Source organism: Microcaecilia unicolor, chromosome 10, assembly GCF_901765095.1.
Source record: "Microcaecilia unicolor chromosome 10, aMicUni1.1, whole genome shotgun sequence".
Classification (NCBI taxonomy): domain Eukaryota; kingdom Metazoa; phylum Chordata; class Amphibia; order Gymnophiona; family Siphonopidae; genus Microcaecilia; species Microcaecilia unicolor.
The window spans coordinates 180,708,623-180,996,980 of record NC_044040.1 but is presented as its reverse complement, the minus strand read 5'-3'; the positions used below and the strand labels follow the sequence as shown (position 1 = coordinate 180,996,980).

The 288,358-nt window shown below is 43.6% G+C and overlaps 5 protein-coding genes across 8 annotated transcripts; 2 read left to right on the top strand and 3 right to left on the bottom strand.

The window, feature by feature from the left end:
• The first annotated feature begins 5,669 nt into the window (after positions 1-5,669).
• ERICH6 (glutamate rich 6) lies at positions 5,670-77,295 on the top strand. 4 transcript variants are annotated; one of them, XM_030216840.1, is made up of 15 exons: positions 5,670-5,880; positions 14,677-14,752; positions 21,433-21,545; positions 28,185-28,250; positions 28,358-28,416; positions 28,503-28,625; positions 33,432-33,533; positions 47,004-48,147; positions 48,202-48,583; positions 54,330-54,367; positions 67,390-67,544; positions 69,269-69,354; positions 70,177-70,332; positions 71,592-71,820; positions 76,612-77,295. In XM_030216840.1, exons 1-15 carry the CDS (start codon positions 5,808-5,810, stop codon positions 76,870-76,872), a joined length of 3,063 nt encoding a protein of 1,020 aa, XP_030072700.1. In that variant the 5' UTR covers positions 5,670-5,807; the 3' UTR covers positions 76,873-77,295. The 4 variants fall into 4 exon arrangements, with proteins under 4 accessions (XP_030072700.1, XP_030072699.1, XP_030072698.1 ...); XM_030216839.1 differs by having other exon boundaries at positions 14,680-14,752; positions 47,004-48,583; XM_030216838.1 differs by having other exon boundaries at positions 47,004-48,583.
• A 9,089-nt stretch (positions 77,296-86,384) lies between these two features.
• LOC115478359 (glucose-dependent insulinotropic receptor-like) lies at positions 86,385-87,347 on the bottom strand. Its single transcript, XM_030215661.1, has one exon. It carries the CDS (start codon positions 87,345-87,347, stop codon positions 86,385-86,387), a length of 963 nt encoding a protein of 320 aa, XP_030071521.1.
• A 20,181-nt stretch (positions 87,348-107,528) lies between these two features.
• Positions 107,529-154,898, bottom strand: SELENOT (selenoprotein T). The gene is made up of 6 exons (XM_030216336.1): positions 154,645-154,898; positions 136,422-136,532; positions 118,615-118,741; positions 111,885-111,972; positions 108,479-108,632; positions 107,529-108,270 (listed from the first exon to the last, which is right to left on the bottom strand). The coding sequence occupies exons 2-5, from the start codon at positions 136,493-136,495 to the stop codon at positions 108,508-108,510; spliced, it is 414 nt and encodes a 137-aa protein (XP_030072196.1). The 5' UTR covers positions 136,496-136,532; positions 154,645-154,898; the 3' UTR covers positions 107,529-108,270; positions 108,479-108,507.
• A 10,505-nt stretch (positions 154,899-165,403) lies between these two features.
• Positions 165,404-248,411, bottom strand: EIF2A (eukaryotic translation initiation factor 2A). Its single transcript, XM_030216387.1, has 14 exons — positions 248,360-248,411; positions 247,778-247,848; positions 242,274-242,348; positions 229,754-229,872; positions 209,725-209,824; positions 203,099-203,181; positions 198,480-198,553; positions 197,252-197,396; positions 196,167-196,283; positions 188,752-189,323; positions 176,744-176,860; positions 171,405-171,533; positions 168,569-168,634; positions 165,404-165,977 (listed from the first exon to the last, which is right to left on the bottom strand). The coding sequence occupies exons 2-14, from the start codon at positions 247,816-247,818 to the stop codon at positions 165,912-165,914; spliced, it is 1,704 nt and encodes a 567-aa protein (XP_030072247.1). The 5' UTR covers positions 247,819-247,848; positions 248,360-248,411; the 3' UTR covers positions 165,404-165,911.
• Positions 248,412-264,486: 16,075 nt separating this feature from the next.
• Positions 264,487-273,574, top strand: SERP1 (stress associated endoplasmic reticulum protein 1). The gene is made up of 3 exons (XM_030217008.1): positions 264,487-264,817; positions 265,128-265,203; positions 272,858-273,574. Exons 1-3 carry the CDS (start codon positions 264,734-264,736, stop codon positions 272,896-272,898), a joined length of 201 nt encoding a protein of 66 aa, XP_030072868.1. The 5' UTR covers positions 264,487-264,733; the 3' UTR covers positions 272,899-273,574.
• Positions 273,575-288,358: the final 14,784 nt, after the last annotated feature.

Below are 288,358 nucleotides of genomic sequence, written 5' to 3'. Positions count from 1 at the left end.
TCTTCCTTTCTTCAGTTTACTCCTTAAGCGTGAATTCAAACCCAGTGCTATGCTGAAATCCCTGCAGAGGAAAGTATGGTTTAATGCTTTTCTAATATCTTTAGCTGAGCTTTACAATGTGGGTACAATACCACAAGCCAGTCACATGACAACTATTGTACCAAGCTAAACTAGTTTGACTGATTTATCATATTTCACTCAGGTCCTGCTTCCTCTTCCCACTTTCTCTCCCTCTCCACTTCTCAGTCTTGAAATTAAGATTAATGGCAAGGTCTGAGTTGTGTGCTAGAGGATTGTCTCTTGGCTGTGAGTGAGAACCTGTACAATATGAGAAGGAGGAGAGACAGTTAAAGATAAGGCACTTTCACCCAGCCCTGCTGAGGACAGTTATATAATGCAAAGTTTGGATTTGCCAATGCTTTTTCCACTAAGTCCCAAGGTTATGACTGGCCTAAAACGGAGGATTAAAAACTTTCTCATTTTGTTCCATGCTGCTTTGAGTGAATTCCTTAAAAAGGCGGTAAACAAATCCAAATAAAATGTGTGCAATATTTGAACTGTGGTTTCTGTGCCACATGAATAAACATATTTCACTTCTACATACAAGCTGTGACTAAGAAAAGGTGTGATAAATTGACATTACAGTTGACAATTCTAAAAACTTTTTTTTTTTTTTAAGTGATCTGGAGCTGGAAGACAAGTGAATAGGACACCAAGAATTCTACAACATTTGACACAACCTTGAATTCACATACAAAGTTCAGGAAATGGTAAATGTACATTCAAAGGGCTCTAATCCATATTATATTATATTAAAAATTTGCAAGTTGGATAGGACTTGAGGCAATGAGGAGTCGCTCGGGTCTTGCTACTTCTTCAGAAACCTGTGCCCTGAGCATTCAGCAGGTACGTTTCAACAAATAAGCACTGCCAAACAGTTAAGAAATTGTGTTTATTTAAATCATTTGGAAATACATTTTCAGTAGGGCTCCACTATGGCAAAACTTAAAATAAGATAAGAATTGTGGTGCTATTCTTATCAAGTAGTCTCTCTGTGCTGGACCTTTTTCTAAATTAAAGAGTTTATTCTTGCCCTCATATTTACCTATTTGCTAGTTTTGTGAAAATTTTTTTTTTTTTTTGCTTCTTGTCCAGGTACAGTCATTTGTAAAGGTAAGAAAATTGTGCTCTTTATTTACAATTTTTGCCTCTGCCATTGATTTTTGTGATGTTTGTCTAACCTTCAAAATTTGCTGTTTTATAGCTAAAATTTGGAGGAGCACATTGAGACACTTAGGGCCCGATGACATCAAAACAGAAGAAAACTGTGACTCCCAAGGAGCAAAGGCAAGAATGAGATCAGAAAGACATTAATACCTGTCAAAATACAGAGATTTGGGACAAGGAGCAGAGCAGCATCAGCTTACCCATCAACAATATGTTGCATCTGTTGTCACATGGTCTAAGGACTTGGTGAGAAAAGGATCTATTGTTTTCCTATTTTCGTTCTAGTGTTTATGAATAAAAATGTTTAACTTTCTTCTGCTTGGTATTGGGGCTAAGATCCTAAGTTTTGCTGGTAATAATCCTTTGTTACTGATACTGGTCTATCTAACCATACTGAGAAGAAAAAAAAAATTCCTTTTCTAGCAAAATAAATAAAAAGACCATAAATGTTCTAGATATCTAAGGTGGCTATATTGAGACCTGTTTTCAGTTGCTGGAACTGGTTGTTTCAGATATTCAGTGTAGTATATAAACAAAATGAATAATATATACAAAACTTGCAGGGCAGATTACTATTTCTCATTCCAATACAACCTGTGTTTCCTTGAGGCTTCTTAGCTAACAGAATAACTCAGTAGTTACATACAGAAGTTTAGAAGAACAAGCAGTTCAATAGCAGAAGGGGTCAGGTGCTTAGACATCTGCTCCAGGTTTTGGCGAGGCTCTTATGGTTTATGTTGCTAAACAAGAAGTTGAGAAGTGAGTCAGTAGGGATTCTGTCAAAACAGAACAATAGGTCCTGACAGGCAGTCAAACCATCAGTCTGCACATTTACTTGCAGGAAGCAAGGACTGTTTTCAAAGAGTCCTTTAAGGGGTCATTTACTAATGCACTTAAAAGCATTATTTACCACAACACCACTGCATATGAGTCCTGCAGTGTATGTATGTGTGTCTAAGTGCAGAGACCTTTAAGGCAGCGATTCTAAACCCAGTACTCAGGGCACACCTAGCCAGGGCCGCCGAGAGGGGGGGAAAGGTGGGGACAAAAGTCCCCAGGCCTCCGGAGGGGGGGGGGGGTCCGGCGCCACTGCCGCCGCAGTCCGGCCCGCCCTCGCTCCCGGAACTGATTTTAAAGTGCCTCCCTCACCTTCGCAGCAGCAGGCCACTCCTTCCTTCTGTGTCCCGCCCTCGCCTGACGTAACGTCCGCGAGGGTGGGGCACGGAAAGGAGAGGTCTGCCGCTGCGAAGGTGAGGGAGGCGCAAGGTTAGTGCACAGGGCCTGGGGGTGGAGGGCCCGGCAACCTCGGGGGGAGGGGGGGCACGGGGGCGGCCTTGTCCCGGGCCCGGCCCAGTCTATCGGTGGCCCTGCACCTAGCCAGTCAGGATATCCATAATGAATATGCATGAGTTTTGTATAAACTGCATTCTTGGTATGCATATTTGTTACAATGTACGTTCATTGTGGATATCCTGAAAACCTAAGTGGCTTGAGTGTGCCCTAAGGACTGGGTTGAGAAGTGCTGCTTCAAGGTTCTCCTTTGTTTAGGTAACAGAGATCACCAGTGGATATCCTAAAATAGTGTTTTTGAACTGCTATGCTGTGAAGTCTGCGGAAATCCCCTCCAGATCATAGGCATCACTACAGGGTGGCAAGTGCCACCCCAAACAGAATCAGCACACTTCCCCCTGAAGTTTGGATTTGTCTCGCTATCTTCCTCCTCCCACCCCTCGGCTCTCTCTCCTCTCCACTGAAATTCTACAAACTTTGCAGTGTAGACAGCTGTTACAACAGGCCTTCCTCTGGCCAGCCCTGGGTCCTTTCTTCTGACATGACTTCTTTTTGCCTCATGGGAGAGATGCGGCAGAGGGAAATTTTCCAGACAGCCAGAGGAAGGCCTGTTCTAATAGCTTCCAGCAAAAGCAAAGTTTGTAGAATCACTGCGGAGAAAGGCCTGAGGGATGGGAGGAGGAGGAAGGTAGGAAAAGATATTAGATGCATGGGAGGGGAGACAGTACCACAGAGGAAAATGAGTGAAATGTTGCACATATAGGGAAGGAAGAGGAAAGCCAGGCTACATGTGAAGGGACGAGGGAAAACAAGGTAGATTTGAGAAGGAAGCAGAGAAATTGAAGAAAGCTGAACATCAGTACCAAACAGACATAGGGCATGAGGTGAGAAAAGAAATGGCAAATGGAAAGGAGGCCCTGGAAACAGTTACTAGCATAGATGGTGGAAAGCTAACCAAAGATTGGGAACAAGATTACTGGAATAATAAAATCACCAAACTACAAAGGTAGGAAAAATGATTTTATTTTCAATTTAATGTTTGAATTATGTTGGAGTTGAGAATTTACATCTATGGGCTTTATTTTGCACTGTATAGGAGGACATGCATTTCTTTATTTTTCTCTGGTGTTGCACGACATGCAGAGTCTGGTATCTCTGCTTTCAGGTTTGTCTGCATGTTTTTTTTTGCGATTATCTATTTTGTATCAGATGAGTCATGTTTTGCATCTGTAGTGGAGATGACAAATTCTACTGGCATGTGGTGTCTGTAGGAATCTGTAACAGTCCATCTTGTTCCAGTTTACCAATAGCAGGTATATTGGTGCTCTAATATCTATCGGTATCATAATTAAATCAATTAACTACTTCTTCTGAAGGTTACAGGTATGGGTTGGGACAGAGGTGTAGCTAGGTGGGTTGCCAGGGGAGCGGCTGTTTCCCTAAATGGACTTGCACCAGCCCCTACTTTTCACGCGATCTGTCACATTTAAAATACGCACCGTCGGCAGTCCGCTCTCTGCTCCCCCGCACCCTCAACCTGGCTACACTACTGGGTGGGGATGATGGAGATGGAATGGATCTTAGCAGGGATAGGCGGGTATGGGATAGATTCCACTGGTGTGTGTTGACAATTTTAAGTGTGCTGCAAGATGAAAAGGTTGAAAATCACTGTCCTAAAGTATTGTATTGAAGGGATGGACTGTCATTTTAAAAGTTTATATTTAAAGGCACAGAAGAATAGTGCTAATGTGTGCTTCACTTCTGAGTTTGGGAATGCGCACAAGAGCTGCGCTTACCGTGAAACTTGTGTGTGGGCCAGGCACGTTCCTCCCCCTTATTTTCCGTCTCATAGCTTGCATATAATTTGATGCCATTAGCTCTGAGCATTGGAAGGCTATGGAAGGCAAAAACCTTGGAACTGTGTATTTTCCCTATTGTATTGTGACCTGTTTATAACCTTACAATTTCCAGAATAAGGGAGGGCTCTCCTGACCAGTGAGGTAATAGTAGGAGGAGGCTTCTCGGATGGAATTTGGAACTTATAAATACCAAGCCCAAAGCTCTGGTAACAGAGGAATAAGAGTAATTGAATATAAGCGTCCCTGAGCACCTAGTTCTGAAAAAGGAAAGGATACAGAGAATATATCCTGGCTCTACTACTACTAATCACTTCTATAGCACTACAAGGCATACGCGGCGCTGTACACTATACACACACAGACAGTCCCTGCTCAAAGAGCTTACAATCTAAATATGACAGGTAACAGACAGAACAAGTAAGAGGCAAGGGGAATTAAAGAGGAGGGGATAAAGGTACAGGCAAGAGAGCAGTGATTAGGACTCAAAAGCAGCATCAAAGAAGTGGGCTTTTAGCTTGGACTTAAAAACGGCCAAAGATGGGGCTAGACGTACATGCTCAGGAAGACTATTCCAGGCGTGTGGTGCAGCGAGACGGGGGGGCAGATAAGAGGGATTTGTCAACAGAACGGAGTGCTCAAGAAAGGGTGTAGGTTGAGACAAGAGTGGAGAGGTATTGGGGAGCAGCAGAGTGAATACAGTTATAGGTCAGTAAGAGAAGTTTGAATTTAATGCGGAAACGGATAGGGAGCCAATGAAGTGATTTGAGGAGAGGGCTAATGTGAGAATAGCGACTTTGGCGGAAAATGAGTCGTGCTGCACAGTTTAGGACTGATTGAAGAGGAGAGAGATGGCTAACTGGGAAACCAGCGAGAAGCAGGTTGCAACAGTCTGAGGGCCAGAAGATGCAATAGTATTGCATCTGTGATCACATGTAATCCAAACGCCAGCTCCATGAGGTATTCCAGGGGCAGTGTTTCCCAAGGGCAGTCCTGGAATACCCCTTGCCAGTCAGGTTTTCAGGATATCCACAATGAATGAAAGAGATTTGTACATAATCCATATTCATTGTGGATATTCTGAAAAGCTGCTTGCAAGGGGGAGGGGAGACAGGAACAAAGAAGCTGTGGAGCGGCTCTCTCCCGCCAGCTCTGCTCTGAAACCCCCTTTACTAGAATTAAATTTAGAATAGCAATGACAAAGCGGAGCCCAGCATAGGTAACGACCAACCCATCCCTTGCCTCCCCGCGCGCGTGTGCTGACGTCAGCACACCTTCCGCGCCGAGAGACTCGTCTCCGGAGAAACGCGAATAACAAGCGGAGTCAGTGGAAAGGCAGGAGCAGGCCATGGCCCTGTGTCCGTCCAGAAAGGGTGGTAGCCCTGTGGTGGAGGTCTCGTTCAATGCTAGGAAGAAAACATCCGGTAGTCGGACATGAGCGAGAAGGAAGACGAGGAGAAACCTGAAGAGTGGAAGGAGGAGGAGAGTAGTACCGAAGGCGAGCAAGGTAGGGGGACGAAACAACACCGCCCGACTTAGTGCGCACGCTCGAAGGAGGAGGCGCTGTCTGCTGTGCTGTTGGTTATTATTAACTCCTCCAGTTACCATTAGGCCACTAGGAGGCGCAGGCGGTCGGGATTGTGTGGAGCTTTAGATTGAGGAACAGGAGATGGCATGACGTAAAAAAGCTGAAGCCAATTAGATTCGTCTCCCTTTTCCTCTCCGGCACGCATCTCTCATTCCCGTACACACAAAACAAACAAACCTATGAGCTGCGGGATCCACGTTGTCGTTATTTATTGCTGGTAGCAATTTTATTTGATCTCACTTATATTTTCAAACACGCCAGCTTGTGTAGCATACTGCATACGGATGTACTGAAAAAGTATCGGTTTCATCGGTTAGAGTAGCAATTAATTCTAACTCATAATCATTGTGTCATTTGAAGGAGCTGGTTAAAGGGACTCCCTAGAAGGCATTGTATTCATTCATAGATGTTTTCACCTAGTAAAGGGCCACCAAAACAGACATCATATTCGTGCAGAGACGTTTTCACCAACTAAAGGTGAGAATCAGGTGGTTAACAATTAGAGTTACTATTTTATAAGTACAAAGGGTATTTTTTTAAACATAAATTAGGTTGAAACCTGGGAGCATTTAACACCCTTTTTTTCAGAAGAAAAAGATGGTATGTGGGGACTTCTGTGACATGCCAGTGGTATATTATAAAAATGCACTTGCTTTTTTAATTACTGCGATTTCACAGAGAGGTATTGAATAACATGGAAGAGCTTCTTTTATGCAGTTCTGTCCAGACTAGAGAGTTGCATGAGAGAGAAATCTAACCCGTTCCTGCCGTGCTACTGGAATTTAACCCATCCCTGCAAGAATTTAACCCATTCTCACCCATCCCAGCAAGAATTTAACCCATTCCCACAAAAATTTAATGGTACCTAAACAAATTCTGGTCAGCTCTCTGTCTGTCTCTCTGGATTTGAGCCACGGCACTGCAAACAGGGAGAAACTTAAGTTTAAACTTGGAACATTCTGGTGTGTACATGTAAGACATCTCTGCTTCGCTGGCACTGTGTGCTGAGAGGTTGCCACATACACATGCCAGTAGGTCAGGTGACATCTGATACTTGTACCTTTGTCAGAGCTGAGGCCTACTCAAAAGCCTGGGAGCAGCAAGGAGGAGGAGGTGGCACTTAAAGAACTTGATAGGTGAGAGGCTGGTTCAGGTGCAGCTTACACTTCCATGGGAACCCTGCAGGAACTGCTTCCTTCCACACGGGAACCCTGCAGAACTACTTCCATCCCTGTGGAAATCCCGCAGCCCCTGAAGGGATTCCCGCAAAATCCCGTTCCCATTTAGGTCTCCAGTCCAGAGCCAGTCTAAATGTGCCAACATTGTCCAGTTCAGCACACTAGTAGCTGCCAAGGTCATACAAAGTTAATTATGTTCAGTAGAAAATAAATCTGTTAGCTCAGACTGCCTGCTATGTGAATATTCCATCACTTTCACTAATGCTACCTCATGAAAGACTCCAGAGGTAATTGAAGAGTCATGGGATAGGAGGTAGTGTTCTATTGTGGATTAAAAACTGGTTAAAAGATAGAAAACAGAGAGTAGGGTTAAGTGGTCATTATTCTCGATGGAGAAGGGTAGTTAGTGGGGTTCCCCAAGGGTCTGTGCTGGGACCGCTGCTTTGTAACATATTTATAAATGACCTAGAGATGGGAGTAATTAGTGAGGTAATTAAATTTGCTGATGACACAAAGTTATTCAAAGTCGTTAAATCATGGGAGGATTGTGAAAAATTACAAGAGGACCTTCCAAGATTGGGAGACTGGGCGTCTAAATGGCAGATGACGTTTAATGAGAGCAAGTACAAAGTGATGCATGTGGGAAAGAGGAATCCGAATTATAGCTACGTCATGCAAGGTTCCAAGGTAGGAGTCACAGACCAAGAAAGGGATCTAGGTGTCGTCATTGATGATACGTTGAAACCTTCTGCTCAGTGTGCTGCTGCGGCTAAGAAACCAAATAGAATGTTAGGTATTATTAGGAAAGGAATGGAAAACAAAAATGAGGATGTTATAGTGCTTTTGTATTGCTCTATGGTGCGACCGCACCTCGAATATTGTGTTCAATTCTGGTCACCGCATCTCAAAAAAGATATAGTGGAATTAGAAAAGGTGCAGAGAAGGGTGATGAAAATGATAAAGGGGATGGGACGACTTCCCTATGAGGAAAGGGTAAAGCGGCTAGGGCTCTTCAGCTTGGAGAAAAGGCGGCTGAGGGGAGATATGATTGAGGTCTATAAAATAATGAGTGGAGTTGAACGGGTAGATGTGAAGCATCTGTTTATGCTTTCCAAAAATACTAGGACTAGGGGGCATGCGATGAAGCTACAATGTAGTAAATTTAAAACGAATTGGAGAAAAATGTTCTTCACTCAACGTGTAATTAAACTCTGGAATTCATTGCCAGAGAATGTGGTAAAGGCGATTAGCTTAGCAAAGTTTTAAAAAGGTTTGGACAGCTTCCTAAAGGAAAAGTTCATAGACCATTATTAAATGGACTTGGGGAACATCCGCTATTTCTGGGATAAGCAGTATAAAATGTTTTGTACTTTTTTGGGATCTTGCCAGGCTAGAGTGGAGGGCAGCCACTCAAAACTCAAAGTTCTGGATTTTAGACATACTGACTTTAACAAAATGGGGGTATACCTGAAGAAAGAGCTGAGGGAATGGGAAGACATATGAGAAATGGAAAGACAGTGGTCTAGGCTGAAAGGAGCTATTAAAATGGCTACTGACCTTTATGTGAGGAGAGTAAATAAAAGCAAGAAGAAAAGGAAATCAATATGGCTCTCCAATTAAGTGGCTGAGAAAATAAAGGCAAATGAGGTGGCGTTCATGAAATACAGGAAATCTCAACACAGGAAAGTATACTGGGAGAAGCTGAAAGAAGCCAAGAGGCAGATATGTCTAGTGAAAGCAGAGACAGAAGAGCAAATGGCTAGGAATGCAAGGAAGGGGGACAACAAATTTTTCAGGTATGTTAGTGAAACATAGAAGGCTAGAAATGGAATTGTGAGACTGGAAGATGCTGTGGAGAGTACCTATAAAGAATGGAGTGGCTATCACATCGTTCATAGAAGAATGTGTTTATGAACAACTTGAAAAACTGAAGGTAAACAAAACCATGGGACCAGATGGGATCCATCCCAGGATATTGAGGGAGCTTAGAGAGATTTTGGCAGGCCCTCTTAAAGATTTGTTTAATAAATCCTTGGAGATGGGAGAGGTTCCGCATGATTGGAGAAGAGCAGATGTGATCCCTCTTCACAAAAGTGGTGACAGAGAAGAAGTGGGAAACTACAGACCTGTAAGCCTAACTTCGGTTATTGGAAAAGTAATGTAAGTGTTGCTGAAGGAAAGGATAGTAATTTTCTGGAATCCAATGAGTTACAAGATCCGGGGCAACATGGTTTTACCAAAGGTAAATCGTGCCAAATGAATTTGATTGAATTCTTTGACTGGTCAACCAGAGAATTGGATCAATCTACTTGAACTTCAGCAAAGCCTTTGACATGGTCCTTCATAGAAGGCTCTTAAATAAACTTGAAAGGCTGGAGTTAGGACCCAAAGTGGTGAATTGGATTAGAAACTGGTTGACAGATGCCAGAGGGGAACGGAATTGATATACCGCCTTTCTGAGGTTTTTGCAACTACATTCAAAGTGGTTTATATTATATATGCAGGTACTTATTTGTACCTGGAGCAATGGAAGGTTAAGTGACTTGCCCAGAGTCGCAAGGAGCTGCAGTGAGAATTGAACCCAGTTCCCCAGGATCAAATTCTGCTGCACTACCCATTAGGCTACTCCTCCAATGGAATTCACTCGGAGGAAGAAAAGATGAGTAGCGGAGTGCCTCAGGGATCGGTGCTGGGGCTGATTCTGTTCAATATATTTGTGAGTGACATTGTCAAAGGATTAAAAGGTAAGGTTCGCCTTTTTTGCGGATGATGCCAAGATTTGTAACAGAGTGGACACCCCGGAGGGAGTGGAAAACATGAAAATAGATCTGCAAAAGTTAGAAGAATGGTCTAACATTTGGCAATTAAAATTTAATGCAAAAAAGTGCAAAGTGATGCATTTGGGGAGTAGAAACCCAAGGGAGATGTGTGTCCTAGGAGGTGAGAGGCTGATATGCACAGATAGGGAGAGGGACCTCAGAGTGATGGTGTCCAAGGACCTTAAAGCAAAAAAACAACGTGACAAAGCGGTGGCTGTAGCCAGAAGGATGCGACCGCACCTTGAGTATTGTGTTCAATTCTAGTTGCCACATCTCAAGAAAGATATAGTAGAATGGGAAAAGGTGCAGCGAAGGGCGACTAAAATGATAGCGGGGATGGGACGACTTCTCTATGAAGAAAGACTAAGGAGGCTAGGGCTTTTCAGGTTGGAGAAGAGACAGCTGAGGGGAGACATGATAGAGGCATATAAAATAATGAGTGGAGTGGAACAGGTGGATGTGAAGCGTCTGTTCACGCTTTCCAAAAATACTAGGACTAGGGGGCATGCGATGAAACTACAGTGTAGTAAATTTGAAACAAATTGGAGAAAATATTTCTTCACCCAACGCATAATTAAACTCTGGAATTCGTTGCCGGAGAACATGGTGAAGGCGGTTAGCTTGGCAGAGTTTAAAAGGGATTAGACAGTTTCCTAAAGGGCAAGTCCATAAACCACTACTAAATGGACTTGGGAAAAATCTACAATTCCAGGAATAACAAGTATAGAATGTATGTGCGTTTGGGAAGCTTGCTAGGTGCCCTTGGCCTGGATTGGCCACAGTCATGGACAGGATGCTGGGCTCGATGGACCCTTGGTCTTTTCTCAGTGTGGCATTACTTATGTACTTATGCATCGAGAGAGGAGTAACCAGCAGAAGAAAGGAGTTGTTAATGCCCCTGTACAAGTCATTGGTGAGGCCCCACCTGGAGTACTGCATTCAGTTTTGGAGGCCGTATCTTGCTAAAGATATAAAAAGACTAGATGCGGTCCAGAGGAAGGTGACAAAACTATATAGGGCCTATACCATAAGACACATGAGAAGAGTCTGGAAGACCTGAATATGGAAAGAAGGGACAGGGGAGATATGATACAGATGTGTAAATACTTGAAAGGTATTAATATACCCTCATCTCTCCCTACACTCCTTTCCAGGAACTCCGTTCACTAGGCAAATCTCTTCTAATTGCACCCTTTTCCTCCATCGCTAAATCCAGACTCCGTTCCTTTTATCTCGCCACAGCTTATGCCTGGAATAGACTTCCTGAGCCATTACGTCAAGCTTCATCCCTGGCTGCCTTCAAATCCGGGCTAAAGGCCTTCCTGTTTGATGCTGCTTTTGATTCCTAACTTGTCACTTGCTAGTAACCTTTATCTTGTCTTCCTCTTTTCAATATCTCCTTTTCCCTATGTGTCCTATCTGTCTGTCCTACCCTTATCCCTTATTTGTCCTGTCTGTCCGTCCTGATTTAGATTGTAAGCTCTTTTGGGCAGGGACTGTCTTTTCTTCATGTTCAATTGTGAAGCGCTGCGTACGACTGGTAGCGCTGTAGAAATTATTTGTAGTAGTAATAGTAATATAGAAACAGATGTCTTCCAGAGAAGGGGAAATGGTAAAACTAGAGGATATGAGCTGTGGTTGCATGGTGGTAGACTTAGGAGTAATGTCAGGAAATTCTTTTTCACAGAGAGGGTGATCGATGCCTGGAATGCAGGTGGTTGAGACAAAAACAGTGATGGAATTCAGAAAGATGTGGGATGAACACAGAGGAACCCTATTTAGAATATAGATGGTAGAAAACAAAAATAAATTTTAAAAACCCTTAAATGGCTTTAGTGGGTGGATGTGTGAGTGACACTTGGACAGCTACTCCGGCTGTGAAGAACTAAGGCCGGTGCCAGGCAGACTTTGTAGGTCTGTGTCTGTATATGGTAATGCAGTTTAGGATAGGCTGGAAAGGGCTTCAGTGGCAACTTCAGTAGCTGGAACTGAGGAGAGTGCTGGGCAGACTTTTCCAGTCTGGGTCCCGCAGATGACAAGATGGATATGGATAGGCTGGAGTGAGCTTTGGTAGCAACTCCAGTAGGTGGAAAATAAGGACAGAGCCAGACGGACTTCCACGGTCTATGTCCCAGAAACGCCAAAGAAGGGCTCATGATAAAGTATATAATATCACATTCATTGTTGATTTAATCGTGAATTGATAATGAGTGTGACTGTTGGGCAGACTGGATGGACCGTTCAGGTCTTTATCTACCGTCATTTACTATGTTATTATGTATTTTAACACAATAAGTAATGCCACACTGGGAAAAGACCAAGGGTCCATCGAGCCCAGCATCCTGTCCAAGACAGTGGCCAATCCAGGCCAAGGGCACCTGGCGAGCTTCCCAACGTATAATATTAGAAGGCACCACATATCGCTTTCAAGAATTAAGTTGGGACTTACTGTGTGTCTCTCTGCAGAGGACCAGTTTGAAAAAAAAAAACAAAAACCCTAAGCAAGCTAGACAGTTGTGTACAATCCCAAAATTTTAAGTGTGGGGAAGGGGGCAAATACATTATTCATGAAATTGCATAAGTAAGCAAACTTTAGTAGTGAGAAATGAAAATGGTCTACTAATCTACATAACTGTTATCAGTTTATCTCAGTCTCTGGATGTCTGTCCGTTCAGTGAGCCAGTTTTTGGTGGTACAGGGTAGCTCACAGGGTTACAGTTAGAAGCAGCTGCATGGAGTCCCTAGTTGCTGCTTAGGTCCAGCACTAACATGAAGTGTAAAGAAGCACAAGCTAGTTCCAGGCTACTGTCAGTAGATATTCCTCAATATAAACCTTTCACGGAGAGAGTGGTAGATACTTGGAATGCCCTCTCGCGGGAGGTGGTGGAGATGAAAACGGTAGCGGAATTCAAGCATGCGTGGGATAAACATAAAGGAATCCTGTGCAGAAGGAATGGATCCTCAGAAGCTTAGCCGAGATTGGGAGGCGGGGCTGGTGTTTGGGTGGTGGGGCTAGTTCTGGGCAAGACTTCTACGGTCTGTGTCCTGAAAATGGCAGATACAAATCAAGGTAAGGTATACACAAGAAGTAGCACATATGAGTTTATCTTGTTGGGCAGACTAGATGGACCGTGCAGGTCTTTTTCTGCCGTCATCTACTATGACTATGTTACTAATAAGAAAGATCAGTACAGGAACTCCGAGGTGGCTTGTTTGTGCTCAGAAGCCCTGTAATGGTCACATCCTCTCATTGGTCACACAGGACTTTCTTTTACCAAGGAAGAGCTCTGCAAGCCAGGCCAGCCCAGCCCTACCATTCATTGACTGCAGGTGGCATGCTTTAATGATTTATGCAAATGAGGCCTCACCTCCCCCATCTGCTGCCCATGTCTGCAAGGGGCAGAGCCACCACAAAGCCTATGATCCTATGTTGGTTTACGAATGCTATGTTAAACTTTCTTCCTTTTACTCCCACATGATGTTCCCTTTCAGTTCCTGAACTAGTCAAGTAAGATGAATGGTGGTCTCTAGGTGCAATGTGCAGTTTATTTTTATTTATTGCTGTAAATCTCTTGGTTTCTTGCAACTCTATGACTTTGTTCATCTGACATTTGCATATTTTAAAGAAATACTTCCATATGAAGTAAAACTTTGGCATTTTTTTTTAAGTTTGGTAACCGGGCCTTATGTAAGGATATTAGGCAACCCTAGGCAAATATTCTGCCTTTCCTGCCCCCTTTTTACATCATACACCCAGCAACTGTGATACAACATTTCCTACTTTCTTTTTCCTATCCTCTCCCAGCATACTTACATATAAGAGCATCCTGCATCAGAATCATGCCCTGTGCTACATGCCTCCACCCCACCCACTGTTCCTTGGCCACCATAGGGGAGACAATGGATGGAGGACAAATTTTGCACCCCCCGTCCTTTGCGCACAGCCTTTGGGATGGCCCTACTTGCATAACAGCAGCAGCATCCATCCCAATCTTTTTCTCTCTTCCCCCAGTCTCCACAGCATCATCCTCTCCTTTTTCGCCCCCGCTTCCTAGTTCACATCTTCTTCTCTCCCTTATCTTCAGCCCATACTTTTATGCATGGAGTAATTTTATAAGAGCCATTATGCACACATATATTAGCATATACACACAAAAATGACTTTATAAAGTTACTTCAAATATGTATGCTTGGTAGCCAATAGTATCTTCTTGGGTTTCCCTGATCAAAAAGAACTGGCTTCTGTTGGACAATGTTATGATGACTACCAAGAGTATTTCCTTATTTCTATAACCTTCCCTTGACCAACCATTGCATTGCTGGTCCCTGGTTGGGCATTATAACCCATAATTCCCTTTGGAATCTGGTACATGTATACTAGTTCATCCAGTAGGTGTCATGTTGAATGATGGCTGGTATGCTTTCCTTCTCAGGGACCATGAAGGCTGTCTCTGCAACACCCCTTTTTCCAGCCTTTTCTAGGAGCAATAGCCAAGTTTGAGAATGAAACCCAGTATATGCCACTGAGCTACTAGATTGGCCTAGGAAATTATCTTACTTTTTTTAAGGATACTTCATGGTGTATATTTTAGAGTACTGTTTGTTTCCAAGTGCTGCTTTAATTTGGTTTGATGAACAATCTGTATACATTTTAGTCTGTAGATTAAAATAATTTTGCTGCTGCATAGGACAATGTAACATTTTATTTCTATTTTCAGTAGATACCAAACTTTTGCCCACAATGCTTGATACAAGAGATGAAACATCATCTAGGACTTTAGATACATTAAGTCTGTAAGTATAAATTATTACATGTTAAATATTATGATAGTACCCAAACCTTGCTGGTTACTGTAGCATAATATACAGACTAATCCAGAAAGTTGTATTGTTATGTTTATCTGCAAAATGTAGTCTGTTTGGGGCCCTTTTACTAAGTTGCGTAGGTGCCTACACATGCCCAATGTGTGCCAGTTCAGAACTATCGCCTGGGTACCACGTGGCCCGGGCAGTAATTTCATTTTTTATGCGTGTCCACTATGTGCGACGGGAAAAATATTTTATTTTCCGGTGCGCGGCGCTAACCAGACAGTAATCGGCATTGTACGTGCGCTGACAATTACCACCCGGTTAACGCGTGAGACCTTACCGCTAAGTAAATGGGTGGCAGTAAGGTCTCAGGCCCAAAATGGATGCACGCCAATTTTCATTTTGCTGCACATCCATTTTCGGCCAAAAAAAAAAAAAAGGTGCACTGACAAATGGACCTTCATGTGTACACCAGCATAGGCCACGTTTTGGCACACCTTAGTAAAAGGACCCCTTTCTGTTTTACTGAACTATAAATGAACTGAGCAGAAATACAAAGTCTTTGAACCTGCATAATAAAATTCCTTACCTCTTACTTGGGTCTTTGTGGAATTTTGGTAATATGATGCCTTTCTTGACCAAAATATGCTTATTTGAAAAAGAATAAAGGGACCCTTTTACTAAGTTGTGGCAAAATCTGGGCTGGGCGCATCCTAACAGGGGCTTTCCTGTGCACTAAGCCCATTTTTACCATGGCGGTAAAATAGGGATTTTTTTTCCCTTTTATGTTTTTATTTGCAGGTCATGCACTAATGTTGTCATTGGCATGTGGCAACTTCAAATAATGTGGGAGCACTTGACAGCCTCCTATTTAGGAGGAGCTGAGTGCTCTTGCGTTAACCCAGCATTTACTAGTTAGTGTGCGGTAATGTGAACCCACTAGCTGGTTAGTGTTTAATGCCCACTGTCTGCCCATGACACACCTCCTCAAAAAAATATTTTACACATGATTACTATGCGCAAGTAGGAAGATTACTGCAAGATGCTTTAGCGCATCCTATAATAAGCCTTTTTCGGCACACTAAGGGCACTGTAGGCGTGCAAACCTTTTAGCGCTCACTAAAAATTAGTGCGTTCTAACACTACAGACACCCATAGGAATATAATGGGTGTCTCTATCGTTAGCGCGCATTAAAAAGTTAGCGCACCTACAGCGCGGCTTAGTAAAGGGGCCAAAAGCCTGCATTAGGGCTTAGTGCACCTTAGTAAAAGGGCCTCAAAGTGAGACAGGAGGCCAAGTATTTCACTTTTCACTAGCCATGGGTGGTGTGATTCATTGTAGGTGATGTCATATAGCATAGTGCAGGAGGAGATGTATATGTACAGGCACAGGGCTAGAAAAAACAGGTACAGGTCTCCCTGGCACCTGAATTTTGTCATCTAGCACCTTCCTCCTGGAGAAAAGACTTGGAGTACTAACAATAGCTGTCTGCACTAGAAAATGGAGTGGTAGGGACCAGAATAAGCAGTAGATTGAAGTGGTTGCATCACGGCCTGAGAAGAGCAGCAGTGGTCTTCTGAGCCAGAAAGTGAAATAGCAGTGGCTGTCAGGTAGTACTGGCCACCACCCAGGCTAGAAAGTAAAGTGGCAAATGTATAAATAACGAGATTTAAAAAAAGGTCAATCCACCCAAAGCTATAAGGAATGTTTCCTCTGGCTGTTATGGATTTTGACTGGTACCTAACTTTTCTATATAAAAAATTCCGCCCCTGCATTAGCAACTGTGTGTAATATCAGAGGTGGATTGATAGTAAATGTGTCTGGACAAAGGCAAGTCATCAAAGTTGAGAAATAGTGTTTATTATGTAAGGACTCTGTGTTTGTGGTAGCAATAGGAATGAATGGCTTTGCATGCCATGAAGTAATCCCTCAATAGTTATGCAGTTGGACAGAATCAGAGGCTGTGCTTGAAACAGAATCAAGTAGAATATAGAAATCAGGGGAAACAGTTCAGGAGTTGCTTGGCCAGAAAGAATTGAAATATAGCTAATAGCAGAAATCGCCAGAAGATCCCAATCTGGAAAGGAAAACAGTCTACAAGGAAAAGTAAATACAATGCATTTTGAACCTTGAATATTAAGCCTAGAAAGACAAAAGATATAATCCTTTAAACTTGAAGAATAAGATCCATTTGGTTTAGACCAGAATGTACTGTAGGAACAGTGTCTCATGTTCTCTTTTCACCATCGAAGCTCCCTTGATTGTCCTACTTGTTCTCTTTTCAGACCTTATGTTTTCAATTCACCTATATAAAGATTATCTCTATCTGAAAGAAGTTTGGTGTCACCTTCCTCAGATGCATCTTTTATTTGGTTTGGTTTGTTTTGGTGAATATTTTTAATAATACATTTTCAAAGAAAATACAATAATAGCATACAATACACAAATCTAATAATAATATTCCAATGGAGTTATTTTTATCAAAATAAGGGCCAGTTGACCAGCTAGGTCACTCGGTGACAAGGCTGCACACTGTCATGCAGAAAACTTGTGTTTGAGTTCCAGGTCACTTTTCTTCTTTCTATGCAGATAGGTGGGGGTGGGGGGAGAAGGCTTAGAGACCCTGTTGTCATGCAGCAGTGACACCTAGTGGTTGGATTTAGGTCCATTCTGGAAGGAACCTTGATGCCTGGCCTATGTCATTGTGATGATGACTGGGTTTAACTAAGTTGTGGAGGGATACAAAAATAAGGGGAAAAATCTTCCCAGGTAGCTGCAAGTGAAGGCTCATAGTTAACTTCTAGCTAGAATTCAAAGAAGCAAGGCTAAACTGCTGGGTCCCCTCAAAAATTAAGTTCATTGAATTGTTCAAAGTTTCATGTATTTCATGTTTTCCTTATATGTTATCTCTTCCCCATACAGTTTTTGTTCCTATAACATCACTTAACTTTACTCTCAAAGGGCAGCACATTGAGATTGGTTAAACAGCATATTCTCTGCCATCCTGGCAATGGTAATAAATGCATAGTGCATTCAATCTCTTCTTCAGGGAAAGTTAAGCACTATAGGACATTTGGACAAAAGTTGATTTGCTAAACTTCTGTCCAAATGATAACTAAAATAAATTCTAATCTTACTATGCCTACAGTTCTTGACTTTCCATTCTTTCAAAAAAAGGCACTAACCCTAGAAATTAAAGCTTGTTTGGTACTATTATCCATCCCGCTTCTAGGACTGGCAGAGAGCCAGAACAAAGTGAAGCCACAACTAATACCTCAAATCAGACATTTGTATAGAGCAATGTTTATTTATTGGGATTTATTAGCTGCCTTTATGAAGAGATGCACCCAAGGCAGTGTACAGCAGGTACAGTTTAACATGAAACTTACAATGTTAATAGCAATAGTAAAATGACTATCAGGCTTATTTTCAAAAGAGAAGGGCGCCCATCTTTCGACACAAATCGAGAGATGGGCATCCTTCTCTCAGGGTCGCCCAAATCGGCATAATCGAAAGCCAATTTTGGGCACCCCCAACTGCTTCCCATCGCGGGGATGACCAAAGTTCCTGGGGGCGTGTTGGAGGCGTAATGCAGGCAGGACTGGGGCGTGCCTAACACATGGGCGTCCTCAAGCAATAATGGAAAAAAGAAGGGCGTCCCTGAGGAGCACTTGGACGACTTTACTTGGTCCAATTTTTCTTATGACCAAGCCTCAAAAAGGTGCCTGAACTGACCAGATGACCACCGGAGGGAATCGGGGATGACCTCCCTTGACTCCCCCAGTGGTGACTAACACCCTCCCACCTTGAAGAAAACAACTTTAAAAACTTATTTTGCCAACCTCCAATATCATACTCAGGTCCATCGCAGCAGTATGTAGGGGTGGGGGGGGGAGGTGTGTGTGCATCAGCGGAGGCATAGCGAAGGCGTGGACGTCCTTCTTTCAAACATTTTGGACGTCCTGAACTGCCCCCCCCCCCACAGGGACAGCCAAATTTCGAGGGAGTGGAGTGGAGGAGTGGCCTAGTGGTTAGAGTACTGGTCTTGCAATCCAGAGGTGGCCAGTTTAAATCCCACTGCTGCTACTTGTGAACCAAAATCCAGATAAATAAATAAAGGGGGTGTTGGAGGCATAGCAAAGGCATGGACGTCCTTCTCACAGAAACATCCACATTTTGGACGTCCTCAACTGCCTGTCGCAGGGACGGAGGCATAGCAAAGGCGCCTAACACTTGGACGTCCTTCACCCATACTCAAAAAAAAAAAAAAAAGATGTCCCTGACGAGCACTTGGAAGTTTTCACCTGGACTTGTGTATTTTTAAGGTTGTAGACGGCAATTTATTTAAGGTTGTAGACGGCTATTATACACGCAGCTTGTCTGCGTGTATGAAGCCATCTTTGGCATGCGCAGAGCAGCCATGCATAACGCATGGCTGCTCTGCACTAGCTTCCCCTCCTTAGGAAGGAAATTGTGTGCAAATGAGCTAACAGCGAGCAGCTCATTTGCATGCGATTTCCTTCATGCATGCCCGTTCCTTTCCGAATCGCTAAGGGATCGGTAAGAGAAGGGCTTTTTCTGTTCAGTTAGTGCATCAGTTAGTCCACTGCAGTGCCCCCTAGGGTGCCTGGTTGGTGTCCTGGCATGTCAGGGGGACCAGTGCACTACGAATGCTGGCTGCTCCCACGACCAAATGAGTTGGATTTGGTTGTTTTGAGATGGGCGTCCCCAGTTTCCATTATCGCCGAAAATCGGGGACGACCATCTCTAAGGTCGACCTAAATGTTGAGATTTGGGTGTCCCCAACCATATTATCGAAACGAAAGATGGACGCCCATCTTTCGCAGGGACGTCCTATGAGGACGCCCTCAGGAAAACTTGGGTGTCCCGTTTGATTATGCCCCTCCACATATAAACATAAATACAATGAATGAGGTAAACTTGGAAACAGCAAATTGAAACCTAATAATAGGACTAATATTAAACAGTATCAAAAACATACATATTTAACAACACGGCAGAACAATCATCTAACAAAAATATGATAACTATCAGTGCATTACAAACAATACCATAATATAGAAGAACAATCAAATAACATAGAGATACTAAGAAAGTATATCAAATGTGTATAATAGTGCTACAGCTATGAGCCTTGGTCCCATACCTAGCTTTGGTTCAGGCTCCGAAATGAGAGAAAAGCTTGCAGGCCTGTGTAACTCTGATTTGACCTCCAGTGTTGGAGCACTGCAGAGAGCAACAGGAAATCACAAGGGTGGGGGTCAAACTGACGGAGTGACATTGTTTAGCAACATGGTGGGAAAGGAAAAGTTTGTTGTTAGTGGACCAGGTGCAAGGGAATTGCAAAGGTTTGTGGTTAAGCAAGATAAAGATGAGAACATGTTTAAGATTTGAAGCTACTCATTAGCATAAGCCAATCAGTGTTAACCATGACATAACATAGATCCTATCAGATGTGCTTACTGTCATATTACCGATATCCTGTATGAACATATAAAAGTTAGGGTACTTCCTGCTTCAAGTTAGAGAGGGGCGGCCACTGCTCTCTCTCCAGGGGAAACCGATGTAGTGCAATAGAATTGGCAAATGACCCAGTTGCTTTCCCCTGAATACCCTTGAGTGGTAAGGTATATCACACAAGACTGAGACCCAGATAGCACCTGTTCGCAGCTGGGATACTATATTCCGATAACTAATTGAATGGTATTTCTCCTGACACATGGTGTTCTGTAAATTGAATCTGCAGACTAATGGCTAATTGTAATTATACTTGATGCCTAAGAAATAAAAGATACCTTCTTGTACTCTTAACTATATTTAGTATGTGTTCTTGGCTACTTATGAGCTAGCACCCAGCTCTGGTAAGTAAGGAGTTCAGATATATGAGGTGAATGTATTAAAAGCAGCCTTAGGGAGTTTCCTGTGCTCGAGATACCTCCATTTGGTCTGGGGGTGTCTCGGGGACTGGAAATAACCCAGAAATATTCAAATGCCATCTCTTTCCTGTCTTTCTGTGGTTACATTCAAAGCTGGTTACATGTTATATATGGGTACTTATTTTGTATCTGGAGGATGAAATGACTTGCCCAGATTCACAAAGAGCTGCAGTGGGAATCAGTCTCCAGGTTCTCATGCCGCTGCAGTAGCCATTAAGGCTACTCCTCTACTCAGCATGATACCAATGAAACACCTAATAAGCGCGCATTAGAACATTCAAATAATGTAGATACGATGCTAATGTTTTTCCTACAATACAGTTTACTATGTAGCCGACGAGCCAAATGCAGATATGTAGATGGAAACAAAATGGGTATTACACAGTCAGTTTGGAGAAATAGATAGGTGGCTAAACTCAAGGCAACTATAGTGATGAGCAGTGACGGTAAATGAACGTTTTTTAATCAGTAATGTAGCCCTGTAATCAGAATTTTATATGTTTTTGATTTCCTGGGTAGAAAGAGTATGAACACACAACCAACTTAATACATGCTTCTATGCAGAAAGTGTACTGGCATCTGGAAGCAATTTAAGAATATGCTTCTCATCTTCAGATTATTCATAAGCAGTGTTTTAATACAAATATAATTGTGTTTAAAGTGTACCGCTAGACTACTGATTCATAGTATTTTTACTTCAACTGTAGCAGCTACGTATCTCCAAATATATTTGATACATTCCCTGGTAATATGGCTCCAAAAGTTTCAGTGTCATCACAGACGGACACCAGCTGGCTTAAACATTACCACAGAAGCATGGGTAAGATGTGATCGTTATATTTATGTGACATCTATATATCATTAGATTACTTATCTCACTGTGGCAGCACATAGTTTAGATGCTTAAAGAAGAAAACCTGGATTTTATAAAAATATGGCAGTAGTAGTTTCTCCAGAAATTTAACACACACTGTAATGAGCCTCACTTGTTGCAGCACCACCTGCAGAATAGATTACAAGTGTAAAGACTGGTGATGACTTGTGGAAACTGATCCCACAACAGGAGCATTAGGTACCACTTGATTCCCCCCCCCCCCCCCCCCTCACCTGCACACCAGCCAACTGTCTTGTCTTCCCCTTCAGTGAGTGAAACAAAAGTAACTTTGTGTATTGATGTGTCAGCCAATAAAAAAAGCAGCTGGTACAAGAGACCTCTTACTTCCTGTCAAGCAGCAAGAGAAAAAGATGCTGGGGCAGCTTGCATTCCCTCTAGCTATTGGCCAATAAAGAAGGCACCAAGGTAGTTTCACGTGCTGGCCAACTGAAGCAGAACAGTTTTGGCTCCAAAAAGGTAAATGGGAAAAGTTCTGTCAGCCAACCAAGGTGTGAAGTTCCAACTGGCTCTTCTCAATCCTCAAAGCAGTGAGTTGCTGTTGGTAAGGCAGGTGGGTATGGTGTTCCTCTGCAAATGACTGACTGGTGAGGAAGAACTGGGATCAGAGAAAAGGAAAATGGGGGAGAAGGGAGGGACAAATTGAAGAAAGGAAGGTTTAGAGATTGAAATGCAGAAGGAAGTCTAGGAGATTGGGGGGGGAGAGATGCTGAGCAAATGAGGAAAAGAATGGCTGGCACAGTCCAACATATACACAGAGCAACAAGGCTAGGAAATGGGCCTACAGATAAAAATAGGGACCAACTGGAAAAGGAAAGGAGCAACAGCAGAAAATGTTTATCATGGTTTTACTAATATAGCAAGAGGAGTATACCCTTTTTTTGCTATAGTTTAAAATACAAAATGTGAGCATATTCATATAATGCTCAAAGAAAATACAAAGAAGAATAAAATCTTTGACCAGGGAGTAGTCACATATTTTCAAGAACAAATAATTTCAATACATACTTAGGGCCTCTTTACTAAGCAGTGTTATAAGCTAATTAGCGTCTTTAATGCACGTTAACCATGTATGCATGTTAACTGTGTACGTGCATACAATATCCCTATAGGTGCCTACACGGTTAATGGGCAAGCTAATTGTAGGTGTGTTAAAAACGCTAACACGCCTTAGTAAACAGGGCCCTTAATGTAAAAGTTTTTTTTTTTTAAAGCCAAAAATTGTTGGTCATAAAGCTTATTCTATGAGGGTAGTTTTCAGGCTACCTACTTAACTACCAGTCTCATACAATTTCTCTTCAGTAATCACCTGGCTTTTTCCCCAGATACTTTGAGGATTCATTCCTCCATAATGTTTGCTGCATACTGCCTTTTTTATTCATGGAATACAACTTTCTTCAAAATTTCTGCTAGTGGACAGGGCCACCAAGAGAGGGGGGGGGGGGGGGGGCAAAATTCCCCCAGGCCCAGCCTCCAAGGGGGGCTTGAGGCCCCAGCCATAAACCTTGCCTAACCGGGCCATAAACCAGCATTAAATTCTCCCTGTGCCCATGGCCTTTCAGTATCTCTCTTGCCATTATCTCCTCCCCACCCTCCTGCTGGCTTCGGATGTGTTCCCTCTGATTTGTCCCTCCTCCTCTGACACAACTTCCTGTGTCCGCACAGGCAGGACACCACAGAGGAAACACATCAGAGGCCAGCTAAAGGTAAGCTGCTTCTTTTTTTATGCTGCTGGCAGCCCACAGGAACACTGCCAAGGAGGAGGGATATTGTACCGAGTGAGGGGATGGTGCCATGGTGGCAGTGAGCAGGCGGGGAGGGCAGCAGCAGGCAGGGGAGGCGCATTGTTTGCCCCGGGCCCAGCTTTATCTCTTGGCAGCCCTGTCAGTGGATGAGCTAAGATGGCTTAAGATGAACAACTGAAATCCCTAACTGGGCTGCCCAGATATTTTAAATATGGTTCATTAAAAATATGTGTACATATATTGGACACATGGTAATGAACAAAAGTTTGACATTTGTAAGCTGTTGCATCGCTAAAGATTCAGTGATAGCTAGTCAGTGCATCTTTACGTACTAATAATATATCTTCTACTACTACTATTATATAGCGCTACAAAGCGTACGCAGTGCTGCACAAACATAGAAGAAAGTCCCTGCTTAAAGAGCTTACAATCTAATAGACAAAAATAATAAAGTAAGCAAATCAATGTGTAGAGGAAAGAGGAGAGGAGGGTAGGTAGAAACGAGAGTATATCTTACAGACACTTGCTACATGCTTGCTTCAGAATGGGCTATGCATTCTGGCTACGTGCAAACAGCTTTGTAGAGGGTTGAGATTCCCTAGAGAGGAGCAAAAAAGTAGTAACCAAGAGAAAAGCACATGTGAAGGGCAGTTCTATTGCTAGTGTCTGCATTTTACATATCCCTTGCATGTGCAAGATTACAGAATACTAGTATTTATGTGTGTAAATATACACTTAGGTGTGCTGCTGTCATTTGGTGGGCAAGTGTTATTCTGTAAGGGCATGGGTAAGTGGTGTAGCAAGTAAATGTGAGGTGTACCGTGTACACATGGCCAGGTAATGGGTGGGACTGCCACCTACATGTGTACATCCTTGCCACATTTATGTGATTGCAATTACACCAGGTCTATGACTTGTGTAACTATGGGCTTGTAAATGTAACACATTCCTATACCAGGTTACACCATTTTTCTGTAATGGAATCTGGGCAACTAGATGCCATTATAGAATAGGCTGTCATCTTGTGGCATCCAGGCACCTAAACAGAGGCACCCAGTTATAGAATTGCCACCGAATTCTATTTGTAGACGCCAAGAACATGCCTATTTGGAGCCTATGCTATAAAGAAAAGTAGGTGCCTCCAACCAAACTTCACCCTTGCGAATACCCACTTTCAAGTATGTGCCAATGAATATTGGTGCTTACAGAATAGAGCTTAGCCAGAAACTGATCATGTTTGCATGTATGTGTTCACATATGCCCATAAGAGACTACTGGCATTTGCGTGCATTCTTGCTGCCTAAATCTAGGCACTTGTTTGTTGTTATTTGTTTGTTGTTACATTTGTACCCCGCGCTTTCCCACTCATGGCAGGCTCAATGCGGCTTACATGGGGCAATGGAGGGTTAAGTGACTTGCCCAGAGTCACAAGGAGCTGCCTGTGCCTGAAGTGGGAATTGAACTCAGTTCCTCAGTTCCCCAGGACCAAAGTCCACCACCCTAACCACTAGGCCACTCCTCCACTTGCTGCCTAAATCTAGGCAGCTACTTACAGAATTACTCCCTAAAAGTATAATTGACTCGGGGATTCATGCTAAAATCACAAAAATGTAACAAGAATCACACATTGTCATCAATCCTGCCATGATCATCATCCTTTTCCCATATGCTTTTCAAAGTGGGTGTGATTCTGCTTAGACTATTACTGTCAAGTTTATTTAAAAGTACAGTTTGTGGTACTTTCATATACAAAGAGTACTTGTTGGTACATTTGCAAAATACACCTAACTTACCCCCACCCCTTTTAGAAAGCAGCGCTAGTGGCTGCCGGTGCGGTAATGCAGGCACAGCCCGTTCAAAGTGAATGGGCTGTGTTGGCATTGCTGTTCAGCTTTGTAAAAGGAGGTGGGGGTAAGTTACATAGAAAAATGCATAGTAACAAACACAGAAAGAGGCTGAATCAGCACAAGTTTGAACTAGTGAGCAGTAGCTTCATCCTTAGCTTGTGCATGTTGCATTCATATTTCAATTATCTCAAATATAACAAAGCCATCCAAATTATTATTTCCCAAACTTGTCCCAAGGGATCCCAACCAGTCAGATTTTCAGGATATTTGCATATACATGAAGGAGATTTGCATACACTGCTTGCTAAGTTGTTCAATGCATGGTCAGTATAGATATAATGAAACCTTGACTGGCTGGGGGACACCTGGGACAAGTTTGGGAACCCATGGTCTAAAGTGAAGGTGCATTAATTTGCCCTTTTTTTAAATTCTACTTTCTGAGTGGTTACTTAAAGAGATGAGAAGGGACAGTGGAACATGTTTTTGGTCGGAGAGGCCAAAAGTATAAAATGAACATTAAAAATATTAGAAATTACATGTATAAATAGCAAACTATATGACTTCTTTGGATTTTTAAACTCCAATTTCATGCCTCTGTGCATTTTGCTTTGAACGTAACTGCAGCTGCCAAGCACTTGACCATACCTAGTGCCTGCTTAGATCTCTCCTCATTCAGTCTGCTCTTTCACGGTGGTCCATTCTGTTTCAGATCTTGGTATCATTGCATAAAAGCTAGACATTCCCTACTAACCTTTCTGCAGTATCATTCGCAAAAATATTGAACAAAACTGGTCACAGGACCAAACACGAGGAACTCCCCCTCCAGGTTACTCAGTTTATTTATGAGCTTCATATTCAGAACAGTATCATAGGCTTTACAAATATCAAAGTACACAACATTTAATGGGCAGTTTCGTAACTGGGTGACTACATTTATATGTCACTTGAGCATGTAAATGTACAGAATTCTAGCACTTGTGCATAAGTGGCAGCATAGAGACTAAGGGCTATTCTGTAAGGGCACGTATAAATGGCATCGCAAATAAATGAAAGGAGGATGTTCACTTGGGTGGGGGTCCCACTTAATGCCCCCCCTGTTGCATTTACACAAATGCAGTTACACCAGATCTATGGCTAGTGTAACTGTGGTCACATAAATGTAAGAGTACTAATGCCATGTTACACTAGTATTCTAGAGACCGACTGAATTTTGGTTTCAGTTTTAGATTTAGCCTGGAGGGCTGCGGGAGGAGGCACATCATCTGGCGGGGGGGAGGGGGCTGGGGGGGCTTTCACTGTGGAGGAGGGAGCAGAGGCAGGTACAACGTTTTTGGTTTCAGCTTCAGTTCTAGTTGAAACAGCTCTGGATTTTGGTTGCGGATTCAGTTTTGGTCGTCCTCTGTGATATTCTGTAATGGAGTCCAGGCCTCCCAGATCCTATTATAGAATAAGCTCTCACCATGTGGCATCGGGGCACCTAAAAGGAATTGCTTATAGAATTGCTCTGTCTCTTTTTTAAACATTAGTGCCAGTAGCTTGGTTCCATCCCTGTATCATTATTCCATCCAGATTTAAAAAGGGATGTGCTGTATGTGTATGTTTTGCCTTTGAAAATTAGGTACTTGTATCTGGATGGGCAGTTTGAAGATTGCTTCCTTTAAACACAAACAAGATTTATAATTGGACTGAAAGTAGAAGCACCACCAACTAAATTGATATCAGTCTTTGTTTCTTGATTCATGTTTCTTTTCTTTGTCTTACCCCTGAGCCCCATTTTCTTCTTGCCTCAGTGAATATATTTGCTGAAGAGTGTATACTTTTTAAAAATTAAAATGGTATGTTCTATGTTATGCCATGCATCTGGTCTTAAAGAGTTTCTTCATGTGCAGTTTTCAACTGTTTGTGCTATATGTGTTGGGGTAAATAAAATTGTGTACTCGAGTGGAAACTCTAAAAGTTCTTTTTACCCTTAGGGTTTGCATTATAAACAAAGTAAAAGTATATTAGTATATTTTGCATTGATTGTTGTCCAATGAAAAATTAACTCCACAAAACCCACAGTTCTGTTACCTACCATCCATCCCCCACCTCCCCCCCACCCCCACACACACTGGAACTGCTTTTGTACTCTCCAGGTAAACATACACACATTGAACAACACGTGTACTTATACCCCCAGGCAGGTTTAGTCATTCTTAAAGCTACAATTTCTGCTAGTTAAATGTTTTGTTGCCTAACGAAAGGGCTTGTAGATATTGCATTCCTTATGTATTAGTGTGGTTTGCAAACCTGTAAGGGTGGGAGTAGGCCCATACAGCTTCCAGGAGTGTTAACACATTAACCCCCGGATTCTATATATTGCACCAAAAATTGTCACTGAAATTTGGGTGCGGATCCAAGATGTGTACACAACTTAATTGATTAATGAGCCCTTAACTTGCATTAATTGAGTGCTAACCAATTATTGCAGTTAATTGGCTTCTACTAGAAGTGCATCGTGCTGTGTTCTATTGTATAAAGATTCACACCCAACATTTATAACCAGTAACTGAAAAGGGTGTGACCAGGGGGGCGTGTCAGAGGCGTTCCTAAAAGTTACGCACAGAATTATAGAATTTGGCCTATGCACACCTAAGTTGGGTGCCAGCATTTACTTTCACCTGGTTTCAGCGGCATAAGTCAGGCACCTAAAAGTTCAGCGTTGAATCAACACTAGGCATGAATCTATAAAATGCATGTACGCTTTATAAAATCATGCTTGGTGCCGATTTTTTTTGGAGGGGCACAGATTTTTGGGTATCATTTACTGAATCCAGCCCTAATAGCTTTTAGGGAATTAAATTAAAAACTGAAAACAAAACAACTTTCACGATTTTGTATGCTTTAACTGCCAACTAAATATTTTTTTTTCAAAGTTCATCAGGTGCTTTGAACTAGTTACAACCACAAGAAAGTACAATTGTGTTTAATTTCAGGTGAAGATTTATCTAGACATTTAAGTTCGGAAAAATGTATCTCTTCTTCATGTTCCTCTGAAAAAGGTAAATTATTATAAAATAATGTTAAGAGCTTCCATATATGGCATTCAATTTTGTTTTTAGTCATTGTTTTTTTTTACAGTATTATTGTAACAATTGTTTGTCCACAGAGATATACTCTGCTTTGACACAAGGGTTCAGTGACATCAGCATTCTGTCTGACACAGAGGTACATCATAAATCTTTTGTGATTTAAGTTTTCTGTGTTTAACTTTGAATGTTGTTTTACTGCTTTTCGTGTTTCTCACTTTACAGTTTACTGCAGCATATTTAGTGCTGTTAGAAGAATCATTGCGTACCCTGCCTAGTGTTGGCCCACCAACTATTTTGGCTTACAAACCAGAATCATCAGAAAAGGGCATGTTTCCAGAATTGCAGGTACTGTTTTTCTTAATTAACATTTAATCAAACTATTGGCCCTGTTTAATAAGCCGCGCTATAGACGCACTAGTGTTTTTAGCGCTCATTAAAATTAGCACATGCTAATGTTAGAGACATCCATAGGAATATATGGGGTGTCTCTAGCGTTAGCGCATGCTAATTTTTAGCACGTGCTAAAAACACTAGCACACCTTAGTAAACAGGGCCCTATGATTTGAAAATTGGCACTTCAGTTGCTTAGAGCTTCACAGTAATTTTATAGTGTCTTGTCCATCATCTGAAAAAAGATTTAACAACAATGCAGAAGAAAATATAACTGTATGACATCATAATATATGTACTCACATTCTGATTAATGTGCTGTTTAGGATAGCAAAGAGGCGCAGAGTGTATAGCAGCGACACAAGAAAAACAGAAAGCAGACACTGGAGGTCCAAACAGTTCTGTAAGAATAAAGGAACTGTTTGGACCTCCAGTCATAGGCGTAGAACAGGAACTTGAAGAGAAGGCTTCGGGGCAGAGCCGAAGGCAGCGTGTACATCGCTACCGCTGCCAGGAACGCTGAAAAAGACTGCTGCCTGCGCCGGAGGGAGGGAGGAAGAGAGGGGGATAGACGGACACGCTCCTCTCCGTCCGCTTGGCTTCCCTGCCCTCTCTGTGTGCATCCCGCCCGAAAGGAAATGATGTCAGAGGAAGGCGGGACGCAGACAGAGAGGGCAGGGAAGCCAAGCGGACAGAGAGGAGCGCGTGCTTGCTCGTTTTTTTTTTTTTTTAACTACTGGTGCGGCAGCGGCGCCTCGTCGTCGTTTGGGGGGGCATTGCCCCCCCTCGCCCCCCCCAGTCTACGCCCATGCCTCCAGTGTCTGCTTTCTGTTTTTAATGTGCTCTTTAGCCACTCATGAATTTGTATAATATTGTGTGCCTTCTCCTATCTGATATCCACTTTCTGGTGTGTTTACAATTCCACTCATTTTGGCCTCATCTACAAAGATAGCACTATGTAAAGAAAATATCTTTTCTAAATCATTCATTAATGTGCTGACCCTCTAAGGAAATGCTATTTGTTACCCATTGGCTTCTTTTTGATAACTGTCAGTTCCCATACAAATTGTGCCTGTGGGAAAATCTAAACTTTTCGGTTCCACAACGGTTAGTCCCAGGGAGTGATGCGTTTCATTAACAATTTGGAAGTGGCATAAAGCATTCATATATAGAATTGATAAATAATAGTAAGTTGGGCAAACTAACAGATACCTAGAAAAACAGCATAAGAATAAAAAAGTGTCTGATGAATTATAGAAATAGACAAAAATAGGTTAATTCAACAAGAAGAAGAAATATAGGGGTCCTTTTTCTAAGCTGTGCTAACAGAATTAGCACATGTTCATGATTAGCGTGCACAAAATTCTGCGCAGCCCATTATATTCCTATGACTGCATGGCATTTAGCTCGTGTTAATTGTTAGCATGTACTAAATCTGTTAGTGCACCTTAGTAAAACACCCCTTAATGTGCTATGCTTTGGGCCAGATGTACTAATGGGCTTTTTCCATTTTGAGGGTAAATTTTATAATAGGTTAATAGGGCAGGAAGGCACTTTTTTTTGCCTATTTTATAAAGACTTATAGAGGGCCATTTTTGAAAGAGCGCCCAAATCAGAATTGGGACATCCAGCTCATAAAGTTGTTTTATTTTTAAGTCCATCAAGGCCATTTTTGAACAGGAAAAACGTTGGGATTTCTTGTTCGAAAAAGTGTAAGAAGAACATTCTTGCACCTAAAATGTCCAAAATGAACAGCCGAATGAAACATCCAAAATATGAACACCAAGAAAGCAGGCACAAAAACATCTGTCTGGCATCATTTGTACAAAAATGGCCACACAGATGTCCCTGCAGAGCAGAGGGGCAGCCTAGTAGTCAGTGTGGTGGACTTTTAACAACAGGATCCAGGTATAAATCCCACCTTAATTCCTTTATATGTTATTGTGAGCCCTCCAGGAACAAATAAAACCTTACTGTACCTATGGACAAAGTAGGAATTAATGACAGTATGCTTCTTCTTGATTTAATATGGTTTTTTAATCAGGTTTGTATTTGTTGCATATACATTATATTTTATATTTTTATTTATGTTGTTAAATGTTTATCTTATCTTATATTTGATTGTATATGTAATTTTTATTTCTGCATTTTGTTAGACACCTGACTGACACAGGTGCTTAGTCATCGAAACACAGCCTGTGTTGGGTCTTTGCAATATAGTCTTGTCCTGTTCCTGGAGGTCCATGTGTGCTTTTTTATGTGCTTCTATTTTGCCTTTATAAAATATACATTCATATAATGATCATATCATAAACTCATAAGGAGATAAGACAGTCAAAAAGAACCTTAGTACTCCTATTGTTTATACTGGACTTGTCAAACTTGGAAGAGCACTCAGGTATAAACAATGAGACCATAAGTTGTCTGTGTACTTGAGTGGTCCTCCAAGCTTGAGAGTCCAGTATTAACAATAGGAATATTAAGGTTTATTTATTTATTTGTTGCATTTGTATCCCACATTTTCCCACCTCTTTGTAGGCTCAATGTGGCTTACAATACATCGAAAGTGGAAATAAGAAGATAATAGTCATTTGGTATTACAGAAGGATTTTGGGTTACATGGTAATGGAATACATGATAGTAATATAACAGAAGGCATTATTAAACATTTCTGGATATGTGTGGGGAGTTTCTCATGTGTTGATCTTTGTGGTATATCTTGTCAAAGAGATGGGTCTTCAGTTGTTTGCGGAAGTTGGTCAGTTCATAGATTGCTTTTAGGTTGCGTGGCAACGCGTTCCAGAATTGCGTGCTCATGTAGGAAAAGGTTGATGCATGCATTAATTTGTATTTTAGACCTTTACAGTTGGGGAAATGAAGATTAAGGAATGTGCGGGATGATTTTTCAGCATTCCTGGGTGGTAGGTCTATCAGGTCTTACATGTAGGCTGGGGCATCGCCATGGATGATTTTATGAACTAGGGTACATACTTTTCTTTTTGACGGTCTTGTCTCCTTATGGGTTTATGATATGATTAGTATATGAATGTGTATTTTATAGGTCTTTAGACATTTTTTTGAATTTTTCATTCAGACATGCTATTATAAAAATAACCCGTATGAGAACAATTTTCAGAAGCTATCTTTCTGAGGCCCCCGATGCTCAAAAGCAAATCAGGCACTAGAGGCAATTAGCACCATACTAATGCTCGCATTTACCTGTACAGAATGTTTAGAGGGGTCTAGCGCAGGAAACAATGAGTTCCATGCACTAATGCAGATAGCATGCAAATGTAGTCAAACTCTTGTAGATGAAGTCATTTCGTATTCCTCCCTAGTGCTCAGAAAAGAGCACCCAAAACAAAACTGCCTTACCACTGCAAAAAATAGTGCCAGCTCGGAGCAGGCATTAGGGTGTTGGAAAAGAAGATTTCCTATGATTCTCATACTTCTTTTATGATTCTTTCTGCAAAATCTGCCAGTTTTGATTGATTTTGGAGGCAGAAAGAAGACCATGGTCGTGAGAAACAGTAGACCCAAGCAAAAGCACACATTGGTGTCTTATTTCCTGCATCTAAATTTAAAGAATCCATGCTCAAAATTAAAAACGCCCAGTGAAAGCATACATTTTCATGTGTCTAAATATAAGCGTCCAAGCTAAAAAAAATTCTTGGACGCTTATATTTAGGCTGCAGAAGAAAATAGACTCCAGTGTGTGCTTCACATTCAGGTTTTATCAGGCGCATGCACACAAGAGCCTAGCTTAACATGGAAACCCTTCTGCACATGTTCCAACACTGTCCTCCCATGCCAAATCACAATCCTCCTGCCGAACTCCCTAATGCTCAATATTATGAGTTTGCCTATATTTGTATCTCATTAGCTTTGAGCATTAGGGTGTTCTGCGCTGTTCCGGTGGTATTTTTACGGAGCTATTTGGAACCATGCCAGAGTTTTGCGCATCGGGGCCTGAGGATGAAAGTGTGCACTGATGGTTCTTGGAGTCTGTGAAGCTGCCAGGTCCTATTGTTTTGTTTTGATTACAGCTGGTCTTTGCCTCCTCTTTGAAACTGTTGCCTTAGGCAGCCAGCTAGTTTTCCTAATGGTTAGGTTGTCTCAGTGGCGTTCCTGGGGGGGGGGGGGGGGGGGGCTGGCACCTGGGGTGGATCGCCGATGCGCCCCGCCCCCTGGGTGCAGCGCCCCCCCCCCCCCCCCCGATGCAGCGCGGACACCCCCACGTAGGAACCCCCCCCCGCCTGGTGCACGCCGCTGGGGGGGGGGGGGGGGGTGCCGCGCGTGTCTGCCCTCTGTTGCTCCATGCTTCTTCTCTGCCCCGGAACAGGAAGTAACCTGTTCCGGGGCAGAGAAGAAGCATGGACCAACGGAGGACAGGCGCGCGCAGCACCCCCCCAGCGGCATGCACCCAGGGCGGACCGCCCCCCCCTAGGAACACCACTGGGTTGTCTATTCAAGAAATAGTGTATGTATCTGTTTATGTATTGGTTTCCATTTTATTAATTGCCTCTATCAACAGACCTGAAGTGATTAGTGGCTTAAACCACAGCAGAGTGATTTCATTAGGTTCTACAAATAATTTAACTGCAGGGTAATTAAGGAAGGTGGTGACATCTCTGTTCTTGGAGGTTTTTAAGAATAGGTTACACAAATATCTATCTAAGGATGTAGGTGCACTAGTTTCTGCATGGAGGCAGTGATGGCATTTTGTGTTATTGGTACTGAGCTATTTTTTTCCTTGTGTAGATGTTACAGGACCATTTTGCATATGTGGTATGTGAATTCTGCGGAAGAGAGTTGAAACCATTTCCTACTTATGAACAATACAATATGCATAATCCTGAAAAGGTAAGAAAATCAAAAATGGCATAATATAGCTCTGGAATTCTTGCTTTGATATGCTTAGTAATGTGATACAGCCAGTGGATTCATTCTGAACGTGTATTTAGTTTAGAGATTCTCATGACATTTGTGCACATGACCACATGTGCAGGAGTTTTCATGGATTAAACTATAGGATCTATGCACTACATTGTACTTAATGTCAGCATGCCCACTAGACATCACCCTGTGTTCTAACCGTTTATGGGATAATTTTATAAACAACTTGAGCAGGTAGATCAGCATCTTACATGCCTGAGTAGATGCTTATAACATTTCCCATTAGTATACACATGTAGAATTATGCATTCAGAAATCATAATATCTCCTTCTTTGTAATATACACATAGACTTTCCCAGAGGTGTGATTGGCACTTTTGCATGCGCTTTATAAAATGCGTGCATGCACACTGATTTCTACCAGCACGTATGTGTGCCGAGTTGCTTCTGCCTCAGAACAGGTGTAACTTTGTGCAGTAGTTGGCTATGTTAGGTTTTGTTCTAAATGTGGCTTTTCATTCTCTTTCTCCTGCTCTCCCCACTTTTCTATCTAGAATTGTATTTCCTTTTCTTTCTGTATCTTTGATTTTGTTGTGATTGTAAACCGCCTAGCAGTGCTATGCACAATAGACAGTACATCAAGCATACATAAATAATAATAATGTTAGCACATATGGGGAAGAACTAGTGACATCACCAGCAGAGATGGCCGCTTTGGGCTCGAGCTCTGACCAATGTCACTCTCTAAATGCCTGTTTACCCTATCTGGCGATCGAAAGTTTAGCTTTGTTCTCAATAGATTCACTCACTAACCACATGGCAACGAAAAGAAAATCTGAGTTCGGGTGAGGAATGAGTTCCTGTAGGGATCAGCCCCGATTTGAGGAAGCTCAGCATGAAGGCAGCGATACATAAAATGGCGGTGCCAGAATCAGAGATAGAGGAGGAACTTGATTCTGAAGATGCATGTGAGCGGGTAGCGTTGGTGAGTCCCCTCGATGGCTTTCGGAACTTAAAAGTGAGCTGCATTTAATCAGGCAGGACATACGGAGAGCAGCAGTAGATTTAAAATCTGAGCTTAAAGCCTTAGGAGAGCGCCAGGTGGAGTGTGAAAACCATGTGACTCAGTGTGAAGAAGATATAGCGGATATCCACACTTTGCTCGATTCCCAAAGTACTTACTCTCATGCATTATGGGATAAGATCCAGAACTTGAAAAATAGATCGCAGCACTGGAACCTTAGAATTAGGGGCATACCGGAAAAGCCTTCCCTCCCTAGGGGGTCCTGATACAAAGTGGAGGAGTGGCCTAGTGGTCAGTGTGGTGGACTTTGGTCCTGGGGAACTGGGTTCGATTACCACTGCAGGCACGGGCAGCTCCTTGTGACTCTGGGCAAGTCACTTAACCCTCCATTGCCCCAGGTACAAATAAGTACATGTATATAATATGTAAGCCGTATTGAACCTCTGAAGACACATCTATTCAACAAGGCCTACAAAGAGAACCCATAGCCTTACAAAACTACCTCACCAACTCACCCAATTATTACAGTCCACCTTATATCCTGCCTAACACCTTCCTTCTCTCTTCCCTCATCTAATCTTTGTACATTACTAATTGTATCTGATATGATGGAATGATTATGTCATAACCAAACTCTGTAAGCCACATTGAGCCTGCAAATAGGTGGGAAAATGTGGGTTACAAATGCAATAAATATTAATAAATAACCTGCTGTGAGTGGGAAAACGCGGGGTACAAATGTAACAAAAATAAAGCTGCAGTAAAAGGGCCCTGCACTAGCGGCAGGGGCTGTTTTTGCCATGCACTGAGGCCCTTTTTACCACAGAAGGTAAAAAGGCTAAAAAAAAAGATATGGCCATGTGGTAAGATTGCTCTTACTGTGTGGTCATGCAGGGGGGAGCACTTACTGCCACCCATTGAGGTGGCAGTAAGGCTTCCATGCTAACCTGGCAGTAAGCGGGTAACACATAGCACTGCCCAGTTACTACCGGGTAACCCCCTGCGTAAATATTTTTTTTTATATTTCCGCTAGTGCCGGAAGTGCCGCATGCTCGGGGTGGAACTACTGCCAGTGCCCATGTTGGGCCAGTGGTAGCTCCAGATTGGTGCACGGTAAGCCTGAAGTGGTCTTACCACCGCTTAGTAAAAGGACCCCTAGATGTCATATTATAAAATTATCTTTTTAATACATCTGAAAAACTGTATAATCACATTCACGTAGCTGTACATAAGTACATAAGTACATAAGTAGTGCCATACTGGGAAAGACCAAAGGTCCATCTAGCCCAGCATCCTGTCACCGACAGTGGCCAATCCAGGTCAAGGGCACCTGGCACGCTCCCCAAACGTAAAAACATTCCAGACAAGTTATACCTAAAAATGCGGAATTTTTCCAAGTCCATTTAATAGCGGTCTATGGACTTGTCCTTTAGGAATCTATCTAACCCCTTTTTAAACTCCGTCAAGCTAACCGCCCGTACCACGTTCTCCGGCAACGAATTCCAGAGTCTAATTACACGTTGGGTGAAGAAAAATTTTCTCCGATTCGTTTTAAATTTACCACACTGTAGCTTCAACTCATGCCCTCTAGTCCTAGTATTTTTGGATAGCGTGAACAGTCGCTTCACATCCACCCGATCCATTCCACTCATTATTTTATACACTTCTATCATATCTCCCCTCAGCCGTCTCTTCTCCAAGCTGAAAAGCCCTAGCCTTCTCAGCCTCTCTTCATAGGAAAGTCGTCCCATCCCCACTATCATTTTCGTCGCCCTTCGCTGTACCTTTTCCAATTCTACTATATCTTTTTTGAGATACGGAGACCAGTACTGAACACAATACTCCAGGTGCGGTCGCACCATGGAGCGATACAACGGCATTATAACATCCGCACACCTGGACTCCATACCCTTCCTAATAACACCCAACATTCTATTCGCTTTCCTAGCCGCAGCAGCACACTGAGCAGAAGGTTTCAGCGTATCATCGACGACGACACCCAGATCCCTTTCTTGATCCGTAACTCCTAACGCGGAACCTTGCAAGACGTAGCTATAATTCGGGTTCCTCTTACCCACATGCATCACTTTGCACTTGTCAACATTGAACTTCATCTGCCACTTGCACGCCCATTCTCCCAGTCTCGCAAGGTCCTCCTGTAATTGTTCACATTCCTCCTGCGACTTGACGACCCTGAATAATTTTGTGTCATCGGCGAATTTAATTACCTCACTAGTTATTCCCATCTCTAGGTCATTTATAAATACATGTGTATTCTGTTGACTATTTGAGCAATGTTCTTCACCTACATGCTCAAATAGTCAATAGAATACACAGCTGTAGTCTCTCTTCCCTCTATAACAACCCACATGTGATAACTTACATGTGATAAATACCATGCTATTGCATTATTCACTTACACAATAGCATGGTATTTATCACATGTAAGTTAACTAGAAAAATGCATTTACAACTTTGGTTAAATCCTGAGTGCTCCATAGGCTTGCCATTTACAAGAAGCAGTGTGAGTGCAAGATAGAGAAATTTGGGTTGTTATAGAGGGAAGAGAGACTACAGCAAGAGTTAGTAAAATGGGGAGGAAAAAGGGAGGTGGGAGGTGAGGACTTGCCAAGCTCCTGCCCAGAAAACATTAGGCTCTAGACCACCCTGCCATGCATTTCAGAAGGACCTAGAAGCAGTGCTAGCTCACTCAGCGCTCTAAGCGAGGAGGATGGAGGAGAAAGAGAAGGAAAGGAGCCAAGACTCACAAGAAAAATAAGCGAGCCTGAAGGACAAGCCTCATGCCATATGTGCTTTTAAGCCAGATAACTGTTTACAGTAATTCCTTTTCCATTGAAAATAAGTGTACATTGTACCAAATACTCTGTCTTATTGGTCTGGTTTCAATACAAGTTGTTTCAACTTGATAACTTTCCCATATACCAGTGGTGCTCAGGGCCAGGTACAAAAATGAATATCTATAAAATATCATTAATATAAGGTCCTCACACATATTCATAGCTATTAACACATCTTGAAATTGAACAGTACTAACATAAAAATATCAAATAAATAAAACATAACAATACAATTGTATGTAAAACACTATCAAATACAAATAAAAGACAGAGGGGTCTGTTTACTAAGCTATGATAGCTGTTAACACAGCCTCAGCAGTGCTAACATGACATTCTAATAGTTAACTGGGTGTTGCTCAAGCAATTAACTTGCATTATCTGATGTATCAAAAGCTAATGAAGAATGGGAAGAAGAATAGACAGAAACTGAATCTTTGAGATAGTTACTGTATGCTGATGCGGCAGATAATGTGGTGCAGTTAGCACCACTTGAATAAGTGTATCAAATTGCAATGTATTAAAGCACGTTAAAAAAAATTCTGTGTGTTAACAAAATGAGAAAATGCCGGGAACACCCCAATAGTTTTCAGTTACCACATGTTAATTTTGACAATTAAGATATTAACTGCAAACGTTTACTGCAAGTTAATAAATAGGGGACAAAACTTCTGTAACAGATAGTACCTATCACTTACTGCAGAATCTACCTACTGTAAATAGTCAGTTAATTATTGAAATATTGCTCAAAGAGCCATGCCTTTATTAATTTACAGGATATCAGATAGTCCTTTTCTTGGTGAGCTTCTTGTAGGATTGAATTATATCGTAGACAACAAAATCAACACCAATCCACTAATATCAAAACTAAAGAGATAGGGAGGAAAAAGCCTTAATAAGCCAGACTTAACTTCATTCAGTCTACATACGGCTTAGTAAAAGGAGTCCTGTGTTTGTTGTTCCTATTTACATCTTGCTCAGCAGTTGACAGCAGTTAATTTGCAGTCTTTTGTCAGATTTTTATTTAAAGACACCTGGGCTACTATGGTCTCTATTGCAACCTCGCTATCAGGATACCCTATCTTCCCTGTTTTGGTGGTATCTTTGAAAGATACCTTGTTCTGAATCATGCGCTTTTGAACGACTGTCGGCCTTCCCCCAGGTTCTAGTTTAAAAGCTGTTCTATCTCCTTTTTAAATTCGATGCCATCAGCCTGGTCCCACCCTGGTTAAGGTGGAGCCCATCATTCCGGAATAGGTTCCCCCTTCCCCACAATGTTCCCCAGTTCCTTACAGATCTAAAACCCTCCCTGCACCATTGCCTCATCCACGCATTGAGACCCCGGAGCTCTGTCTGTCTCTTGGGCCCTGCACGTGGAATGGGGAGCACTTCAGAAAATGCTACTCTAGAGGTTCTGGTTTTGAGATTTCTACCTGAGCCTAAATTTGGCTTCCAGAACCTCTCTCCCACATTTTCCTATGTCATTGGTACCCACATTTACCAAGACAGCTGGCTCCTTCCCAACACTATCTAAAATCTTATCTAGGTGATGCTTGAATTCTGCCACCTTCACACCAGGCAGTCAAGTGACCAGGCGATCCTCAAGTCCACCAGCCACCCAGTTATCTACATGCCTAATAATCGACTCACCAACTATAACAGCCATCCCTTCCCTCCTGGGCAGAAGCTCCTGGAGACACATCCTTGGTGCAAGAGGATATTGCATCCCCTGGTGGGTGGTCCTGGTTATAGGATTACTTCCAGCTGCACTAGGGTGATGCTGTCCTTTCAGAAGACCTCCCTCCTCCAAGGCAGCACAGGGGCAGCCAGATTGGGACTTCTCTACAACGTCCCTGTAGGCCTCCTCTATGTACCTCTCTGTCTCCTTCAGCTCCTCCAATTCTGCTACTGTAGTCTCAAGAGAATGGACTTGTTCTCTGAGAGCTAGGGGCTCTTTGCATCGAACACACACATATAACCTCTCACCAACTGGGAGATAATCATACATGTGACACTCAGTGCAAAAGACTAGCTAGCACCCCTTTTGCTGCTGGAGTGCTTTCTTAGTTTTAGAGTTGTTTAATTAAAACTTCTTAAGGTACTAGGGAAATCAGATTAATAGAAAGAACCTTAAGATTATATGGAGGGGGATAATCGAATGGGGGCGCCCATCTCTAACGACAACCCCGTAAAGGGGCGGGGCAACCCGTATTATCGAAACAAGATGGATGTCCATCTTTCATTTCAATAATACGGTCAGGGACGCCCAAATCATGAAATTTAGGTCGACCTTAGAGATGGTTGTCCCCTGTTTTTGGCGATAATGGAAAGCGAGGACGCCTATCTCAGAAACGACCAAATCCAAGCCATTTGGTTGTGGGAGGAGCCAGCATTTGTAGTGCACTGATCTCACTAACTGAATGGAAAAAGCCCTTCCCTTACTGATCCGGAAAGGAACGGGCATGCATGAAGGAAATTGCATGCAAATGAGCTGCTCGCTGTTAGCTCATTTGCACACAATTTCCTTCCTAAGGAGGGGAAGCGACGGCATTTGAGGACGTCCTTCCCTGCAACGGTAGTTGAGGACGTCCAAAATGTGGATGTTTGTGAGAAGGACATCCATGCCTGCTATGCCTCCGACACCCCCTTTATTTCTTTGGATTTTGGATCACAAGTAGCAGCAGTGGGATTTGAATCGGTCACCTCTAGATTGCAAGACCAGTGCTCTAACCACCAGGCCACTCTGCCACTCTACTCCATTCCCTTGAAATTTGATCATCCCTGTGGGGGGCAGTTGAGGACGTCCAAAATGTTTGAAATAAGGACATCCACGCCTTCGTTATGCCTCCACTGACACACACATACCTCCCCCCCCAAGGGACCTGCATACCACCCCCCCACAGGGATGGCCAAATTTCAAGGGAGTGGAAGAGTGGCCTAGTGGTTAGAGCACTGGTCTTGCAATCTAGAGGTGGCTGGTTCAAATCCCACTGCTGCTACTTGTGATCCAAAATCCAAATAAATAAATAAAAAGGGTGTAGGAGGCATAGCAAAGGCATGAATGTCCTTCTCACAGAAACATCCACATTTTGGACGTCCTCAACTGCCGTCACAGGGAAGGACGTCCTCAACTGCCGTCACAGGGATGGAGGCATAGCAAAGGACATACTCTTAAAAAAAAAAAATTAAAAAAAAGACAAATGTTTTTGAAGTTTTTTCAGGGTGGGAGGTGGTTAGTGACCACTGGGGAAGTCAGGGGAGGTCATCCCTGATTCCCTCCTGTGGGTCAGTTCGGGCACCTTTTTGATGCTTGGTCTTGAAAAAAAATGGACTAAGTAAAGTTGGCCAAATGCTCGTCAGGGACGCCCTTCTTTTTTCCATTATCAGCTGAGGACGCCCATCTGTTAACCACGCCCCATCCCACCTTCTGTACACTGCCAACACGCCCCCTTGAACTTAGGTCGTCCCCGCGACGGAAAGCAGTTGAGGATGCCCAAAATTGGCTTTCGATTATGCCGATTTGGGTGACCTTAGGAGAAGGACGCCCATCTCCCGATTTGTGTCGGAAGATGGGCGCCCTTTTCCTTCGAAAATAAGCAGGATGGTGTAATATGTTATTTTAGTTAGTGTTTGCATCTCAGAAACTAATTAAATGTAGTTAAAACTAATGAAAACTCTCCTCTTGTTCTAATTAGACTAATTAACTATAAATGAAGAGTTGAGCTAGGGGTAGGTGGGAATGAGGACTGAATTAGGCCCTGCTGTGCCTTCTAGAGCCTTATCTGTTAATGCTGTGGCGGAAAATTCAAATTTTAAAACTATGGGGAAAAGGGTATGGAGACTAGCTAATAAAGCGTGCTTTGTTTTTTTTTTTTTTTTTATTCTAACAGTGTTTATCAATATCCTACAATTCTTCTTTTAAACCCAAACTTTAAGTTACCAAGCAAAGAGCAAAATAATGTCACTTACCAAGAGAAATGTCCTCTTCTCTCAGAACTTCTCAGAAAGAAAGTTAAGTGGGACCTTTCCTCTCTCTATAGTTTGGATTCTAAGGAGACTGCTTCAAACAAACCCTTTGAAACTTACCCAGTAATCAGATTGCCCTTAGCAACCTTTGCAAATATTCTACTTCCTAACACCTAATTCAGGTCAGTAGCAGTGCTACCTCTCCAGCAGACAAAGTACAGAAAATAGCTTTCTTTTAGGACAGTTTGAGCCTTGCTACTATCCTTTTATTGGAATAATATTGCTTGTATGAGGACTGTGTTAGTGACTGGGCTATTGATCCCCTTGGGTCTAGGAACAAATTTCCCCCAAATCCCAGGACTGCAGCAGATTTGCAAGGACAATAGTACCCAAAGGTAACCCATACATTAACAGGGAAAAAACCCTGAAAAAGGGTTGCATGTGAAGATGCTTCATGTCAATGCCATCACTTGACATTGGCCTCTTTTTGTGGCTGGTTATCCTGCTGTCCACAGAGAATGCAGTTACAGATAAGAAACTTGGGCCCAGATGCATCAACCAAACGTAAAAAAAGCAAAAACATAAAAGCCATTACCGAATTTTAAAAAATGAACAATGCTCCAAAAAAGAAAGTTGCACATGTTCGGTGCGGTATTGTAAAGAACAATGCATCAAACTGGTATAATCCCCGTCGGTAATCGGCTCCTAAAGCATGTGCAGAGCAGCCCAGCGTTATGCTGGCTGCTCTGCGCATGCCACAAACGTCAAAAAACCAAAACAGAAACACGTGGATCGGGAGGGGGCAAAGGCGCTCGTCAGGAGCATCCTGTATGGACGGCCTTGCCCCCCCCCCCCACACCCTTGGTCACCGCTGCTGCTCCCCGCTTCCTCCGCCAGCATTAAATAAAGAAAACAAAAATCAAAGCTTTAAGAGCCCCGGCCCCCCTCCCTGTCTCTCAACTCTTTGTTTCTGCACACAGCTCCGCCTCCCGCCATCCTCTGCCCCCGTGCCCCGTCCCCGCTGCCCCCCCTGAGATCATTGCCGTCGCTCCCCCCCTCCACCGGGCCCCCCCCCCGCATTACCGGGCCGGTGCAGCGCCTCTCACCTCTGTATGAAGGCGCTGCACGGGCAAGAAGACCATCAGATCGCTGCAGTCTTCAGGACGTCTCTCTCCTTCGTCTTCCCTGACCTGGGCCCGCCCCCGTCTGACGTAGGTTTCTTACGTCAGACGGGGGCAGGGCCAGGTCAGAGAAGGAGAGAGATGTCCTGAAGACTGCAGCGATCTGATGGTCTTCTTGCCCGTGCAGCGCCTTCATACAGAGGTGAGAGGTGCTGCACCGGCCCGGTAATACGGGGGGGGGGCCCGGTGGAGGGGGGAGCAGCGGCGACGATCTCAGAAGGGGAGGCGGGGCACGGGGCGGAGGATGGCGGGAAGCGGAGCTGTGTGCAGAAAGAAAGAGTTGAGAGACAGGAAGGGAAGGGGTCCGGGGCTCTTAAAGCTTTGACTTTTTTTTTTTTTTTTATTTAATGCTGGCGGAGGAAGCGGGGAGCAGCAGCGGTGACCACGGGCGGGGGGGGGGGGGGCAAGGCCGTCAATAAAGGACGCTCCTGACGAGTGCCTTTGCCCCCTCCTGAACCTTTTTTTTTTTTCTTTTTCACTTTTATAGTGATGCAGGGGGAGCGGGGAGCAGCAGCGACCTCGGGCATCAATAAAAGATGCCCCTCACGCGCGTTTTCGCCCCCTCGCTTTTTTTTTTTTTTTTAACATTAAAGTTTTTAGTCGGATAGCCCTAACGACAGGTACAGACCTGTCATTAGCTTTCCGGCACTTTTCCTGCATTAGGGTGGTCGGAAAACTTTGATGCATCTCGTTTCTATGGGGTTTCTACACAATTTGCTCATCTGCATTCCGTTTTCGTTTTCTGCTACCGTGGTCAGAAAATGGCCTTTAATGCATGCCACAGTTCGAAAATTCTTCGTTAAAGGGTTGTTAAAGTTTAGTGCATCTGGGCCTTGGTTTTCATGGTAAAAAATACAGTGCACACATGCAAATTACTGGAACAGCAGTACAATTCCTCATCAAAGTTTTAGTTTAGAAATATTATTATTATTACTGTTTGCATATCATGCTAATGATGAATCAACATACATGGTAAATTTAGAAGGTCACTCACAATAGCTCTTCTGATTTATCAGATTTTTGTGCATAGTCCCCTAAATGTAAAATGTCCATGAAAACATCCTTTCTGTTACCCAAGATGACCAGGATTGGAGATGATGAAAATATTATTCAAAGTTACAGTGAAAATTCTTTAAAAATTTCACTATACCACTAATGATTTCATTTTTATACCACTAGTGATTATATTATAGTATTCATGGGCAGCATATTTTATTGTGTATATTTTGATTTCGCCTTCTTCCTACTCATTATAAAACATGCTTGGACACCCCTCCTGATTTCCCCTGTTTTTGCATATATATTTCCCCAAATTCTATATATGGCACCTGAAAATCCACGCGGAAACCGAGACGTATTCTATAACAATGCACATAACTTAATTGGTTAACTAGCTAATCAGCGCTGTTAATTGGATATTAAGCAATTATCAGCACTAATTGGCATTAATTGAGATTTACACGCACAACTCGCTATGGGCTCCTTTTACTAAGGTGCACTGAAAAACTGCGCGAGGTTTTGGTGCACGCACATTCATTTGTCAGCGCACCTGTAATAAAAACCTTTTTTTTATTTTTGCCGAAAATGGATATGCGGCAAAATCAAAATTGGCGTGCATCCATTTTGGGTCTGAGACCTTACCGCCAGCCATTGACTTGGTAAAGTCTCATGCGTTAACTGGGCGGTGATCACCTACACACGTAGAAAGCCACTTGACGCGTGCCTGCTATGCTCGTCTTAATATTTTTCAGACCCACGTAGTGAACGCGCACCAAAAATGAAATTACTGCAAGGGCCACATGGTAGTCAGGTGGTAACTCCATTTTGGCGCATGTTGGGCGCACGTAGGCACCTATGCGGCTTAGTAAAAGGGCCTAAGTGTATTCTATAACATGGTGCACCTAAATCCTAAATTGCATAATTGAAAAGGGGGCATGACCATGGGCAGAACCTGGGTGTTTCTATAATCTATGCATATTATTATAGAATACACCCGATCTGCGCCTAATTTAGGCATCAGGATGTACACCAAGTAAAACATGGCCTAAATGGACGCGACCAAATTTAGTTATGTGGCGAGCCGCACGGCGGATTGTATATACAGTACAGAAATGTAAGTCTATTCTATAAAATTTAGGTGTAATTTAGAGAATATGACTTTTTCTGTGCAGATTTTTCAGGCGCCATATACAGAATTTATCCCATTATGGATGGGGTTTCTAATATTTTATAGAAAGCGTAATATTAGACAAAGGGAACCTGAGTAAACACATAACACAGTTAAATTATTACTTCATTTACTTAAGAAACAAAAGGGATCTTTTACAAAGGCGTGCTAACATTTTTAGCGTACACTAAAAATTCACATGCACTAAACACTAAGATGCCCATAGGAATATAATATGTGTCTTAGCATTTAGTGCATGCTAATTTCTAATGTGCACTAAAAAAGCTAGCGCATCTTTGTAAAAGGGGCCCAAACTTAGCCAACACTCATATCACCCTCTTGGAAAAATAACTGCAACCTAAACTTAATAACTCGTTGCACAACCTTAAGCAGCAATAATTGCAACCAAACGCTTCCTATAATTTGACATCACTGTTGAGAAATCTTAACCCACTCTTCTTTACAAAACTGTTTTAATTCAGACACATTCGTAGGTTTTCGTGCATAAACTGCTTGTTTCAGGTCCTGCCACAGTGTCTCTATTGGTTTCAAGTCAGGACTTTGACTAGGCCAGTCCAAAACTTTAATTTTGTTTCTCCTTAGCCATTCAGACGTAGACTTGCTTTTGTGTTTTGGATCATCTTCATGCTGCATACCCCATTTATGTTTCAGCTTCAGCTGATCAGGGCCGCCGAGAGGGGGGCAGAATTCCACGGACCTGGGCCTCCAAGGGGGGCCCGGCGTTGGGGTCTCTCTTTCTCCCGAGTGATTGCGTCCTGACAGGAGCAGGAGAGAGAAAACTCCGGTGCCGCGACCGAGCCCCCCTTGGAGGCTGGGGAGGACCCGGAGGAGAAACTCCAGGACTGTTCTTCTGCCCAGCTGAGTGGCTGCTTTTCCTCTCAGGCACACATGCTTGGTTTTGAAACCGAGCATACCCTGAGAGAAAAAGCAGCTGCAGGGGCAGGCAATTGGCAGAAGAGCAGCGCTGGAGGAAGACGTCTTCTGCTGGCGGGGCCTCAGGATCCCTGCCAGCCAAGAAGGTATTTTGTGGCAGCGATCTGGGGAGGGGGCAGCAGCAATGATTGTGTGTGGGGGGGGGGGGCTGTGATCGGGGGGTGGCAGCAGCCCGGGGGCGGCGGTGGCCCACCGGCAGCCCTGCCCCGGGCCCGGTTCAGTCTCTCAATAGCCCTTTAGCTGATGGAGAGATATGGCTGGACATTCTTCTTAAGGGCAGAATTCATGGTTCCTTAGTAATGGCAAGTTTTCCAGATCCTGAGGCAGCAAGGCATCCCTTCAACATCACACTACCACCACCATGTTTGACTGTTGGTATGATGTTTTTCTTACTGTGGAATGCTGTATTTGTTTTACACCAAACATAATGGGACCCGAGTTGGCCACTTTTGACTTGTCTGTCCATATAACATTATCCCAAAAGGTGTGGGGTTCATCTGGGTGTGTTTTTGCAATGGGAGATGAGCATTGATGTTACTTTTGTATAGCAGTGGCTTACGCCTTGATACTATTCCATGAATCCCATTTTCACCCAGTCTGTTTCTTATTGTGGAGTTATGAACACAGACTTTAACCAAGGCTAGAGAGGCCTGCAGTTCTTTGGATATTCTAGGCTGTTTTGTGATCTTGGAGTAATTTTGGCAGGCCAGCCAATCCTGGGAAGATTCACCATGTTGGAAGTCTTTTCCATTTAGAAATAATGGCTCTCACTGTGGTTCAGTGGAGTCCCAAAGCTTTAGAAATGGATTTGTAACCTTTTCCAGACCGATACATTTCAACAACTTCTTTTTCTCATCCATCTGAATTTCCTTTGATCGTAGCATAGCATTCTTATAGAAACTTTGTGATGACTATTTCAGTCTCATGGCTATTGAGCTTGGCTGTGTTCCAGCAACTTAATCTAATTATCAATTAAATATGGTCATTTGGTTGGTTGATTGACTAACTTAAGGGGGTTGTTTCTTTTTTTCACATGGGTGATATGGGTATCAGATAACTTTGTTCCTTAAATATATTAAATAATAATTCAAAAACTCAGGTTCCCTTTATCTACATTTTGTTTAAAAATCAAAAACCATTAATTATGACATATGTGCAATAATAGGGGAAATCAGGAGGGGGGATATATACTTTTTCACATCACAGTAGGTGTGATATATACAATAGAGTGATAGATTTTAGGATGTGGAGAAATTAATTTCCAAGTTAAAATGCCATTTTACTTTGCAGTTTTTCTGTTGTAAGCAGTACCAGAATTTGTATGAGTTTCTTGCCAATGAAGAAAAGAATTTGATGAATGAAGATAAAATTGAGCCTATCTCCATTGAACCCCATAAACCCTACATTAGTGAGTTTGAAGGACAGGAAAAGCTTCTCCATACCAAAGAGAAGAATTTATGGCATAAAGATAAAATTGAGGCGCTTACCACCGACCCTTATAAATCCTACCAGGGTGACCTTGAAAGACAAAGACGATCAGCAAAGGAAAGTCAGAATCTCCATGAAGTTTCCCAAATTAAACGAAAGAAATTGCAGCAGAAACAGCCTCTGTCTGTTACCTCACAAAAATTCCACCAAAGTGAACTTGAAAGACAAAGAGCAAAGGAAAAATATGGTCTCTCTGACTTTCCCGATGATGACAAAGATCATATGCAAAGGAGGGATAAAACCCAAACTCTTAAAACTACCCCTCATAAGTCTTATGACACTAAGCTGAAAAGACAAAGAGCAAAGGATGGACAGGATTTCTCTGACTTTTCTGATGATGAAGATCATTTCCAGGAAGAGGATGAAACCAGTTTTGCCCAAAGGCAAAGGGCAGAGAAAGAGCAGGATCTCTCTGACTTTTTTGACAAGGAAAAAGATCATTTGCAAAGAAAGGCTAAAACTAGTGCCGTTTCAGGTGCCCATCGTAAGTCCCGCAGTGAAAGGGAAAGAGTAGAGGAAGGGCAGGATCTCTCTGACTTTTTTGACAAGGAAAAAGATCATTTGCAAAGAAAGGCTAAAACTAGTGCAGTTTCAGATGCCCATCGTAAGTCCCGCAGTGAAAGGGAAAGAGTAGAGGAAGGGCAGGATCTCTCTGACTTTTTTGACAAGGAAAAAGATCATTTGCAAAGAAAGGCTAAAACTAGTGCCGTTTCGGGTGCCCATCGTAAGTCCCACAGTGAAAGGGAAAGAGTAGAGGAAGGGCAGGATCTCTCTGACTTTTCCAGTGATGAAGATGAACATTTGCGAAGGAAGGATAAAACCAGAACTTTTTCAGTTGCCTCTCAGAAATCTCGTAGGCTTCAAAGACAAACAGCAAAGGGAAAACGCGACAAAACCAAAACTCCTTCAGTTGCCTCTCATATATCCAGTGGCAGTGAGCTTGAAAGTCGAAGTGCAAAAGAAAAACAGGATCTCTCTGACCTTTCCAGTGAACTTAAAAGACAAGTAAAGGAAAAACAGAATCTATCAGATGTTCCCCATGATAAACAAAAAAAAATGAGGCATAAAGATAAAGCTGAAGCTGTCTACAGTGATGACCTTGACAGTTCATTAACAAAAGAAAGACAGAAATTGGCTAAGTCTCTCCCTGATAAACAAAAGGATTTGCAACAAGATGACAAAACTGAGGCTGCTCCCCATAAACCTCACAGAGGTGACCTTGATAAACAAGGATTACAGTCAAAGGAAACACAGAATCTCTATGAACTTCCCCATGGTGAAGAAAAGGGATTGCAACATGAAGATACTTTTTCAGATGTCCTTGATAAGTCCTATAGCAGAGAGTTTGTGAGACAGCAAACTAAGGAAAAATTCGTCCAGAGGTGATGTTTACTAATATATGAACTAGTCTTTCCCAGATAAAATCATATAGTATAAGAATATTTCAAGAACATATTTTGTTATCCTTAAAACAAAATGGAAATGTTTAAAACTAAGGACTCCGTTTAAGTGTGGGAGTGTTTGCAGCTACCATACAGTACATGCCAAATTCAATGTGCAATAACTGCAAAACTTCCTTAGTAATTATTGAGGAGATTCCAGCATTATGCCATTCAGTTAATGTAGAAGAAATTTCTTAACTGCACATTAACTGAATGGCGTATGCTTCTTGTGGTGCTGTGCCGCATTATCTTCCACATTAACAGTTAATATACTATCCAGCTTATTTTCAAAAGAGATCGCCGGCCATCTTCCGACACAAGTCGGAAGGTGGCCGGCCATCTCCTGAAGCCGGCCAAATCGGTATAATCGAAAGCCGATTTTGACCGGCTCCAACTGCTTTCTGTCGCCGGGACAGCCAAAGTTCCCGGGGGCGTGTCGGAAGGGTAGCGAAGGCGGGACAGGGGTGTGCCGGGGCGTGCTTAAGAGATGGGCGCCCTCAGCCAATAATGGAAAAAGAAGGGCGTCCCTGGCGAGAATTTGGTCCACTTTATTTGGTCCCTTTTTTTTTTCAGGTCCAAGTCCCAAAAAAGTGCCCGAACTGACCAGATGACCACCAGAGGGAATCGGGGATCACCTCCCCTGACTCCCCCAGTGGTCACTAACCCCCTCCCACCCTCAAAAAAACAATTTTAAAAACTTTTTTTGCTAGCCTCTATGCCAGCCTCAAATGTCATACTCGGGTCCATCGCAGCAGTATACAGGTCCCTGGAGCTGTTTTAGTGGGTGCAGTGGACTTCAGGCAGACGGACCCAGGCCCTCCCCCCCACCTGTTACACTTGTGTTGGAAAATGGGAGCCCTTCAAAACCCACCCGAAACCCACTGTACCCATATCTAGGTGCCTCCCTTCACCCATAAGGGCTATGGTAATGGTGTACAGTTGTGGGGAGTGGGTTTTTGGGGGGGCTCAGCACCCAAGGTAAGGGAGCTATGCACCTGAGAGTTGTTTTTTTTTGTGATTTTTAGAAGTGCCTCCTAGGGTGCCCGATTGGTGTCCTGGCATGTGAGGGGGACCAGTGCACTACTGCTGGCTCCTCTCACGACCAAATGCCTTGGATTTGGCCGGGTTTGAGATGGCCGGCCTCGGTTTCCATTATCGGCGAAAACCGAAGCCGGCCATCTCAAACCCGGCCATCTCTGATATTTGACCGGCCCGAACCATATTATCGAAATGAAAGATGGCCGGCCCCGCCCCTTCGTGGTGCCGTCCTCTGAGATGTGCGCCTTTAGAGATAGGCGTCCCCGGTCAAAAATGCCCCTCCACAGCTACGTGCATTTTAACTGTAAGGAACTTTACCCATCCATTCCCAGCTCTTTCTTTGAGAGGTTCTTAACATGAAAATTGACACATTCAAACTGTTAAGGTGCTGCATTAACTATTTATCCAGGCCCATGCTGCTAGCACCCTGTAATTCCCATATTAACCACATAATACTGCTTAGACACGTTTCATTTACCTCTTTTGTAACTTATACTCCATTTCCCTCTTTCCTCTGCCAAATCACAGCCCTATTCTCCTGACACATCCGTTCAACCCTTCTCTTTGGACAGATTTGGCTGAAATGTGGGAGAAAGTGGTGGCACCTTAGTTAGGGGTCCTTTTACCAAGCTGCGGGAAAAAGGGGCTGTTTTTCCCATGCACCAGGGCCCTTTTTACCGCAGCGGGTAAAAAGCCCCCAGACAAACATGGCCATGTAGTAACAGAACTCTTACCGCGTGGCCATGCAATGGGGAGCCCTTACTGCCACCCATTGAGGTGGCGATAAGGGCTTTGGCAGTAATCGGGCAGCACGCAGCGATTCCAGGTTACCGCTTCACAAACCATTTCCAAGAGTTTTCTTTTCCCCTGGAAATGGCACGTGCTCAAGGCAGAATGTTTTCCCCAGAAATGGCGCGTTGGGCCAGCGGTAGTCCCAATTTAATGAAAGACCCCCTACGAGACCTGCCTCAAAATTGATAATCCCTAAAAAAAAAAAAAAAACAGCAAGGCAGTCGATCCACAAAAGCCAAGGTGAAAAATTATGGATTATTATTTTTTATTTTTTTTAATGTCACTCTAGCATTTATTTATTGAGGGGGTCTTTTACAAAAACACACAAGCATTTTTAGCACGCATGCTAAACGCTAGAGAAGTCCATAGGAATATATTGGCATCTCTAGCATTTAGCACGTGCTTATTTTTAACGCACGCTAAAAACACTAGCTCACCTTTGTAAAAGGACCCCTTGTGGTCCACACCATTTATTTTTCCCTGAAGCAGCCCATTTAGGCAGCCCAGTTAGCTTAGTGGGGTTTAAAAAAGGTTTGGATGGCTTTCTAAAGGAAAAGTCCATAGACCATTATTACAATGGACTTGGGGAAAATCCACTAAAATAAGCAGCATAAAATGTATTGTACTGTTTTGGGATCTTGCCAGGTACTTGTGACCTGGATTGGCCACAGGATGCTGGGCTTAATGGAGCTTCGGTCTGTCCCAGTATGGCAATACTTTTGTTCTTATATACTTATGTAGGCAAAATATGGTCATGTTGGGCATTTGTATTTTAATTTGATCTAGTATTAATAAATTGTTAAATTTTACTTTACATCGTATCTGGTCTGTCACCATAATTTTTCACCAAGATTGATAATTCCCAATACCAAATTACACCACTATTATCTTCTCTAAATAATGTGGTGTTTATGCATTCCTCTTTTAACAGTTTACACAGGTAAACAAAATGCAACATCAAAACAACCACACTAGGGGCAAGATGTGCAAACAAGATTTTCCCATTTTAAGGGCAGTTCTGTGAATAGGTGCCTGCTGGTAGGTACCCCTCTGTGCATACAAGTGTGCCAAAGAGTAGAAACCTAAGCTCTATTCTACAAAAGAGCAATTGCAATGGGGGATGTACACATGGGTGGAGCATGGGAGAGGCTCCAACTTACAAATGCAATTTACAGAATACTGTAAGTCATCTGTGCCCCTGCCACATTTAGGTGCTTGCACTTACACCAGCTCTATGGCTGGTGGAACTGCCTGCCCCTAAATGTAAGATGCACTGATGTTGAGTTACACTAGTATTCTGTAATGGAATCTGGGTGCCCGGATGTCATCATAGAATAATTACACCCTGCTCGGCATCAGGGCTCTTACAATGAAGCACCTATTTATAGAACTGCCACTCTTGTGTCTATAGAGAAAATATGTTTAATGTTTATTATACCGCTTAACTTACCTACATCACAGTGGTTTACAATACATATAAAAACAGACAAACAAAACAAGCATTAGTTAAAAAAAAATCTAATAAAAGGAACATTGTTTTGAGAGATAGACCTAAAACACACTTATGGCCCTGTTTACTAAGCCACGCTATAGGCGCACTATCATTTTTAGCACGTGCTAAACGCTAGAGACACTTATAGGACTATATGGATGTCTCTTGCATTTAGCGCTTGCAAAAAATGCTAGCGCACCTTAGTAAACAGGGCCCTTAATGGTGGTTATTTTAGAAGCTTTATTCTTGTTTTAGACTTCCATACTGCACAGACGTCCAAATCCCGATTGTATAAAGTTGAGATAACACTGCAGGATGTCCACATGACAAGGGGGCGTGTTTTGGGTGGGACTAAGGAGGAATATGGATGTCCAACTCTAATCACAGAAGGGGACGGGACATCCATGTCTAAAAAGATGGATTTTGTTAGTTTGGACCTCTACTTGGCATGTTCAGGTTACAGAAAGATGTTCTGATTGAGCAACTGTCCACTGGAGGAGTTAAGGAAAGTCCCCTTCTTAATTACCCACTAGTTGCTGTCTCCCTCCCACTCCTCCATATGTGAAACCAGCAAGGGCTAGCAAGCTGTAGGACAGCTTTAGGTACTATGGACATTGTTAAGAGAGCAACATGCGGATCTGAGGAGTGGACTGAGTTGGATGTCCTTTCTAAAATGCTGCTCCACGTGTCTTTTGCTAAGCAATGAAATTTTAGCAAGACTTCCCCTTCTAAGTTAGAAATTGTTGCCGAATTCCACATGTCAATCTATTTCATATAAATGGCTTGGCAGATCTTCATATATAGCTTGCTATTGGCAAACCTTTTGTTATTGCTGTTGCTTCTTTATAATCATGGTTCACCTATCGTTCTAATTAAGCTCATGGGACCTGAATTTCTGTCCTAAGTTCATGTAGCTTGGATTTCTCTGCAAGAAGAATGGAGTGTCACAATGCAGAGCAATGAGTCACTGCTGTAGGAGGCACAGTCACTGAGCCCCACATTACTGAATGACTGTTAGTGAGTGGGGAGGGACATGACTAGAGTCACCTCTTTTTTACTAATGAAAGCATTGAGCCTAGTTGTACATCAGACAAATCACGTATTTGTCTGGCAATAGCCCCTACCCCACCCATCTTTCCCTTATCTCTCTTCTGCACTGGAATACGGAAAGGGGGGGAGAGCAGTAGACCTCTACAAAAGAAATAATTAAACAACAGCCAGTCTGCTTTTACTGGCCGACATGATATCAAGCTGTTAGGTAATATCTTCAAAGGTCAGTGTGGTCAGCAGGGGCGTAGCCAGACAGCAGATTTTGGGTGGGCCTAGGCAAGAAGTGGGTGGGCACCAAATGTTCTCTCCCCCACCCCCACACCAAAAAAATATCTCAGCTGGTGGGAAAATGCTTCTCTCCAGTCTCCAACTTGGTAGTCTGCAGCAGGCATGTGCTGAAAACTGAGCATGTGCAGGAGTAGTATTTTCGTTACCATCAGGGGGAAGTCTTCAGCTGGCGGAGCTTGGGATCCCCACCAGCTACTGCTAAACGTGTGCTACTGTTGGGTGGGCCTGAGCCCTAAATGGGCGGGCCCCTGCCCACCCAGGCCCACCTGTGGCTACGCCACTGGTTACAAGGCTGTTTTGTCAGGGCTTTTTTGTCGGGGCTGTTTTGTCAGGGCTATTATGACTGGGTGCCGGATATAAGATCCCAGTAGCATAGCATAGCATACACTAGGTGCTCTGCATGAAAGAAAACCCCTGGACAGATCTCATCACACATTCCATGAATCATTGACATTCTGTTTCTCTTGAGCTAAACTGGAGTATGACGGACATAGGAGAGAGGGCGAGTAATTTTCAGAGGGAAGTTGGTCATCAAGGGCTGCAAACAAGTTGGCTTTTCAGAATATCCCTAATAAATATTCATCTCCACATAGGAACTCTTCACTATATTATCTTTGCAAATTTTCACTTGCAAAGATAATATAGTGAAGAGTTACTATGTGGAGATATAGAATGTGTAACTAGGATAAAGGATTTACTCAGTTGATGTTGTTATAATAAATATTCATGAGACAAATACGCATGCATATTACCTCCACTGTATGCAAATTTATCTCTTGCAGACTCATTCAGAATTTCCAGAAAACTAAAAACATTTGCAGTTCTCGAGGACCAAAAGTGAATACCACTGATCTAGACGGTATTTCTCTAACTGCCCACACTGGGCTCTCTAAACTATATACTTTGCTCCAGTTTTCAAAGTGAAGGCACTCATGTCATGTAAAGAGATCATATGACCTTTAACATAAAGGACGTGGATACATTTATTACAAAGAGGTGTATCTTATGTGTATGTTTATTTTTCAGACTGCACCGTGGATCGGACGTTTCATTCGCTTCTGATGGTAAGTGTCTTCCCTTTTGATCTTCCTACTGTGAATCACTTTTTTTGTGAGCTACACTGTTTTAAAGTTGAAATACAACAGTGAAGAGAGGGTGCTAATTGTCATAGAAGAAAAAAGAAAAACTGAAGAGCCAAGAGAAGGTGCAGAAAGGACCAGCTTTTGTTTGTCTAAATTGCCAGTCGAATGGGAGCCAATAATTTGTTTACAAACCTTCATCAGTACATAGTCAACTCCATGTTTTGGGGGATGTTTTTAGTGCTTTTCAGCCAAGGAAAATTGGGCTATAGTAGTGATTTGATATTTCTTTCTCTTTGGGATCATAAAAATGTGAAAGATGACTATCAGCTTCAAACTTGTGTGGAGTAAAGGTTAACATCAGCCCTGTAATTTGTGCCATTGTTTCTGGATAGTATTATGTTAGTGGCATCAACATCATGAAGCAAAATGTTGAAAACTACTACAAATTCATTTATAATCATGATTGATTTTCACTACCTTGTCTTATTTAGCAAAAGGTTTAATCCGTCTGCTTTTGCAGTGGTTATTCCAATGTCTTGTCCACAGTGAGCTCAGGTGGCAGGAAATTAATCCCCCCCCCCCCCCCAATATTGTCCATATTGTACATACTCTCTGTGTGAACTCATATGTTGTAAGCAGCCTTGAGAATTATTTGGAAAGATGGACTAAAACTCCTGACTCTGGTGAAATTCACAGAGAATCTTAGCCACTCTCCTTGCCTCTACTGTCACCTCTCCCCAGCCTGACCCCTTCACCTCAGTTTTGAATATTTACCCAGCCTGCACTGCCTCGCCCTAGCCCTGACACAACAATTCCAGTGTCTCCCAGTCCCCTATCATCCCCAGCAATCACACTTTCAAATACCTCTCATCTCCAGCAGTCCCTCCCTCTCTCTCTTTCCCCCTCCCCCTGCTCCCATCAATCATTCTCTTTGTTCTCTTTTTCAATATCCCCTCCATGTCCCTAAAAGTACAAGTTCTGGGAAGTGTTTGAGCATTAAAGAGGGTTGAGTGATGCTGGGGGAAGGTTTGGCTGCTGGGGGGGGGGGGGGGGGAGTTGAATCAGCCCTTTTCTTTACCTTTCTTTATCTTATCTCCCTGGTCTTATCCTTTTCCTTTGCTTTCTCTTGTCTTTATTCCTATCCCCCAAAGTTGCCAATTCCACGGTTTGGCGGTTTTCTGCTTCCTCCCATGGGAACTTTTGAAAGCCTGCGGGTCACGGGTTTTTGGGTGCTTTCTAATCCCTGCGGCCATGGGTTGCGTGCTTTTATACCACCACCACGGTCACGGGTTGGGTGCTCTGTCAGCTCACCCTCCAGTGGTCCTAAATAGACCAATAGGAATGCATGGGAGATGGGAGGTCCATTCCGGCCCTAAATAGCTGTGCATGCACCGTGTCGGCGGGCAGGCACTGTACATGGTGGACTGGTAGATGTGGTGTGGTGGCCTGAGCTGGCCAACCCAGTGGGAGGTGGACTGTGGAGACAGGGTCTGGCGGCCAGCCGTGAGTAGCTGCTAGCAGGAGCCAGAGGAAGCACAGACTGACTGAGGGAGCCACCGGACTTGGAGCAGAGGGAGAGGAGGGGGGCCGGGCTGTGGAGGGACGGGAGGGGACAGGAGAGCTGTAAAAAAAAAAAATGCTTACTAGCCTGAGGGACCAAGGGCCGGGGGGCGGGGGTGCCTGCAATAGATGCTAACTCTCTCGGTCAGTCCATGCTAGAGAAGGGGGGCTGCTGCCGGCGGTTAATTTGAGAACAAGAAATGACTTGAGATGGGCAGTGTTCAGGTTATTCTCCCTTTCCCACACGTGCAGCCCCTGTTCACCCAGCTGCTCTATCCATGTTGTTCTTTATTGTTGGTAGCATTTTTATTTGCTCTTGCTAATATTTTCACACATGCCATTGCCGGCTTGTACAGCATATGGATGTACACAGAGCAAGTACTGGTTTCATCAGAATATGCTAATGCTGATTATGACGATGCTTATTATGATTATACTAATGATTATTATGATGATTACAACATTAATATTCATATTGACCTTATTAATAATAATATTATTGGGGCTACTTTTGGTCGGGAAACATTTTCACCACCATCTGGTAACACTGATCTCCATCCCTTATGTTTTCTGTCATTCCTTCCTTCTCCTCTTTTTTCCCTCTGATATCTTGCTTTAGCTGTCGGGGGTGGGGGGGGGGGCTATTAATGCCCCAGAACTGAAGCAGAGTCTGCTGTCTTGACTCACAGTGTAGGCTCTCAGGAGAGAGTTGTGAAGGGGCATCTCTCTACGATAGTCAGTTACATTATAAGAGAACAAGTAGGAGAGATGCCCCTTCATAACTGTCTCCTGAGAGCCTACACTGTGAGTCAAGATGATGGGGATACTGTCAGCAAACTGCTACCTAACATAGTAACATAGTAGATGACGGCAGAAAAAGACCTGCTTGGTCCATCCAGTCTGCCCAACAAGATACCTGTGCTCCAAAGTCCAACATTTTATTTTATTTTATTTCATTTGATATATCGCCAATCGCCATATAGCAGATAGGCAGTTAAAAATAAAAGCTCAGAGGAGCAAAAGAGAGAAAGTAAAAGAGAAACAGTAGTCAGAGAAAGAGATACAAAATTAAATGGAAAAAGTCTGATTGAAAACCCAGGTTTTTGTGAGTTTCTTAAATGTGAGGTATGAAGGTTCAGATTTAATATGAGGAGGAAAGGCATTCCAGAGTCTTGGACCAGCGTAGGCAAAGGCAGTGACTCGGGTAGTATCGAATCTTGTAGCAGAGGGAGGGAAAAGGTGAAGAAGGGTTTGCTGGGTAGAGTGCAGAGATCAGAGGGAAGAGTATGGGATAAGTAGCTTGGAAATGTAATTTGGAGCAGATGGAAGAAGACCTTTGTAAATCAGAAGGAACAGTTTATAGGCAATCTGGTTTGAGACAGGTAGTCAGTGTTCTTGTTTTAAAGAAGGGGTAACATGATCAAATTTGTGAGCATTGTGTAGACGTTTTACAGCTGTAGATTACATAAACTATAGACAGGCCCATTAACAAAAATGAAAGAAAGTTGTTAAGAATGGAAACCAAGTGACTTTCTAATGGGGGGACAGTTAACCATAACACAAACTAGATGGACAGAAACACCATGGCCTGACCATTATAAACTAAACCTATCCCTAAAATGGCAAAAAAGGGGATCTCTCTACACACAACTTATACCACGAGAGGCCAAATAGACCCGGATACTTTCTGGCAACAGATATACAACAACGATTGGGCAGCACAAACAGAATCCATATATTACCTCTCGGGACAAAAGATGCAGACACATACTAGACAAAATAATACCCTTACAAATAAGAACTTCACGTAGACACAACTCGACCATGGTTCAATGAAGAACTGAAAAAACTAAAAAAAACAATCTAGGAAACTGGAACGCGCATGGAAAAAAAAAAAGACGAAAACACACTCAATGCATGGAAACAACTACAAAGGAAATACAAGTGCGCAATTGGACAGACCAAAAGGTCATACTATAAAACTAAAATTGGGCTGGACTACAAAAACACGAAGAAACTATACCATCTCATGAACAAACTACTAGACACAACACCAGTCACCACAACCAACACTGATATCCTATCTGCAGACTACCTTGCTAAATATTTCAATGAAAAAATTGTAAACCTACGCAAAACCCTACCTCAGAACACCATGGACATAGAAAATTTCATTAATGTTCTAGACCCAACCCCTGGTGAATACCCTGCTGACCGAATATGGTCAAATTTTGCTCTACTCAGCGTCGACACAGTTACCCAGGCGATTAAAAAATACTCAAACAGCCATTGTCAACTGGACACCTGCCCCAGCCACCTAATACAATCTGCCCCCCACCGCTTCATAATAGATCTCACATCCCACTTAAACTTCATGCTTCAACAGAGTATCTATCTTCCTCAAGAAAAAGGCAACATCCTGCTCACCCCAATACCAAAAGACACCAAGAAAAAAAACAAACGACATCACCAACTACCGCCCAGTAGCATCTATCCCATTAGTAGTCAAACTAATGGAAGGACTGGTGACCAAACTACTCAATGACTAAATAAACAAATTCACCATACTACATGAGTCACAATCAGGATTTCGACCCCTACACAGCACCGAAACAGTACTACTCACTCTCCTAACCAAATTCAAGCAGGAAATAGCAATAGGCAAGAGCATTCTCCTCCTCCAATTTGACATGTCAAGTGCATTCGACATGGTTAACCATAACATATTGCTAAGACTCCTAGAATACTTCGGAATCAGTGGTGGCACTCTCAATTGGATTAAGGGTTTTCTAACCACAAGAACATATCAAGTGAAATAAAAAACAAACATATCATCACCTGGAAACCAGGCTGCGGAGTACCGCAAGGATCACCACTATCACCGATCCTTTTCAACCTCATGATGACTCCACTAGCCAAGACCCTATCTAGCCAAGGCCTCAACCCATTTATCTACGCTGATGATGTTACATTATACATCCCATACAAACATGATCTGGCGGAAATCACCAATGAAATCAAGCTAAGCCTAAACATGAACTCATGGGCAAATGCATTCCAACTAAAACTCAATACAGAAAAAACACACTGTCTCATCATCTCATCGCAATATAACACATACAAACCCACAAACATTAACACCCAAGGATACACCCTCCCTGTCTTAGACAGCCTGAAAATTCTTGAAGTAACAATCGGCAGTAAGCTATCACTAGAGACTCAAGCGAAATCCACCATAAAGAAAATGTTTCTCTCAATGTGGAAACTCAAATACATAAAACCATTCTTCCGGAGGGAAATATTTCGTAACCTGGTACAGTCCACGGTATTAAGCCACGCAGATTACTCTAATTGAATCTATGCGGGATGCAAGGATCAAATCATAAAGAAACTTCAGACCACCCAAAACACAGCAGCCAGGCTTATATTTGACAGCGCCAAGCTACTCAGAGAAAAACTGCACTGGCTACCAATCAAAGAACGTATCACTTTCAAAATCTGCACGGCTGTTCATAAAATTATTTACAGCGAGGCACCAGGATACATGACAGACCTCATCGACCTGCCAACCAGAAACACCACAAAATCTGCACGATCATACCTAAACCTCCACTACCCAAGCTGCAAATGACTCAAATACAAAGCCACTTATGCAACCAGCTTTTCCTACCTAAGCGCACAACTATGGAACGCATTGCCAAAAGCAGTAAAAACTACACTCGACCACCTACATTTTCGGAAAGCACTAAAGACAGACCTGTTCAGAAGAGCATACCCAACCGACCCAACATAAAACTGCCTGTTCACTTGCGACATAATGCAACCAACGACCGTAACGAACATTACCTGACTCGTCTTCCCCCTTTTCCTCTCTAAGTTCCCCCAACTGTACCTACCATATACAGTGGGGGAAATAAGTATTTGATCCCTTGCTGATTTTGTAAGTTTGCCCACTGACAAAGACATGAGCAGCCCATAATTGAAGGGTAGGTTATTGGTAACAGTGAGAGATAGCACATCACAAATTAAATCCGGAAAATCACATTGTGGAAAGTATATGAATTTATTTGAATTCTGCAGAGGGAAATAAGTATTTGATCCCCCACCAACCAGTAAGAGATCTGGCCCCTACAGACCAGGTAGATGCTCCAAATCAACTCGTTACCTGCATGACAGACAGCTGTCGGCAATGGTCACCTGTATGAAAGACACCTGTCCACAGACTCAGTGAATCAGTCAGACTCTAACCTCTACAAAATGGCCAAGAGCAAGGAGCTGTCTAAGGATGTCAGGGACAAGATCATACACCTGCACAAGGCTGGAATGGGCTACAAAACCATCAGTAAGACGCTGGGCGAGAAGGAGACAACTGTTGGTGCCATAGTAAGAAAATGGAAGAAGTACAAAATGACTGTCAATCGACAAAGATCTGGGGCTCCACGCAAAATCTCACCTCGTGGGGTATCCTTGATCATGAGGAAGGTTAGAAATCAGCCTACAACTACAAGGGGGGAACTTGTCAATGATCTCAAGGCAGCTGGGACCACTGTCACCACGAAAACCATTGGTAACACATTACGACATAACGGATTGCAATCCTGCAGTGCCCGCAAGGTCCCCCTGCTCCGGAAGGCACATGTGACGGCCCGTCTGAAGTTTGCCAGTGAACACCTGGATGATGCCGAGAGTGATTGGGAGAAGGTGCTGTGGTCAGATGAGACAAAAATTGAGCTCTTTGGCATGAACTCAACTCGCCGTGTTTGGAGGAAGAGAAATGCTGCCTATGACCCAAAGAACACCGTCCCCACTGTCAAGCATGGAGGTGGAAATGTTATGTTTTGGGGGTGTTTCTCTGCTAAGGGCACAGGACTACTTCACCGCATCAATGGGAGAATGGATGGGGCCATGTACCGTACAATTCTGAGTGACAACCTCCTTCCCTACGCCAGGGCCTTAAAAATGGGTCGTGGCTGGGTCTTCCAGCACGACAATGACCCAAAACATACAGCCAAGGCAACAAAGGAGTGGCTCAGGAAGAAGCACATTAGGGTCATGGAGTGGCCTAGCCAGTCACCAGACCTTAATCCCATTGAAAACTTATGGAGGGAGCTGAAGCTGCGAGTTGCCAAGCGACAGCCCAGAACTCTTAATGATTTAGAGATGATCTGCAAAGAGGAGTGGACCAAAATTCCTCCTGACATGTGTGCAAACCTCATCATCAACTACAGAAGACGTCTGACTGCTGTGCTTGCCAACAAGGGTTTTGCCACCAAGTATTAGGTCTTGTTTGCCAGAGGGATTAAATACTTATTTCCCTCTGCAGAATGCAAATAAATTCATATACTTTCCACAATGTGATTTTCCGGATTTAATTTGTGATGTGCTATCTCTCACTGTTACCAATAACCTACCCTTCAATTATGGGCTGCTCATGTCTTTGTCAGTGGGCAAACTTACAAAATCAGCAAGGGATCAAATACTTATTTCCCCCACTGTATGTACCTCAATCCACCACAATATCACTTTGTATTCATTCATACCATGTATTTGTTCAGACCGTAATCGGTTAACGCCGTTAATGGTTATATGTAAGCCACATTGAGCCTGCAAAAGGTGGGGAAATGTGGGATACAAATGTAACAAATAATAATAATTATTATTATTATTATAATGCCCTCACATTTTCATTTTCTATTTGTATTCTAGAGTGTTCTTCTTTATATCTTTTTTTCAGTTTTGCTTGGGTTAAGGGCTGCCATGCTGCATTCTTTGTTTCAGTTCAGTGTAACATTAGCCTAGTCCGTGTTCCCAAGGTTGTAAAATGTAAGAGAAAACTTTAAAAAGTTTGTGTGGAAAACTTGCCCAATACCCTTACAAAACCATCAAATGGAGGAGGAAGTGACGTCAGCTCACGGAGATGGCTGCTTAGCTAAAGAGCTCTGTTAGCTCCGGAGCAAAAATAAGCTATTCCCCACTTAAATCGAGGAGATCTGTCTTCAAAAAACGAAATCGCAAGCGCTATGGCGGCGAAGAAGCTGGCCAAATTTAAATTCGCGTCAGAGGCTCCGAAACCGAGTGGGAGTGCAGGAGCACGAACGACGACACGAGGCTCCAAAATGGCGGTCGAGGACTATGAATCCGACCCGGACCTCGAGGAGAACGGGGCAAGTGACACAGAAATCTATAAACAGGATTTTGTAAGGTGGTTTAAGGAGATAAAGACTGAACTGGTAACAACAAGGCGCAGCCTGCACACAGCAGTGGCGGAGTTGCGGGAGGAAATGAAGGAGGTTGGAAATCGGCTGGCGGAAGCGGAGGAAAAGACTGAAGCTGTCTCAGCAGAGGTTCGGGAACTGCAGAAGTCTCTCAAATTGGAACAGCAATCTAAGCAAGAGATGGAGATGTTGCTGGAGGACTTGGAGAACCGCTCACGGCGGTGCAATTTGAGATTCAAAGGGGTCCCGGAGGAAGACCAATTTAGGGACGCGGCCCAGACGGTTAAGGATATATGTGCCGTCTTATTACAGCAAGACACTAGCTCTGAAGAAGAAGTAAGAGGGGAGCCGGTGGAAATCGAGAGGGCTCATAGGAGTCTGGGGCCCCAACGAGGTGGAATGCCGAGAGACATAGTTGCCTGCTTCCACAAGTTTACTGTGAAGGAAGCGGTGTGGCGAAAAGCGAGAAATATGGGAGAAATAGAATGGAAAAATGGGAAGATTAAAGTGTTCCAGGATTTGGCAAAGAAAACACTACAAAGGAGGCGAGACTTAGAAGTTACATCATACCTTCAGAAGGCTGGTCTGAGGTATAGGTGGCTACATCCCTTTGGAATACAAATTACAGTTGGGAATAACACCCGGAGGCTACAAACTCATCTGGGGGCATGGAAACTCCTGCGTGACATGGGATGTACAGATCTGCCGAGAGAGGTGGAGGATACACAGCTGCAGAAGCCACATAGTCCGGTTCGAAAGAGCGGAACGGATGGCAGAAGGTTACCAGACAGAAGGAACACCAATCACAGTCCATGGGGCAATCGGAGCTTGAAAATGAAGATGGCACCTGAAGAAAGTCAAGTTTAGACTTTTTGGTTTGACTTTTGGTCTGAAGACAGACAAACGGGGTGACCTGTAGGTTGTTATCGGTTGGTGTATTATGGGATAGTGTTGCAGGGGGGGAAGAAAGGTCGGGGAATGCTGCTGATTGAGTTAATTGCTACTAAGCGGTCCTCTGGGGAGGGCTCACTTCCTGAGGGGCATAACTGGCAGACGGGGGTGATGGCCAGTTGAGGGCAAGGCCCATAATTGGGAGGTCGGGGGGAGGGGGGTTAAGGGTGGAGTCATGGAATATAAATGGTTTGAACAGTCCTAATAAGAGGAGCATCATTTTTAGGGAGCTGCGCAGAATGAGCTGGGACATAGTTTTCCTACAAGAAACGCTTATCAGGTCGCAAGATACACACTTAATACTCAACAAAGGTATGGGAGAAGGTTACACGCTGGCAGACCCCAAGGGGAGCAAAACGGGGGGGTTGGCAATTTATGTAAAGGATCATTTGCAATTTGTTAAAGAAGACATCTATAAAGAAGGGGAAGGGAGATGCATTGCCATTAAGGGGAGAACAAAGGAGGGTCCACTCACACTAATTAATGTTTATGCACCCAATGCAGGTCAGGGGAGGTTTTATGACCATCTTAGGCAAGAACTAGCGAATTTTGTGGAGGGGAAGATTCTCCTGGGGGGGATTTTAATTACACAGTAGAAGAGATTGACCATTCTAAAAGAGGAGTGGGTGGGGGGGGGAGCTAATCGATGTATGCTGCGTAAATTGATGAGGGAATTAGATCTAATCGATGTGTGGCGACTCCAGCACCCAGCCCAAAGAACATATACCCATTATTCCCATGCTCAGAGCTCCTATGCACGAATTGATATGATATGGGGTAGTAGGGAGCTATGGGGCGCAATTCATCAGACAGAGATTGAGAGCATTCATGCCTCAGATCATGCCCCAGTCTGGATCGCACTGAAGGGGATGGGACGCAAGGGTATGGGAAAGTTGTGGCGCCTCAATGAAACTTTACTAGATCAAACGGCAGACTGTCAGGAAATTCGAGAAGTCATTAAAGAATATCTAGAATTTAATGATAACGGAGAGGTGGGGGTGGGAACTTTGTGGGATGCACTGAAGGTGGTGACATGGGGACACCTTATCCGAAAAGGGGCTTTTCGGAAAAAGGAAAGAGAACAACATGAACTACAGGTGCGGAAAGAGCTGGCAAGACAGGAAGCTAGACACCAGAGGATAGGGGGAGCTCAGTATTTGGAAGAACTCCTGAAGTGGAGAAGGGAATTACAGACTATTCAGATGAAAAGGATGGAGTTTCATAGAAGCTTAATGCAACAGAATTTTTTTGAATATAGTAATAGGGCGGGAAACATGCTAGCAAGGAGGCTTAGGGAACGAAGGATAAAAAATACAATTGTAAAAATTAAGGGGGTGAAAGATGCGCTCTACTACCAGGATGATGAAATTAGAGAACAATTCGTGAACTTCTATGCTAAATTGTATGCTAAGGGAGCAGGGTCTCAAAAGCATGAGATCCATGAGTTCCTACGGGAGTTAGACCTACCAAAGATAACAGCTGAGCAGAGGGCGGAACTGGAAGCCCCAATTGACCTAGAGGAGGTGCTTTCAGTCATAAGAGGTTTGAAGAGCGGGAAGTCACCGGGATTGGATGGCTATACTGCCAAATTCTATAAGATTTTTCAGCAGGAATTAGGGCCGCTTTTGGTAAGGGTAGGGAATGTATGTTTTGTGGAAGGCAATCCGCCACTGAGCATGCGGGAGGCAGGGATCACGGTGCTACTAAAGCAAGGACGGGACCCTACAGTTTGTGGGTCGTATAGACCGATATCCCTGCTTAACGTTGATGTTAAGATTCTAGCAAAGGTAATAGCGGAGAGATTGAAGGTATTGCTCCCATCGCTTATACATACAGACCAGTCAGGTTTTATAATGCATCGACAAGTGAGCGATAATATTAGGCGCACTTTAAACATCATTTGGGGAGCACAGAAAAGGGGGGATTCTTTGGCGCTGCTCACGGTCGATGCTGAGAAAGCTTTTGACAGAGTAGAATGGGAGTACTTATGGGAGGCTATGCTGGAAATGGGGCTAGGAAATTTGTTTGTGGGGTGGGTGAAAGGGCTGTATACGACTCCGGTGGCCCGGATCAAAGTTAATGGGGGCTGGTCAAATTAATTTGCCATTCAAAGGGGAACGCGGCAGGGCTGTCCCCTCTCTCCGTTGTTATTTGCTATATCTATAGAGCCACTCGCACAAAGAATTAGAAAGCTCAGAGATGCTAAGGGGATCCGAATGGGGGGGAGAGACCACAAAATGGCACTATTTGCCGATGACATATTGTTCTATGTGGGCTACCCGCTCCTGACGTTACCTATAATAGTGAGGGAATTGAAGTCTTTTGGAACCCTATCGGGCTTTAAGGTAAATTTGGATAAGTCCGAATTAATGGGCATTACGATATCAGAACCAGAGATGGAACAGTTGGGGAGTAATTTTGATTTCAGGGTGACTGCCACTAGCTTTAAATATCTAGGTATTAACATCTCGAGAGATCTTGATAATCTATATATGCTGAATTATATTCCCCTCTTTAGAGAAATCAGAAAGGACTTATATAGATGGAAGCAGGGTTGGTTGTCCTGGTGGGGTAGGATAGCAGCCATAAAAATGAACATCCTCCCTAGGTTGCTATTTCTGTTCCAGACATTGCCTATTCTAGTCCCTAAAGGGGAGATGTGTAAATTGCAAGCAGAGCTGGGTGGTTTCGTTTGGAGTGGGAAACAGGCCCGTTTGTCTAGGAGACTCATGTGGCGGACTGTGGAACAGGGAGGAAGGGGCATGCCGAACATCCTGTGGTATTATTGGGCAGCCCAATTGCAGCAGATAGGATTGTGGAGTAAAGTGGACCTCTCACCAATAACTAACTTGGAGCAGATCTTTGTACAGGGGGGAAATTTGGATGCACTTTTGTGGGGCTGGATCCCGGAGGTAGAATATAAGAGGATGGCCTTGAATCCCTTTGTATCCCAGTTGCTGAGAATATGGGGAGCTCTTAAGAAAAGATTGAGGAAAACCCGGAATAGATCCACATACGCTTGGATAACACAAGAGCCAGGGTTTATGGGAGGGAAAGAAAATCGGGTGTTTCTCACATGGTTTCAAAAGGGGTTGATCCGGTTTCGGGAACTTCTGGAAAATGGGGTGATCAAGAGTTTTGAGGTACTTAGGAGGGAATATGATCTGCCTGCGTCAGACATATTTGCATATATGCAGGTGAAGGACTATATGTGTAGGGAGATAGGGATGAAAGAGGATCCAACCATAACTGAAAAATTTGAAAATTTGTGGGGTATCATAGATCTACAGGGGTGAGGGATATCTAAACTTTATGATTATATTAGGGGAGGGGACTTTGTAAAATTACCGTACATGAAGGCGTGGGAGAGGGATCTGGATACTGAATTGACTGAAATAGATTGGAGGCGAATTTGCTTAGAGGCCAAGAAAGCATCTATATGTGTTCTTATCAAGGAGAATGCATATAAGGTACTGAGCAGATGGTACTTCACACCGGATAAAATAAAAGCAATGTTTCCAGATGCCTCAGACACATGTTGGAGATGTAAGAATGGGAGGGGAACATATTTCCATATTTGGTGGGAGTGTCCGGTACTACAGGTATTTTGGGGGGAAGTAACAGGATCACTAACTACAATGTTGGGCAGTACGGTTCCATGTGATCCTAAGTGGTGCTTGTTGGGTTGGGGCAATAGGAGGGGGAAGAGATGGCAATGCAGACTAAAACGAATGGGTATGGCTGCGGCAAAAGCTATGGTGGCCTTAAATTGGAAACAAACAAAGGGCCCCACGGGGAAGGATTGGGTGGAGAGGCTTAAGATAATAGCGGCTATGGAAAAGATGACGGACAGGCGTAGAGGGAGATATTGTTCCACTGCTGATGAATGGACGCAATTGGAGACTCTCTTTACTGGGAACATAGAGAGTAGGACTGTTTAAGCTACAGTTTTGAAGGGTGGGAAGGGTGGGGGGGGGGGAGGGAAAGGTGGGGGGGGGGAGGGGGGGGGTTGGAGGGGGGGAGGGCGAAAACACTTGTGGATCTGGACTGAAGTTTACCTGGTTGGAAAGTTGGGGGAGTCATGGGCTCCAAACTGTTGTTACATTGATTGATGTTCAATAAAAATTTATAAATTAAAAAAAAAAACCATCAAATGGAATTCATTTCAAAGAAAACTACTTCTATAAGATCGATGATGCAAAATGTGTAACACATTTCTATTTAATGTATTTTCTACATTCAGGTTTTAATTTTTTTAAAAATTTTCTTTAATTTCAGTGACAGATTCACAACATTTGAAAACAATTTCTTTCAATCTTTCTGATCCATCCAAAGACAAATGGACTTTTCCTGCTGTACAACAGGAAGAAATATATGCAGACACCTCTAATTACAATATAATTTCTGGTGATTTTACAGTTGCATGTGAAAAGGTAAAGTCAAGTCCTTCTATTGGTTAGCTTGGTACCTTGTACTTTATTATAATGTAGATTAGAATGCAAGTTATTAAATTGAAGCTTCCTTTCAGGGAGATACCAGCCGATATTCAAAACCATGCAGCTCCTTGTGACTCTGGGCAAGACACTTAACCCTCCATTGCCCCTGGTACAAAATAAGCACCTGAATATATGTAAACTGCTTTGAATGTAGTTGCAAACACCTCAGAAAGGCGATATATCAAATCCCATTTTTTTTTGTTACATTTGTACCCCGCGCTTTCCCACTCATGGCAGGTTCAATGCGGCTTACATGGGGCAATGGAGGGTTAAGTGACTTGCCCAGAGTCCCTTTCTCTTCCCCTTTAATCAGCCAGGAATGGCACCTGGCCGGTTAAATGGTACTTGGCCAGCGGGAGATAGCCAGCCAAGTTTGACAGCCTAATATGGCCACATCAATACCTGGAATATCTTTAGGTGGTTCAAACTTGCCTCAGGTACAAACTTAGATTGGGAGCCCTCCAGGAACAGAGAAATACCCAGTATACCTGAATGTAATTCACTTTGAGCTACTACTGAAAAGGTGTGAGCAAAATCTAAAAATCTAAACAAATAAAATTAACTGGCCAGCGCTGAATATTGGTTTGGCCAGTTAAGTTGGAACTGGCCAAAAATAAACGGGATATTCAGTGCCGGTCACCAGAAACAGCCCAGTCTTGAATACCCAGGTTCAGTGCTGACTATGGGAGGCAACCCAGCTACTTCCTACAGTCTAGATATTGACCCCATAGAAAACAGTGATTTTTTAAAAACAGGTATTCGGTGGCATGTATGTCTGTCACACAATTTGTGCCCAGTGAAGGGTAATGAAGTTCAAGGAAAAGCCATATCTCTTATTCCTTCCCTGCTGGCTGTGGGAATTGCTACATAATTAATGTGGTTGCAAAAGAACAGTCCATCACTGTCTCTTCTATGAATTTTCTGTATTTGGGCAATAAAAAGATTCTGGAATTTGTAGCAGAATCAAAGCCAATTATTTGCCAGAAGACAAAACAAATATTATTTCTATCCTCAGGAGCAATTTGAACAGATTATTCAGCACCTATTACTTAGGTGCTCAGTGAATAAAAATACTCAGTTACAGTTTTAGCTGCTATTACATCCATTCAATGTGCAGCTCCCTTAGGAGCTGCAGCAAAAGGGGATGTTTTTGATGCGCGCTGAGGCTCCCTTTTACCGCAGCTGGTAAAAGGTTAGTCTTCCTTTTCTGCATGAAATGGCTGTGCAGCAAGCAAAGCACTTGCCACGTGGCCATTTCGGGGGGAGCCCTTACTGTCACCCATTGAGGTGGTGGTAAGGGCTTCCACTCTAACCTGGCAGTAACTGGGTAGCACGTGGAACTACCTGATTACTGCCGGGTACATCACGGTGCTACAAAAATAAATAAGTATATATTTGTAGTGCCGGATATGATGGCGCACTGGGGGTGGGAAGTACCGCTGGGCTGCTGCGGTAGCCCGGCAGTACTTCTTGTTTAGCGAGCGGTAAGCCCACATTGGGCTTACCGCCACTTTGTAAAAGGGGCCCTTACTGACATACACTGCAGGCTCCACTCATAAAATGCGCTTTGATATCTAGAAGAAGAGCTCCAAGCTTTAGAAAGTGCTTTAGGGAGTGTTCACTGTGAGTAGTAGCTGCCAAAACGTGGGTTTTCTTTGCAGATGATGCCAAGAGAGTTCTTAGAAAAATACTACAAAGATGGAGGAAAGTTTCTTACCTTATTCCCTGATGGAACAGCACAATTATTGTATCCTTGATGTGTAATGTTAAGATATTTAAGTGGGCAGTGCAATAATGCCATTGACTTTGAAAGGGCTGTGTCGGCATTTGGGGGTCAGTCATGCTACAACATTAGCCTGTGATAACTTATGCTGTTTTGCAATCATTTTCAAGACGATAGTGTCTTTGGAAAGGGAGTGAGTAAATATATAATTCTGTCTATAAATGCCATTCAGTGTTCCTCACTTGCAATCTGAGTTTTATTTATGTGGTTTGTAAAGTCATTGGCCCCTTCAGGGGTGCAAAAAGCCTTGTTCAAAGCAGCTTGTGTGCATAGGACTAAATTCTATATATGGCGCCTAAAAAATTGGTGCCAAAAAAAAATACACTCAGCTCTATTAAAGTTAGACGTGGTTTATAGAATAGTGCTTACACCTGGGAGCTGCGACTACATTTAGGCACGGCCGTTTACACCAGTGGAAACATGTTGCAAATGCTCACGCCTAAATTAGGCATAGATCCCATCTTATTCTATAATTACACGCATAGCTGAAAGGAACACCCCTGATCCACCTATGACCCTCCCATTTCTGCACCCCCATTTTTTGACTTGCATGTAAATTTACGTGCATACATTTTAATTAATTCTAATTCATGCTAATTGCTTGTTAAAAAAAAACAATAATTGGTGCTAATTAGCTCATTTATTCAATTAAATAGCATGCACAAATTGGTCGCACGACCCAATTTGTGCGTGCAATTTTTTTTCACTTTTTATAGAATTCAAGGGATAATGTCTTATAGTTCTATTGTACCAAATAAAGACTTTACAGACCTTATCTAAATGTAGCTACCCATCTGGAAATCTGGCCATCATTATTATTGGAAATGACGAGAAGAATTATTGCTGCATAGTTTATGCAGACAAGTCAAATAATGCTGATATTCAAGCAATATTTGAGTCCAAAGGAAGAGGTACTTGCTACCATCCAAATGGGAACATATGGTATGTTCATGTTTATAACTCTCACATCTGTTTATTGGATCTAACTTATTACATGTTGTTATATTTGTAGATATAAAATTATTTTAATTGTTAAATTTTCAGTTATGTAAATAAAGCTACAGCTCCCAAGAGACCAACTGGGTTGGTGTAGCAGGTTCACGATGGCAGGGTATCATCCAGAAAGGCCATGGGGACCTAAGAGGCCTGATGATCAGGCAATAATCACCCTAGTATTGGTAGCTATTTAGATTATTTAAGGCTTTGTAGTTAGACATGGGAAGAATGCTAGGTGGTACAAATGATGAAAACAAACAAGAATATCTTGGATAAGGACAGAGATCTTACACACTGGTATGTGGGTTTACTGTATCCTTAGTATCCTTTCTGAATACGCTGCTAAAACCCTTATCCACACCCTTGTCACCTCTCACTTGGATTATTGCAATTTACTTCTCACTGGTCTTCCGCTTAGTCATCTCTCTCCTCTCCAGTCCAAAATTCTGCAGCACGGCTTATTTTCTGCCAAAATCGTTATACCCACACTAGCCCACTCCTCAAGTCACTTCACTGGCTCCCTGTCCGCTTCCGTATACAGTTCAAACTTTTACTGACCTTTAAATGCATCCATTCTGCAGCCCCCTCCCCCATTACCTCTTCACTGTCATCCCTCCCTACAGTCCTCCCCGTGACCTCTGCTCACTGGACAAATCTCTCTTGTCGTCCCCCTTCTCCTCCACTGCTAACTCCAGGCTTCGTTCCTTTTCTCTCGCACCACCTTATGCCTGGAATAAACTTCCTGAGCCTGTATGTCTAGCTCCATCTCTACCTGTTTTCAAATCTATGCTGAAAACCCACCTTTTCACTGCTGCTTTTGGCTCCTAGCCACTACTCATTTCCCCCCCTTGTTCCTTCTCACCCAGTACTTCCCTCGCCCTTAATTGCCTTGTCTTTCTGTATTATTTTAGATTGTAAGCTCTATTGAGCAGGGACTGTCTCTCTGTGTCAGGTGTTCAGCGCTGCGTGCGTCTGGTAGCGCTATACAGATGCTACTACTAATAATAATAATAGTGTGGATAGGAATAACTGGACAGGCTGGATGGTATTGTTGGTCTTTTTTTACTGTCATCTGCTATTCTACTCTCCTGTGCTTCAGTTCTTTTGACTTTTTTTTTCCTCTATTTGGGCATTTTCCTGCTGTAGCATAAGTATGGCTTTGACTTGTTATGTATAGTTCAGTATTATAATTTTTTTTTCTGTAGGATAAATATGAATGCTGCAGGAGGAGACTATGCAGATGACACAGGCAACCGAGTGAAGTCATGGAAGTGGAAAAACAATCTTAATTCAAACAATCCTCCTTCATTTAAACCTATTTTTATCTCATTGAACCATTATATTGGGATCAGGATACTTGGCCAGGACAAAATTATTGTCTCTTTTCTTGCAATGGGAAGACAGGCAAGATTCAGTGTAGGAGCTAAAGTACAGGTAATGATAAATATTTCCATGAGTCTGTATAATTTATATTTTATGTCTTATAACACAGTTATTTTTCATAGAATAGCATTTCTTGCTCACACTAGCAATGATTATTATCTGATTTGTTCTTAGGTCAGTTTGCAGGTGTTATACGAAACATAATAAGATATTTGTTCTCTAAAGAAGCTTTGGGCCTCTTTTATCAAGCCACACTAGCAGTTCCCGGTGCGGTAATGCCAACAAAGCCCATTCACTTTGAATGGGCTCCGTTGGCACTGCTGCACGGAAACCGCTCGCGTGGCTTGATAAAAGAGGCTCTATAAGAACCAGAAAGTATTTTTTGCTATACAGATTATACAGAATAAGTTTTGTGTACCATAGGTGACATATCAAAAAGCACCTGTTAATTTGTAATTGCCACAAAAGAGGCCATGCTGGAAGAATGTCAGCTAGACCTGTGTGCTTTCAGAGATAATATTGTCATGGCAGGTTAATGGTCTCTGGCTGAAGCTTTATAGGAAAGAGGATACATCTGTTATCTCATCACAGTCTGCCCCATATGTCAGGGCTTTACAAATCCTGGGTGCCAGGTCGCCATGGCGCCTAGAAATTTCACCCTGGTGCCTGGGAGTTCATAGCTCCGATGTTTTGGGGGTTTTTATCACTTCCTCAGCGCTGCTTCAAATTGCTTCTCTCCCCCTGCACAGCGATTGGGCTCTGCATAAACTTGAGCCGTGCAATGCAGGGGGTTCGGGAAGTCTCGCAGGACTTCTCCAATTTCCTGTACCATTCGGCAGAACCCGTTCACCATGCAGGGGAAGAGAAACAATTTGAGGAAGCAAGAGGTGCAAGAGAGACTGGGGGAACGCTGGAGTGGGGCACAAGAGAGACTGGGAGAAGGCTGGAAAGCGCCACGAGAGACACAGATATGGGGGGATATGAGAGAGAGAGAGAGACTGAGACTGAGTGAAAGCTGTAGGTAGAGGTATGAGAGAGACACACACACGGAGACTGGGAGAAAGACAGACAGACTAGATGTAGGCTATGGCGGGGTATGAGAGAGAAAGACAGACAGACTGGGTGAAGACTGTGGGAAGGGATATGAGAGAGAAACTGGTGGGGACCCAGACTATGGTGATAGGCGAAACAAAGAGTCAATTGCCTCTTTGCTTCACCTATCTAGAGGGTGATAACTGACAGTATGCTTTGGGAAGGGGGACTAACAAATTTGCAGTTGATTAGCAGACACACTTTAATTGATTTACTAAAGTTTCTTTGGCCATAGACACAAAATGGGGGGGGGGGTATCTTAGTAAGTCAATTTCTAAAGGAGCTACTGCTAATCTGGGAGAGGATTCCTACCCCCACCCCTCAAATTTAACCGGGAACAATTTTGGAAGGGTGGGAAAGGAGAAGCGAGAAAGGTTTTAGACCTGGCTTCTAAGTTTTTGGGCTGGTTCCTAGATTTAATGAAAATTTGTCGAGGCCTGCCATATATACCAACTTTAATAAAACAAAATAGCCTGAGAGCAACAACCGTGATGAAACTAGCTTGCTTGAGGATTATTATTGCAGTGCATCTTTCCTTCTACATCCTCTCTCCAGTCCAGTCATTCATTCCCCTGCCCATTTACATGCCCTTAAAAATTATACATGGATTGAGAGTACACTGAAACTTTAGCTAATTGGAAAACAGGGTTTGGTTTGGTTTACATAAAGGTCAGTTTGTGAGTGTTGTAGTTTTGTTGGGAGTCGTGCTCTGGCTGGCTAAGCTGTACTTTTTCAACCAGTTTCTGGTTTCAATAAATCTGTCCTCTACTTTTCGTGATCCTTAAGGAGCTGTCAAATGAATAGATGGAAAAGGATGTATTAATGATGGGGAAACAGACATTTTGAATGCATTATTTTACCACAGGTCTCATTTTATTTAGTGGAACTCATTTACTAATAAAGATGGAAAAAAAGACATTTTGGGGAGAATTCAGTAAATGGAGCTCAAAATTAAGCACTGGAATGATCTCCGCTATGCTAGTATTCTGTAAAGGGCGTTGTCCAAGGACAAGTAGGTTTTCACATTCTCACAGCTAGGTGACGTCATCTGAGAGAACCCAGTGCAGACACTGACTAACGAGACTGAGAACTTTCTAGTAGTGTCCCACCATGCGTACGCTGGTCCCTCAGTCTTCATTTTTGTGCGGAACAGGAAGCACACATCATTGTGTTCTCCTCAAAGTGCATGTTTTTTTATTCGCAGTGCCTTTCCATGCAGATATTTTTCTTCTGTTTTTCATTTTCTCCTTATTTTACTTTATTTCCCTTTAATTTTCATGGTTTTTTTCTGTACTTAGTTTCCTTTCATTTTCACAAATGGCTCATTTTAGGCCCCAGCACCAACCTCAGTTTGAACGCTGCCCGTTTTTTGGTTCACAATTGAGGAGTTTAATTTGACCATGATTCCTTTCTTGATTCCCAGAGGATCTTCAGTGGCTTCAAGAGGTGCACCCAATCTAATCAGGTGATTTCTGTGATGGACCCAGTGCATTGGGCCTGACGATGACTCTAACTCTTGTTCTTGCTTTCTAAAAATGCAGTTGAGTCCAACAGGAGAGACATTTCGACTTCTTGAAAGCCAGTACAACGTCATTGGCACTGGAAGCATCAATCTTGATGGCTGCCAATACTTCAACACCCACTGGGAATGCACCAGTATCAAGAAGGTCTCCATCTCTCTCGACATCGGGTGGTAAGTGTAGGACCTGGGAACAGTCAGCATCAGACCTGACACCAAGGGCACACACCAGTTCAATGTCAACCTCGTCAGCACCAAAGGACCATGATGCTGAGCATTGGGGGAAGCCCAAAAGCACAAGCATTGGTCCTCATCAACACATGGTGCCGGGAGCTACAGGGCATCGGCTTTGCTGGCACCCAAAAAGCACTGGCACCAGGAGGAGTGCTTCCCTTCCTTGGAAGAGGTGCTGGTGCACAAGTCTCCAGGCAGCCAGATCCCCGCTACCAGTTTGGCACCAACATCTTCTATGGCTGCCTCTTTCTCAGCTCCCCCACCTTTTCCGATGCCTTCCCTCAATGAGCGGTTCCAAGTCATGCTCAGGGAGGAGCTGCCGCATATGCTGCAGCTGCAAACCATACAGCCTCTAGTTGTTCACCTGTCATACCTCCAACTGTGTCAACATTGTCCGCACCCAGCTGATGAAAGCTTATATGAAGTATGTGACCTAGAAAGTTGTGTTTCTGGTGGCACTCACTTCAGCTCCCAGAGTCAGTGAACTTCAGGCCCTAGTAGCTGATCCACCTTACACTAAGTTTCATCACAATAGAGTACTTCTCTGCACACACCCTAAGTTCCTTCCTAAGGTAGTGTTGGAGTTCCATCTTATCCAGTCAATCGTCCTGCCAACAAATTTCTTTTGACCCAAACCTAATGAGGGTAGCCATTGGCAAATGCACTATTTTCTAATTGTCTAGCAGATTTCGTCTCCTTTACTTATGCCCAGGGTGGGCTGAATCTGGTGGTTCATGTCAAGGCTCGTAATGCCAGAGCCATGGCTACGTCGGTAACCCACTTGATGCCTTCATAGAGGAGATTTGCAAGGCTGCAACGTGGTCATCTGTACACACATTCACATCTCATTACTGCCTTTAGGAGGATACCCGACATGATAGCTGGTTCATATAGGCAGTCCCAAAGAATTTGTTCAGTGTCTAGAATCCAACTTCACCCCTCCCCCCAGGCCCAATTTTGTTTAGTTCCAGGCTGCACCTTCACAGCGGTTAGTTGACTTCCAGGCTTTAATGTTTCGAGTCCCTATTCTCCTAGCATTGTAGTTTTCGGTGAGCCTGGTAGCTAAGGATTCCCAGCTGTGAGAAAACAAAGGCCTGCTTGTCCTCTGAGAAAACAAAATGACTCACTTATAGCAGGTGTTCTCCAAGGACAGTAGGCCAAGTATTCTCCCATACCCTTCCATCTCCCTTTAGAATTGTATTCTTTAGCTATTGTATATGACTGAGGAACCCACACTCACGCAGCAGGCAAGAAGGCACCAGCGCATGCCCGGTGGGAAGCTACTAAAAAGTTCTCAGTCTCACTAGTCAGGGATATCATCCAGCTGTGAGAATACTTGACCTGCTGTCCTTGGAGAACATCTGCTACAGGTGAGTAACTTTGCTCTCTGTGCAAAATGACCTTTACAAAATAGTAGCTTAACATGTATTTTGTGCCTGACAAAGGCTGATGTAAATGCTTGCACCCAATTGACAGCAGGTGCACAAATGCAGGTTTTCTAAGGCCTAATGTCTGGGAATAACCCTGATCCAGCCATGCCCCTCCCATAGCCATACTCTGTTTGGAGTTGCACACTATGAAATTTAGGTTCACATGTTATAGAATAGGGTGTAGCGTAGATCACACATAACTTAATTACAGCCAATTAAATGCTTGTTAAAAATGCCAATAATTGATTATCATCTAATTAGTTTATATGCAGATCTATGATCTGTGCCCAATTTTGTGCACTCAACTTTGGTGAACCTACACAGAATCGGGCAGTTTGAGTGCATTATTTTACTGCAAATGTGACCTTCAGTTGCTAATATCACACGTTCTGATGCGGTAGTACACATTAATCACGCTATATTTTTATGCGCAAGCATATTTACCATTAAATAACAGTGTGGTTGATGGACACAGATTTAATTGGGTGATAAATGGCTTCCAAATGAAATCTATGTGTATATATTTAAATGTTTTTCCTTCTCTGGTTTCTTTTTTTTTTCTGAAAGGTCACTGCAACTGAACCCCTTCCACTGAAACAAGTATCAAAAGAAGAACTTCTACTGTTTGCTAGTAAAATAAAGATTCAAATTCTATTTAATAAACTTCATGAGTTTTTAAACTTTCCTTCTAATATTCAATGGACCAAAATGAAGCCACCTTTATACCTGGTCTCCCAGACACAGAAACTCATTTACTTGTGCAGGCTGTCTAACTTAGGTAGGGATGTCGACGCTTTAGTAAAAGCTGTAATTGATGAGCACAGCTGACTGACATATTGTAATACTTGGAAATGCACTGGTCTTCGTACTGATTGTGATTCCAATCTCATAATGGCCGAATAGTGGCTCTTGTAGTTGTGTTTTGTAATATGTGGATGAATGTCGTAAGTAGTAGCTAGTAGCACTTCTTACACTGTTACATGCTGTGCTATGTTTTCTTGTGTTCACTCATTGCACTTTCAGTGTATCCGTGTCTTCTAAATGCATGTGGATTTTTGTAGCGTTTTTCTAATGACAAGCTGTTAGCCACTACCTAAATCAAAACCACTGTAGACAATTTGGTTACCTACTTGTGACATTAGGGACAAGTTTGTATGTTAGTTTTATTTTTCATTTCTCTGCAAATTGAAAAAAGATTATATATTAATGTCTGGCAGATTGTTTTTCTCACTATGATAAATAAAACTAATATTGAAGAAAATAAAAATGATTCAGATTTTTACTTATTTCATGTCTTTATTCATTTAAAATTCTGTAACATGGAGAGCACAATATTTCATTCAGAATCCAGTTGAGAATACATTTTTTAACACTTTTCTGACAGGGAGGAGGAATTATGACAGGGTTCCTCCTGACCTCTCCAAATCTTACTTTTTATGAACTCTATAGAGAATAAGAGGTAGCCAAGGAATTGCAGAAGGTCAAAACTTAGATCCAAAGCTGTGGTTTTATCGGGTGGGCTGTTGATATTTTATGTTAATTCATAAGTTAAATAACTGGAATATGCTTACAATGTTGTGATGGGTAGAATAGAAATCAGAACGAATAAATAAGCTGGGACCTTCAAACCCAAGCCTAACTGTATAGTACTACTGACTTCAGACTGTCACCCCAGGAGTTCCCTTCTGCCCAGTTCATATCTTCAGGAATTCATCACGCTGGATCCTAAAAGCACAGCATTCCAACAGTCATGGGCAGGGCAATTCTATAACTACAATACTACAGTTACATGCACCATGCTTGTCTAATTTTATATAAGGAAATACGTTAGATACCTGGAATAGCCTACCAACGGAGGTGGGAGTAACCAAAACCATGACAATCTTCAAGCATGATTAGGACTGGTAGAGAGGACAGGAATAAGAGTAGAAATGGGGGAGAAATGCTGGTTTAGTTATGAAAGTAATATTCAGCCTACGGCAGTCAGTGGTTTTTGAACTGCCAAGAGCTGCAAGCTGATATTCAATGCTGGGCCATGTCTTAGCTCTAGCATTGACTAATCAGTTCCAGCAGCCTGCTGGAAGTTAACCATGTACCAATTGATATGCAGACCAGTGCACAGTTAGCTTGGTGGATAAAGTTAGGACAGCCTTTAGACTGTCCTAACTTTGGGGGTTGTTTACTAAAGCTTAGCTCAAATTATCTGCAGCAGGGCCCATTTTATTCCTGTGGGCCCTGCTGCAGATAACTCAAGCTAAGCTTTAGTAAACAACCCCCCTTTATCTGCTTACTTAACTGGTTAAGTACTGTCTCCACCCACGGACTCTAGTGCCACTGAATATCATTAATATTAACAATAAATTTATATTCCACCATATACCTTTCGGTTCAATGCGGATTACATATTTCAAAGAGGCAGGACATTTCCTGGAAGGACAATCCTTAAAAGTAAGACAAAAAAATGCAAATTAATCTAATGATCACTGCAGTTTAGAACAAACTTTCTAAATAAGTACGTTTTAATTTGCCTGGGAGATTGACTGTCACCAAAATCAACAAGGTTTGAATTTCTTTCTCTAAGCGAGCCACTCAATACAAGAAAAGATTATCTAATAACCTAGTTCTCTTTAAATTCTTTAAAGACGGGAATCTGCCTGGGAAAAAACAAGATGGCGTCCGGAAGGGAACGCTAGCCAGACGGCTCGTTACCCGTTTCCCCTCAATCCTTTGAAAAAAATTCTTTTTTACCTTGTTTGCGATGCCGAAACGGAGGGGCAGGCAGCGAGTGACTCCCTCCACAGCTGCCGTGACTTCGGGACCGATGGACCGTTTTGCGCTGCCGGTGAGAATGCCGGGGCAAGATTCCTCGCTGCAGGAGGGAGCAATGGGAGGTTCTTTGCTCCCTCAGCTTGAGGCCGACATCACCTTCAGCCCCGAGCAGCGGAGTCCTCCGATGATGCCGGCAAGGGGTCTACAGCAGGGGCAGGAAGCACTCAGTGTCTCTGAACTGGAAGTGCATTCAGCTGAGGGAACTGCAGCAGACCAGGAACTACCGGTTGTGGAAGTCGGAGGAGCAAGACCTAGGGAATTGCTGGCTGGGACCAAGGAACAGACAATGAAGAAGGTTTTGACTGAGCTTGCTATATCCAGTAAGTCATTTTTGCCTATTAAACCTGGGAATATAACTCTTGATTCGATTTGGGAAGCCTTGATGGGACTTGAGAACTCTTTTACACAGAAGATATCTCAGGTGCTACAGGTAACTCAGATGCCTTTGGAAAAAATTGAAGCTTTAGAAACCAGAATGAGTAACACCGAAAAAACTTTAATTTCATGTAATGAAGCTCTAAAAACTTCATAACAAATACAATCAAACTTGATAAAAGAGAACATTATTTTGCACCAAAAGACTGAAAATTTGGAAAATCAACTAAGAGCTAAAACTCTTAGGTTGATTAATTTTCCAAAAACTATTCAAATGGCTCCACTAATAATGTTTAAAAAATATTTATCAGAAATATTAAAAATTCCAGAACAAGCATACCCTCCGATTTCTAAAATTTATTATTTGCCTCCATATAAAATTGAGAAACAAAAGGGTGTAGTGGACCAATCAGAACAAGGACCTGATGCTTCATTCGACATGCTGAATTTAACACAAGAACTTCAAAAAGAAGAAATGACAACGATTCCTGCAACATTGATTGTCTCCTTTGTGTTAGAACCCGACCGTGATTGGGTTCTTAAACAATTTTTTCGCCATAGAGATGACCTCTTTATGAATACAAAAATTAGAATATTTCCGGATATAGCCAGAGTTACACAAAGGAGACGTCAAGCGTTTCTGAAACTCCGTCCAAGGGTTTTACAGTTAGGAGGTTTATTCTGGTTAAATTTTCCATGTAAATGCGTGATTAAAGTTAGCTCAGTCAAATATATTTTCTACGATGCATGTCAGCTGAATAATTTTCTTGATACTAAGTTAGCGGCTAGTTCTAGTCAGCAATTCCAGGCTTTGTCTACATCTACTCCGTAAAAAGGAATATAAGGCATGTTATGTTCTCTTCTTTTTTTTTTTTTTTTTCTTGATCTTGTATTCATGAAAAAATTATTTTCCTGGAATTGTACCTTGTTTTTTCTCCCAAATTGTGGACTTGAAATGGACGAGATTAAGTAGTTTTCTTATATATTGATTTTCCTATGAAAAATATGTATACTTTTTTCCATTTTTTCATTTACAAGTGTTCTTGTAATAATCTGTTAAAACTTATAAATAAAATAATAAAAAAAAAAAAAAAAAAAAAAGACGGGAATCTGAAAAGAGAGCAAGTTCTCATGACTCTAGTTTTTTTTTTACATAAAAACTATGTGATCCAGAAGATAAGATGGAGCTAAGCCATAAAGTATCAGTGGATAAGCAGGCACAAGCAATTTAACCGAGCAGGTGGCTCTTGTGCCTGTTTAATTCACTTTGAATATTGACTTCTACATTAGCTGATTTTAAGAGACTCATTACTAGGAATGTATTTTGGCCAGTATCAGAAAATAAGAGGTGTGTGCTGTATTTTCAAGTTTACAACAAGAAGCGGGCAAAAAAGACTGTGGATACTTTCAACCCACAGCAGCTTTGAAAGTGAAAGTATGCATGTACTTTCCCTTTAAAATCTGGTACTTATCTGCCTAAAATGGTAGGTCAAAACAGGGAGAAAAGGCTCATTTTCAAAGTATATAGATTTACAAAGTTAGGCATGTTACTATATACGGGGCTCATTTTCAAAAGAGAAAAACATCTAAAAAGTGGCATTTGGACGTTTTTCTCACAAAAACAGCCAAATCAGTATTTTTGAAACCTATTTTTAGATGTTTTTCTATAAAGTCTATCAGAAGTGCATTCAAATCACAAGGGGGCTTGTTGGGGGCATTTCAAAGGCAGGATTAGGATGTGCCTAATACTTGGACATTTTGCAACCATAATGGAACAAAACAAAAATGTCAAGGACTAAAACCAAGATGCTGTGGTCTAGACCTGTTTTCAGAATGAATAAGGCACAAAAAGGTGCCCTAAATGACCAGACCACTGGAGGGAATTGGGGGTGACTCCCCAATATGCCTCCAGTGGTCACTGACACCCTCCCACTCCCCAAAAATTTGAATAACAATATGACTTACCAGCCTCTATGACAGCTACAATCAGGTCTATTAGAGCAGCATGCAGGTCCCTGGAATAGTGTAGTGGTCAGTGCAGTGTACAGCGGGGGACCCAGGACCCTATCTCCCTCTACCTGTCACATTTGTGGTGGAAACTGTAACCCCTCTCAAGGTCACCAAACCCCTATTGTACCCACATATAGGTGCCCCCTTCACCCATAAGGGCTATTGTAGTGGGGGACAGTGGGTTTTGGAGGGCTCAGGGGACAAGATAAGAGAGCAAAGGTGAGATGTGTACCTGGGAGCATTTTTATTAAGTGCACAGAAGTGCCCTCTAGGGTGCCCCATTGCTCTCCTGGGATGTCTGGGAGACCAGTCTACTAAAAATGTTGGCTCCTGCTACATCCGAATGGCATAAATCTACATTTTGCACCTATTTGTTGGTGAGTTGTTTTGTTTTTTTTAATGGACCAAAGAACAAAATGTTGAAACCATAAAACCTTGTTCAGAACAGTATTTTTGGGGAAAAAATGATAGACATTTTTCTTTTTTGAAAATTACCTTCTTTCCTATTCGGATTTTAAATGTTCATAATCGGACTTAGACGTCATATCAAAAATGCTCCTCCATGTAACTTTGTGAGTCTATGTGCTTTGAAAATGAGCATTGAGAAAGACACATACATAGCAGCAGTATAGTTGTGTCAGGCTCCCAAAAGTGGAGGCAAGATTGGCCAGCCAGCATAGAATGGTGCAAGGACTTTCATTCATTATCAAAAAGAACTGGGAGAAGATTGGCAGAAGGCATAGGACCAGATTTGGGCACTAAATTGCAATAGCTTCCCTCTTGGAAATCAAAAGGCTGAAATGGTCCCCTGGATAAACTCATGGCCCTAAAACCATCCTGTTCTATCATCCCTCTTTCTTTGCCCCCCCCCCCCTACAGCATCCCCTTCTCTTGCATTCTTCCTAGCATCTTCCGTTCTCTCTCTTCCCTCTCCCATGATGCTCAGTATTCTGACTCTTTCCATCACCCTATATAGCATCCATCTCTCTCTCTCATTCCCCACACTTGGTGATTGTAGACTCTGGCATATGGGTGCAGACTGCTCTTCTTTCTGATTCTCTCAAGGATTGGCAGAAGTGCTGGATTCTGACACACAGATAGTCGCTATGCTCTGCGCCAAATCAACCTGACCATATTAGCATTTCTGCCCCTGTGCTGGGACCAGGGAACAGCTGTCCGGGAGTACCAATTAAAGCTGGTTGAGAAGTAGTACAGTATATTACACTCAGATCCAGTGCCCAGTTTTCTCTGCTTCATCAAGGCTAGTGTGACAACTTTAAAATGTGATGTTGTAAGCAACTGCCTATGTTGCCTGCCTCAAAATCTGGGCCTTTTCAGGCTGATTTGGCTATATTTCCCAATTTAGGACATGAAGGATAAGGCATAATCTTTTGCAGAAGGTCATACCTGTAGGACTAACTGCTGGTGGGCAGTAGTAAGAGCAAGGATGGGTGATGACCAGACAAAACCATATCATCTGACAGCTGGGAGATGTACTTAGTGCATCCCGGATGGCTAACATCTTCTATGATGACATAACATTTTTTTTCTTCCTCTTTCCAAAACATTGCAGGCAACTTGGAAAGGATGAATAAGATTCCGTACTTAGAGCAGGGCTATGAATAGATATGCAGCCTGTGGTTTTCAAGGTGCGAAAAATATCATTTATAACATTGTGAAGCTTTCTAGATCCTGCCAAACCATGCAAAAAAAATCAGTGAAGATGGCTGGAGCACCATTACTATAGAATACACATTTCTCCCTCTCTTTGGGGCCCTTTTATTAAAGGGTTGCTGAGCGGCAAAAGGCTTGCCATGCACCAATCCAGAACTACCGCCAGGCTACTGCAGGAGCCCAGCGGTAGTTCCCAACCCCCCCAGTGCTTGCCATTTGCAGCGCTACAGGAATTTTTAAAATGTTTGTAGCACTGGAACTTAACCAGCAGTAATCGGGCAGTGCTGCATGCTGCCAGGTTAGCATGGGAACCCCACCGCCATCGCAATGGTTGGTGGTAAGGGCTCCCCACCAAAATGGCCGTGCGGTATGTGATTCACATACTGCACAGCTAGTTCTTTTCGTCAAAAATGGACAGCCTTTTACCCTCTGTGATAAAAGGGGGCCTCAGCTCATGTCAAAAACATGCAGATACTAGTGCAGGCCAGCAGTCGAATGGAGGAGTAGCCTAGTGGTTTGTGCAGTGGACTTTGATCATGGGGAACTGAGTTCGATTCCCACTGCAGCTCCTTGTGACTCTGGGCAAGTCACTTAACCCTCCATTGCCCCAGGTACAAATAAGTACCTGTATATACTATGTAAACCCCACAGAAAGGCAGCATATCAAGTCCCCTTCCCCGGTGGTGTAGCGGGGGGGCTGCCACCCGGGGCGGGGCGGTTCGCCGTTGCACCCCCCCCCCCCCGGGTGCAGCACGATGACACCCCCCTCCCCCCTGGCCAGCTCCTGCACCCTACCTTTAAAAAGAATATCGGGAGGCGAGGCGCAGCGCCTCATGCCTGCCCTGCACGTAAAAGAAATGTGGACCATCGGGTCTTCCCTCGCTCTATCTGTCCCACCCTCCACTGACGCAACTTCCTATTTCCGCAAGGGCGGGACAGACAGAGCGAGAGAAGGCCCGACGGTCCACATTTCTTTTACGTGCAGGGCAGGCGCGAGGCACTGCGCCTCGCCTCCCGATATTCTTTTTAAAGGTAGGGTGCAGGATCTGGTCGGGGGGGTGTCGATTCGCCGAGGGGGGGAGCTGGCAGGGAGCACCCCCCCCTGAACTGACACCCAGGGCAGACCACCCCTCCCGCCCCCCCTTGCTACGCCACTGCCTTTCCCTTCCCTTCCCCTCCTTTTACTGCAGCTTAGTAAAAACGCCTCTTTGTCTTGTACCTATGGAAACCTGATTCTGTTGTTGGAATCTGAGGTTGGAAGTTAAGCAGCAGCAGCCAGTTACACCTGACGGGCTCCTGACGATGATGTATTAAACTCTACTGTATCAGAATGATGTGTGTGGGGGGGGGGGGGATAGGGTGGCAACCACCACTCTTAAACAGATCCATAGTGGGAGCTGTACTGAGCATGATCATCTTTGCTGCAGCTTGCTTGAATCCCATAAATGAGGTACGAGTTGAATTTCACCTTTTTTTTTTTTAGATGTTTATTCCTACTTGAGACTAGCATAGGTCCGAAATCTCAGTAGTGATTCAAATGCAGGAAAATATCCAGAAAAGGTATAACAATGTGATGAGCCTCTGGAAATAACCCATCAGCGTGTTCCGTAATAATAGATGGCCACTAACTTTGGATTTCATTACAAAGCAACATTTGGAGTTTCCGGTTTTGCGCATGCACCTTTTCAGTGCTTTTCCTTTAAGGGTCTCTATTTTTCAACAGGTTGCTTTTGTAGTCTACGGCAGGGGTTCTCAACCCAGTCCTCAGGACACAACACACCAGTCTGGTTTTCAAGATACCCACAATGAATATGCTGAGACATTTGCATGCACTGCCTCCATTATATCTATCGCATCCATATTCATTATGGGTATCCTGAAAACGTGACTGGCTGGGTGTGTCCCGAGGACTGAATTGAGAACCCCTAGTCTATGGGCATGGAATACAACTTTTTGTTCCCTACCTCAAAACTAGTTTTCTCTTTATAGCAACTGATTGCCCTAGTATCAATTTTGATCATCTTTGTTTTGTTTCTGATTAAATTATTGAGCTAATTAAATATTACAATATTTTATGGACTGTATAACTGCACCTTTATATCACTTAACACATTTAGATGCCCTTTCACTAAAGCATGTGCTAAATGTTGCTCTTCCTATTTTATACCTATGGGCCATGCGGCATTATAGCATGAGTTAACGTCTGTTAGCACGCTAAGCTTTAGTAAATGGGCCCATTAAATATTGTTTTTATATTTACTGTGGTTAGTTGCTAGAATAATTTAACAAAAATAACAGACATCCAAAAATAAAGCACCCGGCAGAGTTTGGAAACACACTGCAGCCACAGCTAGGCTTGGACTAGGCTGCAGGCGGTTATACAATAACTTTGCATTTTTGATGTAGGGTCAGTGGCTTTGCTTTTACTGTATGAATGGAATTATTTAATTTTGCCAAATAAATATACACTTTATTATATGGTGAACAGAAGCTTTACATAAGTACATAAGTAATACCTTACTGGGAAAAGACCAAAGGCCCATCAAGCCCAGCATCCTGTCCCCGACAGCGGCCAATCCAGGTCAAGGGCACCTGGCGAGCTTCCCAAACGTACAAACATTCTATACATGTTATTCCCGAAATTGTGGATTTTTCCAAGTCCATTTAGTAGCGGTCTATGGACTTGTCCTTTAGGAAACCGTCCAAACCCTTTTAAAACTCTGCCAAGCTAACCACCTATAAAAGCTTTGTTTTATAATGTTAAAATACATTGCCGCATAATTCGTTTTAAATCACTGTTCATGGGGCAAGCAGGCGCCTCGATCTGAAACACCGAAAAAGTCATGAAGCAGCTTCAATACGCCTATTACCTTGCCTTTTAGGCACCGGTCACTTTACAGATTAAGGGGTCCTTTTACTAAAGCCACGTAGGCACCTACACGCAGCCAACATGCCCCAATTTGGAACTACCGCCTGGCTACTGCATGGCCTGGGCAATAATTTCATTTTTTTTAACGCGGGTCCACTATGTGTGCTGGAAAGTTTCCAGCGAGCGGCGCTAACCAGGCGGTAATCAGCAGTGTATGCGCGCTGACGATTATCACCTGGTTAACTCATGAGACTTTACCTCTAAGTCAACGGGTGGCAGTAAGGTCTCAGGACACGCGCCAATTTTTATTTTGCTACACGTCCATTTTTGGCCAAAAAGGGCCTTTTTTGCAGGTGCGCTGAAAAGTGGAACTGCGCACGTGCAATGCACGCGTCTACACCGGCACAAGCCATTTTTCAGCGCACCTTAGTAAAAGGACCCCTAAGCAGTATTAGGCATGCGAGAATGAAGCTCCTTAAAAAGAGATGTACAGCACGTGTGCCCCTGCTGCTGTCTCAGCTACACTTCTCAGTCGAGCAGCTGAAAATCAAATTGTTGGGAAGCCGATCTTCAGATAAATCCCCTAAGTTTCTCCCTGGTTTAAGACAGGATCGGAGCACCTGACATGAATCACAGCCACATCAGAGACAAGACCCGGCTTTGCTGTCTTTGTCTTGCATCGAAGGATTTGGGAAAGATGCCTCCTAATTTCTTGACTGTAAAATGTGTAAATGAGTGGGTTAAGGAGAGAGTTTGTTTCTCCTAAAATAAATAAGATGTCTTTCAAGAGATTCAACAGATTACAGGAGCTGCAGAAAACTTGGACGAGCCCTGCAACGTAGTAGGGTCCCCAGGCTAGAGTGAAGCAGATGATGACAATCAGAGCCGTCCTGGCTGCCTTAAGGTGGTAGAAAGGAAACGCATGATGAGCCCAGGGGACACTGGTTCTCCGGATTCGCCGGTGGTGGAAGTAGGCGATTTTCCCCACAGACACATGAAGGGAAACCAAAGTGACTAGCGCTGGCAGGAAGACGCTAAAGCAAAGGACGTACAAATACTCCTTTCTAGCCGCGTAGAAGAGCCCGCAGAATCCCTGGTAATTGCTCTCTTGTAAAGCGGGCAAAATCAGAGGCAAGTGGCCGATCAGAAACGAGATGATCCACAGAAGTGCAATCAGAGCCGCTACGGATTTCTTGTTCATGATTTTCAGGTAATAGAGAGGCAAGCTCACGGCTAAATACCTATCCAAGGAAATCAAAATCAGAGTCAAGATAGAACCAATGGAAGGCGTAATGGTGAAACACAACCTCAGCAGGCAAAGGATCAAACTGCTGTCGAAATCACCATCCAGCAGGTCATCAAATAACTCCGTGATGCACATGATTCCCACCAGCAGGTCGGCAGCAGCGAGGTTCAGGATGAAAATATAGCTGTTGCCTTGCCTCCCCTTCATTATTTTGATGATGATCACAATGACCAAAATGTTAGCCGTGAGGATTAAAACACTGAGAACTGCGTGGACAACGGCATAGATGATCGCGCTCATCTTCCTCGTGGTGCATTTAGGAGAAACCAGCGACGGGGGCGAGTCTGCAAATCACCCCCATTCTCTTCAGCTCTGTGGACGTCTCCTCCTGAAGTTTTGTGCTTTCTATTCGCGGTCCCTGATTTATATTTCAATCAACAGAAAGGCCCATTAAGTTCAAATGTCCATCATGTCTAGTTATTTAACAGAAAAGTCACTCAGATCTGGCTTTCGGCAAGAAATCCAGCCTCATTTTTTCCCCCCCAAGAACAATTTTCTCCCTTGTTTAATGTCAGTTCGTTTAGTAAGTCGGATTCACTTGCTCTGTCGTTTCCTAGCTGTTCTGTAGAAAGAACAAAGAAAAGAAATCCAGGCATCTTCCAGGTCCTCAACCAGATAACTTTTGTGGGGGGAAGAAGTGAGGAACTGAGAAGGCAGGCGAGGAAGAGACACACAGAACAAGCCAGGGACAGCTTTATTGCCTGGAGGTGCGTCTGACGCAGTCAACCAGCAAAGTCTTGGACAAACAAAAAAAAAACCAAAGTGTTGGCTCCTGATAACGAAAGACGTGCAAAGAATTGTCAACAGTGCATGCGCATATAACATATGTGAATGCAGCTACCCTGGTGGACTATCCTGATGAGCTATCTGACTGCATGTCTACTTGTTTTAATTTTATTATATTTTATTGTGAACGCTGCGATCTTACAATGTTATATTAATTTATATTAGAGGGTGACCAAAACAGTTTTTTTTTTCTCAGTTTCAACTGAAACTAAATCTGCAATTTGTCGGTTTCAGCCAAAACATGCCCTATATCCGTCAAAGTATCCAATCATCCAACCTACTACACCCAAAGCATTCTATCCCCTTACCAGGTGTACCCCCCCCCCCCCAGACAGAAAACTAGCAACTAAGAACCCCCCCCCCCCCCTTGAGGCACCCCCATAATATCTCCTGCATATGATAACATTACAATAGTCAAGCTAGGGGGATATTAGTGACTGCGACACTACAGAAATCACCATCATTCACAAATGGACACATACAGCAAGATGCCCTCAGCTCATACAAGTAATAGAGTTTTTCATAGTCCAGTAACCGGTAGTTGCTTTAAAATAAGGTGCATTGTAAATAGCGTATATCCTTTAAAAGATGCCTGAAAGGATATACTCCAGTGCTAGTTTTTTTTATTTATTCATTTAATCAATATTTACAAGAAACATCTTGTATAAGAAAGTGTCAGTTAACTATTTTTTTAGGAAAACAAGAAAAAATAAATAAAATTTACATTTTAAAAAAGAAAAAAAGTAATTAACACTCAAGTCCATAAATGAAGATCCAAGATGTTAGGAACTCTAAGGGGAAACAAATATATCAAGAAAAACAATATACAAGGTAATACAATCTCTACTAAATGAGTTAGTCCTTTTTTTAATGCTTCTCCATTTTAACTGAGGCTATGAGTGTCGATACGTGTGCAGGTTCTGTAAATACATATTTCTTTCCCCCAAGCCTTACTAGGCACTTGCAGGGGTATCTTAAAAAAAAAGTACCCCCAAGTGCAAAATTTCAGGCTTAAGGAGCAAAAATTGTTTCCTCCGTCTTCTTGTCTCTTTAGAGACATCAGGAAATAACAATACTTTGAAACCTAAAAAAGGTTTATCCTTATTTCGGAAAAACAAACGGAAAATCCAATTTTTGTCAGGCAATAGTACAACTGTCGCCACCAAAGTAGCGGCAGTTGCCAATTCAGTGTCAGAGGTCTCAAGCAAAAGAGAAACGTCTATCGGTTTTTCAGTCTCTTGGTTCAAGTTGTTCCCTAGAATATAATAAACTTGAGAAAATGGTGGTAAATTCTGTTCCGGAATATTCAAAACTTCCCGAAAATAACATTTCAGCATCTCTAGAGGAACAACATTTTGAATTCTAGGAAAGTTAACAAATCTCAGATTATGATTTTTAGTATAATTATCAAACATCTCCATTTTCTGTCTGAGGTTCGTCAAATCTTTTATCATCGTAGGTTGTAATGTTTCAGTCTGCTTAATCCTTTGATCCATTTTCTCTACTTTGTCATTTAAAGCCTTCATCTCTTCCTCTTTTTTTTTTGTAAGTCAATTTCTAGGAACTTTATTTTTGGTGAAACATCATTGATTTGTTTTAAGAAAGTTTGTCCCAGGTTAGACATTAAATCCCACAATGCATCTAAAGTCACTTCTTTTGGTTTAACCACTAACTCTTTAGGAAGTGCAAACCTTTCAGAAGACTGCTCACAGCTCTCACTTTGTCCCTCAGCGCCTCTCCCCTCATTCTGCGGCGGTTCCATGGGCAAACTGCCCTCCAGTCCTTCCTCAGCTGTAAATGAAGCTTCACCTCGGCGTTCTTCTGGGCCCGTAACACCTTCCAAGGGGGACCCTGTCGAGTCAGAGAGGAAGGAACTCACGCCTATCGGCTAGGGAGGTGGAGTGCGGGCAGCAGGGCTCAGAGTGGTTTCAAGATCGGGGGAAGCTGAAATCTCCCATTCGCCAGCATCCCCTACCGGTGGCGTTCCGCCGTCATGAGCAACTCCCTGAGGTCTCAGAAAGCGATCCATTGGACCAGGTAATGAGGGAGGCAGCGGGGAAGCTCTGACCGCCGTTCTCCCTCTTCGTTTAGGCATTCTGTACCAAACTAAGGAAACAGGACTCACAGCGTCTTAGCAGAGCGCGGCTATCTTGGATCCTCACTCCAGTGCTAGTTTTAAACATTACAAAATGATCTATCCCCAAGGTCTGTGACATGAAATCTTAACTAGCCTAACAAGCATATCTTTGGCATGTTACAGTTAAATTAGACAAACTGGGAAACAGTACTAAAAGCAATTTGCATGAGTTCAAAAGGGATGTGTACCAAAGAAAATTATTCTGATCAACATGGTTCATAATACACATTTATCTCCTTGTTTTATATAAAAATGTTCTGTTCTGTTCACTGATTTTGCACAGTAACCAGCTGTCTACAGAAACATTCACCATAAACTATTTTGTAGGCCATCAACTCAAATAAACTTTACATTTTCTCATTTCTCAACATGTTAAATTGTCATTTAGCTCACATTTATTTCACATTTGGATTCTAGTCAAATAGACAGAATGGGATCTTTTGATAAGAAGGAGAATAAAAGTGCCAGTTAAAGATTTAACAATCATCATTTCATTATGGTTTGGGCTAGTGGTTTTCACTGTATCTAGGCAATTCAAATAAAGTACCTTATATATTTTCAAACAATAGACGTTTGCATTTTGAAATGAGCCTTATTGGAAAATATGTGGGAGCCTAAGAAGATAAAACACAATGATTGCATACTTTTTCTGTTGTTATCAACGACAAAATGACTGCACAAGGCATTTTGCACTATTTTTGGTGCAAAGTGCACTATTGCAAAGTCCCTTTACAAAAGTAATTTTGCAGTGGTTTGCAGTTGAAATCCACATCACACAAACGTTTATGTAAATTTGACATTTAGGGGTCCTTTTACAATGCTGCGATAACCACTAATGTATACTTACCACAGTAAAAAATGGCATACTGCGAGACATGCAGAAGTGTCCCATGGTAATTCTGAGATGTGCACGTTACCCATGTGCTAAAAAATAAAATTTGTTTTTTTCATGGTGAGAACATGTCTAGCAGGCAGAGAGTGGGAATGTACGCAGCTACATTGCTGCACACTAACTGATTAGCATGTGATTAAGGTATGAGCCCTTACTGCCTACAGCTTTTGGGTAAAGAGACTTTTAACATATTCCTACTACCCAAGTGAAGAGCAAGACTGGAAATATGGTGGAGCGAATGGATGAAGGACCTCACAGCCTGAAATTAAAACCCTAATAATCCCCCTAAACCTCACCAGCAACCAGTGTAACTTATGCGGAATTGCACTGACATGGTCTCTCAACTGCATTGCAACCCACCCAACAAGCATGCTGCAGTGTTTTATACAAACTGCAGGCATTCCCATAGTCTAACCTTGCTGCTGTGGTGCAAAATAGCTCATTAATGTATAAAAGGCCCCCAGGCCAAATTAGAGATGCCCTTTCAGACCCCTTCCTCTAGGGGGGATCTCAATGTCTTGGTGGCCCAAAGGGGTCAATGTCTTCCCTCAGCCCCCATGTGGGGTTAAATTAATGAACCCCCTTCCTCCTTGAAGTCCTGCTTCATAAAATTATGTGTTGAAGAGTTGGATCTGGTCCAATCCAGTCCGGTCACCACCTCTTGACATCTCTCTTCCCCCCACCTCACTGTAAGGATATATGTTACTATTGTCCTCTACCAGTAGTCTCATGGACCAGACCAAACCAAACCTAACCTGACCCTCAACCCATATTTTTTTTTTTGTTATATTTGTATCCCGCACTTTCCCACTCATGGCAGGCTCAATGCGGCAGGCAATGGAGGGTTAAGTGACTTGCCCACAGTCACAAGGAGCTGCCTGTGCCGGGAATCAAACTCAGTTCCTCAGGACCAAAGTCCACCACCCTAACCACTAGGCCACAGCTGGAAATGAGGGCGAAAAGGAGGTTTTGTTCCTTTAGCCCTGCATCAGGGCTGAGGGAGGTGTCAGACCCACTGGGCTACCAGAAAACTGAGTCTGTTCTCCCCCCCCCCCCCCCCGCCTTAGGGAAGAGATCCAGGGAAGAAATGTAATTTAGGCCAGGGGCCTCTTAAGTCTGGTGCACCACCAGTCAAAAGTTCATTTATTTAAAAAAAATTCACATTGCCACAGCCCAGAACACAAAGTTCCTAGTTGTGGCATATGTGGAAAATTCCTTGTGAACGGTGTAACCAAACTATGAGCCCATTTGTATCTCTTAGCTGGAATTTCTGGAATCAGGTATTAGCTCATTAAATACATGGGGCTCAAAGTTTGTCACAATCGGAAATGTACCCAGGTTTTCTGGGGCAAACATGGCACCCACCAATTTGACCCACACCAAAGAACAAAAAGAAATATTTGAATCTTTGCAATTATATAAAATCTAACCTATTTCAGCTAGAACTCTAAGAATCTTAGAGTCATAGGCGTAGACTGGGGGGGGCGAGGGGGGGCAATGCCCCCCCAAACGACAACGAGGCGCCGCCGCGCCATTAGTTAAAAAAAAAAACACATGCAGGCACACGCTCCTCTCCATCCGCTTGGCTTCCCTGCCCTCTCTGTCTGCGTTCCGCCTTCCTCTGACGTCAGAGGAAGGCGGGACGCAGACAGAGAGGGCAGGGAAGCCAAGCGGACGGAGAGGAGCGTGTCCGTCTACCCCTCTCTCTTCCTCCCTCCCTCCGGCGCAGGCAGCAGTCTTTTTCAGCGTTCCTGGCAGCGGTAGCGATGTACACACTGCCTTCGGCTCTGCCCCAAAGCCTTCTCTTCAAGTTCCTGTTCCCGCATAGGTGGGAACAGGAACTTGAAGAGAAGGCTTCCGGGGCAGACCGAAGGCAGCGTGTACATCGCTACCGCTGCCAGGAACACTGAAAAAGCTGAAGACTGTTGCCTGCGCCGGAGGGAGGGAGGAAGAGAGGGAGTAAACGGAGTCACGATCTTGGACCTCGCGGGGGGGGGGGGGGCAGTAGAAGGAAGATGGATGGAACTGGGAGGGGTGGGGAGCAGAGGGAAGATGGATGGTACTGGGAGGGGTGGGGAGCAGAGGGATGGACCAGGAGATGGATGGGATTGGGAGAGGTCAGGCACAGCAGAGGGAAGGAACAGAAGATGGATGGGACTGGGAGGGGTGGGGAGCAGAGGGAAGGAGCAAGAGATGGTTGGGACTGGGAGGGGTGGGAGCAGAGGGAAGGAGCAAGAGATGGATGGGACTGGGAGGGGTGGGGAGTAGAGGGAAGGAGCAAGAGATGGATGGGACTGGGAGGGGTGGGGAGCAGAGGGAAGGAGCAAGAGATGGTTGGGACTGGGAGGGGTGGGGAGCAGAGGGATGGACCAGGAGATGGATGGGACTGGGAGAGGTCAGGCACAGCAGAGGGAAGGAGCAGAAGATGGATGGGACGGAGGGATGGTGAGCAGAGGGAAGGAACAGAAGATGGATGGGACTGGGAGGGGTGGGGAGCAGAGGGAAGGAGCAAGAGATGGTTGGGACTGGGAGGGGTGGGGAGCAGAGGGAAGGAGCAAGAGATGGATGGGACTGGGAGGGGTGGGGAGCAGAGGGAAGGAGCAAGAGATGGTTGGGACTGGGAGGGGTGGGGAGCAGAGGGAAGGAGCAAGAGATGGATGGGACTGGGAGGGGTGGGGAGCAGAGGGAAGGAGCAAGAGATGGTTGGGACTGGGAGGGGTGGGGAGCAGAGGGATGGACCAGGAGATGGATGGGACTGGGAGGGGTGGGGAGCAGAGGGATGGACCAGGAGATGGATGGGATTGGGAAAGGTCAGGCACAGCAGAGGGAAGGAGCAGAAGATGGATGGGACGGAGGGATGGTGAGCAGAGGGAAGGAGCAGGAGATGGATGGGACTGGGAGGGGTGGGGAGCAGAGGGAAGGAGCAAGAGATGGATGGGACTGGGAGGGGTGGGGAGCAGAGGGAAGGAGCAGGAGATGGATGGGACTGGGAGGGGTGGGGAGCAGAGGGAAGGAGCAAGAGATGGATGGGGCTGGGAGGGGTGGGGAGCAGAGGGAAGGAGCAGGAGATGGATGGGACTGGGAGGGGTGGGGAGCAGAGGGAAGGAGCAAGAGATGGTTGGGACTGGGAGGGGTGGGGAGCAGAGGGATGGACCAGGAGATGGATGGGACTGGGAGGGGTGGGGAGCAGAGGGATGGACCAGGAGATGGATGGGATTGGGAAAGGTCAGGCACAGCAGAGGGAAGGAGCAGAAGATGGATGGGACGGAGGGATGGTGAGCAGAGGGAAGGAGCAGGAGATGGATGGGACTGGGAGGGGTGGGGAGCAGAGGGAAGGAGCAAGAGATGGATGGGACTGGGAGGGGTGGGGAGCAGAGGGAAGGAGCAGGAGATGGATGGGACTGGGAGGGGTGGGGAGCAGAGGGAAGGAGCAAGAGATGGATGGGACTGGGAGGGGTGGGGAGCAGAGGGAAGGAGCAGGAGATGGATGGGACTGGGAGGGGTGGGGAGCAGAGGGAAGGAGCAAGAGATGGTTGGGACTGGGAGGGGTGGGGAGCAGAGGGAAGGAGCAAGAGATGGTTGGGACTGGGAGGGGTGGGGAGCAGAGGGAAGGAGCAAGAGATGGATGGGGCTGGGAGGGGTGGGGAGCAGAGGGAAGGAGCAAGAGATGGTTGGGACTGGGAGGGGTGGGGAGCAGTCTGCCCATCCATGCCATCTTTTTCATTCAGTCCCTAAGAGATCTTTCGTGCTTGGCCAACACTTTCTTGAATTCAGATACAGTCTTCATTTCAACCACCTCTTCTGGAAGGCCATTCCACCCATCCGCCAACCTTTCCATAAAGAAGTATTTCCTTAGATTACTTCTGAGTCTATCCCCCTTTTTTTCCCAAATATTACAGGTCATTGGAGACTTTAGGAAGCACTGTTTCATTTGAATGAAGAGGACGAAATCCAGATTGAAGTGGATCAAGAATAGCTTGAGATGAAAGAAAGTCAAGACAACAGCAGTGAACAGCACGTTCAAGTATCTTGGATAGGAAAGGGAGGAGGGAGATGGGGCGATAGTTGGAAGGACAGGTAGGGTCCAATGAAAGTTTTTTGAGGAGTGGTGTAACTATGGCATGTATGAAGGCATCAGGAACAGTCTCAGTGGGAAGTGAAAGATTGAGGATATGACAGATAGAAGGGATGACAGTAGAAGAGATAGTGCTAAGTAGATGGGTGGGAATAGGATCAAAGAAACAGGTAATTAGTTTTGAGGAGGAAAGAAAATATTCAGGAGCATCCTAATCTGGAAACATGTCCTCTGTGACACGCTCCTTAGCACTTCCGCCCCACCCAATATGTTATAGCCAAGCAGGGAAGGCAATGGACAGGTGCAATTTTGCTGCATCCACCTCCTTTGTGCCCTACGTGGCTGCACGCTCTTTTGAGCACGAGTCAAGGCGGTTTAAAACACTTTATTAGTGTTTTAATTACATTTTATTACAATTTGCTAAATCAATTACCATCTTAGCATCACTCACTGTTATAATGCACATCCACTTTTTTTTAGTGAAAGATAAAATCATGAAAACCTTAAACAAATCTGTCCTAAGGATTTAAACTCAAGCATTTTTAGTGTTTTAATATTTGTTTCTGTAGTGTTATCTTTTGCCAGGTGGAAAGGCTAAGCAAATATTACCATTGTAATGTTTTACACACAAATGACAGATAGCCATTCCCAGCCTAGCAACGTATTGAAGGTAATAGCAATAAAAATTTAGAAGTGATAACTGGTTTTCCATCCATCATTATAGCCCCGTTTCAAGCAGAGGACTGCATGTTTTCACCTATCTGAGGATACATGTTTCACTGTTGAATGAGAAAAACATCTTTTTATGTACAGAACTCAGTGACCTATTTCAGCCTTCAGAATTTTCCAGAGAAATGAAATATTGACTTATGAAAAGGTAACAAATGCTTCTCTACACTTCAGCTGCGATAGGAGATGCACCTCATTAAAAAATATTCAAAACCATTTAAGTGCAGTGCCGTACCAAGGGGGGGGGGGGGGGCGGTCTGCCCTGGGTGCACGCCGCTGGGGGGGGTGCCGCGCCAGGTCAGCGTCATTGGTTTCCATGCTTCCTCTGCCCCGGAACAGGAAGTAACCTGCTCCGGGGCAGAGGGAGCATGGAAACCAACGACGCTGACCAGCGCGCGGCACCCCCCCAGCGGCATGCACCCGGGGGGGGTTTCTTTCGCCAGGATGGGGGGTGTCCCTTCACTGGGGGGGGCGGGTCACGCTGCACAGGGGGGGGGTCGCTGCACCTGGGAGGGCAGGGCGCATCGGTGATCCGCCCCAGGTGTCAGCGCCCCTCGGAACGCCACTTTTTAAGTGGGCCTACTGTCAGGAGGATAGCCATGAAACATTTATGGTGACCCCAGCATTGGCCACCCTTCAACCTGACCCAGGTACTCTCTCTCCCCCCCCCCCCCCCCCCCCCACCAAGAACTTTCTCTTTACTTTTCTGCCCATTTCCTCCTCCATATATAAGCAGGCACTCTGTCTTCCCTTACCTTCTTCCTCCCTACTCTCTCGTCTCATTTCCTTTTCCTGTACCCCAGAATTCACACTCTTCCATTCTACCCTTTCTCTTCCCACTTGCATTCTTTCTTGCTTCCCCTCCCCCTCCCAGTACACACGTTGTGTCCCTTCTCTGTCCCCTACACCCCACACTCCCTCTTTCTCTTTCCCCTTCCTTCCACTCAGATCCTCAGCTTCCATGGTGACCACACCAGCAGAGCACCTCCTTCCACAGGGCTGCACCTTCTCCCATGATGCAATTCTTCCACCTCAGATGGCCTGAACCGCCATGTGTCTGTCCATGGCCATGCTAGCACAACCCAAGTTTCAGCAACAGACAAATACCATTTCACAGGCCCTCAAGCTCAATATATTATACTAGTAAAAAAGGCCCGTTTCTGGAACGAATGAAACGGGCGCTAGCAAGGTTTTCCTGGGAGTGTGTATGTTTGAGAGAGAGAGCCAGAGTGAATGTGCGGGTGTGTGACAGAGTGAGACTGTCTGTGTGACAGTGTGTGTGTGAGAATGAGAGTGTGTGACAGGGCCCCCTCCCCTGTTCCTAATGCCCCTCACCCCGTTCCCTCCCCTCCTTTTCCTCCTCCTTCCCACACTTTGGGTTCCTTAAGGCTTTCAAAAGTCTATGTACCCCCGTGGCCCTAACGCCCAGTATCCGGATACCCCACCGCTTTCCTCCTCACCCCTCCCCCAAGATGTAATACTTTCACGTCCTTCATTTTTTTTTAAAAGTGTCCTATCTACCCTGTGTACAAATGCCCGGCATTCAGATTGTGTTCCTCTCGTAAATTTTAATTTCTTTCATTCATTCAGAACTTGCCCCCCCCCCCCCCCTGAACACTTTTGGTTCCTTCAGTCTTTTAAAACTGTCCTATGTACCCTGTGTGCTAATGGCCAGCATTGAGATTGTTTTCCTGTCCCAAATTTGCATGTCTTTCAGTCACTCACAACTCCCTCCCCCCCCCCTTCTCCAGTTTAACACTTTAGTTTCCTTCAGTCTTTTAAAACTCTCCTATCTACCCTGTGTCCTAATGGCCAGCATTCAGATTGTTTTCTGTCTTTTAAAACTCTCCTATCTACCCTGTGTCCTAATGGCCAGCATTCAGATTGTTTTCCTTTCCCAAATGTTCATGTCTTTCAGTCCTTCAGAACTCCCCCCCCCCCCCCCCCCCCCCCCCCATTTAACACTTTCGGTTCCTTCAGTCTTTTAAAACTCTCCTATCAACCCTGTGTCCTAATGGCCAGCACTCAGATTGTTTTGGTTTGCCAAATTGTCTGTCACTGAGGTCACTGAGGTCAGTGCTTGCCTGCCTAGCAGACCACTTCCGGCAGGCACGGTCCCAAGCACATCCTGTTGGAGGTGAGAATTATTATATAGGATAGAGATTTTTTTTTTTTTTTTTTTTTTTTTACTTGTGTTTCCACTGTTTTTCCTGAAGAGGGCACACTGAGATGTTTGCAAGCAGTGTGTCAAAGCATTACCTAGTAATATTTATGTCATGTCCTGTTAGCTGTGAAGAAAAAAAAAAGACATATCCTGTTTCCTATTATAGTGTGCAGTCAACTATAGTAGTTGTGTTGAACTAGCAAGTCATATGCCTCTTTTGTAACTAGCTCACAGCTTAGCTTACTTGCATCAACATTATATTAACCAATATGTACATTACTCCATAAGAATTCACAAAGAAAAATAAAGGAATATTAGAAAACTGGATAAATCATTATCCTGATTAAAAATAAGTTAAATAGATGCTACATAAGAGTTTAGGAAGGCTCACATGTATGCAGTAATTTAAAAACAGAAAATAAAACATTTTATCCCTTTTATATTGGGCAGCACTAAATATCAAGAACATAAGTACAGCTATATTATGTCTAACCAATGGTCCATCTAGCCCAGTATCCTGCAGAGGTCAATCCAGGTCACAAGTACCTGACAGAATCCCACAGAGTAGCAAGATTCCATGCTACAGATCCCAGGGCAAGCAGTGAATTCCCCCATGTCTATCACCTTTCTTCACAAACACGAGCTGCTTGTTACCAGTTTGAAGCTCCAGTCCCCTTCCTAGGCTTGAAAATGTCTGAATTGATACAGGCAATGTAGGATATTTCCATTGTGTTCAGAAAACAAAGCTTCCTTATCTAACTCCTATGATCTGTAATAAACAATACAGAAAAAGCACATTAGAAATTGGGTAACAAGAAAATGCACTCCATCCTACAATTCAGGGGGAAGGAGTATGAGCAAAAGAAACCATTCTTTGTTCAGTTGTTTAAGTCTGTTTCTTCAGTATGAGGTGTATTCTCCACAAATAAAATTTGCCCAAAATTTGGTAGACTGAAGCTCTTTTGCCAAATCAAAAATAGAGAGTGTTCATCCATTTGCAAGGAAGAACAAAGTGAAGAGAGGGGTGAGGCCAGGCAGAAGGTTGTGATGGCTATAACTGGCCAAGCCTGCTAGTGACATTCAGGAATAAGTACTTTATTAAAAGAACAACCTTTATCAATCAAAAGGTATGAACGAGTCAGGGGCGTAGCCAGACACCCACATTTGGGTGGGCCTGGGCCCAAGATGGGTGGGCAGAACTCCGCCCTGTCCCACAAGTGATTTAGTCTCTCATTCTCTTGCCTGCATGCCATATAGTCTCTCAAACATCCCCCCTACCCTGCATACCTTTTAAATAGCAGATTTTCACCAGCAGCGAGCAGCAACTAATACACACTGCTCATGTTGGCCCCACAGTCTTCCCTCTGATGCAGCTTCCTGTTTCCACATAGGCGGGAATACATCAGAAGGAAGGCTGTTATGCAAGAGGGACAGTTGTTGGGAGTTTTCGGCTGGTGGGGCTTGGGGATCCCTGCCAGCCACATCATAGGTGTGCTGCTACTGGATGGGCCTGTGCCCAAAATGGGTGGGCCTGGGCCTGGGCCTGGGCCCAGCCAGGCCCACCCTTGGCTACGCCACTGGAACGAGTAATGTCCAGACTTTAGATGGAAATCAAAGCCCGCATTGTAATGTACATACTTCTTGGGACATACACACTTATAAATAACATAAACCATAAATAATTTCTTAGTTTCATGCATTAAGTTCTCTTTCATTAAGTATTTGGCTGTGATAAGGTGCATAGGCAGAAGTCCATTTTTGGGAAGGTCCAAGGATGGACTGAGGAGGCTATGCATTTCCTGTCTACTCTTCTCCCCCCCCCTCCGGCAGCATTAAATCCTACCTTTGCTGGTGGGGATGCTCAAGCCCCATCAGCTGAAGCAGTCCGCTGCCTGAGCCCCTCCCATGCTGCCTGACAGTGAAGAAGTTGACAGCGTGCTTCAGCCACTGATACTGGCATTCCTATACATGCTCAGTTCATCGAGAGGGAGCTTGGGCAGCGGACCGCTTCCATTGTCAAGGCTTGAGTATGCCTGACAGTCGTTCTATGAGTGCCACAATTTTGGAGCAGCTGAGCCCAAAGTGAGGGGGCCTAGGCCTCTGAGGTCCCTCCCCCCATGGCTACACCAGTGGTTTATATATATATACAGTGGGGGAAATAAGTATTTGATCCCTTGCTGATTTTGTAAGTTTGCCCACTGACAAAGACATGAGCAGCCCATAATTGAAGGGTAGGTTATTGGTAACAGTGAGAGATAGCACATCACAAATTAAATCCGGAAAATCACATTGTGGAAAGTATATGAATTTATTTGCATTCTGCAGAGGGAAATAAGTATTTGATCCCTCTGGCAAACAAGACCTAATACTTGGTGGCAAAACCCTTGTTGGCAAGCACAGCGGTCAGACGTCTTCTGTAGTTGATGATGAGGTTTGCACACATGTCAGGAGGAATTTTGGTCCACTCCTCTTTGCAGATCATCTCTAAATCATTAAGAGTTCTGGGCTGTCGCTTGGCAACTCGCAGCTTCAGCTCCCTCCATAAGTTTTCAATGGGATTAAGGTCTGGTGACTGGCTAGGCCACTCCATGACCCTAATGTGCTTCTTCCTGAGCCACTCCTTTGTTGCCTTGGCTGTATGTTTTGGGTCATTGTCGTGCTGGAAGACCCAGCCACGACCCATTTTTAAGGCCCTGGCGGAGGGAAGGAGGTTGTCACTCAGAATTGTACGGTACATGGCCCCATCCATTCTCCCATTGATGCGGTGAAGTAGTCCTGTGCCCTTAGCAGAGAAACACCCCCAAAACATAACATTTCCACCTCCATGCTTGACAGTGGGGACGGTGTTCTTTGGGTCATAGGCAGCATTTCTCTTCCTCCAAACACGGCGAGTTGAGTTCATGCCAAAGAGCTCAATTTTTGTCTCATCTGACCACAGCACCTTCTCCCAATCACTCTCGGCATCATCCAGGTGTTCACTGGCAAACTTCAGACGGGCCGTCACATGTGCCTTCTGGAGCAGGGGGACCTTGCGGGCACTGCAGGATTGCAATCCGTTATGTCGTAATGTGTTACCAATGGTTTTCGTGGTGACAGTGGTCCCAGCTGCCTTGAGATCATTGACAAGTTCCCCCCTTGTAGTTGTAGGCTGATTTCTAACCTTCCTCATGATCAAGGATACCCCACGAGGTGAGATTTTGCGTGGAGCCCCAGATCTTTGTCGATTGACAGTCATTTTGTACTTCTTCCATTTTCTTACTATGGCACCAACAGTTGTCTCCTTCTCGCCCAGCGTCTTACTGATGGTTTTGTAGCCCATTCCAGCCTTGTGCAGGTGTATGATCTTGTCCCTGACATCCTTAGACAGCTCCTTGCTCTTGGCCATTTTGTAGAGGTTAGAGTCTGACTGATTCACTGAGTCTGTGGACAGGTGTCTTTCATACAGGTGACCATTGCCGACAGCTGTCTGTCATGCAGGTAACGAGTTGATTTGGAGCATCTACCTGGTCTGTAGGGGCCAGATCTCTTACTGGTTGGTGGGGGATCAAATACTTATTTCCCTCTGCAGAATGCAAATAAATTCATATACTTTCCACAATGTGATTTTCCGGATTTAATTTGTGATGTGCTATCTCTCACTGTTACCAATAACCTACCCTTCAATTATGGGCTGCTCATGTCTTTGTCAGTGGGCAAACTTACAAAATCAGCAAGGGATCAAATACTTATTTCCCCCACTGTATATATATATATATATATATAATGTATTTCTGCATCTGATGTATATGTGTTCTTCTTCACATTTTATATTATTTATAGGTGTGTTTCTATGTCTTAAGAAGTATATTTATTCTGCTCCTGATGCAGGCATTATGATGCCAAAACAGGTTGTGCTTTGATTATCAATTAAAAGGCGTGAACAACCAAATAATGTCCAGACTTTAGGTGGTAAAGTTGGCTCTTTTAATAAAAAAATTATCTTTTAATAAAAAAAATTACTTATTCCTGAATGGCTGCTCTTTTCTAGATTTGTGGACTGCTGCAGTTGTGTATTGCTTCTTTATTGCTATTATGACTTTGACTGGATCAGCTGACAGAGTCCATCATAGCAGCTGTCTCAGAAAACAAAGACCAGAAGTGTAGAGCATCTGGTGAAGTCCATCAAGTCAAATAGGTCTACAGGGTGGAGTGGCTGGTAGAGTGCATCCTGCTGGCTATTAAAGGGAGCTGGGGAAGCAAGCCAACCCGCAGAGTCCCTAGAACACACCCACCATTTGGAAACTAGTGCAAGCAACGCAAGCATTTGGAAACCTCATCTTTTACAAATAAAATAATTTGCATAAAGGCAGCTTATAATGAAAAAATACCAATATACACATTTAGAAAATGCACTATTTATAGCAAAGAGGCAACACAAAAGGGATCAGAGGCTGGTGTGGAATAAAAAAAAAAAAAAATACTGGCACCTTATGGCCAGTATTGGTTCAGACGCCTCTCACAAACCAGACTAGCCATACGCATTGAAATATTTTCATACCACATTTGACATTGATCTAGAAAAAATGTTCATGTTCCACATCTATAACTCAAAACAGATTTCCAATAGCATCTGACTTATTTTATTTATTTGTAGCATTTGCATCCCACATTTTCCCAGGCTCAATGTGGCTTACATTTGCCGTAATGGCGGTTGCCATTTCCGGGTACCAGAATCACAAATGGTATTGCGTTAAGGTGCATACGTACATGGTAACATACATGGAACATAATATATATGGAACAGATCATGGTATATATATATACCGTGTGAATCCTTAAGATGGTGCCCCAAATTACACTAGCATAATAGTAATAGGAAACAAATTTAAAAAAGGCATGATGAACTTAACATTACCTAATAAATAGAAAAGGAGACCAGTCATTGTTTGTGATATGGACACCTACCGGGAACTTGGATGAGACCACCAACTGGTTTTCAAATTCACTACCAATCTGAGCTTATCGTCTTTCCACCAAAACCCACTTCTCCTCTTCCTCCACTTTCTATCTCAGTTGATAACACCCTCATCCTCCCCGTCTCATCTGCCCGCAACCTCGGAGTCATCTTTGACTCCTCTCTCTCCTTCTCTGCGCATATCCAGCAGATAGCCAAGACCTGTCGCTTCTTCCTCTTTAACATCAGCAAAATTCGCCCTTTCCTCTCTGAACACACCACCCGAACTCTCGTCCACACTCTCATTACCTCTCGCCTGGACTACTGCAACTTACTCCTCACCGGCCTCCCACTTAGCCATCTATCCCCCCTTCAGTCTGTTCAGAACTCTGCTGCACGTCTCATATTCCGCCAGAACCAATATACTCGTATCACCCCTCTCCTCAGGTCACTTCACTGGCTTCCGATCCGATACCGCATTCAATTCAACCTTCTCCTTCTTACCTACAAATGCACTCAGTCTGCTGCCCCTCACTATCTTTCTACCCTCATCTCCCCTTACGTTCCCACCCGTAACCTCCGTTCACAGGATAAATCCTTCCTCTCAGTACCCTTCTCCACCACCGCCAACTCCAGGCTCCGCTCATTCTGCCTCGCCTCACCCTATGCTTGGAACAACCTTCCTGAACCCTTACGCCAAGCCCCCTCCCTGCCCGTCTTCAAGTCTTTGCTTAAAGCCCACCTCTTCAATGCTGCGTTCGGCAGCTAACCCTTACCGTTCAGTGAATCCAGACTGCCCCAATTTGACTGCCCCTATCGGACCGACCGTTCACTTGTCTATTAGATTGTAAGCTCTTTGAGCAGGGACTGTCTCTCTTTGTTAAATTGTACAGCGCTGCGTAACCCTAGTAGCACTCTAGAAATGTTAAGTAGTAGTAGTAGTAGCTAGATTTGAACTGGTGACTTTCAGGCGAAAGGCTTTCAAACCCCAGTTTACTGAACTCTCTGACTTTCCTCTTGAGAGATTTTAGCTTAGCTTCCTTTACAGACACTGGCCTAAGGACCTCATCATATTCTATCTTTCTATCCTTTCAACAGCTTTTGAATAATTTATCAAATTTATTTAAAATATCTGCCACAAGTAATGGAGCACTCAATGATCTGCAATCCGTTCCACACACACAGGTTTTTACTGGATGCTGCTTTGTCTCTGATAAAGAGGCCAGTTCTATTGAAATTTCAGATAGGATGGGGTAACACACATTACTTTCAAAAAGCTTGACATTACATAGCTATACAGTGACAACAGAGGAAACTAGACATCATGATATGTTTACACCCCCTTGCTGATTAGCATAACTGTGGGGGGGGGGGGCAGAGAAGAGAAAGGAAGAGATGTTGAACCTAGGGTGCAGGAGGAAGGGACGAGGGGGGAGAGATAGGGCAGACAAATGCTGGGCATAGACTAAGAATAGTCATAGGGTAATGCTGGAAAAGGGGTGGGATAGGAAAACAGAGGGGCATTGCTAAACACAGGGAGGAGGATAGGGACACAGATGGGCAATACTGAATATAAGGGGGCAATAGGGGCACTAAGAGGGCATATGCTGAATATGAGGTTAAGACAGGCACAGGGACACAGAGGATAGAAGCTGGACAGGACAGGTAGAGAAAGAGAGAAGATGGATGGCAGACACGGAGAGAGAAGAAATGTCAAATAGGAGACCATGGAAAGGCAGGATAAACATAAGAGATCGACCAAATCGAATGGAAAAATAAAATGCTTAGACTACAAAGGCAGAAAAAAATAGTTTATTTTTAATTTACTAATTGGACCATGCCAGCTTTGGGAAATGTGCATTTCCATTCCTGTTGCTCTAGTGTTGCTGTACATGCAGCAAGGCTTCCAATTCATTTTTTTTACCTTCGTATTTATTACTGGTCTGTAGGTCCATTTCATATCTGAGGGTCTGTCTTGTGTTTTGCACGTGAACAAGCTGCAGTATTTTGCTACCATGTAGTTTCTGTGTAGAGATTTGTAGCAGTCTCATTTGTTCTCTCACAAGGTGGTGTATGCATTATATTGGTATTACAGTTCTGCCTTTTCACAGATAAGTTTGTAGCTCTAAGTCCTGGGAGTTAGTGCCGTTGTGGTCTGGTAAGATCAAATGTATTTTTGCATGACTTTGTGCTTAGTGTTTTGCAATGGAGGGACTGGACCTTGACCTTACTGCAATAACTTCAAAACTAAATTTCAGTTTGTCATAACATCAGACAAGGTTTGTGAAATGGAAATGGGACTTGATATACTGCCTTTCTGAGGATTTTGCAACTACATTCAAAGCGGTTTACATATATTCAGGTACTATTTTGTACCAGGGGCAATGGAGGGTTAAGTGACTTGCCCAGAGTCACAAGGAGCTGCAGCGGGAATCAAACTCAGTTCTCCAGGATCAACGTCCACTGCACTAACCACTAGGCTACTCCTCCACTCCAAATGATCATAGAACGTACATATGCCATTTTTTTCTTCCAAGATGGCAACCCCAGTGTGGACAGTGGGTGTAGAGGGGAAGGGTGTGGCATGGGGCAGGACAGGAAGAGCATGGATCAGTTGTTGTGTCCGGGTTTTCTCCGTCAAAAAGTTGGCAACCCTACCCACAAGTCCCTGGTGGGCACCAGATAAAAGCAAAAGGAAAGCAGTGTATCTGTGTGTCACTTGGTACGGAATGTAAAATTTGAACCACGTGGCTGAAGTTTTGCATTTAGTGCCAAAGAAGCAAAGGAGGAGGACGTAGCTTGATGCACAGCTACTCTTTACATCTGCTTCTGATCCTTACTGGGCCGGAGCTGGGGTCAAGGCAGAGCAAGAGCTATGGGTGTGTGTGCAAAAGGTGGAGGCAGCGAGAGAAATTTGGAGGTATTCACCCTGGAGAATTGGAAGCCTACACTGGAACCATCTTAATCAGGATGATACTTACGAGCACTAGCAACTGCAGCAGCCCTTAAGGAGCATTGTTGCTGAGGAGACAATACTTCAGCAGCCCTGCTGGCAAGATAAATGTTAAGTTTTTATTTTTAAGAATCCGAGGTTTTTTTTGGAGGGGAGGGGGGATTGAGAGATGATTCAGAGGAGGGGAACGCAGGCCAAGGCTACTGTTAGGGTGACTGGGTAGGTGATGAAAAGTGGCTGTGTTTGCTGGGAATGGATGAGACTAACAGTGGGGAAGGGTTAAAACTGCAGCTGCAGGGGGCAATGGAGAGAGGCTAAGGTTATAGCTTTTGGGGGTAGGTGGATGGGTACACCATCCCACTGGCCTGTGGTAGCTGTAGCTTTGGCTTATTTCCCATGCTCCACCAACCACTCTCTCCATTGCCAGATATGCTGTAATTGGGTGAAGGGAAGAGCAGCTGCCTCCTATCTGCTCCTTGTTAAATAACTTACTATGCATAGTCTTGAGCACATTATGAATCAGCAAATTATAAAATGTGCATAAATGAATAAAAATTCCAGTCATTCCTAAGTCTGGCTCCTAGATCCTAAGAAACTTTGTCAAGCCCTATGATTTTTTTTTTTTTTTTTAGTTACATTTGTACCCCACATTTTCCCACTCATGCAAGGCTCAATGCGGCTTACATGGGGCAATGGAGGATTAAGTGACTTGCCCAGAGTAACAAGGAGCTGTGCCTGAAGTGGGAATCGAACTCAGTTCCCCAGGACCAGAGTCCACCACCCTAACCACTAGGCCACTCCTCGACAGTCTGTTAGGACTCCGCTTTAGACAGTTTGCTGAAAAATCTTGTATAGACACTAGCGCCAAGAACAGTGCATGGCCTTGTGACTATGGAGCTGGTGTCTAATCTGCTGCTGTAGGGCTAGAAAAAGCTCCCTGCTGCAATGTACTTTCTAAATTGTGGCGTCATCTGATGCAAAGCAGCTGTGGCCACCTGAATCTTGTGACTCCTGATTTACCTGCTTATCAGTCTGCTGATAAAAAAATTAGCTGCACCCTGTGATGTTTCCTGACACTAATAAAAAGATAAGTACATTTTTTTTTTGGGGGGGGGGGGGGGGTTGGGGAGGGTCTGCTGTGGATTTGTTTGTTCCTTAAGAGTTATGGAAAGAACAATGAGCTGTGGCCTTATCTAGATCAGTGGCCAGAAGGTAAAATAATAAGAACTAAAATATTAATATTTTTACATTCAAATGATGAGCAGGATACATGATGGAGAGCTTTAACACAAACTATTGTGCTAGCACTGCTGCTTATTATGGGGAAACAACATTTCCTTTATTTTAGCAGCAAAGCTAGAAGCATTAAAAAAAAACTATTATATTTGAGTGGGAACGTGTTTGGTGCTTTAGGCACCCTCTAATACCTAGGGCTTTAGCATAAATATTTTACACAGTGGAAGTATTTCACTGAGAACAGAGCATGTTGCTATATTTGACAAGACACAATAAAGAATGTGAACCCTATTTGTGGTTTAGTACTCAGAAAGTGTACCTTCCTGTGGAAGTACTCTGAAGTTTACAGCCCCGTTTACTAAGCCGTGCTATAGGCATACTAGTGTTTTTTAGCAATATGGGTGTCTTTAGCATTGGCACACGCCAATTTTTAGCACGCACTAAAAATGCTACCGCACCTTAGTAAACAGGGCCCCAAGTTTTCAGGGATAAAAAAATATATTTCAAAGCTCTAGGTTAATTTTCACAATAAATGTATATTTTATTTAACTTAATTTGCTTCTATATTAATGACAGATATAAAGGCCTAGCTTAAAAATCTTACAGAAACTGGCTTAACTCCAAGCCTGGCAAAGAGATTTTGTAAGATGGTCAATTAGCATTTGCAGTCACAAAATGATGCAATTTATTCTGCATACAATTTAGCTCATAATCTGGTATACAATGTACTGTTCACAATCCTTTAATATATACTCTTAAAATATACAGCATTTGACATGACCGAGTTTGAGAAACTGGAAACAACCAGAAACATCAGAAGCTTTTGCAGTCATGCGGGGTCACCCAATTCATTCTTAGAGCTTCATTTAAACAAAGAAAACATAACTTTTGTATAAAAAACTGTAGCCAAACCTTTAAAAAAAAAAAAAATTAAGATATTAACCCAATTCAATTGAAAATTATAAAACATGAATATCAAACAAAACTATAATTATATAATGCCAGCATTGTTATTTTAACTCTGAACTGCTTGACATAACTTTCTTAAAAAGATGAAATTCTACAGTAAATTATTGCACTCCATAATGTGCAGACTGCCAGGTCATTTCAGCGCTGAAAGACTGTCCTGAATGTGTGTTTTCAAGAGGCTCAACGAGTCTGCAGAAGGTACATCCAGCCTACACCCACAGTGTCTGTCTTCAGTGCAGGCCTTCATGGCTGTCAACCACGCTGTGACCTTTGGAAAACGCCTTCATGTCTTAAATGCAAACAGAAGGAAGAGTTACAATAATGTTATTTGGCTAATCATGGAATACAACAAGAGCAGTAATTTCAGAAGCTGGGCTTGACACTTTCTCCCAATTTAATCTCCCCCTCCCTTACTCACAATCTACTACTGACTCATTTGGGATTAAAACTCCTGCTCAGTTCAGTTTACCAGGCGTTGATAACCAAAGTGCTCTTACAAGATACTTTCAGTGCTGTGAAGATGAGGCTATGATCGATGGTGGGGGATGGAGTCCATGTGCACATTCAGCTTCATTTCATTATCAAGAATTTGGACAAGCTGTTGCATTGATGGAAGGTGACCAGATTCTAGCTTAGACCACACTGGAACATCTGGCACAACAAAGTGCAGAAAAAAAAACAAAGTGTTACACTTCAGAATTCAACCATGCCAAGAAAATTCCTTGGAATATAAAAAAAAAGATAGTTTGTTGTGCATTTTATACAATTCAGCAGCACAGCCCTATCTGCAATAACCTGCAGATGTACAGAAAACAATATTGCAGACTATCAGAGAGAACGCTGGTGCAAATAAAATGGTCTATAGAATTATCCTTGAAGAACTCAAAAGCAGTTTTGCATGAAGAAACTGCATAAAATATAAAATGCCACTACAGCTCCTCCTTGAGCATCCTACGGCAATGTACAGAGCATATCTAATGGTTAGTGCAATGGACTGAGATCCTGGGGAACCGGGTTCAGTTTCCACTTCAGCTCTTTCTAACCCTGGGCAAGTCACTTTATCTGCCATCATTTACTATGTTATGTTACTCCACTGGCCCAGGTATAAAAACTTAGATTGTGAGCCCACTAGGAACAGAGGAAGTACCTGCATATAATGTGTACAGTGCTGCATGTGTCTAGTAGCGGTACGGAAATGACTGCTGTAGATACTACTAATCAATTCTAGTGACGGTAACTCAAATTTATATACTGTCTACAAAGTGGTGTACATTCAGGTATAGTTTGTCCCTGGAGGGCTCACAATCTGAATTTGCACAGGAAGAAATAAAGGGTTAAGCATTTGAACCAGGCTTCCATGTTCTCAACCTGCAGTTCTAACCATTAGGCTACTCTTCCACTGAAGTTTATTCATACCTGTTTAATTTCCTTTCCTTGAATCCTACTAGACCAATCTAGAAGAATGGGCTCCGTTTTCTACCTCAATGTGCTGCTAGGGTAACTGAACTCTTCCAGTCACATCACTGGTATGAAGGAGCAGTGCAGCCCGGAATCCTTCAAAACAGCCCAATGTGGACAAAGAAAACTGAAAATTTGAGACCCCTTAGGGAACATACTTAACTATTTACAACATAGGGTAAAAGGGAGAGAGAGAGTGAACAGAGCCTTGAGAAATTCCCTAATGCTGTAGTCTTCCAGGGTGGATCCTGAACTGAGCTTTCCCAAGTCATCTCCGAGCAGCAAGTGACCCTGAAAAGCAGCTTACATGCACCTTGGAGGACGAGTCGGTCACCCCGATGACGATGCCAGAGCTACAAGCCACCACCTTGGGCACATACAAGATCATAAGCCATATCTAGGAGGTTTGATAACAAGGAACGGCATGATCCTATCTGGCCCATTATGTGGGCTGAAGCCGGTAGGCAGAGCTTGTCGCCCTATCAATTTAATTGTTTTGGTTGTACCAAGATGGTGGCGGCTGTATTGAGAAGAATAAAAACCACCTTGGATGGAGCTGGGTGGAGACTGGCTTCAGCCTTGTGACATCAAGCTGTCTGTTATCAAACCTCCTTGGGCCATATCCACCAGAAAAGCCACTCCCGATTCCAAGTGAACAACCTTCAACGACTCTGCAACTGGACTTTGGCCACACAGCACTCACACAAGACTAAATCCCTACCATCGAGGCGATAAAAGGTGGAACAGCTAATTAAGCAAGGGTATGATTTCACGCATCCTTAAGTGCTGACTCGCCTCTACTGGAACTGTGGTTTTCTTGGTCACAGCTGTGACAAGGGCATCTACTTTACACCGTCTAAACAGTCTATCCAGACCCTCATGCGGTAGAGAATAGAACCCAATCCAAATGAATTCCTGGTTCTGCCACCTAGGTCACTTTAAACTGTGAACCAGGGCCCATGCAGTCATGATATGCTAGTCAGATCCAGGGAGCTGGAACCCCACCAGCACTTGCCACGCAGAGTCAGAAATGGCTTTAATCCATTGTGATCTCAGCGCCCATAAGGGCTTCTACCATGACCATCATGCTACTCAGTCCTACCTGCCTATGGCAGGTGGGCTGGCTATAAAATGGCTGCCGTTTCTGCCAAAGACAGGAAAGAGAGGCCAGCGTCAGGAGAGAGAGAGGAGTTACAGCATTGACACACTTCTCAGAGGATCCCCAGGCTTACCTGGGGATGGGATGTAACCCCATCCCATATACTCTGTTGCAATTCCTATCCCAGGCATGCTGACGGCCACTATGGATTATGAGGCACCCTCCACCACACACACATGGACCGCTGCGAAGCCCATGGGCTACAGGGTCCCAGACAGAGTTTGATCCCTTCAAGCTCAAGTGAAGTAAGGACTATGGTCTGAACCCCAGGCACAAACTGATCAATGAATTTCATCCCCTGGGGATTCAGGCCTACAACACCAAACCTACTGCATGCACCAGTCCTTATACTGGCGATGTCACTGAAGAGCTCAGTTTCTCTACCTTCATGTGCTGGTAGGGAGACACAACCCATTCATTTGGACTGGTCTAGCAGAACAAAAAGAAAAGTACATTTTTTAACTTATTAAAAAAAGTAAAACAAAACAAACCCATACTGAGGTGCCCAAATACATATTCAGAAAGATACTACCATGTGATGAGCAAAACCTTCTAGTGACTTCTAATGTAAAAAAAATAGCATCTATTTCTATCTGAGCCCCAGTTAGGGGATGACAAGACTAAAGACCTCTTATGAAGTGCAAGCTGTCAATATTAATCAAATAAGGTGAGGGCTGTCACAAAGGAAGCGTGAAGGATTTAGGGGCACTGTAGTTGCATGCATTTATTGCTTGGTAATCCAGTTTCAAAAGCAATCTGAAGGAAAATAAAAGAAGCTCTTTAAGAAAACTAGATTACACAAGACACTACCCAAAATATTCATATACATGGGACCAGGGGAGCCAACTTTTCAAAATTATTGGGGGTGCTAAACCGAATGGAAATTATGTCTCCCTGGACACAATCAAGGAATTTGTTGAATACTGGGGGTGCTCAAGCACCCACAGAGCCGGCTCCTATGCATGGGACATGTGTAGAACCCATAAAAATGAATTTCACCTTCAATTACTAAAAAGAAGGTTGACAGAACTTAACTGTTAAACATTCTGAACAAAATGGCTAGTAATGCTAAATTGGTAGTTTTACTGTTTCAGCTATCAAAACTAGCTGCTCGCAGAGTAAGAACTTCCCAAACAGGGTTCTGGAAGAGACATAATTAATAGGAAGAAAACTACAGAGGCCCTGTGCAAGGTTATTCTTTCCATGGGTGTATAACAAAGTTACTCTAAAATAGTGCCAACATTTACAGGATAGTATTTCTAGACACTAAGTTGCTGAGAACCCACCATTTAAAGTGATCTCGAAGGCTCCTGTAGACATACACTGGTTCTCAATCATGTTGCTCAGGAAGAAAACCATCATACAAGCATAGACCTACAACAAAACAGAAGGGAGGTGTTTACGTATTTCAGAAAGATAAAACAGAATGTGAACACATCTAATTCAAGCTGCGCCTTTAAAGCAGCATCACTGCTTCCTACTCAAGGAAACAAATTCCCCAACCTCACAAAAATTAATTGGCAATACTGATCACAAATATGCTGGCAAGTTTCTCACACCCAAATTCCAGCTCAGATTGCCAGAGAAGATTGAGTTTTCTTCTGCTCTTGTGGACATCAACTGTGGGGAGCTTAAAAGCTGTGGCAACGAAACATGTTTTCTGAATCTCTTCATGTAGTAAATGCAAAGTGAATTAAATTTTATCTGAAGTTCAGATGCTTTAAAGTGTGTGTACATTACACAAGGGATAACATGATGTAACCTTCAGCAACACTTAATTCTGGAGGTTTCAGAGCCAGGAAAATGCAACATTTAACCATGAACTGCAGACAGCAAAAACAAGTTTATTGAAGAACCTGAACTCAATAGGGAAAGTGAGCAAATATTTAAATGTTTGAGAAAAAGAATACCTACAATAAGATTTAAAAAAAAAAGTTTTTCACAAACAAGAACAAATTATAGAAATACAGTATTCAAAAACAAAACAAAAGTCTGATTGTGTTAGTCTTTGCACCTTTTGTCACAGGAAAGGCACGTTAGACTCAATTCCAAAACTGCTTTAACATGGCCCATAAGTTAAACAGAACCCACCTGTCTCTAATCACAATAATGAGCTAATTTGAATACTGGACAAAGATTTGAGCCATTTCATTAGAGAATCTGAACAAAGATATTTCTCATACACGTGCCAAAAATGTAGCTCCTGAAACAAATTCTGAGATGGAATTAAGTGTACAGATTGGGAAAATGCTGTAAAAGTTTCAGTGAGTTCAAATACCATTTGGGGCATTGTCAGGTTTATCACTGTAAACTGGATATAGTTTTGGCACCACCAAAATACTGCCTCAATTGGACTGTCCATTCAGAAACAGTAGATGTGGGTTAAGGACATTGAGTAAAGGTTCATAGCGAGACCCAAGATTATTTAACTATAGTGAAGATCACATGATGTGCCGAGGTGGGTGGCTGCCTTTTCTCTGGGGGACCGGTCAGCCAGCCACCCCCATCTGGTACTTTGTGTGTTACTCTAACCCACCCAAAGCCCCAGTAAATAAATGAGAAGTTTATGGACAAAATTTGTAGTCCACAAGGTATGTCGGCTAAGGATGTGAAGGAGGCCAGAGATTGACCGCATGATGCAGGCCATGTGATGGTGGAGCAGACTGAGGGAGGGTAGGTTCCAAGACTAACACAAGAAAGCAGCTTACTGATTCAATTCTCTTAGCACTTGAAGTAAAATTTGATAAAAACTCAGCAGGCAATTGAAGACCATTTCTTTGCAAATGGTGAAATTTAGGGGCCCATCTAATCGATATGGAGCAGTAGGCCTTGTCCGATTGGTTAGTGCTAAAAAAAAAAAAAAAGGCACAGCAATACAAAACAAACTTGACCTTGAAAATTGATCATCACATCAATTTGAGGTTTGTGAGCCTCCTTGAATCCCTGCTTGAATCACAATTTGTGGGATTCCTAGGAAGATGGCTGGTAGACAAGCTTGTATTGGATTACAATGCGGACACTATGGATCGAGAGGACACAACATCAGAAGGCAGCTAGAAGGCCTGAGAGGCCTGGTGTGTCAACAGTCACTGTCAAGCTCTTAAAACTTTGCCCACAAAACAGTAATTTTAAATGCTTACTGCAAGAAGCGAGACCTGTGCTACCACTGAAAAAAAGGTGTGAGCAAAAAAAAATCTAAAATAAAAAAAGTGTATTTCTCAGAGAACTATTCCATGAAGGTTGCAAGTCACAGAAAAGTTTAACAAGGTGTACAAGCTCTGTTATACCTGGAACAGCTGAGTGACTCAAAGGAGAGACACAGAGTTTTACTTTACCAAAGCAAGCTCAAACACTTGTGTTTTTGCTGTGGCCTGCAAGTGGTGCCTCCCAGAATGGCAGCTGGGATTGATATTGTCCATACTAATTCTATCATAAGTGAAGTTTAATATTCCTGTTTGTTCAAGCTAATTTATTCACGAATGAAGTTTAATCCAATACCTTTCATTTCTTATTATAAAATCTTTCCTTATCTGAATACCTAACCCACTCTGTCTCCTCTACCATAACTATGTATTTCTCTTTTCCGGAACTGGTAATCACCATTATGGAATAATGTAAGCCACATCGAGCCTGCAAATAGTTGGGAAAATGTGGGATACAAATGCTACAAATAAATATTGATATCTGTATGCCCCGGTGAGACATTGGGGTAAGGGGGTGTGTAGGAGGGGGGAGGAGGGGGGGGGGAAAGGGGAAGAGCTGGATATTCCAAGTGTTGTCCCAGGGGTCTCTTCAATTGCTGTAAACATGACCCTTGTTAGGAAAGTCTGAGTTACTGTCAATGTCCATGTTATTCTGCACCTTGTTAGAGTGTTAATTACATTGAGAGTAATTTATAAACAGTAGGGTGGGAAGGGCCAAGTGATGCTCCAGTTAGTGTGAATTAGGGTGTGTGAGGGTTCATTTTGACAGATGGACTCTGATTTTCTTCAGAGGTACATGTGGGGATGGACAGGTGAAGTGTACATACGAGTGTAGAATTTTAGAGGGGCTGGAGCCGAACTCCTAGGAAGCCTGGTATTCTGAGGGATTTAATTTGGAGTAGGGATGGGGGGTGGAATGTTGGAGACTGGTTGTTTGTGGAGAGTGAATGCAAGGGGGTGGATGAGTTGTGAAGTCTGTAGGAGCAAGGGGTGAAAAGGTGAACAAGATGATGTTGTGGATTAGAGTATGTGGGTAGGAAGAGGCTCGAGTGTAAATATAGCGGTTCTGGGGGTATGGGTGGTGTATGGCATTTAAGGATTGGTAATGTGGGAGGGGGCTTGGCTTGCAACCTATGCACATGAAGAATGATCTCAGCCATCACTGAAGGGATGAATTCTGCAATACCTGGAGGGCGATATGGTTAGGGAGGTGCTTAAAAAACTGATCAGTTGGACAGTGGTACCCAATGCTGGTGGTGGTGGGGGGGGGAATGCAAAGTTTTTTTTGATAGTCTGGTTTGGCCATACTCTGGGTGGAGGATGAACACAATGAGCAACTTTTACTGGATCAAATTCTTATTGTTTGCCATGATTTTGTGTGGTAATGGGGGTTTGACCATGTTAAGAGTGGTTTCCTGGAATGATTCATTGACTCACCCATAAAACAATATAAGATCCTTTAGGCTCTGCAGCACCATAAGGCACATATTGCCTGCTTACAAGAAACAATGGGGCCCATTTACTAAAAGCTTAGCGCACACTAATGTTGGTTAGCACGTGCTAAGTGCCACATGGCTCATAGGTATAAAACAGGATGTGCAGAATTTAGTGCATGCTGTCTGTTAGCAGGCGCTATCTTTAGTAAAAGGGCCTCTATGCTAACTGATGCTGCTGAACACTTGAAATTAGAAGTCGTGAATGGGAGGGTTGGTTTCAGCCCCAGTAGAAGCCCACAACACTGGAATGGCCATTTTATTACAAAAATACTTTTGCACAGGGGGTGTTGAAAGTGGTGAAGAACGGGAGGTGTGTGTTTTAAAAACGTCAACTACATGGGAGAGAAACAGTTGCAGCATCTATTAGTGACCAGCTATTAGTGCCTTCCTTTTATTTATTTTTTGGCAGGACTTTGATTAAACATGGTGGGAGACTTTACGCAGATGTTTGATGCAACTCAAAAAAAAAAAAAAAAAAAAAAAATCGATAAGGTGGTACTAGAGGAGCTATTTGCTGTAGATATAAGGGGTTTCCTTTTGTGCAATACTTTTAATTTAGTGGATGTGTGGCAGGTGATGCGTCTCCGAGTGTGATGTCACATGTATCTGTAGCCCACTACATTTTGATGAGGGACCACCGTTCTTTGGTGGCAGCTGCAACTATTGGCCCCTTAGAAATTTCAGACCATACTATGCTTTGGCTAGATATAGAACTTTCAGGCCATTTAGGGATGGTGTAGTTGGCAATTTCCAGAATATTAAAATAAAAATAAAAGGAAGAACCAATATTCTTTACACACAAGAAGGTGCAAAAAGGAAGTAGAGAAGACCAAAAGGGCTTTGAAGAGGAGACCTGGTTTTCAGGAAGTCAGTTGATTCACAAAGTTCAGATTTAAAAGATTAACTATCCAATAAAAATATGTATAGCAAGGCTGGGGTGTGTGTGTGGAAGGGGTGGGGGGGAATAATCTGTTCTAGACGCCCTCCCATTGCCAAATCTCAGTTTTGAGGAGATAGGTTCATTCCATTTTCAATTTAATCTCTCAGCCTTGGAAATTCAGTGTGATTAAAACCTTAAAGCTTTACAAGGCACCAGGAAATGGGCATAACTGCATCATTCTGATGTGCAAAGGTCATCAACACCTACCCTAATTGATCTGTGCCTACTGTTGCTACGAAAAGGATTTCCCCCAAGTGTAAAGGGGTGCAAAAACTTATGCAATCCAGACTTTTTGGTTTCTTAATTACTTGAGTACACTGTAGACTCCATATAAAATGGGACTGCTCAACATGGTCAAGGGTTGGACTAATTATATATTACACTATAAACCTAACATTCACTTATAATGCAGTCAGTATCTTGGACCCCAATGTTCACATGTTGAGGGTAATTCTATAACTGCACCGTCATTTAGGCACCCTAGGGGCATACAGTAGTAATCTATTCTATAAAAGGATCCAAGGTGCCGTTCTAGAATGCTATAACAACTCAGTACAGATGTGCCTAACGTTTAGGTGCTAACACTTACAGCAGCCATAGAGCAGGGGTAAATGAGACTGCCTTACAGTAAATGCAGCAGGGATATGTGAAACTTACAGCATGCTTTAAGTGTGAGCTCTGCCTATGTCCCCTGTGCACACTCTCCTTGCAAATACATGCTGTACAAGTTAAGTCTATATGGGTTCTAAGTATAATATATATTGTGTACATCTGTGAAACAGAACTCTTCTAATGTACTCTGAACGTGACAAGACTTTTACAAAGCACTGTAATGCGTGGCTGCAATATCTTAAGCAACAGCAGCTATAGAGCATAACACTAGAATGTTTAAAGGGAATTGTTAAAAGTCGGTGAATGATGCAATATCATGTCAGACACTAATATAATTACAGGGTAGCAGAAAGTTGAGCAAATCTTACTACGAACAGACTGCTAAAGGAGGGCAAACTAGAAAGTGGCAACAGTTTTGGGGGATGGCAAGGCAACACAGAACACTAATGGGCCAATGATCAGAAGCAAACATGGGCACTAGAGGCCAGTAGCACTATACTAGTGCCTGCGCCAGTGAGCGGGTGTAACAATGTGCTGGCTGGCTCTGAATGCTAATTGCATCCAAACGCACGCAAACAAGGGTCTCCTGCATTCATCCCTCAAGATCAGCGGGCAGCGCGCCAAACAAGGGCACTGCTGCTGCTGCAAACCTTACACCAGTTTAGTTTGCTAGCGAGGGTGAAATGAGGGAGTCCCACTGAAGAGGTCTGACAGGTCTGGGGATTTTCTCCCAGACTTGTCAAACCTAAGCCCCCCCCCCCCCCCCCAAAACACAAGACCTCCATGCCCCCATCCCCAAAACACAAAAACCCTGGTGGTCCAGTGGGACCGCTAGCTTCCCCCCCCCCCCCCCCCACTGAACAAAAATACCCTGGTGGTCCAGCGGGACCGCTATCTATCCACCCTCCTCCCCCCCGGCAGCCTGCCTCGTGGTTGTGGGAGGAGGGAGGGACTAGCACTCCCTCCATCCTCTTTGGGCGCCTTCCCAAAATTGCAGTATCGCACCTACCCGGCGCATCCTGGAATGCACTGGGTGGGGCTTAAAACATAAGTTAAGCCCTGCCCAGCGCATCCCAAGATGCACTGGGAAGGGCGGGACGCCACCATTTTGGGAAGGCGCCCAAAGAGGAGGGAGGGAGTGCTAGTCCCTCCCTCCTCCCCCTACCACTACGTAAGGCTGCCGGGGGTGGATAGATAGTGGTCCCACTGGACCATCTGGGTTTTTGTGCTTTAGGGGTGGGTGGGCTAGATGTCCACCAGCCCTCCAGATCTTGTGCTTTTGGGGGGGGGGGGGGGGGGGGGGAGCTGGCTTAGGTTTGACAGGTCCAGGAGAAAATCCCGGACCTGTCAAACCTCTTCTGCTGTTTGACAGATCTGGTTTTTTTTAACTTATGCGAAAGGATTGGCACAATCTTCCCACAGAAGTAACCCTATGATCAGAGAAGTACCCCCTATAATCACAGCTAATAAGAGTATATAAATTTGTATGCTATTAGCTTTGATCATAGAGGCGTTATAGCCTTGCGCTGTTCCGGTGCTATTTTTAGAGTGCTATTTGGAACAGCATGCGGCTTCTGATCATTGGCCCATAAGAGGAAAGAACGTACTAAAGCATACTCCACTATTACATGATAATGTAAACACAACAGCAAGATGGTGAAAACTAGGGAGCACCCCAGTTCAACCCAAGTCTCTTAGAACAGACTGTACCACAAAAACCACACTTCAAGCTACTTCATTACTAAAAAAAAAAAAAAAATCCTACCTTATTTTCTTGGCCCCACTGCCAGAGACTTGGAGCTTGCATACCAAGGAATGCAAAAGGATCTTTTCCAATAATTATTAAGCCTATTAATACTAGCTTGAAGACTGACAGGAAGGATGCAATGTGCCTATAAAAAGAAAAAGAAAACCATTATGAACACAGTTATATCTCTCAATGTTACATCATTCAAGTCAGTGCATCCATTTAATGAAGCGACACCTGTACACTCCTTTGTTATGCTAAAGTGGTTCTCAAACTGTTCTGGCACACCTCTGATAGACTGTGTTAATGTGTGACACACTGATCATTAAAATCTGTGCCTGATGAAAACAACACAAAATACACATTTTACTATAGTTAAAAATAATGCAAGGAAAACAATTTTTCCTCACATTTAATCCTTGCTTCTTCAGTGAGAAGCTTGCAACTGACGCCTATATACAGTATTTCAACAGTGGTAGACAACTTCACATTAAACAGTTAGTTAGCATTAAGGTCTCTCCCCCACCCCCAATTCTAGAGTCTGTACAGAGCATTGATAGCCGTTTCCCCTTACAGTATGCCATACAAATAAGCCTATTTATATTTTTTCAAATTCTGTTATCACATCTGTAATGGCAACATAAAATAACTTCACAAAATATCCAGCACTGGAGGGAACGCAAAATCTTGCAAATAAACTATTCAGAACCTTCATATCAAAACCTTCCATCCCATAATAGCATTACCTTTCAGGAGACAAATACAGTAGATCTTACTATGTTTGAAAAGGCAGCACTAAAGACAGAACACCAATACAGTTCCTACTGCTCTACAAACAGACTCCAATGGCAGCAGAATCCCTCACCTCAGTCATACACAGAACACAGACCAACCCTCAATTAAAGAATAAAAAGAGACTAAAAGTTAGAAATGGAAATCCCGAGAAACCAGTGTCTAACAAAACACAGGAGGGGGGAAAACAAACAAACATAAATGCATTTCCTTCTCTAGAGCAACATACAAAAATGCAAGAATGCACATTCCAAAAACTGATGTTTCTTTTTACCACTTATGTGGGAAACATTTTTTTTCTAACCGAGGATGTCCCAAGGTCTCTTTCCACTCTAATGATGTACTAGATCTTTCCAGTCTTTCTTCGTTGTTTTCTCCCTTCCTTCCCTAAAAGTCTGAATGATCTTTCCTTTCATTCTTCCTTCCTGTGCCCCTCTATCAACTTATAGCTAGACTTCACCTCTTTCACTCCTTATCTCCACCCACCCACTAGTTGTCAAATATCTGTTTTTCACTTCTTCCCTATTAGTTTCATCTTCTACTCATTCCTTCCTCTGTCACATGCTCTTTCCCAAGCCTTGTTTCTCCCAGAATTTCATTCAATACCTAGAACCTCATTTCCATCTCACTGTACTCAAACCAACCCCCAGCCCTCTTTCCTCGTGTCCCATCAGCCCCTGCACTTCCCCATCATTCAGCTTTCCTCCTTTCACTTCCTCTCCAGCTCCTCTATGTCCATCCTCGTCCCACCTATCCCTTTCCTCTTACCCTTTCTCTACTTTCACTATATCCTTCAGTTTCACATCACCTTTCTATGCCACTCCATTCCACCTTTTGTGCCTTATCTCAAATACCCCAGCCTGTCTAATCCACTCTTACACATACCCCCATCCAGCTGCTCTTCTCTCACAGTGGCAGAGTCCCTGAATCCCTGCTCAGTCCCAGGCGTTTGCCCAGTCTCAAGTCCCTCTTCTCCCTCATTTCAAGCCTGAAGGCCATTCTTGGGGGGGGGGGGGGGGACTTTCCAATCCTGGTGTCCCTCTTCTGTAATATTTCACCAGGCACACCCCATATCCTTCAGCTACCATGCTCTCCAAACCTAAGTGCACCTTCTCTTTTCATCCCCTTCTAATATCTCTCATCTCACAAGTCCCCCTTTTAAACTCACATTCTCCATCTAATGAGGAAAGCCAAAAGAAGAGAGAGTAGCGGGTGTTTTCTCAGTCCATCTTCTCCTCAACCTCTGCAGCCAGCAATGGTATTGGCCATGGACACCGAGGAAGCAGCAGCAGGATGCAGCATTTCCAGGCTTATCTGGTGGCAGCAGTAATTGCAGATGCACAGAATGCAGTAATGCCAACTGCTTGAGGAGGAGGAGGAGAAGGACGACGAGATCTGCAACATTTCCAACAATGTTCAGTAAGGATGGAGAGAAGCAGAATCAGGCAGCAGTTATGGGGACTTCACTGCGGAAACCCAGGCCAAAGTATCAGCCTGCTTATCAGACATTGCTGGCTGGATGTCCAACCGCCACCTGAAACTGAACATGGCCAAGACCGAACTTCTTGTCTTCCCACCCAAACCCACTTCTCCTCTACCTCCACTCTCTATCTCAGTTGATAACACTCTCATCGTCCCCGTCTCATCTGCCCGCAACCTCGGTGTCATCTTCGACTCCTCCCTCTCCTTCTCTGCGCACATCCAGCAGTTAGCCAAGACCTGTCGCTTCTTCCTCTATAACATTAGCAAAATCCGCCCTTTCCTCTCTGAGCACACCACCCGAACTCTCATCCACTCTCTCGTTACCTCTCGCCTTGACTACTGCAACCTACTCCTCACTGGTCTCCCACTTAGCCACTTATCCCCCCTTCAGTCCGTTCAGAACTCTGCTGCACGTCTTATCTTCCGCCTGAACTGATACACTCACATCACCCCTCTCCTCAAGTCACTTCATTGGCTTCCAATCAGGTACCGCATTCAATTCAAGCTTCTGCTACTAACCTACAAATGTACTCGATCTGCAGCCCCTCCTTACCTCTCAACCCTCATCTCCCCTTACGTTCCTACCCGTAACCTCCGCTCTCAAGACAAATCCCTCCTTTCAGTACCCTTCTCCACCACCGCCAACTCCAGGCTCCGCCCTTTCTGCCTCGCCTCACCCCACGCGTGGAACAAGCTCCCCGAGCCAATACGTCAGGCCCCCTCCCTCCCCATCTTCAAATCTCTGCTTAAAGCCCACCTCTTCAATGTCTCCTTCGGTACCTAGCCTCTACACAGGAAATCTAGACTGCACAACTTGACATTTCGTTCTTTAGATTGTAAGCTCCTTTGAGCAGGGACCGTCCTTCTTTGTTTATGTTGTACAGCACTGCGTAACCTTAGTAGCGCTCTAGAAATGTTTAGTAGTAGTAGTATTTGGTTCTCTGCTTGGTGCTCTCTTTAGTATGTAGGCACATAGTTAAGGAAAGCATGAGCTTGCTCTGTCAAATTGTTGGTGACATACTAGTGTTTTCCAACACACTGGCTGAGAACCACTGCTCTAGAGCATAGTCTGTTGAAGTTTAAATCTTTTTTTATTGAATAATTTAACAACACAGCCTATACATAACACAGTATGACAGCATACTAGTGTCTATATGCCAGATGCCTTGGTTCAGATAGCCATCTAGCCTAGTAGCAATTTCATCAGTCAAGACAAACCAACTATGACATTGACATGTGCTTGGGTCCATCAACAAATTCTGCAAAATCCCATCCTCTTTCTCCTGAAGAACCACCCTCCTCCTCTGCACACAGCCAGCTGTAGACCAATTCATACAAACCAGTGATTTAAATATTTAATAGGCGACTACGAGATCTTGCTGATAAGGTCAACCAAAAAGGTTCCCATGTATCTTGGAATCGTCGTCCAATCTGAGACTCAAATTTAGAAATGCCTTGCTGTCCTTAGAGCAAGTAATAGCAGGGATTGCCATGATTGCAGGGCAGGTCCTGCAGGTATCAACTAATGATGTAAAGTGTCTTTAAACCATACGATTTTTGCAAAAACTGCTTAAAAACTCTGGGTTCAGGTGCTGAATATTGGAATTGTCCAAATAATACAAATGGGTTCATTACAACTGAACAGCCCCAATAAGTATCTATAGTAGTTAATATTATGGTCCAGAAAGTAGAAATTCTGGGACAAAACCAAAACATATGCCCTAAAGTCGCTCCATGAAGGCCACATTTAAAACACATGTCCTGTAAAGAATTGTGAGCTTTTTACGCCCTATGGGGGGAGATATGCAGATGTAAAGCAAAATTTATATAGCATCTCCCTCACACACCACAGACTCCTGTCACTTGTGTATACGTAGAATAAAATCCTTTAGATGACCAGAAGACAAGTGACAAGAAAGATCCTTGAACCATTTCCTAGCTAACAACGCATAGTCCAAGTCTGCAGTAGTCTCTTTCAAATAGCAATGATGGTAAGCTAGTGGTACCAACTGCTGACACCCTAGTGTGAAGGCATAATAAGTGTCTCCTGCACGCCCCCAGTCAAATCAGTCCATGGCAAGGAAGCAATATAGTGCTTGAGCTGTAAATAGCCAAGCCAAACTCTGTCTGCACAGTATCAAAGGGCTTTATAGCTAACTACCTGTAACAAGTACTGTAGTCCTTTATTAGTCCACATAGAAAAAAATACAAGAACCCAAACCTGAAGGAGAGCTTTTGGTGTCTGAATTAATGTCATGGGTAATTCTTGATCTCTTCCCAAACCAGAGATACTCCTGCAGATGTCTCTCCTCACACGTATTACGACAACGCAGGAACATCTGTGTGTGTGTGTGAGAGAGCGAGAGCGAGAGCGAGCGAGAGCGAGAGCGAGAGCGCGAGAGCGCGAGAGAGAGAGAGAGAGAGATTCCCTGTCTTGTTCCCCAGCATATAGGCATCCCTGTTTAGCCCTCTGCTCCAGCTCTCTTAAGCTCCATCTTCTACTGTAAAGTAGCCCCGCAAGATCCTGGTAGAAGATCTTCGCTCCAGCTCTCTTAAGCTCCATCTTCTACTGTAAAGTAGCCCCGCAAGATCCTGGTAGAAGATCTTCCAATTTATCAAGAATCAATTGTGAGCTGGCTTGCGCTTCTTGAATTCTATCATCAACCACCCCCAATGCTTCCTCATGGTCATCGAGTCGCTGATCTGCTTCCTCTACCCTGTGACCCAGATCTGTGATTTCACCGTGCAAGTCTGTCCACAGGCCTCTAGATCATCGCCGATTGCTTTAAGACCTGATTTAATCTCTCAGCCAGGAGTGAATGTTGGGCAGTGGATCCTGATCAGTCAATGAAGTAGTATTGTGTAAGGTAAAAGGTTCTACTTGAGATGGCGACAATTCAGGGGAGCCTGCATTACCTGAAGCAGGGCCTATCTCCGCCTTGCAGTTGGCTGCTTTCTGACCCGAGTATGCAAATCCGGTGAGATCCGGTGGTTAGGTTAATACTCATCCAGGAACCTCCTCCGGTCCAAATTAGTTATAATATCCCGGTTCCTGTATGGATCGCTACAGATGATCATTTGGTTGCTTATTTTTAGGTGCGAGACTGCTCAGAGCAAAGCCCTCAGGCTACCATCCTGATCGATGATGTTGCTTCCTCCTCGCTCCACAGAATCTTCTAGGTTGGATATTCTGGTTTCAAGCTCTCTCAAGTGGGCAACAGTTTCCATTATAAAAGATTCCAATTGGTTTAATTGCCTGGACGTGTTTCCAAGTCAGGGCTCCAGAGCACACTCCACTGCTGCTGTAAGTTGCTGTAGCTGTATATCTGTGAACATCGGAGCAGCCGAAGAGACAGACACCGCCATCTTAGAATCGCTGGGCTGCTGCAAGTCTTTCTTTCTTTAGCCCTTTAGAGGACATAGCACTAATAGACTTAGCAACAAAATTTGTCCATAGGATTCTGCAAGTAAACTGGAGCTTATTTCGGCATTTAAGGTGAGAATGCAAGGAGCATAGGACCCCAGGAGACACAGAGAACGTGTCCTCTTCCCTCAGTGCATCACATGGTCTCCTCATAGTCTGTTGATAAAACTGCAACTATCAGAAAGGCAGAAGACAAACTGGCACTTCAGCAGACAGATTTTGCTCAAAATTGAATGTATCACTATAATGCTTAGGGCTAGACATGAGTCATGGTTCTTATGAAAGGTTTTAATGCTTTTAGGATACAATTTATTTTAAAAGGCTGATAATTTTTTATGGAAGTAGAAAAATACTTCAATAGAGAATGCAATTATACACAGTAAATGTTGCCATACTGGGACAGACTGAAGGTCCATCAAGCCCAGTATCCTGTTTCCAACAGTGGCCAATCCAGGTCACAAGTACTTGGCAAGATCCCAAAGCAGTAAAACAGATTTTATGCTGCTTTTCCTAGAAATAAGCAGTGGATTTTCCCAAGTCCATCTTAATAATGGCTTATGAACTTTTCTTTTAGGAAATTATCCAAACCTTTTTTAAACCCTGCTAAGCTGCTTTTACTACATTGTCTGGCAATGACTTCCAGAATTACAGCCATAGGCTATTCTATTTGTGGTGCTTCAGACTATAAAATGGTACATGTGTTCTTACTGCCCAAATCCTCAGAAACTAAATTTAAATATGTGTTAACACTGAGACAATAGAATAATGTTACCAGTGATGCTTTACTTTGGAAGTAAATGAAGTGCTTGCATGGCCCTAGACTCCGCTATATGATGCTACTATCAGCATTCATGTAAAAGCTCTTCTGTGCATTAATAAAGAACTCTCTTCACCACACATTTAAGATCCGACCAACCCATTTCTGAGCAATTCTTTATGCAACAGCCTACTCCTTCAACAGCATTGGTTATAGTAGTAGATTAATTTTCATTTTCAACCTCTTTTCAGGTTCAAGGATATTCTCATTCTCTTCTTGAGAAGATGTTTACAGATTTTGAAAAGGTTATTTAACAAACCTGAGGTTCTTTTGCCACCATGACCTAAAGAACCCTCTCACTCTTCTAGACAGACTCCTGCACAGGGAGATTCTCAATCAGATCCCATTGTTTTGCTTGCATCTACTTCAGGAGGAGCATAAAGAGTGTACATTCGCTTTCTCTAGCCTCTGGATTCACTTGTAATGTAGGCAGCTTCCTAGATCCCTCTGACACTCAACTGCCTTCTCCAACCAATGAGGACGAGGACCCTATAGAAATTCCATCTGACCCGTCTCCTCCAGCACCAAGGAATGAGTCTCCATATGAGGATATTTCATATCCAAAGTTTGTTAAGATGGCTACAGCAGTTCCTTTTCTGCTCCAGCAGAAAATGGAATAGAGAACAGATGTCTTTAGCACTCTGAGGGGGGGTCTTTTACTAAAACTTAGCTCGAGTTATCTGCGGCAGGGCCCATAGGAATAAAATGGGCCCTCCTGTAGATAACTTGAGCTAAGCTTTAATAAAAGACCCCTGAAAGAGGCACACAAAACTGTTGCTGTATCTGTTCACGGTATACTCAAAAACCAGGACATCAAAATGCAGTACAATTCACTTAACATTTCACCTATTTCCAAAAGACTGATCATAAAGTCATACCATCTCCGGGATTTAAAAAGGTCCAACTGTCACACTTTTCAGTAAAAGTTGAAGTAGTCATGAGAAGAGCTAAGAAATGTAAGGACTTCAACACTCTTCCAGGACAATACTCTCATTTGTTAGGTCATTTAGGAAAGTCTTCCCGAGGACCTTTGCTCTCTGCTCAGACTGCTGCCCATCAGCTAGCTCTACATGGTTCAGCACATGCATACCATCTTTCAGCAAGTACAATTTTTTTTGCCTGTTCCATCCCCATAAGCTCAAACCCAGTTAGCTCCTCCATTGGCAGAGGTAGATAAGTATATGATGCCTTTGAGATCTCTGTCAGAGAGAAGTTTCTACTTCAGCAATTGTAGCCAGATGTCTGGCATAGCTGCGAGTTTCTCAGTTTGTGTGACGATGTGCCTTGTACTCGAAGCTCATGAAAAAAAACGTGAAACACAGGACATGATTAAAGATCACAGCTCTACTCTTCAGTATTTCTCAGCAGGTCAGTCTCTATAAATCAACCAGTACAGATATGGTTATTACTACCACAAAAGATTTTACCAGAACCAATCCAGCAAGATCAACGCACTACTGCCCCAAAACCAAAGATTTCAGCCTAAACAAGTGGTTTCTACTAAGACAAGTCTTTTTCTTGACTATACTTAAAACCTCTAGTCTCTAAAGAACACCGAGTCTGCCCTAGGTGTGTGAGGTAAAGTTCAATTTTTTCCTACTGGCTTGGTGGAAGATTACGACAGATGGGTCTTCTCTACATTCCAAAGGGGCATCATTTGATTCATCAGCTGTGCTCCCCTTCCCTGATCAAAATTTAATATGAACCCAACATCCTTCCAGCCACTGCAGTCTTTTACAATAGGAAGTATACCTTATCAAAGCCACAGAACACGTGTTGTCCCTGCACAGGAGAGGAATCTAGGGTTACATTCAAAATCCTGATAAGAGACACAAGGCTTATGCCCTACACTAGATTCTCAGTTGTTTCTTCTTTGAGGAAAAGTTCAGAATTGGCAAAGGAAGGATGGAGGGGATAGATGTCACAAAGGAGACTACTATATGTATATCCTAGATCTCAAGGTTGCATATACACATTCCATTACATCCTTGTTACAAAAAAAACAGATTGAGGAACGAGTGGGCAAAGGGCCAGCTTGCAATATAGCAGCAAAGTCACAGTTCTTCCATCCCCCTGCTACATTTTAAGTTCTATGTATACTCAAATCTCAGGCTGAGAGGTTAGTGTGTGAAGTACTGCTTCCCGGTTGGAAGACACCCTACACCTATCTGGTCTCCAGGTGCATCTGCTGTCTCCTCACTGCTGCTTTGACAGAAATGAGAGATGAAAAAGGGCTTAGCTTGATGATGCAGGAGGGCAGAACCACACAATCAGCAGGCGAAGGTCATCTGTGTAAAGGAGCTCTGCAAGGGGGCCTCTGCAGGCTAAGTGAATGGAAGACTACTAGACTTGGATCTGGCTGGCAATGTCTCTCTTGTACCTTATTCAAACATCATGCAAACTGTTATACCCCACTTTCCATGTTTCCTAACCTATAGTTTTGCATAACCAAACCTTATCAGTGATGCTCATATCTTCAATGGAAGAGCTTATGTCATGGTGGCCAGCAGAATATGGTGGTCACCCTGGCAAGAGCAACAAGCAACGAAGGGAATCATTTTGAAACTAATGTTTTAATCTCCAGAAATAGTACACACAATCATAATTCACATGACACCGATACAGAAAACTCAACTGAGTGTCTAAACTTGGCTCTTGGTAGAAGCTCTTTATGACACTCTGAAGTATAAAATTTTAAACTGGGGACCCAATTTTCTCTTGCAAATACTTCAGGTATTCAAAGCTATGTAAATTTTCCAAGTGTTGTAGAACAGCTTCTTCTAGAGCCTGAGGTTTATGGGATGCAGACCACATCCACCTGTGACGCCATTCTAGTTTAGTAGGAAAACTAACACAACTTAACTGTTACATAGCACTGTATACAATTAAAGTGCCGAAACTAAACATATCCCTAACAAATGTTACGTAAGTACCAATCACTTTGAATGGTATTCAATATGATACTTTTTTTTTGTAAAGTATTATCTGTTAGAACTATACTGTCTTATAGAGACAGAAGTCCGATATGATTGCCAAGTTCATTCCCCATAAACTTAGCAAATAGTAACTTGTTTTGGGGCTAGAACTTGGCTGTCAACTTTGGGAAGCTTGCCATGTGCCCTTGGCCTAGATTGGCCGCTGTCGTGGACAGGATGCTGGGCTCGATGGACCCTTGGTCTTTTCCCAGTGTGGCATTACTTATGTACTATGGATTTTTGAACTAGGCACGATGGAGAAGCCAGTGGCTCAGTCTTAGAAGGGACGGTGCAGTTATTTCAGTATACAGGATAAACAAAAGTCTCAATGGAGACTTTCTTCTAGCCCAGTGAGAGAGGCACAACGGGATATAAAGATAAACATTAATTTTCTGGCACTGTAAACATTACAAATTTTCAACAGGTTATAATATCAGTGCATTACACTGACGTTCAAATGCACAACTAATAAATCATAACTTTAAAAAGTAAACTGAAAACTATCACATTCAGCTCATCCTTACATGTAGGCACAAGCTGTATCACCAGATACTAAACAGTGATGCACAATGCCAGACACAGCCCACTCTGTATTGTACCATGAGTTCTTTATTTGAAATATAACTCACATATCGTAGACAAGATTCATAAACCATAACATTGGCTGAAACAAGTTTTTTTTTTTTTTTTAATTTTTCACAACCAAACACTAAACCTCCCACCCATCTACCTTACCCCATCCTACCCCCAATCTCTTAAAATCTTGGCAGTTTATCCTTGGTATTCCATGCCTAATACTGGGCCAATAGTTCACAATCAAAGCTTTATTATGCCAGGTAAACAGATGGAACTGTCCATCAGAATTCCAAAGTGTTCAACAAAGCAGAACGTACCCTCCCATACCTTCACAAATTGCTTCTTTGCTTTAAGACCCATATTTTCAACAGACATCTATTCCATTCTCGGTAATTCATGCATCTGATTATGCCAAAGGAGTAGAGCTGGTGGGATAGGGTTTATCTACTGTAATAAGAGGTGCCAAAGGAGGAGGTCACGTGACGCAGTGAGCGACGGTGGACGTGTGATACATCGTCTGCTCCAGAGCCCGCTTTAAAACCCGAATTTTACATAGCCCAGACGGCGAAACACAACCGGAGCCGTTGCACTTACCTGAAAGGCGTGTATGGACAAATTTGTAATCCAGCACGCCATGGCAGCAGCAGTAAAACCAGCAAAAAGAAAGGACGAAAGGCTCCGCGGAGCCGAAAACAAAATGGCGCCCGCTACACCGCCGGCTCCTCGAGCACAAGAACCAAGCGAATCGCTGGTATCAGAAATCACTGACGCGGTGGTACGGGCACTTGACTCGCGCTTCACACAACTATCAGAGCAAATTATCGGGATAACGGCGGTCACAACAGAGTTGAGCCGAAGAACCGGTGAATTGGAAGCAAGAGTCTCTGAAGTAGAAGATATCCAGACGGAGCAGGGAACAAATATGGAACGGCTGGAACAGCTGACAAAAGAATACCAAGAAAAGCTGGATGACCTTGAGAACCGTGCGCGGAGGGAAAATCTAAGGTTTGTGGGATTCCCTGAAACGCTGGCAGAGAATAATATTAAGGCTACCCTCGAAACATGGCTGGTAGCGCGATTCCCAGAAGTCTGTGAGGGAGGTGAAATACACTTGGACAGGGCACACAGGATAGGCCAAAAAGCACCTCGAGAAAATCGGCCCAGAGTGATTATAGCAAAGTTTCACCGATATACTCAGAAAGCAGCAGTCCTCAGACTTTACAAAGCTAATAAAGAAGAAGCCAAGTTCGAGGGAGGGCCCATAAGAATATTCCAAGATTATTCAGCATCTCTGACAGTAAGGAGAAGGGCCTTTACACCAATCTGTACCCAGCTGGTAGAAAAGAAACAAAGATTTGTCTTGCAATACCCGGTTACTTTAAGGATACAAACAAGTAATGGATGGAAGAACTTTTCAACTCCAGCCTTAGCTCAAGAATGGATAACCTCCTCACCGGGGTGAAAGTAAGCGCGGAGAACAATGGCCATTTGCAACAGGGATAAGGAGGAGACAGGCAACATTGCCAAAGCTACATGATGAAGGACAAATTTCTATAAGTTAATGGCTGTAAGTTTTGCACTGTTAAAATGTTATATGGTGTGTTTTGTTGAAGGGAGAAAGAAATGATTCACATATTTCAGGGGGTTGGAGGCGGGCTCTGGATGTGTTTAACGGACCCGCTTGCCACAAAGAGCGAGCTGGAAAGGGAAAGAGGGAGCAGAGGGAGTGGAGGGGAGCAGGGGGGAGGGGGGAGGGAGAATGGGAGGGGGGTTAACCCTATGCCAGGTTTTCAAGTTATTTATACAATGAACCACATAGATGACGCCACGAACATATCTATACCACTCTGGGGGGGGACGGGTCGAGGCTGGGAGACCCAGAACCCTAAAGTATATCAGAATCTTGAATTCAGATATTATATGAGAAGCAATGGCTAAACCAATACCATTGCGCATGGCATCTTGGAATGTATCCGGGATAACGTCCCCAATTAAACGGACCAAGATATTAGCCCATTTGAAACGGAATCTAGTATCTATAGCATGTTTGCAAGAAACAAAGCTCACTGAGGAGCACCAAAAACTAAAACAGCAATGGGTGGGAGAATGTTACTCCTCTTCCTCAGCAGAGGGTCGTAGGGGAGGGGTGGCCATTCTTATAAAAAAAGGGCCTGGCGGGCCGAACACGCATGGTAGAAACAGATGCAGCTGGACGATTTGTGCTGATACATTTAAGTTACCAAGGGAAGGAATACTACATTTGTGGGATATATGGGCCCAATACGCGAGACCCACAATTTTTACAATCATTAGTACAGCTAGGGACAAAATATGACACAGCCCCTTGGATATTGTTAGGAGACTTTAATCAGGTGCTAGACCCGGATCTAGATAGGTCATCTAATACAGCCTGGGGAGCGCTCAGGAGAGGTACAGGGCTAGATTATCTTTGTAAAATGTTGGAATTGGTAGACCCCTGGCGCCTCCTGCATCCAACACACCGGGAGTACACGCATTTATCTAAAGCACATCACACGTGGTCCCGCATAGACTATATACTAGTGACAAAAACTCTGTTTGAAATTGTACACACAGCAGAGATAGGATCAATGGCAATATCCGATCACACCCTAATCTGGGTAGATATAGAATTGGGACTAGCAGCGGAATATCATACGCGCTGGAGATTCCCTACATACTTAGCAGGAGACCCAGATTTTCGAGCTTATTTAGAACAAAAATGGGAATACTATGCAGAGATGAATGATCAACATCAAGATACACCTGGGCTATTTTGGGAAACATCAAAAGCAGTGCTGCGGGGAGAAATCATTAGCTATGTAGCGGCGAGAAATAAAAGGTTAACGCAGGGTATAGTGCAACTGGAACGCCAGTATAGAACTTCAAAACAGAAACACCAGCACCGGCCATCTCAGGCTCACTATGACCAAATGATGGCAAATCTAGCAGGACTTAACACATTAATCCATGAAAAAACACGAAAATACCTATTTAGCAGACGGTTTCAATATTTTAAATTTGGAAACCGCACGGGGAAATTGCTGGCGCGGATAGTTAGAGTGTGGACAGGGAATTCTTACATCTCTGTGCTGAAGACTCCAGCGGGAGTCAGAAAGCATAGACCCCTAGACCTACTGAATCTATTCAGAGATTATTTTTCTGGGGTGTATAGGGCAGAGCCAGAGTCTGAGAGTACAGCAATACGGGATTACTTGGAAGACTCAGGAATCCCAAGTCTAACACTAGAAATGAGAGAACAACTTAACGCCCCACTAGATGCACAGGAAATACAAAAAGTGATAGGGTCGCTATCGGGAGGCACAAGCCCCGGAACTGATGGATTTTCCCCAGAATATTATAAGATGTTATCTCATAGAGTATGTGTGCCTCTGGCTAAATACTTTGACGAAGTGGTGGAACAGGAACGATTTCCCCTAGGAGTGAATGAGGCACTCATAACCTTGATACCAAAGCCCGGAAAAGACCCAGAAAACCTAGAGGCATACAGACCAATTTCCCTCCTCAATGTTGACCTTAAAATATTAGCAAGAATACTAGCAGATCGATTGGCGGTGCACCTCCCCCATGTAGTTGGGGCACACCAAGTGGGGTTTGTACGAGGCCGGCATCCAGGTCTTAATGTTCGGCGAGCGTTGCTAGCGTTAGCGCATAGCCGGGAGGCCGGAGACCCTCTTCTACTTGTAGGCCTGGATGCCGAAAAAGCTTTTGACAAAGTGAGATGGGGGTACCTTTTTGAAGTACTAAAGTATGTGGGTCTGGGGGGCTGGTACTTGCGTGCTGTCACAGCTTTATATACGGAGCCACAAGCTCGGATATTGGTAAACAAAATGGCATCTCAGGCGTTCCAGGTGCAGAGGGGTACGAGACAGGGGTGCCCATTGTCACCACTCTTATTCTTACTATACATAGAGCCGTTCCTACGAACAGTAGAGAATAACGCGGAAATAGTAGGAGTTGCAATCCCCAGTCTTCCCACGAAAGTGCTGGCCTTCGCAGATGATATCCTACTCACACTAACACAACCACAACACTCACTGCAAAGTCTATTAGAGTTGATAGATGAATTTGGCTATCATTCAGGGTTCACTTTAAATAGACATAAATCAGTGGCCCTGCCAACTACACCAAGGATAAAGTCACAGTGGCACGGGCCATTTCCCCTGCAGTGGAAAGAAGAAAAAATAAAATACCTGGGAATATATCTCCCTACTAACTTAGATCAACTACACCAAACTAATTTGGCACCACTCTGGGAATCCACAAAAGAAACGTTACAAATGTGGCGGAAACTGACCTTATCACTGTGGGGCAGAATAGCAGTGTATAATATGATAATTGTTCCTAAGTGGACGTACATAACGCAGGTACTGTCACTTCTCTTGACCCGCAGGGATGAATTAGCATTACATAGGATAGTTAAACAGTTTTTATGGAATGGGAAAAGGGCCCGGGTATCCTTAAAACAAACATATTTACCTAAAGATAAAGGAGGGCTGGGAGTGCTAAGTGTCAAATGGCTATCCATTGCAGGTTGCATGCGACATATAGGAGACTGGTTTAGAGGAACAGGACATTTCACATATCCAGAGGCAGAATGTCGGATGCTCGGGAATATACATTTCAGCTGTTGGTTACACGCGGGACCAGGTAAAATAAGAACACCAAAGCATATCAAATTCTTGTTTACACCATTAAAGAGGGCGTGGCAGTGGGTCTGCAGACTGTATGGGCTAGATGCAGAGGTCTCCCCATTTCTGCCAATTAGGGGAAATGTAGACTTCCCGGTGGGCAGGTCATCGCGTACTTTTGCACAATGGGGAGAGGTGGGGACCTTCTTCTTATTCCAGATTATTAAAAGAGATGGAACATTACAACCAAGAGAGGTCTTGCAGAGGCGCCAGGGGTTAGAGATCAAGGACTTCTTAGCTTATGCACAAATACAGCATTATATACAAGCTCTCCCCGGGGCAGCGCTTAACTATGAAGTGTGGGTAAAGTTGGTAGAAATTTTTGACTTAGAAGCAAAGCGGGCGGTGCCCTTAAAATACTATCATGCGCAGATTCGAGCTGCTATGCCTCTAGCACCATATCGGGAACTGGCACAGGCGTGGACAAAGGAACTGGGGTTGACAATTGGTGAAGATGTGATACAGACATACCTGCAAACATGCTATAGAGAGAGTGGGAGTGCAGAATTGCGAGAAACCCAGTATAAATTTGTGATGCGATTATTTATTTCCCCTCATAGAGCATTCAGGGCTACTTTAAGGCCAGCAGATGATTGCCCGAAATGTACAGGGGGAGGAGCACACCTGGGCCATATGTTCTGGCACTGTCCCCCAATACTGGGATTCTGGGCAATGGTCTGTAGACAGGTATCTATGATGTGGAAGGTTCAATGGGTCAGACACCCAGGACTTTTATTCAATATCTTCACGATCCATGGACCATCTAAAGCAGGACTTCGCTATTTTCAACGCCGAGCTGTATTGATGGGGAAGAAAACGATTCTCAAACTTTGGATCCAGGAGGAAAAACCCACTGCCCAAGTATGGAGGGCATACATGATATCGTTGAGTGCCCTGGAACGCAGGGCAGTACAAGACTTAGCCACTCCAAAGGGCGAGAAGTATCTCCAATGTTGGTTACCATTCCTGGACACCTTGACACCTAAAGCGCGTAGTAGAGTGCTTAATGGATAAATGGATAAATACTGTAACAACATATAGCAACCTGGCGAAGGGGGAAATGGGGGGGAAGGGGGGGGTATGGGAGGGGGGGTAAAAAGAAAATGTAATGATGATATTTAGAATCTGTTAAGACTATAACACCAAGTGGCATGGTAAACTACTGTTGTAAATCATTTTGAATGTAAGGATTTATTGTAAAGTTTCTATCATCAATAAAATATAATTAAAAAAAAAAAAAAAAAGAGGTGCCAAAGGAGTAGAGTTGGTGGGATAGGGTGTATCTACTGTAATAAGGAGGTACCTCTTAATCAAACGTGCTTTGCAAAAAAAAAAAAAAAAAAAGCTTAGAAACACAGGTTCCCTCTACAATATCCATAGAATCCAATAGACTTATACTTGGAGTTGTGGCCCAAGTGATTCCATATGCTCTTCAAAAGTCAGAAATCAACAGGTAATGTTTGCATGTAGCATCCGAAGCTACACATTTAAGACTTTTCCCCACTGATAATGGACCCCATTCTCTTTTCTCTTGAGGGTGGATATACGAACGCAAAAGCAACTTATAATTCTCAAAGCTGCACACTTTCGGCAACTTTCTGGATTTAAAAGCTTCCAAAGAATACTTTCCAATGTCCTGGTTACATTTAGCCTGATCACATCCACCCACCAACCCTTTTGTAACAGCCAGGAGGGACCAAAAATTAAAGCTTTAAGTCTAATAAAGGGTGAGCATAATGCTCAACTTGTAAACATGAATACCATCTTGAGGACATAGGCCAAAAGTATTCTTCAAGTATTGTAGTCTTTAAGAGTGGCCTCATCCTTCACCAAATGGCAAAGCATGGTTAGGCAATTCCACCCCCCACCCCCCAAAAAAAAACAAAAAAAAAAAAAAAACCTTATAGTTACACTTAGTCACTCCTGGCTGGAAACCTGCATTTCCTACAATAGGCAAGTACTTCCAAACCTCTTTGGAGTAGCCTAGTGGTTAGTGCAGTGGACTTTGATCCTGGGGAACTGAGTTCGATTCCCACTGCAGGTCCTTGTGACTCTGGGCAAGTCACTTAACCCTCCATTGCCCCTGGTACAAAATAAGTAACTGAATATATGTAAACCGCTTTGAATGTAGTTGCAAAAACCTCAGAAAGGCAGTATATCAAGTCCCATTTCCCTTCCTCATGAGACTCCATGCTCATCTAATCAGTTTAAGCAGAATATGGCGTTTAAGATGGTGGGGGGGAGGTTGGATAAGAAAGGGCAAAGCAGCCACCCAGGGAGCTCTCCAGTTCTCAATCACAATAACCAGAAAACCCAAAGAACCAATCTCTAATGCGTCATAAATTGACAGGCTTGCAAATCTGGCAGACCTTAAGTACCTTATTTCATTTTTGAAAGACTGAGTTCTTTATTCTGGTACACCAATTCTTGTGGGGGATGTACATGCTCATAACCAGTAAAGTAGCAAATATCAAAATGTAAAAGTTTGTTGAATTATGAACCACAGTGTCTGACTGGCAATTTTTTTGTGTGGTACATCTTAAGGGGGGGGGGGGCAATAAAGGGGCATGGATTTGATATACTGCCTTTCCTGTGGTGCAACCAAAGCGGTTTACATTATACGAAGGTACTGTCCCCTAATGGGCTCACAATCTAAGTTTTGTACCTGTGACAATGGAGGGTTAAGTGACTTGCCCAGGGTCATAAGGGGCCACAGTGGGACTCAACCAAGTTCCCCAAGTTCTCTGCCCATTGCACTGCACTAACCTAGGCTACTCCTGCAGTCATTTAAACACCATTAATGTACAACCTGCATTAAAAAAACAAACACAAAAACACACAACTTGGAACGCGTTACTTTGAAGCTGTTACTGCAAGAAACAAGGCAAACATGAAATCCTGCATTGCTCTCAACCTTTGTTATCAGAGCACAATGTGAATAATATTAATACTTCAGGTACAACATTTTCTCACAAGTTGACACAGCATTCTATTCATTTCAGAATGGAGTCCAACAATCATTTACTTACCTGTATATAGGCTGAGGAAGGTAATTCTCTCCTTCAATGCGGATGTCTGGGTACCGCTGGCTGATGACCCGCATGTACTCCTCAAACACCCGCCGGTAGCCTCAGGAAACACTAAAACAAAGATTCTGATTTTAGCATTTCAATTTCAAGTCTGTATTAATAGTGACAAGTTTCATCAACGACAAAGTCTCCATGTAAAAACATCATACCTTAAGTCTTAGAATTGCATTTAAGACCAGGGTCAGCCCAGTAACAAATATAGCATACTACTATATGGAGGACATGTATAATTCCCTCTTTGCTTCAAAAGAGGTAGTCTCAAAGGCTAGTGCGACACACAGTAATCAAAAGGTAGGGCCTACAACTGCAGGGTTTTAGTAGGAGAACTGACGCATGGCCCACTGCACAGACCTTTAGCTATAATAAGTAGGCTACATGAGTTAGATTGAAAATGGGGGAAAATGATCAGTTTCTCTACCTTCAGCAGATGGTAGGAAGGGATAACCCGCTAGTTCAGGATGGAATAAGCCCAGCTACTACAGAAGTACATGTTTATGTGTGTTAGTGAATGCGTACCTTCTCTCCTGATCACAGATGAGAGAAGGCAGTCTGAAAGATGCAATTCCTTAATCACTGTTACAGTAAAGCACTATATGTATAGTGCTTTACTGCTCCTATAGAAATATATTAAGGCATTTCTGGGGTACTGTATCAATTGTGGGATCATCTTTTTTTTCTGCCCTGCCTCTAATGCTGCATGCAGATATATCACTTCTATAGTACAACTTCCTCCAGATTATGTCCTCCCTTCCTGTGACTACGGCTGCCTTCCAAACATCTGACTCTCCATTGGCTGGATACTACCTACAGTCTCTGCCTATAGGTACAGTCAAGGTCAGCTCACTCACACGAGGGGTGGGGGCAGGGGGAATGTGCAATCTGTAATGCTTCACAAAGGAACGAACACAGGACCACTTAGAGGATTGACAAGTCTCATCCACAGAGACAGCATGTACCTCTTGCAAAGGAAGTAGTCATGGCCCTGGTCGAGTGGGCCTCCAACTGCAGAGGAGGGGTCTTACCCAACAAGAGGCAAGCCACAGAGATGGCCTCACAAAGCCAGTGGGCAATCGTAGCCTTGGATACCATATCCCCTTTCCTGCGGCCAAGGAACAAAAATGATCAGACCTCTGAACCGTCACTGGTGACCTCCAGGTACTGCAGAATCACTCTACGAATGTCCAAGACAGTGAAGAGTACGAAGATCCGCCAGGTAGTCCTCCTTACAGAATGATGGGAGAGAAATCACCCGATTCAGATGGAAACTAGAAACCACCTTAGGGAGGAAGAAGGGCACAGTCTGGAGCAGGACTCCAACCTCCGTACACCAGAGAAAGGATTCCCGATATGAAAAAACCTGCAACTCCGACACTCTCCGGGCCCACGCCATCGCCACTAGAACACTGCCTTCAAGGTAAGATCTTTTAAGGAAGCCTGATTCAATGGCTCAAAGGGTGCCTTTTGAAGGACGTGGAGCACAATATTGAGTTGCCACACTGGACAGACCGGTTGCCTGGGAAGACGAAGATGGCTCACCCAGCGAAGAAAACGCACCATGTCCGTATGGGACCCCAGAGAAACACCCTGAATCCGGCTCCGGAAGCAGGGACTGTCTTTCTTCTATGTTTGTGCAGCGCTGCGTACGCCTTGTAGCGCTATAGAAATGCTAAATAGTAGTAGTAGTAGTAGTAGTAGGCCGGTGCTGCCACCTGAACCTTCAGCAAACCCAGTGCCAAACCTTTCCTTGGGCCACCCTGCAAGAATGACAGCAACTGGACCAACGAGGTGAAAGACGAGAAGATGCCCAACTCAGAACACCAGGTTTCAAAGGCCCGCCACTCGCGGGCATAAGCCACAGAAGTGGACTTCTTTTTTGCATGCTACAAAGTAGTAATCACTGGGTCCAAAACAAATCCCTCTTCCGCAAGGCTGCCCTCTCACAAGTCAAGACGTAAGACCAAAGGGGGAGGGATTCTTGATGAGAACGGGATCTTGGACAGGAGACCCAGCCTCCCAGGCAACCAAAGAGGATCGCTGATCAGAAGACAAGACCAAATCTTCATATTATGGTTGCCAGGACCAGGCCGAAGCTACTAGAATCATTGTCCCCAGATGCCTGCCTGTCATTGGCCACAGTGGAAAGATGTACAGATGTCTGGATGGCCAAGATTGAAGGAGCGCATCCAGCATCCCCACCACATCCTCTCCTTCTGCTGAAAAAGCAGGGCACCTTTGCACTGGATCCTGACGCCATCAGATTGAGGATCAGAAACCCTTCGCCCCCCCCCCCCCCCCAAACACCAGAGAGAACACTTCCGAGGAGAGTTCTCACTCCCCGGATCCAACAGGTGGTGCTTAGAAAGTCCATCTGCACATCGAGATCGCTCGCAATGTGAGCTGCAGACAGATGAGGCAAGTGAGCCTCTGCTCACTGCAGAAGGATAGACGCTTCTGCCACCAAGGGAGCACTCTAGGTGCTACCCTATCTGTTGACATACACCATGACCGACGCATTGTTGGACAGAACTTGTACCTCCTGGCCCAGAGGAGGGGGAAGGACGGACCTCGGGACGTATTGCACAGCCCTCAACTACAACCAGTTGATCGAACACTTTGCTACCAGGGAGACCACAGGCCTTGTGCAGTCTTCCCCAAGCAGTGGGCTCCCAAATAGGACAGACTGGCATTCGTGGTCACTACCACCCAGTTTGGGGCAGTCAGAGAGGAGCCCTGGGCTAAGGTGGCTGGGTGGACCACCAGCAAACACTACAACGGGCCCATGCCATCCACGGGAGTCATAGATGATGCTTGACCACCAATGGAGATCAACAGAGCAACGAAAGCTGAAGCAGTCTCATGTGAGCCCAAGTCCACGGCAGTACCTCAAGCATGGCTGCCATGGAACCCAAGACCTGCATATAGTCCCAGGCCTGCAGGGCCACCGTGTGCAGTAGGCTGGTACCTGGCCTCTTAGCTTCTTCTCGCGTACCCCTGGAAGAAACACCTTCCCCCACTGCGTGTCCATGATCACCCCGAGGTACTTGAGAGACTGAGATGGCGCCAAATGACTCTTGCTGAAGTTGACCACCTAGCCTAGGGACTGAAGACCAACCACACAGGTCATACATAGCCTGCTTGCTCTCTGCTTGAGAGGATGCCCTGTTCAACCAATCGTTCAGGTAAGGATGAACTCAATCATCCTCCTGCCATAGAAAGGTCACAACCACCAACATGACCTTGGAGAAGGTCCGAAGTGCCATGGCCAGCCCAAGCGGCATGGCTCAGAACTGGTAATGACTGCCCAGAATTGCAAAGTGCAGAAAGTGCTGGTGGGGCGGCCAATTGGAGATATGCCTCCTTGAGGTCCAAAGAAGTCATGAATTCCTCAGGTTGAATTGATGTGATGACAAAATGCACAGTCTCTGTACGAAAATGTCAGACCTTCGGAGCCCTACAGGAGAAGCCATCCTTGTTGGTCAACACAAAATAGACGGAATAGCATTCCCAAGCAACCTCTGACAGGGGGAACCAGAATCATGAGCTCCAGGAGAGTAGTCAGGACTATGTATGGGAACACCAGAAAGCAACCCCACAGCTCTCGAGTGAACTCCAGTTTCTAGCCATCCCGATTTCCAGAAAGAGACAAACTCTCTCCAACGACAGGCCCAGAAAAATGGACCAGGACCCCATCATTAGGAAGTACGGGATGCCCTACCGTAACCAGCCGGCAGTCTCCTGTCCGCACAAAAGTTTTTTTTTTTTTTTTTTAAAGAAGGCAGGAGATTTCAACCCAGCAGGAGAGAACAATGCAAAGATGCAACAGGGGAGGAAGGGAAGAACCTGGCACCACCAGGTGTACCCATCAACTGACCCAGGGAAGGATGGGATTATAGCACCAATACAGAACCGAACAGATATCCGTCCACCTGCTAGACAGAGGGAGGCTGCTGCACACAGTCCTATATGACAGAGCTCTGGTGTTCTCTGTATCTCCACCTACTACTAGATGGAAATAACCCATATGTCTCTGGATTGATCTGTGGAATGCTAATTTCTCTTAGATTTACTATACAGAGGAGGAGTCAGGGTTGGACAGTAGAAAAAGAGGAGTCAGATGCGAAGATATGGGGTAGCGATTCCACAGCCCTTTCACTCTTTAGTGCACGTCTTTGAATCCGCGCTGAAGAGAGAATTTAAGCTTATTACCATTTTTTTTTTTTTATAAAGAGTGCTGTGTGCTCATGGCTTTGCATGGGGTTAGATGGTATACAAAACCCCTTTTTGCATCACGCGCATAAAAAATTGTGCGCTTAAAGCTATACTAATCTTGTGCAAACTTTGGATGCATATTGCACCAATCCCTCAACTTGGCTGTTAATGGTTTTAACAATGAGAATGGTCACTCATTCATTTAAAGATTTATATACCGCTTACACCTAAGCGGTTTACAATTTCATTTACAGGTACTGGGTCTGTCCCTAGTGGGCTCACAGTCTAAGTAGTACATTGTACTACTGTTGTACCTGGGGCAATGGAAGGTTAAGTGCCTTGCCCAGGGTCACAAAGAGCTGCAGAAGGAATTGAACCTGGTTCCCCAGGATGTCAACCCACTGCTCCACTCAACTGCTATAATTAAGCTCCATCTTATACAGACAAAACTGGTATGGATGAAATACTTTTGCTCCTCAAGAACTAAGTGTTGTCTTGAGACCCTCCTCTAAAACTAAGAATTTAGGGCACCATATAAAGATTACTACAACCTTGCTACACCGTCACCTTAACCACACCCTCCAGCAACAGATTCTACACAGCACATAATTAAGCTTTGGAATCTGTTACCAGAGAAGACTAATATAGTGGTAGGGGTGTGGGGTGTCAAAAGAGGTTTGGACAAATTTCTGGCAGAAAAGTCCATAAATGTCCTCCAGGAAGACTTGGAAAAAAGTAATTCATTATCCCTGAAAATGGACTATGAGAATTTGCTCTATTCTCCGAGATCTAGCAAGTACCCCTGGCCACTGCTGAGAGACAGGATGCTGTGTTTAACGGACTTTGGTCTAATGACTTTTCTCATGTTCCTATTACCTAAAATCATGATTTCTGATTGCCTCTTTCCTTCAGTATGTAGTTACTGGCATATCTACTGGTTATTTATTGTTGTACTATGTTGCCCCTTCCTTGGCCTAGCTGACGGACTGTGCCTCATTATTAGACTTGGCCTTTGGAAGCTAATAAATTCAAGTGTAAATACACAATACAGCAATGATGGGTAACTGAATGAGGACACCAAATCTCTTAAATTCAACAAAAGTGTTCCAGTCAGTGTGTCCTATTCATAAGGCTGATCCCCGACTCCAGGAACATAAGTATTCTAACTACTAGTTCACCTACTAAAAAGGGTGACAAGTTAAAATATCCCATGCTAAAGGTAAGGCAATTTAATGAAGCCAAGGATAAATCAACTCTACTAGCAGATTTTAGTATCACCTGCACATTTCAAAATAATTGAACATTAACTATTAAATACCTAAAACAGCTGCTCCAATAGGCTTCTACTGTCACAGAATGTAGTTAAAGAATATTTCTGTCTACTCTAATATTCCATTTCATATTAGGTAGCAACGCAAATCTACAGCTCTTTGCATCTCTGTATCTGTCTGGCACGAGACTATTTTCTAAATTAATACCTCAGGATGACAGAGCATTTTACATCAGATAAAAGGAGTTAAAAGCAATTAGAATGTCAGTTCCCAGTTGTAGAAAAGGTTGCTAAGATGCAAGAAAAATAAACAGTGTATCAATGTTTCTCAAACAACTTGCATTCCTAGCCTACAATATTTTTTCTACATATAAGAAAATCTTTAATAAAGATATCAAACAATGATATAGAAACAACAAAAGGAAAATATAAACAATGAATACAATTTAAAACTATTAGTTGAGCTGTAGAGTACTAAATTGAGTTTTAGATAACTTTTTATATAAAAAAATTGCTTATGAAATGTTATGGTTTCATATTTATACAGCAATACCCATTCCACCACATAAATACCGATGAGTATTATCTTTCCAGTGATTAACAACTAATTTCAGAGCTATAGTAATAAGAAAATCAAATAGAGCTTTATCCTTCTTGAGATCGATGATCACTGATGTCTTTTTCCCAGACTGTGAGTACCAGCACAAAAGTTCTACTTGTGTGACAATAAACATGTTTTTTTCAATACAGACACCAACTGAACATTTGTTTTTAAAAAGCAAAACATTCCAGCTCTTTTTCTTCAGAGCATGATATAACTGGAGCAAACAATAAAATTGAGAGTTGGAGATATTCAACAACTATTACTATTACAACTACTACTCATTTCTTTAGCGCTACCAGAAATGCGCAGAACTATACACAATACCTGGGGCAATGGAGGGTTAAGCAACTTGCCCAAGGTCACAAGGAGCCAGAAGGAGCTGCAGAGAATCAAACCCTGGTTGCCAGATCAAAGTCTGCTGCACTAACCATTAGACGACTACTCCACTCTTGCTGTAATTGCACAAAATATTTTGGGAGATGCAGTGGAGATTAAGGGCTCTTTTTACCAAGCTGTGATAAAAGGAGCCCGCAATGCGTCGGCATAGATTTACCATGTGCCGAGGCTCCTTTTACTGCAGCAGGTAAAAGGCAGAAAAAATAGGTAACTGTGGTAAATACACCCTTGCCACATGGCTATTTTCTGAGGGAGCCGTTAATGCCTCCTATTTATTTAGATTTTGCTCACACCGTTTCAGTAGTAGCTCAAGGTGAGTTACATTCAGGTGCACTGGGTACTTCCCTGTCCCTGGAGGGCTCACAATCTAATTTTGTACCCGAGACAATGGAGGGTTAAATGGCTTGCCCAAGATCACAAGGAGCAGCAGCAGGGTTTGAACCGGACACCTCTGGATGTCAAGGCTGGTGTTCTAACCTCCAGGCTACAACTCTTAGATATTTAGAAGGCAGTAATCACTCCTGTGTTAACTGGGCTGCGCCTGGTGCTGCCTAATTACCGCTGGGTAAGCCCCCAGCGCTAAAAATAAAAACAATTTCCCATCACACCAGAAATCGCACAGTAGGGACAGCACAGCCAGCAGTAGTGCCGGACTGGCAAGCAACAATGTAAATACTGCCATTCCACTATCAAAAGCTTTCTCCGCATCTAAAGAGAGGGCCACTAATTTGTTATGGTGGGTCTGAACAAGGGGTTAAAAAAAATCATCATAGAATAACCTGGTAATATGTGGATCTGAATGGATTAGTGAGGGAGCACGCAAGTCAATCTAATAGCAAAATATATTTAAAAATCCTGGCTTTCTAAATTGATGAGTGAAATAGGTCTATAATTTGCAACTAGGGACGGGACTTTACTACTGCTACTACTACTAGTACTACTACTACTTATATCAATAGCGCTACAAGATGTACACAAACGCTGTACTGGTTTCGGTAAAACAAATGATTTGAGCTTTTGTAAATGACCCAGTAATGCATTGGTTTCCAACCATGTGAGAATACAATAAGTGAAGAATGGGTGTTAGATCTTTAATAAAAAAGTGTTATAATACTCGGCTGAAAAAGTTCATCAGGGTCAGGAGTTTTGTTCAGCGGGAAGGACGTCATGGCTATCTGAATTTCTTCTATTGATATAGGCTCTTCTAATTTGTTTAGTTTTGATTGGGGTGAGGGAGATGCAATTTTGACAGAAAATCATCAATATCCAACAGGGATGCTTTTAGCTCAAGATGAATAAACGTTTTGATATACTTAAATTGTTTCAAGAATTCTATCATTTGAGGTAACTGGAGAATTAGTTACTGTATTTTTTAAGATTGGTAACACTGGCTTTCATCCTTTTACCTCTTAAATAATTCACAAGCTATTTCCCAGTTTTATTATTTCCTGAATAATATCTGGCACCTAGACTGATCAGCTGATGGTATGCCAATTTACTATGAATTTTGTTATATTCTGATCTTAGTTTGCATAGCTTTTGAAAAGAATTATAGGATGAGGAGTCATAGAGCTGTTCTAGATTTCTAAATCGCCCTTTCCAAGTTTTGTAATTATTCTTTCTCTCCCCTTGCCATTTGATGGTGAACCCTATTATTCCATGGATGTATGCCTTAAATGTATACCACCAGCTGTTTTAAGGATGTATTGTTTACCTTATTAAATTGACATCCTGGATGCCTTTCCATGCTCATTAAATTCTTCATCTATTAATCTAGCATTAAATCCCCAGGTGTTACATTAATTTGTCATTCCATCTAAAATTAAATGTAAAGAAATTGGGGCCATGATCTGAGAAAGTGGTAGGGAGAATTTAAGCTGTTGTGACCATATGAACAAGGGAATTTGAAATTAGATAATCTTGTGTGAATATGAATTGTGGAAAACAAAATGTGAAATATCTACTAAACCTAGATCCTCCATAACATTTAGTACTTTTAGAGGAGGAGACTGGGCTACATGATTGCCTATCTAGTATAGGATTTAGAGAAGTTAAAAATCACATCCCTAATAGATAAGACAGATCTATTAAGGATTTGAAAAATTGAGGGTTGTCACAATTGGGTGCATATAAACATACAAATGCTAAATCCACATTGCTCAGAAGCACAATAATATAAGCCCATCTGCCTTCTGTATCAGAAAGACTAGTTTTTACAGTTAAAGTGATGTTTTAAAGAAAATAGCCATGCCATTTTCCCCCTATTGCTGGGGAGGCCATACCTAATATATATATATTTAGGAAGCTTTAAAAGATAGATAAATGTATAACTTAAATGAGTTTCTTGAAGAAATAAAATGTCAGGGTATACTGTGGTACCACATATTCTGCCATTTTAAGGGATTATTGATGCCCTTAACATTTAGAGAGAGAAAGAGGAGTATCAAACATATAAACGGCAAGTGACCGACTCACCTGCAAATGCGCAGTAGAGACTTCCCTCTCTGTCCCGCCCTCGCATCAAGACGTGATGACGTCAGAGGGCGGAACAGAGAGGGAAACGGAGTCGGAGTCACTGTCGGACGCTGCCGCCTGGAAACGAACATTGCGCGCACCAACCTCCACCCCCATCCCCGCCGCCACTCCCGCCCCTCCTCTGCATCGGGCCCCCTGCACTGACCTGACAGCGCCTCTCACCTGGAAATCTCGCCCGTTTTTACAGGCTTAATGGCTAGTACACAAAAAAAAATCAGAATTAAAAGAAAAGGAAAATTATATAGGATTATGCTTATAGCACTGGTATGAAGAGCACATTCAATAAAAAAAAAAAAAAAAGTAAAACCATTATGGCTCAGCTTAACAGCAAAAACTACTAAACATACCATGTTGACTGTGCCTACATGTGACCAAACTAAGAGAAGCAGTTCCACCATGTGAGAAACAAAACCAGAACTTTGCAGAGTAATAGTTGCACATTAATAGTACTTTATTTGAAAATACATATACACGTAACCGTAGACTGTGCAGGAAAGTTATCATCCATGACTGAATAACCTTTTTGTTCTAGGTAGTCATGGAGAGCTGTAGGATCATCAAACAATTCAGTTAGGTTAGTAATGGTGATCTTCATGGTAGTGGGGAAGAAGAGAAAATTCTCTTACCTGATAATTGTTTTTTTCCTTTAGTCACAGATGAACCCAGGAACTAGTGAGTTGTGTCCATCTACCAGCAGGTGGAGAGAGAGGTCACTGACATCAACACAGTGAAATAGTATGGGTAGCTCCTCAGAAAGTAAGTATGTCATCTACCAAAGCAGCCCACAATGCTACAATCCTCTTTTCCAGCCACAAAACCCACAACCTTTGGCCTCCAGGCTCAAAGCTGAAAGCAACAGACAGTTAACCATTCATCAGCTGTCTGCAAATCTAAGTCAAAGTGGATTTGCATCCTTGTTTCTCAAGTTTGAATTCTACTTTTTTTTTTTTTTGGGGGGGGGGGGGTGCTGCCATCTTGCACATGACAGTCGCCTACACAAGTGAACCAAGAAAAGAAACACAACAGATAGGAAGGGATGCTGAAGTCATCTGCTGTGACTGAAGGAAAGAAAATGATCAAGACAGACTTAAATTTTCCCTTCCTTAGTGTCAGCAGCAGATGAATCCAGGAACTAGTAGGATGTAGCAAAGCAGTCCCTACAGAGGGAAGAGATCCAAAGACCCCATGGAAAGCACCGCCGCTCCAATAGGAGCCTCGCGGCATGCCGCCACTTCCAGACGAAAATGCTTATGAATGCAGAGAAGCCCAAGTAGCTACCCGATAGATATCTTCCAGAAAAAAAAAAATCTTTGACTCCGTCCAGGGTGCCACGGCATGGGTACAATGCACCTGCAATTCCCCTTGGACCTGCCAGCATGTAAGCAGAAACAATCACCTCCTTAATCCAACGCGTCACAGTCAGACCCCTCCTGGGTCCTGCCAGCAACACAAATGGTTTGACCTATCAAATAGAAAGCTGCATGGGAACGGGGTTCTGTGGGGTTCCCGCGGGGATGGAAGCTACACCTGCACCAGCCTCTCATCTACTGAGTACCAAGTTCTTTGAGTACTGTCTCCTCCTCCTTGCTTTAACAGCACAAATGTGGAAAGTCTTCCATTAAGGAGGTGGTAGAGACACAAATGATGATGTCATTAAAAAAAGACGTGGGATGAACATAGAGGATCTGTAATTAGAAAATGGAAGTTATAAAAAACCTAACCTTAAATGGATGCATGTGTGTGGATGTGTGAAGTAATGCTTAGATAGCGACTGGCTGTGATTAACTAGGGCCAATACTGGGCAGACTTGTATGGTCTGTGTCTAATATATGGAAGTTTGGTTTAGGATGTACTGGAAAGGGCTTAGACAGCAACTTCAGTGGCTGGAACAAAAGGACCGTGCTGGACAGATTTTTACAAATGAGAAGACTCAGACTGGAGTGGGCTTCAATGACAACTCCAGCAGTTGGAACATAAGGATAGGACCAGATAGACTTCTATGGTCAGTTCCAGAAACACAAAAGAAAGACCATAATCAAGTATATATCACACTCGTTGATTTAATCATGAACTGATAATGAGTGTGACTATTGGGCAGACTGGATGGACCATTCAGGTCTTTATTTGCTGTCACTTACTATGTTACAATTAATCCTCTTTGCTCCCGGGCTGATGCACAGACCTCAGCTCTGACACAGGCATGAGCATCAGATGTCACCTGACCTACTGGTGCGTGCATGTGGTGACTTCTCAGCACACAGTGCCAATGAATCAGAGACCAATCTTACATGTGCACCACAGAGTGTTCCAAGTTTCAGCTTCCATTCCTTCTTTGCCTACAGTGCTGTGGCTCAAATCCAGAGAGATACTTAGGGAGCTGACTGGAATTTTCTTTTATGTACCATTACATTCTTACAGTGATGGGTGGGGATGGGTAAGATTTCTGTCCCCGTGCAACTCTCTACTATGAAAGTCATTCGACATCTGGCGATACCAGATGAGCACTCAGAGATCAAAGCACAGCAGAGCTGCAAAATCCTGAGGATGATCTTCCTCCGCAAAGGATGGAAGAAACACTGGTTGACTTAGGTGAAACGATGACACCACCTTAATCTAGGCGGAAGGAACCATACGGATGGTCATGCCCAACTTTGAAAACCAGAGAAAAAAGTAGAACCTGTAATCCAACACTTGACGCACCAAGGCACAAGCACGAGAAAGACTGCCTTAAGCGTGAGATCCCGCAAAGACGCTTGGAGCCTGTTGCAGTGTGGAGTATCATATTAAGGTGCCAGTCCAGACTTGAGGCGACTAACTTCCTTCAAACAAATGCACCACATCCAGATAAGTGTCCAGCAAGGAATGCTCCACATGACCCCAGAAACAAGCCACGGCTGCTACCTGCACCCAGAGCCAACTACACGCCAGACCTTTTTCAGACCCTCCTGCACAAACGCCAGAATGTGCAGAAAGGAGGCAGACACCGGCAACACACCCTGCCCAGAGAGCCATGCCTCAAACGTACACCAGACTCTGGCATATGCCATAGTTGAGTGCTTATATGCCTGCAGCAAAGTGGTGATCACTCTGTCTGCATACCCCTTCTTCAAGAACGGCCACTCAAGAGCCAGGTCTGCAAGACCAAAGCGGGAGGGCTTCATGGGTACTGGACCCCAACACGGAAGATTCAAAACCAGTGATCAGCCACGAGTTGCTGGATGAGACTTGCATACCATGGCCATCTGGGTCAATCCGTAGCCGCTAGAAGTCACCAGGTCCCAATGCTGCCGGATCTAATGTAGTACCCTCCCTATAAGAAGCCACGGTTGAAAGACACAGTAGTGTGTCTCGGACCCGAGCTCTCATCCCCCACTGAACAAACGTTCCACCTTGGCCCAGGTTGCCATGAGATCCATCGATATAGTGAACACTGTCTGGGACAGTTCCCATATTGGTGGATCCAATGATGTCCTGCTGAGGAAGTTCTCCCGCATGTTGAGACGCCGCAATGTGGGCTGCAGACTGCAAGAGTAGGCGATTCTCCATCCATGTACAGAGAAGACTCGCCTCCATGCCACAGCCGAGTAGCTCGTGCCCGTCAATTGATATATGTGACTGCCGTCGTGTTGTTGGAGAGCACCCGAACCGGCTTACCTTGAACCAGACTAAAAAACACCTCCAATGCCCTGGCCACTACCCGTAGCTCCATTGATAGGCCACTGCACTTTCATCACTGACCAATGGCCCTTTGCGCTGAAGTACAGGCAATGCATCCCCTAGCCCAACAGGCTGGCGTCTGTCACTTATAGAATCCACTGCGGAGACGCCAGAGACATCCCCTTCTGCAAACTGCCCTCCCGAAACCACACAATGCATGCTGAGCCTGCGATACCCACCAGAGTTGCACTCGATAATCAGTTGATACCAGTGACCAATGACTCAGGAAAGAGAAAGTGTTGCAATGGGCGCATGTGCACCCTCACCCAGGGAACCACATCCATGGCCGCTGTCATGGACCAAAGTACCTGCACATAGTCCCATATCTGGGGGACACAGCATCCTGAGCAGAGCCCAAATGTGATCCTGCAGCTTGTCTACCCGAGTGGGCAGCAGGAACACTGACCTGGGCCACATCAAACCGCACTCCTAGATACTGGTATCTGGGAGGGCTGCAGGTGGCTCTTGGTAAAAATTGACGACCCAACCGGGTGACTGCAACAAGCTCACCACCCTGGAGGTGCTCTCCCAGCTTTCATGCTCCAAAGGTGCCTGGATCAGCCAGTTGTCTAAGTATGGCTGAATCCGAATCCCCTCCTCTAAGGAGGTATTTCGTTGCTACCACCACCACGACCTTGGAAAAGGTGCGGGGCGCCATCGACAGGCCAAATGGAAGAGCTTGGAACTGGAAGCGATGACCCAACACGGCAAACCAGAGGAAATGCTGGTGTGGAGGCCAAGTGGAAATATACAAGTTTGCATCCTTTAGACCCAGGGCCATGAGGAACTCATGGAGCAAAGCACCTCCATGTGAAAATGCTAGACCTTGAGAAACCGGTTCACATGCCTGAGATCCAACACTGGCTGGTAGGACCTCCTTTGTTTTCAGGCACCACAAAAATAGACTGAACAACAGCCCTGAACTTGGTCCCCAGGTGGAACGTGCACAACACTGCTGAGTTCTTTCAAGGTGGCAAGAGTGGAGAGCTTGAACGGTGCTCTGCACAGGGATTATAAGAAGAAAAAAATCTCCTGTGGGAGAAGAAAACTAACTTCTAGCCTTCTCTGATAATGTCGAGAGACCACTGGTCCAACGTAATTTGGGTCCACTACTCGAAAAACAGGGTGTCAGCCAACCCTGGATGCACAGAGTTGAGCAGCTGCCCGGTGCCCCATCATTGGGCAGTTCTTGCTGGGAGAGGATGGGATTCAGCTTCTGAGCACTGCTTGACACCATTAAAACAATAACCACTGCTGGAACCAGGACCACTGAAAACCTGAAGAGGGAGCCGCCGCCGCCAACCCCCCCCCCCCCCCCCCCGACCCAGCCAATACTTCCTGGCCTCCTTAAAGCAAGGCCACACTATGTTTGATATTAACACCAGCTTCCTCTGATCCTCCACTAGCCATTGTGTCTTGGAATCCCCCAAGTCTTTGACCAGTTTCTCCAGGTCCTCCCCAAACAGATGGCCCCAAAAAGGGAGCTTGGTAAGCCACTTCAACTGCCCAATAGCAAAGCCACAAAAGCAACCAGGCCATCACAGCCTTTGCTTAGAAGACAAACGCACAAGGTCATACAACATGTCTGTCAAATAAGCCAAGCCAGATTCCAGGGAAGGAAAATCCAACCCCCACTGCTCATCCCCCAATGCCATGTCAGCTGCCTGCTGGGCCCAGGAGAGGCAAGCTCTCGCCGCATAGGAGCTGCTGATGGAGGCCTGGAGAAAAAGTGCCAAGACCTCAGGAACGCCTCCAGGTTCCAGTCTTGTGCATCTTTCAATGTAGCACGCCTTGGGCACCCGACAAAGGCAAGCCATGTACCTGCATCCAGGTGATAGAGCTCATTTTGGCACAGTGGTCCACAGCCCTGCATCCAGAGTGGACAATGTGCCAAAATGAGCTCTATCATCACCTCATGCACCAGAACGTTCAGGCAAGTCGTTTTTGTGCTCGCCATCTTGGGATTTGCTGCAGCTGGCACTGGGTTTCATCCACCGAGATATTAAGAGCACACATTGACAATTATAAAAAAATCCTTACAGCCATGGGTTTGTCAGGTTCCAAAGGAAGCAGTTCCCCCCCCCCCCCTCCTCCAAGTCCTCCCTGAATGGGCCAGGTAAGACCCGGGGGAGGGAGGGGGAGAGAGAGAATGACCCACTTCAGATGCAGCAGAGCCCAGATGCCACCTCTTCACAGGAGGGTCCAGAGGCGGTAACCCTGATGAAGTAACAGAACAAGATCTGGGGAAAACAGAGCCTCCACCCAGACACCAAAGCTCCTTGCCTCCACAAAGAAAGAGGGACCAGGTACTGAAGGGTCCAAAGCCTCCCTGGAGGACAGATGCTGTTTCAAAGACAAGATGGCTGCAGGAATAGCTGCATTGGAGCGCAGAAAAGGAGAGCACGTGGGAAGGCACCATGTTTTCTGCCGTGGAGGATCAACTGCGCATGTTGATACTGGGGACATTTTACAACTATAGGCCTCGGGCGCTGCACGCATTGTATGACATGAGATGGGGTCCTGTGGTGAGAAATTTATCTGAAGAAACTTTGGGTCTATTATCAAGCTGTACTAGTGGTTCCCAGTGCGGCAATACCAACAAAGCCCATGCACTGCTGCCCTGTTGCTGGGGTTCCAGGAGTGAAATGCCCGAAGGAAGATGCAGGAGAATTAACTGGAAAAGATGGGACAGCAAGGGGAAAAAAAACATCAAAAAGAAAGAGAAAAAGATTAAATTAATATAAAGCGGAATTTTTTTTCCTGATCCATATACATTTTTGGATAGCACACAAGTTCTACAAGCATTAGAGGCTCACTTCTAAACTAACTGGCCTACTGCAGGGCCATAGCAGAAGCATTCAAAAATCACAGCTCTTGTCAAACACTTGTGAAAGATGGTGTGCAACAGAATTCAGATTCACATCATTCTTTTATCCAAAGACTACAACAGTTCTCAACCTATGGAAAGAAGTGTGTGTGTGCCTCAAGTCTAGCAACTAGATGTTACTGCTGTTTGAAAGTTAACATTCTCTCCCCCTACTGGCTATTACAACTGCCTCCAAATCATCCCCAAGTAGCACAAGGCACTAAAGCCAGGCTTTGGGACTGAATACAACATATGTCTTCCCCATGCAGCCCTGCCAATGATCCAGCCAGCCCATGGAACTATTTTTAATGTTACGCTACCATCTCATCTATTACTGCACTCAAGATTGAGCCTTGACAGTTTGCTTATGTAAAGAAATATCAACAGACACTCAAAAAGAGAAAAAGAATTGCAATGAAATCTCAAAATATTTTTCATGCTACAGATTAACGAGAGTTAAATATTTGTGGTCTCAAGTTGATTTAAAATTTGATATTCCACCCCATATGAATAACCTAAACGGTTTACAAGTTAATATAAAGAATTACAGCATCCCACTCATTCTTCAATTTCAAATCTGATGTATATATGTTTCCATTTCAAATTTTAAAAATCCAGAATGGCTTGTTAGTGTAACCAGGTCTCCCTATCCCAGAATTAAGTACAGCTTATTTTTCTACTGCCCCAAATTAACCCTAAAATGCAAACTTTTTTTCTTGCTTACCAAGTGGATGTAAATAAGAATGTCTACCTGAGGGAAAAACTCCATATAAGATAAGAATTAAGTTGTTCAATCGCAAAGGACAGTGTGCAAAATTATTCAACTACTCAATTTAATTGGGAAGGAAAAAGCCTCAGAATTGTTTGTCTAAAATGTATTTTTAACTATTAGATGTCCATGGGTAATAACCCTGTGAATCCACACTTCTAACCCTGATGTGTTGTCTCAGTGATGATTCAGGTGTGTATTTTCTTTATTGTATATTCTGTGATACCTACTGACTGAACTATACTGCTTTCTTAATGGTTACTCTAACTAGTAAGACCTGAGTGGACAGTGGTACTCTGTGGTTAAACTGCAAAATTCATCTGTTAAAATCTGTTGACAGTAACATCTAATGGTTTGATAAAATGATTCTATAAAATGTGACATTTATTTCTGAAAGAACAGAATTTGAGTACTGCTCCATTCAAAGTCACTCTCAGTCTCCCCACTGTCAAAGAAACACACAGACACACACTGAGGAGTTGGAAAGAATTCTATTAGCCATGTCTCACATGCTTTCACCACTTGTCTCTTGTTTGGAAATACAAAAAGACCATATTGTCCCCATATTAGCCTGGATTGGCGCTGTCGTGGACAGGATGCTGGGCTCGATGGACCCTTGGTCTTTTCCCAGTGTGGCATTACTTATGTAAGATTTTCTGTAGCATGTTGAAAAACCAGCAGGAGACACAAAAAAACTATCTAAATTTCAACCTTTGTTTCCTTCCCATTAAGCTCACCAGATATCATAAAGCATAAAAGTGTCTGCAACACCAAATAAAATCTCACTGTACCCTGATCACATCTCAAAACCAATCAGCCAATTTAACAAAGACGTTCTTCTACCAGACTTCACTATGATGCCCCCAACTTGTTTCAAATAGCTCTTTCTCCCCTAAACCATTTTCTGTTTCTGTAAACTTGGCGGCATCATAATTCAACTTTACAAAACATCTGAAAAACAAGCAACCTCAAAGACAACATTTTTCTTAAGAGTTTGCACAGATAAAAAGCACTTACCTGCGTAAATGCTTAGAGCAGGACATTTTCAGACAGCACAGGTTATACATGTTAACAACAACATACCTACATTACCAGTGGGAGGCACTCCTGGGAAACAGGTCAGAGGAGGACACACACAGCCTTTCATTTTCAAAAGCTTAAATGAGTTGATTTTGGGGAAATAATGTATCCACAGAAAAGCTGCTGCAAGCAAATCTACAATATATTCCCCTCAGCAAATTTTCTCTTTGAAGTCGATGCAAATGCCAGGTTTTAACTCCTAAGGCCTTTACAGCACTGCCGGCCATTTGAAGTTCGTCATCATCAGCAGGCAACTTAAACTAATATGTATGCATCGATCTCAACATGTGACCAGTCCAAATTACTTGAGAAAATTTAGTTGTGAGCTGAAATCACAAGCTATGTAACATGAAAGGTGGTAAAACTAACCAAAAACAAGCTTCGATCGTTTATTCAATTAAAAACGAAGACGTTGTTACAAGATAACCTAGTACTCTAAAACAGTATAAGCTCCACATTTCTACCACTCCAAAACACCGCAAAAAGCGCCTCGTGCTGGAAGGGAAAAGCGTATTGGGCAACCTCATCATAGCCCAGGGCAGTCACACACTTCAACTTCTGTACTGCGTTGTACAAAGCTACCGTTTTACTCTTGAAAGGAGAAATAAACAGAGCTAAGGCCACCGATCACACCTGACCCCCCCCCACCCCCCACTGAGAAAGGGGAACGGCTAAGACCGGGAGAGCCTTCAAGAACGGCCTCCACTACTCACTCACCAGATCTGAAACTTGAGCAGCGGCCCCGCGGCGTACTGCATCTTCAGCTTTTTAGCGGGCAAGCTGCTTTCAGCCCTGCTCAGAGTGCCGGTGAGAGCCAGAAGAAGTAGCAGCCCCGGAAGACTCCGCACCGCCATCCCACCCCCCACCTCCTTAACTCCAAAAACCGCCGCCGCCGCTGCTTCAGATATCACAACCGGGAACAGACGCACAGCGCCGGAATAAGGTCACGAGGGAGCGGCCCTTTGTGCGCTCAGTGCGCCTGCGCGTGGCAGAGGTCACGTGGAGGAGCGTGCTCATCAAGGAGGTGGGGTAAAAAAAAAAAACAGGAGACGAAGTGAGCCTATCTGGTTCACTGTAAGAGCTGAAGCCAGTAGGCGGAGCTTACCGCGGTTTTAGTACACCCAAAACAATAGCGTTAGGCAGCAAACGATTATTACTACTATTACTACTACTTATCACTTCTATAGCGCTACAAGGCATACGCAGCGCTGTACACCACACACAAAAAGACAGTCCCTGCTCAAAGAGCTTACAATCTAAATAAGACAGGTAAACAGAACAAATAAGAGGCAAGGGAATAAAGAGGTGGGGATAAAAGGCCAGGGTTAGGAGTCAAAAGCAGTGGCAAAGAGGTGGGCTTTTTAGTGTGGACTTGAAATTATTACTGCTTATGCTTGGTCCATCTGTAAAAAGTCTAAACCATTTGTATAGGCAGTGCCTTAAAAGGAAACTTATTAGACAGCTTTTTAATTTATTTCAAAGCTTCCCATAAAAATCTGAATATCACTAAAACAGCTTATAAATTATTGTAGCTGGTAGCAAAAGCAGTTTGTGTGCTCATTTTTCTACACTATTCAATACAATACAGATTGGCAACTGTAAGGATATCCTGTTTCCTGATGGGTTCATCTTGACTGTTGTAATCTGCCTTGGGAAGCCTGGTGTTCTAAAGATGATGGAATATATTGAAATTAAATGGAAATAATATTGAACTCTCCTTTCACTGGGGCACATGGAATCACATCTTCATCTGTTTTGTAGAATTTGACAGGTTAGATACACAAATTAATTACAGTAGAACACTGATTATCGACCATCCGGATTTCCAATTATCCAGACCAATTATTCGCAAATCAGAGGCGTAGCCAGAAAACAGATTTTGGGTGGGCCTAGGCAAGAAGTGGGTGGGCACCAAGTGTTCTCCCCCCACCACCAACAAAAAATATCTCAGCTGGCAGGAAAACACTTCTTTCCACCTTGCGCTGAAAACTTAGCATGTACAGGTGCCGGTATCACGGAGAGTAGCGTTTTTGTTACAATCAGGGGGAAGTCTTCAGCTGGCAGAGCTTGGGATCCCCACCAGCTACTGCTAAATGTGTACTACTGTTGGGTGGGCCCCGGCCCACCTGTGGCTATGCCACTGTTGCTAATACCTTCACAGCCAATCATCGCAGTCTGCGCAGAGAAAAACCCTGCCCTTTCCTTTTCTGACCCGTTCCTGACTTCTACAAAGCCCGTTCTACCTTGCTCTTGTGGGGACATGGCAGAGGAAACAGTCTTGCTATCGCTGCTTGCGGGGACGTGGCAGAGGAAACAGTCTTGCTATTGCTGAAATCCTGGAATCAGTACAGAACAAGGAACATGAAAAATCTGTAACTGATGATCATCACCAGGTTGATGCTGATGCAGGACTGACACATGCTTAAATACAGCGATGGCTTGGCTGGAAAAGCAGGAAGAAAGCAATGCAATCCAGCTCCTTTTGCTGAAAAGACATATGTGATCTTGCAGCAGAGAAATGAAAATCGGCCTTGAAGTAATTAAGAATTACTTCCTTTTTTAGTGTACAGTAGTGTATATACAGCAGTGGTGTGCTGGAGCCGGCTCGCATCAGCTCGCAAGAGCCGGTTGTTAAATTTATTGGCATCTTGCGAGCCGGTTGTTGCGAGCCAGCTTGCCTCTCCTCCCCCCACCCCGCGAGCTGCAGGCTCCCCCACTCCGCAGGTCGTCCATCATCTCCTGTCTGCCCTCAGCTCCCTGATAGCCCTCGTTCCTTCCACAATACTTATGTACTTATTTAAGATCCATGTTCTTGTTCTTCAGATTCTTAATGGTATCTTACTATCTTATATGATAGATCTCATTAAGTTATCACCACAAAATGCCATCTCATCATCTAGAGAATATCTCATATTACATTTCCCAAATGGTAAAAACTTAACCTACAAAACTATCCATGATACTAATTTCTCTTACCAAAGTACCAAACTCTACAACTCATTACCCAAGTATATCAGACACATGGTTGATTATCAGGCTTATTTTCAAAAGAGAAAGACGCCATATTTCGACCCAAATCGGGAGATGGGTGGCCAAATCGGTATAATCGAAAGCCGATTTTGGTCGTCTCCAACTGCAGTCTGTCGTGGGAACAGACAAAGTTGAGGGGCGTGTCGGAGGCATGGTGAAGGTGGGACTGGGGTGTGTTTATCGGCCGAGGAGAGATGGGCGCGCTCGGCTGATAATGGAAAAAAGAAGGGCGGCAGAAGTGAGAATTTGGGCCACTTTTTTGGACCCTTTTGTTTCACGAACAAGTCCCCAAAAAGTGCCCCAACTGCCCAGATGATCACTGGAGGGAATCGGGGATGACCTCCCCTGACTCCCCCAGTGGTCACTAACCCCCTCCCACCAAAAAAACGAACTTTAAAACCTTTTTTTTCCAGCCTCAAATGTCATACCCAGCTCCATCGCAGCAGTATGCAGGTCCCTGGAGCAGTTGTTAGTGGGTGCAGTGGACTTCAGGCAGGTGGACCCAGGCCCATCCCCCCCCCCACCTGTTACACTTGTGCTGGTAAATGGGAGCCCTCCAAACCGCCCCCAAAACCCACTATACCCACATCTAGGTGCCCCCATTCACCCATAAGTGCTATGGTAATGGTGTAGAGTTGTGGGGAGTGGGTTTTGGGGGGGATTTGTGGGGCTCAGTAAGGGAGCTATGGACTTGGGAGGTATTTTAATTTTTTTTTAATTGTTACAAGTGTCCCCTAGGGTGCCCGGTTGGTGTCCTGGCATGTGAGGGGGACCAGTGCACTACGAATCCTGGCCCCTCCCATGACCAAATGCCTTGGAGTTGTTCATTTTTGAGCTGGGTGGCTTCGGTTTCCATTACCGCTGAAAACCGATACTGCCCAGCTCAAATCCGCCCAAATCCGATGCATTTGCCCGGCAGCAACCGTATTATCGAAACAAGAGATGGACACCCATCTTTCTCGAAAATACGGTCTGGCCTGCTCCTTCGCGGACCCGTCCTCGGAGATAGACGCCCATGGAGATGGGCGTTCATGTTCGATTATGCCCCTATGTCATTTAGAAGTTTTCTTAAAGTCCACTTCTTTAGATCTGTGTTCAGCTAATATGAAAATCATTTTGTTTAATAGTTGTATTCTCGAATTAATATTAAGGGCCCTGTTTACTAAGCCGTGTTATAGGCGTGCTAACATTCTTAGCGCATGATAAAAATGAGCACACTAACTCTAGACACCCCCATTAGGAATATATGGGTGTCTCTAATGTTAGAACTTGCTAATAATGCTAGTGCACCTTAGTAAACAGGGTCCTAATTGTCTTGTAATGCTTCGTCTTAAATTGTTATTTAAGCCACATTGAACCTGAGCTTTCTTGAGAAAATACGGGGCAGAAATGTCATAATAAATAAATATCACAATTCCTCATGTGCAGCCAGAAAACAACCTTTTAGTGTTCACAATGAGCTCCTTTTATTATCGCCAGATAAAAGAAATAGGAGTTTTCAGTTTTGGCACAGTATAAGTCTTCACAAGAACAAAATATAAGAAAACCAATGGACTGCATTAGGGGCTTATAGCCCATTTAGTTATGTTGAAACAAAAGAGATCTGCATGAAACAAAATATTTTTTTTTATTGTGACTTATAAAACCACTTGTCCCTGAAACATGCCTAAAAACAGAATAATCCATCTGTGTCTCTAAAATGTAAACTTCTACAAAACAGATGAAGATGTGATTCCATGTGCCCCAATGAAAGGAGAGTTTAATTTTACTTCCATTTAATTTCAATGTATTGCATCATCTTTATAATACCAGGCTTCCCAAGGCAGATTACAACAGTTAAGATTAACCCCTCAGGAAACAGGATATCCTCATTGAAATTTGGCCATCTGTATTGTATAGAACAGTATAGAAAAATTAGCACAAAATACAGAGTTTATAACTGCTGTTTCTACCAGCTACAATAATATTTAAGCTGTTTTAGGGGTCCTTTTACTAAGGTGCGCTGAAAATGGCCTGTGGTAGTGTAGGCGCGGGTTCTGGGTGCGTGCAGATTCATTTTTCAGCACGCCTGTAAAAAATGCCTTTTTAAAATTTTTGCCGACAATGAACGTGCAGCAAAATAAAAATTGGCGTGCATCCATTTTGGGTCTGAGAACTTACCGCCAGCCATTGACTTAGTGATAAGGTCTCTTGTGTTAACTGTGCGGTAATCGCCTACGCACATCAAGTCAGAGTTACCACCCGATTTTTGCCATGCATCAGAAAATAAAATATATTTTCTGGCGCGCATAGCAGAGACGTGTAAAAAATGAAATTACCACACAGGCCACACAGTAGCCGGGCGGTAACTCTAAACTGGTGCACACTGGGCATGCGTAGGCCCTACATGGCTTAGTAAAAGGGTCCCTAAGTGGTATTCAATTTTTATTTCATGATATTTATATCTAGATATGGGAAGCTTTCAAAAAACCTGTCAAATAAGTAATAAAAACCCAAACCTTTTGTTCTCCACCTTTTAAGGCACTGCCTATCCAAGTGGAACAGCTTTAGACTTTTTACAGAATGAATTACACATAGGCAGTCCTTTATTTCTAATAATCTTTGGCTATTGTTTTGGGTGAGCGAAATGGCGGCAATCTCTGCCTACTAGCTTCAGCCCGTATGATGGACTAGATAGGCTCAACCTGTCTCTTGTTTTCAACTAACTTCCTTGGTGCTATTTGTGTATATCCCTTCCCTAAGGCAATCACTTTGGTTAGCAATTTGCTATCATGCCAACCACACAGTGAGGGGCTTTTTTGAAAGGACATGCAAGTCAGAATAGGGACGTCCCAAAAGGCCGTGCATCTCACATATATTTTTGAACAGGATACAACTTGCTTGAAAATAGGTGAGATGTATATCCATGAGCCAGAAACGTCTAGCATGAACATCCATTTTACAAACTGAAACGTCCAAATTTTGAACCGGGGGGGGGGGGGGGGGGGGGGGGGAGAGGAACAAGGGACACTGGTACAAAATGGCCACACAGAAGTCCATGCAGATGAGCCTAATGGTTAGTACTGTGGACTGTAAATCAAGAGACCCAGGTTCAAATCCCACTTTAACTCTGTTTTCATAATTGTGAGCAGTCCAGGAACAGAAAAACACCTGCAAGCCTGAAGGCTATTGAGTTCAATGAGTGGAGTTGAATGGGTAGATGTGAAGCGTCTGTTCACGCTTTCCAAAAATACTAGGACTAGGGGGCATGCGATGAAGCTACAATGTAGTAAACTTAAAACAAATCGGAGAAAGGTTTTCTTCACGCAACGTGTAATTAAACTCTGGAATTCGTTGCCAGAGAATGTGGTAAAGGCGGTTAGCTTAGTGGAGTTTAAAAAAGAGATGGGCGGCTTCCTAAAGGAAAAGTTCATAGACTGTTATTAAATGGACTTGGGGAAAATCCACTATTTCTGGGATAAGCAGTATAAAATGTTTTGTACTTTTTGGGATCTTGCCAGGTATTTGTGATCTTGATGGACATTTGGTCTTTCCCAGTATGGCAATACTTATGTACTTATGAAGTGATGTACATTCCTCCATTTCTGGAGGACTCACAAAAAAAAAAAAGAGCTGAAGTGGGATTTGAACCTGGGTCACTTGGGTTACAGTCCACTGCACTAATCACTTGGAGGGTCTTTTACGTAAGCACACTGGAATTTTTAGAGTGCATTAAAAATAGGCACACGCTAAATGCTAAAGATGCCAATGTATTCCTATGGGCGTCTTTAGTGTTTAGCATGCGCCTATTTTTAATGCGCGCTAAAAATGCCAGTGCACCTACGTAAAAGATCCCCTAGGCTCTACTCCTCAAACTTACTTTCTAAGTTATCAGAGCCTGGTATCCCCTTTCCAGTTTCACTTTCAGGAAAGAGGGAGATAGACAGCAACCACTGGGGATTAAAGAGATATCATGCCAGGGCTGCCGGTTCTCTCCGTTATTATTTATCCTTACACTGGATTATTTGATTAGAGATATTTGTACTAATCCAGAGATTAAGGGGGAGGTCCTGGGGCCCCAGTGTTTCAAGATGGCTGCTTTCACGGATTATCTCTTGGCGCATCTAGTGGACCCATATGATTATTTAGCGGCTTTATTGGAGAGCTTATCAGAATACGGAGATTTTGCAGGCTTTAAGCTGAACCTCCAGAAGTCGGTAGCTCTGTCGTCTGATGGGGCAGTTCAGCGACTTTAGGGGCACAGTTTCCTCCTCTGATGGGCGAACAGCATGTTTCATTACTTGGGTGTGCAGTTGGATATGGACTCAAAGGACCTGCACTTTGTAAACATTTCCCAATTTTTGGAAGAGACCAGACGTCAGCTGGAAGCCTGACATACATTACCTTTGTCGTTTATGGGAAGAGTAAATCTGATTAGGATGATTGTGTTTCCCAAGTGTCTCTATCTCTTTCAAACTCTTCCGCTACGGTTATTGAAAAAAGATCTTGTTCACCTAAATAGGTTGCTTGCTAGATTCTGCTGGGCGGGTAAGAAAGCTAAGATCAGACGCCCTTGGCTGATGAGTAATTGGGCTATAGGAGGTCTTGGTTTACCTAACATTAGGCTATATAATATTGCATACCTCTTAAGACATTGATTTGATTGGATTACTGGGGGTCAGGATTACACTCCTATTTCTTACCAAAGAGCTTTATTTTCTCCTTACCTCTTCCTTTCCTTACAAGCTTCCTGTCAGATGATTCCTCGTTCTTGGGGTCTAAGTGTGCTTCTCCATCCTCTATGTGAGGCATGGAACATTTTGGTTAGCCTGTTGGGAGGTGATAGGCGCAGTACTGATCAACTGCCTCTTCGTGGTAATATTGATTTTGTGCCCGGAAGAGAAAATACTGCATTTGTCAGATGGGAGGCCAGGGAATTGCTTTTCTTAGAATATGTGATTATCCCCATGAATATCAGGGTTTGGGGAGACTGTTTTGTGTATTGTCAGCTGAAACATTACTATAGCAGTTTATCACAGTCGGCATTGGGGGCAAAGATGGGGGGTGGGTTAGCTCCTTGGCAGAAGAGAGAGACTATCTATTGCAGGCCTTCACAAGGCACTTAGTGGTCAAGTGGGGGAGGAGGAGTATGGCTGGCTACAAGATTGATGGGAGCGGGAGCGGGACCTGGGTACCCCTTTGCGGAACTGGAAGATACTTGTAGCTTTACAGAAAACGCCACAGATAGTGAAAACATCTACATTGCAAGAAACACACTTTAGATTCATATATAGGCAATATATTTCCCAAATGCAACTATTTCGTGCAGGGCTTTTACCCACTGCAGAATGCCTTAAATGTGCTGCACAGGAAAATTAATTCTATCATTTAGCCTGGAGCTGTGGGAAGATCCAGCTTTTCTGGAGTGAACTCCATCAGTATCTAGGACATACCCTTCACATGACAATTTCTTTAAATCTTCAGACTTATTCGTTGAGTGAAAGGGAAAATTACTTTATTTCGAAAATTGAGGTTGGTGGTGATTACATGCATAATGCAGGTTTGGGTATCTGCAGAAGCTCCATCGTTCTGAAGTTGGCGGAATATGGTGCTCATTTTCAAAGCAGATGGATACCTCAAAATGCCTTAAAAATATCCATCTGCTAAGAATGACCAAATCCTGATTTTGGAAAGTCAATTTGGACAGTTCACATTGCAGTTCATCCAAATAGCAAGGTGGCATGTTGTGGGCTCGACTAGGGAGGGCTCAAATGTAGGCCATCCAACAGTGATTTTCGAAAGGGAAGAAACATTCCTGGCTTATAAAAGGCCATTTTTACTAGACCTATTTCAGTCACAGAAAGGTGCTCCAATAGAGCTGCTGACTACTGGAGGATGAAGGCATGACCCCTCCTTAATCCTCCAGTGGTTGCAATCCCCACCTTCTCCTCTGAAAGCTGGAAAGGAAAACCAGGTTCTGTGTCAACCATTCTGAACAAAGCAGCAAGCAGACCATAGGAATAATCTACTGGTAAGTGCAGTGGACTGTAAACCATGGGGCACTGGTTCAAATCCCAGTGTAACTCTATCAATTTTCTTTTCCTGGGGCTCCCTCCAGGAACAGAAAAATACTTATTGTACCTAAAGATATAAGACACCTACAAGCCTGAAGGCTATTGAAGTGGTGTACATTCAGGTACAGAAGGCATTTTGTTGTTCCTAGAGGGATCAAATTTACAAAAATAAATAAATAGTTACCATGGGATTTGAATCTGTGTCCTTTGGGTTACAATCTACCGCACTAACCACTAGGCTACTCCTCTGTTCTACAAGGATGTTTGTGTGCCATTTTCATAAGAATGCTGATAGACATCCCTGTGCCTTGGTTTTCCCTGTTTATAATTTAAATGTTTCAGTTTGTAAAATGGTTGTTCAGGATAAACGTCCCCAGTGTAAGAATGCCCTTCTCACATATTTTGGAACTGGAAATCTGGATGTCTATCTTATTTGAAAATTGCTGTGAGATGGTCTTTTTTTTTTTTTTTTTTTGAACGTTACGAGCAGGACATCCCGATTTTGACTTATTCTTTCAAAAATGCCTCTCTATATGTTATAACCAAAGTATTGCTAACAGTATTTAACTTGCTATTTATAAGATCTCTTCCCCTCCTTGAGTTGCAACCAGCACCCTCACTCACAAAATATGATGAACAAGTGATATACAATACTGGAGTTGTGGATTCTTCATCTGTCTTTTGCCATTTGTGGGTCACAGACGATAGAAATCTGGCCAGCATTGACCTTAGTTCCCACTACTTTTGCCCAACATCTTCTTTCTATTTAAGCATCCCCCGTGTTTATCCCACACATTTTTGAATTCCCTCACTATTTTTGACTCCACCACCTCTCCTGGAAGAGTTTTCCAGGCATCCACTACTCTATCTGTGAAAACGTTTTTCCTGACTTTACTCCTACATCTACCACCCTGCAACCTCAATTCATGTCCTCTAGTTCTATCGCCCCTACACATCTGGAAGAGGTTTGTATGCCGCAAGTATCACAAAACCTCATTTCTTATTAAAAAAAAAAAAGAGAGGCTAATGCTGACCCAGATATTGCAGGAGTAGTGTTCCCTAATATGATGATGAAGGCATTGGCGCTTGCTGATGATCTTATTGATTCAATGGGTGGCGGGGCTGGTGGTTGGGAGGCGGGGATAGTGCTGGGCAGACTTGTACGGTCTGTGCCAGAGCCGGTGGTGGGAGGCGGGGATAGTGCTGGGCAGAATTGTACGGTCTGTGCCAGAGCCGGTGGTGGGAGGCGGGGCTGGTGGTTGGGAGGCGGGGATAGTGCTGGGCAGACTTGTACGGTCTGTGCCAGAGCCGGTGGTGGGAGGCGGGGCTGGTGGTTGGGAGGCGGGGATAGTGCTGGGCAGACTTATACGGTCTGTGCCCTGAAAATGACAGTTACAAATCAAGGTAAGATATACACAAAAAGTAGCACATATGAGTTTGTCTTGTTGGGCAGACTGGATGGACTGTGCAGGTCTTTTTCTGCCGTCATCTACTATGTTACTATTTACTCAGTATAATAGATGAATTTAAGACTAAAGCCAGAGAAAAAGCTAATCTTCAAAAATCTATGGCAGTACCTGTACAAACCAGTATAAAAGATAGCTGGGTGGGACCCTTCCTGTAGCAAAGGGCAACCAGAAAGATAAAATACCTAGAGGTATATATTTCAGATGAATTGTTTCAATTATATGATAACAATGTTGAGCCCCCTGTGTTCCTTCGCTAAGCAAATAATACAGATATGGCAGTCCCTTTGCAATATCTCTTTTCTGTAGGATTGCTCTATACAATATGATTATTGTTTCCAGGTGGACCTATGTATAACAAATGCTGCTATTTCTAAAGCATAAAGATGAGCGTGTCCTGATGAAAATGTTATCTACCTTTCTGTGGAATGGAAAGCGCCCATAGCTCCCTTATGCTCAGCTGTGCATCCCTCGGTCTAAAGGGGAGGGGGAGGGGGGCTTGACCTACTCAGCAAAAAGGTTTTTTTCAATTGCCTGTCGTATGCGACATCTTACGGACTGGTTCTGTACTTCCTCCTTTTTTCTCTTACACAATAGGTGAGACTCACTTATTAGCACCATATCATTTTAGTTATTGGTTGTAGTCTCCAGTGGGAAAAACGAGGGCGTCTTCTTACCGTAGCAGTCTTGTTATCACTCAGGAAGGTTTGGCACTGGCTATGCCGTCCACATGGCCTGTCTCTAGAAGATTCTCCTTTATTGCCCATTTTAGGCAACGCTGATTTCCCAGTGGGGGATACCTGGCATGCATTTAGGAAGTGGGTCTCCAAGAGGATCCTTTATTTATATCATGCACTTATGGATGAGAGCAAACTCATAGTCTGCTTGGATTTAAATTCTGACCCAGTAACACCCACAAAAAGGCTATTTAACTGTTGAAGGAGTGATTTTATTATTTCGTATAACCTTAATACCCACTGACTCACATTTACATGTAGTGAAGTTTTTTAATTGTTAGCAACTATAAAAATACATATGCTTCTTTTGGTATGGAAGCAAAATTCTTTCATTCGGGTATAATTTTCGATGGTCACAGGCATAACTAATCCAAGTAATAATTTTCAAAACGGTTTCTGTTATGGCAAATTTCTTTTTAAAACAGGGAACAATTCTTACTACCATGACCAGTGGCTATGCCCCCCCCCCCCCAAAAGGGTACAGCAGAGTAAGTAAGGCAATCAAGAAAGCTGCACATACACAGGCTGGGATAGTATGAATAATGCCCTTTGCACACAAAAATAAAATAACTACAATCTGTACACATGCAGCAAATGTAAGCAGTTCTGGGGCAATCACTTCTGAACTAGATGTGGTCCCCCCACTTTGAAGTCCTCTCTGTGTAAAATTTCCATGGAGCAAACATTTCAGCAGTATCTTAAATACCCAATTCCAAATCTTCAAGTTCCTTTAACAATACATCTTCTTTTTCAATTTTTTCAAGCTGGAAATATAATACACAAAATTATTATATACAAAACAAGTCAGAAAAGACAAACATATCTCTTGATTCTTAATTTTAAAAAAGAAGCCCAGAGAAATGGTGATGAAGATTGCCAAGCCCAATCGCCAAGGATCTTCTGTGCTTGATCCATGACTATTTAAAGATTACAAATTTTTGTCCACACCATGGGATCCTTTTACGAAGATGCGCCAAAAGATTTAGGACCCCTTTTACCAAGCTGCAGCAAAACGGGGCCTGTGCTGGTGTCGGCACGTGTTTTTCACGCATGCCGAGGCCCCCCTTTTACTGCAGCGGGTAAAAGGGAAGTCTCTCTTTCCCCATTGAGGTGGCGATAGGGGCTCCCGTGCTAACCTGGCAGTTAACCAGGCAGCAAGCGACACTGCCCGATTACCACCAGGTACACTCCGATGCTACAAAAATAAATATATTTTTGTAGCGCCGGGTATGATGGCACACTAGGGGTGGGAAGTACCGCTGGGCTGCTGTGGTAGCCCGGAGGTACTTCCTATTTAGCGAGCAGTAAAAGGGGCCCTTACTGCATGCTGAATAAGATGCCCATAGAAATATGATGGGCATCTTATCATTTAGCGCACATTAAATCCATTAGCACACCTTAGTAAAAGGACCCCCATGTCTGCTGAGAGACTATTCTATGAAGAAATACTTTCTTACATAACTCTTCAGTCTACCACATTAGAAATGGCTTTTTTTTAAAGAAAACCGGACAAGAAATGAGAATCAGTATTTATCCCTCTCCTGATTTACCCTATTATTGCATATACATCACACAGAATGGTTCCCGATATTTGTTCCCGATATTTAAAAACAAAATATTAGACAAAGGGTAACTGTGTAAACACATAATACAATTTTTAAATTATTACTTCATTTATTTAAGGGAAAAAAGTTATCTATTACCCACGTGAAAAAGTAAATGCTCCCCTCAATAACTGGTGGCACCACCTAGAGCCGCAAACAAATGCTTCTTACAATTTGATATCAGTCACATCACTGTTGAGGAATTGTAACCCACTCTTTGCAGAACTGCTTTAATTCAGAAATATTCATAGGTTTTCATGAATACTCCGCTTTTCAGATCCTGCCATAGCATATCTATTGGGTTGAAGTCAGGACTTTGGCTGCACCAATCTAAAACTTTAATTTTATTTCTCCTCACCCATTCAGATGTAGACTTGATTCTGTGTTTTGGATCATTTATTTGTTGCATAACCTAATTACTCTTCAGCTTCATCTCATGGACAGATGCCCGTACATTCTTCTTAAGTTCTTTCTGGTACAGTGCAGAATTCAATAATGGCAAGTCTTCCAGGTCCTGAGGCAGCAAAGCATCACGACACCATTACACTACCCCACGTTTGACTGTTGGTACAATGTTCTTACTGTGGATTGTTGTATTTGTTTTATGCCAGACGTAATGGGACCTGTCTCGTCCAAACAGTTCCACTTTTTACTCATCTGTCCATAGAACACTATCCCAGAAGGCTTGCGGATAATCCCGGTGTGTTTTTGCAAATGTGAGACAGGCACTGATGTTATTCTTGGATAGAAGTGCTTTATGGATTTATGGTTTATTAGACCTTGCTACTCACCCATGAATCCCATTTTTGCCCAGTCTTTTTCTTATTGTAGAGTCAAGAACACTAATGTTAGCTGAGGCTAGAAAGGCCTGCAGTTCGTTGAATGCTCTTCTGAGACAGGACCTGCTTAACCTATGGACTAGGTGAGGATCTGGCCCAGGGCACCGGAAATAAAGGGCGCCAAACACCTCAACCTGTGATGTCATTGGCCCAGAGCTTACCTGGCGGCATTGCATGGGCAGGGAAAAAAGAAGAGCTGGCAACTCCCTTCTTCTTTCTGTCTCAGTCCACCCAGGTGCCATTATAGAATACTAGCATTACCTGGTATTGGCACACTTAACATTTACACGCCCACAATTACACCAGTCACAGACCTAGTATAAATGCAGCAGACACGCTCGTAATTTACAGTATTCTGTAAGTTAGGTGTGTAAGTGGAAACCTGGCCATGTATACGCCCCTTCCATTACAAAATAGTGCTTAGGTGCCCTGCTGGCACTTGCAAGGGTAAATGTACACTTATGCACCTGCCAGTATTCAGTACATTAATATATGCAAGGGATGTAAGGAATTGCCATTTAAATGTCAGGAACAGTAACGGCTAGGGTCATGAGGCATTCTACTATCTGACACAAATATGAATGAAGATGGACGAATGTTTCAATTATTATTTGGGGGCAAGAACAGAAAGAAACTTGGGGGGGGGGGGGGGCAAGAAATTAAGCTAAAAATATATATCTTAGCCTCGGCAAATCCAGAAGTGACATTCATGAACAGCATGGTCTAAATTAAAACAATTTCTTAGGTTAATCCTGAAAATAAGTTTGCTCTTTGTGAGATATTTCTATCCCTCTAAAAAAGTAAAATTAAATCTGAACATATTGAAATAAGGCTGTTTAGGAAAAGCACTGTGATATAACCACTTACTAACTTCTTCAAGCAAGGACATTGAAAGTGACACACAGCTCTTACCTGGTTTTTCTCCAGTAGTTTGCCAGATGCTTGCTGCTCCTTTAGCTGTTCAATTGCTTTTAGTTTCTATAATTTAGGGGAAAAAAAGTGAGAATAAAAAGAAAAGGCCTATATATTATGGCAGCTATTTTCAATCTCTGCTGAAAATGACGAGTAGCCGAGTTTGGGGAAGGAAAAAAGGGCCAGATTTAAGGATCCAGCAAAAAGAAAAGAAACAGAGGTAGGAGGGGAAATATATAGTCTACAGGTCACGTTGTTTGCACAGTTTTGAAACAATACATCTTTTGCCCAATGATTTCATTTCCTGCAGCTCCTGGAAGAGAAAAATTCCACAGAAAAAAAGGTACAAACAAAACTTGCATAAAAAAGTGCTGCTATACTTTTGGCTCAATCACAAATGTAACCATGGGGGCAAAAGTCCAGCAGTGTTTTTTTTTTTTACACACAGTTTTGCCTACAGAGTTTTCCTCCTGCTTTCTGCATGTCATTATTCACTCCTTAAACCCAGTCCCTAAAAATTCAGATGCACCTGCTTCTTAATCTAATATAATAATTTGCTATGTGAACGTTCTAAAGTGTCTACCTGGGATCGTAACCACCTGCTGACGTTACTGGCCAGCAGTAGAACCCTGCTTGCCTGACGTCAGCAGGGGGTTACGATCCCAGTGAGAGACGCGTGTTGAAGAACAGCAGGAGCGGGCAGAGACGTCCCTATGTGCACGTCGCCCCCCCCCCCCAAAAAAATCGCCAACCCCCCTCTGCTACCCTCCACTCTCCCCCCTTACCGGGGTCCCAGCGGCAGCAGTGAAGAGCCTGGCGAGTCTGCTGCCTTCCCTTCTCTTCGCTCTCAGCTCTGACTCTGGTCCCGCACTTGCGGAAACAGGAAATGAGGGCGGGACCAGAGTCAGAGCTGAGAGCGAAGAGAAGGGAAGGCAGCAGACTCATGAGGCTCTTCACTGCTGCCGCCGGGACCCCGGTAAGAGGGGGAGGAGGGAAGGGTAGCAGAGGGGGGTTGGTGATTTTGGAGGGGGGCGACGTGCACGTAGGGGGATGGGCGGGGCCAGTGTCGGGGAGGGCCGCGGGTTGAGGCATCACAAGGACGTGTCTGTGAGACAGAGAGGAGGGGGGACTGGAACTCGGGGGAGGGACAGAGGGAAGGAGAGAGAGGGAGGGAGAGAGAAAGAGAGGGAGGGAGGGCCTGGAAATCAGAAGGGAAGAAAGGGGGCCGTGGGACTTGGAGGGGACAGAGGAAGAGAGCGAGCGAGGTAGGGAGAGAGGGATAACCTTGCTAGCGCCCGTTTCATTTCATACTGAAACGGGCCTTTTTTACTAGTTAGTTCATATTGTACTTGAATTTGGAATAATCTAGCAGCTTAGGTTTACTGAAAATGATTTACAATGGCAGTTTGTATCAAGATCATGTAGACTGCCCCAGTAAGACCCCAGACCAAAGCAAACTGAGTCTATTCAAGGTATTTTAGTGAATCACATAGAAGAAATTCAGGTATCTCCCCCTCCCCCCCCAAATCTCTTATACTATTAATGACATTCACCCTGATGGGCCCTTCTGTGGGTGAATTTCAATGTTCCATGTTGTTATCACTGCAAAACTAGGTTCACAAGACAAGAGGGATCTTTTAGTCAGTCCCACCATTTTCCAGCTCTCTGCCTGGACGTACATATTGATTGGAACACAATCAAGCAATGCTGTTTCCCCAGTTATGAATGGCTTTTCCTACCCCACTCCTTAAGTGCACCTGGCACTGTGGGCTGAATTCAGTAAATGACACCCAAGGTTAGGCATTGTTAAGGTCCGCGCTTAGTGCCAATTCTATAAAGGTCGCTTAGTGCTAAGTGAACTTTATAGAATACTGCTTAGTGCAAATTCCCACGTCCAACTTTGGGTGTGAAGACTTAGGCCTACTGAAACCTGGTGTTAAATCCTCGTGCCAAACTGATAGCAGTTGGGTGCAGAAATCCAAGTACTCTATAACATGGCACTTAATTTGTGGGAATGCTTCTGACCCACCCATGTCCCTCCCTTGGCCACACCTCCTTTTGAGTTGCACGCTATGAAATTTATGTGTCCATGTTATAGAATAGGACATACAACCGATGCATGCGTAAGTCACTAATTAATGCCAATTAACTCCAGTAATTGATTGTTGGCACCTAATTAGTTTCCACACGCATCTGGGATCTGCACCCAAATTTGGGTGACCTTTATAGAATCTGGGGGTGTAATTAAACTCTGGAATTCGTTGCCAGAGAATGTGGTAAAGGCGGTTAGCTTAGCGGGGTTTAAAAAAGGTCTGGGTGGCTTCCTAAAGGAAAAGCCCATAGACCATTATTAAATTGATGAGGAAAATCCACTGCTTATTTCTGGGATAAGCAACATAAAATGTATTGAACTTTTTGGGGATCTTGCCAGGTATTTGTGACCTAGATTGGCCACTGTTGGAAACAGGAGGCTGGGCTTGATGGACCTTTGGTCTGTCCCAGTGTAGCAATACTTATGTACTCTTGAAGTTACAGTTACACCCATCTGGTATGCAGTGGCCACTGGCCAGGAGGAGACAGACAGCTCGCCAGCCGTTTAATCAGTTCCTAGTCACTGTAACTAGAACTGCATTTTCACTACAACAGCTCCATTACTGTAGTAACATTTTGTCTCAGTCATTATAGTCTTGAATTTTACTGCATGGACTGTGATGGAGCAGCAAGGAGCAAACTCCAGGTTGCAGGGGACATTTCCTCATAGCCTTCAAATGCTGCCTCTCCTTTCAACAAAGTAGGTTATATCCAAATAAAATGCCCTCTTTTCTGTACCTCTCACCTTTTTCAGATTCTTTATCTTTTTGTCTATCTCTGGGTCACCTGAAGTTGGGGTCGCTGTGAAGACATGCGATACACCTGGTGATACCAGCTCTGGTGCCAATTCCGGAGTCTCTTCTGCTTTCGCTTCCTGTATCAGTAAAAGTAGTTCTCATAGGTTTATATAGTAGTAGGGGGCACCTCCCTCGTTATTGGAACACTGCCTTACAAGGAATTTTGGAATGGTTCAGTCACGCAAAAAAGCTGCTCTGAGTCAGGACCCTAGGAAAGCAGCTCCCCAAACCCAAGAGAGAGAGAGATTTCTCAATGAACACCACTTGTACAATAAACAAATTCATTACAAAAGAAATCAAAACAAACTGAACAAAATTATTTCTGAAATTTTAAGTTCTAGTACCATGACGACAGTCCAACTACAGTACCAATGGAAGCATTCTAAGTTTACTTTAGTAAGAATATCTGAGTACAGTTAGTCAGCATAAGGATGAGGAGCCTATGCCTTTCCATGAAAAAGAATGAAATATTTCATGCTGTTGAAAAGCTATCGACTGTCAATTCTCTGTTAGTAGGGCATCATTTCTGGGGAATGGCCTGAAACATTTCTGCCACCTCTTTACAGATTCCTGAGCATAAGGGATGTTCTGCTCCAGCCTCTCCCTTTCAGGCAGCCTGCAGGGAAGAGGAAGGAAGAAGGTGAGGTTAGAGAGGGAGCAGAACAGAGAACAATCACTCCGCTCCCTAATACAGCCCCTCCGCTGTTGTTGCTCCTGCTCCCATCTTATCAGTTCCACTTCCATTTTATCTATAAATTAAGCCCTGTCTATTATTACATAACGGTACCCCCCCTCCTTTATCTGGCTTCCTTCATTAATTCCTACAGACATGCTGGCCCTTTACTCTTCCGCTTCCCATCAATTTGCTTCATTTCTTTAAAGGCGAGAATAAACATGTGGATAAAGGTGAGTCGGTTCATGTAGTGTATCTAGATTTTCAGAAAGCTTTTGACAAAGTTCCTCATGAGAGACTCCTGAGAAAATTAAAGAGTCCCATGATAGGAGGCAAGGTTCTGGTGTGGATTAGGAATTGGTTACTGCACAGAAAACAGAGGGAAGGGTTAAATGGTCATTTTTCTCAATGGAGGAGGGTGAACAGTGAAGTGCCACAGGGATCTGTACTGGGACCGGTGCTATTTAACATATTTATAAATGATATGGAAATCGGAAGGACAAGTGAGGTGATTAAATTTGAGGATGATACAAAATTATTCAAGGTTGTTAAAACATGTGCAGACTATGAAATACTGCAGGAAGACCTTAGGAAATTGGAAGACTGGGCATCCAAATAGCAGATGACATTTAATGTGGAAAAATGCAAAGTGATGCACATTGGAAAGAATAATCTGAATCATAGTTACCTGATGCTAGGGTCCACCTTGGGGGGTCAGCACTCAAGAAAAAGATCTGGATCTTCTACTCAGTAACAGGATGCTAGGAATTATTTATCTCAAAAAAGATATAGCGAAACTAGAAAAGGTTCAAAGAAGAGCAACCAAAATGATAAAGGGGCTGGAACTCCTCTCATATGAGGAAAGGCTAAAGAGGTTAGGGCTCTTCAGCTTGGAAAAGAGATGGATGAGGGGAGATATGATTGAGGGTTACAAAATCATAAGTGGTGTAGAACAAGTAGAAGTAAATCAATTTTTTACTCAATCCCAAAGTACAAAGACTAGGGGACACTCAAGGAAGTTACATGGAAATACTTTTAAAACAAATAGGAGGAAATATTTTTTCACTCAATGAATAGTTAAGCTCTGGAACTCTTTGCCAGAGGACGTGGTAACAGCAGTTAGTGTAGCTGGGTTTAGAAAAGGTTTGGACAAATTCCTGGAGGAAAAGTCCATAGCCTACTATTAAGACAGATATGGAAAGCAACTGCTTGCCCTGGGATTTGTAGTATGGAACGTTGCCATGATTTTGGTTTCTGCCAGGTACTTGTGACCTGGCCTGGCCACTGTTTGGAAAACAGGATACCGGGCTAGATGGACTGGTCTGACCCAGTATGGCTACTCTTATGTTCTTATAACTCACTACCCCGCCTTTATTCATGACCAGACTGGAATCAACTCGCCACTCTGCCTTCTTTTCAGTAGCACCTTTTCTCTGGAACTCTCTTTCCCAACCAATACGTTTTAGGAGCCTTCTGAAAGCCCATCTGTTCTCACAGGCACTTGCCAGCTAATTCTGCTTTTGGCCTCATGGGATCAGTCTGGCAGTGGCAACTTCCCTAGTGGTTGAAGTTTTTAATTTGATGTGTTTTGTTTTTTTCCTTTCTCTCTTCTCTCCTATTTTTCCTTTCTACTGTCATTTATATCGTTGTAGTTCCTTTCTATTTCTTATTTGGATTGTAAACTGCTTTGACTGCTTGTTGAAAGGTGGTATACAAAAAACATAATAATCAAACAGAGCACAATATCTATAATATTTGGGGCTTCTCAGTCATTAATTAAATTTGACCACAATTTGCCTTGAGCAATCAATAAAAGACATGCACAATAAAATAAAGTCATGTAACATTTTGAAGAATATTTGCACAAGGCTTCACCACAAGAGAATGAAGGTCAATTTGAGATGTTGCAGAACACTTTTTTGAAACTCAGGATTGCAGTCCAGTAATGGGTCGGTAGGGATGGAAGAATTGTCAAGGGATGAAGGGATGGAATTGTTTCACTGATAACTCACAGCTCTCAGGATGTTTTGAGCTATGTGGTACCCGCAGTCCTACAATGTTTTTGCAAAGACTGACAAGAAAGGAGGGAGTAAGGTCCCATATTATGCACAATAACTAGGAGCCAGTGGACGCTTTGGAGACAGAAGAGTGAGTTACCTGCTCTATAGTCTTATCTACTCAGCTTTGCTATATCCATTGTATACTTGTTTTGCTTGTTTGGAATGATTATGTGAGCTTTTTCAAATTGAAAAATAAAAGCATTTAAATATTTTGTTTTTTTTAATGATATTTATTTTATTTACATTTGTACCCCGCGCTTTCCCACTCATGGCAGGCTCAATGTGGCTTACATATACAGGTACTTATTTGTACCTGGGGCAATGGAGGGTTAAGTGACTTGCCCAGAGTCACAAGGAGCTGTGCCTGAAGTGGGAATCGAACTCAGTTCCTCAGGACCAGAGTCCATCACCCTAACCACTAGGCCACATCATAAACACTGAAGATTTAAAACTTCAATTTTCATTAAAATAAGCACTAATTTTTATATCCTCTTAAAGGAGATTCATATGAATATTTTTCAGATTACCACAGGCATGTAGAACAGCACTTTACATGCTCAAGTAGGGGAAAGAAGTACAGGCAGAGCAAAATGGTACTGGCACTTATGCGTATATTTTACAAACTAGTCACTGGCCTTTGAGTGGGTATAAACGCAAGTGCCTGTTTTCCCTGGGGTAATTTTATAGGTACAAATTCAGAGTACCTGAGTACTATACTCTGAAGTGAATCCTGGGGGGAAAAAATTGTTGCACTGGCTAAGCTAGATACCCGTCTAGCTTTTGATGCTGTATGATTTTGTTCTGTAATGATCTGTAAGGATTATTCATTTAAATAATTATGATAGCATTATTCTGAATGTCTTAAGTGGAGTGTTTGTTTTATGTAGATTTTATTATGAATGTTATTCCTGTAAACCATCCAGAACACTAGATGGTGCAGGTTATACATTTTTAAAATAAATATCACTCACTGGATACAGTTTAAAATCTGCTGTTTGATGTTTAAGGTATTACACAAAGATACTTCACGCTACTTCAAATTTGCTTTTTGTACAATGGTGCATAAGCGCCATCTTTTTGTAAGCACCTGAAAACACATTTATTTAAATGTGCTTTTGGGTCATTGTTATGATTATCTGTATTGTAGATCTTTGACTCCTGACGCATGCACAATTGCCGAAACACAACTGTGTCAAGTCTGATCCCTTTGCAATCTACCTATGTACCTTATTGTGACTTAAAGGCTCTTTCTATGTAGAAGGTGATTGTGTTCCTTGACCGCTTTGGTGTAACGCCTCACTATTCTGGCTATCTTTTGGGTCATAGGACAGGTAGTAGGATCATATGCTGCTGCTGCTTTTTGAATTGAGAGGCAGGAGTTTGGTTCTCCGTACTGTTTTATTGTACTATTTGTCTGTTTTACTGGTATGTTTATTTTGTTCACATTAAGCCAGCCTTGCCGGATATGTGGTCTACAAATTAGATGAAATAAATAAGTTAGTGGTTGTGGGATTTCAATTTGGTTTGGGCTAGGAGGAAGAGGGGTTAAAGATACGAAAATACCACGGACAGCTGTGAATGAAGGTCACAGTGCTACAGACCCAGTTCTGACTAAGTTGGAAGCTCACAAAAACAGGAGAAAACTGCCAGGGAGAAGAAAAACAGATCATTACAAATGAATTCTAATCACTTATTAAATAAAGTGGAGGTTCTAAAAACAGCAGGTCAGAAATCAATCCCTTCCTGTATTCTTCTTATCTAAAACTGCCCAACAGAAAACTTAATAGGAAACAAGGTTAAAAACAGGCAAGAAACAGAGCTTGTGGAAGAATATTAGGCACCCTAGGAAATCCTTCAGCTTTGCACTCCCCCCCAGTTCCTCTCTTAACCATCTTTAATTGTCCTAGTTCCCCTTCCACTCCCTCCCGCCTAAAATTTGATAAACTCCACAATCATGATGACTCCATCACCACCCCTTCAAGAAAGATCCTGTAAAAACACATAATTGAAAATCATACTTTTATATTTAACTTCATTTTTATATATTAAATATATGTTACACACACACACATATACAATTACATACAAACTCATATATACACATAAGGCCAATTTTCAAAAAGTCATTTACCTGGATGAATGGCTATTCATCCAGGTACATGGGCCATTTAAAAAACGCCCACCCTCCCTGTGGGGTAAACATACATGTCAGGACCTATTATTTTGCTTTGACTGTAACTGTGCATTGCACCTCCACACCCCCTCCCGCCCCACTAAAAATACTGCTGCCTTAGCCAACCAGATGGTCTGCCTAATGGTTACACCAGTCCTGTCCATATACAGAGCTGCGTGTCCACAGTCCTATGGGTAACTCAATTTCCAATGCTATGTAATCAAGGCCAAGGCTAAGTAAGAAAAAAAGGCAGTCATGTCAAACTGGATGTGCTTTCTATAATCCCACCCACTTCTGGTAAGTGATCACAGGTTCAGTCTACCAAACAAAGGCACAATGCCCCTTCCTAGGCTGCAGTTCAGAGACTGATTGGAGCAGTACCTGTTTTGCAGCTTTCTTGGCTTCTCTTTTCTTTTGGTTTTTCAGTGCTGTTTTGGACACTTGTCTCTCATTGCCTCCAGGTTGTGGTTTCATATTCTGAGGTGGCTCCTCCTCATGCTATGAAATGCATGAAAAATAAGGCTGAGCAATTTAAAGCTTTTATCTAGTATTTCTAAGCCCTAATTAGGGGAAAGAACAAATGCAACAATTGCAATTACTGTTATAAAACTGATTGCTGTGCTCTGTTTAGTTGTAATGCAGTCTTCAATAAAACAAATAAAACCAACAACAAAAACATTTGTGCCACCAGTTTAAGCAGCCCATCTATTACCATGCAGGGTGGATCCTCCTGAGGAAGCGTAACGAAATGTGGTCCAGCATTGGGGAACCGTGTTGCACATGAGAATTATTTCTGCCTGCATGGCGAATTTTGTGCCCTCTCACCCATGAGTTGCAAGGTGCCTAAGAGTTACGCTACCTAAGAGTGTGGAGTTGGAGTTGGGGTAAACAACAGCATCCAGCTGGAACACATTTAGTGCTGTATCGTCAATAAGATTTGCAACGGCGTTAACAGTGAGAGATAAGTGCTTGGACATTTTTTGACTTCCCGTTGCACCGAATGAGATCAATTTAAAGAGACATTATTTGATAATAAGCAGCATGTTAAAAGTTTTTTGTCTAGGATTTGACGCTTTATAACTACAATAAGCACATGCATTTTATAGTATAAGCAATAATGGGTGAGTGGTGTATGAATGGTGATGAATGAGTAGTTTAACTGTTTGTACGTGTCATATGTTTAATATAGACACATTGATGTAATAAAAGTAATTAGTTTTGATACAATTGGTATACTGGAGTCTTTGTGAAGGTGATTAAGTTTTAACTGCCAGACCCTCGACCATTCTTCTAACGTTCGGAGATCCCTTCTCATCGTTTTTACTCCCTCCAGGGTATCCACTCTATTGGCTATTTTCGTGTCATCCGCAAAAAGGGACACCTTTCCTTCCAACAATGCCTGCAGTTGCCCAGGAGGGCCATAATCGAATGGGGACGACCATCTCTAAGGATGTCCTGGCGAAGGGGCGGGGAAACCCGTATTATTGAAACAAGATGGGCGTCCATCTTTCGTTTTGATAATACGGTCGGGGACGCCCAAATCTCAACATTTAGGTCGACCTTAGAGATGGTCGACCTAAATGTTGAGATGGTTGCCCCGGTTTTCAGCCATAATGGAAACCGAGGACGCCCATCTCAAAAACGACCAAATCCAAGCCCTTTGGTCTTGGGAGGAGCCAGAATTCATAGTGCACTGGTCCCCCTCACATGCCAGGACACCAACCGGGCACCCTAGGGGGCACTGCAGTGGACTTCACAAATTGCACCCAGGTGCATAGCTCCCTTCTTACCTTGGGTGCTGAGCCCCCCAAAACCCACTCCCCACAACTGTACACCACTACCATAGCCCTAAGGGGTGAAGGGGGGCACCTACATGTCGGTACAGTGGGTTTTGGGTGGGTTTTGGAGGGCTCACATTTACCACCACAAGTGTAACAGGTAGGGGGGGATGGGCCTGGGTCCACCTGGCTGAAGTGCACTGCACCCACTAAAACTGCTCCAGGGACCTGCATACTGCTGTCATGGAGCTGGGTATGACATTTGAGGCTGGCATAAAAATTTTTTTAAGTTTTTTTTTTAGGGTGGGAGGGGGTTGGTGACCACTGGGGGAGTAAGGGGAGGTCATCCCCGATTCCCTCCGGTGGTCATCTGGTCAGTTCAGGCACCTTTTCATGGCTTGGTCGCAAGAAAAAATGGACCAAGTAAAGTTGGCCAAGTGCTCGTCAGGGACGCCCTTCTTTTTTCCATTATCGGCCGAGGACGCCTATCTCCTAATCATGCCCCAGTCACGCCTTTGCTATGGTGCCGACACACCCCCAGGAACTTTGGTCATCCCCGCAACGGGAAGCAATTGAGGATGCCCAAAATTGGCTTTCGATTATGCCGATTTGGGCGACCCTGAGAGGACGCCCATCTCCCGATTTGTGTTGGAAGATGGGCGCCCTTCTCTTTCGAAAATAAGCCTGCAGGTCTTCAACAAGGTGGACTATTGTTGTCTTATGTCTAAGCTCACAGCTAAAAAGCGTGGACACATAGTGCAGTCTTCTAAAATATGGACTCCTTATATGAAATGGCAGGATATTTCTGCATGACAGTTCTGTATTGGCATAATGGTTAGGTCTTATTGAATCACCATATTTGAACCTCTTGTTCTGTTATCTCTGTTAGGGTGGGAACGGGGGAGGGTTTTCTGCCTCGCCTCACCCTATGCTTGGAACAACCTTCCTGAACCCTTACGCCAAGCCCCCTCCCTGCCCGTCTTCAAGTCTTTGCTTAAAGCCCACCTCTTCAATGCTGCGTTCGGCACCTAACCCTTACCGTTCAGTGAATCCAGAATGCCCCAATTTGACTGCCCCTATCGGACCGACCGTTCACTTGTCTATTAGATTGTAAGCTCTTTGAGCAGGGACTGTCTCTCTTTGTTAAATTGTACAGCGCTGCGTAACCCTAGTAGCGCTCTAGAAATGTTAAGTAGTAGTAGTAGTAGTAGTAGTGGTTTTCATTTGGGAGAAAGGTTATATGGTATTATGAAAAAATAACAGATATGTATATTAATACTTCTGCTATACATTTGTATGTTGAATGGCAATAAAAGAGAATTCAGAAAAATAAAAAAGAAATCGCATAAAGCAATTCCTGCTATAATCCATTAAGCTGTACTTCTTCCCTCTATCCTGGGAGATTGAGGAACTGAATCAGTTCTTAAGGCTGGGAAACCAACTTATGAACTTATTAACCAGGCTTAATTTTGACCAGTCATCCAACTGCACACAGCAGCATTTCAGATACTGTTTCATGGTAGTTCTATTATTAGGTTTCAGTTTACTGTGTTCAAGTTTACCTCGTTTATTGTATTTATGTCTATACTTGGTTATTTTACTACTGTTATGCTGTAAACAAAATTGTAAGTTTGATGCTAAACTTACCCAAGGCTGTACAGTGCTTTGGGTAAATCTCTTCATAAAGGCGGTTAATGAATCCCAATAAACACATAATAAATACATAAATTAAAAAATAAAGTGAGCTTTTCCATTTTAGTTGTTTAAATGGTTAGCAGTTTTAGGAATACAAGAAGAACCACCTACAATTGTAGGGGGAAGGGCTCTCCTGACACGCCCATGCACTCCCCACCCTGCCTGGTATGCGCATATGCTCCCTGTTCCTTCTCTGGTGTGCCCCTTCATTCTACAAACTGACTGACAGCGGCCTAGTCTGCCTTAAGTGGGAAGCCACACAACATGCCAGGATAGGGGAAGCCGGAAGTCAGCTATGAGCCAACCCGAGGGGATGGTATATATTAAATGTTTAAATGATTTAACAGTAGGAACGTACTTACCTCTTAATCATTAACTGTTAATATTCCACACACTGGATACACAATAGCTGAACTAAACCTGGTCCAGTGCAACTGAAGTGTGAATATTCAATTTATCCTCAGGTTCTAATCAGAATTGTGCAAGGAACTACTAAACATTTCTGTAACTCGCAAAGGGCTTGACAGCGCTGTACAGATACACGACTGCTGATGAAATGTGAAGCGAGTGTTCCAGTCTGTTCTCCCTTAAAAAGCTCAAATGGCAGGTGTTGGATGCTTCTTGGACTATGAGCTAACCTCCAAACCAAACACTACTGTTTATTTTCATTGAAGCTGGCAGAGTTTAGTTCTTTAAAATCTCTCATGTTTCAGGCTCTCTCTTGGAGCTCTGTTGCCACAATAGTTTCTGTTTTAGGCACAAAACATGACAAACTCCATTATGGAGGAGCTGCTCATGCAGGCAAACATATTTCAAGTTTCCAAGTTTATTCCATACTTTTTACCCTGCTCTATGGCAGTGCCATCTAGGCGGTTTTCATTCCATTTTGCAACCCATGACAAAAAGTCCTGGTAATAACTTAGAACCTTTAGCTTCTACTCATATAGGGGCCCTTTTACTAAGCCGTATAGGTGCCTACGTGTGCCCAACACACACCAATTTGGAGCTACCGCATGGTCCAGGCGGTAATTTCATTTTGTACGTGTGTCCAGTAGGTGCGCTGGAAATTTTTCGGTGCGTAGTGCTAACCGGGCGGTAATCAGCATTGTCTGCGTGCTGACAATTACCGCCCGGTTAACGCGTGAGACCTTACCGCCAAGTCAATGGGTGGCGGTAAGGCCTCAGGCTCGAAATGGACGTGCGACAATTTTCATTTTCCTGCACAGCCATTTTCGCTCCTCCCCCCCAAAAAGGCCTTTTTTTTGCAGGTGCACTGAAAAATGAACCTGCGAGCGTCCAATACACGCATCTACACCAGCACAGGCCACTTTTCGGCGCACCTTAGTAAAAGCACCCCATAATGTGGTAAGCACATCAATAATTACTGCTGTACAATTACCAAGTGTATAAGTCAGATATCCACATTTAGACAAAAAAATACAACTACTTCAAGTCACCTATAGGATCAGAGTACAGTCCTCAGTTTTGTAAGACAGTTAGAAAATTGTGTGACATATTTACATATTTAATAATGTAGAATGCATATCCCACTATAAAAATACTTTTCCACATTGTCTTCTTCCCGATGCCGCACACGAAGAGGAAGGGAACGGCAAAAGGCCAACCGACGATGGCCAGAACTTCGTCCCCTATCCAGCAAACTTTAGACTGCTATGTGATGAGCGGACCACAGAGAACCGGCTTGATGACTCCCGTGCAGAGTGCTGGCAGAGGAGCGCCGGCACTCCTGGGCCTAGAAACAACTTTATCCTCACTGGAACTAAATCCTCCTCCATGTCCTGTGGGGTCTAGAGGCAAGATGGAACCCCCAGCTGAGATGGAGAGCATTAACAGCGAGGCCCAGATCGGCGGTGCAGCCTCTAAACCCACAGAACTCACTAACTTGGAGTTTGGAACTCCCGTGGAGGCTACATTGGGAGCCATATGGAAAGCAATTAGGGAATTAACAGCAGCAGTTACAAAATCGACCCAAGAAACAACGTTAATTGTGAGTAAAATGGATACTCTTACTGAATCTACTACTACTACTATTCAGCATTTCTATAGCGTTACAAGGCGTACGCAGCGCTGCACAAACATAGAAGAAAGACAGTCCCTGCTCAAAGAGCTTACAATCTAGATAAGACAGGCAGACAGACAGACAGAACAATTAAGGGTATAGGAAAGAGGTGAGAATAAAAGGACAGGGCAAGTGAGCAGTGGTTAGGAGTCAAAAGCAGTGGTAAAGAGGTGGGCTTTAAGTTTGGACTTGAAAACAGCCAAAGGGGGGGCTAGACGTACAGGCTTGGGAAGTTTATTCCAGGCGTAAGGTGCAGCAAGATAAAAGAAATGGAGTCTGGAATTAGCAATAGAGGAGAAGGGGACAGATAAGAGAGATTTATCAACAGAACGGAGTACCCGGGGGGGGGGGGGGGGGGGGGGCATAGGGAGAGACAAGAGTGGAGAGGTACTGGGAAGTGGCAGAGTGAATGCACTTATAGGTCAATAAGAAAAGTTTGAATTGAATGCGGAAACGGATAGGGAGCCAGTGAAGTGACTTAAGGAGAGGGCTAATGCGAGTATAGCGACTCTGGAGAAATCAAAAACTGAAACGACAAATCAGGTTTTACAGACACAAACAGAAGTTAATAATATAAAACTCACAATGAATACTTTGGTAAAAGATAAGTTAGCAACATATCAAAAAATAAAACAAATGGAGAACTATAATAGGAGACTAACATTAAGAATATTGAACTTCCCTAGATCGACAGGTATAACACCTTATGATCTCTTTAAAAAGTATTTACTTGAAATTCTGAAGATTCCTTCGTCAGCTATTCCCCCTTGCAATAAGATTTATTACTTACCACCTTCCATTCAAAAAGGAGGAGAACCTGTAAATCTTGGGAATTTACCTCAAACACAAAGAGAGGAACTAGGAGTTCATGATTTTAACAGCTTTTCTAGAAGATTCAATTACTGAAGTTCTTATTCGTGGGACATTAATTGTTCCTCTTGTATTTGAACAAGATTTGAACTCAGTGAAAAGACTATACTTTAAAAAGTCATCTATACCATTTTGTGGACAAAAAGTATGAATTTATCCAGACGTGGCAAAAGTGACACAAGAAAGAAAGAAGCAGTTTTTGACTCTCAGAGAAGAAATAAGATCTTTAGGAGCTACTTTTCTGTTAGCACATCCATGTAAATGCTTGATACATTTCCTGGAAAAGAAATATGTTTGTTTTTTTTTACCTAATCAATTACGAACTTTTTTGGACATGAAAAAGCTATCCAGTGGACTGATGGGAACAATTGATATAGGTTAAGAATTAGTGGGAATATGCGGGTCAGGCCATTTTCCTTTTGATATTTCAAGTAATGTAATCGCCTCAATTTTACTTAACCCCCCCCCCCCCGACTTTCAAATTGTGGTCTAAGGAAGAGTATAGCATATAAGTTACTGTGAATTTTCTCTGTTTCTTCTTTATTATTTCTGTGTATTCCCCTGCAAGTTTTCTCTACTTGTAAAAATTTAAATTGCAATAATAAAAAAAATACTTTTCCAGTCTTGCTTATGCCGCTGTTATTTTTGGATAAGGGAGAGGGATCTCAAGTATCAGCACAGGAGGGGATCTCAAGCATGGAGAGAAGAGGGAGAAAGGTAGAAAGCAAGAACAGAAGCAGAACAAGAGGAGCTGGAGTGGGGAGAGGAGAAAGGGACTAGACTGGCCTTGGGGAGCTACTATCCACTAGCAGAATACTTTACCTTGGTCAACTTAGAACCCTCACCGAACGCAGCAGTAGAAACCACAAATTAGAAACAGAAATACACAATTGAACTGTAAATCTTGATATACCAGACTCCACAGGGATTACAACACTGGAGAAAGACAAACAAGAATACCTTTCCTACTGCAAAATACAAAGCTATAAGAGATGCATATTTCTCAAAGCAAAAAAAAAAAAAAAAACCCAAACAAAACCAAAAAACTTCTCGCAAAGAATGTGCAGGAAAAAAACCTCATTTAATCCTAAGGGAAACAGGAGAAACAACAGCTATAGAGACATGATGTGTTGTAGGCAGCCAAGCAGCTTAGATACATAACATGATTGAAATATAAACCAGCATCAGAACCCAGGAACTGTCCTCAATACTATTCTTTCTGTACTTTGGGTAACAGGGGATCAGCGCTAAAATGGATTGGGGGGGGGGGGGTTCTAATCCCCTCAAAAAACCTTGTAGGGCTTCTATCACACCTCCCCCTCCCTCACCTCTGATCCCTTCTCTCATACATCCCTCCATCATTCCCTCTTTCATATGCTTGCTCCAGCCAGCTGCCTCGCTCAGCACTGCCTGCCAATTCCCCTCTCATCCCTCAGTTCCTTTTCATTCTCCCACTCCAACTGATCCCATTCATCTTTCCATCTCTAGCCTCCAATATCATCATTCCCACCAATGGCCCAGAAGTAGGTGGAGAAAAGCGGCCATGTACTGGATTACATCTTCCTCTGCCACCCAGGACCCAGCTCAGGGTTTCAACACATAGGACACTGTACTGCCACAAGCAGTTCAAAGTGTTAGCAGGGTCCCACTAGCAGAAGATGACAGAGTCAAGTAGCTCCACGCTTCCCCTGCTCCTCCTGATCAGCGGCAGAGAGGGTAAGAGGTAGAGAATCATGCGCCAAACAGGGACGGGAGAAAAAGGATGGCTACAAATTCTTGACCTGAGAGCAGGCATTCATGATTCCAGGGTGAACCAGGAAATCCCTCTGCAAGGGTCAGATCAACTAGCCCTTGCATGGGCATAATAGCATAACAGGAACCAGTTTATAATGAATCAGGAAAATAACCCTCATGCAGCTCATTAAGATAATGCGATGTGAACAACAGAGATGAGACTGCAGTCAGCAGACAATGGTCACTACGTGCAGTTTTGATTGTGCTCATCAGGTAATGTTTAAACTGTGCTTAATTTTATGTTTAAACTGTATTTAATATCAATATATCTTAAAAGTAAATTTAGACCAACAGGAATAAAAAAAACACCTTAACAAGCTCTAAGATGCCATTTTAGCTTTGCTGCCAAAGGGCCAGATGTACTAAAGGGGGTTTCCTTGTTTATGGGCGAGCTGTCTGCATCACAAGCCCTGAATTCAGAACCGTTGAGCAGTAGGTTTATATGATTACTAGACAGCTTTCAAAGAGGAGAAAAAAATCTTTAGAAAACAAATAACTGGGCAGTTTTTAAGAACAGATCTCTAATTTGCTCATAAAATGCTAACTCCATCTGGTCCCAGTGACAGCTAGAGAGAAGATGCAGAGAAGAAGAAAGGCTCTGGCCCATGCCCTTCTGGGGAAGTTAGTCAGAAGATTTTATTGACATTATCATTTGCTTCAAATAATATCTGGTACTATATAACTAACAATACATAGCTATAGCTGAGTACTTTTGCACAGTCAGCCACTTGTTTGGCCAAAGTGAACGGAATTAATCAGGGCTGCAATTAATCGCAGTTAACTCTGAGATTAATGCAATAATCATTAATCTTGATTTACAATAATTCATCACATTGCAACGTCTCCTGTCTCCTCCAAACATCTCTTCTGCTCCCAACCCCTGTCCTCAGCGCAATCCAACATCCTCCCCCATTAGATCCAGGGGTGTAGGCACAAGTGGGCCTAGGCCCACCCACTCTGGGCTCAGGCCTACCCAGCAGCTGTACACCCTTGACAGTACTAGAATGGGGGAGCAAGCTGGGCTCTGCAGTCCACATCTCCCCCCCCTTCTTCCCTTAACAAGCCTCTCCCTCAAAGGGTTGCTTGAGCTGCCTGCAGCTGACCTGAAAACTTCCCCAGTGCCGCATCCCACCCCCTCTGATGCAACTTCCTGTTTTTGCCTGGGTAGAACACAGTAGAGGGGAGGCTTTCCAGTCCGGCAATCCCTTGAGAAAGACACTTGTGAAGGTAGATGAGGTGGCAGGAGGGGTGAGGTTTTGGACTAAGAAGGAGGGAGCAAGGGGAGGGAAGTTAAGAGATGCTGCTTGTGGTGGGGGAGGAGAGGGAAAAATGCTGGATATGGGGATGGAGAGATGCTGCACAGGGGAGGGGGGGGGGGAGAAAGAGATGTTAAACCCGGGATGCAAAGAAGGGAGAGAGAGAGAGAGAGAGAGAGAGAGAGAGATAGTGGAAAATGGGAGAGAGGGAGGAGGGAAAAGACATTAGACATGGGAGTGGAGGAGATGGAAGGACAGATGCATATGAGGGACAAGGGAGAGAGAGAAGATGTTGGATCCAGGGGCAGAAAGGAGTGAAAGGAGAGATACTGGACAATGGGAAGGAGGGAAGACAGCGAGGGAGAAATGCTAGACCACAGGGAAGGGGGGCAGAAGGGAACAGAGAAGGGACGAGAAAAGGCCAGGGAGATGTCAGGCTACAAGAGTGGGGAGGGGAGAAAGATGGAGCAGGTGTAGTGCTAGAAGGGTGAAAGGAGGGAGACGCTAAGAATGGTGGAAGCATGTGAGAGAGGCTGGGGGGGAGGTGGCAAGGAAATTAATGAGAAGAGGATAGCAATTACAGGGGGTAGAAATATGATAATGAGGAGTAAATTAAAGATGAAAGGGAATGAAAGGTTGGATAAGAAGTGAGATGGAGAATGGGACAGCAAGTGCGTGAAAGAAGGAGAAGGAATTTGATAGGTAGCTGAAAAGTAAAAAGGAGAAGGATGAGAAAGAGGTTGAAACCTTGAGTGAACAGAGAGGCAGTACAGAAAAAAAGAGAAGAGCAAGCTAAAAAGGAAAGATAAATATGTCAGAGACAGGCATAGTGAGCACAGGTGAGAGGAGAAATGACAAATAGACAATAGCCGCTTTGAAGAAGAATTAGCAGAAGACAGACAGGAAAGCAGAAAAGAGAAACTGGAACCAACATGATGGAAAATTAATTGTACAGACAACAAAGGTAGAAAAAGGCATTTTATTTTGAATGTAGTAAATGGAATATAGTTCATAAATTATCATCATCATCTTTGCTATTCCGCTCTTCTTTAAGCTAATAACCAAGCGGTTCACAATATAAAATCAAAACAGGCAAAATCATATCTAAGGAACACCATTTAATAATAGAAAAATACAAATAGAGTACAGTTGTTAGAACATAACATATGATATTAGTAATGACGTCAAGGAACAGACAACTAATACACTAGACAGAAAGACTCACAAAGATCAGTGAATCCTGAGAGGGACTGACCAGTAAAGTTGTAGGCTCTCTCAAATATGTTAATTTTGGGAAATATGCACAGCAGATGTCTTTGTATTGTGCTCAGTAGAAAAGGAAATGCATTTGTTTTTATTTCTCCAGTGTTGCAGTACATGCTGCCCAGTTAAATTTTTGTGAGCCCTTATTCTGTATGTGTCCTATCTATCTGTCCTACCCTTATCCCTTATTTGTCCTGTCTGTCTGTCCTGATTTAGATTGTGAAGCACTGCGTACGACTGATAGCACTATAGAAATGATTTGCAGTAGTAGTAGTATTTTTCAAGAATCTGTCAGTGTGATAGTAATGGCAGATGGGGAGACTGGAGGGAGGGCAGGGAGGAGAGGGGAGAGGAGCAGGAGGGGCCCTACTATGTCTAATACCAGCCCTGACCCTTGCTGTAGCTGGTAGGGATCTCCATGCATTGTCAGCTGAGGACCTTCTCCAAAGGTGAACAGAACTCCCTTCTACCGAGCTCTGCAGTCAGTGGCAGCATCCTTGAGTCACTGACAACTAAGCATGCGTGGGGTGCCGGAATCAGTAGCTCAGGGATGTTGCTTCTGCCTGGCAAATTTGGTAAAAGGGAGTTTTGTCTGCCTTCATAGAAAGTCTTCAGCTGACGGAGCTTGGGGATTCTAATTAGCTAAAGTATTTATATTGAGTTGAAAATGTTGTGCCTACCCATTTTGGGCTCAGGCCACCCAAAATCGGATGTCTGACTATGCCACTGCTCTAGTCTACCTTAAAGGTGGGTCTTCTATTGATCTTCACCAGCGTCAGCGTTGCATATATGCTGCATGCAGCCTGGTCTGAAGCTTTCCCTCTGACCTGTCCCGCCTAGGCAGAAAAAGGAAGTGATGTCAACGGAGGTGGGACAGGTCAGAAGAAACGTTTTGGAGCAGGCCAGAGGCAACATATGTGCAACTCTGCCACTTCTGGGGACAACAGAAGACCACCTTTATTGTAGACCGGTGGTGGTGGGGGGATTGAAAAGGGGGGGGGGGCAGATGCTGTTCCTGGGTGGGGGAAGGGGAGCTGCAGATCAATGGGCAGAACTGGAGGGGCCACTGATGGAAGCTATGACCGTGGCAGTGAGCTCCAGCAGGCACAAGGACTTGGTACTTTTCACCACCAAGTTTGTGTCACTGCTCATGGCCCCCCATGAGGGGGGGGGGGGGAGGGAGAGGTGCAGGACAATGGGAGAGAAGGAGGGAGGAAGGAAGAAAGAAATACTGGGCCCCAAAAAAGAGAAAGATAGATAATGGACCTGGGGGAAGATGAGAGGAAGGGAAGGAAGGAAGAGGGAGAGATGCTGGATCTGGGGGTGGTAGGGCGGCAGATTATTAGTCCTTTAAGGAAAGGGAAGGGGAGATAGGATTTAATATACTGCCTTTTTGTGGTTACAATCAAAGCAGTTTACATATTATATACAGGTACTTATTTTGTACCTCAGGCAGTGGAGGGTTAAGTGACTTGCCCAGAGTCACAAAGAGCTGCAGTGGGAAATAAATAAATAAAATACAATACCTTTAATTGTGCAATTAAAAATGTTAAGTGAAATGCAGCCTTAGAATTAAACACCTGATTACATATCATTTCTGGAATAACTGAAAATATTTACAGTTAGAGAGAATGGAGATCAGTGAGTACTTACCAACTTGTAACTAGTTACTGGTTTGTTTCTCAGAGCTGGTGGCCTATAAGCCTGAGCAGCTTTTGGTTCTGCATCTGCTGGTTCGCCTGGAACGGCCTGATATATTATTGGTTTTGCTGGAAACACTCCATCTAAAAATGGCTGCCAGGAAACTTCCCACAATTCCTCATTTGAAGGCACAGAGTATTTGTTTAGAACAGTACCGGTATAGTGCCAAATCTTGTACCCATTGCCAACTCGCAATCTTGGGGCGCATGTAGCAGTTACCATATGCTCCCCATCAGGACACCAAGCAAAATATGTTGAATCTGATGCAACTGGCTTGGAGATGAGCTTGTAGTTTTTAACGTCCCACACTTCCATCTGTCCTCTGAGATTTCCAAAGCCTGCCAGCACTAAGATATGTCCCTGTGGACTGTAGTAAGCAGCATTACGAGGTCCAGTTCCAAAATGAAAAAGTGGATCACATTTTAGGTTGAACACTGTAGCTTTGGCAGGCATAAAACCGTATACCACACAAAACTCTGTTGAATTTGAATTCCATACTACATCATAAATAGGACCATTTTTTGCTGGAAAAAGGAAAAATAAGATTACTGTTAGTAACAAAAAGTCTACTTATGATTTAGCCTTCATGAAATCTATAAGCAGAGGCTTTTGCTCCAGCACAGTTACTTTGAAAGGGGCACCAGCAGGGTTGAGAAATGGAAAATGCCGACATCTCATTCAACTCAAGTGCCACAATCATCAGATCAGGTTGAGCAGCATAGATAACAAGAAAAATTAGTGTTAAACAGGAAAGTCAAGAAAAAGTAGAAATCGCTTCCTATTTTAAACAGACCATACACTAAAATTTAATTTTAGCCAGTTCACTTTTGTAGATTTTTTTAAATTCTCTTCTTGCTCCCTGACAGAGCAGAAAGATCTGCGTGATCAACAACTTGCCAAACTTCACTAAACACACAATCTGTGACCCACTGCCTGTCACAGCAGTGTGGCAGAGAAGGGCATTTTTGAAAGAATGTCCAAGTCAGAATTTGGATGTACAGCTCATAATGTCAAAAAAAAAAAAAAAAAAAGCATCTTGCAGCCATTTTCGAACAGGAAAAATGTTGGGATTTCCTGTTCAAAAATACGAGATGTTCTTGCACTGAAAATGTCCAAAAACATGAACGTCAAAAAAACAGGCACAAAAACGTCTTTCTGGCATCATTTGTACAAAAACAATTACACAGACATCCCTGCAGAACAGAGGGGCAGTCCAGTGGTTAGTGCAGTGGACTTTAAACAATAGAACTCAGGTACAAGGCGCACCTTAATTCCATTATATGTTATTGTGAGACCTCCAGGAACAGATTGATTATAAAGGTACAACAACACTACAATAGCCATCATGCTTGCAGGTGTCTTATAAATTCAGGTACAGTAGGTATTTCTATGTTCCAGGAGGGCTCACATATTTGTACAGAAGCAAAAGAGTTAAAGTGGGAGATACACTTGGGTTCCGTTGTTCAAAGTCCACTGAACTGACCACTAGGCTACTCCTTAAACTTGCTCTATTAGGAATGGCCATAATACCTGAAGCTGTCATACAGCCTGGTATCCACTGTCATTTTCACTTCTTAGGGGGATAGGAGGGAGTCAGTAACTACTGCGAAATTAAGAAGGGGTCATGCCTTTTCTCTAATGGTCAACTGCTCAATCAAGGCACCTTTTTGTACCCTGGATTAAGAGGAACATGTCTAGATAAAAATGCCCTTCACTGTTGCCTTGGACATTTTTTCCCATTCCCTTATTGCTGAAAACATCCTAATTTTGGGCCTGCCCTAGTCCTGCCCAAAACATGCCTCCAACATACCTCCTTGCTATTTGGACGAACTGCAGTGTAAAACGTCCAAATTATGCCTTTTGAAAACTGTAATTTGGATGTTTTCGGACATTTTGAGATGTCAATCTGCTTCGAAAATGAGAGCCTGAGGTTTGAATGTCATCAAACAAGCATGTCACCTTTCTGAAATCTCTCCTTCAGAGTTAAGATTGACGAGTAGCACTGTTTCCATTCCTCATAAAAATTACAAAATATTACCACCTCATAATATCCCACAGGAAGTAGAAATGGTGGGGACGCTGGGTTATATGAGCCTAAAGAAGTAGCACAGCAGCAGAAGGAAGAGGTAGCAGGATACCAATGACAAACTTGGAGGGAGGGGGGAGAAGGGACATGTGGAGGAGTATTTTCAAAGCAATTAGACTTACAAAGTTCTACCGGGATTACAAATAGAGCACTGAATTGGGATATAAGTTCAAAAATAGGACTGACCAAAAAGTCTCCCTCCTGGAGCTGGGCAACTTGGCTGCTCTTCAGCGGTAGGCTGAGAACCAGGGAAGCTGGGCCAAGTCATGTTCACTCTCTATTGCCTCTGATATAAACTAGATATTCTAAGGATGGACAGCCCAAAAGAGTGACATTTTAGAGTAATGTGTCCAAGATATAAATTTACAAAGTTTTCAAGGTTAAAAAAAAAAAAAGGTTCACAAATAGAAAAATAAAAAATAAAATATTTTTGCTTTTTTAATGCTTCTGAAAGAAAATAGACAGAATGAACCAGCCAAATTAAAGGTACTGAAAGATGGACTCAAGTCACCTAAATAAAATGCTGATAGAAGAACTCAGCTAAATTTGAGCGCTCACAGCTGCCAAGACATCCAAACAGAAAAAGGGAATTTTAGGCCACTTCTAGCTTTCTGACAATCCTATCAAGATATATTTTGGGGATCTGCAGCATGGATTTTAATGGGTAGAATCAGGAACTAAAAATCTCACACTGTTTTGAGGTATAAGTTCAAAACCAGGATTGGACAAAAAGTCTCCTGTAACTGGATAAGTTAGTATCTCTGCATTTCACATGAGGCCCACATGAGTTTCTTGCAAAAGAGGCACAGCTAGTCTTTTACTGCCCCTCCTTAATTGAAAAACCTTATACTGGGTTAGTCCCCTGTTGGATGAAAACAGACTACTTTTTATCTCGTAGTGCCATAAGAGTGGCAAGGACAAATCAAGATTAAGTATATGTAAGTAGTACCACATCATAGTAACATAGTAGATGGCGGCAGAAAAAGACCTGCACGGTCCATCCAGTCTGCCCAACAAGATAAACTCACATGTGCTACTTTTTGTGTATAACTTACCTTGATTTGTACCTGTCCTTTTCCGGGCACAGACCGTATAAGTCTGCCCAGCAGTATCCCCACCTCCCAACCCCGCCTCCCACCACCGGTTCTGGCACAGACCGTACAAGTCTGCCCAGCACCATCTCCGTCTCCCGCCACCGGCTTTGCCACCCAATCTCGTCTAAGCTCCTTAGGATCCATTCCTTCTGAGCAGGATTCCTTTATGTTTATCCCACGCATGTTTGAATTCCGTTACCGTTTTCGTTTCCACCACTTCCCGCGGGAGGGCATTCCAAGCATCCACTACTCTCTCCGTGAAAAAATACTTCCTGACATTTTTCTTGAGTCTGCCCCCCTTCAATCTTATTTCATGTCCTCTCATTCTACTGCTTTCGCATCTCCGGAAAAGGTTAGTTTGCAGATTAATACCTTTCAAATATTTGAACGTCTGTATCATATCACCCCTGTTTCTCCTTTCCTCCAGAGTATACATGTTCAGGTCTGCAAGTCTCTCCTCATACGTCTTGTAACGCAAATCCCATACCATTCTCGTAGCTTTTCTTTGCACCGCTTCAATTTTTTTTATATCCTTAACAAGATACAGCCTCCAGAACTGAACACAATACTCCAGGTGGGGCCTCACCAACGACTTATACAGGGGCATCAACACCCCCTTTCTTCTGCTGGTCACACCTCTCTCTATACAGCCTAACAACCTTCTAGCTAGGGCCACCGCCTTGTCACACTGTTTCGTCGCCTTCAAATCCTCAGATACTATCACTCCAAGATCCCTCTCCCCATCCGTACCTATCAGACTCTCCCCGCCTAACACATACGTCTCCCGTGGATTTCTACTCCCTAAGTGCATCACTTTGCATTTCTTCGCATTGAATTTTAATTGCCAAACCTTAGACCATTCTTCTAGCTTCCGCAGGTCCTTTTTCATGTTTTCCACTCCCTCCGGGGTGTCCACTGTGTTACAGATCTTAGTATCATACGCAAATAGGCAAACTTTACCTTCTAACTCTTCGGCAATGTCACTCACAAATATATTGAACAGAATCGGCCCCAGCACCGATCCTTGAGGCACTCCACTACTCACCTTTTGCTCCTCCGAGTGAATTCCATTCACCACCACCCTCTGGCGTCTATCCGTCAACCAGTTCCTAATCCAGTTCACCACTTCGGGTCCTTATACATCATACCTTATACTATGACTTTATCTTGTTGGGCAGACTGGACGGACCGTACAGATCTTTATCTAACGTCATCTACTATGTTACTATGTTTTATGAAATTAAAAAAAAAATCTTTATAATTGCCATGGCCCTCAGGTTTTGAGTGCCTTCACAAGCTCCACATATTCTTGTTGCATTAGGTCGTAAGTCAAAGCTTCGTGCTTCCAATACTCTTATCTCCTGGTATTCTAGTCTAGGAGCTACAGCTACTTTTGCTTAGGAGTAATGGGGTTGGGAATGAAGGGGGATAATCCCTATCTGGCACTATAGCACCAATGATAACCTTGGTAAGTGCCAGGAGGAATCAACTGCCTCTTTAATGTGTGTTGGGTGGGGGGGAGCAGGGGTGATATATTGCTTAACACTGGTGCTCAGGGTATTGCAAGGTGTCAGGGGTGGATTGGGTAATGCTCTTAGGGGGTGCAAGCTGGCATTGGGGATTTAGGGCTTCTTTTACAAAGCCGTGCTAGCGATTCCTGCACAGCAAATGAAAGGAAGCCCATAGGAATTGAATGGGCTTCCTCTCATTTGCCACACGGAGAATCGGTAGCTTGGCTTTGTAAAAGGGGCCCTTAAACTGTTAGCCAGGGTGGTTGCCAAGGACTTTTTTTTTTTTTGCTTAGGCAACAGAAGTAGTCACCTCTTAGGGGCCCTTTTTAACTAGTTTGCTGCGCAGCAACCCAGAACTACCGGTGGCCCAACGAGGGAGCTGTTGGTAGTTCCACCCCCAGCATATGGCATTTCCAGTGCTGCTGGAATTTTGAAAAATTGTCACAGCAGGTTACCTGGTGGCAGCACTGCCCGGTTATCACTGGGTTAGCGTGAGAGACCTTACTGTCAACTCAACGTGTGGTAAGTGCTCCCTCCGAAATGGCCACGTGGCAAGTGCGAACTTACCACATGGTCATTTCTTTTTTTTCCACCTTTTTACCCACTGCGGCAAACGGGGACCCTGTGCAAGGCAAAAATGCCTACTGCCACTAACGCAGGGCCCCTTTTACCACAGCTTAATAAAAGGGGCCTTTAATTAGCAAAGTTACCTTGAAAAAAAAAAGTATATAAAAAAAAAAAAAAACCAACAACAACAACAACAACAACAACCTATAAATGACATAGAAAACTAAATAAAGCACAAAATATTTTGCCTGCACATGTCTATATTTTTTCCCATTAGGAAGGTATCTGTTTTGGATCTATTGGGTTTCCTTGAGATATCTCAAGTGGGCAAGTAGAATAGAGAATCTATTTTAATTTTTTTTTTAATTATTTGGCAAGCAGGAGTGGTACCTTATCCTTGTATTTTGTAAACACAATGTTTTGTACTTGTCTCATAAAGAATGGCAGTTTCCTGATCTATGTAAAAGTACACAAGATTGTAAACACAAATTTCTGTCAACGGAAAAACGGGCTATTTTGCTGGGCTTCGATGGTTGTTTTGTTTCCTTGTAAATATTTACTTAAATTGGCCAAACTGAGACTATTAGAATGTGTGGTGGACTCATTAACTATATGGTTAATTTGCTTTTTATTTTTACCTGGTATACATTCTGTTTCCCAAAGTTTCTTTTTGGTCTCCTTTCATTGGACTTAAGAGGCTATTACCCGAGTTTTAATTTTTATTTATTTATTTTTTGATAGATGACCTATTTTCTGTCCAACTAATATTTGATCTTTATTGAAAACTAGTAAAAAAGGCCCGTTTCTGACACAAATGAAACGGGCGCTAGCAAGGTTTTCCTCGGAGTGTGTATGTTTGGGAGAGTGTATGTGAGAGTGACTGTTTGAGAGTCAGAGTGAGTGTGAGTGTGTGTGTGAGAGAGAGAGAGTGAGTCTGGGTGTGAGTGTGTTTGTGAGAGAGTGTGTGTGTGAGAATGAGAGTGTGTGCAAGTGTGTATGTGAGACACAGTGTGAGAGAGCGTGTGTGTGTGTGGGCGAGAGAGAGAGTGTGTGTGAGACAGATTCTCTGTGAGAGTGAGTGTATGAGACCAAGCGAGTGTGTGAGTGACTGTGTGGCACATAGAGAGTGAATGTGATACAGTGTGAGACAGAGTGTGTGAGAATGAGAAAGACATTGTATATGAGAGAGAGAGTGTGAGCCCTGCCCTCCCAATCCATGCCCATCTGTCCCCTGCCCCCTCCATTCCTTTTCCAGCAATTCCCCTCTCTCCCTGAGCCCTGCCCTCCCAATCCATGCCCATCCATGCTCCTCTGTCACCTGCCCCCTCCATTCATCCCTATCCAGCAATTCCCCTCTCTCCCTGAGCCCTGCCCTGCAATCCATATCCATCCATGCCCATCTGTCCCCTCCATTCATCCCTATCCAGCAATTCCCCTCTCTCCCTGAGCCCTGCCCTTCCAATCCATGCCCATCCATGCTCCTCTGTCCCCTGCCCCCTCCATTCATCCCTTTCCAGCAATTCCCCTCTCTCCCTGAGCCCTGCCCTCCCAATCCATGCCCATCCATGCTCCTCTGTCCCCTGCCGCCTCCATTCATCCTTTTCCAGCAAGTCCCCTCTCTCCCTTCCATGACCCCCCCTCGCATCCATGCTCCTCTCTCTCCCATGTCCCAGCCTGGCCCGCCCTCTTCTCATCCATGCCCTCCCGCTCCCATTGTTCAACTTTACTGCCCACCCTCTTCTCTCCCCCCAACATCCCTTTTTTTTTTTTTTCTTCTTTTTAAATTTACCTCTGTGGCGGTTCCGGCAGCGCAGCGTCAGGGAAGGAGGCGGCGCTCCCGACGTCTAGCCTTCCCTTAGAGACATCGGGAGCGCCGCCTCCTTCCCTGACGCTGCGCTGCCGGAATTGTTTGGTTTTTTTTCCGCCCTCGATGTCATGACGTTTGACGCGAGGGCGGGGCAGAGACGGCTGGCTGGCTTCACACCACGAATCCACGAACCCTACAGGGAGTGTTTGAGTGGCTTCAGAACGTTCACGGTGCGTTTTATTATATTAGATGCCTATAAATAAAAAGTTAAAAGAAAAAAGAAACACTCCACCAGCACTTACGAAGCTGTACAACTACACTTTCTCCGTTTGTTGCAATGTAGTGAAGTGTCTGCTCTCCGTAGTACGATGCTCCAGTTTTGTCAATATCTGTACTGGCTGTTATTAACACTGCAGTGGCTACAAAGATAAAACAAAATTTTTGGTTACTAAGGCATAAAAGGAAGACAGTACAGAGGAGATATAAGAATTAATCTTTGAATGTTATTGTGCAAACATATGGCAGACAACTAAGAAAACAAAAAGAGAAGATCAGGAATAATAGGGCAATTTCATGGAAAAAAGCATCCCAAAATGAAATCCCTTGAATCATGTCATTCTTCTATCGGATTCACTTTTCCCTTAAAAGTAATAAAGATAAAAGGGAGAGACTGAAGAGTGTTTCTTTAAAACAAATAGGGCAGGTATGCTGTGGATGTGTCAAAAGCTAAGCATGTTTTGTATTATGTACCTGCCCTCCCTTTCTTAATGTAATCCTCCTTTTGCATGACAGTACCGCAAACATTTTCAAAAAAAATGTTTTAATTTTATTTTTATCGCAATTTCAATTATAATCACAAGATTACAACTCTTACTACAGTAACACAGCAGGAATTAAAAAAAAAACAAACAAACAAGGAAATAACAGGGAATGCATTCCCAAGAGATTCATTAATCTTCCTTAGACCCCAATATTAGAAGGGGGAGTGATAATAGCAATTACAGAGAAAAAATTAGGCATACATTTTTAGGTAAGGCTTAATGTGATTAGCCACCCAATATTACTACTATTACAAACAACAACAATCAAACTAATATTTTTTCATATCAAGAAAAGCCTTCGGCTGCTCCAGAGCATAAAACATATATTCAGTCCCTCCAAACAGGGGTACACCAACATGTACAAAGCACATATAATTGCAAATGCACAGTTATAAAATTGCCCTGACAGCATTTTTTGGTCAGGTTTGACATTTCACAGAATTAGAATGGTGAGTTTCCACATCAGAAAAAAACCCTATGTAAAACTGGTTATGTGAAATAGCAGAGAAACCAGCGCCCATTCGAGCTTCACTGAAGAGCAACAACAGACGAATACAAACACCTACCTTTTTTATTCCACAGCATCGTCACTTTATCAGCTTTAAAGAAGCTTTTATTGGCTAATGCTGACTGAGGCCCAGCAAAGTTGGGATACTGGTAGAGCCTGACAAAAGAAGGGGCACCTTTACTTCCAGGTACATACACAGCAACCTAAAGAAAACACAAATTCCTTTAACAACCTTTAAGTAGGATTTCTCTGCGCATATTCAACAGATTGCCAAAACCTGTTGTTTCTTTATCTACAACATTAGCAAAATCCGCCCCTTCCTTTCTGAATACGCTACCAGAACCCTTGTTCAAACCCTTGTCACCTCTCGTTTGGATTATTGCAATTTACTTCTCACTGGTCTTCCTCTCAGCCATCTCTCTCCTCTCCAGTCTGTCCAAAATTCTGCAGCACGACTTATTTTCCGCCAAAATCGTTATACCCACACTAGCCCACTCCTCAAGTCACTTCACTGGCTCCCTGTCCACTTCTGCATACAATTCAAACTTCTCTTACTGACCTTTAAATGCATCCATTCTACAGCTCCCCATTACCTCTCCACTCTCATCTCTCCCTACATTCCTCCCCATAAACTCCGCTCACTGGACAAATCTCTCTTGTCGTCCCCCTTCTCCTCCACTGCTAACTCCAGGCTTCGTTCCTTTTCCCTCGCGGCACCTTATGCCTGGAATAGACTTCCTGAGCCTGTACGTCTAGCTCCATCTCTACCTGTTTTCAAATCTATGCTGAAAACCCACCTTTTCACCACTGCTTTTGGCTCCTAGCTACTACTCAATTGTCTCCCCTTGTTCCTTCTCTCCCAGTACTTCCCTCGCCCTTAATTGTCTTGTCTGTCTGTATTATTTTTAGATTGTAAGCTCTATTGAGCAGGGACTGTCTCTCTATGTCATGTGTTCAGCGCTGCGTGCGTCTGGTAGCGCTATACAAATGTTAATAATAATAATTATTATTAGCTACAGCTGTAAATAATTTTAAAAATCTGTTAATGCAGCACTTCCAGGTACACAATGCTGTTTTATTAGGCTATATTCTCTTAGGAGCTAAAATAATGAACAAAAAAGTTATTTTCATACTGTGGGGGGAACTGAGAGATCACCCAGAGAGATTATGCACGCCCCAGGAAAATAATTAGAAAAGAAATAAAAATAACTGGTTTTCTTTTTATTTTATTTGAAAGGAACAACAACAACAACAAAATATCTTATATGTACATACAGGTACCATACCTTGCATGGCTGAGGTCCTGGTGATAACTCAAAATCACTAATCTTTTGTAAATGGAGTTTATTTGCAATCGTATCTGTAGAACCAGAATGTAACATTAGGTTAATTGCAATCAAAGGCAATACTGAAACTAATCATACAACACACCAAGGTATTCTCAAAGTTGCCTCTTCTTTAATTAATACCACCGATAACCCATCTGGTTTAATTCTACCTGATCATGGTCTAGGTGTTTTTAACTCAAAGCCTCTCATAGATTATTTTGGGTGTCAGAGTACGAACTATCCCTTAAGTAGCTAATTTTATAACAAGGCCACCTACATGAAAACTCTGCAAAGATGCCTGTTTTGGAAATAACTTTATACAGCTACATACACATCTACATGACCCCTTATAAATACTGATGGAGATACAAGTACTTGCAATGACATGATGGCGCGAGCTTTGCCAGTAGGTGTGTACGGAGACGGAGTTTGTGTAGATTGCGGGCAGAGTTATTATAATATATACAAATCTATGTGTATACTACAACAGACATATACCTGCTCAAGGTAAGCATGATGTCTGCCACTTACACTGGTATTTCATAAAGACATTAGAGACCTACGTTTCTTTAGGAAATAAGTAGGAACCTTACTTATCCACTTATTCCAGGCACCCTGTTATAAAATTACCCTGTATGTCTATTTCAGAAAGTCCAAAATTAAGGTGAGATGCTACAGTGTCATCAGTATAAACTTCACACCTATAATATATATAGCACCATTTTAACCACAAATTATTTAAGATCTGTGGAGCATCATACCTGAAGCAGGCATACAGCGATTTACAGCTTCTTCATTATTATTATCTGTCCATCTTAATCAAAACATTTTTTTAAATAAACAAAAATGTGAGCATCAAGTCTATACTATCATGTTTCAAGCAACTGCTCTGCATCAGGGAAATCTTCAAAACTCACAATTTTAATAAGATAATCTTCTCATGGTCCCAAGACAATCCTGCAACGAATCACTGTTCATAAATGCATGCTGCACTGATCAAAAAAAGTAAACATGGCATCAGGGTTTATATACAAATTAATCCCATTGGAAGATATCCGTTCAAATACATTATTAATCAATCAAAAACTTCTTCCCCAAACCAATCAAAGCAATGTAAGCCATTCCACGTCTTTGCCTTATTACAAAATAATTGATACCAGTGTTATAGATGCATTTGATAAAAATAAAATGAAATTCTTATAAACACCTCAGAATTAAATCTAAATATCAAAGTGAGATATCAAAAAGAACGAAGATGCTGGTGCAGAAGTCTTGATGATAAAAAATTATTTAATTGAGCGGCACATCCGAGGTCTTCATATCTAACACAGTAAATGTTTTTGGGAGCTTTCCTGTATTTTTGAGTAGTGATTGTTAATACACAGTTTGAGCAAATATTAGCAGCCATTTGAAGCAAATGTTTGATAAAAATAAAGACACTTTTCAGTTATGTTTAAGTAACTCTGCTTATTTAGCAAAGGAAGTTTAAGGAATAGGGTTTTTGTGTTTGTCTGTTTAGCATTTAAAGGCTCTATTACACTTCCATAGGCTAACAGTTAAAGGGCTATTCTAGAATTTACCATAACATCAGTGCAGCGCAGAGATGATAGTCACAGGAAACCTCAGTTTAGAGTTTAATTCCCTCCTACTCACCCCTAGCCTGATCTATGATTTATAGGCCCTTGAACCAATTAGGCGGATAGAAAAGTAATTAGGGCATCTCTATCAGCAAGTAAATAGCTCTTAGAAACAGTCTACTTAGTTCTAGAGAAGGGAACCTACAAATAACAATACAAATAATAAAAAAACCCTCTAAATATTAGCATAGAATATAACTAACAACTGTAGGGGACTTCAGTCTACGAATTCCTTCTCCATTAGCAACTTAATTAAGAAATTATCAATAAGAAGATGCAGACAGCAGTCCAACAGTGAGGTAGGGCTATCCAGTCTTTTGCACTGAGTGTCACACGCTTGATTATCTCCCAGGTGGTGAGAGGTCAAATGTGTGTACTCAGTGCAAAGAGCGGGCCCAATCTCAGGAGGCTAGAATAGCAAACTTGGAGGAGCTGAGGCAGACAGAGAAGTATATAGAGGAAGCCAACAGGAACATGGTAGAGAAGTCCCACTTCTAGTCTGGCAACCTCTGTGCTGCCATGGAGAAGAAAGGTCACCTGAAAGGGGAGCATCACCTTGGAGAGGCATGAAGTGATCCTGTAGCCAGGACCTACCCCCCCCCCCCCCCCCAGGGGATGCAATATCCCTTTACATCAAGGATGTGTCTCCAGGGGCTTCTGCCCAGGACAGAAGGGTTAGGACAGCAGTATTAGTTGGAGATTCAATCATTAAGCATGTAGATATCTGAGTGGTTGGTGGATGTGAGGCCTGCCTGCCTGCCGCAAAGGTGGTGGGCCAAGCGCATCACCTAGATAAGATTTTAGACAGTGCTGGGTAGGAGCCGGCTGTCTTGGTACATGTGGGTACCAACTACATAGGAAAATGTGGGAGGGAGGTTTTGAAAGCCAAATTTAGGCTTTGAGGCAGAAAGCTAAAATCCAAAACCTGCAGAGTAGCATTTTCAGAAGTGTTCCCCATTCCAAGTGCAGGCCCCAAGCGGCAGGCAGAGCTCAGAAAGTTTCATCGCGTGGATGAGACGATGGTGCAGGCAGGAGGGATTTAGATTTGTTTGAACTGGGCAACATTCTGGGGACATACACTCTAGAAATATGAATGAAGATATGGAATGGCTAAAGTTGCTTTGATTGGTTGAAAGTACCTTGCGATTTGGATAAGAAGTTTGATTGGTTAATGATGGGATTAATGTTTGTATACAAACCCATGCTTGTTTTTGGTTTTTGTTTTGGTACAGTGACTTGTTGCAGGATTGCCTTAGACAATGAGAAGATTTTCTTATTAAAATTGTGGGTTTTGACAACTTCCTATAATGGAGAAACATAGTAACATAGTAGATGACGGCAGAAAAAGACCTGCACGGTCCATCCAGTCTGCCCAACAAGACAACTCATGTGTGCTACTTTTGTGTATACCCTACTTTGATTTGTACCTGTGCTCTTCAAGCACAGACCGTATAAGTCTGCCCAGCACTATCCCCGCCTCCCAACCACCAGCCCCGCCTCCCAACCACCGGCTCTGGCACAGACCGTATAATTCTGCCCAGCGCTATCCCTGCCTCCCAACCTCCAGTCCCGTCTCCTTGTTGAAAACATGATTGTGCTGATTTCTAATTCTGAAAATCTGCCAGCAGTGTACAAATGCTCCCGCATTAATTAAACACCTTCTCTGAAATTATAAACGTGTGCCCACATTTCTGCACCACTTGTTTGCATAAATGTACAGAATACTGTCACTTTTGCAAGTAAGTGTGCACTTACACATATAACTGACAGCAAAGTGCTATTCTATAAGGGTTTGTGTATGTAACAAGGAATGTAAATGCAAGGGGGCATTCACATGGGTGGCGCATGGGAAGGGGATGGGCTATGTGCCACTTATAAAATACTGTAAGCTCAGCATGCCCTTGCCGCATTTAACTGTCCACAGTTATGGCAAGTCAATATGGCTGATGCAATGTTGGATAAAATCTTTTTGAGAAAGATTTCAAATCAAAATTAGTTTGAAATCAAAATCAGTAAGCCAGTTCCAATTTCAAATCAAAATTAGTCAAATGATTTTAAATCAAAAATTGGCAGAGTAAGGTACTGCTATTAAATATAATTGTCATGGGTCAGAATTATAGACTAATCCATCAATATTGATAAGCATGAACGTGTAAATTACAAGTCCATATATAGCAAGAATTAACATATAAATAGGGTTTACAGACTTTGATAGCTTAGGCTCGAGTTTAGATCTCGCCGGTGTTATCGACCATCACAATGATAAATCTATGAATCCTAAAATTAAATCAACATCCATCAGCAAATTATTTTTTATTTAATAATAGAAAAGAATACAAAATTACTTAAATATGTAATTTCAAATCTAAAATCAAAACCAGGGTAAAAGACCGATTTAAAATAAAAATCAAAAATCACACAGAATGATTTTAAATGATCATTTCAATATACTTGATTTGAAATCATACCCAACACTGGGCTGGTGTAAACACAGCCCAGCACCATGTTGCACTAGCAATTCTATAACAAAATCCAACCACACAGATGCCATTATGGAATAGGCTCTCATTGTGCAGCATTGGGGTACCTGAAAGGAGGCTCCTGCTTACAGAATTACCCCCTAAGTGCATACATTGAACTCTATCCCCACTCTGCTTAAACTATACTGGAAATGACTATGTGCAGATTGTATAAAAGTGGTCTGCTCTATCTTGAAATTTGCCTTCTTTTTATGCACATATAAATGAATGCAATTTTCTGCATGTAAAACATGATTTAGAAAATTCCCCCCCCCCCCTCAATATATGTCTCTGTATCATGCCACATACTCATAAGAGAATTAAAAGTGAAAGAATGCAGAGTCTTCTCAGGGACTCAAAAAAAAACAAAAAAAACAGCCAACCAGTAGAATATTACTTTATTTCTTAAGTGTCGACATACCAAAGTTATTATTTTCAAAAAAGTGCACTTCATTATTTACATTCCTGGCACAAATACTTTCATCCTCCATCCAGCATGGACACCTGAGAAAGCAAACAGAAAACAACCAACAGACAATAACCAATAGACCACCTTGGCCCCATTCAGTTTGTCAAATCTACATCACCAGTGCATAATGGAGACGTTAGCTGTGAACCCACTCATCTGATGCAGCAGCAGTGCCTCCCTGCTGTTCTACAGGGCAAATTATCAGGAGATCTGCTAAGTAACACATAGAGAGAAGGGTGAGTGAGATAGGGAAGGGTCACTTACACAGAGGACAAGTAAAGGCTGAAGAGAGGAAAACGCCTTTAAATTGAATAGCACATGAACAACAGATTTGGCAAACAATGTATAAAGGAAGTACAAAAAAATAAAATGTAAAAAAGTGTAAACTAAGAGCAAAAAGTGCTAAAGAGCAAGAAAGTGAAGGGTTAAACAAATATAGAGAAATGATCAAGATATTTAGAATGCCACACTCATTTTGAATCCGGGACATGCAGCTGAAAGGCTGTAAACTAAAGATGGCAAACAATGGTAAACGGAAAGACCTCCAGCTGCAAAACACCATTGTTGACTCTCACAACTCAGAAACTCAATTTAAAATATGTGCTGGTAGTTTTGGATAAAAACGTATTTTACTTGTCTTACTCTGGGGTTCCTTACTCTGACCAAAGACAGTATGAAGGTAGCAGAATTCTTCTTAATGTGCATGTGCTGGCATTGGGCTTTTATGATGTATACTGCTGTGATAACATTCTGTGAGTCAGCTGTGCAGACTCTGATTGAAGTACTAATATTTCAGATGACCAATTATTTATTTTTGTGTGCTGCTTAATTTTTCCCTGAAGCCCCTCATGGGAGTGAAAGTGGGAAAGAACAGCATTGATTTCAAGCATTTGTTAAGACTGAGGATTCTTTACGAAGTTCATTTGGAGGAATAATTTGAGGCTTGTTTGCGTTTATGAAGGATATGAGGCCAGCACCATGGAGGAGTTTGATGAGAATCTAATGATGATGAGCAAGAAGTGAAAGAATTTCTAGATAAAGTTCAGATGCCTGATTTGGATGACGCATGCAGGGATAGGTTGGACACACTAATAACAATGGTTGAATTTGAATCAGCAGTATCCAATCTGCCGTCAGGTGAAACGGCTGGGCCTGATGGGTTTCCTGTAGAATTCTTTAAGAATTTCTATGGCAAATTTTGACACTGACAGGGTTTCTAAATCATTTAGGAGGCCTTTTATAAGGGCATCTTGGCGTTAACCTCCAGCTGATCTCTACAGTGAGCTAAAAACGCTACTGCGGCTTATTAAAAGACCCCCTTACTCAGGCCAATATTGTAGTGATTTCCAAAACAGGGAAGAACCTAGAGCTGTCTAGCTCTTATCACCTAATTTCTCTCATTAACTACCATGCAAAGATACTTGCAAACATTTTAGCAAAACGCCCGGAGGGGTCATTACATGCTAGTCCACAGGGGTCAAGCTGGTTTTATACATGGAAGGAATGATTCAGGAGTCTATTCAACATCATTCATCACAATCACTAAATGTAGATAAATCTCAAGTCTTTTTGGCCCTCAGTGCAGAGAAGGCACTTAACAGGGTTGAATGGCCTTACTGTTTCATCTCCTGTGCATTTACATTTTGGATGTGGGGTTTCATAGAATATTGAAAAAAAAATGGCTCATTGATCAAGGAATTTCAGCTCTGAAGAGGTACTACACAGGGGTATCCTCTTTTGTCCCTACTATTTGCTCCGGCCTTACAGCCATTTGTCCAAGTGATAAGGCTTCCTCATGATACATCGGGGTGAAAGAGGGGAAGGGGGACTACATAAACTAGCAATGTATGCCAATGACACACTAATATTTAAAAAAGCAACCCTAGACTTCTACACCTATGTTTGTGAGGGAAAACAGGCTATATAGCAGTGGTATAAAGCGGGGTATAAATGTTCTGAATAAATAAATAAACAAATATACTGGAACAGAAGAGTAGCCTAATGATTAATGCAGTGGGCTGAGAACCAGGTTTGATTCCAACTGCAGCTCCTTGTGACCATGGGCAAGTAACCTAACTTTCCATTGCCCCAATACGAAAGTCTTAGATAGCGAGCCCACTAGGGACAGAGAAAGTAGCTTTATATAATACGTAAACCACTTTGGTTGTACCACAGAAAAGTGGTATATCAAATGCATGACCCTGTCATGTCAATATAAGGCTATAAACTAAATGAATCAAAGTCATCATTCCTGCCTATAAATCCACTGGAGGAACAGATCTTACTGCCTATTTTTGTGGGTTCAGGGGAAATTCAAATATCTTCGATTACTTATCCTGTATTTAATATACTGCCATTCGAAATACAAGAACATCACCATAGTGATTTACAAATCCTGATAAAATCTGCATGTATGTCTCAACAATTAGGTAAATAAGAGCACAGAAGCACACACAGAAGACAGACACCACTAAATTAGAATAATGAATAGGATGGGAGTAAATAACACAACAGAGTAATCTGGCCAACACTGCAGAACCTGGACACTAACAAGGGACGGGAAACTGCTAGCTCTGGATAACTCAGGGCTTCGCTGCTCACAGAAAGCACATTCAAAAATCCATGTTTTCATCCCAGTTTTAAACTTGCAATGGGAGCTCTCCATAGAGAAAGCCACAGGCAACGAATTTCATTGAATAGGAATGATCGCTGAAAAACATGCTTACCAGACAAAATCTAAGTGAAGTTTCATATGGGTGGAAATAACTAATAGGTTTGTTTGCGAAAAACAATTAACGATTAACGTTTACAGATGATTTAATTGTATGAGTTACATGACCTCCTTTATTGAATTGATTTCAGGATCAGTTTAACAAATGGCGATAGCATCATTTTTGATCAGAATCAATTTGTTCAACATGAATCTAACCCCCAGGCTAATCTCCAATTCCCATGCTGCCTTCCCCGATTCCAGATGGCTTTTCTAGGGACTTAAGCAAAGTGATCACAAATAATTGGAAAGGGGAGGAATGAAGATTGTGTTAGCTATACTGATAAAAATCCTGCAAGTGCGGGGATTTATCCTTACCTGATTTTAAGAAATATTTGAAGAAACCCACAGAGACACTGGGTGACCGTGGGAAATGCCAAGCTATTGCATAGGGGCCTAATTTAACTTATTTTTATGGAAAAGAGGAGAGGCGATAAGCTTGAAACACATCCTACGATCAAACTTGTTCTCTGAATTGTAGGGAGACATATTGGCTAGGGTTCATAAAGAAAAAGAGCTTTCGCCTCTCTCCATAGCAGTGAATATGAAATTTCTCTCTGAATGAGGCACTGCATCCAGATTTCAGTGGTTAAAGAGTTAGAACTGTCGAGAGTTATTGATTTTGTTGGAAGGAGGGGCCTTTTTAGAGAGCTGGGATTTAGAGGCGTGGGCTTCAGGTGTGGTAATATTAGTGTTTCCTTGGCTCCAGCTTCAGCACGTCTTCCCGCAAAGTGAATGAATGTTTCTCTCTCCCCTCGACAAAAGCTCTGGAATTCATTGCCAGAGAATGTGGTAAAAGTCATTAGAGTCTTTTATAAAATAAAAAGTAGCAAAGGGTTATTATCTAAAATTGTATAAAAGCATTAGAGAAATGTGAGAGGAGCAAGAAGTTGCCCTATCAATTGCGGTGGGAGGAAGACTGGGCCCAGGCAGTATCTAATGATCAATGGACAAGAACTAGGAAACACACTATGGAGGTAATTCTGTAAACAGGTGCCTGGAGGGCATGTGATAAGAGCCTATTCTATAAAAAAAACTAGGTGTCCACTAGAATAACCAGATGCATATGCGCAAGCACTTACACCAGACATAAAGCTGATAAGTGTGAACGCCAAAGTGTGGCAGATACCCACCTAACTTACTCTGTAATTAACACTACTCTGTAATTTGTGTGTGAGTGGGAGACTGCCCATGCTCCATCGTGTATACCCCATTCCAAATATGTGTTATATAAGTTAAGCGAGTATTTGCAGAATAGCACTTAGACGGCGTCTTGGTATATATGTGCATAAGTGTGCACAGTGCGTGTGTATGCTAGTATTCCAAACATCTACATGCATAAATGTTAATGCCTAGTTTACAGACTTGCCCCATATATGTACCACACACTTGAATACCCAACATAAGGTCCTAGTTTGTTGCTACATAACTCTAATCCTTATGTCTCATATGGTGGAAAGGTTGTTTGGGTTTTTTTATTTATAAGTTTACAAAATTTTTTTTACAAGACATACTCTTGATATTCAGAAGCACAGTAGAAACCAAAGACAAATAGAATGAAATATCATAAAAGCAAATAGAATCAACTTTCTTAGACCACAATCACTCAGGAAGCGTGACAAAATCCTACGCAATTACTATTCTAATACATATATCAACTATATATATAGCAATAGGTACAAACATAAAGGCTACACGTGATTACCTATCCTATCCTTCCATTTCCAAAATTATTATTATTTTATCTTTTTTTAAATCAAGAAAAGCTTTTAATTGCTCAGGGGAGTAAAAGGTATATTTTGTCTCTCCATATCGGACCAAACATTTACATGGATAAGCAAGAAAACATTTTCCCCCTAAATTCAATGTTTCCTGTCTCATAGCCAAAAACAAATTTCTCCGTTCTTGAGTTGACTTGGTAACACCTGGATAAATCCAAAATTTTTTTCCTCCAAAAACCACATTTGAATATCTAAAATAAAGTCTTAGAACGACATTCAAATCTTGTTCAAACACAAAGGAAACAAGAAACATAGCTCTCTCAATAGCATTTTCTATTGATTGTTCCAAAATGGCAGAAATATTATTCACGTCAATATTTATATCCTTGTCACCTTCTCCTTCCTTATTTCTCCGGGGATTCTTAGGTAAATAGTTAATCTTATTAAGAGGGGGAATGGCATCCTGTGGTATTTTCAAATTTTCAACCAAGTATCTTTTAAATAGGTCCAAAGGCAAAGTCCCAGAGACTTAAGGAAAGTTCAATAGATGAAGATTTAAACGCCTGTTGAAATTCTCTATCTACTCAATCTTTTTATGGAGAGCTAGTTTATCTTTGACCGAGGCAAATTTAAAGTCTTGAAGCTGTTTCACATCATCTTGAATTTGTTTGACCCGAGTGGAGAGATCTTCTTTTACTGACTCAACAGTTTTAACTAAATCTTCAAACTTGAGATTCAAAGCTGTTATATCACCTGTGGTTTTCTGAAGTGTTGAGCCCATCCACTGAAGCATCATCCACATCCTTTCCATCATCCAAATCACCTCCGATGATATACTAGGGACTCCAGTCACTCCCCGAGTTCCACTCTCAAGGCTCTCTCGCTGCAACACTGGACCCTCGCTAGGAGCCTTGCCCGCTACACTTCCGGAAATGCGCTGGGCACCTCCCAGTCGACGCCGGACATGGAGGAATGTTGGAATCAAAGGGAGGAGAAAGAGATGTTTCATGTCCCAGCAGAGGCTTCGCTCCTCTGATTTCCTCTGCAGCGGGGCTCACCTCCCTCAACTCTAATGGAGAGGCTCCGACGAAGAAACGATCTAATCTCTGCTGAATTGGAGACGACGTTGAGGTAGAGGGGGGAACAAACCTCACAGTCCCTTTTCTCTTTGTATGAGGCATAATTTCAGGAAAAATATAAAGAAGAAATCCAGTAAGAGATCAGCGTCTCTCACAAGGCCGGATTCACGCAACCATCTTGCCACCGGTGGAGAGGTTGTACTGATGAAGTTCCCTATCTACATATGCCGTGGGAATGTGCACAAGTGAAACCCTTCTGACAGGACATTCTCTGGGAAATACATATCCTTGTTGGCCAGCTTTCCTTGAAAGAGAACGTGCTTATAATGCTGGGGTTGGACTTGCAAAACCCAGATAAAAATATAGACTGCTGTTAACTTCAGCTAGTAGATAGTAGATGACGGCAGAAAAAGACCTGCACGGTCCATCCAGTCTGCCCAACAAGATAACTCATATGTAAATTGCTGGACATGGAGGGGAGGGAAAGGAAGAGAGGACAATTGCTGGACATGGAGGGGAGGGAAAGGGAGAGAGGAGAAAAAAAAAAAAAGATAACTCATATGTGCTAATTTTGTGTATACCCTACAGGTTTGGTGTTCATCTTACACCAGTAACTAAGTGAAAAGAGACACAATCTCTTGGATTGCTGGACCGGCATCGGTGGGATTAGAGAATACACGAGATAGAGAAACTAACTTGCAATCAGACGGTTTCAGCTCTCGCAGTTTGAGAAAGCTTAGATTTCCTTTGTTTAATACGTTGCTTGGTTGAAAGGGAAAGACTGATGATTAACAGATACAACCAAATGGCAAATGACGGGGGTTGAAAAGTGTGTTCAAGAGTAATGGGTATTTGTCTCTTAGATACAATACTATTGTCTGGATAGATTGTCTCTGTATTCATGTTTCTTCTATTAAGACTGTTATATTAGTGTTAATACAAAAAAAAGCAAAACAAGGATAATATAGGCGGTATATCAAGCACAAAATAAACATAAACATTATTTACCAGTTTTGCATCTTTTTCTGGATGAAAGACTTTAAACAATTGCCAGTTTTGACATCAAAAAGTTGCAGATTGGGTACCCCCTGATTGCCATCTTTACCTGCTGCAATAACAAAAGAAAAGACAAACAGCTTAACATACAAGAATTTTTACCATTTAAAAAAAACAATTCCATTCCTTTACCCACTTTGAGTTTGTTAACCCTCCTCCTGTTGTTACAGGGTGGATCAAAGACTCTCTCATATAGGTCCTTCTTTCAAGAGGACTTTTTCCCTTTCAGTACTTATGAAAAACAAAACTTTTTTGAATATGGCTCTTAAATGTTCCTCAGGCTATTATCAGTTTGGTTAAGTCATCAGCTCATACATTCTGAAACAGATTGATTTTTGACCATTTTTGAATCTATACCTTTTCTTAAGATGTATGGCATTATTGCATAATTATATTCTACTACTTGATGAAAAATAACTCTATAATAATGATATAGCATCTGTTATTTTTGTGTAGCTTGTACTAAAAATATGGGCACCGTGTCCTACATGTACTTCTCAGTCTTGACAAGGAAATCTCACTCTGCTGATCCTAGAAAAGACAGTGGAGGAGTGGCCTAGTGTTTAGAGTGGTGGACTTTGGTCCTGGGGAACTGGGTTTGATTCCCACTGCAGGCACAGGCAGCTCCTTGTGACTCTGGGCAAGTTGCTTAACCCTCCATTGCCCCATGTAAGCCGCATTGAGCCTGCCATGAGTGGGAAAGCGCGGGGTACAAATGTAACAAAAATAAAATAGATACTATTGGAGATTCTACATGGAATGTTGCTACTATTGGAGATTCTACATGGAATGTTGCTATTCCACTAGCAACATTCCATGTAGAAGGCCGCAGGCTTCTGTTTCTGTGAGTCTGACGTCCAGAAGCAGAAGCCTGCGCGGCCACATTGGTGATCTGCAAGGGCCGACTTCTACATGGAATGTTGCTAGTGGAATAGCAACATTCCATGGAGAATCTCAAATAGTAGCAACAGTGGAGGAGTGGTCTAGTGGTTAGAGTGGTGGACTTTGGACCTGGGGAACTGGGTTCGATTCCCAGGCACAGGCAGCTCCTCGTGACTCTGGACAAGTCACTTAACCCTCCATTGCCCCAGGTACAAATAAGTACCTGTATAAAATATGTAAGCCGCATTAAGCCTGCCATGAGTGGGAAAGCGCGGGGTACAAATGTAATAAAAAAAAAAATAAAAGCAAAAGAATCCAGAGCTCACCCCCAAGACAACCTTTTCTTTTTTTTTTTTTTTTTTACAATTTTTTTATTAATGAATAATTGCATATCACAAATGACAACCAAATTCTTTAGCTCCAATACAACTTAGCCAACAGTATAGACAATTTGGTAGAGTAACATCAATTTCTTTTTCCTTAATACAGAAAATAAACGCTCTTCAATAGAATGTGATAGTCATTACATAAACATGACATAAATATTCCAAACCTCCAATTACATCAGATACTGTTTGATCCTCTAGTCTTCCCTTTTCCCCCCTCCCCCCCACCCATCATCGGTACATATCATAGCCTCATTAAATTCCTTTCCATTGTTCATACACATGCCATATTTTTTGGAATTGTTGTATTTGCCCTTTACGGATAGCTGTCAACTTTGACATTTGGTAGAGATGGTGCAGTCTACCTTTTATTATCTGCATTTTGGGAATTTCCTTCTGTCTCCAGGCTTGAGCTAGCGCTATTTTAGCTGCTCCCAGGAGATGGATAACCAGCTTATGGCAATGTATAGGGCTCTTCCCTGGGCGTGCATTCAGTAAGCAATATTGGGCTTGAGCTGGGTATTTTATCTTTAACATGTCATATATCATATCTAAAATCTTGGTCCAAAACCCCTGAACCCGGGAACAATCCCACCAGATGTGCCAAAATGTCCCTTGTCCCCCATATTCTCTCCAACAGTCTGTTGTGATCTGTGGATAACTTTTATGTAATCGCATCGGCGTATAATACCATCTATACAAAATTTTATATCCGTTTTCTGCCAATGGCTGGGCAACGGTCAGTTTCAACAGATGTCTATACCCAGCCGCCCACCATTCCTCCGAGTACTGTGCCTGGAGATCTTCCTCCCATCGTCTCGTATAAAAGCCTTGGGGCGACGAGAGGAGGAGCAGTGCTCTATATAAGCGTGTTATGCTACCTTTCCCATCCCCCCCTCTCATCGCTTGCTCCAACCCTGTCTCAGTCAGTTCTAGTTCATCCCTGGCCCGTCGCAAAATGTAGCTCCTTAAGCAGACATAAAATACCAGGTCCCTTTCCTCTAGATCAATCTCTTCCTGCAAATCTTCAAAGGTTTTTATTTCTCCATTACTCCATAGCTGTTCTAGTCTATCAAGCCCTTTCTTGGCCCATATTGAGTACGTTCTCTCTTCTACTCCAAGGGGGAAGCCCGGTGCACCTCGTATAGCCATCTGTAGAAAGTACTTTCTATCTGGAAACACCTTTCTCCTGACTTGGAGCCATGTATTTAGTAAGTGTTTGAGACCCATCGGGACTTTCCCTGCTGCTGCTAAGATCTCTCTTCCAGAGCCCCATAGTATGTCCCTCAAGTATCGGGTCCCCAGCCACGCTCTTTCCCAGTGTAGCCACTCCTTGTTGTTCATTGAATCCCACCCCGCTAGAATCCTGAGTTGTGCTGCCTGGTAATACAGATAAAAATTAGGGACTCCCATTCCACCCTTTGCTGGAGTTTGAAACATCATACTCCTTCGTACTCTTGGTGGTCTCTTTCTCCAAATATATGCAAACATTTTCTTATTTAGTTGTTGAAAGAAAGCTCGGGGAATCGGCAATGGGAGTGCCAAAAACAAGTACAGCAATTTAGGTAAGAGCATCATCTTTACGGCCTGAATTCTACCCAGCCATGTTATTGTTAGGCCTTCCCATCTATCCAGCTCTTCGAACAACTCCCTCAGTTTCTTTGGGAAATTTTCCTGAACTATATTCTCAATCCTAGGTGTGACCATTATGCCTAGATATCTGATTGTTTTGGTTGCCCATTGAAACGGATATAATGCCTTCAACCTCTGGGCCTCTTCCTGGGGCATGGTAAGGTTAAGTATCTCTGATTTATTTACGTTTATTTTAAATCCCGACATCTTTCCATATTGTTGCAATTCCTCCATCACCTGCCCAAGCGATTGTGCAGGGTGAGCCAATGTCATCAGCACATCATCAGCGAAGAGCATAATCTTATGCTCTCGCTTCCCTCTAATTACTCCCCGTATATTCCCGTGTTCTCTGATCTTCTTAGCTAAGGGTTCAATTGACAGTGCAAAAAGCAGAGGAGAAACTGCACAACCCTGTCTCGTCCCTCTTCCCAGGTTCAGCAATTTCGTATGAGAACCATTTATTTTTAGCATTGCCATAGGGCTTGTGTATAACAATTGCAACCACTTTAGAAACCTCCCGCCCATTCCTATCTGTTCTAGGACTGCAAATAAAAAGGACCATTCCACTCGGTCAAAGGCCTTTTCCGCGTCTACCGAGAACAAAATTACCGAGTCTGCCTCGTCAGACGCCTGCTGGATGATATGCAGGAGGCATCTGATATTATCGAACGTCTGTCTGCCCTCTATAAAGCCTGCCTGATCATCATGTATGATATGTGGTAACATTTTCTGTAACCTATTTGCAAGGATTTTAGTGAAGATTTTATAATCAATATTTAATAGCGATATGGGCCTATATGAGCCACAGCTCAGGGGGTCTTTTCCCGGTTTCTGTATTAAGACTACTTCGGCCAGTCTCCAGGAATATGGTAGCTCCCCTGCCTCATCAAAAGATGTTATTACCTTCAGCAACAAGGGAGCCAGCCATTTAGCAAACATTTTATAGAAACGCGCGGGAAAGCCATCCGGCCCTGGGGCTTTATTCGTAGGTATTTTCCTGATCATTGTCTCAATTTCTTCTAATGTCATGGGGTTTGACAGGGTTTCAAGTGCTTCCTCAGATAGTCTTGGGAGCCTGACTTCCTGTAGATATTTCTCTATATCTCCCTGGGCAGTTCCCTGTTCTGATTTATATATTTGGTCATAATAGTCCCAGAATATTGTTTGTATCTCTTCTACTTGAGTTAACAGTTTACCCGTGTCGTCATATATACCCGATATATAATTCCTCTGAGCTTGCTTTTTTAATTTGTTGGCCAGAAGTCTACTAGCTCTATTCCCAAATTCGAAATGTTCTTGCTGGGCTTGTTGCATCTGGTGCGCTATATCTGATAATTGCAATTCATTAAGCTTGGCCCTATATTGCTGTAATTCCTGCAACATTTTTGTATCCGTCTGGTCCCGTTTATATGCTCTCTCACTGAGTTCTATCTTTTTTCGCAGGTCAGTCTCTTGCTCTATCTTTTTTTTGGTGGTATGGGACTGTAAAGCTATTAATTGACCTCTCAGGACCGCTTTCATGCCCTCCCATACGTGAGCTGGGTGCACCTCTCCCGTGTCATTGTACTTTATATATTCCATAATATAGTTTTCTATTATAGGTATATTTTGTGGATCTAATAACAACGCCTCATTTAGTCTCCAGGGCTTTCGCCTTTTCTTCTGAGTATCTGATAGCATTGTTAATACTACCATAGAGTGGTCTGACCAGGTACATGATTCTATCCCCACCTTATCTATTTTGGATCTCATGGTCACATCTCCCAACCAATAATCGATCCTCGAGTATGTGTTATGTGTGGATGCATAATGAGTATAGTCTTTTTCTAACCCATGAGTGTCTCGCCATAGGTCCATGAGTCCCCATCTTGCCATCCATGCCCTAAAGGCAATTCGTTCCCCTTTGGCATAGCTTTCTGCACCACCCGAATTATCCAATTGTGGGTTAGTTGTCAAATTAAAGTCTCCTCCCACTAACAAATTGCCTTTGACATGATCCCGTAGGACCCGCTCCAGTTCTTCCAGGAACACCTTTTGGCCCTCATTGGGTGCATAGACGCACAATAGAGTATAGTACACATTACATTTAGAGACTATCAGCAGTAGATATCTGCCCGCTTTATCTTTAACTGTTTTATGTATTATCCAAGGGTGAGAACTCGAGAGCGCAATCAAAACCCCTTTTTTTTTCTTATCTTCTATACTGGATGCACAGATTATGTTGGGATAATGTTTATGCTTTACTAGGTGTTCATGCTGCCTTTTGAGATGGGTCTCTTGTAGAAACACCACATCTGCCTTTTGGCGCAGCATTTCTCTGAACATCTGCTTACGCTTTTGCGGGGAATTTAAACCCCGTACATTTACAGTAACATATTTAAACATGGCAATATAGTAATGTATTATCTAATCCACTGAGAACCTTATCGTGTACCAAGATGATAGTCCCTTTTCCCTCTCTTCCCCACCCTCCTCCCTCCAATATCATATTACCCCAAACAATTTCAGCTTCCCCACCCTCCTCCCCCCTCCCCTCAACCCTACCCCATAACTTTGGCATCCGATCCCACAGTTAGGTCGGAACTTACAAGGGGGGAAGTGACCCTCTTGCCCTCTTCCACCTCCAATATCAGCCAAACATTAACTCTTATCTAATAGCCCTCTGAGCAACCCGGGCATAATATATTCAACCCAAATTAACTTTTCAACCAAATGCACACAGTCAAACAGTCAGCCAATTCCACTCGCTTCCCCGAGTGTACCGTAAGCATTCAGCCGGCCATACTTCATCCAACCTCCCGCAATCCGGTAATCTCTCAGGTGAGGCGACCCGCTGATTTCTGGCGTTGCAGACGCCTCTGGCCTACTCTCTGCCATTTCGGGTGGGTTCGCTGACCTTGGACTGGCCATGAGGCAGCTGGCGTGGACGGCGGATCTGCCTGCTGATCTCCCTGAAGAATCTCATGGGCCTCTGCTAGTGATTTTATTTGATACTGTTGTCCATCTTTGTAGAATGCTATCGCAAACGGGTATCTCCAGCGGTAGCGAATCCCCAAGTCTCTCAATTTGGTAGTAAGTGGCTTGAGGTCTGCTCTACGCTTTAAGGTGATCGCGGCCAAGTCCTGATAAATTTCTATAGGGTACGAGTCCCATTGAAAGTCTGATAGTACCCGCTCTTTTAATTTGAAGTCCTGGAAACATGCAATTATGTCCTTAGCGAGATTTCGTCTATTGGCGCCCAGTGCCCGGTGGGCCCGTTCCAGGTTTATGTTTTCTGGTGGGATCGGGTCAGCTGAGTCCGCTAGTATAGCGCTTACAATTTTTTGTACCACCTCTTCACTATTTTGGTAGGTCGGGGTCTCAGGTACTCCACGAAATCGGAGGTTATGGCGTCTACTCCTGTTTTCCAGGTCCTCCAGTTTATCATTGATTGTTTGTTGCCCTAGCCGCTCGTCGGCTATTTGTCTCTCCAAAGAGCCCAGAGTCTCCGCTTGGTCATCAAGGCTGTTTTCCACTTCCTCAACTCTGTGGCCCAGCTCCTTTATCTCTCCTCTGAGATCGTTTCCAAGAGTAGCCAGTTCTGAGCGCATCGCTTTCAAATCGGCTCGAATCTCTTGACTCCAGCCACATAGTTCCAGTAGTCCGGCGCACTCCGAGTCTCCGCGGCCTTGTGTTGCAAACAGATCCCCCGAAAACGGGATCTCCGCTGCCATTTGGTCCGCTGTCTCCTCAAGCGTTTGAGGCGCCATGTTTTTTTTGGACCCGTCGCTCGCAAATGCGAACTGTGAAAGATCGACGGCGTCCGCCCGCTTCTGCATGGCTCTAACGGGATCTCTCCCCTCCGCTGATTCTGCCGCTGTTTTTCTCCGGTTGCTCATTAGGCTTTCGCGTTCGAGGGCGCTAATTATTGCGGTGGGCAGTCAGGAGCACGGCACTTAAGCGGCCATGTTTTCCGATGACGTCACTTCCTCCCCAAGACAACCTTTTCAATTAAAACGATGTTAGCCTCAAGAAAGAATATCTTGTGTATGAAGCATGTAGTCTACAGCTTCCTGGGGTTACCTAGCTATCAGTCCTTACTGCACTAACTCTGACAAACTACACATGGATGAAAAAAATCCTATTACTCAGAGATTGGGAAGGATAGCTTTGGTTATCAAATCTTCTTTTAATTTGAATTCTCTGCTAGAATAGCCTAGTGTTTAGAGCAGCAGGCCACGAACCAAGGAAATCATAGTTCAAATCCCACTGCTGCTCCTTGTGTCCTTGAGCACGTCACTTCACGTTCCAGTACTTCAGGTACAAAGGGTCTCATTTAGTAACCTGAATTAACATGCATTAACTCATTCTGTAACTGAGTTAACAGAAGCCTTACTATTCTCTATGGGGCCTAATACTAAGTGCATATGTTAACATGCATTAAAACATTAACACAGCCCTTAGATTATAAGCCCCTTGGGACAGGGAAACAACTTCCTGTACCTGAATGTAATTCCTATTGAGCTAAAGAGAAAATGGTAAAGAAGTGTAGATTTAGTAAATTACACCTTCCAGGTATTTCCCTATTAGAATTTCTTTCTTTCTGTTCATTCAACCTTAGGCTGTAAGATCCTCAGGCACGGACACTAGAACTATATGAATTCCGCCATGTATCTTCATCTACATCGATGGTGCCAAATAAATCATTTTTTATCCTGTGTATGCTGTATTAAAGTAAATAGTGTTTTCTGATACACATGCATGAACAGTATTTTATAATTAGGGCTTCTATTCTTAAGTGTTTATAAATTGAAAACTTAGGGTGTCTTTTACTAAGGCGCTCTCACGTTTTTAGCACGCACTAAAACTGTGGGCATGCTAAACGTTAGAGACGCCAATGCATTCCTATGGGCGTCTCTAACGTTTAGTGCACCCACAATTTTACGCGCGCTAAAAACGTGAGTGCGCCTTAGTAAAAGATGCCCTGAGTGTTTTATTTTCCAGCTAATTTGGGTTTTGTGCCACAAACATTATTGCTAGTCTTTGGAACAGAAAAAAACATGAAACTGATTGGAGGAAAAAATTCATTTATTTATTTAATTTCTTATATAGTGCCTACAAGCCCGAAAGTTATCAAAGCAGTGTACATTCAGGTACAATAGATGCCCCTCAGATTGTGAGATTGTATCTGTGGCAATAAAGGGTGACGTGACATGCCCAAGATCACAGAAGCAGCACTGGGATTTGAACTGGGCTCTTCTTGTTCTCAGCCCACTGCTCTAACCATTAGGCTGCTCCTCCACAAAACTCTTTGAGTTTTCCTCACTTTCTTGTCCATCATCCTCTTCAAGTTTTCCTCACTTTCCTGTCCATCATCCACGCTCATGTGAGGTTTTCCTCCTCCTTTTTGTGTCCTCCACAAAACAAGCCAGGTGAGGGAGAAAAAAATTATACCTTACCTACTAATTTTCTTTCCTTTAGTCCTATCAGACTAGTCTAGACCTTTGGGTAGTTGTGTCTATCGACTAGTGGATGTAGACAGAGAAACAAAATAGTTCCTCATGATTCGCCCTAGAAGGGCACCATGTAGAACGTTTTGTCACTGATAGCAACTGGCAACCTGTAGGACTTGACAGTGCCGAACATGAAATGCAACCCAGAATTGCCACCACCAACAAACTAGTGTAAAGAAGCCTGCGTTAGCAAGAAGAAAATAGGGCAGGAAGACCCTCACCAAAACCATGCGGTGGAAAGTGTCCCATACTACCAACAACTCAATACAGCAAGCAAGACGTAGGCAGTGAAAACAACCTAGTATCAGCCACAGAGAGCCCAACACAAGAAAATGTAGAGCCTGCTGATATCGAAGGTAACAAATGCTGGTCACAGACTGCCACTGAGGCAAAATACAGCAATAAGCACATTGCTCCAGAAAATCAGAACATGGCTGCTGGAAATAAAAGAAAAGGAGCCAGCCCCAATAGCACCTGGTGCGCCCAGAGATCCAACTCACCGGACAGCCAGGAGAATTCTGCTGCCACCACAGTGTAATCGATATATTGCTCTCAAAGAAATCACGAAAGAAGCAGCATACTGTCCCTGAAGAAGCCATGGAATATCAAGGGAACATCTAGCTTGCCCTTCAAGCCAAATAGCCAGGAAAACCCTAAATGTCCAATAGTACCTGCGGTATATTGCTGTAGAAAGTCTAAGCTACTCAGGCAGCTTAGTAGCCCAGAAGGGAAGAAACTACTTGTAGAAAGATATGATTAAATAGCCCAAAGGACAAGTATCGCAGAATCATCACATGAGAACTGGACCAGGCACGCCACTCCTGAAGCAAGTCTAGTGCAGATATCCTGGCAGTCACAAAGAGAAAATCAGGAGATAATCCCGTTGACCATCTAGACTAGGAACCTATGCCCTATGAAGGCAACCTATAGAAGAGTGGGCCTCTCGACTGGTCTGTTAGGAGCTGGTAAAGGAAAGAAAATTAGCAGATAAGATATAATTTTTCCTTCCATTTCATCCTTACCAGACTAGTTTGGAGCTCCGGACCTGTGGGATGTAAAAAAAAAAAAAAAGCAGTCCAGAGAAGGGTGGAATAGAACTACAGAAGGCCAAAAGAGAAGAGGAAGGTGAACATTCCAGAAGGAGTTGTTAAGCTCCTAAAATTCCCAGATCTCAAAACAAGCTGACTTGAATGGGAGAAGACAATAAGGAACACCAGACCACCACCTAGACAACTGTGACCATATGGGCTCCTGCCAAAGACCAATTTGAAACTGCTACAGGACATAACTGGCAACCTTCAGCTCCCTGCATTGGTTCCCCACAGACTGCTCCACCAAGATGCTACCCCTTAGCATATAAGGAGAAGCAGGTTTGAAAGTAGGTCCAAAGGGATTATGCTGGCAGGCGTGAGGATCCGTTACAAATGCTAGGGTCCACAGAGCACTGCAGCTGTAAAAACTACAGCTCTTGAAGAATAAGGAAAGGGCAGGAACTAGAACTAGCAACCTCTGGCTCTCTGCCCTGGATCTCACTCTGCTGAATTATGTAATCAAGCAACTGAATAAGCAAAAGCGTAACAGTATGCCTCCCAGAGAGTCTGCAAAGATACACTCTCCACCTATAAGCTATGACTAAAGTTGGGTCCTAGACTACTACTGTGTGCTAAGGAGACCAAACCCTATCCTGAGGGGAAAGGAGTTGAACGTTTCCGCCCACCTCAGGAAATACACTTTTCTTTTAAGATCCTTGCTGCCTAAGAACTGAATTAACCCACTTAGTCCTTGCTGCACTACTGCCAGCTGCTGCATTATCTGATGTCAGTGCCAGGCAAAACGGTAGAGACTATTATAAAGAACAAAACTACACAGCATATTCAAAAGCATGGATTAATGAGACAAAATCAACAGGGATTCAGTGAAGGGAAATCTTGCCTCACCAATCTATTACATTTCTTTGAAGGGGTGAACAAACGTGGATAAAGGTGAGCCAGTAGATATTGTGTATCTGGATTTTCAAAAGGCACTTGTCAAAGTACCTCATGTACGAATCCAGAGGAAATTGGAGAGTCATGGGATAGGAGGTAGAGTACTACTGTGGATTAAAAACTGGTTAAATGATAGAAAACAAAGAGTAGGGTTAAACGGTCAGTATTTTCAATGGAGAAGGGTAGATAGTGGGGTTCCCCAGGGGTCTGTGATGGACCGTTGCTTTTTAACATATTTATAAGTGATCTGGAGATGGGAGTAACTAGTGAGGTAATTAAATTTGCTGACAACACAAAGTTATTCAACGTTGTTAAATCGCAAGAGGATTGTGAAAAAATACAAGAGAACCTTACGAGACTGGGAGTCTGGGCAATCAAATGGCAGATGAAGTTTAATGTGAGCAAGTGCAAAGTGATGCATATGGGAAAGAGGAACCCGAACTATAGTTACATGATACAAGGTTCCACATTAGGAGTCAATGACCAGGAAAGGGATCTAGGTGTCATCGTTGATGATACGTTGAAACCCTCTGCTCATTGTGCGGCGGCGGCAGATAAGAAAGCAAATAGAATGTTAGGTATCGTTGGGAAAGAAATGGAAAACAAAAACAAGGATGTTATAATGCCTTTGTATCGCTCAGTGGTGCAACCGCACCTCGAATATTGTGTGCAATTCTGGTCACCATATCTAAAAAAAGATTTAGTGGAATTAGAAAAGGTACAGAGAAGGGTGACGAAAATGATAAAGGGGATGGGACAATTTCTCTATGAGGAGCGGCTAAAGCATGGAGAAGAGACGGCTGAGGGGAGATATGATGGAAGTCTATAAAATAATGAGTGGAATGGAACGGGTAGACATGAATTGCTTGTTTACTCTTTCCAAAAATATTAGGACTAGGGGGCATGTATTGAACCTACAAAAGTAGTAAATTTAAAATGAACCGGAGAAAATATTTCTTCACTCAACGTGTAATTAAACTCTGGAATTCGTTGCCCAAGAATGTAGTAAAAGCAATTAGCTTAGCAGGGTTTAAAAATGTTTGGACAGCTTCCTAAAAGAAAAGTCCATAAGCCATTATTAATATGACTTGGGGAAAATCCACTGCTTATTTCTAGGATACAACAAGGAAACTCAAAGTAGAAACATCTGCACACATATCATAATTGGTAATAATAATGGGGAAGTCTCATATAGTCACTTCAGGCTCACACACTGGCGTGTTTCTTTTAGCCTTATTCTTGTGACGTGGTATTAAAGCGAATGCTACATACCTGTAGAAGGTATTCTCCGAGGACAGCAGGCTGATTGTTCTCACTGATGGGTGACGTCCACGGCAGCCCCCTCCAATCGGAATCTTCACTAGCAAAGGCCTTTGCTAGCCCTCGCACGCCCATGTGCACCGCGCATGCGCGACCGTCTTCCCGCCCGAACCGGCTCGTGTTCGTCAGTCCCGTATATAGCAAGACAAAGACAAGGGAAGACACAACTCCAAAGGGGAGGCGGGCGGGTATGTGAGAACAATCAGCCTGCTGTCCTCGGAGAATACCTTCTACAGGTATGTAGCATTCGCTTTCTCCGAGGACAAGCAGGCTGCTTGTTCTCACTGATGGGGTATCCCTAGCCCCCAGGTTCACTCAAAACAACAAACATGGTCAATTGGGCCTCTCAACGGCGAGGACATAACTGAGATTGACCTAACAACTTATCCAACTAACTGAGAGTGTAGCCTGGAACAGAATAAACATGGGCCTAGGGGGTGGAGTTGGATTCTAAACCCCGAACAGATTCTGAAGCACTGACTGCCCGAACTGACTGTTGCGTCGGGTATCCTGCTGCAGGCAGTAATGAGATGTGAATGTGTGGACAGATGACCACGTCGCAGCCTTGCAAATCTCTTCAATAGTGGCTGACTTCAAGTGGGCCAGTGACGCTGCCATGGCTCTAACACTATGAGACGTGACATGACCCTCAAGAGTCAGCCCAGCCTGGGCGTAAGTGAAGGAAATGCAATCTGCTAGCCAATTTGAAATGGTGCGTTTCCCCACAGCCACTCCCCTCCTGTTGGGATCAAAAGAAACAATTGAGCGGACTGTCTGTTGGGCTGTGTCCGCTCCAGATAGAAGGCCAATTCTCTTTTGCAGTCCAATGTGTGCAGCTGACGTTCAGCAGGGCAGGAATGCGGACGGGGAAAGAATGTTGGCAAGACAATTGACTGGTTCAGATGGAACTCCGACACTACCTTCGGCAAGAACTTAGGGTGAGTGCGGAGGACTACTCTATTATGATGAAATCTGGTGTAAGGGGCCTGGGCTACCAGGGCCTGAAGCTCACTGACTCTACGAGCTGAAGTAACTGCCACCAAGAAAATGACCTTCCAGGTCAAGTACTTCAGATGGCAGGAGTTCAGTGGCTCAAAAGGAGGTTTCATCAGCTGGGTGAGAACGACATTGAGATCCCATGACACTGTAGGAAGTTTGACGGGGGGCTCTGACAAAAGCAAACCTCTCATGAAGCGAACAACTAAAGGCTGTCCTGAGATCGGCTTACCTTCCACACGGTAATGGTATGCACTGATTGCGCTAAGGTGAACCCTTACAGAGTTGGTCTTGAGACCAGACTCAGACAGGTGCAGAAGGTATTCAAGCAGGGTCTGTGTAGGACAGGAGCGAGGATCTAAGGCCTTGCTGCCACATCAGACGGCAAACCTCCTCCATAAAAAGAAGTAACTCCTCTTAGTGGAATCTTTTCTGGAAGCAAGCAAGACACGGGAGACACCCTCCGACAGACCGAAAGAGGCAAAGTCTACACTCTCAACATCCAGGCCGTGAGAGCCAGAGACTGGAGGTTGGGATGCAGAAGTGTCCCTTCGTCCTGTGTGATGAGGGTCAGAAAACACTCCAATCTCCACGGTTCTTCGGAGGACAACTCCAGAAGAAGAGGGAACCAGATCTGACGCGGCCAAAAAGGAGCAATCAGAATCATGGTGCCTCGGTCTTGCTTGAGTTTCAACAAAGTCTTCCCCACCAGAGGTATGGGAAGATAAGCATACAGCAGGCCTTCCCCCCAATCCAGGAGGAAGGCATCCGATGCCAGTCGGCCGTGGGCCTGAAGTCTGGAACAGAACTGAGGGACCTTGTGGTTGGCTTGAGATGCAAAGAGATCTACCAGGGGGGGTGCCCCACACCTGGCAGATCCGGCGCACTACTCTGGAGTTGAGCGACCACTCGTGAGGTTGCATAATCCTGCTCAACCTGTCGGCCAGACTGTTGTTTACGCCTGCCAGATATGTGGCTTGGAGCAACATGCCGTAACGGTGAGCCCACAGCCACATGCTGACGGCTTCCTGACACAGGGGGCGAGATCCGGTGCCCCCCTGCTTGTTGATGTAATACATGGCAACCTGGTTGTCTGTCTGAATTTGGATAATTTGGTGGGACAGCCGATCTCTGAAAGCCTTCAGAGCGTTCCAGACCGCTCGTAACTCCAGGAGATTGATCTGCAGATCGCGTTCCTGGAAGGACCAGCTTCCCTGGGTGTGAAGCCCATCGACATGAGCTCCCCACCCCAGGAGAGACGCATCCGTAGTCAGCACCTTTTGTGGCTGAGGAATTTGGAAAGGGCGTCCCAGAGTCAAATTGGACCAAATCGTCCACCAGTACAGGGATTTGAGAAAACTCGTGGACAGGTGGATCACGTCCTCTAGATCCCCAGCAGCCTGAAACCACTGGGAAGCTAGGGTCCATTGAGCAGATCACATGTGAAGATGAGCCATGGGAGTCACATGAACTGTGGAGGCCATGTGGCCAAGCAATCTCAACATCTGCCGAGCTGTGATCTGTTGGGACGCTCGTACCCGGGAGACGAGGGACAGCAGATTGTTTGCCCTTGTCTCCGGAAGATAGGCACGAGCCGTCCAAGAATCCAGCAGAGCTCCTATGAATTAGAGTCTCTGTACTGGGAGAAGATGGGACTTTGGGTAATTTATCACAAACCCCAGTAGCTCCAGGAGTCGAATAGTCATCTGCATGGACTGTAGAGCTCCTGCCTCGGAATTGTTCTTCACCAGCCAATCATCGAGATAAGGGAACACGTGCACTCCCAGCCTGCGGAGCGCTGCTGCTACTACAGTCAGGCACTTCGTGAACACTCTGGGCGCAGAGGCGAGCCCAAAGGGTAGCACACAGTACTGGAAGTGACGTGTGCCCAGACGAAATCGCAGATACTGCCTGTGAGCTGGCAATATCGGGATGTGCGTGTAGGCGTCCTTCAAGTCCAGAGAGCATAGCCAATCGTTTTCCTGAATCATGGGAAGAAGGGTGCCCAGGGAAAGCATCCTGAACTTTTCCTTGACCAGATATTTGTTCAGGGCCCTTAGGTCTAGGATGGGACGCATCCCCCCTGTTTTCTTTTCCACAAGGAAGTACCTGGACTAGAATCCCAGCCCTTCTTGCCCGGATGGCACGGGCTCGACTGCATTGGCGCTGAGAAGGGCGGAGAGTTCCTCTGCAAGTATCTGCTTGTGCTGGAAGCTGTAAGACTGAGCTCCCGGTGGACAATTTGGAGGTTTTGAGGCCAAATCGAGGGTGTATCCTTGCCGGACTATTTGAAGAACCCACTGATCGGAGGTTGTAAGAGGCCACCTTTGGTGAAAAACTTTCAACCTTCCCCGACCGCAGATCGCCCAAGCACGGACACGTTGATGTCGGCTATGCTCTGCTGGAGCCAGTCAAAAGCTCGTCCCCTGCTTTTGCTGGGGAGCCGAGGGGCCTTGGTGAGGCGCACGCTGCTGACGAGAGCGAGCGCGCTGGGGCTTAGCCTGGGCTGCAGGCTGGCGAGAGGGAGGATTGTACCTACGCTTACCAGAAGAGTAGGGAACAGCCCTCCGTCCCCCATAAAAACGTCTACCTGATGAGGTAGATGCTGAAGGCTGCCGGCGGGAGAATTGTCGAAAGCGGTATCCCGCTGGTGAGCTGTTCTACCACCTGTTCGACCTTTCTCCAAAATGTTGTCCGCTCGCAAGGGGAGTCCCGCAATCCGCTGCTGGATCCTATTCTCCAGGTCGGAGGCACGCAGCCATGAGGAGTCTGCGCATCACCACACCTTGAGCAGCGGCCCTGGAAGCAACATCAAGGTATCATATACCCCTCTGGCCAGGAATTTTCTGCACGCCTTCAGCTGCCTGACCACCTCCTGAATGGCTTGGCTTGCTCAGAAGGGAGCTTGTCCACCAAGCCCGCCAACTGTCGCACATTGTTCCGCATATGGATGCTCGTGTAGAGCTGGTAGGACTGAATCTTGGCCACGAGCATAGAGGAATGATAGGCCTTCCTCCCAAAGGAGTCTAAGGTTCTGGAGTCTCTGCCTGGGGGCGCCAAAGCATGCTCTCTAGAACTCTTAGCCTTCTTTAGGGCCAGATCCACCACACCAGAGTCGTGAGGCAACTGAGTGCGCATCAGCTCTGGGTCCCCATGGATCCGATACTGGGATTCATCTTCTTGGGAATGTGGGGATTAGTTAATGGCTTGGTCCAGTTCGCCAGCAATGTCTTTTTTAGGACATGATGCATGGGTACTGTGGACGCTTCCTTAGGTGGAGAAGGATAGTCCAAGAGCTCAAACATCTCAGCCCTGGGCTCATCCTCCACGACCACTGGGAAGGGGATGGGCCGTAGACATCTCCCGGACAAAGGCCGCGAAAGACAGACTCTTGGGAGGAGAAGTTGCCTTTCAGGGGAGGGAGTGGGGTCAGAAGGAAGGCCATCAGACTCCTCGTCAGAGAAATATCTGATGTCCTCCTCCCTCCTCCCACGAGGCCTCACATCGGTATCAGACACAAGTTCACGGACCTGCGTCTGAAGCCGTGCCCGACTCGACTCCGTGGGAACACGGCACAGCGTAGAAGCGTCGAGAGGTGGACTCCCTCGCCAGCACCGGCGAAGCTCCCTCCGCCGACGTTGTCGGGAGTTTGCCTGGGAGGCGGCCGTAGCGATACCGGAGGAGACTCACCATCGGGCAAAAGGGCAGCCGTCGCCTCACACCGATGGTACCGGTGGCGCAAGCACCCCAGTAACCGGAGAGGGCGCAACAGCTCTCCCAGAATCTCGGAAGAACGGCCGGAGACTTCTCGTGCAGAGCGGCTGTGGAGAAGACTGAGAATCCGATGCAGGAGTCGAGGTCAGAGTCTGTTCCGGGCGTGGAGGCGGTGTCCGGGCTGTCCAAGGGAGCGCGCATCGACACCTCCTGAATAGAGGGTGAGCGGTCTTCCCGGTGCCGATGCCTACTGGGTGCCCACATCCCTCGGCGACCAGAGCTCTCGGTACCCGAGACGGGAAGGAGACCGGTGTCGATGCTTCTTCGACTTCTTCAAGCGAAGCATGTCACCGGAGCTTCCCGTACCGACGAGGAGGACTTAGAATCCAACCGTCGCTTCCCGTGGGACCGAGGCCGAAGAGGTCGATCAGTCGGGGGGGGGGGGGGGGGGGGCTGTACCGCAGGATCCCTCAGGGCAGGAGGAGACCCAACCGAAGGCTCACCGCCACCAGCAGTGGGAGAGGGACAGCCCTCACCTGCACTCCCAGAACGCAGCACCACCGTCCGACGACATCAGCAATAGCGGAGGTCCCGGTACCCACCGACGTCAAACGCAGCCTTTCGATGTCTCGGTACCGAAAACGAATGCAGGAGGTAGAAGCCTCGATGCAGTCGATGCCGATGCAGTATGTCGAAGATGTTGATGCTGTCGACGTCGATGCACTCGACGAGTCACCGTGCTTGTTGTCGTCGAAGAGCCTGAGAACAACGCGTTCCACTGGGCCAATCTCGCTACCTGAGTCCTCTTTTTCAAAGAGCACAAAGACTGCAGGCCTGCGGGCGGTGCCCAGCCCCCAGACCTGAAGACACTAAGCGTGCCTATCAGTGAGCGAGAATTACCCGGGTTGCACTGGGTGCACTTCTTGAAGCCGCTGGAAGACTTCGATGACATGGGCGGTAAAAATCACGCCGGCGAATACAAAATTCGCGTGATACGAAGGCACCAAAAAGAAGGGAGAAAAAACCCATACCGAGGCCAAATAGGCCGTCCCGAAAGCGAAAGGAAACTTACGCGGGAAAAACTGGAACACGGGAAAGGGGTAAAGACCGATCGGTCTCTCTTTTTTTTTAAAGCGAAAATCGCGAAGACACGTGAGGTCAACTTGAGGGGCACGAAACGGAGGCAAACACGACCGTCCCGAGCGCGGACAAAAGAAGACTGACGAACATGAGCCGGTTTTCGGGTGGGAAGACGGTCCGCATGCGCGGTGCGCATGGGCGCGAGAGGGCTAGCAAAGGCCTTTGCTAGTGAAGATTCGATTGGAGGGGGCTGCCGTGGACGTCACCCATCAGTGAGAACAAGCAGCCTGCTTTTCCTCGGAGAATCATTGACAACCCCCTACCATCCGTATTTTATTTATAGTTTTACTTTCAATGCCTTGTGATTAAGTGCAATGTGCAAAATTGTGGAAGATATCAATTAAAAATTCTGTTGTAGCCCCAATTTAAGAGTTTACAACACTTATCTGTTCTTAGATGTAGTGGATATAATAGAGCGTCCAGGAGCCTTAATGTCCCGACAGGGCCTGTTTCGCGCTGTTTGCTTTTCAAGGGACGATTGGCTTTCTTCTTCCTGGAATGCTTCCTGCTCCTAGCATGAGCACTACAGTGTTTATCCAATAAACACTTTTTTGTACTTGGGGTTTATCGCTTAAAACTAAAATGAAAATCTACTCATAAGTACATAAGTATTGCCATACTGGGACAGACCGAAGGTTCATCAAGCCCAGCATCCTGTTTCCAATAGTGGCCAATCAAGTCACAAGTACCTGGCAAGATCCCAAAACAGTACATTTTATGTTGCTTATCCTAGTAATACTGTCAAAAATAAGTGGCTTTCTACTTCAACGTTCATAAGACACAACAAGGAACTCAAAGTAGAAACAGGCGCTAGCAAGTTTCCCTCGGAGTGTGTATGTTTGAGAGAGTGTGTGTGAGAGTGACTATGTGTGAGAGAGTGAATGTGCGAGTGTGTGTTTGTGACAGAGAGAGTGAGACGCTGGTTGCGAGAAGAGAGAAAGGAGATGCCACGGGGGGAACTGATAGCCTGCAGGGGGCACCAGAGACCCTAGGCACGGCCCTGGGTAAACATTACAACTCTACTACAGCACCTTGTCTGGGCTGAGGAAGTACAAGTTACTTGCCCATTTGGAGGTAATTTTTATACTCTCTATAGCTTGCAAGTCTGCATGCACTTTGTAGCCACAAGCCGCAATAGAGTTTCCGTTTGAAAACTAACGGACCACAGGGAAGTTGAGTAGTATTCTACTTCTGTACTTTGCATATGTGGAGTACATGGAATGTCCATATGCACCTTACTTATCCCTTTCATTCCCCAAAGATAACCTGCACTGAAATCAAACATCAAACCATCTTATTCATCTCCAATTATTAACTCTCCGGGCAAAGAGATATCATTTCTGCAGTTCTGCTTCGGAAAGTAATACATAGGAACAGTTAAAGGAAGACAGACCAGTGTCTGCCTAAATGCAAATTTTCCTCAAATTTGCTCTGAAGATTGCCTTATACATTTCTTTCAAAACACTGTCATTCTCCAGTAACAGCAATTTACCATTACAAACCACAATGTTCAAAACATCCCCCCCCCCCGTGTTACAAAGCCCTGCAGCAATGCGACACAGCCTATTCAAAGAGAATGGGCTGTGTCAGCATTTCTTCATTATGGACCAATAAGCAATATTTTGTATTTACATTAAAATCTTTTTTTTAATGATGTTCAGGTCAAGTACATAGATTCAGAAAGTTATCCAACCTCAAACATTATCAAACCATGCAGAAAGTTTCCCCACCATCTCCACTCAAAAAAAAAAGTTAGCAAACCAAAAAATACTTCTAAGTATAGGAGGCCTGGACTCTTATGAACTCATGTGGTTAACATTATCTGTCTTGAATCCTCTCTAATACTCACATCTTATCTCCCTCTCCTAGTGTTTTCATCCCAAAAATCCAAATAAACTTCCCTCCTACATCCCCCCACCCTTAGGGGCCATTTTACAGAGTGGCGCTTACCGCTCACTCTTCCGGGACTACTGCCAGCCCAGCGTGGATGCTAGCGGTACTCTCTCCCCGAGCAAGTGCCATTTGCAGGCAGTAATCGGGCATCGCTGCTCGCTGCTCAGTTACCACCGGGTTAGTGCGGGAGCCCTTATCACCACTCAATGGGTGGAAGTAAGGGCTCCCTGTCACATGGCCATGCAGTAAGAGTTCTCTCAACGCATGGCCATTTGTGCCTGGGGTCTTTTTACCCACTGCAGTAAAAAGGGCCCTGGCGTGCGGGAGAAATGGCCCCCGCAGCTAGCGCAGGGCCCTTTTTCCTGCAGCTCGGTAAGAAGACCCTTTATACACTGGTCAGAGTTACACCCAATAAGGGTTAGAGGTGAAGTTCATTAAGCAATAAGCTTTAAAAAGACAAATAATAATGATCAATCAGACGGCAAAACAATAATCAGACTTTTCATCTGCTTAGACCAAGTAAGCACTCAGTGTCACTTACAGCTGTATGTTTGCCACGTTGCCAGAACAGTCTTCTTTGGAGAAAATTCAAGGCCAATAGCTTTGGGGAGATCAAATGACTGCAGAACTCTGCCATCAGCAACATTCACAATATTTATTCTGGAAGCAAAAGGGATCATTTCATCAGGCTGCACTTAGGGCATTCTACTGGCTATTAATTAACCACTCTCTGTAGTACACAATCAGTCTTTACTGAAACAAATGCATTTTATCAATTCTTGTTTTAGAAAACAAAAAGACCACAGGCCCCAAGAACATTAGAAAAGGCCTGTGCATTTAATCATGCAGCAAGCAGACAGCCTCAGGTGGGATTTAAAATAGTTGTTTATTGAAAGAAACATCCTCCATGGTACAGTGCAATCTGGAAACTGTTGATGACTTGTTTTGACTGTTAAATGTACATAGATAATTCCAGTAGTAAGTGTATTAAATGCAACTAAGCTTTCCCAGCTTCTCTCAGTGGGAAAGATAGACCGAAACTATGCTAAACATTAGGGAATGTTTAACACAGGCATAAATCATCTAGTTTTACTACCTAGTTAGAAAACTAATGATATGCACAGTGCACAGATACTATTAAAAATTGCACCTGTGTACTATGCATATGAACTCAAAAATGTGATCTATCCATGCCCGATTCTCTCTCCCACACATCTAATAAAGTGAACCTCACATCCCTCTTCCATCTGTCCAAAGATGGAACCCCCACTCTTCTGATTACTTCTACCATCCATCTAACATGACAAAGTAATAAACCTCCCATACCTTACTGAAAGAAAAAATGAGTTACCCTCCCACACCAGGAAGCTGAGGCCACCAACAGGCAAGACCAAAGAATTGTGAGATTTGTAAAGTGATGTTGGAGCTTGGACTGGTGAAACATCAGCCAGAAAGAGTATTACGATCGGGTGGGAAACAAAAGTATAACAACATACCAGGCCCTCTTAAGTATGTACAGTAGCCCACTGAAAGGCTGATCTGGGACGGGCCCCTCAATGGAAGGAATAGGAGAATATACATCGATCTCTTTTGAGGAACTCAGTAGCCAGTACCTTGTTAACAGATACAAACTTCTCTACCACTGGTATCACACACCTGAAAGAATACAAAGACTGTACGGCACCATACTATTGACAAGCGTTGGAGAAATTGCGGCCAAGTGGGGACCTCTAAGCACATCACTGGGAGGACATTGTGACACTGATCAGAGAGACTGTGTATGTGCGGGTGGAGTGTAAGACAGAGCTTTGTAACTGCATGTCATGTTTCTATGAAAAGGAAGAGTTAGGGGTTACAGAAGATGGGCAGACTAGATGGGTCATATGGCCTTTATCTGCTGTCATGTTTCTATGTCAATGGGGTGGGGGGGAGGGACCATAAATAAAAAGGCATTTAAGTTGATACTCAGCATAGCAACAGTAGCCTGGACTGCAGGCAGTATATAAAATCCATGACCCTTTACTCTTTATTGGCTGCTCATTGGAAGATGCCTGAATTTCCCATCCCATAGCAGGTACTGCAAAAATTAAATTATGTGCATCTGTTATGTTACGTTACATCATGTCTTATAGCCTGCCTCCAGCTATGCAGTTCAGGGCGGTTTACAATAAAAGAAACCAGAACCAACGTATCTGAGAATTATAATAACCAAATAAAATTATCAGAAAACGTATCAAAACATAAATCAAATTAAAAAAACATAAATCTAATTAAATGAAACTAAGGCCCGCTTTGTGAAAAAAGAAAGGTTTTCAAATTTTTCCTAAACAGTAAATAATGTGGGCAGCATCGCAGAAATAAAGGTAAAGAATTTGAAAAGTTAGCTATTTGATATTGAAGTGATGAAGAAAAATGTTTAACTGATTTTAATTTGGAAGCAGTCACAAATCACAGGAGAAATTGATTCCTAGTGATGACAGAATTGACAGTTCAGCACCAGAACTGTCTGGGATCGTTTGTGACAATTTGGAAACTGTATGAAGACTGGAAAGGACTCTGTGCAGAGGGTTCATGATGATATATGGTTGAAGTTGGAGGCCTGAGCAGCAATCCGGCATTGTCTAACCTTCTTGAAGTATCACAGAGGTATCCGAGAAGGCAGAGGGTTTAGCAATTGTGAACTGAGGTGTGTGTAAATGTATTGCTTTTATAATCAGTGCTGCCTACACTGAAGAACTACAGTGTATTATCTGTTGCTGTTACAATGTTTGAAGTTATTTCATAAAAATTTCATAGAAAAATAAATAAAACAGAAGACTATCTCCTCCTGCCAGCTTGGTGTTAGAAGCCTTTAGGGGAAAGAGGATTGTGTTCCTTCTTCAGGTGAGGGAGCTGGGAAACAATTAGAAGAAGGAAGTTAATTTTTTTTTTCCTGACCATGGTGAGATAGGTTTTGAGCATCGCCTGCCTGTGGTCAAACTACCTTCTCCCCCTCCTCCTCCATTAACCTAACGGCTGCCATAAAGATGATCAGCACAGGCATCAGTGTGCTCCTGAATGCTCTAATGGTTTCAGCACAGTAGCTGAAACCATTAGTGCAGACTGCATGTAAATGTGGTCACACGAATTCTTAAAAAAAAAAAAGTGCTCTCAAGTTTGTTTAGTGGCAGATCCAGGGCAGTGTTATAAGGGTTGGTTGTCTAATGACACCCCTTCTCTCCCACCAACCGGACCACCCTGTCCCGAATGGGCTTCCCCAACAATGCTGTTGTGCTGTGCCATGCACCCTCCCTGAGCATTGGCCCGACCCCCCAAAAATCCATGGTGGCACCAACAGGAAAATCAGCACAGAGCTGTGAGCACCTAATTAATGCCACGATTTTAACGCAGCATTAATTTACATACTCATTATTCTGAGCATGCTGTGGCAATTTTGGATTCTACCGCAAACCTTTTGCGCATCGGCCCATGAGTGGGTGGGAAGGGACTTTTTTTTTTTAAACACACAGTCGGAAGGCGGCCAAGCATATGACCGCTCCACAGCAGTAAACTGTCAAGGGCCTTTGTTCATTTCATATTAATATATGCCTTAAATGGAGTTAGTCCCACGTTAAAATTAATGCATCCAGATCTTATGGGGCTTATTTAACTTACAGAAACATGGGGGGGGGGCATAAAAGCCAAGGCCCACCATGACGAAGTTATCATGGTACATACTGGGTGGGGTGGGGGTGGAGGGAACAGAGGACTTTTTGTTATAGTAAAAAAGTAACATTCTGTTTGATGTTTGTTTGGATTACTGCTTTGATGTATGTTTCTTTATTACTTAATAAAAAGATTTGAACTAAAAATTAATGCATCCTAAGTATATCAGCCTCAATGTGTATTCACTTTTCTGTTAAAGATTAAAGGCTTAAACAAACAGCACTCTTAGGGGCCCTTTTATGAAGTAGCGGTAAGCCCATCACAGGCTTACACGCACCAAAGGAGCCTGGACGTAGTTCCCACCCCTAACATGCGCCATTTCCAGTGCTACAAAATATGTCCTATTTTTATAGTGCCGGAACTCAACCTGGGTTAGAATGGGAGCCCTTACCGCCATCTCAATGGGTGGCGGTAAGGGCTCGCTCCTGAAATGGCCGCGCTATTTCTTTTCCTCAAAAAAAAAAAAAAGACAGCATTTTGCCCGCTGCAGTAAAAGGGGCCTCAGTGCACATCAAAAACATACGCTGACGCTAGCACAGGCCCCCTTTTACCACAGCTTAGAAAAAAGACCCCTTAAGATCTAAACATCTACAAGACGAAGCATAATACAGTGAACCAGAATCTGAAAGTCTGACAGCCTCACCACAATTTTTCAACCACACTTGCATCCTTCTCTGAAGGCTTTGCTAATTTTATCTCAGACAAAAACAAAGTAGTGTACAGTTCTTAATAGCCATGTCTGTCCCAGAGAAAACCCGATTGCTGCACAGAACAATCATAAGAACGGTTGTTAAATGTAAGAACTCATGTCCGTCCTTCAGAAGATATGTGTGATCTTACAAGTTCTCATACAAATGGTTTCTTTTGCATAAACCATGACAGGAGTGAAGCTTGCTTGTAAGCAGGACATGTTTGATATGATCTCAAATTACTACTGCTTATCTTAACACTTGCACTGTGCCAAACAGAACTTTCTTCTGGAGTTCATGTGCTGCATAATAAGTAAAGGCAGCAGATCAAAACGCACCTTTTTTATGTTTTGCTTCTTTCATTAGACCAATTGGTACAATTGGGACCATGTGTGTCATTCTTGCACAATCTTCACATCTCTGATTGCCTTTTTAGCTCTCCGTATGGGGGTAAATTCAATGAAGGTCACTAAAAGTTAAGGGCCAAAAAACTGGCCACTGAACTAGTATTCTTTAACGGCAGAGTTGTATGCCAAATCAATTATAGAATACTAGCCTCAGTCCGCAGTTACATGCCAAATTTTAGGTGTGACTACTTACACCATGTCTATGGCTGGTGTAAATGGTGGCACCTAAATATGGCAGTTGGGTGCATAAAGTGGCGGAGTGGCCTAGTGGTTAGGGTGGTGGACTTTGGTCCTAGGGAACTGAGGAACTGAGTTCAATTCCCACTTCAGGCACAGGCAGCTCCTTGTGACTCTGGGCAAGTCACTTAACCCTCCATTGCCCCATGTAAGCTGCATTGAGCCTGCCATGAGTGGGAAAGCGCGGAGTACAAATGTAAAAAATAAAATGCAGATATTCTATAGTTCAAGAATAGTCAGAACACGCCTTCTTTGCATTAGGCAAGCTATTTAGAGAATAGGGGCATAAATCTGTTACGTATGCAACAGCAGATTAGCACTGGCTTAGTGTTAGTTAATGCCGATTATTGGTATTTATCACCAATTAGGTAATTATGTTATGCACACAACTTGCCCTATAACTGTATCCCCAATTGAGCGCCTAACTCCGGACGCCATGGTGTGCAGAATAATCACTTGGTCCTGAAACTTCTATTAGCAATCCTGTTCTTGTGTTCTTCATCTTTGTCCCAACGTCCAGTTTTGTGCACTGAGATTTCTAGCTGCCAGAATGGGACTGTGCCAGGTGATCACAATGTCTTCACTCTGTACAATTCTATCAGGATTGTGATTCTAATTTTCTTAAGATACAGTGGTATCATAGTAGTTACACCATTTCCAGTGGTTGAGCCATGCTTCCTTATTGTGTACTTATTTCTATCTTTTTGTGTTTTCTGACATCAGAACATCATACCCAGCAACGAGATGGGCAGTTTCCAGTTCCCTTCCACAGAAACCGAATGTGTCGATTTTACCATTTTTTTTAAAATTGGCTGTGAACCATCTTGTCCATAGACCACTGTCCTGTGTTGCGGTTATCAGTCTCTCAACTTAAGATTTAAGGTCACCTCTCCTTAGTCAGTCCTCTTATCACGTTTTGATCTACATGTGGTTACTGATGTAAATTTTCATACTTCCTGCTGATGTTTGTGCTTTCATTTTTCCATTTTGTTGGTTTAATTCTTTCAAGAGATCTTTCTCTTGTTTTGTTGCTTTTTTTCTTCATATACTGGTTGGCCAGTGGTTTGCATCCTTTTTGGTGAGCTGACAGTATAAAGCGAATTTTTTCATTCTCAGTTAGATTGCCCATTAGCTTCTGATGTACCACAAGGATAAGTATTATCTGCAACCTTATTTAATATCTTTCTTTGTCCTTTAGCAGCCAAACACATCATTCAGAATCTATTCTGATGACATTCAGTTAATGCTGCCAACTGTTACGGATGAGGCTGCTGCTGTTTTGCAATGAGCTTTAAATGAAGTCAATACATGTCTGATAAATGATTTTATGTTTAAATCATTTTTATTATCAAAATACAGTGTAAACTTCTCTTGTAACATTTCTCTTGTCATATTAACGTACTAACACTTGTTGATTTGCAATTGTAAACATTTTCTTTTGTTTTTTATTTCCCCCCCCTTGCCCCCCCCTCCCCTCCCCAACTTCCAGGATCATACTAATGTCCGAAACAGTCTATTTTGTCCGAGATCCATATTGCTCCAGCTGCTCTAGTCTGGTTCGCATCCGTTGGTGAATCCTCCTCTGAGTGCTTGGTTGTAGAGTATATAAAAATCTTCCCCAGACCTTCCTAAAGAAACTGATATCCTGTGCTGTAGCCTCCATCAACCCACAGAGTTCAGTGTGCAAGAGTTCTATCATCTTGGATCGCCAAAGATCTTTGGATGGGGGATTCCTTTCTCTCCATAGAAGTAATATTACTTTCTTCCCCGTCATTGAGGCCCTCTGCAGAAATCCTGTTAATCCCGCTGGAGCAGGTCTTTGGATATTGAATGTATCAAACAAGATTAGAGGGTCCGCCAGCATCCGTCTGCTCCAGTATCTTGTAATTTCTTTAAACATTAAGGTCCAAAATTGACGGATGTATGGGCAGGCCCAAAACATATGGCCCAGTGTGGCTTGGGCAGCACCACATTTCATACACTCTCCCGTGCCGAATCCAGCTTTCTTTGCACGGGCTGGTGCTATATAGAATCGCACCGCAAATTTGTACTGTTGTTCCCAGTCTCTAATATAAGTTGATCTGTGTAGAATTGAGTTAAGGTAGCCCTGTATTGTGTCCGCCGTAATCTCTCCTCCAATGTCCTTCTGCCAGTTACTGGCTAGTCCGCAATAGTCTATATCCTCTGTGGAATCAAGAAGATATCTATGATGATACCGCAAAGGCACCACATTTTGCGATCCTAGTGTTAGTGCCGTGGCTAAGACCTCCTGCACATCTTCGCTTAAGTTTACTGCTCCGAGGGAAGTTGTATAGTGTCGTACCTGCAAGTAGGCGTAATAATCTGTCTGTGTCCACCTGTATTCTTGTTGCAGTTCCTCAAACGGTTTTATTTGTCCGTCTTCATTTAAAAGTTGATAAAGATAGTGTATCTCCTGTTGCCTCCACCTTACAAAGGTCGCCTGCAAAGTTCCCGCTGGGAAATCTGGGTTCAAGTTTAAAGACAAAAATGGAGTGGCCTTCGCCGAGAATCCGTGCCTACGGCACAGCCACCGCCACATTGCCCTCAGCGAGTTAACAAACAGGTTTTTCCTTGGGCGGCTGCCAGATCTTGTTCCAGTTGTGTGTAATAGCCAGCTGGGATGTATATTGGGATGCATGGAGGCCTCCAGCTGTACATTTGTGAACTGTTGGCTGCCTACTAGCCAGTCTCTTGCATGGCGCATGGCACACGCCACAGTGAGGTATCTTAAATTGAGCAGTCCCATTCCCCCGTGTGTTTTTGGCTTATACATGATGTTTAAAGCCAGCCGGGGGCGTCTATTTTTCCAAAAGAACCGCCTTAACACAGCCTGCAACTTCCTCTCTTCCCTGATAAATGATTTTAAATATGAAAAAGACAGGATATTACCAGAGAACAGATACATGGTGTAACAGGTAACTATAAAATTAAAATTATCTTTATTTCAAATAAGGATTGAAAATTATGGCTTTGTACAGCATTCTAAGTCTTATGAGGGACCTAATCTTATCACTTAAATGATTGACAATTAGTATAAAAACCATATATACATAGCGATTAGTATCATGATAAGAATAAAAAATTCTATTAGAAGTTGTGTTGCCTCTGCTTTATATTTTATATTATGTGGATTAAAGCAGACAATAAATTTTAGATTTGCTTCATTTTATGTAATAGGCTGTTCAAAGACATATTTGTGATCTACTAGTAACAATATAAGTATTATTGACACACAAGAATTCAATTATGAGTAATTTTAATTACATGACGAGTTCATTTCAAATATGTATTTTTTTCTTGTTTTTTTCATTTGTCTTCTCTTTGATTCATTCCTAAAAACTGTATTTAGAAAATGCAATGGATCGATGGTTGCAGCTCATTTGTTTTTTGTTTTTTATTGTATATTAATTTTTTATTGTATATTAATGTTGTTTAAAATTGATATGTTCTAAATTTATTTGTTTCATTTAGACTCCTGATGCAGGCCGGTTGGGCCGAAACACAGCTGTGTCGAGTCATATCACCTTAATAAATTCATAAGTTTTATCATTATTTTTGTGTTGTCTTTTTTTGATTTTACCTTTCTATCTGCTTGTTGTTTTGTTTTTTGCAGTTCCCTCTTTTTATTTTTACTTTTTATTTTCTACTTTTCCTTTTGGATTTTTTTCCTTTTTTGCGTCATCTTCGCTGTTTTTGATTATTATTAAAGACAGGACTAGTACATAGGACAACATGGTCTCCGCACCCCTACAACAGTATTCAGTTTTAATAACATCTCTGACTGCTGTGCCTGTAGGACACAATTTATGTTTCTTTAGATGAACATTTGTCTGTTACACCTCAATTTCAGAATGTAGTTAAAATGTTTTTTTATAAGCTATAGTTAGTGCAATGTTCACATAACTTAGTGGCCTCAGGAGATTTTCACACTTCACTATTGCAGTGCTACTTATGGCTTTCTCTGTAAAGTAGCTGAGTGTTGCAACTCCTTCAAAATGCTAATGCCTGTTTCTTGGCTCACAGTAGTCCACGGGATCATATTACACCTATACTGAAGTTCCTTCACTGGTTGCCAATTGTTCAATGTATTAAGTTTAAAGATTGTTTGTTTTTAAAGCTTTGGTTCTCCTCCCTACAATAGGGATTTGTTGAAACCTTGTTCTTCTAACCATGGCTTATGTTCTGTAGACAATTTTTGTTTGCAAATTACTTCTCTTTGAGATGACAGACCTTCTGTTACTAGGAATTCTGTTTTTTCTATAGCTGTCCCTGGTTTGTGGGATGGGTTACCCAATTACCTTGTATGAAGATTGATTCATTGGGTTTTAGGAACTTATTGAAGGTTTATCCATTCACTGAAGCTTTTGACCAAATTATTTGGTACATTTTTCTCCTATTTCTTTGTGGATGATGTTTTGAAGCTTTTTTTTAATTTATTTGCTTGATTTGTTTCATGTGAGTGTTTTCGCTATGTACTTTAAATTTTTTTAGTACATGGTTTAAAGCCATATTGGATGGTATTTACCAGTAAATAAATAAATAAAATATGTCAGCAAATTCTAGTTCTCAGTGGCAGAGGAGGAGTTCACAACCAAATGCACCACCATTCTTCTTCTCCTTCTAGTGATGGATGACAGGGGATTGGAACAAAGGCTCCCAAAGGTGGTTGGTGGCACATTTTGTTTGGAGATGTTGAAGCATGGGAGTGTGACCAGAGCTGAACAAATGTTCTTTCTCCCCTCCCCCCCACCAAGGGAACTCTCACACATACAATTTCCTACTTTCTCCTCTCTGTGCACCCATCCTCACTAACTCTCTCCTCTTACAGTCCACCTCGAAAGAGCCTCTTGAACTCCCTCCTCTGTGACACCTCCCTTTCTGCAAGAGTTGGGGAAATGATTGCCTCATGCTGCTGTCCAGGACCAATCAGAGGCAGGAAGTGGAAAATTAGCTGGCAGAAAGCAGACAGCTTCCCCAGGCTTCATGCCTCAGCCACTGTCCTAGAGCCTGCCCTATTCTCAACCTAACCTGTGCTGTGCTGCATAATCCAGCCCCCTACTCCTGTCTGTCAGCCCGGGTTTTGGGGAGGCTTTACCTCCCTGAGCCTCTTATACTAAGCACATATGCCAGCTCCTGACTTCTGTGATTCCACTACAACCAGAAAATTCCACTGCAAAGGCCAAATTTTGCAGCACTTGCTGCAGCCTTGTAGGACTAGGAGCCCTGCCTGTATATTATTTGTTGTAAAATGTTCTGGTCTTAAAGGCTATATATATACAAAAACAAAATTACACATTTAGCTGTAGCTCTTTAGGAGAAAACAGAAAAAGTTCAACCATTTTGTCTACTCAGACTACCCATCTGTAAGTGTTTTGCTGACTAAGCCATCAGATCAACTGTTTTTACTAAAAACTGTTCTCCCCTCCTGATTTAGATCAGGGATGATATAAAAACAAGGCTTACTGTCCAAATATCTAAGAGATTATATATTTTCAGTCAGCAGCAATGTAAATCACTTTAAACTAAATGTTAACAAAACAGAACTGCTTTATGTTAGTGAGAATTCAATGTTTGCATCTCCTGAATTTTCATTATTAGGGGTGCCTGTGAAAGTGTGCACTCAGGTGTGAAGCCTGGGGTTACTGTATGATTCTCAATTTTCTTTCAAGCCCCAGGTCCAGCAATTGGTTCACAGTTCATATTTCAAGTTTCATTTGTTGAGTAATCTGCGGAGATTGTTACCAAAAATGGATCTCGAAAGGGTGGTTGAAGCCATGGTTCTGAGTGGTACTGATTACTGTAATATAGTATATTTGGCTTTATCTGCCACTTGTGGTGGTGGAGAGGAAAACGGTAACGGAATTCAAACATGCGTGGGATAAACATAAAGGAATCCTGTTCAGAAGGCAGGGATCCTCAGGAGCTTAGCCTTGAATGGGTGGCAGAGACGGTTGGGAGGCGGGGCTAGTGCTGGGCAGACTTATACGGTCTGTGCCAGGGCTGGTGGTTCGGAGGCGGGGATAGTGCTGGGTAGACTTATACGGTCTGTGCCAGAGCCGGTGGTGGGAGGCGGGGCTGGTGGTTGGGAGGCAGGGTTAGTGCTGGGCAGACTTATATGGTCTGTGCCCTGAAAAAGACAGGTACAAATCAAGGTAAGGTATACACAAAAAACTAGCACATATGAGTTTATCTTGTTGGGCAGACTGGATGGACCGTGCAGGTCTTTTTCTGCCGTCATCTACTATGTTACTAAATCTTTGCAGATAGTTCAGAACTCAGCAGCTTGCTTACTGTTTGATTTGCCGAGATTTATTTATTTATATTTATTATTACATTTGTACCCCGCGCTTTCCCACTTAAAGCAGGTTCAATGCGGCTTACATAATAATATGGATTACAGAGTATTGATAGAGAAAATATAAGTTAATTATATCAGAGTAAATAAGAGAGAGAGGTAGGTAGAGATGGGGAAGGGTGAAAGGAGTAGGAGAGGTATGAGCAAGGGGTAGATGAGCATTGGAGAAGGGGTAGAGGAGGCGGGAGATTTGAACATATTACTCTATACCTGAAAAGACTGAGGTGGTTACCAATTGTTTATCATGTGAAATTTAAATTGCTTCTATTGGATAATGTTTTATATTAGGAGTCTTCTTTTTATTTGAAACACTAGTAAAAAAGGCTCGTTTCTGACACCAATGAAATGGGCGCTAGCAAGATTTTCCTCGGCTCCCCTGCAGCTACCCATGTCCAGCGACCCTCCTTTCCCCCTGCCCCCCCTGCAGCCACCCATGTCCAGCGACCCTCTTCTCTCCCCTGCCCCCCCTGCAGCCACCCATGTCCAGCGACCCTCCTCTCTTCCGTGCCCCCCCTGCAGCCACCCATGTCCAGCGACCCTCCTCTCTCCCCTGCCCCCCCTGCAGCCACCCATGTCCAGCGACCCTCCTCTGGACATTGATCAGCTGTGAGGCATGGTTTTTTCCCCCCCCCCGGGTTCTGAAGTTGACATCATAATGGCTACGGTGATGTCAGCCTGATCTACGGAGCCGTCCTGACCAACTCGGAATGAGCCACGGTCCCAGGCAGCAAGTCAGAACATTGGAGGTGAGAATTATTATATAGGAAGTAGTACAGAAATATGTTCCATCTCACCAATTGTGATTGCTGATGTCCTGTAAACTTGTAGTGCCTAATTTAAACGGAGTAAGCTTAGATATAACTAGAAGAGGAACTTTTTCAGTAAGTGGATCATCGGAGTGGAATAAGATACCAAGTAGACTTAAAAATGAGCGTCGTGTGCAAATATTTAAGCGACAATTGAAAGCACATCTGTTATGCTTAGCATACTATGAGGCATATTTTCAAAGCACTTTGGGAGGCTAAGTTCCATAGGTTTCTATGGAACTTTGGGAGGCTAAGTGCTTTGAAAATGAGCATATATGTGTCCGCTGGTTTTGATTCTTTGTCCATTTAGAAAACCTGGACATCATTTTTTTAAAAATCTTTTTAGTTTTCTTTTTTTACTGTGTATTATGAAGAAGTTATTGCGTTTGTTTTTATGTATGTGTTTTTGTTTGCACCCTGGATAAGGGCAGGTTATAAGTAATAAATCCAATCCAAATCAGCAATTATTGTATTTTTCTACAAGGGTGGGAAATGTGAGTGGTTAGTGAAAGCACTGAATCAGAAATTCTAGAAAGTGGATTCAAAGTCCCACCTCAAATAATACTGTGTGGGCTCGGGCAAGTCAAGTCACCTCTCATTACTCTCAGTTTATCCACGTGTATTTAGATAACAAATGGCTCCCTTCTCCCATAGGAGTGGCATGGAGTCTTGCTGCCAGGCCAACTGCCCTAAAGGTGGCTGCAAACATTTTCTAAAGTATTAATTGTACAGTACACTGGAACCCCGTATTATATCCATTAAAAAAAAAAAATCACATTTATTTTTGCTTACATCCTTTCCTAAGTAAATAAATTCAACAAACTCTTTGAGGTGCACTTACGTTTCTCCGTTAGACCAACCAAAAAAGCTTCCATCCTTACTGAAAGTAGAAACCTTGCAATTTTTCCTGGAATCCCTAAAACGAAAGCAAATACATCACTAACATTTAGTAAACTGCATAACTGGAAATTATCCCAGCAGTTAGTTTATTTATTGGGATTTCTTAACCGCCTTTATGAAGAGATTCACCCAAGGCAGTGTACAGCAGGTACAGTTTAACATAAAACTTACAATTTTGTTAACAGCATAACAATATAAATGACCAAATATAAACATAAATACAATAAATGAGGTAAACTTGGAAATGGCAAACTGAAACCTAATAACAGGATTACTATGAACACTGTCAAACATATACACATTTAACAGCATTAGCATTCAAATACCAGAGATATAATGTTAGCATAATATACCTAATAAGCACACATTAGAATATTTAACTAACATAGATATGATGCAAATGATTTTCTACAATACAGCTTACCATATAGCTGAGGGCCAAAGTGCAGATATATGATGGGAACAAGATGCGTGGTACAGACTCAATTGCAACAAATACATGGGTGGCTAAACTCAAGGCAAGTTCTTTATATAGTTATAAGTAAGAGATAAGGAACTGATCTAATTTACAGTGTGTGTAGCAGGTTAGTCCAGGTGCAGAATGAGTGTATAGTCAGTCACCCTATGTATTAAAGGATTGGGAGAAGAGCTAGGCTTTCACCTGCTTTCTGAAGTACAAGTAGTCTGGAGTTATATGTAGCCCCTCTGGGAGTAAATTCCAGAGCGTGGGGGCTAATCCTGAGAAGTCTCGCTGGTGGATATCACATTGTACAATTTCTTTTGACGAGGGTACAGACAGTGATGATCCTTGAGAGGAACTTAGAGGTCTCAAAGGTGTGTAAAGGGCTAACTTATTCTTTGAGTAGTCTGGCCCAATTTGACTGAGGACCTTGAAAAATCAGACAGAGTTTTAAATTTAGCCCTGTAAGGTACTGGTAGCCATTGCAGCCTTCTATCTTTTGTGCTGCAGCATTCCAAGTTAGTTGGAGCTGATACAAACTCTTTTTGGTTTGCCAGTATACAGGGCATTACAGTAGTCTAGTCATGATGTTATCATGGCATGGACCACTGTGGTCAGACTTATCTTTTCAAATATGGAGAGAGATTTCATAGCTGCTGTAGGTGACAGAAACTATTTTTGAAGGTTGGTTGAATTTGCAGGATCAGAGTGAGTGACATTTGAAATATTCTTATAGCACGCACTGTTCAGAAAATATTTGTGTTGCTTGAGAAGTCTTAATTTGACAATATGGTTAACAAATACAGCTCAGAAATTCAGTCACGTGATTAGTATGAATCAGCCCTTATAGTCCCCTGTTCTTTGTTTTGACTCTTTAAGGCCCTTGTACTAAAGCTTAGTGCTCACTAATGTCTGTTAGCATGCAATAGTGTATACTATTTATACCTATGTGCCATGTGGCACGTAGTACACACTAATGTCTGTTAGTGCGCACTAAGCTTTAGTAAAAGGGCTCCTTTGTCATTTGCCATATGATCCCTTTAGAACAAAAGAGGGACAGGTCCACTTTTTGAATTATTTCAGCTATTCACCGATTCATAGCCTTTATGGCCCCAAAACTTAGATGAATTGGGCCATGTCCATATCTATATACATACAGAGAAAATATGCTTTCATTCAAGACCTGAACAAATTCCTCAGTCGCTTACTATTAATTATGTTATCAGATTTCATTAATAATCTTTGGGGTTATGTTGATAGTTCACTTTCATTAGAATCACAGGGGTTTTTTTTTTTTGTTACATTTGTACCCCAGTAGTTAAAAAGTGTTTTTCTTCTTATGAAAGATTTCATACTATAAGACATTTTTTAAATCTAATCAATATGAGCGGTTAGTTCACTCTATATTGTCATCAACTCTCGACTATTGTAATCTGATATATTTAGGCTCAGGGCTGCTGAGGGTGGGGGGCAAAAATCCCCAGGCCCGGTGCCTGCAAGCTTCTTACTGTTTCCAGGTCTGTCCTCTCCTGCTCCTGTGTGTCACCCAGGACCTGGATGACTACATTAATGTGATATCGTGTTAATGCAATCATCTGGGACCAGAGTCTCCTCCCAGTGCACTGGAGCAGGAGAGAACAGAACGAGGGAGCAGTGCAGCAGTGACTCAGAGACAGAAAGGTGCAGGTATGGGGGGGCCACATGCAGCTGGCTGTGTCTCTCGGCGGCTCTGTTTAGGCTGTTTGAAGAGTTTGCTGAGAAGACTGCAGACGGTGCAGAATAGGGCCATTAAGATTGATTTTTTGTTTATCCAAATACGATAATATACTTCCTTTTTATTTAAAACTTCATTGGCTGCCGATTGCTGCAGGAGCTATTTTCAAATTTGCTTGTATTCTTTACAAAGTGTTGTATGGGCAAATCCCTGTTTACATGTTGAATCACTTTTGTTTTGCACCACTTTAAATAGAGTCTGGAGGCATTCAGCTGAAAATTTTTTTACATTTCCACATGTCAAATGAAAAAAAGGTTAGGTTTCTTTAATGGGTTACTAGCAGTTCAGGGAATACATTTATGGAAAGAAGTTCAAGAGTTATTTTCTTTATCGCAAACTTATTTGTCATTTAGGAAGCGTCTAAAAACACATCTTTTTAGAAAAATTTGTATTTAAAATGCAATGATGCTGTATCCCAGAAGATTGTTCTGGCTTCTTTGTTTGGAACCCTCTTGGAACTGTTGAGGTGTTAGCAGGCTATAAGCCTGGATGTAATGTAATGTAATAAAGATTAAAGTCGATTCAGACATTGCTTGTTGTTTTTACTAAAATGTATATCTCACTACATAAACAGCCAATATCTACCATTGTAACAAAGTGGACTTGGCCCGCTTTTGTTCTCAAGGGCTCATATACACAGCCCACACCTTTCTGTAACTGCCTGAACATACATAAGAATACTGTACTCTAAACTCTTGGTCTTCACTCCCAGTCCTTGAAGGCCACAAACAGGTCAGGTTTTTAGGATATTCTTAAAGAATATGCATGAAGATTTGCCTGACTACTACCTCCACTGTATTCAAATTTCTCTCATGCATATTTATTTGGGATAGCCTGAAAACATGGCCTGTTGGTGGCCCTCAAGGACTGGATGTGAAGAACAAGGTTCAAAACCATAATAGCATACTGCAATAACCTTTAGTGTAGCAGTATGCAGTACGAATTTTTAATGCAAAAAAATCAGTGGTTAAACCATAGCAATTAAAAAGTAGCACAGTGAGCAAGCAAAGCAATGCAAAGGCATGAATTTTAAATTTATTACATTTGCATCCTGCATTTTCCTGCATAGCAGTAGGCTCAATGTGGCTTACAGGTTCCGGAGAGGAGAGTACCAACTCCGGGAATATATACAGAGTAGAAAATAGAGTAACATTAGGTGCAAGGAAGCTGATAAGGTTCCGGAAAAGAGAATACAACTCTGAGACGAATATATAGTAGCATATACAGAAAAGTAATCCCAATGAGGCTTAGAAGTCTCTGGGGATGGGACTACAGCTTCTAGTGAGCAATACAGAGTAGGATAAGGGTAGAAGTACACTTAATTATAACTGGAGTGGTAAAATTCGTACAGTTTGAAGTAATAGTGTTATATGGAAGGGGTATTGTTCATTTCTTAGTTCGACAGATGTGATGCATTGTTCATGAATTACTTCGGGTCTGCTGGGTAGGCTTTCCAGAAGAGGTGAGTCTTGAGGTCTTTTCGGAATTTTAGATGGGTGTTCACAGTTCTAATGTTTCTAGGTAATGCGTTCCAGAGCTGGGTGCAAATGTAGGAAAAGCTGGATGCATATGTTGACTTGTATTTTAGTCCTTTACAGTTTGGGTAATGCAGGTTTTGGTAAGTCGATAAGTTCGGTCATGTAGGTTGGGGCCAGACCATGGATTATTTTGTGGACCAGAGTGCAAATTTTGAAGGCTACTCGTTCCTGTTCTTAAATTTTAGCAAAGGTTTTCACTTATCTCATAGCACTTAATCTTTATTCCAGCTTTACCTCTAGAAAACTTGCAACCAAAGTGGATCTAGTTGCCACCCCCTCACCAAAAGGCTAACTGGTCCACAGCACCTAGTACAGGAACTGCCTTAGCATCTTGACACACCACTAAGGGTCAATCACCACCATTTTTCAAAATGGTAGCAATGAGAGGAACAACGCCAGATGCCTCCCCAGACCAGGTAAATATAACTGATCTGGGAAGGGAAGTCTAAGTGGCTCACTCAACTGGGGTCTCCATGCTCCAGGTGCCATGGACTAGATAATCGTGGAGATGATGGACAGATGGACGGAGGAAGGGGGTGTCTGCCAGCCTTTTCAACCACACATTTTTCCAAGGCGAGTAACATTCAGGCACCATAGGCATTTTCCCTGCCATAGTGGGCTTACAATCTTAGGGGCCCTTTTACACGCACCAAATCAGCACTACCGCCAGGGTAGCGCGTGCCCCCAGCAGTAATTCCGATTTTGGCATGCGCCGAATCCCATGGTAGAAAATAGTTTTCTATTTTCTAACTCATGGAGCATTCTCAGCAGTAATCAGCAGCTGTTGGCACATGCTGCATGGTTACCATGCAGGTAACGTGTGAGCCCTTACCGCTAAGTCAATAGCTCGTGGTAAGGGCTCAGGCCGTAAATAGGTGTACACTAGTTTTAATTTTAGCACACGCCCATTTCCTGGCCACTTTTTACTGCAGCTTTGTAATAGGACCCTTAAGTTTGTACCTGAGGCAACGGAGGATTTAGTGACTTGCCCAAGGTCACAAGGAGCCACAGTGGGATTTGAACCAAACTCACCCTGATTCTTAGTCCACTGTTTTAATCATTACACTTTTTTTTCAATCTCCCCTTCCTGTCAGTGCATAATTATTATTATTAGCATTTGTATAGCGCTACCAGACGCACGCAGCGCTGAACACCTGACACAAAGAGACAGTCCCTGCTCAATAGAGCTTGCAATCTAAGTAATACAGACAGACAAGACAGTTACGGGTGAGGGAAGTACTGGGTGAGAAGGAGGGAAGGAACAAGGGGGGGGGGGGGGCAAATGAGTAGTGGCTAGGAGCCAAAAGCAGCAGTGAAAAGATGGGTTTTCAGCATAGATTTGAAAATAGGTAGAGATGGGCTAGACGTATAGGTCCAGGGAGCCAATCCCCATCTGTTTACACACTGACAGGGAAACATTTTACTCACAATGCTATAAACTGCTTGCAGATTACCACAGCAGTAGTGTATGCTGTTTTTCTGTCAGCACACACTGTAATGTGCATGCCATTAGTTTACTGCAGCAGGTTTTTTAGTTTATGGGTTAGACTGCTATACACTGATGCTTGTGCATCCTAGCTTGGTATACCATTCTAATACAGTGCTTACTGCTTTAAACCCTGGTAACCTGCTACTTAGGACTAAATGCAAATTGAAGAAAATAGTACACATACCTTGGGAATGCTTCATGTTCTGCAAAACTTGGGGGGGCCATTTATCATGTAGATCCCCTCAGAACCCCGGACTGAGGAAGAGGAATACAAGAAACTAAAGTAGTAAAAACCATGCAGTGATAATTGTTCTCCATATAACAAGTCTAATGAAAAAAAGACATGTTCTTGTAGTATAAACACAGGACCTGAAGTCCGTTTACCTGAAACCTATCACTGACCTTAAGTCTTCATGCACTGTAATAATGTGCTGGTTTATTTCATTGTGACTGTATTATAATATTAGTACTAGTGGATTGCCCTAGATGTGTTGTGGTGTGTAAATCTATAGTTTTGTTTACCATTTACTACAAAAGCTGTCAGCCAGAAACTAACTACACATTAATTCATATCGTAGGGAGAAGAATGTATATGTATGAAGCAAGTTACATCTGCATCTCTCACGGGTCACGATCTGCTTATACCGCTAGCACTTGATTTCTATTGATAACCACTAGCACTGAAATTTTTATGTGATTTAAACTGTTCATTCCTGAAATGTCTTCACGCTTTCAGAGGCTCGGTCACTTGAGTTACACAACCCACCTGCCAAAAGCGGTGTGCGAGGCGCCATCTTGGACCGGAAAGACTTTCCCCACGCAGCGGGGTCAAAGTTCAGTAGTGGAGCTCAGAAAGAAATACGTAACGTAACGTAACCACTAAGAAGATGATGATGATGCCTGACCTGCTGCCTATGTCGAAAGAGTTCTCTGCGGTCGGAAGTTGTGTTCTTTCGAATTGCTTGGCATACAATATTATTGTGCCACTTCTTTAGGCTGTAGTAATAACAGTAGGTCCTCTTGGTACTGCTATATGAGCCAAATGACAAAAAAAAAAATGTTGCAATGTTTGAGAGCTGCTGGTCAAGATAAATTTGTTTTCTGTCTAGTGCGCATAGAGAATGACTGCAGATTTCTGCCCAGCGTTCAAGGATTTTCTGCAAAATCTTGTTGGAAGTCGGACTTTTGCTTTTTAATTAAGATCCCAGTTATGAACTAAAGCTGGTCTTTTGACTACAGTTAGACAGTCCTTTATATATTTAGATTTTGCTCACACCTTTTTCAGTGGTATCTCAAGGTGAGTTATATTCAGGTGCACTGAGCATTTCTCTGTCCCTGGAGGGCTAACAATCTAATTTTGGATGCGAGGCAATGGAGTGTTAAGTGACTTGCCCAAGATCACAAGGAGCAGTGGCAGGATTTGAGCCAGCCACCTCTGAGTGTCAAGACTAGTGCTCTAGCCATAGGAGCCAACTTTTCAAAATTATTGGGGGTGCTAAGCCCAGTGGAAATGACTCCTCCCTGGACACACACAAGGAATTTTCTCAATATTGGGGGTGCTCAAGCACCCACAGCACCCGCAGAGTCGGCTCCAATGGCTCTAGCCACTAGGCTATGCCTCCACTCAGTGGTGTGCTGGAGCAGGCTATCACGGGCTCGCGAGAGCCGGTTGTTAAATTTTGAAGAATTTTGGGAGCCGGTTGTTAAAGTAGGCCCTCCATGGCTACTTTAACCACTGGCTCCCAAAATGTGGGCTCGGGCCCCCACCTCAATTCTCTTTTACTTTGCTGGTGGGGATGCTGAGCTTCACCAGCCAAGTGAATAGACTGCTGCTGCTCCCCGCTCCTGATTTCCAGCTCTGAGCAGCAGGCTGGGACTTCTCCTACATGAGCAAGAAGTCCCAGCTTGTTGCTCAGAGCCAGAAACAAGCAGTGGGATGTGGTGGCAGTCCATAGCATGCCTATATGAGGTGGAGAGAGAGGGGCATGCGTTGTCCCCCCATGCCCCGCCCCCCCCCCCCCCCAAATTGCAGGGCTGGCTATGCCCAGAGAGAGAGAGCCCGTTGTTAAAAATTTACCAGCACACCCCTGCCTCCACTCCTATATTTATTAAGGTAGTTGTCAAGCATGCATATTAAGAGCATTATGTTTGTCCCCATACGCTTTATAATGAAGACCACTGACCATTTCAGTAGCTGTCATTTATGTTTATATCCTTTTAAAGGCGCAGTGTCCAGAATTATAAACAGTATAGGTCTCACCAGACTTGCATATACTATAACCTTTTCTTTTTCCTTCCTTGCTGGCAATTTCTCATGCTATGCACCCAAGCATCCTTCTGGCTTTTGCAGTCACCGCTTCTGTTTTGGCACCTAAGGATCATCACATTCAATCACCCTTCCCATTCTTCATTTGTGCATAGAAGTACTTATTTGCTATACTATACTGGTTCTTTGGGGTTGAGTGACAGGGAAGGAGCTGGTGAGGGAATGAGTATGAAGGTAGATGATGGTTTGGGAGAGGGTGAGTACAAAGGATACTTAAGAGGCATGATGGCAAAGGGCCAAATTGCCCATCCTCAGTAGCCACTAGCTCCTCCTTTCCCTAAGCGATCCCATGTGCCTGTGGGACTAGAGAGCAGGTGATGAGGGGCACAGGAAGCTGAAGAACAAGACATGATAATGGGAAGCTGAGGACTGGAGGGAAGAATGAGAGATAAAACTTGGTGAAGAGACAGATGAGACAGAAATGGGGGAAAAGATGAAAGTGAAGATTAGTGTCAAACAGAGTTAGAGAATGAAGGGAGGAAGACATGTGAAGAGAGGAGAAATGGAAAGGATATCCTAAAAGAACTTAGAAAGTGACACAAAAGAAAGTAGAAGAGAAGCTTGAATCAGCCTCATTAGAAAAACATAATGCCCAGACCACAAAGGTATAAAAGAAATAAATTTTATTTTACAGTTTTAGTGATTGGAGTGTGTCAGCTTTGGAAAAGATAATTTTGCTTTCTCTTTTTACTACTAGTACTACTACCAACATCTTTAGAAAAATAAAATCACCAGATAACAAAGGTAGGAAAATAATGTTATATTCAATTTAGCGATATGAGTATGTCAGGTTTGAGAATTTACAAAGTAACATAGTAAAGGATGGCAGATAAAGGCCAGCATGGCCCATCCTGTCTGGCCAGAAAGGTAGTCGGGGTTGCACCTCTGTGTGGGTTACATCCCCTTTGTCTTTAGGCTTTTAAGTGACACCCTATGCAACCTACTACTCTCTATGCCTTTTCTTTAAAGTGTGACATTTAAGTTTTATTGTGAGTGTGAATGATCTATACTTTTATTACATCTTCATGCCATATAGGGAACCTCTTTGTTTATCCAGTGCTTTTTTGAAGTCCATCACTGTTTTTGACCTCACCAGTCCCCACAGAAGAGCAATCCAGGCATCTATTACCCTCTCTGTGAAAAAGAATTTCCTGATGTTGCTTTTAAGTTTCCCTCCTTGCAACTTCATTTTGTATCCTCTAGTTCTATAGCCTCTCCATTTTTGGAAACAGTTTATTTATTTATTAGGATATATTATCCACTTTTATGAAGAGATTCACCCAAGGCAATGTACAGCAAGCAAGTACAGTTTAACATAAAACTTACAATTTTGTTAACAGCATAACAATATAAATGACCAAATATAAACATAAATACAATAAGGGGCCCTAAGTTGCATAAGCATCTACGCACACCAAACTGGAGTTACTGCCCGACTACCACATGGCTCTTGTGATAATTTCATTTTTGGCATGCGGCCGAAAAATAATTATTTTCAGACGCGCGTATTGGACGAGTGCCAAGTGGCATTTGACGCACGTAGGTCATTACTGCCCGGTTACCAAGTGTGAGACTTTACAGCTAGGTCAATGGCTGGTGGTAAGGTCGTAGACCCAAAATGGACATGCGGCAATTTTGATTTTGCTGCATGTCCATTTTCGGCAAAAATGAAAAACAAAAGGCCTTTTTTTACAGGCACGCTGAAAAATGAATTGGCACACGCCCAAAACCCACGCCTGCATTACCGTAAGCCATTTTTCAGCGCAACTTAGTAAAAGGACCCCTAAATGAGGTAAACTTGGAAATGGCAAATTGAAACCTATTAATAGCACTACCATGAAACAGTATAAAAGTATACATGTTTAACAGCACTGAAATTAAAATAACAGATATAATACAATGTCAGCATAATACTAATGATTTACATTGGATTAATGTGTCTATCATATCTCCCCTGTGCCTCCAGGATATACATATTCAGATCTTCTCATATATCTTCTGGTACAAACCCCATACCGTTTTGGTTGTTTTCCTGTGAACCAAAGTCTTTTACACCTTTGGCAAGCTATGGCCTCTAAAACTGAACACAGTACTTCAAATGCAGTCTCATCAATGACTTGTACAGGATCATTATCACATCCTTCTGGATATGCCCCTCTCTATGCAGCCAAGCATCCTTCTGGCTTTGGCCACTGTCTTGTCACATTGTGTTGCTTCTTTGAGATCTTCAGACAGTATCACCCCAAGGTCTCTTTCCTGGTCAATGTTCATCAGCCTCTCACCTCCTATCTCATACACCTCCTTTGGATTTGTGCACCCCAAATACATCACCCTACATGTCTTCAAATGAAAGCAAAACTGCCAAGCATTAACCCAAGCTTCTAAATTTTGTAGATAATTTCTCATGCATTCCACTCCCTCCAGGGTGTTCACTCTGATGCCAAAGTTTCTTGTCTTTTGCAAAAAGGCATACAGGTACTTCTAACTGTTTGGCAATATTGCTCACAAATATATTGATTAGAATCAGCCCCAGGATGGATCCCAGCAGTTACAAACCTAAATAGGATGATGTTCAGACTGATAGACCATTTCAGTCTTTATCTGTCATTGCTTAATACATTATCACTAAGTTACAGTACAGTGAAGTACAATGGTTTAAGCATCCCTAGTCTAAAAGTTTGTAGTCAACTGTACAGTAACATAGTAGTTTGTTATGATGAATCTCTAAACAAGCAGAACATCTTTCTGCAATTTTAATGCATAATTACTATGTATTTGCTGATTTGAACAGTTTCCAAATAATAACAAAGTGGATATTCTTCCAACTGATTCATTACACATTTTTTTAAAGTTGTTAACAAGATCCAACCAGTTTAGTGACTAAATAGGACTCCAGTTAGTAAGATGAATACAATTTCACTGTTCAACAAATCTTATCACCCCATTCCCAGGTCCTCTCCTCTGGATTCTTAATTTCTTGGGGCATAGAATGTATACAACTTGTTCTGCGTCAGTTAATGCATTTAGGGATAAGATATTTGGATTACTGAAACCTAGTACATTTAGGTATCCTGACAAAATCTAATGCTAGGTGCAGTTGAGATGCAAACAGATGGAACAGAACAACCTCGTTATTCAAAGAAACATATTGGTTCCCTATCCACTTTCAAATAAGAATCAGACTTCTAACTACTGTTCATAAGGCCATTTGAGGAATAGGCCAAAGAACATATGTATTTGCTCTCGCTTCACCACCATGCTTTCTATGGTCAAGAGCATAAAATTGTGATGTATTCCATCAATTAAACAGTGCAGGTTATCACCTACCAAAAATAGTACTTTGACACTCATAGCTCAATTAATATGGAATACATTTCCAAATATGATTAAATTGGAACCATAGGGGCTCATTTTCAAAATAAAAAAATGTCCAAACAATGTCATAAGGTGGAAGAAGGACGTTTTTCTCTCAAAAAGTCCAAGTTGCAATTTTCAACACCCTGATTTTAGATGTTTTGCTTCACAGTTCATCCAGATTTCAAGGGGCATGGGGTCATGTTTTGGGCTGGACATGGGTGGCCCCAAAAGATAGACATTTTTCTGCAAAAATGGAACAAAATGAAAATGTCTAGGGCCAAAATGAAGACATTTTTGGCTAGACCTGCTTCAATCACGACTAAGGGGCCCTTTTACTAAGGCTTGCTGAAATATGGCCTGCGGTAGTGTAGATGCATGTTTTGGGCGCACGCAGAATCATTTTCAGTGCACCTGTAAAAAATGCCTTTTTACATTTTTGCCAAAAATGGACATGCAGCATAATGAAAATTACCGCGTATCCATTTTGGGTCTGAGACCTTACCACCAGCCATTGAATTAATGGTAAGGTCTCACATGGTAACCGGGCGGTAATGGTCTACGTATGTAAAATACGATTACTGCCCGCGGCCCAGAAAATAAAAATATTTTCTGGTGTGCGTAGCGGACACGTGTCAAAAATGAAATTACCGCAAGGGCCACGCAGTAGCTCAAAATTGATGTGTGTTGGGCACACGTAGGCACCTACGTGGCTTAGTAAAAGGGCCCCTAAGTGACCAAAAGATGCCGTAAATGACCACTGGAGGGATTAAGGCATAAACCTCCCCTTACTCCCCCAATGATCACTGACCCCTTCTCATCCCCCTAAGATGCGACAGTACATACCAGGCTCTATGACAGCTTCACATATGATGGCCATTCCTATTAGGTCAGTGCAATAGACTGTAGAGAAGGTGACCCAGGTCTCTATCTCACTCTAACTGGTACACTTCTGGTGGAATGTGTGAGCCCTCCAAAATACCAACTGTACATACATACCTAAATACCTACTGCATCTATATATAGGTGACACCTGCAAGGTTGAGAGCTATTGTAGTGGTGTACAGTGAGGTACAGTAGGTATTTTTCTGCTCCTGGAGGGCTCACCATACAATATAAGTGGATTATGGTGAGATGTGTACCAGGGACCTTTTATGTGAAGTCCACTGCAGTGCTCCCTAGGCTGCCCCACTATTCTGCTGGGATGTCTGTGGTAAAATTATGTATCATACCTGATAATTTTCTTTCCATTAATCATAGCTGATCAATCCATAGACTGGTGGGTTGTGTCCATCTACCAGCAGGTGGAGATAGAGAGCAAACTTTTGCCTCCCTATATGTGGTCATGTGCTGCCGGAAACTCCTCAGTATGTCGATATCAAAGCTCCATCCGCAGGACTCAGCACTTAGAGAATTACACCCACAAAGGGACACTCTGCCCAGCTCACCACCGCCGAAACGGGGGAGGGGAATTAACCCAGCTCATCCCCACACAAGTGGGGGAGGGGAATCCGTCCAGCTCATCCCCGCGGAGCGGGGGAGGGACACCACCCCGCCGATGCGGGGGGATCTGGCTTATCCTGCAACCGCGGGAGGAGCTGACTGACCCTAACACCGCCGAAGCGGGAGGGGTACAAAGCTGCCCTACAGCCGCACGAAGCGGGAGGGAGTGCCGGCAGAATTTAAGTCTCAATCCAGCCCCGTAAAACGGAGGGGAGAGGAATGCAGCAGCTCACTGTAACACAAACTCGTCTCAACTTTTGAAGAATCCAAGTGAAAAAAACTTGAACACGAAGTCCTCCTGAAGTAACTGAAGACTAAACTTGAACCTAAAATTCAACCAGAATATAAACAGTACAGATATGTGGGAGGGGCTATGGATTGATCAGCTATGATTAATGGAAAGAAAATTATCAGGTATGATACATAATTTTACCTTCCATATCATCATGCTGATCAATCCATAGACTGGTGGGATGTACCGAAGCAGTACTCACCCAGGGCGGGACATTGAAATCCCTGACCTCAATACTGAAGCTCCAAACCGGGCCTCCGCCCGAGCAGCCACAGTCAAGCGGTAATGCTTGGAGAATGTATGGGCCGATGCCCAAGTTATTGCCGCCTTGCATATCTCTGCCAAGGAGACGGACCCGGCCTCTGCCATCGAGGCCGCCTGAGCTCTAGTGGAGTGAGCCTTCAGCTGGATAGGCGGCACCTTCCCCGCGGCCACATAAGCCGCTGCAATGGCTTCCTTGACCCTTCTTGCCACTGTAGGCTTAGCAGCCTGCAGACCCTTACGAGGACCTGCAAACAGGACAAACAGATGATCCGATTTCCGGAAATCATTGGTCACTTCCAAGTATCTGATGATAACTCGTCTCACATCCAGATATTTGAGAGCAGAGAATTCCTCTGGGTAGTCCTCCCTACGAAAGGAAGGGAGACAGAGCTGCTGATTCACATGGAAGCGAGAAACAATCTTGGGCAGGAAGGAAGGCACTGTGCAAATAGTCACTCCTGCCTCAGTGAACTGCAGAAAAGGCTCTCGACATGAGTGCCTGGAGCTCGGAAACTCTTCTGGCTGAAGTGATAGCCACCAAAAAGACTGCTTTCAATGTCAGGTCTTTCAGAGATGCCCTCGACAAGGGTTCAAAAGGCGGCTTCTGCAAGGCTCTTAGTACCAGGTTGAGATTCCACGCAGGCACCACTGAGTGCAGAGGAGGGCGCAGGTGATTAACTCCCTTGAGAAAGCGCACCACACCTGGCTGCGAAGCCAGGGAAGCACCCTTCAGGCGGCCCCTGAAGCAAGCCAGAGCCGCTACCTGGACTTTAAGGGAACTGAGCGACAGGCCTTTCTCCAGACCTTCTTGCAGGAACGCCAACACTGAAGAAATTGGAGCAGTGAAGGGAGAAAGTGAGCCCGCTTCACACCACGCTGCAAAGGTACGCCAAACCCTGGCGTAAGCCGTAGAAGTAGAGCGCTGCCTCGCTCTCAGCATAGTGGCGATGACCTTGTCTGAGAAGCCCTTCTTTCTCAGACGCTGCCGCTCAATAGCCAGGCCGTAAGACCAAAGGGGGAGGGATCCTCCATCACCACGGGACCCTGATGTAACAGGCCCTGCTCCACTGGCAGCCGCAGAGGATCGTCGACTGAGAGCCTGATCAAGTCCGCATACCAGGGACGTCTGGGCCAATCTGGACCCACCAGGATTATCCGGCCTGGATGCTTTGCCACCCGGTCTAGCACCCTGCCCAACATGGGCCAGGGCGGGAACACATAGAGAAGCTCTTGTGTCGGCCACTGTTGGAGAAGAGCATCTACTCCCAGGGATCGAGGGTCCCGTCCTCTGCTGAAAAAGCGCGGCACTTGGCAATTGGCCGATGACGCCATCAGATCTAGGCTCGGCTGGCCCCAGCGCTTCGTGATGTCCAAGAACGCCTGAGCAGATAGCTGCCACTCTCCGGGCTCCAAGGTATGGCGACTGAGAAAGTCCGCCTTGACATTCATGACTCCGGCAATGTGGGCCGCTGACAGCTGTTCCAGGTTCGCTTCCTCCCACTGGCATAGATTCATGGCCTCCTTGGCTAGAGGGGCGCTCTTGGTACCTCCCTGGCGGTTGACATAGGCCACAGCCGTGGCATTGTCCGACAGGACCCGTACTGGCTTCAACGCCAGTACCGGGATGAACTCCAAAAGCGCCAACCGAATGGCTCTGAGTTCCAGGAGGTTGATAGACCACTTTGCCTCTGCAGGAGACCAGAGCCCCTGCGCTGTCCTTCCCAAGCAGTGGGCTCCCCAGCCCGACAAAGAGGCGTCCGTCGTGACGACAATCCACTCCGGGGTCACCAGAGGCATTCCTGCAGACAACTTGTCTGTCTGCGTCCACCAGCTCAGCGCCTTGCGCACTGCTGGGTCCAAGGGAAGGCACACAGCATAATCCTCCGACATCGGAGTCCAGCGCTGCAGCAAAGAGTGTTGTAGTGGTCTCATATGAGCCCTGGCCCAGGGCACTACTTCCATCGTGGCCGTCATAGAGCCCAACAGCTGCACATAATCCCAAGCCCGAAGAGGAGAGGCTACTAGGAACTGGTCCACCTGAGCCTGAAGCTTGACAATCCGATTGTCTGGCAGGAACACTCTGCCCACTTGGGTGTCGAATCGAACTCCCAGATACTCCAGGGACTGAGTTGGGCGCAGCTGGCTTTTCTCCCAGTTGATGATCCACCCCAGGGAGCTCAAAAGAGCAACCACCCGGTTCACAGCTTTGCCGCACTCTGAATAAGAGGGGGCTCGGATCAACCAGTCGTCCAGATAAGGATGGACTTGTACTCCTTCCTTCCTCAGGAAGGCCGCGATGACCACCATTACTTTGGAGAAGGTCCGCGGAGCAGTAGCGAACCCGAACGGGAGGGCTCTGAACTGGAAGTGTCGGCCCAGGACTGCAAAACGCAGAAAGCGTTGATGAGGAGGCCAGATGGGAATATGCAAGTACGCTTCCTTGATGTCCAAGGATGCCAGGTACTCCCCTGCCTTCACTGCCACTATAACAGAGCGGAGAGTCTCCATGCGAAAGTGCCGAACTTTCAAGGCCCGATTGACCCCTTTGAGGTCGAGGATAGGCCGTACAGAACCTCCTTTCTTTGGTACCACAAAGTAAATGGAGTAACGCCCCTTGCCAAGCTGATTTTCTGGCACCGGAACGACCGCACCCAGGCGGATCAGGTTGTCCAAGGTCTGCTGCACTGCCACAGCTTTGACCGGAGACTTGCAGGGAGAGAGTACAAACCCGTCTCTTAAGGGTCGGCAGAACTCTAGCTTGTAGCCGTCTCTGATGACTTCCAGCACCCAAGCGTCTGAAGTTATTGTGGTCCACTCGCCCAGAAACGAGGACAGCCGTCCTCCAATCTGCACTGGGGCGTGGACCAAGGCCCCGTCATTGGGTACGAGACCCTGGGGGAGGACCGGAGGGAGCACCTCCGGGACGGCGGTCTCTGCGAAAGGAATGCTGCTTGGGGGAGAAGTTCCTCTTGAAGGAAGAGGGGGCAGAGGAGCCCGACCTGCCCGGGCGGTACCGACGGGCTTCCTGAAACCGTCCTCTGGAGGTACCGGGGCGAGTACTAGCCCGAGCCCTGACCTCTGGTAACTTCTTGCCCTTAGACGTGCCGAGATCGGTCACAATTTTGTCCAGCTCGACCCCAAAGAGCAGCTTGCCTTTAAAAGGCAATCTAGCCAGGCGGGATTTAGAGGCGTGGTCAGCAGACCAATGCTTCAGCCAAAGCCACCGCCGCGCAGAGATTGTCTGAGCCATGCCTTTAGCTGAGGCCCTCAAGACATCATACAGCAAGTCTGCCAAATAGGCTAAGCCCGATTCCAGGGCCGGCCAATCAGCCCTCAAGGAATGGTCCGAGGGGGAAGCCCGCTGCACCATAGTCAGGCACGCCCTGGCCACATAGGAGCCGCAAACTGAGGCCTGCAAACTTAAAGCAGCCGCCTCAAAGGACGACCTTAAGGCCGCCTCCAATCTTCTGTCTTGGGCGTCCTTTAGGGCCGTGCCACCTTCCACCGGCAATGCCGTTTTCTTAGTCACCGCAGTGATTAAAGAATCCACGGTAGGCCACAGATAGGCCTCACGTTCACTTTCAGGCAAAGGATAGAGGCGGGACATAGCCCTAGCCACTTTAAGGCTCGCTTCCGGGACATCCCATTGAGCCGAAATTAAGGTGTGCATGGCATCATGCACGTGGAAGGTTCTAGGCGGGCGCTTCGTCCCCAGCATAATGGCAGAGCCAACAGGGGCTGAGGGAGAGACGTCCTCCGGAGAGGAAATCTTCAAAATGCCCATGGCCTGCACTAACAGGTTGGGCAAATCCTCTGAGCTAAAGAGCCGCGCTGCAGAGGGGTCATCCGCTCCATCCGAGCGGGGATCCGTCTCCTCCAAGGAATCCGCAAAGGACCGTTGGGAGAACTCAGATACGCTGCCCTCATCTACATCGGAGGAGACAAAGTCCTCCAAGGCCTGGGAATCAACCCGAGGGCGTTTACCTCCGGGGGCCTCAACCTCTTTACCAGACGAGGGAGCAGGGGCAGCGTTTTGCATAAGGAAGGCCTGATGCAGCAGCAAAACAAACTCGGGGGAGAAACCCCCCCAGACTGTGCACTTCCGCAGCCTGGGCTACAGCCCTAGACGCACCCTCAACCGGCACTCACAAGAGCGGGGGAGAGACATGCTGCGCATCCAAGATGGCGTCCGGCGCGACACTCCGCGAAGGAGCCGCGCGGGAAGAACGGCGCTTAACTTTAGCCGCTTTTGTGCCGTCGCCCAAATTAAGGGCGTTCATGGCATTAATGTCTCCCACCTCAAGGGCGGCCCAAGAAGAAGCCGTCCGAGCCGCGTGGCCGGCCAAGATGGCGGAGGCGAGCAGCGGGGGATGTGCGTTTATGGCGGGAAAAACCGCCACACCGGAGGAAGGACCGGGACACTCATCGGTCACGAAACTGTCACCCAACAAGGGCGAATCAGACTTTAAGACCCCCGCATCTCCTCTAGAAGCGCCCAAGCGATCCGGGGAGTGACTCTTTGCGCCCTCACCCTCCGACGCCATAGGCCACGTGGAGATCAATCGGGGAACCCCCTGCCCGCTATAAAAAGGTAAAAATTACCTTCTTTCCGCTCCGAGCTGTAACGACCTGGTGTCCCAGTGAGTAGCTGCAATAAACGTTTAAATAAACGTCGAAATAAACTCCTTTAAGGACGTTCAAAATTTTTTTTTTTTTTTTTTTAACGGAGCCAGCGGGAGGGGGGAGAAAAGGAGGGACCTGGCGCCACCAGGTTTGCACTTGCTCAAGAAGAGCCCTCAACCCCAGGCACTCAACAAAACCTAAAAATTAGGCTTGGAGGCCTAGCCAGAGCTGCTGCTGTGTGTGACCACCACCTGCTGAGATAGAGAACATACTGAGGAGTTTCCGGCAGCACATGACCACATATAGGGAGGCAAAAGTTTGCTCTCTATCTCCACCTGCTGGTAGATGGACACAACCCACCAGTCTATGGATTGATCAGCATGATGATAAGGAAGTGGCCAATCTACTGATGGTCCCCAGACATCTCAATGGCTGGTTTTTGGGTGATTTTCTCTTGGACGTTCTATTTTACAAAATGGTCCCAAAAGAAAAACGCACTAGGAAAAAAGACAATTTTTTAACCAAAAAGATGGCCACTTTGGAACCTGAAAAACATCAATGCTCACCACTCAATTTTTGGACACAGACATTTTATTGAAAATGCCCCTCATAATAATATCTTTAGAAAATAATCCAAGATATGGTTGTTTTCACAATGGTAGGATTAATTTATTCTTAGGAGGGAGAGTATCATTGAAAGATGGACTGGTGATCACCTCTTTAGATCAGGAAAGGTGTATATATTTGAAGCTAAAATATTTATTTGATTTGATTCTTGTATTCTCACGGTGACAGTAAGATTAAATGTATGTATTACGCAAATTATTTTAAAACGCAGCATATTTCCTTTTTATTTTAATTTGCCTTGAACCTTTTCAGATAGAAGCAGACTATAAATGCTGATTTGAATTTAATTAACTTTACACAAAGTAAGGGTAGACCAGTAGGGCTGGGAGGACAGATTGAGTGCTTCCTGTCTCCTCTACTGCTGTCCCTACAAGGTGCGTCAGGAAGCATAAGAGGGGGAGGAAGGGCAGCTGTCACAAAGGCTGGAAGCTATAGTTACTGTGTTCTCATGCTTCCAGTCTGTCATCACTGCTTCTGATCTGAGGGCCAGGGAAACAGGGTAGGGGACAGAGGAAGGTCAGCTTTTCAAATGTGGTGGTATTTGATAATGGCTTTTATCAAAGGGAATGTCTTGTATACCTGGGATGTATCTGTGACAACCCTATATGCAAAATGTGTACAAGGGGGTAGAATAATCAAAGCCTTAGTACCTGACCTTACTGAGGACAAAAACAACAAGCACAATAATGCAATGTGGCAGTTTCCCAAGGCACTCCTGGAGTATACACTAGCCAGTCTGGTTTTCAGGATATCCATAATGAATATGCAAGAGTAAGATCTGCATGCAATTGAGAAACTGCATGTACATTTATCTCACAGATATTCATTGTGGATATCCTGAAAACCAGGGGGTACTCCAGGACCTGCTTGAGAAACATTGTTTTGTATGACATGAACAATATATTCCATCCAAAGGGTTTGCAGTCTATGCAGAGTATATGCTGACAGATAAGTGACATCATTGTACTTCTGGTGTATTTCACAACAATGTAAATTAGCTCCTTCCCTCCTCCACAAGAAGGGAAAGAGCAGAGACACCCCACCCATCCATGGAGGCTGAAGAGAGAGTGTATTCATTCTGCCCTGTCACCCAGTCAGAGAAGGGCCAGTTGATTCCAGCCTGAAGAGGAAACCTGCACCTTACTAAGTAGGAAGCAGTGGAGAGTTGCTGGAGAAGGCAGTTTTCCGGGTAGGACGAATTAGCAACTCTCATGGGAGCTCAAGGACCACCAGAGATTGGGGACTGAGAATGGAGGATAAGGATCGTGAGGACAGAGAAAAGGAGAAGGGTGGAGAACTGTGTTCCAAGCTGTTCCCCGAGATCTCATATACCTGTTTTCTAGTTTGATAAAAAAACAATAGTTAAATGTCCAAATGCAAGTCAATAAAGGGCTTAGCACAAGCATTCTCAGTCTTATTACTACAAGCATTAGGTGAGTGAATGACTGATTCACATTAGATTTGTATGGTGGGGCGTATTAGGTAATTGATTAATGAGGTAATGTGTCTTTGCTCACAAGTTTCAGAATTGTGATCATTCAACTCCTTCGTATGAATGGATTAATTGTGATATTTAGAAATGTGATGAGAACCATCCAAGTTTCTAACAAATAAATGTTATAAATAAAGTGGAACTCTCAGTACCTGCCACCTACCCTCATCCAATGAGCAGTGGCAGTTTGGGCTTATCGGAGCCTCATGAGCCCAACTATGAATGAAACGCCCTATGAGTTATCACGCCCAATCTACAGTCATCACAGAGTCTCCACAATGTAAGTGCATCAAAGTGCCTCAAATTCAGAATCAAACTAAATGTGCAAAAATGTGCAAATACAGTAGGATAGTTCTCTATCTCATGAGTGCCTATAAAGAGGCAATAATTGCTTAAAAATCACAGTCTAGTCTCACTGCTGCAGAGTTCCAAATAAAATTTTTTCTTCGGAGCAAAGTACTCCTTAAATAGTTGAAAAGTCTCTGTTCAAGTCTGCAGTCTTCAAAAAATTCAAAAACTGGTATTTATCTCAATAGACTGTCACCTATGCAAAGCCAAAGCTTGAATCAATGAAAACAGGGTCCGACAGAGCCTCGGGAACCCCAGCTTCATTATGAGCAGAATAGACAGGTTTCAAAATGGTGATAATTCCTGAGGGCCTCCATCCTGTTATATACTGCAGAGTGTGGACACAAGAACCTGAAATGATGTCACTAGAATCAAAAAAGCAAAAGCTTAATAAGAATGTTAATCAGAGGTCTATAAAATAATGAGTGGAGTTGAACGGGTAGATGTGAAGCGTCTGTTTACACTTTCCAAAAATACTAGGACTAGGGGGCATGCGATGAAGCTACAATGTAGTAAATTTAAAACGAATCAGAGAAAATGTTTCTTCACTCAACGTGTAATTAAACTCTGGAATTCGTTGCCAGAGAATGTGGTAAAGGCGGTTAGCTTAGCGGAGTTTTAAAAAGGTTTGGACGTCTTCCTAAAGGAAAAGTCCATAGACCATTATTAAATGGACTTGGGGAAAATCCACTATTTCTGGGATAAGAAATATAAAATGCTTTGTACTTTTTTGGGCTGTTGCCAGGTACTTGTGACCTGAATTGGCCACTGTTGGAAACAGGATGTTGGGCTTGATGGACCTTTGGTCTGTCCCCACTATGGCATTACTTATGTACTTATGGAGGCTTTGTACTACCGTCGGCAGAGGTATTAATTGCTGAAGAAATTATTTACTGTTTTTGACAATTGTGAAGCAAATGTAGAGCCAAACATTTAAACGGGATTTAAAGTTTTGGAAGTACAGACACAATGCCAAGGCAATATATTTCACTGCACATAAAAAAATGCTAAAAAATAAAAAAGTAGTAAAGTCCATGTGGAAATCCTAATACAAATCTGAGAGATCCAGTAAAATTAATATTTCATTAAAAACCTGACATGTTTTGGCACTGTTGCATCAAGGGTTCGTATATCACTTTCATAAATCTGGACCACAGATCCAATTAGACAGAAACACACTGGGAGAAAATAAACAGCAAACAAAAAAAGAATGGGATGGGGAACAGAAAGAAAAAAATACTTATGTGGGTGTACAAATATATATCTAACGTAAAATATGTAGTACCTAATATAACTTTTTTACTTTCAAAACCAATAGGTCTCCTCAGTTATCACGCACTATCCGCCGTTTACCTTTTGCCATCAATCGAACCACAAGCAAGCTATCCTCCGAGGTACCACACTGCACAAAAAGCTAAAAATAAAAATGAAACATAAACAACAAAAACTAAGAAAAAAAAAAAGAAAACACTGAAAAAAATATTTACCACCCAGGGTAAGGGCTATATCAATGTATTTACTTATGTATTTTTACTATATAATGTTTGAAGTATTCAAACTAAACACTTAGGGGCCGGTTTTCATTTTCCTGGATTCTTCTGATTTGTATTATTAAACTGTCCACATGGACATTTTTATGTGCAATAGAATACACATCTTGGCAACCGCTACTGTATTCGCCACCGCTCTGGTGTTTGCACTGCGGTGAGATTTGCTTCTGCTGTTGCCATATCGACATTTGGAAATGTTTTCTCCTCTCTAGAAGGCAGCTGAATAAAAAAAAAAAAAGCCGTTTTTGGCAAATTTTACACAGCGAGCGTTGGATCATTTCAACCGATCTCTCCATCAATCAGCGAACACCGTTGCGTAACTTGCGTTACGAGTCGACGACGTTCCCATAATTTCTACTGCGTCTGCGTCAATAAATACCGGCCAAACAAACTGTGCGTGGCACTGCTCCGTGCGGAGCAGGAGGATGACGTCAGAGAGGCATCTGCCGTGCCGAGCTCGTGCCCGAAGCCACTGCAAGGAGGTTTAATAGCTCGGCCCGAAGCTAAGGTGCGGGTGCGGCGTGTCGTGTGACGTTTTTCCGGAGCGGGCGGAGCTCGCGGAGTGCTTACGCTGGCAGCTGGCTAGCGCTGACTTCTGTTTACTGTGCCACGACCAGCGGCTGGGAGGGAGCCGTGAGGGATCGACTCGCAGCCCTTCCAATAAAGACAGCGGCGCGTATAGTACTCTCGACCTGACACACCGGTTGGATCCCGCTCCTCCCTCACAGGTCCTAGTTTAGCCCTGCACAGACCGGCGGAAAATGGTGGCGAAGCAGAGAATCCGAATGGCCAATGAGAAGCACAGCAAGAACATCACACAGCGGGGCAACGTGGCCAAGACCTCGGTGAGAGCCCGGACAAGAGCTGGGGATGCGCTTGTTCGAATTACGGTTCCTCCAGCTTAGACTATCCCCTTCCAGTACCTGTCATTGGGGGGGTCTTTTACTAAAGCTTAGCTGGAGTTATCTGTAACAGGGCCTGTTTTATTCCTGTGAGCCCTGCTGCAGATAACTCCAGCTAAGATTCAGTAAAAAAAAAAATAAAAACCCCATCGTGAGGAGGAAGGGGAACCCGGTGTTTCTGCGCATAGGGGGGGAAACACTTGTGCGGCTCTGATGTGGATTAACTGATGAGTGTCTTGTGTTTTCCCCGCAGAGGAATGCGCAGGAGGAGAAGTCTTCGGTTGGTCCGTGGTTGCTGGCTCTCTTCATCTTCGTTGTGTGTGGATCCGGTGAGTGAGAGGGCTCCGGGTAAACAGGCGGTGGGGGATAAGGGGATCGGATCCACCAGTCTCAAATCTGATAGGAATCTCGTGGGAGCAGTTCAGTGTGACACCAGCTGTGAGAACCACAACTCCAGCTGCTAAGCTGAAGTGGATTTCCCACGGGACAGCAATCGGTGGTAGAGATTTTACCGTTCTGTTCACCGGTGCTTTCGGTGTGGGGTGAAAGAATGGGGGCACTGGATGATGGCAGCTCGACTACCTTGTTGTTTCCCTGTTTCTAATCTGACGTGTCCTTGCTGCACGATCCTCCCAGAGGTTGCAGGCTGTGACCCTCCGTGCATGGCCCTGGGTTGATACACTGTTGGGCTCATTTTCAAAGCACTTAGCCTCCCAAAGTTCCATAGAAACCTATGGAACTTAGCCTCCCAAAGTGCTTTGAAAATATGCCTCCGTGTCTCCCACGTCAGTTTTAGTCTTTAATGCAGCACCTGAGCTGGATTGTAAACGGTGGTTCATTCTCTTATGGCAGTTGTCCCAACTATATTGTATTGAGGATTGGAAAACTAATGTGTGTGTTGTTTTTCGAAGTAGGGACTGTGAAACAAAACCTGCAGTGAATTATTTCCTCCTCCATTGACAACTGGATTAAAATGATTATATAAATGGGTGATCAGGTTGCACTTTACAGCTTTATGGTTAAGGTAGTTTCTAGCAGGTTTATAGAAAGGATTAATTTATTGTGCTGTGGCAGCTGTTTTTATAGGAATGAAACTAATTGGTTACTACCTTTTGCTGGTGTGCTCTCCAGTCAAATATTCTGTTTTCTCTCACGGATACATTTGTCCTTATTTTTTTAAATATTAACAATCTTATATTGTAATGCAAGTAATATTTTTTAGTGTGAACCGCTTTAACACTGTCATAAGAAGCGGTATATAAAATCAATAAATCCAATCCTTTATTACATTCTTTTTGTGTTCCTAGAAATCTGTATTGTATTTTTTTTTGGCAACAATAAGTTTTAATTGTATATTTTCACTGGTCTATCAATAGATTGATTGCATGCAGGATCTCTATTCTTTTTTTTTTTTTTTTTTTCGTTCTGACTCACTTATGAGGTCATTTATAAGCATCTCCATGTGTAAATGACAATTTCAGAAAGCTGCTGTTTACACATGGAGCTGGCTGGGATGCAGAGAGTTTGGGAGTGATATGGGCATGCTGAATCAATTATACCCATATTTCTTATTAATACACATATATGCAAACAAATTCTACAATCTTAGAGGTGTGCACAGATTTTTACAAAGTGCTTGTTTAATCTAAAACCCCTTTTATTTTTTAATTTGAAGGTAGAAATAAATAGTGAGGCTGCAATTTATTTAATTTGTAGCACATAGGGGGGATGTTACCAACATGGGCTACTGTTAAGATGTGTTATCTTCCACTAACGGGTCCCATTTTATGCAATGAATCCTAGCTACTAATAAGTGTTGTTCAAAGTACTAGGTCAAAATATGTAAGTAAAAATAAACGCATATTTAAGTAAAAAAGTTCAGTGAAGAACACATAAAAAATGTATATAAGTGAAAATAAAAAAGTTATTGCCTAATATAATACTTTGAGTAAACAGTAAAAATACCAGAACTACTACTACTACTACTTAACATTTCTAGAGCGCTACTAGGGTTACGCAGCGCTGTACAATTTAACAAAGAGAGACAGTCCCTGCTCAAAGAGCTTACAATCTAATAGACAAGTGAACAACAAGGAACACAATTAACATTTTTACCCCAACAGCTTTATTGCTCTACTTTGCTTTTGATAACACTAACATTTTTGAAAATGACTATCACTCATGCAAATGCGCTTCTGAATCATTAATCTAACACAACAATTCAAGCGGATGCTAAAAACGCAGCTGTTTGTGAGAGCCTTTTTAACACATGAGGACCTATGTGTTTGACTTTTTTTTTTTCTTCGGTGTTCCTTTTTTGGTTACAGCCATTTTATTGATCGTGTTCTGTCTTCATATGTTCAGCTATTTGTTACCTTCTAAGACTATGTATGTAACTATTGTTACCCGCCCTGGATAAAAACGGGATATATAAATGTAATTAAATGAACTGGTGTTCAGCAACTGCACTAGTGGAAAGTGGATTGTTCAGGCTGATAAAAGTTCCTTTAAATAAGGCCAGGTTGCAGTATTACTGATATCTTTTGACAGGGTCTGAAGGTTTTAATCAAGGGAATCTCTGAAACACGACTTCCATATAGCAAAGAATACTTTTATCATTATTGTCATTTATCATATGGATTAGAAGTAGTGCTGTCTAATTCATCATTTGCATTTTTATCGTCATGATCATGCAGTCCAATTACAAAGAAGACTTTCACAAAGTTGGAATCATTGTTCTCATAATTTTTCATCTGATGGCAAACTCTGAATATCTTCGAGAACTGATACAAATGTGTGGGAACCCTTCAGTCTTAAGGCTAGACAAGCAGACTTCCTTTCCACAGACTCCATCAATCCAATGGACAGTCACCCCAATGTAAAATTTTCCATAGGATAACCAGCAGTCTGTTGTGATAGAGACATATGTCTGTTCGTAGGAGCCAGCGCTGTGGGTGCTTGAGCACCCCCAATATTGAACAAAGTCCTTGACTGTGTCCTGGGAAAGGTAGTTTCCATTTGGTGTACATACCCCAATAAGTTTGAAAAGTTGGCACCTCTGTGTCTTCAAGAATTGAAACCAGCTTCAGTCTCATCTGCTTTAAAGTGATCCAACTCATCACTGTTCTGTTTGGCTGGAAACCAGTAACCAGTTCAACAACCACAGGTGAAAATTCCTCTGTTCTTATAGGTTATATTTACTGAACAGCAACATTAAGATTAGATGATCCACTGTTTCTGTAACTAGGTTTGCAATAGCAAAACCTGTTCCCAGTTTTTGTGCTTCATTTGGTTTACTGAGGAATCATCATTTACGCCTTGCTTCCACTTTTACTTTTTAATTTTAACTGCGGGCATCAGCTTTAACTGAGTAAAAGTAGTAAAAATCGGCAAAATTATTACTTAAGTATAAGTAACAGATGTTACCCTGTACTTCTTTACAACTAAAACTGACAAAACGTTTACTTAAGTACAGTAACTAGTTACATATTTTTTAGTTATTTTGCAACACTGCTGATAACCAGGTTAACTGTAAAATAACCCATCTTAATGGTAGCCCACACTGATAACCTCCCCCCTAATGTGTGTAAGTTTGTAAAATAACCCCACTATTGGGTTGATACAGAAAGCTAGTGAGCCAAACTGCATTGTCACCGAGGCTTGTACACGCATGTTAATGGCCAAGCAATGCAGAGGGGGGTTGAGTATGTGTGTTAAATTTACATAAAAGACATGGCCGCACATTGCATTAAAATGTATGGTAATGAGATCATTAAGTAGAAAGAAGCAGTGGCTTTTTATGCATTGACAACATGAAGATTTTTTTTTTTTTTGCCAGGTTTGAGGCAGTGTAGAGGGATTAGGAGAATTTCATGCCAGTTTTTGAGATTTTAACTGCCCGTTTTTTCTTCCTCTGCAACCAGAAAGAAGGGCCTGTGACCGACCGGAGGTAACAGATCATGTGCATGTGTCTGAACAAACACAAAAGTGTTAGCACACATAAGTGCTTGTTCTTTTGTGCATAAATATCAGCCTTGTAAAAATTTTATGTACAAAAACTTTTTGCAAGGCTGATATGCGCAGATGAACAGGCGTCAATCTGTGCTGGCATGTTTGTTTTCAGACATGCGCACAAGAAGTTGTGCTTACTGCAAAACCTTTGTGTACAAGTGCCTGGTGGGCTTTCCCTAATTAGCTCCAAATAACATTTGTTATTTGCTTTCTGCATGGTACAGAATTAAGTTCACAGTAGAATCTTTGCACTCAGACATCCAAGCACAGCTCTGTGTTGTGGTTTTCATCACTTCTACTTATAAGTGCCAGAAGTTGCAGCAGTAATGCTGCTCTTTTTATGCACATTTAAATGTGCATTATGGCTCCTCCCACTGCACATACTGGCAAATACACATGCACTCCCACACGTACTTATACATATTTTACAAAAGGCTCTGTGTTTGGTATCACATCCTGACCTAGATGTCTCAATTGCAATCTCAGACATATCTAAAATGGGCCTTGATGGGTGATAGTTCCTCCTTCCACAGCATCTAGTTGTAGTCAATATAAATTACTTGGCAGTGTTTTTTTTTTTTTTTTTTTTTGGGGGGGGGGGGGAGGGTTCTCATGAGCCTTGGTAGATGGCTGTAAAGTGTACATACTGTTTGGACTCTTCTATTTCTGAGACTCTCAAGAGGTTTCAGACCTTGCAGCCAGCCCTATTGCTTTAACCTCATGTCATTATGCTTTTTTTTCCCCTTGTGTGTGTGCAGTCTGTAAAGCACTGCTTATATCTGCTAATGCTATACAAGTAATAATACTGTGAGGCATACGAAGCTACTAAAGTGTGGTCACACTTAGAAATATTTAGGGCCATTCCTATAACATTATCAAACATTGGACTAATCTGCATGTGTTTCTCGGTCTGTGTTTATGGTGGAAGAGCAGTAGGTGTGTTCCACCACATGTTGACAAGGAAGCATTTCCCTGTTGCACTTTTTCAAATTAAAAAAAACAACCCATAAACCAACTACAAATTGAAAATTAAGTAAGTTGAGTATAGGTGGTTTTTCTTGCAAGTGTCTACTGTTTAAGTCTAGGGGTGCATAGATTTGATTCATGCAAACAGTTTGCATCACTCTGTTTTCTCCCATACCTGCATTTAAAAATGGGGGATCTATTAAATTAGGTGTTCTAAGCTTAAAAAAGTTAAAGGGAAACGATTCCTCTGTCTCCATTTAAGCACTTGTGCCTCTAGTGCACCACAGTAATGTTCATATGTGGAAACTATGTAGGGGTCTTGGTCAGCTGGGTCATTTTGGTGGACTGAATACCCATATTATCTTTAGAGTAGAAATCTTATTTTCTTTTCTAATAGAAAACAAATCTAGAAGAAAAGTGCTCTACAGTATAGGAATAATTTTTCTTTGTGGTTAATGTATTCTCTATCAAAACAGCATTCAGAGCTCGATGTGCTGGCTGGTGTCCCCTGTATACTTGTATAAGGTTTCTCATGCGTATGATCCGTTTTTAAATGCTTATCAGCAATGACCATCAAGCTTTTAAGACTGGCTGTGCAGTCTTAGTCTATGAGAAGTACACAGAGCTCAGTGTTAGGTTACACTTAAGATGTCTACAATTTCCCTGTTACGTTTTATCTTATGCAACCATCTGTCATTCAGTTGCCAGACTGTTACTGAATGGGTTCAATAAAAAGTAATTCCACAACTTTTATACCTCTTACAATTGGCCTCTTCTTAAAAACTCTCACCCCAGGCTGTTATTTCTATAGATCAATCCACTCCTTTTCCCTGCAGTACTTGCCCATTCATGTCTTTAGAAGAAGGGACCCTGGCTTGCTGCAGATAAACTAAAGCCATGGAAAAATGGTTTTTAGTTTACTTTCCAAAACAAAACATGCCCATGGGGCTAAAATATCTTTGCTCCCAATCATTTTTGTGTTTAGTGCCTTGTCCTTACAACATTTTCCATACATTCAGGAGATACTTGGTATTTTGGAGGGTCCACTTTTAGGTGTGAATATATATGCAAATAGATGGGACAATGTGGGATACAAATGCAACAAATAAATAAAATATGTGCATCCCAAAACGGCAGCTCCTTTTGTCTGTATGATAGTTTTCATTCACTCTTCTAGCAGTTAGGTGGCTATTGCACACCCTCTGGTGGTTGAGAAGGAAAATAGCCTGTGATTTCTTTTTAAAGCTGCTCCTCTTTGGCCATTGGGGTGTTCAGCAATGCAGGCTTTCCTTCAAGGGCTGCGAGCATTGCCTCTTCAGCACCTCCAGCTTTCAAACCAGAGATCTGTGTTTTGTTTCTAAATAAACGCTTAGGGGTCCTTTTACTAAGGTGCACTGAAAAGTGGCCTGCGCTGGTGTAGATGCGTGTATTGGACGCGTGCAGGTTCATTTTTCAGTGCACCTGCAAAAAGAGGCCTCTTTTTTTTTTTTTTTTTTTTGGCTGAAAATGGATGCATGTCCATTTTGGGCCTGAGGCCTTACTGTCACCCATTGACTTAGAGGTAAGGTCTCGTGCGGTAATCGTCAGTACATGTACAATGCTGATTACTGCTTGGTTTATTTATTTTTATTTATTTATTACATTTGTATCCCACATTTTCCCGCAAAGTAGTAGGCTCAATGTGGCTTACAGGTTCCGGAGAGTACCAACTCCGGGAATATATACAGAATGGAAAATAGAGTAACAGTAGGTGCAAGGAAGCTGATAAGGTTTCGGAAAAGAGAATACAACTCTGGGACAAATATATAGTAGCATATAGAGAGAAGTAATCCCAATGAGGCTGATAAGTCTCCGGGGATGAGACTACAGCTTCTAGTGAGCAATACAGAGTAGGATAAGGGTAGAAGTACACTTAATTATAACTGGAATGGTAACATTCGTACAGTTTGAAGTAATAGGATTATGTGAACGGGTATTGTTCATTTTTTAGATCAAAAGATGTGATGCATTGTTCATGAATTAGTTTGGATCTGCTGGGTAGGCTTTCCGGAAGAGGTGAGTCTTGAGGTCTTTTTGAAATTTTAAATGGTTAGTGCCGCGTGCCGGAAAAGTTCCAGCGCGTCTATTGGACGCGTGCACAAAATGAAACTACTGCCTGGACCATGCGGTAGCTGGGCAGTAGTTCCAAATTTACATGCATTAGGTGCACATAGGTGCCTTTGTGGCTTAGTAAAAGAGCCCCTTAGCTTCTGGGCTACCTGCCAACTCTCTTTGCTAAATTCTGATTTATGAAACGTATATGTTCTTTGGTTCACATCATTTTGTAGTGGTATATACACACATTGGTTAACAAAGCTGACTGTTTAAAAGAAACATACTTTGAAAATAAATACACTTTGAAATGTTAAGCTTTCAGCATTTTTTTTTGTAAGGGAGGATAAAATATCCTACCTAAGCTTATTAATGATAAAACTGAAAATCGGGGATTGTGGGAGTAAATTCATATGGCTTGTGCATAGATGAGTATATGTGGGGCCCTTTTACTAAGCTGCATAGGTGCCTATGCACGCCCAGTGCACGTCAATTTTGAGCTACACCGTGGCCCTTGTGGTAATTTCATTTTTGACGCGTGTCTGCCACACTCACTGGAAAATATTTGTATTTTCTGGTACGTGGGGTGGTAATTGGCATTTTATGTGCATAGACCATTATCGTCTGGTTACTGCACGAGACCTTACCACTAGGTCAATGGCTGGCAGTAAGGTCTCAGACCCAAAATGGACACGTGGCAATTTTCATTTTGCCGCACGTCCATTTTCAGCAAAAATGTAAAAAAGGCATTTTTTTTACAGGTGTGCTGAAAAGTGATTCTGCATGCGCCCAAAACACGCGTCTACACCACCACAGGCCATTTTTCAGCGTACCTTTGTAAAAGGGCCCCTGTATTTCTTGTCTGTACAGTCAGAAATTCATGACCTGACATAAATTTTTATTTGTCTTTCACAGCTATTTTCCAAATTATTCAGAGTATCAGAATGGGCATGTGAACCTGCTGTCTCGGAAGAAGACAATTCCATTTCCCTGTGAAACAGAACTTGAACTTGAACTCTCTCATTCCTGAGTTTTGACATATGACCTGGTTAGCAACAAAATTCCGAATTACCTGCTTGTTCCAGAGCAACTTTCACTGTATCCTCCTTCATATAAGTCATTCCAGGTTTCTTCAGAAAAGTCATTCCAAGTTTTGTAGTCTGTGCCTCAGTGCCTTGAAAAGCACCATATGCAAAAAGCAATAAAGATTGATGGTCTGCAGGTGGGGAACACAGTGAAGTCAGTGTAAACTCATGTTTTATATATCAAAACTGTATTCAGTCTAGGTACCCTAAAGATGTTTGGTGTAGACAGCTGTGAATATTTCTTGGTGATTGTCCAATATGCAACATAAACCAGTTCATCATTTAAGTCTGACAAAACAAGAATTATTTCTGCATTTTGTGTATGTCTGCCTTAATGTTGCTCATCAAAGTGGAACAAATATCTTATTACAGCTAAAGGTGAATATAAATTAATTTTGTGTTGTCGGAAAGTTCTGGATGAATTTGTGGTCGCTTAAGCACTTTTAAAAATTTGTATTGTGGCAGGATCATCCACATGGGGCGGAGGGGAGGGTTTGGCAACAAAGCTCTTCCTACAAATAAAAGCATCAGACAATGGTGATTATAATTTGAACCCTTTGGCAATTGTGTACTGTTCTTATCAAGTCTTTTGGGTATGTAAAATGAGCTGGTTTCGATGGAAGAGGATTTACTTTGCCATGAACGTGATGCTGCCATGTTTGCAGCTGGTCGCAATGATGATGGTATGCCATTAAGCATGACATTAGCTTTGTACAAGTACTAGAGGACCGCTCTCTTTACATCTGTTTCTGTAAAAAAATAAATTTTTATGAACTAACATTCCTTCCCCCCCCCCCCCCCCCCCCCCCCCCGCCAGAGGTCAGGTAAATATTCCCAACATCTAAAAAGGAAGATGGACTGTGAACATTAACATTGTCTGCCTCTAGACAGCCTTTTTTTTCTGTCTGAAGGTGTGCTGGTCATAACTCTTGCATGTAGCCCACATGAAGATCTTTTTATTAGTACTATAAGTGCCCTGTTTACTAAGCCAGGTTATATTGAAGATATTTATTGTAGCAGGACATCAGGCTTCACATTCTCACAAGTGGGTAGATGATCCGCAGTGCCTGGGATTTGGCACGTTAGCCAGCATAGAAAAAATTTGGAGAGCCTTCTGGGGCACGAGCTGTGTTCCACCGTGTAGTCACGGAGCGCCTTCCCGCCCACAGCACATCTGCTTTGTTTCAATTTAATACAATAGCATAAATATAAAACAAATTACAAAGAAATAATTCCAAGGGGAGGTGGGCGGGATTGTGAGAATGTGAAGCCTGCTGTCCTTGGAGAATACCTGCTATAGGTAAGTAGCTTCGCTTTCTCTGAGGACAAGCAGGCTTCCAATTCTCACAAGTGGGGAATCCCTAGCATTCAGGCTCACCCAAAACAACAAGCAGTGGTCAATTGGGCCTCGCAATGGCGAGCACTAAATGCAGATTAACCTGAAACAAAACATAACTAGATGAAGGTGCAGTCTGGAGCAGAATAAAAATGGGGCTAGGAGGGTGGAATTGGATTCTAGACCCCAAACAGATTCTGCAACACTGCCCAAACCGACTGTCGCGTCAGGTATCCTGCTCAAGGCAGTAGTGAGATGTGAATGTGTGGACTGAAGACTACGTCACAGCCTTGCAAATCTCTGCAATGGAGGCTGACTTTAAGTGGGCCACCGATGCAGCCATGGCTCTATCATTATGCTGTGACATGACCCTCTAGTCAGCCCAGCTTGGGCATAAGCGAAGGAAATGCAATCTGCTAGCCAATTGGAAATTGTGCGTTTACCGATAGCGACTCCCCTCCTGTTGGGATTAAAAGAAACAAACAACTAGGCGGACTGTCTGAAGGACTTTATCCACTCTATGTAAAAGGGCCAACGCTCTCTTGCAGTCCAAGGTATGCAAGCTGCTTTCGCCAGGGTGGGCATGAGGTTGGGGAAAGAATGTTGGCAAGACAATTGATTGGTTCAGAGGGAACTCTGACAGCACTTTCAGCAGGAACTTAGGGTGCGTGCGGAGGATTACTCTGTTGTGATGAAACTTGCTATAAGGTACATCCACTTGAAGCTCACTGACCCTATGAGCTGAAGTAACAGCTACCAAGAAAATGACCTTCCAGGTCAAGTACTTCAGATGGCAGGAATTCAGTGACTGAAAAGGAGCTTTCATCAGCTGGGTGAGAACAACGTTGAGATCCCATGACACAGGTGGAGGTTTGACACGGTGCTTTGACAAATTCAAACCTCTCATGACGCGAACAACTAAAGGCTGTTAGGCCTACCTTCTACACGATGATAAGCACTAATTGCACTAAGGTGAACCCTTACAGTAGTGTAGACGGTATTTAAGCAGGGTCTGTGTAGAACAAGAAAGGGGATCTATGGCCTTGCTGTCAAACCAGACGGTAAACTGCCTCCATTTAAAAGAGTAACCCCTCTTAATGGAATCATTCCTGGAAGCCAGCAAGACATGGAAGACATCCTTTGAAAAACCCAAGGAAGCAAATTCTAGGCTCTCAACATACAAGCTGTGAGAGCCAGAGACTGGAGGTTGGGATGCAGAAGCAATCCCTTCGTTTTGTGTGGTGAGGGTTGGAAAGCACTCCAGTCTCCACGGCTCTTTAGACAATTTCAGAAGAAGAAGGAACCATATCTGCCGTGGCTAGAAAGGTGCAATCAGAATCATGGTTTCTAGCTCTTGCTTGAGTTTCAACAAAGTCTTTCCCACTAGAGGTATGGGAGGAGACGCATACAGAAGGCCTGCCCCTCAATGAAGAAGGAAGGCATCTGACGGTAGTCTGTCGTGGGCCTGAAGCCTGGAACAGAACTGAGGGACCTTGTGATTGAGTTGAGTGGCAAAAAGATCCACTGAGGGTCATACTCAGAAGATCTTGCGGGCTATGTCCGAGTTCAGAGAACACTCAGCTTACATTATCCTCCACACTCTGGAATGCATTGCCAGAAAGGCTCCGCTTAACACAAGACTACCTCTACTTTAGGAAGCAGGTGAAAGCTTGGCTCTTCAACCAGGCCTTTAATGGAAGAAGTAACTAGCTTGTTAGTCTCACTCACACACACAAGGATTGACTCGGGCTGCACATACTGCAGCGGGACATGTTTATCCACTCCTACCCTAGCTGAGATAATATATAACCATCTCTCTGGCCTCACATGCAACTTTCTTCAAATCAATCACCTTACTTTTCTAATTATTCCTACTTTCTTACTCATCTATATGTTACAACTTTGCCTTACCCTTCACTACCAATTATAATGTTCTAGTGCATATTGTGTTGTCATTGCAAGTAGTATACCATGCCATACTTTGTATTGTTGTTCGAATATTTTTACTGTGCTAATTGCCTCCTGCTCATGTTTGATCTATTCTTACCGTACACCGCCTTCAGTGAATTCCTTCAACAAGGCAGTAAATAAATCCTAATAAATAAATAAATTATCCTGCTCAGTCTATCGGCCAGGCCATTGTTTACACCTGCCAGGTAAGTGACCTACAGAAACATGCCGTGACGGCATGCCCAGAGCCACATCTGGATGGTTTCCTGACACAGAGGGTGAGATCCGGTGCACCCCTGCTTGTTGGTGTAATACGTCACAACCTGATTGTTTGAATTAGCATAATTTGATTGGACAGCCGATCTCTGCCTTTAGAGTGTTCCAGATCGCTCGGAGCTCCAGGAAATTGATCTGAAGATTTGTTCCTTGGAGGAACCAAGCTCCTTGGGTGTGAAGCCCATCTACGTGAGCTCCCCACCCCAGGAGAGATCCATCCGTTGTCAGCACATTTTGTGGCTGAGGAATTTGGAATGGTAGTTCCAAAGGCAGATTGGACCAAATTATCTACCATTGAAGAGAGCGCACAAGCTCCGGCGATACTCAGATGACATCCTCCAGATTTCCTGTGACTTGATAACACTGAGTAGCCAGGGTCCATTGAGCAGATCTCATGTGAAGACGTGCCATGGGTGTAACGTATACTGTGGATGCCATGTGGACCAACAATCTCAACATCTGCCGAGCTGTGACCTGCAGCGATATCTGAGTTTTGGACGCAAGGGAGAGAAGGTTGTCTGCACAAGCCTCTGGGAGGAAGGCTCAGACATTCTTTGTATCGAGCAGGGCTCCTATAAACTCCAATTGTTGAACTGGATGGAGATGGAGCTTGGGGTAGTTTATTACGAACCCTAGTAGTTCCAGCACCTGAATAGTCATCCACATTGACTACTGAGCCCTGTCCTCCAAGGTGCTCTTTATCAACCAATCGTCAAGATACGGGAACACATGTACTTCCAGCTTGCATAGCGTCGTTGCGACTACTGCTAGACATTTTGTAAAAACCCTGGGAGCTGACGAGAGGCCAAAGGGCAATATGTGGTACTGTAAGTGATGTGTTCTCAGACAAAATCGAGGCTACTTCCTGTGAGCTGGAAGTATCAGGATATGAGTGTATGCATCCTTTAAGTCCAGAGGGCATAGCCAATTGTTTTCCTGAATCATGGGAAGAAGGGTGCCCAGGGAAACCGTTCTGCACTTTTCTCAGACTAGGAATTTGTTCAGGGCCCTCAGGTCTAGGATGGTATGCACCCCCCCCCCCCTGTCTTTTTCTGTACAAGGAAGTACCTGGAATAGAATCCCTGCCCTTCTTCCCTTGGTGGAATGGGTTCGACCACATAGACCTTTAGAAGGGTGGAGAGTTCCTCTGCAAGTACCTGCTTGTGCTGAGAGCTGAATGAATGAGCTCTCTGTGGGCAATTTGGAGGTTTGGATAGCAAACTGAGGGTGTATCCTAATTGGAGTATTTGAAGAACCCACCGGTTGGAAGTTAACAGAGGCCACCTTTGGTGAAAAAAATGTAACCTCCCTCCAACCGGCAAGTTGGCCGGGACGGACACTTTGATTGCGGCTATGCTCTGCTGGAGCCAGTCAAAACCTTGTCCATTTGCCTTTGCTGGGGAGCAGCAGGGGCCTTGGGTGCACACTGACAAGAACGAGCGCACTGAGGCTGAGCCTGAACAGGCTGGTGAGCCGCAGGAGCATACCTACATCTAGAATAGGACTAGGGAGTGCTCTTTGACCCGCCAAAATACCTCCTGGATGAGGAGGTGGCTGCAGAAGACATGTGGCAGGACAGAAAAAACATAACCTCAGTGTGCTTTTTGATCTGGTCAGCAAACTCTTCGACCTTCTCTCCAAAAAGATTATCCCTCCGGCAAGGGGCATCCACCATTCTCTGCTGGACTGAATGGTCTAGGTCAGAAACACGCAGCCTGGAGAGTCTGCGCATTGCTATACCCTGGGCAGAGATTTTGGATGCCACGTCAAAAGTGTTGTAAGTGCCTCTGGCCAAGAACTTGTGACGCACCTTCTGCTGCTTGACCAACTGGGGAAATGGCTCGGCCTGCTCTGGAGGAAGTGCATCAACCAAGTCAGACAGCTGCCTTATCGAGTTCCACAAGTAGACGCTCGTGAAGAGCTGGTAAGACTGAATATGGGCGATGAGCATAGTGCCTGATACATCTTTCTCCCAAAAGAGTCCAGGGTTCTAGCATAGTTCCTACTACACCTGGCTTTTTTGAGAGTGGCATCCACTATGGAGTTGTGGGGTAACTGAGACCTCACCAACCCAGGTTCCCCGTGGATCCGTTATTGGGTATCAATCTTCTTGGGGACCACAGGGACAGACAAAGGGGACACCCAGTTCTGGACGAGGACTGCCTTGAGTACCTCGTGGAGAGGAACCATCACTGCCTCCTTAGGTGGAGAGGTGTAGTCCAGGACCTCGAGTATCTTGGCCCGGGGCTCATCCTCCACTTCTGTGGGAAATGGAATGGCCTCTGCCAATTCCCATATAAAGGAGGTAGACTCTCAGGTGGAGACAGTCTCCTCTTAGGTATAGGGGAAGGCTCAGAAGGGATCCCATAGGACTCATCGGAGGAAATGTACCTGGGATCCTCTTCTGATTCCCACGAGCGCTCCTCCAGTGTCGGACAGCACTTACCTCAGAGATGTCTGAGACCGAGCCTGCCTCAATGTGGAGGACCCATGTCCTCAGGAGTGGAATCAAGGAGTCAGCTGCCACCTCGACTCTGGCGAAGCTTTCTCCACCGACATCGAAGGAGAACAGGCCTGGGTGGCAATCGACACCGGAGCCGCAAGCACCAGTGCTGGAGGCTGCACTGCGGGCTGAGCGCCAGGTGGGGCCACAGCGAAAGGCATGACAGGCACCCCCGATGCACATCGCTGCATCAATCCCTCCAAGACCACGGGATAAGAGGATTTTTAAAAATAATAAAGAAAAAAAAAAGTGCCAAAAACACGGTTATGGCTCTTCCCGGGCATGTGAGGAGCAATGAAGAGTACAGCTGCTTCCTCCCGCGGAAAGAAAGAAAGTGAAGTGGGTGTGCTGCAGGTGGGAAGGTGCTCTGCGCATGTGCGGTGTGACGTGGCTTGTGCCGCAGAAGGCTCTTAATTTTTTCTATGCTAACATGCTGAATCCTGGGCGACACGGATTGTCTACCCACTTGTGAGAATTGGAAGCCTGCTTGTCTTCAGAGAAAGGCACTTTAACATTTTTAACGTGCGTTTACTCTGTGCACATGTTCACTGTGTACGCGCCTACAATATCCGCTTACACGGTTAGCGTGCGCTCGCTAATTGTAGGCATGTTAAAAATGTGTAAGCGCCTATGAGTGCCCAACGTGTGGCAATTCTGAGTTACCACCTGGCTAGTGCGTGGCCTGTGCACTAATTTCATTTTTTATGCGCGCTGGAAAATCTTTTTATTTTCTGGCATGTGGGCGGCATAGACCATTACCGCCCAGTTACTTCATGAGTCCTTACCGCTAGCTCAGTGGCTGGTGGTAAGGTCTAAGACCTAAAATGGACGCACGGCAATTTTCGTTTTGCCATGCATCCATTATCTGCAAAAAAAACAACCCAGCATTTTTTTTACAGGTGCGCTGAAAACTGATTCTGCATGTGTCTACACTACTGCAGCCCATTTTTCAGCGCGCCTTAGTAAAACTGTCCTTTATTGTACATCCTGATATTCAAAAACACTTATGTGTATAGCAGACTTGTCTATATAAGTAGGTACCCTATCTGCCAATTTTCTGCAGCACTAACTGAAAATTCTTACAGACTGCTTTGGCACGACCTGAATATTGCCAAGGTGGAGTGTGGACGTTCTGCCAAGTTCTGTGGATGGTCAGGGATATTTAGCTATGATATATATTATTATCCTCCAACGTTCTGAAGCTGACTCCGTGGCAGTGAAAGCTTGAAGGGTTCGTGCTGCCTCTAATGCTGTATCCGTCTCCTGAATTGACGTCACGTACTTCCGGCATCGTCACAAACAGCACTGACCAACCACAGGATAGCAGCATGAGGCACAACTTCAACGGCCATAGCCTTCCCTTCGAGTTTGTTCCCTTAGAGTCCTGCCCTCGTGGAAAGAGGAAATGACGTCAGCAGGAGGGACTCAGAGGGAACGAAGTCGAAGGGAAGGCTACAGACGGGCAGGGCTTTCAAAGACGCGGCCGCTTCGATGGAGGTAAATGGGAACGAGGAGAATCGATGGGTGACTGGAGGGGGGGCAGGGGAGCGAGGAGAATCTCTGAGTGGCTGGAGAGGGAGCAGGGGCGAAAGGACAATCGCTGGGTGGCTGGAGGGGGGGCAGAGGAGACAGGAGAATCGCTGGGTGGCTGGAGGGGGGCAGGGGAGAGGTGAATGGCTGGAGGGGGGCAGGGGAGAGACGAGAATCACTGGGTGGCTGGTGGGGGGGCAGGGGAGAAGAGCATCGCTGGGTGGCTGGAGGAGGGGCAAGGAAAAAAGGAGAATTGGTGGGTGGCTGGAGGGGGGCAGGGGAGAGAGGTGAATGGCTGGAGGGGGGCAGGGGAGAGACGAGAATCGCTGGGTGGCTGGCGGGGGGGGGGCAGGGGAGAAGAGCATCGCTGGGTGGTTGGAGGAGGGGCAAGGGAAAAAGGAGAATCGGTGGGTGGCTGGAGGGGGGGCAGGGGAGAGGAGAATCACTGGGTAGCTGGAGGGGGGCCAGGGGAGAGGTGAATCGCTGGGTGGCTGGAGGGGGGGAGAGGAGAATCGCTGGGTGGCTGGGGGGGGGCAGGGGAGAGAGGAGACACACTCGCACCCAGCTGTCTCTCTCTCACACACAGTCACTCACACACACTCCGAGAAAAACCTTGCTAGTGCCCGTTTCATTTGTGTCAGAAACGGGCCTGTTTTACTAGTTATATATAATGGGGTCCTTTTACTAAGGTGTGCCAAAAAGTGGCCTGCACTGTCCATATTTCAGTGCACCTGTAAAAAAGGCCTTTTATTTTGGCCGAAAATGGACGTGCGGCAAAATAAAAATTGAGACCTTACTGCCACCCATTGACTTAGCGGTAAGCTGTCACGCGTTAACCAGACGGTAATTGTTAGTGTACATACAATGCCGATTACCGCCCGGATACCGCCGTGTGCCAGAAAATAAAATATATTTTCCTGCGTACATAGTGCATGCAACTAAAATATGAAATTACAGGCCGGGCCACGCGGTAGCCGGGCAGTAGTTCCAATTAGCACCTACACGGCTTAGTAAAAGGGTCCCAATATATAGTAAGTGTATATATATATGTAACATATATATAATAATAATAATACATATATCACATATAAAATTATATATATATATTTGTTACATTTGTATCCCACCTTTCCCCACGTATTAGGCTTAAAGTGGCTTACATTGTTCCGGAGAGGTGGGACTCTGGTATGAACAAATACAGTGTAGGGGTACTGTTACAATGACAAATACAGTAAAGAAATATCAGTAAATAGGCTTGCAATATATAACAATCTATAAAAGGGCCCTTTTACTTAGTGTACAGACTTGTTTTGGGCGTGCACAGAATCTTGTAAAAAATGCCTTTTAAAAATTTTTGCCGAAAATGGATGTGCGGCAAAATGAAAATTGCCGCTTGGCCCATTTTGGGCCTGAGACCTTACCGCCAGCCATTGACCTAGCAGTAAGGTCTCACACGGTGACCAGGCGGTAATGGTCTGCGCGCATAAAATGCAGATTACCGCCTGTGCACCAGAAAAGAAAAATATTTTCCAGCGCATGTAGCAGACGAGTGTCAAAAATGAAATTACTGCAAGGGCCATGCGGTAACCAGGCAGTAACTCAAAATTGATGCATGTTGGGGGCATGTAGGCACCTACACGGCTTAGTAAAAGGGCCCCATATTTATTACATATACATTATATATATACAGTGGTGGAAATAAGTATTTGATCCCTTGCTGATTTTGTAAGTTTGCCCACTGACAAAGACATGAGCAGCCCATAATTGAAGGGTAGGTTATTGGTAACAGTGAGAGATAGCCCATCACAAATTAAATCCGGAAAATCACATTGTGGAAAGTATATGAATTTATTTGCATTCTGCAGAGGGAAATAAGTATTTAATCCCTCTGGCAAACAAGACCTAATACTTGGTGGCAAAACCCTTGTTGGCAAGCACAGCGGTCAGACGTCTTCTGTAGTTGATGATGAGGTTTGCACACATGTCAGGAGGAATTTTGGTCCATTCCTCTTTGCAGATCATCTCTAAATCATTAAGAGTTCTGGGCTGTCGCTTGGCAACTCGCAGCTTCAGCTCCCTCCATAAGTTTTCAATGGGATTAAGGTCTGGTGACTGGCTAGGCCACTCCATGACCCTAATGTGCTTCTTCCTGAGCCACTCCTTTGTTGCCTTGGCTGTATGTTTTGGGTCATTGTCGTGCTGGAAGACCCAGCCACGACCCATTTTTAAGGCCCTGGCGGAGGGAAGGAGGTTGTCACTCAGAATTGTACGGTACATGGCCCCATCCATTCTCCCATTGATGCGGTGAAGTAGTCCTGTGCCCTTAGCAGAGAAACACCCCCAAAACATAACATTTCCACCTCCATGCTTGACAGTGGGGACGGTGTTCTTTGGGTCATAGGCAGCATTTCTCTTCCTCCAAACACGGCGAGTTGAGTTCATGCCAAAGAGCTCAATTTTTGTCTCATCTGACCACAGCACCTTCTCCCAATCACTCTCGGCATCATCCAGGTGTTCACTGGCAAACTTCAGACGGGCCGTCACATGTGCCTTCCGGAGCAGGGGGACCTTGCGGGCACTGCAGGATTGCAATCCGTTATGTCATAATGTGTTACCAATGGTTTTCGTGGTGACAGTGGTCCCAGCTGCCTTGAGATCATTGACAAGTTCCCCCCTTGTAGTTGTAGGCTGATTTCTAACCTTCCTCATGATCAAGGATACCCCACGAGGTGAGATTTTGCGTGGAGCCCCAGATCTTTGTCGATTGACAGTCATTTTGTACTTCTTCCATTTTCTTACTATGGCACCAACAGTTGTCTCCTTCTCGCCCAGCGTCTTACTGATGGTTTTGTAGCCCATTCCAGCCTTGTGCAGGTGTATGATCTTGTCCCTGACATCCTTAGACAGCTCCTTGCTCTTGGCCATTTTGTAGAGGTTAGAGTCTGACTGATTCACTGAGTCTGTGGACAGGTGTCTTTCATACAGGTGACCATTGCCGACAGCTGTCTGTCATGCAGGTAACGAGTTGATTTGGAGCATCTACCTGGTCTGTAGGGGCCAGATCTCTTACTGGTTGGTGGGGGATCAAATACTTATTTCCCTCTGCAGAATGCAAATAAATTCATATACTTTCCACAATGTGATTTTCCGGATTTAATTTGTGATGTGCTATCTCTCACTGTTACCAATAACCTACCCTTCAATTATGGGCTGCTCATGTCTTTGTCAGTGGGCAAACTTACAAAATCAGCAAGGGATCAAATACTTATTTCCACCACTGTATATATATATATATATATATAATTATATAGATATACATATTAAAATGGACTTGGGGAAAATCCACTATTTCTGGGATAAGCAGTATAAAATGTTTTGTACATTTTTGGGATCTTGCCGGGTATTTGTGACCTGATTTGGCCACTGTTGGAAACAGGGTGCTGGGCTCGATGGACCTTTGGTCTTTCCCAGTATGGCAATACTTATGTATTTATATATATATATGGCCCTGTTTACTGAGGCATGCTAGTGTTTTTAACACGCCTACAATTAGCGCACGCGCTAACCATGTAGGTGTCTATATGGATATTGTAGGCACGTACATGATTAACGCGCATTAAAAATGCTAATGCACCAATAACACAGCTTAGTAAACATAGGGCCCATAGATGATAAAATATATATAACACATATATAATAATATATATTATAACATATAACATATTATTATAAACTAGTAAAAAAGGCCCGTTTCTGACACAAATGAAACGGGCGCTAGCAAGGTTTTCCTCGGAGTGTGTATGAGTGTGTGTAAGAGTGACTCTATGAGAGAGAGTGAATGTGCGAATTTTCTCTGTGTGACAGAGAGAGTGAGACTGGGTGCAAGTGTGTCTGTGAAAGAGTGTGTGTGTGAGAATGAGAGTGTGTGCCAGGGGCCCCCCTCCCTCCGAGTTCCAGGGTCATCCCCTCCCTCTCTCTTCCCCATCCCAATTCAGCATCTCCCTTCTGTCACCCTACTCCCACCATGTATACTATCTACCCTTCTCTCCCTGAGCAAGCATATTGATCCAGTATCTCCTGTCTTCCCTGTCCTCTCTACTCCTCTAACCAGCATCTTCCCCTTGACCAGTGGCGTAGCAAGGGCGGAGCGGTCCGCCCCGGGTGCATGCCGCTGGGGGGGGTGTTGGCTCCGCTGGTTCCCTGTTCCCTCTGCCCCAGAACAGGTTACTTCCTGTTCCGGCGCAGAGGGAGCAGGGAACCAGCGGAACCATCACCGCCCCTGCGGCGTGCACACAGCAGGCAAGAATGCATTTGGGGGGGGCTTGGGTGATGCACTGAGGGGGTGTCATGCTGCACCCCCCCTCCACAGGTGTTTCGGGAGGGCGGCTGTTGAGCACGTCAGTGGTGTCAGGCAGGCTCAAGCCTTTTTTTTTTGGGGGGGGGGGGGTTTGCTGTCAAGCTGTATGGCAGTTTGGGAGGGGGGGTTGTATCGGCTGTGAGGCATGTTTTTTTTTTTCTTTTACCCTGGGTTCTGATGTTGACGTCACAATGCGTTTGCTGACGTCAGCCTGTGCTACGGAGCCTAGCAGACCAACTCCAAAGAAGTCACAAACACAGGCAGCAAGACGCATAGAACGTTGGAGGTGAGAATTATTATGTAGGATAATTATATATATTTAATAGATTTATATTATATACACATATATTATATTATTTATATATATATATATGTATATATAGCATATTTGAATGATATATATATATATTACATCTGTAATAATACATATATATTACATATATAAATATATATTACAGACATATATATTTATGTAAAACATATTTAGGGCCCTGTTCACTAAGGGGCGATGGTGTTTTTACTAAGCCGCGTAAGCGTCTATGTATGTCCAACATGTGCTAAAATGGAGTTACCACATACAGTGGGGGAAATAAGTATTTGATCCCTTGCTGATTTTGTAAGTTTGCCCACTGACAAAGACATGAGCAGCCCATAATTGAAGGGTAGGTTATTGGTAACAGTGAGAGATAGCACATCACAAATTAAATCCGGAAAATCACATTGTGGAAAGTATATGAATTTATTTGCATTCTGCAGAGGGAAATAAGTATTTGATCCCCCACCAACCAGTAAGAGATCTGGCCCCTACAGACCAGGTAGATGCTCCAAATCAACTCGTTACCTGCATGACAGACAGCTGTCGGCAATGGTCACCTGTATGAAAGACACCTGTCCACAGACTCAGTGAATCAGTCAGACTCTAACCTCTACAAAATGGCCAAGAGCAAGGAGCTGTCTAAGGATGTCAGGGACAAGATCATACACCTGCACAAGGCTGGAATGGGCTACAAAACCATCAGTAAGACGCTGGGCGAGAAGGAGACAACTGTTGGTGCCATAGTAAGAAAATGGAAGAAGTACAAAATGACTGTCAATCGACAAAGATCTGGGGCTCCACGCAAAATCTCACCTCGTGGGGTATCCTTGATCATGAGGAAGGTTAGAAATCAGCCTACAACTACAAGGGGGGAACTTGTCAATGATCTCAAGGCAGCTGGGACCACTGTCACCACGAAAACCATTGGTAACACATTACGACATAACGGATTGCAATCCTGCAGTGCCCGCAAGGTCCCCCTGCTCCGGAAGGCACATGTGACGGCCCGTCTGAAGTTTGCCAGTGAACACCTGGATGATGCCGAGAGTGATTGGGAGAAGGTGCTGTGGTCAGATGAGACAAAAATTGAGCTCTTTGGCATGAACTCAACTCGCCGTGTTTGGAGGAAGAGAAATGCTGCCTATGACCCAAAGAACACCGTCCCCACTGTCAAGCATGGAGGTGGAAATGTTATGTTTTGGGGGTGTTTCTCTGCTAAGGGCACAGGACTACTTCACCGCATCAATGGGAGAATGGATGGGGCCATGTACCGTACAATTCTGAGTGACAACCTCTTTCCCTCCGCCAGGGCCTTAAAAATGGGTCGTGGCTGGGTCTTCCAGCACGACAATGACCCAAAACATACAGCCAAGGCAACAAAGGAGTGGCTCAGGAAGAAGCACATTAGGGTCATGGAGTGGCCTAGCCAGTCACCAGACCTTAATCCCATTGAAAACTTATGGAGGGAGCTGAAGCTGCAAGTTGCCAAGCGACAGCCCAGAACTCTTAATGATTTAGAGATGATCTGCAAAGAGGAGTGGACCAAAATTCCTCCTGACATGTGTGCAAACCTCATCATCAACTACAGAAGACGTCTGACCGCTGTGCTTGCCAACAAGGGTTTTGCCACCAAGTATTAGGTCTTGTTTGCCAGAGGGATTAAATACTTATTTCCCTCTGCAGAATGCAAATAAATTCATATACTTTCCACAATGTGATTTTCCGGATTTAATTTGTGATGTGCTATCTCTCACTGTTACCAATAACCTACCCTTCAATTATGGGCTGCTCATGTCTTTGTCAGTGGGCAAACTTACAAAATCAGCAAGGGATCAAATACTTATTTCCCCCACTGTAGCTCTTATGTTAATTTCATTTTTGGCACACATCCGATACGCACGTCCAAAATATTTTCAGACCTGCATATTGGCCGAGTGCCAAGTGGCATTTGACACACATAGATCATTATCACCCGGTTACCGCGTGAGACTTTACTGCTAGGTCAATAGCTGGCGGTAAAGTTTCTGACCCAAAATGGACACGAGGCAATTTTTATTTTGCCACATGTCCCCTTTCGGCAAAAAATTAAAAAAGGCATTTTTTTATAGGTGCGCTGTAAAATGATTTTGCGTGCACCCAAAACACATCTACACTACCGCAGGCCATTTTTCAGTGCGCCTTTGTAAAGGGCCCCTGTAGGCACATATATATTTTATGTGTAATATATATATACATAATAAAATATATATATATTTTATTATATATACCTGCAACCTTTCTCACCCACCGGACCACTGCCTTCCTGTATTGCATTGCCCTCTGTCACTCTTCTGTTCTGCCACCGCCTTATAGTACCTGCTGGCTCTCTATGTTCTGTTTCCACTCTGCCAGGTCAGAGCTAGTAAACATGGAGTGAAAACACATGGGACCGCCGTTCTCTCTGTGCCGCTACTGCTTCCTCTGCCAATCCTGGAAATTGATGTCAGAGGAGGCGGAACCGGCAGAGGAAGCAGTAGTGGTCCTGCATGTTTTCACTCCTTGTTTACTAGCGCATGCTCAATTTCACTAAAACCGAGCATGCGCACCAGGTTGGGAAAGCTTGGCAGGTAATGCGGCGCCAAGTATTGTCACAGGAAGGCTTTAACTTATGGGGCTTGGTGACCCTTGCCAGCCTCGGTATGTGGAATTGTGGTGGCAGCGGGGAGGTGGGGCAAAATGTGCACCTCCTACTTTGGGCTCAGACCCCTCCCCAAAATCAAGGTCTGGCTACACCTCTGCTCCAGGTAGCAGATCAAATTTGATGTTATGTTCACCGTTACCTCTCATACCATGCCTTGCATTCCACTAAGGACTAGATGTAAAATAGCTCCTCCTCTTGTCGGTTCTTGGACCAGTTGCTCCAAGAAGCAGGCATTTATTATATCTAAGAATCTTACCTCCCTAGCATTTCCTGCTGTAACATTTATCCAATCCATATTGGGGTAAGTGAAGTCACCCATTATTATAATATTGCCCAGTTTGCCAGCTTTTCAAATTGCTGTAAACATTTCTTCGTGTCTGTTC

Bases quoted from the DNA above. Each gene is read 5' to 3' on its own strand.
- LOC115478359 (XM_030215661.1), bottom strand. From the start codon at position 87,347: ATGAGCGCGATCATCTATGCCGTTGTCCACGCAGTTCTCAGTGTTTTA.
- ERICH6 (XM_030216838.1), top strand. From the start codon at position 5,808: ATGAGCGAGAAGGAAGACGAGGAGAAACCTGAAGAGTGGAAGGAGGAG. The intron at 21,546-28,184 runs GTAAGATGTGAT...GTTTAATTTCAG, and splicing joins ACATTACCACAGAAGCATGG to GTGAAGATTTATCTAGACAT. The intron at 67,545-69,268 runs GTAAAGTCAAGT...TTTTCTTTGCAG, and splicing joins TTACAGTTGCATGTGAAAAG to ATGATGCCAAGAGAGTTCTT.
- EIF2A (XM_030216387.1), bottom strand. From the start codon at position 247,818: ATGGCCCCCCCAAGTTTTGCAGAACATGAAGCATTCCCAAG. The intron at 229,873-242,273 runs GTAAGTGCACCT...TTTTGCTTCCAG, and splicing joins GGTTGGTCTAACGGAGAAAC to AATAAATATTGTGAATGTTG. The intron at 171,534-176,743 runs GTACTGCTCCAA...TTACTGATACAG, and splicing joins CCAAGAAAGCTGCAAAACAG to GAAGCGAAAGCAGAAGAGAC.
- SERP1 (XM_030217008.1), top strand. From the start codon at position 264,734: ATGGTGGCGAAGCAGAGAATCCGAATGGCCAATGAGAAGCACAGCAAG. The intron at 264,818-265,127 runs GTGAGAGCCCGG...TTTTCCCCGCAG, and splicing joins GCAACGTGGCCAAGACCTCG to AGGAATGCGCAGGAGGAGAA. The intron at 265,204-272,857 runs GTGAGTGAGAGG...TGTCTTTCACAG, and splicing joins CTTCGTTGTGTGTGGATCCG to CTATTTTCCAAATTATTCAG.
- SELENOT (XM_030216336.1), bottom strand. From the start codon at position 136,495: ATGCGGGTCATCAGCCAGCGGTACCCAGACATCCGCATTGAAGGAGAG. The intron at 111,973-118,614 runs GTAGGATTTTTT...GTTTTGTTGTAG, and splicing joins AGTGGGGCCAAGAAAATAAG to GTCTATGCTTGTATGATGGT. The intron at 108,633-111,884 runs GTGGGTTCTCAG...TTGTTGTGCCAG, and splicing joins CTTCGAGATCACTTTAAATG to ATGTTCCAGTGTGGTCTAAG.